At 49.3% G+C, this 288358-nt stretch overlaps 1 protein-coding gene across 3 annotated transcripts; it reads left to right on the forward strand.

Moving 5' to 3' along the window:
• Positions 1-39779: 39779 nt before the first annotated feature.
• On the forward strand, positions 39780-186098 carry LOC146822436 (uncharacterized). Of its 3 annotated transcripts, XM_085613541.1 has the most exons (4): positions 39780-40431; positions 79631-79742; positions 101140-102800; positions 185468-186098. In XM_085613541.1, exons 3-4 carry the CDS (start codon positions 101418-101420, stop codon positions 185507-185509), a joined length of 1425 nt encoding a protein of 474 aa, XP_085469667.1. In that variant the 5' UTR covers positions 39780-40431; positions 79631-79742; positions 101140-101417; the 3' UTR covers positions 185510-186098. The 3 variants fall into 3 exon arrangements, with proteins under 3 accessions (XP_085469667.1, XP_085469666.1, XP_085469665.1); XM_085613540.1 differs by lacking the exon at positions 79631-79742; XM_085613539.1 differs by lacking the exon at positions 79631-79742 and having other exon boundaries at positions 39780-40343.
• The last annotated feature ends 102260 nt before the right edge of the window (positions 186099-288358 follow it).

Here is a 288358-nt window from a genome sequence, read left to right on the forward strand (position 1 = left end):
ATCTTCTGACATATGGGGCCAGTGAAAGTGAGGGACAAGCCTGTCCCAAGTCTTGTTCTGGCCTAAGTGTCCTGCAAGGGGAATATCATGGGCCAAGGTAAGAAGGAAGCCTCTGAACTTCAGTGGTATGACCAACCTCCTGGATGCACCAGGCTTGGGGTCTCTAGCCTCTGAATACAGTAGCCCTTCATCCCAATACACTCTATGGGTACCTTGAGCATTCCCTGCAGCCTCAGCAGCAGCCTGCTGTCTGAGGGGTTCAAGAGAGGGGCAGTCTAATTGAGCCTGCCTCAGATCTGCCCTTGATGGTCCCCCTGTCCCAAGAAACTCAACCTGATCAGGTTCAAGTTCTTCTAGGACAGTTCCTTCAGGGCTCTCAGAATCATCCTCCTGGGAGGGCTGATCCACCACCTGAGGCAGGGGGGAAGGCACAGCCTTAACCCTACTGCTCTTTCTCTTGGGTTGTGACTGGTCCATAGTTTCAGGATCCAGCACTTGTTCAGTGGTGCACTTTTTGGCCTGTGACCTGGTCACAGCAAGGACATGTGCATCTATCCCCAGCATTTCTGCATGGGTCCTATACTCCACTTCAGACCAAACTGAAGTTTCAAGATCATTGCCCAGTAAACACTCTACAGGAAGGTCTGAACTAACAACAACTTTCTAGAGGCCAGTTACCCCTCCCCAGGAGAAGTTAACAATAGCCACACTATGGGAGGTAGTGGCATTGCTAGCGTTGGTCACTAGGTAATTCTCACCTAGTATGATCTGTCCAGGGTCCACAAAGGCAGGTGTCACCATTGTGACACTAGCCCCAGTGTCCCTGTAGGCCTGAGCCATTCTTTGGTTGATAAAAGGAGTCTGTCTGTACTTGCCCAGGTTACTGGGGCCTACAGTAGAGGACAAAGCTAAGTCCCCATCACAGATCAGAACAGCCTGAGTAGGTATCCTGACTAGGCCAGAATCCTCCTCAGTTCCCAGGGTTAACCCTACTACACCCTTTTGCTGGGAACCACCACTTACAGCTGGACTAGGGGGTACAGTTGCCTTAGGGGCAATGGTGGCTGGGGGCTTATCCTTTTTGGTGCACTCACTAAACCAATGTGAGTTGGACTTACAATAGTTTCACCATGGTTTCTTTTGGCCATCTTTCTTTTTATCCTTTTTGGGACCACCCTCCCCCTGAGCCTTTTGGGGGCCTGGTGAAGACTTCTGGTCTTTTTGTTTCTGATCATTACCCTTCTGGTCTGCCTTTTTCTGATCACCGCCCTGGTTCTGGTTTTTCTGCTTAACTCTAGTCCTGACCCATCTATCTGCCTTCTTTCCCAATTCTTGGGGAGAAGTCAGATCAGAATCAATCAGGTTTTGATGCAGTAGCTGGTTTTGACAGTTGTTAAGGATTTGTTCTCTCATGATCAAATTATACAATCCTGTATAGTCCTTAACCTTACTTCCCACTAGCCAGCCTTCCAAAGCCTTAGTGGCACAATCTACAAAGTCAGTCCAGTCCTGAGTCTGTGTCTTCTGGGTATCCCTGAACAACAACCTGTATTGTTCAGTGGTTAGGCCAAACCCATCAATTAGAGCACTCTTCAGGACAGTGTAATTGTCTGCATCCTCATCACTAACTGTGAGGAGCTTGTCTCTACCTTTCTCAGAGAAGGAGGGCCACAGGATAGCTGCCCACTGACTTTGGGGTACCTGCTGTACTTTGCAAGCTCTCTCCAAAGCAGTTATCCATTTGTGGATGTCATCCCCACACTTGTAGGGAGGGACAATCTTGCTCAGGTTTCTATTATCATAGTGCCTGTCTCTATCCTTAGGGATATTGCTGCCACCAGTGGGTTCTGACCCACTTAACTTTTGCTCTCTAGCCAGAGCAAGCTTCTCCTTGGCAAGGGCAAGTTCTTCCCTCTGAATCCTCAGATTAGCTTCCCTCATTCTGGCTTCATGCTCCTTTCTCTCAGGGGAAGTCATTCCCCTGTGAGAGGAAGCATTAGAGATGCTAGAGACATGGGAGTGGATGGATTCCCTTGAAGGGGATCTGTCTCTCCTGCTTCTCTGGTTAAGCCCACTTGGGGGTCTGTATGGGGGGACCCCATGCAAACTCCCATGTAAGCTTAGGTTAGCCTGGCTAAGTCTTCCTACTTGGCCCTGGCTGTCTACCTCTTCATCTGAAGTCCCTTCTGACTCATCTGTGGTGGGTAGACCCTCCTTTGTACCTAGGGTACTGGCCTGTGAGGCACTAAAAGTATCATACTCCTCTAGGAGTTGTACTAGCTGAAGGAGGGTAGGGTTTGCACCCTGTTTTAACTTCCTGGAGGTACACAATTGTCTCATCTCCTGGAAAGTTAGGGTATCATATCTAGAGGGGGTCTTCTTCAGACCTGCCCCTCCTGGGAGAGCATCTACTTGATCTCCTCCCAGAGACATGATCTAGTGAGGGTGTGGTGTGTGCACCTACCTACACTAGTTGTTTCTACTAAACCTCTCTGGTAGTTGTAGTCAGGGTGTGTTACTCCCTTCAACCTACAACCACTAAGTCCAGTAGGACTTAAGTATTATAATCTATGTTATATGTACCTAACAATATCTGTGTGATCTTTCAATTTAGTATCTCAAGATTACACTGGTATTACAACAGCAAGCTCAGATCCCACCGCTGCTCACCAATGTGAGAAGTTGGCCTGATGTATGATTTCACTAGTTCTAGTGTACACCTTATATCAGTCCAAACAACCCTTATGGTGATTGGTTGTAAAGACAACCTTATAGACCAGCTATCCTAGTGGTAGCATGGACAAGAGCAGTCTTAGGCTAAACTCTGAATGGCATGTGAAGCCAGCTGTGATACCATATATAATCCCTTGAATACCAAATGAAAGGACACCACAACAGACATATATATAAAATAAAGGGTATTTATTCTAGTCAAACCCTCAGCACTCTTTATGAGATTAGAGGTAAGTACAACACAGTCTTATTTAAGCATACATTAAGTCACACAGGTAAGTAATACAGTTAGGCCCTAGGGGCCACGCAAACCATATACTAAAGAAGTGGTATAAGGACCACTGTCACGGAAATAGGATAGGCCTAGGCCTAGGTAATCGCTGGGGCTACACTACACTAGCAACAGTTAGGAAGTGGGAGGCCCACGGGATTCAGGTGCAGAGTGGAAACACTCACGCGTAATGCGTAAAAGTCGATAGAATTACTAGCAGTTAGAAATTAACAGTTTAAGGACACTTCTGAAGCAGCTAGAGAGTCGAGACTCGGAAACTAGACCCTAGGATAGTCACTACCCTTGTGAGCACCGAAGTACCCAAGTTACCTAGCCCACGGGCTGCGGGTGCATAGGTGTGAACTTGCGTCGGGTTTCGTCGTGGACTTCTATGGATGCCTGAAGGAAAGTTGCTGACAGGCAGTCAGTGAAGAGTGTCCGGTGGATCCCAAGGCTGGGATCAAGAGAGGATACCTGCAAGCAGAAGGGACAGAGTCAAGGTCACTAGCCAGTGACCACGTGGAACCAGGAAGGAACCAGGCGATGTCGTGAAGATTGCAGGGGAAAGGTGAAGCTTGTCGCTGCAGCCATGGGTACCAGGAGACGTCGAGGACGACCAGGACCAGGGGGCGAGCTGTCCCACGAAGGCTCTTGCTGTCGGCGGCGTCGAAGTCGAACTAGGACTCACCAAGCCTTGGCAAGCGGAACCCACGAAGAACGGAGGACTTGCTTCTGGTGCAGACCAGGAAGGTCTGGGGTGCTTCTCTTTGGCAAGGAAGCGGGAGCCAGTCTGGAGGAGCCAAACCAGCGATGAAGATTTCAAGGTGTGTCGTCACAAAGGCCGCTAGCCAACGGGCAAGCAACCGGACAGACGCGGCAAGCAGGAAAATGCAGAAGGGCCCCACGCAGGACTCGTGGAGTGTGGGGGGCTGATCTTCGGTGTAGATGGTGCTTGGGGTTGGGGCTTCTCAATCCCCGGTGCACAACTTCGAGGGTGCCTCAGAAGCTGCGCTGAACGATACTCACCACTTTTCCCAGGTAGCCGGTCCCACGTCTCTCGTCGCCTCCACGGATCTCAGCTCGGCTGTGGATGTGGATCAGGGTCGGAGAAGTCTGGAATTCAAGGCTCTGGTCGGGCTCTGCAGTCGGTCCCTTGTAGAACTTCAGCAAAGCAAAGGGTAGTCTCTTGATGGTGCCTGTTTGCACAGGGTAGCCACTCCTTGGCCACAAGGGAGATTCGTCAGTCTTCTTCTTTTGTCGAATGTCCAGAGTTTCTGTTCAAGTTGCAGGTTCAGGATAATCTAATCTCCTGGGGCCCAGCTACCACTCTTATACTAATCTGGGGGGCTGGGTTGCCTGCTAGGTCACGCCTTATGGGTGGGAACTGGGAGGGTGGTGGTTACACCCCCTTCCCTTTGTCCAGTTTCGCGCCAGGACTGGGGCTGGAGTGCCCCAGCACCGGTTTGAACTGGACTATGCACGGGACACCTTGTGTGCCCCAGGCATGTCTCATTCTTTTCATCCCTACCTGCCCCAATACACTAAGGCCTGTCTGGGGTGGTGCTCGCACCTCCCGAGGCAGGAAACCTATTGTCCAAGCCTCCCTTGCCGGGATCACTCCCAGCAGCAGGAGGCCAGACTCGTGTCTGTGGCAGCAGCATTCATTTAGTGATGCTGGGGCTCTGGTTAACTTTAACCGGGTAAGTAGGTTACAACATGTCTTCTCCCTCTAGAAGGGAGGGATAATATCCTCATCCCCAGAAATGGGATGGGGGTATTATTCCAAAGTGTTAGACACCTTACACAACATGTTTTGATAAAGCCAAACCATAGTTACCATAAACGTTTAAGATTATAAGGCACTTTAAGAGTATATGGTAGGCTATATCATAGAACAGCTATAAGGACATGGTTCCGAATGCTGCAGACAGGCTCAGCTCATGCTAGAGCACCATCTCACATGTTACCAAGCACTCTGCCTCCAGGATTGTTAAGGCCTGCCATAGGAGTGGCTGATAAGTACACATGTGTCTATATATGAGGTAGGTATAGGAAAACTACACCTAAGCAAGGAGTGATTACACGACCTTGCCCCAGCTGAGTGATCAGCCAGTTGTGTCATAATGGAAGGCCAGGCCAGGGGTGGCATAATACATGCTGCAGCCCCTGGTAGGCCTAGGGTACACCTATGCCCTGGGTACCTAAGGTACACTGTACAGGGGCCAATAAGGTGATCCTATCCAAATGGGTTATGCACCTAAAGTACATAGTATCAATTTAGAGAGAGAACAGCAGGGCTGTGGGTCTGATTAGCAGGCCCACAGCCACATCTAAGTCGAAAACCAGTAAAGCAAAAGCAAAAAGTGGGGGTGAACATAGAAAGCAGACCCTACTCTCCTACAGTGTGCATAACCCACAAAGCTCTCTACACCGAAAACCCAATCTACCTCACACACAAATTAACAAAAGCGTTCCAAAAGAGACCCCTCCAAAGCTCCAACAGTCTACTCCTGATTTAAGAGCGAAATCTTGCACAAGTTTTTTCTCCGGAAACGCCCCAGGAATTTGGAACTCACATCTCAAGATTTACAGGACAATCAGTCATTCCCTCACTTCTAAAAAAACTGAAGCTGCTACTCTTGGACAAATACCTAACTCCCCTCTTAAACTGTCAGTCCAAACCATTTGACTCCATCCCTAACCCCTCTAAACAAATCTGAGCATTACCACCTTCGAGTTGGACAAAGCCCCATGCTCCCCACCTTCACTACACCATACCTTACTTACCTCCGAACTTACATTGGTCATCTACACTACTGTTCGTCGTCTACAAGGAAGATTACATTCCTCTATTTATTGCTATGTACTCTCATCTACTCCTCATGTAACCTTTGTTTTCGCTGCTTGTCTAATTCTGTCTAGCGACTTACATATATATACACACACATTACTTATCTCCAAGGAGTGTCATCAACATACCCTCATGTCTTTTGTACACACCGTTTACATATTGTCACTATGTGTCTTTATCTACACCTAATACTGCGCACGTCATGGAGTCTATACCATTTCTGTGAAGCGCTCCGATGCCTTCGGCTCAAGTTGGCGCTATACAAACCCACCCTCCGGCCGCCAACACTCTGCGGAACCAAGGCGCCAACACATCTGTTGGATCGTGGGCCCTAGGCCCACATGCAGTAAAAATGACGGACACCAACCAGTGATTATTGTTACTAACAACGGCCACGAGCACGTGCACTCGGGCTCCTTTATTGGCCGGGTCACCTAACTGGTGACACCTGTGTTGGATGGGTGTGGGGTGGGTGTATGAGCAAGCCCTCGAGGGAGTGGCTGGTAAATCACTAAACTGTGTCCAGCAGGACACAACATTCCTCCTAAATCTTATCAAAAACAACAAACAAGAGTCCAACCTGTGGGAAGGAATGAGAAAACAACTAAAATAACTGAAGTCTCACAGATGCAGTTCGTAGGACAGCAGTGGACAGGTGCAGCTGGGTGCATCCGGGCAGCTTGGCATGTGCCCATTCTTTAACCAGGTACATCTGGACACAAACACAAAGCTGATGAAGTCCGGTCCTTTCAGCTTTGCGTCAATTGAGTGACAGTCCACCTAAATGAGGTTGGTCCGTCCAGCGTGCTCTTACTGTGAGGCAATTGTTGCTGTTTCGTTCAAACATAGGTGCATCAGTAGCATAGGTGAAGCCCATTGTAAACACCTGACAATGATGCTTAATCCCTTGACGACAGCCTTGGCATTCTGCGACCTGTTTAAGTCCCTGTTGCATAACCTGGCTACTTCCTGAAATCCATCGGTGGGGCCAAGTAAAGTCCATCTCTCATGCTCGGGTGAGGCCCCTTGAATGAGTTGCCATGGGACTGCCTATGGGCTGCACTGGGTCTGCACATGTCTGCATCTAGACAGCCGCAAGCTTACCTCTGATCCACCGCCTAGTCACTCGTGCAACCTCCGGGGTAGATGGGCCCTGGTCAGAACATGCTCTCACTACCGGGATCAGGATGCACACCAGCTAGACAAATGGTTACGAGTTCTTCGGATCGTCACATTGTATGGTTATGGTGCAGGACTCCAGTCATGTTATTTAATGCTCCAGGGATGGTGGATGATGCACATGGCAAATTATGGAACGGCTGGCATGAGACGACTTGTAAAAGTGGCGACAGGCTACGCAATGCATGTCCTTTCTACACATGCTCTAAAAATGTGGCGACCAGCCACGCATTCTCACTGGGACCTCCTGCTCACTCCGTCGTGTCATTTGGACTACGCATCTTCTCCCGTCACAGACAACTCACCGGTCTGGTCCTGTCAATAGGATTGGGCATCTTCCAGGTCCATCAGCCATTTCAGGGACGGCAGTGGAGGTAGGTGTACGTTGATGTATCCAGTCTGTAGTGCCTACCATACCCATCTCCCCCTTGATAAAGTATGCAGGCGGCAACTCTGGAGCGCTGTGGGAGGTACCAGGGCTCCCCTCTCTTTTTGCAGTTGTGGCAAAGTGCCAGTAGGAGTGTGAGAATCTCCTTGGTGCTTCACAGATGGCGGGTAATCCCTGTTCCACCTACTCTTCGCTCTCGCACCTTGAGGACCTGCACACATGACGTTTAATCCTTGCTTGTCATTTCAGACATTTTCTGTGAAACACGCTGTTACTACTTCATTGTGCTGGCTATGGCAGCATGGGTGCGAAACACACGATCTCTTCAATGGCACCGGGCAGCGATGGTATACAGTTGGCTCGGTACCGCCTCTCAGCTCTTTGTGTGGCTCACCATGCAGTGGTCTCGGTGCTCGTTGACAGTCACAGTCTTCGCAAATGATTGGGACACAGGTAGCTGATCATGCAGGTACTTGAGAGGACAGGAGGAGACATACTGGCTCTCAGTGTAATACCTTCCTGGCCCCCTGTGGGGCTCGAGGTGACAGAGTTGTGGTACTCAGCTCCAGTGTCCCATTAGCAGGTCTTTTCCTTCTTGTGTGTACCATGGGCTGCTACAGTGGTAGGTGCAGTCTTTTACTGAGTCTGTCTTTTCCTTCTTGTGTGTACCGTGGGCTGCTACAGGGGTAGGCGCAGTCTTTTACTGAGTCTGTCTTTTCCTTCTTGCGTGTACCGTGGGCTGCTACAGGGGTAGGTGCAGTCTTTTTCTGAGTCTGTCTTTTCCTTCTTGTGTGTACCGTGGTCTGCTACAGGGGTGGGTGCAGTCTTTTTCTGAGTCTGTCTTTTCCTTCTTGTGTGTACCGTGGTCTGCTACAGGGGTGGGTGCAGTCTTTTACTGAGTCTGTCTTTTCCTTCTTATGTGTACCGTGGGCTGCTACAGGGGTGGGTGCAGTCTTTTACTGAGTCTGTCTTTTCCTTCTTATGTGTACCGTGGGCTGCTACAGGGGTAGGCGCAGTCTTTTACTGAGTCTGTCTTTTCCTTCTTGCGTGTACCGTGGGCTGCTACAGGGGTAGGTGCAGTCTCTTACTGAGTCTGTCTCACTAGCTGTACTCGTCTCTCTCTTTCAGTGGTGGCCTCGTGCCACCAGAGGTGCGTGTCCTCTTGATACATTTTGAAGTATTGGTTAAGGCGAACTATTATATACCGAAGGAAGTCAAAATCAATGGTGGAATACTTTGCTTGAATCCCATGCCCACATGCCAAGGCCTGATTGACTTGCACATAGAGTACTTCAACGCCTTGATCGGTGACTTCTGTAACAAACCCTTTGCACTCCTTAAATGCCTCTAGAGAAGAGCGTGGCCACTGTTTCTGCAGTTCTTCATCTGGGTAGAGAGCATAGTTAACTTCATTTACACCTGTAAATTCCTTGAAATGATTGGCAACATCATACGCTTGGTAATTGTACCCAGAGTATCCATAATCAATGAACTGAACGTCACCTTGTCCTTCATTATATATTATATGTTTACACAAAGACTATTGGAAATCCCATCTGTGAAGAGGTGTGTGGTGAGCTCCTCTGGCTTCCAATGTGGCCTCAGCTCCTTAAGCAGCCGCATCGGAGCTCACCTACAGCCATGTTGATCATGGACACGTCGGGGGAGCCGGGAGGGACATGAACGTAATGGGACACGGTGGGTCTCAAGAAGCAAAACAGGGTGGCGTGGGCGAGGCGGTACATTTTGAGGTATTACTGGTTTGAGGGGGTAGAGAAAAGTCCGCCTGCAGTACTGTCCTTGCACGGCCAGCTTCTCTGTTCTCCCGCGGCAACTTTGAAAAAGATGTATAAAAGCGTAGTCCCATCGGCCTGCTCCATTTAGCCGGCACTGACAGGTGCAGTTCAAAGGGAAACCAACAGGCAGTGCTGCAGCCACCTCCAGTCAGACCGCAACAGAATCGCACGTCGCTGCCTCCACTTTGACTATGGGCCCCAGTCCTACCACCCCGGTGTTAGAATTGGGGATCTCTGGTTGGCACAGGTAGGTACTTGTGACAAGCAGGGACCCTGTCCTCTAGTTAGGGTAAGGGGGTACACTCCTAAAATAACCCCTGCTCACCCTCTAGGTAGCTTGGCGCGAGCAGACAAGACTTATCTCAGAGCGTTATAGGTTAAGCATTTGTGACCACATACAGTAACTCAGTGACAACACCACAAATGGACACCACACTAGATTTATATAAAAAATAGTGATCTTTTATATAAAGGCTTAGCACAAGACCAAATAATGACAAAAATGACATACACAGTTCAAGAATATGATTTCAGAAAGAGTTCTTAGGTTAGCGACAAAATCATTCACCTTAGCGTCAGTTTTAACCCACAGTACCTGGTGATGCGATAAAAGTTCTTAGCAGCGCTTCAGTGTTGAAAATCAAGGTGTAACTTATCCGGTAGAAATTTACTCGCCAAGGCAAAATGCGACAAAATTTGGCCCGCTAACAAGCGGGGCGACAATTTCACCAGCGGTTATCTTCGTTGGGTCTGCGACGATTTTCGCAGCGATAAAATTACTCACGCTAACGAGCGGTGCGATGATCTTGGCTTGGTCTGCGACGATTTCACACAGCAGCGGCAGGCTCTGCGACGAAGTTGGCAGCGATAGAATTCTTCCCGCTAACCGGCAGAGCGGGGATCTTGGCTGGATGTGCGGCGATGTCCGCGGCAATCAAATTCGGCCCGCTACCGAGCGGGGCGATGATTTTTCCAGCGCTGATCTGGCTCAGCGGCAGCAGGCTCTGCGACGATGTTCGCAGCGATCGAATTCTGCCCGCTAACAGGCGGAGCAGGGATCTGAGCTGATAGCGACCAAATTCGGCCCGCTAACGAGCAGGGCGACGATTTTCCCAGCGCTGATCGGGCTCAGCGGCAGCAGGCTCTGTGACGATTTCCTCAGCGATAAAATTCTGCACGCTAACGAGCGGTGCGACTAAAATGTTATCGCTAAGCCGGCTGTGCCTGAAAAAGTGTAGATCTTTGAGTTCTTTCTTCTTAGCCAGCTTCCCAACAGGAGGCACAGCTCCCAGAGGCCCCCAAAACTGGTTCCAGCACTCTAGGAGGGGCAGAACTCACACATTAGAGTTCAGGGGGAAGCTGGGGGTGAAGTCCTTTTGTTCCTGGGACTTCTTAACAGGAGGCCAGCTCTACTCAGGCCCTTGGAGATCTTTTTAAGCACAAGTTGAAATAAAGTCTTTTGTAGTCTTTCTCCTCTCCTTCAGCAGAGGCAACTACTGCAGGCCAATCCCCCTGGTCAGGGACAGTACTCCTCCTTACAGCTTTCCCAGTTCCTTCCCCTCAGGCAGAGGTTCTTCTTGTCAAGCAGGATCTAATTTTTTGGAAGCAGGGTCCCAATACTTATACCCCTAATTCCTTTGTTCCTCTGGGGTAGAGGGGCCTTTGCCCAGCCAGAACCAATTCCTGAGCACTTTGTTGACAGGACTCTGACTTTCTATTCAGGGTGCAGGGTAGAGTCATCAGCCACGCCACAGGAGGTGGAGCCAGCATGGTGGTGGCAGAGCACAGCCCTATTCAGAGTCCAGGTGCACTCCTCCCACCCATCTGGATGTCAATCTCTCTATTCACCACCAGGCTACCTAGCCCTGCCCCTCTGGAATTCCCCAGTCCTGTCACTCACAGAAGCCAGACAGCAGATACACATCATAGCAGAGGCGGGCTGAAATGGTTAGGCAAGCAAATACCAGCTTTCTAAAAGTGGTATTTGCAAACACAGAATAATAAAATAAACCTTACTAAAAGATGTATTGTATTATTCTGAGTTCAGGCATACTAAACTCGAATTTCTACCATGTTCCATGGGTCTGTTAGGATCATAGAATGTAACAATTCCGACAGCCCATTCTGGCCTATGAGAACAGGTAGCCTTGCAATAGTGACAAACGAAAAGGGCTGTAATTCACTATTAGGACATGCCACACACATCAGGGCTTGTCCTACCTTATGCTTACAATGCACCCTGCCCTTGGGCCTACCATAGGGGTGACTCACTTGAAGTAAAGGGAAGGTTTAGGGACTGGCAAGTGGGTGCACTTGCCCAGTCAGCAGGACAGTACCAGACTGCACGCAGGTTCTGCAATGGCAGACCTTAGACACATTTTACAAGGCTGCTTCTGTGGGTGGCACAACCAGTGCTGCAAGCCCACTAGCAGCATTTGGATTTACAAGCCCTGGGCACTCCTGGTGCACTTTACTGGGGTCTGACAGTAAACCAAATAAGCCAATCATGGAATCCAACCAACATATACATTTTATACAGGGAGCGCTTGCAATCCGGTTTTCGCAGCAACCACAGCACCGAGACCGCCCTCATCGCCACCACTGACGACATCCGGACCCTGATGGACAAACGAGAAACAGCCGTCCTCATCCTCCTGGACCTATCAGCAGCCTTTGACACGGTCTGCCACCGCACCCTATCAGCACGCCTCCATGACGCCGGTATCCAAGAGAAGGCCCTGGCCTGGACCACATCCTTCCTCTCCGGCAGCACCCAGAGCGTCCGCCTCCCACCCTTCCGCTCCAAAACCACCGAGATCATCTGCGGCGTCCCTCAGGGATCCTCCCTCAGCCCGACGCTGTTCAATATCTACATGGCCCCCCTCACCCACATCGCACGACAACACAACCTCAACATCATCTCCTACGCTGACTACACACAGCTGATCATATCCCTCACCGAAGATCCCCACACCGCCAAAGCTAACCTCCACAGAGGAATGAAGGCCGTAGCCGAATGGATGAAGGACAGCAGACAGAATCCGAACTCAGACAAGACGGAGGTCCTCATTCTCAGACCCACCCCATCAGCCTGGGACGAGTCTTGGTGGCCCACATCACTTGGCACAGCCCCGGAACCCACGGACCACGCACGAAACCTGGGGGTCATCCTCGACTCCACTCTCTCCATGACCAGGCAAGTCAACGCCGTCTCGGCGTCCTGTTTCAACATCCTCTGTATGCTCCGCAGGATCTTCAAATGGATCCCCCTCGACACGAGAAAAACCGTTACCCAGGCCATCATCACCAACAGACTCGACTAAGGGAACGCCCTCTACTCAGGAACTACAAACAAGCTCCTGAGATGACTCCAACGCATCCAGAACGCCTCAGCCCGACTCATCCTTGATGTCCCCCGCCGCAGCCACATCACACTCCACCTGAGAGACCTGCACTGGCTCCCCGTCAACAAAAGGATCACCTTCAAGCTCCTGATCCACGCACACAAAGCACTGCACAACACTGGACCCACCTACCTCAACAACCGACTCAGCTTCCACACCCCCACCCGAAGCCTCCGCCCAGCCAACCTCGCCACAGGCCCCCCCATCCGAAAAACCACCGCCGGCGGCAGATCCTTCTCCTACCTCGCCGCCAAGACCTGGAACACTCTCCCCACCATCCTACGACAGACCCAGGACCTGCTGGCCTTCAGAAGACTCCTCAAGACCTGGCTCTTCGACCAGTAGCACCCCCCCCCCCTCCAGCGCCTTGAGACCCTCTCGGGTATGTAGCGCGCTTTACAAATGCAGTGATTGATTGATTGATTGATTGACTGTGGCACTGGTTGGCAGTGGCACAGTGCTCTGAGCAGCTAACACCAGCAAAACACATGAGGAACAGCAACAAAAAAGTGGAAGGGAGACTCACGCCAAGGTGCCAGGTCTAACACCCGGCACCGCCTACCAGACAGAAATTAAGGCAGGAGTGGGGTTTCATTGACAGAGTGCGACATGAACAATCTCCGCTGCCAGCGAAGCTTTAGAGGTGCCTCTTGTAATATCAGAAGGCAATGTGTTTGTTGAACATGTCCCAGAAAGCAGGAACTGCAAAAATTGAAATTTTGGACGGGGCTTTCGAAGTGGTAGAATCAGAGTTAAATGAAAAACGTCTGAGTTCCTCAGCAGTTTATGCAACACCAGGCAAGGACATATCTGCGGGATAAGTATATTCAGTATCCATCAGTAGATCACCATCCGGTACGTCCAACACAGGACTAGCAACAGTACACATCTCAAGAGCAAGATCTTGGTTGTTCACACGTTCCAGGGTCAACACAGGGTTCCGCAGCATAGCTGGACAAGACACCGCTGGAGTCATAGTACGTGCTGTCTGAATACAATGTGCAGACTAAGGCCGCTGTGTAAGGGAACAACAGACCGTTCTCATGTAAGCAAAGCAAGCAAGTTCACTTTACAATAACAGCTACTGTAGTGTCGTGCGCAAAAGCAGCCAAGAGGCAAAATGGAGTCTAACGTCTAAACGACTTATGCATGCGTGAAAGCAAAGCTCCGCCCACATGACACCGGCACTTCCATTTTCAATGTAATAGGTCTCTCGTAAATGCGAGTCCTATTGCATTGCAAATGCTTGTTATTTCACTCAGCTCTATTGCTGCTGCGGCCGCTTTCATATCTAGCTTCAGTGCTGCGCGCGCCCTTGCCCTTTCTCCCACCGCTCGTGAATGAAGCTTTCTTTCTCTCACCGGGACAACGAAGTCCCCTTTCAGCAGACACAGCTCTATTCTCGCGCAATAACTACACTCCACGCTGTTACTTGAAGCGTAAAAGGCCATTTTATTAGGACACGGTTGCAATCATTTAGACTTTATTACCAGTACAATAATGCAAGAAATATACTTTTCCCATCCCAATCCCACACATTCTCCATTCAGCCTTCTCAAAACCATCTCACCTGTTTCACTCTTCCCCATTCACTCGGTGACCTCCTTCCTTTCCCCATTCTCACCTTCACTTGCCCTCCAAGCATCCTCTGTTGACTTTCCTTCATTGCTTATTGCCTCCCGCGCCCCGCTATCAGTCACCTGTGTACCTTTCTCCCCCGCGAGGGGTGGATCCACCTGTATGTGACTCGCCACCCCTCCAAAGTACCGTAACGTCTCTGCTCCGCAACCTGCCCTAAACTGGCACTAGCAGACCCAAAAACCACCCGAAGCCCTTTGCTCAAGACCTGTAGGGTGAGTGGGCGGACAAACTTTTCTACTCCTCCCCCCCGTGGTGCTCAGGTGTCAGGAAGAGGCCGGATCATCCTCTCCTGACACCTTATATGCCCTCCCAACTCCCGCCCCCTCCTTTAACCACTCTAATCCCACCCTCCACCTTGTCCTTCCGGCCATTGCCCGAATACCGGGGGGAAGGAAGGCTGGTCTGCGACCTTCACTTCCCCCGGGGACGCATTGTGGACATCAAGCTCACATCAGAGGTCCCTGCCGGCCGCGCCATGCCACGCCGTGGCCTCCTGTCCGGGGCCAGCTGCGTGTGTCCGCCCAGCAGTGCTTCTCAGGGTCTCACCGATGCGCTCAATGCGTCCAGGGCCAGCCGCCGTTCTGCTCTCGTGTGTACACTGCTGAGAAAATAGCCGCTTATCAAAGGTGTGCAAGTGTACGAAATGCACCAAAACCGCAAACAAATTCGATATAACTCGTCACAACCACCCCCCTCGTGTCTCCATTTTTTCCATCTTTTGTCTAATATTTGTGCTACGAAATTCCCGCCACGTGAGGCAGACGTAAAATGTGCTCGTGTCACTGAAGTACATCAGTAGCCAACGTAATTCGATAAGAAATGCAGCTCGATAAAATGCAAACCTTCAGTCGGGCTATATTTCCATCTGAACGGTCAAATCAAGCATGGTTTTGGGGCAAACTACCAGTGAAGGGAAGCAGAACATAAAGCCGGCCACTGGCAGCTATTGGCGCAGGTACTCATTTAAATGTGGTGAGTGGGCGGGGCTTAGGGGAAGACATGCTTCTTGACTCATATACTACTTGCAGCACACATGAGGAATGCCTTTCAATAAATAAAGAAGATATGTTTACTCATTACGCAACGAAAGACAAACGTGGTGATATTTAAACATTTCCTTGTTTTGTAATATTTGCAACATCACTCCTGTTAATTGCTGTGGCTTAGCACAATACCACATATTTTCGAGTGACACAGAAAGAAACAAGCAGACGTGCATACACAAGCATCCCACACATTTCCTTTAATATACCTTCCAAGTGCCTCTCCATTCTCTCCCCCTTTCTCTTGTATTTCGCTAGGGTGACCAGACGTCCCCGTTTTCCCAGGACGGTCCCCGTTTTTGGAGAAGTGTCCTCGTGTCCCGACACTTTTCTCCAAGTGACTCAAATGTCCCTGTTTTCAAACAGTGTCCCAGTTAAACCCAGAAATGTCCCTGTTTTTCATTGTTCTGGTTGAGCATGCACGCGCATGCTCTCTTTGCACTGTTTACAGTATGTGTCATCACTGAGGTGAGAGCTGTAGCAAGAAGGGAAATCCTTTGAAGAGAGACATTTTACACGCAGCTCCACCTACGTCATCGTGCCAGCCAAAGTTTCTACTTTGGATAAAACAATATTTCTTCGTCCTGTAGCTTGTATTCATAGCCATACAAACTTTTCAGTAGCCCTCATGCATACCGTGCAAGGATGAATGCATTGCTCATTGCATGTTTTATTCATAACCAATTGATGCATGCTCTGTGTTCTCCATATCAAAGCTATGACTTAACCTGTTGACTGACCTTTCAGATCATGGCAAACTGTTTAGCTGGAAAGGACTTAAAGGAGCAGGGTTAACGCCTGTGGAAGAGGCGAGTAGCACTGCTCGAGCTTTTTGCTCAGGTCTTCACACTATTGCACTATGAGATGATACCAATGGCTAGAGTGCACTATACATACCCCAGTAAGGTAACATGACATCCCAGCAGTGACAACGCAAATGTGGGAGGACTGTGTGGTTGGCCAGCCTTTGCGACCCTTAAGACCCTAAGGCAGTAATACCTGGAGAGAAGTGGTTTTTTTTACATTGGTCCATGGCTGCCATTTGGCAATTTAGCATTCTGCAGTTTACCTCCCATGCTTTTCTGTCATGAGCAACTAAGCAACATTGGTGAGTTGTACTTTACGTGGTGCTGACGCGCAGCTATAGAAATGAGCATTGATAAAGCTAGTAAATCTGGCATTTTCTAGCCTGTGATGCTTTATTGGTTTTTGGCAAATATATGCTATAGTCCTTAAAAGTGTAAATGTAATAAAAAGTACTAATGCTGCTGTGTAAAGGAGATGGCTGCCAATAAAAGACCGCGGATTTGTTGTCTGTAATGCTTCATCTCGGTCTGTGGAGGGAGCTGTCATTGTAGTCCTTTTTCTATGTCTATGACAGCTGTCAAATAGTCCTACTTTTATGTTGATGGTTACTGCAAACTGTAGTCCTACTTCTATGTCTATGACCTGTCCCCGTTTTTTGTTTTGAGAATCTGGTCACCCTATATTTCGTTCACACAAAAACAATCACTGGCAAGCAGACAAACAATAGCAGACAAAAGAATCAGGTGGGATTAAAGCCATTTGAACCTGGTTACCTCCCACGGCTTTCAGGAATAGCGTTGTCACCGGGCTGCCTTGTGTTTGCAACACAGCATGACGATGAACACCCCGACGGTATGCAAATGAGCCCAAGCTGAACAGCTCAGCAGGGGCTGGCTCAGGCCTACAAAAGTGCCTTGGCTGTCAGAGACAGGCCGCCAGCTCCAGCGCTTCATAAGTACCGGTACTCTCCTCGGCGGTAGAGAAGTGCTGGTGATAAAACTAAGAAGTGCCGGTGAGTACCGGCCCATTTAAAGCACTGGATTGGCTGGAATAACGCCCGGGTAAGGCGGCTGGCAGTGACGCGGAGTGCCCCCTTGGAGGCCTGAGATGGCGGAACTCACTCTTTTACTCCCCAACATTCCCGACCCCGCGAACAATTTCGCTTCATTTTATCATTTCACATGTGTCAGGAGCATAGGTTTGTTAGGCTGACTAGTCCCATTTTGGGATTCCCTCTTCTGTTTTGAACCTTCAGAGTTCATGGGTATAACTTGCACAGCTGTCCCCGATCAGGCGTATTGGCCTCCTGTCTCAGGGGAGGCGGGCACACCTGGAGAGTGGGGGCTAATGTCCCTTACTCGATGTCAGCAACTCATAAAGAGTCCGTTCAGCGAGAGACTTCACAACACATCTCAAAACTCCAACCGACATCCTCAAAGCAACATTCTGCACTGATGTTATCGACCTCAGATAGATGAAAGGCTAAGACGACCCATCGGGATTTGAAACTGTGACCATGAGGTCGAACACAGGCCCCTACAGTGGGCGCGATTGGTCCACTGAGCACCATAACCTTTCTAGGAAGTTATACATTCTCCATCTGTAGCACCCTGTTGTAAGGTGGAACCAGTGGCAATTGTATGCATACAGTGGTCGCTCGCTTAGCTGTTTGGAACGCAGCAAACACATTTTGATTCAAAGAATACATTTGTACTACGATCGCTGTCCTGTCATCGAAGGAAGTGTACAACGCCCCTTTGTGCATCATGGTGTAAAAGAGGTGTAAACGCATCAGTAACCCCCCCTTTGCATTGCGCGCCCAGGCCTGCGCCTCTATCGAACTGCCTCGCCAGGATGACACCCCAAGGCCAATGGCTCATTGATCATTGATTGCTGGTGAAACACTATCCTAGCAATCAGTGACCAATGTGCCAGGAAACGTGTGCGGCGCCAGGTCTATCATTCGGCAAGAAGTGCTGAACATTGCAGGCGTTTGACCGCAGGGGACAGGCCTGTGTGCTCCTGTCATTGTTTTTACTTTCTCCCTTTCCATTCCTCATCTGCCTCGAGCATCTTTGGTGAATAAATATGACCCAGCATCGCTGTAAAGATAGTGGGGAGCTCAGAGGGAAGCTTCCCGCCTTCCCAGGGGGGCTCCGCGCACAATGCTCCGTGGTCCTCAGTGGAGGGGGGCACTGCTGAGAAACCTGTTGAATGGTTTATTAAGTTCGGTTGAGACCCGCGGATTCTGCATGGAACAGGCTTCAGTCTCAGGAAGGCCGACCTGGCCTTCTATTTATGTTTAGGGTGACCAACCGTCCGTAAATTTCACGGACAGTCCGTAATTTCGGCCATCTGTCCATTGTCCATGAAGGATTCTTTAACGGACGCCATTTGTCCGTAATTTTAACCGGGCACCGGTCGCACCACCCTAAAGCCGGCACAGCTTCCACCCACCTCCCTGCTTGACTCCGAGGCTGTTGAGGTCCAGTGTAACAGACTCCGATGCTGCTGAGGTCCGGTGTAACAGACTCCGATGCTGCTGAGGTCCGGTGTAACAGACTCCGATGGTGCTGAGGTCGGGTGTAACAGACTCCGATACTGCTGAGGTCCGGTGTAACAGACTCCGATGCTGTTGAGGTCCGGTGTAACAGACTCCGAGGCTGCTGAGGTCCGGTGTAACAGACTCCGAGGCTGCTGAGGTCGGGTGTAACAGACTCCGATGCAGCACCAAAGCTCAGATCCCCAGCAGCATTAGAGAGGCACAGCGGGATGGCAACCCTCACACCTTCAGCCCTTGATGAGCTGCTAAGAGGTGCTTGAAGGTGACTGAGAGGGAGGGGCTGCAGCTTCAGGAGCAGGGGCATCTATTCAGATGCAAACAGCCCTGAATGCGTCATGTCTCTGCAATTTAGAGGGGCCTCACACATTCCCTTCCTGCCCAGGGCCGCAAACATCCTAGAACCAGCCCTGATTACACCGAGGCAGCACGTGGTTCTCTTCACAGACCTTAATTACTGTCACTAAATTGTAAGCAAACCTCGGTTCTGCAAACATGCCGTCCATATTGTAATAAAATAAAGAAATGGCACAAACACCCACACTGATTAACAAAGTATGGAGGACAATCAGTTAAATTAGTTCTCTTGGAGTATCTCCTTTAAGTACTGTACAGCACAGTGGGGGATGGCAAAACTAACATTTTGGAAAGAGAGCCTGTGTTCTCGTTGTCTTGCCCAGGAGGGGGTGAGGAGCCCTTCCCCACCCTGGAAGAGACCAAGATGAAACTAGAATACTGCATGCCCACCCCAGTGCCCACCCTGGTGGATCCTGTTCCCCCTCCTGTGATGGCTCCTGCCTCCGCCCCCCCCCCGTGATGGCTCCTGCCCCCCCATGTGGTGGCTCCTGTCCCCCCGCCTGTGATGGCTCCTGCCCCCCCACCCCCTGCTCCCCCGTGATGGCTTCAGACCCCCCACCCCTGTGGTGGATCCTGTCCCAGTCCTGGAATGGCTCCTGCAGCGACAATGAAGTTCTTGATGGGCCTCTTCTCAAAAAGGCTCAGCTCAAAATTATTATGAAAAGGTGGGCGAGTGAGTAAGTGAAGGGATGGGTGGATGGATGGATGAATTAGTGAAAGGGTGAAAAGATGAATGAGAGATTAAATAGATGGATAATGAGAGAGGATGGATGGATTGATGAGTGAGTGGAAGGATGGATGAGAGAAAAGGTAAATAGCTGGATGTATGAGTGGAAGGGTAGCTGGATGGGTAAAAGGGGGGATGAATGAGTGAAAGGATGGAAGAGTGGAAAGGTTGATGAGTGAGTGGGTTGATGGATGAGTGAAATGATGGATGGATTGATGAATTCATAAGTGCAAGGGTGAATGGATGGACGGATGAGTGAAAGGGTGGATGTAAGGATGGATGAGTGAGTGAAAGGGAGGGTAGATGGACAAAAGGATGAATAGATGAGTGAAGGAGTGAAAGGATAAATGATGAGTGAAAGGATGGATGAGTGATAGGGTCAATGGATGGATTCATGAGTAGATGAGTGGATGGATGGGTGGGTGGGTGGATGGAAGGAAGGATGGCTAAGAGAAAGGGTCGATGGAGAAAGGGAGGATGGATGGATGACTGAAAGGGTGGATGGGTGGAAGGATGAGTGACTGGGTGGATGGATGGATGAGTAAGTGAAAGGCTGGCTGGATGGGTGAAAGGGTAAATAGCTGGATGGATCAGTGAATGGATGGGTAGAAGAGTGGATGGATGAGTGTACAGATGGATAGGGTGAAAGGGTGGATGGATGGATAATGGATAGATGAGTGAAAGGATGGATGAAGGGATGGATGAGTGAAATGATAGATGGAAGGATACATTACGGATAGGTTTGCAAAGGGTTGATTATGTTTGGATACGGCTGGGCTTACTTATATACTATTGCGTGACCTCCTCTGATGTGTCTGTAAAACTTACCTATTGTCCTGAAGTTTTGTCCTGAATTTTGACCTCCTATCCTGAATTTGTGTCCTGAATTTTGACCCTTGGTCCTGAATTTTTACACTCACCATCCTGAATTTGCACCAATGCCAGTTGGTCACCCTATTTATGTTATGTTAAAATTGGCTTATTTATTATGTGCAGCAGGCCTGCTGCATGACATCACAGGGCCCTACAAGCAGTGGTGGCTCTCTGCTAAGGCGGAGGAGCTTTGCCCCACTGCTCTCTGGGAGCAGTGGAAAGGAAAACTAAAATATTAATAACCAGTGGTATTTTGATTTAAGTTTTCCATTTCCTGGTGCAGCGGGGCGGGGCTGGACTGCCAGAGCAGGGGCCAGGAGGAGGAGTAGTTGCTCCACTCTAAGGTGCACATACCTGCTTGGCCGGCCATCTCTGGCCGACCGTAACAGTCATGCGCACATTGCATGTTCTACACCCAGGCTGCATTATAGCCTGGGTGCAGAACATGCCAAGGCTCCCATTCCGACCAATCACAACACTGCACTGCAGCACTGCGATTGGCTAGGGGAGTCAGGAGTCTGGGTGTTTCCCGGTTCCTGCTTCCGAGGTGGCAGCGAGTGCACTGAGGGGCGGCAGCTGGCCTGAAGGTGTTATGTTTTTATATTTTTATTTACAACCCTCCCCGCCTCTGCCCGCCCCGCCACCCCCGGTAAATAGCGGCCGTCACTGAATTCGGGCAAGTCAGCTAGGCCAATAGTCCCTTGAAAAGGACAGTTTACAGTAATCTCCTGAACCAGTAATGATATTTTATACACTGCCGTTTTTTGAGCATTGCCTTCCAGAGCGCACTGCCTGTAAAGTTCTGCTAGTGGAGTATTTGAGGAGATGTTACCTTTCCAAATGCATATTTAAATGATGTAAGTAATCCAGGCAGTGACAGAGAGCAACATCGGTTTCCATCGAAAGGCAAAGTAACATGATGAAAGCTTTGAATGTAGGTGAATGTGACGCGTGCCGTACCCATATTCCTTCTCTGCCACTTACAATGCAAGATAATACTTGATATCAGTCTGTACCGACTTCATCATTTGATTATTTTCTCTTCACCTGCTCTCCCACTCAGTACTATCTATCACATCTTCCGTCTTCTCAACCAGTTCCCCCCTTTTGTACCATTATTCCCAATGTTGCCTCTCTGGCATCTCTCCTTCTTTGTCTTTTACTGGTCTCTTATCTCACTCGCCTTAACTTAATTTACATCACTGACTTATACATTAAAAACAGAGCTTTGGACTGTACCTTTTCCACTGAAAGGCAATATTTCGCTCCATGTGTTCCCATACATGGTGTGCCACGCAGTTTGGTGCTTACTTTCCCTCCATGTTAAAGAACAGCAGATCTTCCAGCACCCACGCTAATGTGCTGCATAGCTAAAAACATACAAGGTCCCAAAGGCGAGACCGATTGCATTGCAAATGCTTGTTTTTAATACCATGAATCCTACCTAAAGTAAGTGTTGCTTGCTCAACAATCGGCATAGCTTCTGACCCTCGCTCTGTGCGAGGGTCAGGCAGTCATAGTACAGACAGGCTCAAGCACTCACTGTGCATGAGCATGTCGCAGGATTTTCAGTGCTTGTCTGATTTCAGTCCTCGATTCTATGGCAGGACCGGAAGCTCAGATTATGCTTTCTCAATTTCTTTACTACTCAACAGCAGCCAAGGAGACTAAAGTGAACATTACACTAAACTACATTTCCCATGAGGCTTTGAACCTTACCTCCTTCAATAACCAATAACAGCAGAGGTTAGCATACAAAATAACGAGGCACCATCTTGACTACCTCTTTCTTTGCTGCTCCGCAGTCAAGATAAGTGCCTCATTATTTTGTTCATGCCTTGTCTGTTGTATTGAGAATGACGATGTTTTTCAATGAATGTTGTGATTTATATGCCTTTATATAGTTCAGGTTATCGATCTTTCTGTAGCGCTCTTGCGTCGTGCTGCGTTCGGATCGCGATATCTGCGGTTTCTTTCATCAGCGCGTGTTGCGCTGTTTCCTACATGCCATTTTATTTCTAAATTGGTGATTATTCAGGCTTATTGCAGCGCTACTCGCGACGCGAGTATTGTGCCCGTATTGCGCCCTCGCGCACTGTTTGGGGATTTGCCCCCCTCAAAGAGCGAGACGCACACCGGAGCCCGGCTGGGAACCCTGCGGGCGTCTCGGGAGCCTGAATGCGTCTGTGCACGCATGAAGCTCCCTCACACACGCTGGATAGACGCTTACCCCAGGCTGGCTTTGGGGAACACGCAGCTGGCAGTCGCGGAGCCGGTACCGGGCCATTTCACTTCTGGCATCTCCTTCTTTTCACCATTTGGGAGAATATTAACCCCTGAGTGACCAGTTATACTGGGAATTAATTTTTGGAGACCCTTTGTCTGAACAGGCAGGTAGGGTTTACACACCCTCCGTTAGTCCTATTTGCCAGGGCTCTTTTTGGTACCTGTTTGGCCCCCACTGCCCCAGCTTTTGCTTCCGACCGACGCCCGATCTCTTCTGAGAGCTTGGGTTTTAATATTGAGCTTCTCCCTGGGGACTTTTGACTGCATATTATATAGGTTTATATATATTTCCAGAATGTCGGACTGCGAAGTCTATGAGGAGGAGGTGGCTGCGTACGGTCCTCCAGAGGACGAAGAATATTATTAAGATGACTCCACGGAGGCTCTCATTGACAAGAAACTAGATTCTAAATTGGATAAGGTCTTTTCCTCCACCTTACTGCCTAGTTCCCAAAGCCTGGATCAACTTGTTGGTAGCAATCCTGCCCCTTCTTGTACTTCGACCCCTCTCCCCTTCCCGAGCCAACTGGGCTCCTCTGGCCACGCGTTGAAGTTTACTCCAAACTGTGCATCTCTAAGGAGCATGAGTACGGGGACAAGCCTGCCCCTTCCTCCCCTACTACACACTAGAAGGGACAAATTGATAACCAACGAAAATAAAGTTTTAACAATATGACCTCGATAGAACGAGATGCCATCAAAAGTATTGATGGAATGAATGACAATATAATAAAACCAGCAGACAAGGGGGGGCGCTACAGTGGTCATGCAGTGGAGATGTATCACAAGTAATGTAGAAAACTACTAGATGACCCACGCAACTAAAAGCGTCTGCAGAGACCCAACAGAAATGTTGAAAAAAGACAGTGAATTTGGTAAATGTAGCTGCTTAAGAGGGATGGATTACGACAACAGAAGCAGTCTTTTTGGTAGAAATAAATCCAAAAGATCCCTACTTCTACATTTTACCCAAAGTGCATAAAAACATTAATCCACCTCCTGGAAGACCAATCGTATCCGGGATCGGATCGATTTTGGAACCATTGTCCAAATTTACAGACCATTTTCTAAGACCTATGGTCCAAAGAATGCCATCATACCTGAAAGATACCAGAGATATCTTAATCAAACTCCAAACATTACCATTCAACGAATCCACTGATCTCCTCATTACTCTAGACGTGGAGGCGCTGTATACCTGCATTCCCCAAGAAGCCTCTTTAGAAGTAATTGAAACATTGTTGAAGAAGGAACAATGGACATCCATTACTCCTATAAAGGTAATCATTGAATGTGCAAGACTAGCATTAACAAAAAACTATTTCGAGTATGAAGGAGAATACTTTTTACAGACCCATGGCACTTCTATGGGCATGACCTGTGCGCCCAGCATAGCCTGCCTTTATGTCCATGATTTTGAAACCAAGTTTATCTACACCAACAACCCTTATTACCACAAAATGTTGGTTTGGAAGCGATTTATAGACGACATCTTCCTCATATGGAAAGGGAATGAATCAGAAGCAAAGGATATTCTAAATTGGCTAAACTCGAGAGACCAATATCTTAAATTCACAATGACCAAAAAAAAAGACTGGATCACCTTCTTGGACCTGAAAATCTGGCATGATAAAGGAAAATTAAAAACTGAAGTCTTTTACAAGCCCACAGACGTGAACAATTTATTGAGATATGACAGTTTTCATCCTAAACCTTGAAAGACACTTTACCAGTAGGACAATTTCTAAGACTTTGTAGAAATTGCACAGAAAAAGAAACCTACCTGGTCCATGCTAAGAAGCTGTCAAGAAAGTTATATTCAAAATCTTTTCCACAAAGATTGGTAAAACAAGCATACAAAAGGGCAATCAACAATCCAAGAGAAGCACTATTGGAGGCACATCAAAAACCAGAAACTAAGAGAATGGTATGTGTAACCACATATGGTACAGAATCCAACAAAATGAAGGGGATCATACTAAGACATTGGAAGACTCTAAACTCAGGAACCCTTAAAATGGAAAAACCTTTCTTTGCTTTCAAACGTGGTAAATCCCTACGTGACTCAATAGTACATACCCGTCCAAAGAAAAAAACAGGAACTAGAGACAACACCAATACGCTCTGGAATTTACCCATGGTGGTGGGACACTTCCCATGTGGGAGTTGCAATGTATGTTGCCTAACGAAAGCAAGTAAAAACATTGACCTGGGTCTGAAAACACCATGGGAACAAAGGACATTCTCTAATTGCAACAGCCAAAACATGGTATACATCATGACCTGTAAATGTCAACAGGTGTACATTGGTATGACCACACGAAAAGTCAAGACGCGAATAAACGAACACCGGAGCACCTTTCGGTGCGGGAAAACAGTCACCAAGATGATGCGTCATTTTCAAACGACAGGACACAATGAAAAAGACTTCACATGGTCAATTATTGAGAAACTACCAAGCAATTGTAATGAAAAGCAACTCTTGAAATTTATCGTACCTTGAGTGTCACACAGGGGTTAAACGAAGAAATTCCATGGCCAATGTTAACATGAGTTGGCCCCCAGAAAATGATGGAACAAATAAGGTTTAAACATATGTGAGTTTATAGATATATCTTGCACAACAAATAGAACGATGAGCATTGTTACGCGCACAAACTTAGTAATTAACATCGTAATTCTGGTGTGCAAAAACTAAAAATAGTCCTCTAATAATACAGTTTCATGGTGGGTTAAACAATCGTTGAAACCCATGGATCTAAAGGGGTTTTATATGACTTGACAGTTTAAACCACTGCAGTAACATCAATAAGTGTAAACTTTTTAATATGGGGCTTGATTCATGAATTAGGCATTAAAACACAAAGTGCTGATCCTAGCGATGGGGACATGAACCCCCGAACAATGGGTTGGGGCCGATAGTAACATATATACACATAGCATCAGTGTATTCACTTTGCACAAACAAGAACGTTATCCCCACGTATAGCGTATTTGATTTATACTAACCATATAAGATAAAGCTGAGTACAAACATGTTCTGAACATAATGGTAGAAACGGGGAACATCCTTTTTAAAAATTGACTTTCGTTGTAATACACTACAACTCCCAAAAAACCTGTAGGACGTCGTCTACGGTGATGGCTGAACAGGACGTCACACTCTCGCCTCCTATCAGAGGGCGCATTAGATACAGAGCTTAGCGTAACGCCGCAGAAGAAATTATTCATTTAAACCACTGCCCGACCACCGGATCAGTACGGCGGCAGGCAGTGAATAACCTAGGTGGAGATACGGTGACCGATCTTTGATGAAGTAAGCCGGTGGGGGCATTTTGTGTGGCCTAGAAAAAGAGAGAAGGGGTGTCATTAATATGTATGTTGAGATAAAAGGACGTAGTATGAGTGGTACAGAGCAACACGCGCAAACGTCTGAAAGCTCTTCAACGCATGACACAGTCTGATTCATAAGAAACAGAGTTTAACCGTCTGTTTTATTCTGATGAATATGGATGTATAGAACAGTGGGGAGATTCTTAAGAACTGCCATATAGAACTGAGAGAGCGCAGTAGAATGAAACAAGACCCATTGTCGGGACTAGTATAAGAACTGAGATGTACCCGATATGGTGTGCAGTGGGCGTAGGAACACAGTGATGTGACCTTTCTTTTAAAAAACTAGAGGGTGCTGCAAGAATTAAGTAGGCACCGGAGGCCAAAAAGAGAAATAAATAAGTACGATGAGTAGAGTGTCCATTTATCTTGAGTTTCGTACAATCCAAATATTTATCCACAACAAATGCTGATCCTGGGCACCAGATACAAGGGAAATGTATGAATCATTGCAAAAGAAAAATGGAACACATAGCGCATAATTCATGTGACTCTTCTACTACACCATACAAAAATATGAACTAAGCTTTGAATCCAAAACAAGATCGGTTGGTAAAGACAAGAGGGTAGCTTAGGGTTTTTATGTTTTTTATTTTTCTTCATATGCATTTTCTTTCTCCAGTGACTACAAGACGGCACCATAAGTCACGAGAGCCGCATGGTGCAATATAGCACTAACCAGTAGGTGAGGCGAGTGTACCTAAGGATCCCCCACTTAACATCTTGAATAACATCAAAAAAGGAGCATATAGATGAAAGGGATGTGACATTTAACATCACTGAGCATGCCTCCCTAAAAACACTACACGGAACCCCTTATCCAATAGTTGATAGTTGGGTGTCCACAGAAATTAATCACGTTGACAAAAAAATGGATGCAAGGAATTATTACAGAGATTAGATAAGACTGTTTGGAAGCAGCAATTAGAAATTGAGTTATATTATAGCAACACGGGTGTAATAAGACACAGATATACCATGTAGGGGTTGACACTATCACGCTTATCCCTTGGTAGATTGAAATAGATCTTAGTAATCTAAATATTCATAGATGCCACTAATGGTGGAGTTCAACACAGAATATTAATATGTGTATACATTTGTCTTTTTTTCCAGAAAATCTACTGGAATTCAAAAGAATAGGCCAGTGCAATAGGCCTCATTTTAGTCATTGTTTATATGTAGTACAGTATTAAACAATAGTCAGGGAAACCAGAGAGTAGATAGTAAAGCCCTGAAGAAGGCCCCAGACCCGATAGGGCTCACGGTGTGGGCCGAAACATGTTGGCATTCGAAAGTGGGTACATTTTAAACAAATAGTTCAAAATAACCCCATTAAAACACACGTTTTTTTATCTGATACCCCAGGTACCCCACGAATAAAGCAAAGCATTGTGGTATACCTGAAGGTATTTTTAAATCTATTACCAAACTGGTTCCCTGCATAACCAGAAAAAAATGTATATAAGAACTCCCATAACATCTCTTGGTTGAGTCCGCCCAGGTAGTACCATCTTACCTGGGTGTGGAAAGATGCCTATGATGAAGCATGTCACTATTAGTGAGTGAGGCGTCTTCTCCAATATCTGTGAATATCCTAACATCTAGAATGGTTATGTCTAAGGATAACATCAGTTACATAGGACTAATCGGGACTAATTCAAAAATTGATTCCAGGAAGCTATTGAACAATCTTTGGAAATAGATATCAGCAGTTGCTCTTTGTGAAAATATATGCACAGAGGAGCCTACTGCTCCCCAAGTGCAGGACTTCAAAGCACTCCAGGAGTGCACCCACCCATCCCCAATATACTAAATCCTGTCTGGGAGGTGATTACACCTCCCTGTGACAGGATGCCTATTGTTGGGCCTCCTCCACTGCGAGTTTATGTCAGCAGGAGGAGGGCAGCCCAGTGTCTTTGCTGGTGGCATCCATTTTGTGATGCCAGGGCTCTTCAGGATTCTACTGTGTGTCCACAGTAGGTACAGGTCTATCCCTCTAGAAGGGTGGGATCATACTCCCACACCAGTTACAGGTGTGGGGGTACTGGTGTGGGGGTATGATTCCAAAGCGTTTGACACCAAACACGACATGTTTTGATGCAGCCATCCCAAAGTTAGCATTTACCGCGAGGTTATAATGCACTTAAGAGTATATTGTTTAACCGCATCCACAAACAGCTACAGAGAATAGACTCAGACAGGCAGAGGCACCCCCTCACATGGAAACCAAGCACCCTGCCCTCAGGATTGATAGGGCCTGCCTTAGGGGTGACTGATGGTTTATATGTGTGTGCAAGGTGAGATATAGGGAACCTTTATCTCAGTGAGGAGTGCTAACACTACCCCACCCAGGCTGCAGTAGCAGGCCTGTGGTGTCAGATTTAGTCTGCTTCCCAGGGGGTGGCATAATACATGCTTCAATCCCTGGTAGGCCTGTGAAATACCTATGCCCTTGGTACCTAAGGTACCATATACTAGGGGCTCATAAGATACCACAGTATCCAATCACTAGTGCATCTAATATGCACTACAAGTTGTTTAGAGAGAACAGAGAGGCTGGGGCCCTGATTAGCAGGATCCCAGCCAGACTATAGCCAGAAATCAGTGTTAACATCAGAAAAAAAGTGGGGGCAACATAAGTGTAGAGCCTAGTCTCCTACATTCCCCGTCCTGATTTATCTAACAAAGTGGCCCTCACACCAGATATTGATTCCTCCATGACCACTTTTTTGAAGAAGTATAAGAAAGACCCCAAAAAGGGCATAGATCGTACCCTCAGGGCGTGCCAAGATAAGTTGCTAGACATTTCAGGGCCTCTGGCTAAGATTCTAGAATTGGCCCTTCAGGCACAGGAGACTGGGGCACCTATGCACCCGGAGGTCCTGGCTGGGTGGACCTAGAGGGCGAGTTGCCTCCTTGGCAACCCCAATTGCGCTGTCTCGTCCGAAAGGCGCAAATCAGTCCTTTTGTGCATCAATCCGCAGCTGGTTGAGTTGGCTGCAGCCGAACCAGGCCCTCTGGCTGAGGGTCAGCTGTTTGGGGAACGTTATGTCAAGGACATAGCGAAATGTTTTAATACCTTTGCATCTTTAGACAAATCGCAATCCTCACTCAAGAGGGTCTTCCACCCAGACTCTAGCAGGGCCGGTCGTGGCAGGGGACGCTCGGCCGGCCGCTACGACAATCCAAGTTCCCAGTGAGGCTTCGCTCCACGATGTAGAGGGTATACCCAGGAACTGGAACAACCTGGCTTCTACCCCTCCAGATCCCGTGGCCAGTTTAACAGGAGCATCAATAGGGGTTACAAAAACTTAGATACCCAGTCATCAGGTATGTCTGCCACTCTTTCCGATGATCCCCCTCGGGGGCAGATTGTTACATTTTGTTATGAATTGGACACAGTTAACCACAGATGTGTGGATTCTCCACATGGTTCAGGGTTATCAGATAGAATTAACAGACTCCCCTTGTCAGGTGGCTCCTCCTTTTCCTCTCCTTTTTTCCCTACAAGACCAAGCTTTTATCGATTCAGAGCTTCAAGAACTTTTGGCCAAGCAGGCTATTGCCGTAGGACCCTTCATTCCCGGTGGGTTTTGCAGCAACGTTTTCTTGGTGCAAAAGAAGGGAGGAGGCCAGAAATTAGTTTTAAATCTCAAGGAGTTCAATCCCTTTGTGGTGTACAGACATTTCAAGATGGACGGTATCCATCTGTTGAGAGATCTTCTTTTAGAGAAAGACTGGATGGCTCGTTTGGACCCAAAGGACGCTTATCTCACGGTTCCCATTTGCCCCTCCCATCAGAAATGTCTCCAATTCTCTTGGAAAGGGCAATGGTACCGGTATCTTTCCCTTCCTTTCGGCCTGTCCTCAGCCCCTTGAGTGTTTACCAAACAACTAAAGCCGGTGGTCACTCGTCTGCGGGAGATGGGAGTTCGCATGATCGTGTATCTCGACATGTTACTTCTGGCGCAGGACCGGAACCTTCTGCTCACACGTTTAGGGTGGACAACCTCCCCGTTGCAAGAGTTAGGGTTTGTAATATACCTCAAAGCATCAGAGTTGCTCGTCCGCCTCGTCCCAGATACACAATGTTATGGGATGTTTCTAAGGTTTTGTCTTTATTAGAATCTTGGCTAGATAAAGATTTATCGTTAAAACAATTATCGGCTAACCTTACTATGTTATTGTGTTTAATCTCCTGTAAGAAAGTTTCTGATGTGCATGCTTTAGGTTTGCCAGGAAGGATGTTCTCTCCACAGGGTGTGTCTTTCATCATCTCCAGGAGGACTAAGACCAGGTCACGTTCGGTTGAGAATCCTGCTTTTCCTCACAATGACGAATTTTGTGTTTTAAAATGTTTGAAAGTATGTGAGGAACGCACATCAGTTCATAGAGCACATCCCTTGGGTCAATTGTTGTTGGCAATCCAAAAGCCTTTCCGTCCAGTTTCAGCAGCCACCTTCGCGCATTGGGTCAGATGTCTGAAGCAGGGATTGACATTTCTGTTTATGGTGCGCATTCCGCCAGAGGCACTATGGCCTCTAAGGCATACATTTTGGGGTCTCGTTTAGAAGACATTTTGAAAGCTGCAGATTGGTCTTCGGACTCAATGTTTAAAGTGTTTTACTGTAAACCTATTACGCACGTTTCTTCTGTTGTTGGTCAGCTTTGAACCAGCATAATCTGAGCCTCTGGTCCTGTCATGGAAGACAGCATTTTCCAGCTATCGCGATAAGGATTTTAGATTCTATTAAGGACACGGAGGCGAGGATTATCCCACCCGTTGGGACAGGTTAGATGTCAACTGTCATATTTTGAAAGGAATTACTATGCTATGTTTTTTTCCCACCCTGAGATGTCAAACCTTTATGGGTTCCCTATTTTCAAAAACTTGTTTCTGTTTCAGGAACGGACTCCAAACAGAAATAATTCTACAATGATCCATGGTATGGATCTCCTCGTCGTTGGAGGATGGCTGTCGCCTCAAGGAATGTTGGGAATTGCTCTTTGCTGAGAGTTGGATCTGCTGTTGTTGCTCTCCGTTGAGAGTCGGGACTATTGTTTGTTTTCGGACACTTATAAGAGTGTTTTGCAAAGAAAGGTAGTCAAGATGGTGCCTCATTTTGTGTGCTAACCTCCGCTGTTATTGGTTATTGAAGGAGGCGTGGTTCAAAGCCTCATGGGAAACGTAGTTTATTGTAATGTTTACTTGTTTCTCATTGGCTGCTGTTGAGTAGTAAAGAAATTGAGAAAGCATAATCCTCGCCTCGGTGTCCTTAATAGAATCTAATATTTTTGTTGCGATAGCTGGAAAATGTTGTATTCTGCGGCCTGCCAGAGCCTAAGGCCACTCCTCTCCTTTGATGAACCCCACCCTCTGCGGCTAATTGCACTTGGGCGATTCAGGGTGCAAATGAGAGTGTCAATCAGGGACGGTTCGGATTGGAAGCAGTGCACGTGGTCTCATGCTGCAAACAGATACAGTGGCATGTTTCCATTTTATAGAAACATGCATGCTGTAGATTTTGTAAAGTACTGCCTGTGAGATTCCCCCATTAAGGTCAGCATAGACTAATCACTCCGAAGCGGTGGAGCGTGCCTCTCTAACAAGTTATTGTAACTACAAAGAGGTGCGCGACACCCATTGGGCTTAAAGGGCTTCAGTGTGTCGTGTGTGTCACCCCGGGCAGAGGCAGCTTCCCTGGAGCGCACACAGCCGCACGGGCACACACACACAGCCGCACGGACACACACACACAGCCGCACGGACACACACACACAGCCGCACGGACACACACACACAGCCGCACGGACACACACACACAGCCGCACGGGCACACACACACACAGCCGCACGGGCGCACACACACACAGCCGCACGGGCGCACACACACACACAGCCGCACGGGCGCACACACACACACAGCCGCACGGGCACACACACACAGCCGCACGGGCACACACACACAGCCACATGGGCACACACACACAGCCACACGGGCACACACACACAGCCACACGGGGGCACACACACACAGCCACACGGGGGCACACACACACAGCCACACGGGGGCACACACACACAGCCACACGGGAGCACACACACACAGCCACACGGGGGCACACACACACAGCCACACGGGGGCACACACACAGCCACACGGGGGCACACACACACAGCCACACGGGGGCACACACACAGCCACACGGGGGCACCGGCACACACACACACACAGCCGCACCGGCACACACACACACAGCCGCACCGGCACACACACACAGCCGCACCCGAGCACTTCACAGGTCTTTAAAAGACCATTTGCATGTTAATGAGGCTTTGTTGTTTTTTCACCCCTGCATCTCCACTCTGCATATTGCTGGAAGATTCAGGCCCCGCCCCCAAATTTTTAGTAGCCCCCCCTTCCGAAATTGGGCTCTAATTGCCCCTCTGACTACAAATGAAAGCTGCTCGAAAATTGAGTCCGCTGGCAGACACTGCCCAACACTTCCCTTTCTCCTTCTTCCTATGTTCAGCAGCTGGGATCTTTATTTCATAAAACCCGGAACAACAATTGAATCCAGAACAACTTTTGAATGATCGCAGCATCGGCCGAACAAACCTTCGAAGGGTTGATTGCAACGGGGAGGCTGGCCAGGGGGGTTTGAAAGGGTCCTTACTAGCCTCCCGGGTCCCTAGTTTAAAGTGCCACCGATGCAAAATCAGCTCCATCAGTGTTAGTGAGCACAATACCAGCATGAATTACTGAGACCAACAAGAGGCCGGATGGACGAGTGTGCAGCAGGCGGCAATGCTGATGGCGACCGGCATCCAAGAGTGTGCAGCAGGCGGCAATGCTGATGGCGACCGGCATCCAAGAGTGTGCAGCAGGCGGCAATGCTGATGGCGACCGGCATCGGCAATGCTGATAGCGACCGGCATCGAAGAGTGTGCAGCAGGCGGCAATGCTGATGGCGACCGGCATCGAAAGGTGTGTGCAGCAGGCAGCAATGCTGATGGGGACCAGCATCGAAGAGTGTGCAGCAGGCGGCAATGCTGATGGCGACCAGTTACGAAGAGTGTGCAGCAGGCGGCAATGCTGATGGCGACCAGCATCGAAGAGTGTGCAGCAGGCGGCAATGCTGATGGCGACCGGCATCGAAGAGTGTGCGGCAGACGCCAATGCTGATGGGGACCAGCATCGAAGAGTGTGCGGCAGACGCCAATGCTGATGGCGACCGATGTCCAAGAGTGTGCAGCAGGCGGTAATGCTGATGGCGACCGACGTCCAAGAGTGTGCAGCAGGCGGCAAGGCTGATGGCGACCGGCATCGGCGATGCTGATGGCGACTGGCAATGCTGATGGCGACCGGCAATGCTGATGGCGACAGGCATCGGCAATGCTGATGGCGACCGGCATCGAAGAGTGTGCAGCAGGCGGCAATGCTGATGGCGACCGGCATCGAAGTGTGTGCAGCAGGCGGCAATGCTGATGGGGACCAGCATCGAAGAGTGTGCGGCAGGCGGCAATGCTGATGGCGACCGGTATCCAAGAGTGTGCAGCAGGCGGTAATGCTGATGGCGACCGACGTCCAAGAGTGTGCAGCAGGCAGCAATGCTGATGGTGACCGGTATCGGCGATGCTGATGGCGAACGGCAATGCTGATGGCGACCGGCATTGGCAATGCTGATGGCGACCGGCATCGAAGAGTGTGCAGCAGGCGGCAATGCTGATGGCGACCGGCATTGAAGTGTGTGCAGCAGGCGGCAATGCTGATGGGGACCAGCATCGGAGAGTGTGCAGCAGGCGGCAATGCTGTTGGCGACCAGCTACGAAGAGTGTGCAGCAGGCGGCAATGCTGATGGCGACCAGCATCGAAGAGTGTGCAGCAGGCGGCAATGCTGATGGCGACCAGCATCGAAGAGTGTGCAGCAGGCGGCAATGCTGATGGCGACCAGCATCGAAGAGTGTGCGGCAGACGGCAATGATGATGGCGACCGGTATCGAAGAGTGTGCGGCAGGCGGCAATGCTGATGGGGACCGGCATCGAAGAGTGTGCGGCAGGCGGCAATGCTGATGGGGACCGGCATCGAAGAGTGTGCAGCAGGCGGCAATGCTGATGGGGACCGGCATCGAAGAGTGTGCGGCAGGCGGCAATGCTGATGGCGACCGGCATCGAAGAGTGTGCGGCAGGCGGCAATGCTGATGGCGACCAGCATCGAAGAGTGTGCAGCAGGCGGCAATGCTGATGGGGACCGGCATCGAAGAGTGTGCAGCAGGCGGCAATGCTGATGGGGACCAGCATCGAAGTGTGCGGCAGGCGGCAATGCTGATGGGGGCCGGCATCGAAGAGTGTGCGGCAGGCGGCAATGCTGATGGGGGCCGGCATCGAAGAGTAGGCGGCAATGCTGATGGGGACCGGCATCGAAGAGTAGGCGGCAATGCTGATGGGGACCGGCATCGAAGTGTGCGGCAGGCGGCAATGCTGATGGGGGCCGGCATCGAAGAGTGTGCGGCAGGCGGCAATGCTGATGGGGGCCGGCATCGAAGAGTGTGCGGCAGGCGGCAATGCTGATGGGGGCCGGCATCGAAGAGTGTGCGGCAGGCGGCAATGCTGATGGGGACCGGCATCGAAGAGTGTGCGGCAGGCGGCAATGCTGATGGGGACCGGCATCGAAGAGTGTGCGGCAGGCGGCAATGCTGATGGGGACCGGCATCGAAGAGTGTGCAGCAGGCGGCAATGCTGATGGCGACCGGCATCGAAGAGTGTGCAGCAGGCGGCAATGCTGATGAGGACCAGCATCGAAGAGTGTGCGGCAGGCGGCAATGCTAATGGGGACCAGCATCGAAGAATGTGCGGCAGGCGGCAATGCTGATGGGGACCGGCATCCAAGAGTGTGCGGCAGGCGGCAATGCTGATGGGGACCAGCATCGAAGAGTGTGCGGCAGGCGGCAATGCTGATGGGGACCAGCATCTCTTGTTGGCTTCCTCTGCACCTATGGATTCAGAAAGCAACATTTGTCAGCGCCGACATCTACGGAAGCCCAGCTGGAGGGACCGTGACCTCTTCTTCACTTCATAGCCATGCATCGGATGTGAGAAGGGTGGGATACATGAACGTGTCTGCCATCAGAGGGTTGAAGTGTTGGAGCTGTGCATCTGAGAGTCAAAAGGCTGCGTGTAAAGACTCAGGGGCGGTGTGTGGCTTAATCTTGTATGTTTGTCAGAGGGCTGTGGTGTGCTTGCTATGACAAGACAGGGATGTCTGTGATAGTGCTGGCTTTAGTGAGTGTGGACACCTCCCCCATAGTGTGATTGTGAAGGACAGCATGTCCCTGTGCTGGTTTTCCTTGTGTAGCTGTTTTGAGGCCTGGCTTTGTTTAATATGTGCAGAGGAGGTTTTGTGTTTAACCGATCTATGGCTAGTGTGCTTTTGTGAGCAGTGCAGTGCAGTGCTCTCTCCAGATGCAGCTGCTGCTTGGGGGGGCCTTTGGGGTGCAGTTTGATGATGGCACCATGGATCAGTGAGTGGCGCGCTCAGTACGAGGCGAAGCCGGCATGAGCTGGTTCCCCCTCTCAGCGCAAGGTGTGCACATCACACAAGGCTTGTAGTTTGCAGTCGCCCATCGCCTATACTTACGGTGCCAGGCTGTTCAGACTGACTATGTAGATTTCTGATACTCTGCTCCATCTGGGCTACGTAAGTCTCATACCAGACCACGCACTTTGACTCCCAAAGTATCGTATATATGCAACTGTCTCACACATGCACACTCCAAGCTCGGGAATATCTCACAAAAGCAGCCTTAAACTTTGTTCTCAGAGTTTTAAATGTCACTCTTAGTGCACTGAATTATGGTAATGTCACACTTAGCAGTTGAAACCTAGGCAGCCATGGGTGAGGGCGGCTAGATCTCGGTTAGCTATGCAAAAAAGCTATAATTGTGGCTTATTTATCTTATGCAACTAAGAAGCATTGACTAAGCCAACAGATGGGCTGGTGGTAGGTGTAGTGCTCCTTTTGTAGTAAATCTAGGGAGGCAATGACATAGCGGTTAAGTACCAGGCAATATGCAGCACATTGCCTTAGCAAGCTGGGTAGCCTTGCAGATTAGTTGGGCCTGCACAAGCCACACATATACCTCCTACATTCTGGTCCACACACCTATCACAAACTGAGGGAAGGCAACCATTCCTTTAGAATCCCTTGCTTAATTTGTACTCTGTCAAAATAGTGGGCAAAGTTCACCCGAGATGCCAGGCAATAATGCTATATGGGGGCCTTCGTGGTCTTAGGCAAGTAACCAGAGGCACCGAAGCCAGTAGTACTAGCTTACAGGTTTATGTATTTGGTGGATACATCTGGACAATGGCCACCAGCTCATCTGTGCATCATCTCCCTCAAGAGAGCAGGCATTATTTGAAGCCCCCATCCATCAAAGGCATACATTTAATTCTATGACACTTCTTGATCTGATAAAGTAGCACGGATAGGGAGCAGAGTAGTCGGACAGCGTTTGTGGCTTGACACACAAATCATGGCAGGGCACACATGGGGGGATACACAATAGACATACAGGCACACAAACCAGAGGCACACCTTGCAGTTGTTCCACACAATTCAGCAACAGAATTTCCTGCGCAAATGTCTGATCGATGCAGTAGAGTAGGTGCACTCTGTATACAAGGGCATGCTACCAGTTGCTCATGCGAGACAAAACACCCGCCCTATAGCCGGGGAGCCAGGCAATTGCAGAAGTTGCCATTTAACTAGTGGGTTGCGGTGCACAAAGCTGGGGGGAACATGGGGTCATAGCATAATTTGGTACAATGATTGAGGAATGTTTGTTTTGGCATTCCCACTGCTCGGGAAAGGGCAGGTATTCGTACATGTTGTTCCCCCCTCCTAAACGTCAGGTACACGAGGACACCAGTGCTTAATGTCGCCTATTCCTTGGCAGGATAGTCACCAAGGGGCGGACAGGCCATTGGCATGCCTTGCCAGGACAGGGATAGCCACTCACACTATCTGGAGCCTCTAGGGAGGATTTATGTTGGAAACACAGACTGGGGTGCGCTGGGCCCATAACCCCTCACCAAAGTTGCGGGGGGCATCATGCTGTCAGGTGTCTGTGAGGGATGGGCAAGGGCATTGAAGGGCATTAGCCCGTGACTAGGCATTTGCAGGGATGCAGAAGGGTCCCAGCGGATACACCAAAGGGACTGCAGCGAAGCACGTGACACAGAACCTGGTAGTCTGACACCACTACTGGTGTAAGTATTAAGGGTCACAGGTGGATAGCAGGGACTGGGCATCTGTGACCGGTTGAAGGTTCAGCAGGCAGGGTGGGCTGAGTAAGTTGTCAGTCCACGAAAGGGTGCAGTGTCTAATAACGGGCACCATTCACATATTCCCTCAAACCTGTTTTGACACCATTACTATGTTCGCCAGGGAGCAATCCAAAAGAACTGTCAAATTGTCTGGTCAGTGGGGCGAAGTAATGCACCCTAGAAGGAGACCACAATGTGCAAATTAACAACCAGTTGGGGACAGGTGAACTTTTGTGGTCTGGAATCACCCCCAGCTCCCAAGGCATGGAGCTCGGTGGGGGAGGCGATGGAGCCTGCGAGCAGAGGGGATTTGGCTTCCTTAAACATGGGTAGATACACGCCAAATTCACAGGGTGGTTTGAGGACATTGGGGAACATCTGTTCAGTTAAGCATTACCTATTCTTGCTGGATAGGGGGAGAGGCACCATAAATCGCTAAAGATAAGGCCGCTACTTTGGGCAAAAGGACATTGCTTCAAAACATTAAGGCCACAGTTTGCAATTAAGCAACCAGTTAGGGACATGTGAACTGTGGTGGTCCGAGATCCCTTCCCGGATCCTGTGGCAGGGAACCCTATCTGGGGAGGCAATGGAGGCTGCGCGCAGGAGAGTCACGCGATGCGTAAATTCACCGAACAAATGAGGTTTGGATTCATAAGACATGGTTTGCTTCATGCTAAATCCATGGTGTTTTGAGGACGATGGGGTACATCTCTCCAGAATAGGCATGGACTTGTTCCTCCTGGACCTAGGGGAGGCCCTGGAAATGGCGGGATGCAAGTAGGAGCGCCGGCCTTGGTGGGAGGCCCTGGCTGCGACGGTCGGCACACCCAGGGCTGTGGCGGAGTTACATGGCGATCCAGAGGCGGAAAGGTACTCAGGGGTACCCTCTTCAGGAGCACAAAGGGTGCTGAGGCCGAATATCCCCAGGAAGTCTGTGCAGTGGACCCTGGGGTGCGATGGCGCCCCATCTGTCCTACGGGCGGTTGGAAACCTGTACAACCGGGGGTCGCTTGAACGCTCTGCCCCTCGTGGGGGGGGCGTGAGTTATATGGTGGACCAATGTTTCACCGAAAGTGGGAGGGGCTATCCCCTCACCACAACCGCTAAGCACCGATTGGCTAAGACCACGATGCAAGTTGGCCCATCAGGTGGTAGGCCGCGAGGGGCAGTTTGCCTTTGGATCGCCTGTAAGATAACCCACCATGTTGGCATATTTGGTATGCTAATAAACCTGCAGCAATTTTCTCCACCAAAAAGTTGTCTTGTCTGCTTATTTATGCTACCTGTATGTTGCTGCGGGAGGGCTGGTGAGTGTGGCCGATATTGGCACTATAGTTGTTGTAGATCTCGGGGCTCATAAGTGTCGCCAGCCTTACTTACCCTTCTGTTGGCGCTTTGGTGATAAAGTGTCCCGGCCCCCATCGCGCCTCCACCCGTCATTCATTCACTGCCACACATTGCAATCAGTGCCCCTCTCGAGGGTCCCTTCCAAACCAAGACACTCCGTCACATTTACAAGCTCGTGACTGCAAAGACGGCTCCCCCATCCTTCCGACCCCAGGGGGCTGCACAGGCTTCAGTCTCGTGCCGCTCTCAAGCCTTGCGCGCGCATCGAGGCCCCCATGATGGACCCCGGCCAGTGAGTCTCTGACTAACCCCGGCCACTCATTGGCAGGGTCACCTGACCGGTGACCCCTGTGTTGGAGGGTGTGGGTAGGAGCCAGAGGCGCAACTAGAGCCACATTTCGGGGAGGGGGGGCTAAGAAAAAATGTCAGGGGGGCTGAATCTTTAAGCAATAGGCAGAGTGGAGCTGAGTTCGGGGTTGGGGGGGGGGGGCTGAATCTTTAAGCAATAGGCAGAGTGGAGCTGCAGGAGCTCTTAGAAGGGGTGAAACAACAGCGAGGCCTCATTAACATGCAAATGGTCTTTTAAAGACCTGTGAAGTGCTCGGGTGAGACTGAGTGTGTGCTCGGGAAGCTGTCTCATCCTGGGCTGACACACACGACGGGGGGGGGGGGGGGGGGGGCTGAAGCCCTGTGAGTCCAATGGGTGTTGCGCGCCTGGTAGAAGCTGCCCTCGAGGGACTCTCTAAACTGTTTCCAGAGTCCCACCCACCCCCGGGGAAGTCAGAGTCCGCCATGAGCCGTGCATCCCACCAAGCGCCCAGCGCTGCAGCCTCTGGGCGCTACAAAACCCCACCTTCTAGCGCTGCATGGAGCCTGTGCGTGTCCGGTCCTCCATCCCTAGCTCTCCAACTCCCCCCTCTGTAGAAGAATGGGTCCCTCGCGTCTCGTGTCTGTGGTTACATTACCCCCCTCCCCTTGTTGTTCTTAACTTGATGACTGGGCTGAACCCAGTGTCCTGCTGCCCGTTCCTTCCCCGCCTTCACTCTCCTTACCCCCTTCTAGTCCAGGCCGGTTCTGCTGGGGGGGGGGGGTGTAAAGGGAAGGGGTATAGCAGGTAAAGCCCCCTGGTCCAGTCACATTCCCCCGTCGAACCAGGGGGGCTTAACAGACGGTCAACTAGCCTTTGGAACGGGGTGACTGGAGGGTGTTCTGGGACTGCCCCCGCCTGGCCACCCCCCCCTGGATGATGTACATCTGACGTCACTGGTAATGGCGGGTGCGGATGACAGACACTCGAATTCTTTTCACCGAGGAGTGCTGTGAACTGAGCGCGCCGTTTGATCTGCTGCAGGTGAGTGGTGGGTGGCAGACACAGACACAAGCATTATTTTCACCCGGAAGTGCTGTGTGAGGGGAGCACGCCTTGCGATCTGCTGCAGGTGAGTTGTGGCAGACACAGACACTCAAATTCTTTTCATGCCTAAGTGCTGCGTGAAGTCAGCGCGCCGTGTGATCTGTTGCAGGCAAGTTGTGGGGTGGCAGACACTTGAATTATTTTTACCCGGAAGTGCTGTGCGAGGTGAGCGCGCCGTGTGACCTGCCTCAGGAGTTGTGGGGTGGCAGACATAGACTCTCGAATTATAATTTTTAAGTACTATGTGAACTGAGCGCGCCGTGTGATCTGTTGCAGGTGAGTTGTGGGGTGGCAGACACACACTCGAATTACTTTCACCCGGAGGTGCTGTGGTCATGCAGTTTGCAGCCGCGTGTTCCAAGCCGAAGTGTTTTAAGTAATAGACGTGGGCACTGGGGGCATAAAGACTGGTATAATTGTAGTTAAAGAGACAGTCTGTACTAAAGCAAAACTTACTTTGTTTTTAACCCTCCTATCCAGGGCCTTGTCTCTGATCCGGTGCTAGTAGCGCCTAGACATATGAGTTCAGTCCAAGTGTGTTATTAAACAGTAACATTCCCAATCTCCCTCGGATGTCTGTAAACAATTTAATAAAACAATATCACAGACTGTCACTCCTGTTGGGTACTCGGGCTGAAATGGAAAAGTGGCCCCCGGAGCCCCCAAAAATGGTGGCCCCTGGTATACCACGTGATGAAGTTAGGGGCAGTGTCCCTGGGTTATAACACATTGGTGTGTTTACATAGACCGTAGCTTAGAAATGCACAGCACCTATAGAAATACAGTGCAGTGAAAGTACAGTAAAAATAAAGAGCAAGGTACATTGGATTGTTTGATGTTAATCGTAAATGAAATGTTGAACAACATGGCTGTAATGTTGGGGTTGGTTCATTAAGCATCAGAGCAGCGTTTATTTGATAATCAAGCAACTCACGTGACTGTCAGTGCTTAACGCGGTAGGCTGTGTGAGGCATGAGGGTGATGGGCGACCCTACTCCCGGTCAGCGTACCTTACTCCCACTCGGAGCACATATTGGATGTACCCTACTCCCACTCGGAGCACATATTGGGTGTACCCTACTCCCACTCGGAGCACATATTGGGTGTACCCTACTCCTGCTCGGAGCACATATTGGATGTACCCTACTCCCACTCAGAGCACATATTGGGTGCACCCTGCTCCCACTCGGAGCACATATTGGGTGCACCCTGCTCCCACTCGGAGCACATATTGGGTGCACCCTGCTCCCACTCGGAGCACATATTGGGTGCACCCTGCTCCCACTCGGAGCACATATTGGGTGCACCCTGCTCCCCTTCGGAGCACATATTTTGATGTCAGACTTTTTAAATGGAGTTCCTTCCACCCAAGCTATTTATTACCTGACTAGTGTACAGTGATGTTGGCTGTGAGGACCAGGGGTGTGTTCTTGTCGGGGCTTGCATGCATTCTCTGCTGTTTGTGTCGTTGGACGGTTGTCCGTCACCTGGCTGGTTGTGTACACACTCCATTGTCCACCACCTGTCCCTATGCTTAGGTGTGAGATGGTCTGATTGCCATGTTCTATCAACTGTCCATGGCATGGTGATGAGGCCCCTGTTTTAATATTGGAGGCATCACTTTGTGACCTTTTGAGTTTGTTTGTTTTAAGTAAGCCCCCCCCCCCTCCCCACCGAAAACCTGTTTATTGAAAATTGTAAGTGAAATCATAGACTGTCCTGTTTATCTATAATGAAGAATAAATACTAAATGTTGTTGCTTGAACGAAAAATTTAGACCAAGTTTCCTTTGTTAAATACCCACCCCTTACTTGGGGAGAAATTCTTCAATCTGTTTCCCGCAAGTGGTGCGGATTGAGACTAGAGTTTTAAGGTTTTGATTAACGGAATGTTGATTAAACTGGAAATCCCACCAGAATTATGCGGAACGGTCATGGCGATGAAAGGACCACGAGTCCCAGTGAAATGTTCATTTTTATTTTTAAATACCACTGTGTTGTGCAATAAAAGCATCCAAGCTCGAAGTATGTATGTGAACATGTACTCTATATTTTCTATAGCAGGGATCATGGGTGTCTCAATAACGGTATTTAGAGCCGCTGCGCTCATTGATGTAGTCGCACATTACAGGAGTACAGAGGGCACATCCCATAATACCACAGTACCGGAGCCAGTTTACTTCCCCCAAGGGCAGCAGCCAGTGCTTACTGGTTCAAACTGCACCTTCCCATGCCCTAACACCCCCTCCCCCCTAGCCCAGGGCACCTTCATCGTGCCTGCGTTTTACCTCTTGAATCCTGGTTTAACTGATTTTAAATCGGATGGACATGGAGTGTCCTGTGCTGTTACCATTGTTGAGAGATGAGCGGCATCCCTGCGCCCTTTGACCCTTTCCCTCATAAATTATGCCCCCCCCCCCATCAGTGGCTGCAAATAACATATTCCACTCTGTGCATACAGGAAACACGTTCACAAAACACGTGTTAGCCTGGCCTGCCTTGTGTAGCGTGCCCATGTTACTGGCGCATGTGTAGTGTGCCCATGTCATGTTACTGGTGCTAGAGTGGCGTGCCCATGTTATGTTACTATCTAAGGAAAAAGTGGTAAGGAGGAAAAAATAGAACAATGTTTTTTGATCAAGGACACCTTTAATTATCCTTTCATATGTGTATATATTCACAATTCCTTTTCATCGTTTTATCGCTGAGCATATATAAAAAAAACATGTATTTACAAAACGACACCTCTGAAATTATAACAAAACTAAGCTACTGTCCAACAGAAATAATTTCCAATCGTGGAACCACCTTTCACTATCGGAGCAGGAGAGGAAGCACCGACATGCGGAACAGTTTTCGAAGAGAAGGGGTAGACATAAGCGCGCAAACCACGGCGGAAGTATGTTCTTTAATGAGAACACGAGTAAGGGGCCAAGTGAAAATTCTATAAACATGATTTAGGGGTGGAACCTCCAACGCCCCACTCCTTACGAGCGCGGTGCCCTCACGCTGAATACGCCAAGCGGAGAGATCTATTGAACATCGCTGCTGTTTTTCTTGTCCTGAAGAGGCCAAAAGAAATTGATCGGCTGAAACGCGACCGCGTCGACAGTTATGTTGTACAGAGGGACCATAAAATAACTGATTCGTGTGGATTTAACAGTTTCGCATTGCTTTTGAACTAGTGGAGATATATATTCCCGTATGCAATGTATATGCCCTCTGGGTAGTCCACACTATTGAAAGGTGGTTCCAAGATTGGAAATTATTTCTGTTGGACAGTAGCTTAGTTTTGTTATAATTTCAGAGGTGTTGTTTTGTAAATACATGTTTTTTTTATATATGCTCAGCGATAAAACGATGAAAAGGAATTGTGAATATATACACATATGAAAGGATAATTAAAGGTGTCCTTGATCAAAAAACATTGTTCTATTTTTTCCTCCTTACCACTTTTTCCTTAGATTGTGTTTTCCTTACCCAGGTAATGGGAGGGTAATTGATGGGTATACCCCTAGCTAACAGAATCATTTTATGTTACTGGCGCTTGTGCAGCGTGCCCATGTCATGTTACTGGCGCTAGAGTGGCGTGCCCATGTTATGTTACTGGCGCATGTGTAGTGTGCCCATGTCATGTTACTGGTGCTAGAGTGGCGTGCCCATGTTATGTTACTGGCGCTTGTGCAGCGTGCCCATGTTATGTTACTGGCGCATGTGTAGTGTGCCCATGTCATGTTCCTGGTGCTAGAGTGGCGTGCCCATGTCATTCAACTCTTATGGTAGATAGGTTTAAGACAACCTTTTAAAGAAAGCTATCCTAGTGGTAGCTGTGAAGAGCAGCCTTCAGGCTAAGTCTTTAGAGGAATGTAAGCGTTACAACAAACAAATGATGGACGGAATGCTGACAATGCAGACATTCTCCCCCAGTCAAGAGATCTGGGTTAAATCCATCGTTCTTTTGCCCACTACGCCACCCCAGTTTAGACATGGCCATATGCAAATCAGTCTTGACCCTGTGCCTCATGGCAACAGTCCAGCCCGAACTGCCAAGCCACGTCTTCCCTGGACCGGAATCAAGCATCCTAGGACCGGTCTCCGGCTTTCAGCCGTCATCAGCCAGGATAGCCTGACTCCAGTGGCGCAGTGAGCACGGGTCCCACGTCTGGGAATACCCATCCCACTTAGGGCGAAAAGCGTTACAACAAACAAATGATGGACGGAATGCTGACATGCAGACATTCTCCCCCAGTCAAGAGATCTGGGTTAAATCCATCGTTCTTTTGCCCACTACGCCACCCCAGTTTAGACATGGCCATATGCAAATCAGTCTTGACCCTGTGCCTCATGGCAACAGTCCAGCCCGAACTGCCAAGCCACGTCTTCCCTGGACCGGAATCAAGCATCCTAGGACCGGTCTCCGGCTTTCAGCCGTCATCAGCCAGGATAGCCTGACTCCAGTGGCGCAGTGAGCACGGGTCCCACGTCTGGGAATACCCATCCCACTTAGGGCGAAAAGCGTTACAACAAACAAATGATGGACGGAATGCTGACAATGCAGACATTCTCCCCCAGTCAAGAGATCTGGGTTAAATCCATCGTTCTTTTGCCCACTACGCCACCCCAGTTTAGACATGGCCATATGCAAATCAGTCTTGACCCTGTGCCTCATGGCAACAGTCCAGCCCGAACTGCCAAGCCACGTCTTCCCTGGACCGGAATCAAGCATCCTAGGACCGGTCTCCGGCTTTCAGCCGTCATCAGCCAGGATAGCCTGACTCCAGTGGCGCAGTGAGCACGGGTCCCACGTCTGGGAATACCCATCCCACTTAGGGCGAAAAGCGTTACAACAAACAAATGATGGACGGAATGCTGACATGCTCCCCCAGTCAAGAGATCTGGGTTAAATCCATCGTTCTTTTGCCCACTACGCCACCCCAGTTTAGACATGGCCATATGCAAATCAGTCTTGACCCTGTGCCTCATGGGTATGCTCAGACGTGAGTCCCTTGCTCTCCATGCCACTGGAATCAAGCTATCCTGGCTGACGAGGGCTGAAAGCCCGAAACCGGTCCTAGGATGCTTGTTTCCAGTCCAGGGAGGACCTGGCTTGGCAGTTCGGGCTGGACTGTTCTCATGGGGCACAGGGTCAAGACTGATTTGCATATGGCTGGGTTCAAACTGGAATGGCATGGCGAGCAAAAAAACGATGGATTTAGGCCCAGATCTCTGTACTGGGGTGAATGTATGACATTGTTCTGCATTCTGTCCATCAATTGTTGTTTTTGCATTTGTCACCCCGAGTGGGAAGGGTATGCTCAGACGTGAGTCCCTTGCTCTCCATGCCACTGGAATCAAGCTATCCTGGCTGACGAGGGCTGAAAGCCCGAAACCGGTCCTAGGATGCTTGTTTCCAGTCCAGGGAGGACCTGGCTTGGCAGTTCGGGCTGGACTGTTCTCATGGGGCACAGGGTCAAGACTGATTTGCATATGGCTGGGTTCAAACTGGAATGGCATGGCGAGCAAAAAAACGATGGATTTAGGCCCAGATCTCTGTACTGGGGTGAATGTATGACATTGTTCTGCATTCTGTCCATCAATTGTTGTTTTTGCATTTGTCACCCCGAGTGGGAAGGGTATGCTCAGACGTGAGTCCCTTGCTCTCCATGCCACTGGAATCAAGCTATCCTGGCTGACGAGGGCTGAAAGCCCGAAACCGGTCCTAGGATGCTTGTTTCCAGTCCAGGGAGGACCTGGCTTGGCAGTTCGGGCTGGACTGTTCTCATGGGGCACAGGGTCAAGACTGATTTGCATATGGCTGGGTTCAAACTGGAATGGCATGGCGAGCAAAAAAACGATGGATTTAGGCCCAGATCTCTGTACTGGGGTGAATGTATGACATTGTTCTGCATTCTGTCCATCAATTGTTGTTTTTGCATTAGAGGAATGTAAAGCAGCTTGTTTTACCTTATAATCTCTTGAATTACCAAATGAAATGTGTATATATATGTATTTATTACTAACAACTCTCTGCTAATCTCTTTATGAGATTATAAGTCAGGAACATATGCACAAATCAACATTTCACAACAAGTTAAGCACAAATATGGCTGGGGCCCTAGCGGCGTACTAGACCATATACTAAAAATGAGACTTAAGAATAACGACTTGCACAGGGACAAGGCCTAGGGCCTTCAGAAGTGCTGGGGCCTCACTAATCCACCCAAGGCAGGTAAGTAAAGAACCCACGGGGGGACGCATGCAGTGTGTTAACACAGCCGCGGATCCCAATTGACGTCAATGGAGCAAGTCGCGATTGGAAATTTAGAGTTTTAGGATACTTCGGGAGAGTCTACAAGCAAGTCACTTACAGGGTAAGTAGTTCTAGATCCAACACCCACAGGAGCACCGTAGTGCTGGAGTTACCTCACCCAGGGAAGCTGGGTGCATAGGTGTCTTTTGGTGTCGGGTCGCGGCGTCGTTTTCAATGGGAGCCAAAGAAGACTTGCTGTTTGTGAAGACAGGAGAAATGTCCGGTGGAATCCAAGGCTGGATTCAGAAGAAGGAAGACCTGAAAGCAGAGGGGACAGTGTTCAAACTCACTTGACAATGACCCGGGGCAAGGAAGATGGATGCCCACAGTCGTCGGGTGATTTCAGCCACGAGGTCCAGTAGGCATCGACGACAACCAGGAGCTGGATTCAGCATGTCCCATGAAGTCTGCAGCTTACTGCGGTGTCGGTGACCAGATTGGAGCCAACAAGCCTTGGTACACGTCTGCCCATGCCTGCACGATTGGCTGGTAAAGGCAAATGATTGGCTGGTAAATGAAACGATAATGCCATCAAGACATGTAGACAGTCATCACCGCGCTTCAACGGCTCTGGTTCACCACCACCAAGGGCAGCACTGACACCATTATGGAACCTAAACACAGCGCTCTCACAACTGAAGACAGAACCATTTGAGGCAATGCAGGAAGAAGGGTGCAACCCTGGAGTTTATAGCAGATGTGCCTATTGGTGACATCTGCATTACCACGACTTGATCATCCATACACACCTTCACGAAACACTACTGTGTGGACATCCATCTAAATGGGGAAGCACAGGTGGGCCAGGCTGCTACAATACCCGTTGGCCAACTCGTCCACATTTCAACCCATCCTCCCCAAGGAGCCAAACATTGCTACATATGCAAATGCACAGCATATGAACCCAGAAAAGGATTCTAAAATAATGTAGTCCATTAGCCGAGGTGTAAGTTCTATTAGACGATTTATTGATCTTAGTTGCAGGTATGTATATTTATATGTTCTTAGCCTAGATCTTAGGCTAGCCCCACCAGGAGCCGCCTCCTTGCTGCTCAGCCCATACTCCAACTGGCACTCTCCACCTCACAGACACCCTCGCATCCAATCGCATCACCATACACTCCAACATCCCACACAGCACTTTCATACTGGCTGAGCAGCAAGTACCAGAGCACCAGGGAAGACGCGTAGTACAATAACGATACATGGAACAGGACCGCTCTTCATCAGGAATGAAATCACCAAATCTATTCAACAAAGGAACCTCCTCTCCAGACTGGAACCTCACCCCAAAACCCCACCATACAAGAGAAAAAACTATAGGTGGCACATTCTCTGTTCAAGCAGCCAACCCATGGAACTCTTTCACCCCAAACATAACATTTACGAATAACCACCTTATCCTCGGAAGACTACTCAAGGATCGGCTCTTCCGCACATAACCACCACACGCAAACAGAAATATACAGCATATCCTTCTGTATATAAGCATTTATTTGGACTATAGATTTGTACCTACCTTTATGTATTGCTTTGTATAAACATGTATAATAATAGTTTAAAAAAAAAATCGATATTTATTAGTTCTGCTTAACAAATGTACATATTACTGAGTTACATTATCCTATGTTTTTAACAAGTTTACAAGTGACTGCCGAAATAAGTAAATCTTTTATCATAACTAAAATTTAAGGTACAACAACACCTGAAAGTCTGAGTTTATTAAATGCAACTTTAATCTACATATATTACCTTCCTTAAACAAATATACCTTCCATGTACTTGTGTATCCTTCTATTTATTACTTTGCTTGTAATTCAGCATATCCAAATCACTGCCCTATTTTCTCACCCTATAACACTCTCAGGATAGCCTCTACTTCAACTCTCTGACTCATCTCAAAACTCTTTCTACTACTCTTTCCAATGCACTACCCTATACCCCTATCAACATATCGAGTATATCCTCCCCATACCACTACTATGATCCCCCAAATAACCCTTTCTAGAGTCTTCCCTCCTCTACCCCTCCTTGCATCATCTCAAACCTCTTTTACTGCTCAGATCGCCAAACAAGCCTTTATAAACCCTTCCTTCTGACTTTCCCCCCTCACCTCCTATTGCTAAGAACTCTAAAAAAAAAGAAATAATCCCTCCACTATTCCTTTTACAATCCAAATAACAGACTAACATGTCCACTGCTCAAATTAATTTCATATTTCACTACACTAATTCACCACTAATCCTTTTCTGGTTCCAGAGTAGCATGCTACTCTCCAAAAAGTGCTTCAACACCTCATCAGGGGTAGCAAACACTATATAAATGCAAACCTTTTACTCTTCTATCCCTCCACTACCCTTCTCAATCCAAATAACAGACTAACATAGCCACCACTCAAATTAATTTCGTATTCACTATATATAATCCATTTTGGGTTCCGAAGTAGCGTGCTACTCGCCGAAAAAGCAATTTGACGCCTCGTCACGGGTAGGAAGCGCTATATAAATGCAATTGCAATCCAATTCATACATTTCGGTCTCTGATTTTATCTGGTGAAATAACTAATGCACCTAAAAGGGGCCATTTGTGATCAGGCCCTCAGCCTTCAAACCCAGCAGGTCTTTCTAAGCCTCTCATCCTTGTGGAATAAATATTAGTAGCTGTCATGGTGTGTTATTGGGTGTGATGTCATCTTATTGTGGATTTGATGTTATGATGTGATGTTTGTGTAACACAGTTTTAACAATTCTGCGTATCTTCTTGCTCTGGTACTTGCTTGCCTTCGGTTGTGGGTTTGCCCACATGACAGGTACTTGCTTGCCTTCGGTTGTGGGTTTGCCCACATGACAGGAGTTTTACCAATCAATCAGGGGTTCATAGAGCACGGCGAATCCCCCATAAGGGTTTCTATGCGCTGGAGTAGCCAGCTAGTTTATGGTGATTGTTTGTTTATTCGAAGAGCCAGGTCATGAGTCCTTTCCTGAATTCCTGGAGCGATGGGGTGGTCCATAGATGTATGGGAAGGTCATACCAAGCTGCCGCCAAATGTGAAAAGGAGCAATCTGTGCTGTTGCTTCGACGATTCCGGAGGATGTCTGTGAGGAAGGCGAAGGTATATCATAGGTGTCTGGTCAGTTGGTGGAAGGTCATGCATTTGTTGATGTATGCTGGTTCTTTGTTGTGCAGGGCTTTCTGTGCGTCAGCTTTTATATAAGATGGATGGGGATTGAGGCAGAATAGACTGCACCTCTCTATATGTTGGGTAATTTATATTTGAAATACATAAGGTGCTAGGGACCGAAGACTCAAACCCCTAAGTCTCAAAGATAAATAATCTCTTGATTCTCAACAAAATACAATGGTCCAGCACACTGATCAAGGCGTAGAGATCAGTTAATATTTTTACAAAATACATTCAATACAATCAAATTCTATGACCAGTCAGCAGATTCTTTCTTTAAATTCTTTATTGGAGACTTCTTTGTTTCTTTTCAAACAGGGATAGAATTGTAGCCGACGCGTTTTGTCCTTGCGTACTTCTTCAGGGCTACAAACAACATACATATATACAAAATTACTAAACATGAATTACTACATCTACTGTACAAAATCTTATAAAAACTGACCTGTCTGAAATTTTTTTTTTAAGGCAGCGCCCCATATGGGCAAATTTTGTATTATAATAGTGAAAAATACTAGTATATAAACAATGAAACATCATATGAAACACCGAATCAATGCCAAATATAGTTGGAATATTCTTGCTGACTTAGCCACATTTCAAATTATCAAAACTTTTATACATAGTAATATTTTGGTAACATTAGTATATTCACATTACATATTGACAGTCTCCAGTGTCCCTGATGGGAAGGCGCACTGGCTTCATTGTTCTAAAAACTAATTAATTCCCTAACTTGAAAGAATGTCAGTTCTTACCAAACAGAATGAACTGATCCCATTCACTGTTGTATTCTAGCGTAGAGTGATGATTTGGAGAGAGAACCTAATTAGACTATATACATACGCTGTTGATTTTCAGTAATACTCAAAGCATGATGGTGTTCATACCATAGTTATTTAGCTTGTCATATCAAAAGTTAGGACAATTTGTTCATCATCAGTTCATAGGTCATTTATGTGAGTGGCTCATGGATCCAATGGTCAGAGTATCATCCGTTTCATATCGTTAAGGCACACTACAAATGGACTCAAATACATCCAGTTGAGGAGAAAAAGATGATACTGCGGGAAAAACGAATGGATTGCCAGTGAGTACCTAAAGGACCTGTATTTACCACCATCCTTTGTAGTGTACCTTAACGATATGAAGCGGATGATTTTCTGACCATGTTGTTCCCAAAGATGAGGACTTCTGTCTTGCCCATGTTGAGCTTGAGACAGTTGTCCTTCATCGAGTCAGCGACGTTCATCATACATCTGTGGAAGCTGGCTCTGGTGGTGGAGAGGTCTTCTGACAGCGAGAGGATGAGCTGGGCGTTATCGGCTGTGAAATCTGTCAATGGTGGCCAGAGGGGTCATGTACGTATTGAAGACGGTGGGGCTGAGGAACGATCAATGGGGGATGCTGCAGATTATCTTCTTGGGTTCTGAGGCGAACATTGCGAGATGGATTCTCTGGGTTCTTCCGGTGAGGTATGTCGCCATCCATTGGAGGGCGTCTCTCTGGATTCCGATGAGTTGGAGTCTGTTGATCAAGATGTGACAGGAGATGGAGTCTTTGAGGGCTGCCATTGTGCTCCGGTCTAGGAGGGCTCTGATGTCATCGGTGGCTGCAATCAGGGCTGTCTCGGTGCTGTTGTTGGCTTGGAATCTGGATTGAGAAGGGTCCAGGAGGTTGCTGTGTTCCAGGTGTTGTGTGAGTTGCTGGTTGATTGCCTTCTCAAGAACCTACGCTGGGAAGGTTAGTAGGGAGATGGGCCAGTAGTCCTTCGGTTCTGCTGGGTCCACAGAAAGTTTCTTTAGGAGGGGCCTCACTTCAGCATGTTTCCAGTCCCCTGCAGAAGGTAATGGACGTGTTTAGAACTTTCTTGAGCTTGTCGCCAATTGTGTTGCTTCAGAAGTTGAAGATGTGGTGGGGACAAGGGTCCGTGGGTTATCCTGAGTGCATGGATTTCATGATGGAAATTGTGGCATGAGTTGTGAAAGGGACCCACTGTGTCAGCAGGTGTTCGGGGTTTGTGTCGTATGTGTGTGAGCAAGCTGATGCTGTTGGTGGCAGGGAGTGGGAGTCTGACATTTTCGTAGATGTCTGAGTAGTTGGTGGGGGCCCATGCATGTGCTCTCGTCCACTGAGCAAATGTATTGTAATTGCATTTATATAGCGCTTACTACCCCTGACGAGGCATCAAAGCGCTTTTTTGGCGAGTAGCGCGCGACACCGGAACCAATAAAGGATTAGTGTTGAATTCGTATAGTGAAATATGAAAAGTAATTTGAGTGGTGGGTAGATTAGTCAGTCATTTAGATTCAAAAGGATAGCAGGGGATAGAAGAGGGAAAAAGTTTGCGTTTATATAGCGCTTGTTACCCCATATGGGGTGTTTAAGCACTTTTTTGGCGAGTAGCACGTTACTCCGGAACCCATAAAGGATTAGTGGTGAATTCTTATAGTGAAATTTGAAAGTTTTTTGAGTGGTGGATATTAGTCAGTTAATTGGATTGAGAAGGGTAGGGGAGGGATAGAAGAGGGAAAAAAGGTTTGCATTTATATAGTGCTTGCTACCCCTGATGAGGTGTTGAAGTTATTTTTCGGCAAGTAGCACACTACTCTGGAACCCATAAAGGATTAGTGGTGAATTAGTATAGTGAAATTTGAGAAGTGGACATGGTAGTCTGTTATTTTGATTGAAAAGGATAGTGGAGGGATAGAAGAGTGGTGTGCGTCTTTTGTTTCCCTTTGGATGGGACCCAGGAATTGAGGTGGAAGGTATAGGGGTCCATTTGTCTGTGTTTATTTATTGCTTGATGGCTTTGATGTATTTCTGCTGCTTTCATAACTCTTTAAAATCACTTTTTCTCATTGTTTAAATAACTGTCTGCATCAAGATGCACAGTACTTTATTTCAGTGTTTACCTTGCAAGTTTTATTGCACGTGCAGCATCAAACACACAAGAAGAGTAGAAACAAAAGATGGAGGTGAGGTTGACTTGGGGGGGGGGGGGGGAATCGCACAAGTGTCAGGGTGGACTATAGAGGAAAAGGTGAAATGATTCTTGAAACCCTTCAAACCTCCCCCAGTATTGAAGTCTGTGAGTTGTGCAAAAAGAGATTGAAAAGCTGTCAATAAAGGGGATTAGTTGAGCACTTGCCATAAACTATCACCTGCAGGTTACACAGTCCAGTCGCACTGAGAGAGGTCAGGAAGTCCAGTGCCTGCTGGGGTGGTCTGCAGATAACATGCTGGTCACTTGTTCTAATGCCAGTAAGATAGCTTGGTTGATATGCAGCTGCTGAACACGTGTATGAGGAAGTCTGGTTGAAATCACATTACTAAAATTGCTTTACCTTACAAAAATTCACAATATAGGTATAGGAAATGCAACAACGCAGCCACATGATAACGTGAGGCTACCTCCACTATTTTCAGCACAGGGAGTGCCAGAAGCAAACCTTTAAAATTTGACAGGTTCTGAGCATCAGCGGATTACACAACCATCAGGTCCCAATCACTGCTGGGGCATCGGTTCTTACAACGGGAGAGGTGCAAATGCACTGCACAACTAGGTGTTCTGAACGACCCCTGAATCACTGCAACAGAGCCGCTGTAGTGAACTAGCCAGCATTCACATCCTATTCTATTTCATTATTCAAAACATTAGGGTGCAGTGAAGCACTTTAAAAAACGAACTTTTAGGTCGCAGCTTACCAGACAGCATAGCTGTCTGGTTTGCCAAAGACATCTTGGGGACTTTCAGAAAGTTTGCCTTAGGAATGCATTCCACTCGTTGATTACCATTGGCTTTGTGGTTTGCAACTCGCATTTTCTGCCTTTCTATTTTCTGGGTTTATTTGCTTTAGGCTCTCCAGGTTCAGTTCATCCCTCCTGTTGCCTAAACCTTGTTTACTGTATTCTTCCACAAACTTGCTTTCTGTAAACAGGCCCTTAAATCTTGTTAGCTTGTAACAATTGTGCATTCAAAGACCGAGGTCAAGTGTCAAGCTGTGTCTTCCGAGGGAGCTTGGTGTTTTCTTTGCTTTAGACTAACTTGAAAGCGTTTATAGGAAAGAGGAATGCGGATCACTCTCCCCTTGAAGCCAACTCCAGCCTCTCCTGGAGGTGTTCAGGACTTTCTTGTGCTTGTCGCCAATTGCGTGCTTCAGAAGTTGAAGATGTGGTGGGGACAGGGGTCCATGGGTGCTCCTGAGTACACAGATTTCATGATGGAGATTGTGGTGTTAAACAAGAAAAATATTGTACCACGTTAAGTTAGCCAGTGCTGTCGTCCATTTTGAAGACTGTCCTCTAGTCTGTCAGTTTTTGTGATACTTTGCAACCACCCACGTAGACGGGTGCTTTCCAGTACATCCTGTGCCTCTCGGCAGCGTAGGAAAGCAGAAGGGCTTCAGAGTACAAATAAAGGCTTCGTTCTGCCTGTATAATGTCCCAAGCACGCAGGTCTATGCCTGTCCTTTCGTTTGCATTGCGTTATTTGCATTACGTGGGTGAGAGCTTCTCAAATTTACGGGTGTTTGCATATGAGCTTATGACGCTGTACTTTGTACCTTTTGCTTTTGCATATGGGCCGGGAGGGGAAATTCCAGCAATTGAAATGTTTTGACTTAAGGTTTGGATTGATGTATAAAAGCTGTACTATGATCTATGTTTGGCAGTTCCCTCTCAGACACTTACCATGTCTGTATGACGGAGCCCACTCTTGAGTGTAATACATTTGCTTTGATTTCACTCCAGTGTCATTTGTGAACCCGTAGACGAGGGGTGACCTTGCACCAATGAGATAAGAGAAAAATCTAATTTCTGCTGTGGCTTGATTTGTGAAAGGTACCCATGTGTCCCTAATTGTTCGGGGCTTGTGTCTTGTGTGTGTGTGAGCACATCCTCTTTTTACATGGTTGTAAAATAACCCTTAAATAGCACATCATGTAACATGCGGATTACAAATTTGTATTGTAGCTAGATGGATGAGTGTGTTACTGCTTTAAACACAGAGAGCCTTATTTTAGAATGAAAGCAGACAAAGTGCAGGTGCTGCTAAATGTGTCCCGGTGTCTGAAAATTACACCTGTGCAAGTTAAGCATTGACACAAAGGCAAAGTTGTTCTTCACAAACAACACCCTAACACTGCTCCTCTAAGCACCTCAAACAGCCTCTCCCTTCTCTATCCTTTGAACACGCACTTCAGAAGCGTCCTTTAGCAGTGACACCAGGAGAGTAAAAACTCATGGAAACATTAAACCTATGCTAATGCTACAGATTACATTTTAACAGACAAAAGGAACACAATGTCTTTACTTGCACTAGAAGGTACCACATACTGCCTTCACCAGATTATACACTTTGGGGTTAGCGCCATGTTAAAATATAAAGTATGTTTGTTTGCTAACACCGCAACTTATCATCCTGGTTCGGGGCACACACACCAACAACACGCCTCTTTCTATTGGTTATTCTGAACTACACTTACCAGACTGGACATTACATTTGTGCAGCAGGTACATTGCCACCATGCTCAACACAAACACAATGAACATAAACCACAACGTCATGTCCCTAGATTCATCTAACCCCTCCCCACTCGCCCATCCTTTTACAAAGTCCTAACTTTAAAGCTTGTCCTATGCACACGCTGGTGTTCTCAACAATGTTGCACAGTTGTATAGCTTCAAGACACAGAACACGTTTCCATAGTATGCAACATACAGTAAAATCAATTTTAGGATGTGTTCTTCAATAATGAGTCCTTCGGTGTTCTTCTGTTCCTTTATTACATACGACTTGCCCAGCCAACACGTGTTTTGTCGTGGGTATATGACCCAAACGATTTCTTCAGGGCTACAAAAAAGAAAATAGTACATAGGATCAGCCGATCCCCCTACTATTCTAAAACGGACTCACAATAAACACCCAGTGACTGTTTAGGGTGAAACACATTAAGTACACTGTGAATCATCCATCCAATTATATATGTGAGTGTTGGACTTGGCCCTTCTGGCAGGTTCACCCTTGAACTTTTTTGCTTTTTACTGGTGACTTGGGGCCTCATGTAGGTAGCATACCAGTTACCACTTCTAAAATACCGAACGTTACCGAATCGGTATTTTAGAAGTGGTAACTCGTATGTAGGTAATGAGTCGGTAATTTTTACCGATTCGTTACAATTCGGTAATTACCGAATCGGTATTTACCTATTCGGTAATGAGGCATACCTTCCCATTGAGGGGAAGGTATGCCTCATTACCGAATCGGTAAATACCGATTCGGTAATGGTGGAGAACATGCAAGGGTGGCAGGGTGTCACATTGACACCCTGTTGCACCCCTGATTCGGCCATGTGTGCACATGTGGCACACATACATGCCCTAAGGGCATGTATGTCTGCCACATTGCACACTGCTAAGCGATGAAAAATGCCTATACACATCCATTAATTATTTACCACCAACTATTAGTTGGTGGTAAATACCGACTCTTAAACACACACACACACACTCCCCCTACATCTCATTTTTGGATTCGGAATTTACCGAATCGGTAAAATTACCGAATCGGAAAAGTTACCGATTCGGTAACATTACCGATTCGGTATTATTACCGATTCGGTAATTTTACCGATTCAGTAAATTCCGAATCCAAAAATTGTCCCCCTACATACCAATAGCCAAAATACCGGTCGGTAACGGTATAATTACCGAAAATCGGCCGTTACCGACCGGTATTTGGCTACCTACATGAGGCCCTTGGTGTGGTAATTTTTTGGTTTCTACGCACTTTCCCTGTGTCCCAGGGTAAAGTGCGTGCGTGCTCGGAGTGCATGTGGTGAGATAGGCCTGCCCTCCCATAGGAATGCATGGGGAGTGTATGTGTCCCTAGTAGTTCCTGATGCGTGGGGTGTGCAGGCCCGAGTTTGGTATGTGCGGACTCGTGGGAGTGAATGCTGCGCGATGATGTGTGCGGCGTGCATGTACCTAGTGTGGAAGTGCCACTTCTAGAGGTGGGCACTTCTGTGTGCAGTGTGTCTGTCGCGTGATTGGCTGGTCATGTCATGTGACGGGCTAGGGATTCCCCAGAGTCAGGATGAGTCACCCAGTGGTGAATGGGGAGATCAGCAGCTAGATGGGTGGGAGGAGTACACCTGGGTCCTGAATAGGACAGGGTTTTCCACACACAATGCTGGCTCCACCCCCTGCAGTGCGACTGACGACCCTAGCCCTGCCAATGAATAGAGTGAGGGGCTGAGCACATCAAGGGTGCTCCCCAACCAGCTGCGACTGATTTTCCCCCTCACCCTGAACCCAGAACAAAGGGGTTTGCTGTATAAAAATGGGGCTGTGTCCCCACAGAAACTGTTCTCTGCCAGGATCCTACCTGAGGGGGGCTGCGGCTGCTGCTGGACCAGAGGACCGCCACTTGGACTACCTCCCTGCCTGGAGGCCCAGTGAGCTGGCTCTGGGTCCAGCCTTGCCCCCCACCCCTGCCCTGCTGCATGCAGGGGAGAACTTTACTGGACTTTGTGCTACTGGCACCCTTAACGCGCTGGGAGCGCTTTATTTGGATCTCTAAGCGCCAGGAAGCGCTGAACTGGCCGTGAGCGCTGGGAGCGCTCTCCCTTGTTTTCCTTAGCGCTTGGAGCGCGCTATTTCGAAAAGCCGGTGCCCACCCGGCATTGTGGTGCGTTGGCGGGTGCCCACCCCGCTTATTTGATAATTTACGTTGCGGGTGCCCACCCCGTTTATTTCCCTTACGTCGCGGGTGCCCACCCCGCGACGTGAAACTATTGCCGAAATCACCGCTGCAGCCCGGTTCGTACCGGAAGTCAGGCAGCACTGACTGGGACAACCGGAAGTAGAAGGGCGGGAGCCTACCCCGCCTTCGCCGGTGTCGGAGAGTGAGGGAGGCCGCGGTACTGAAGGAAGGAGCTGACGGGAGCCTACCCCGCGCTCCAGTGCCAAGGCAGAAGCTTGAGGAGCGTTGCTGGTCCAAGCGGGGCTCCCCGGTGACGGTGGGAGCCCCGCGTACGCCACGGAAGAAGAGAGCCTCCCGCCGCGACCCGAAGACCGGCGCCTCCTTCCCGGTAAGTGGGGCTCTGGCCGGGAGGGTGTGCAAGGCAGCCTAGGCGGCTGCTGAGCGCGTGGGCGCTCCAACGAGGCACTCCCGGTTTGAAGAGAGCCCACGAGGCTCCCACCTGGACGGAGCAGTTCTTTTGGTGCTCAGAGCGCTCCAACTTGGGCACAGATGTTCTCGAGTGCGAGTAGCACTCCAACGAACGGGGGCATTTTGCATGAAAGCCAGTGAGGCTCCCACGTCCTCTGGGGGCATTATTCTTCCGTGTGCTTGAGCCCCTGAGTGGCTCCAACGTCCAGGGGCATTTCTGTGGTGTGGTGAGCCCACGAGGCTCCCACGCAGCGCAAACTATTTGTTTAACGAGCCTAGAGGGCTCCCACGTCCCCGCGTTGGTTGTTTTACAGAGCTTGCACGCTCCAACGTCAAGGGGGCATTTCTGTTGTGACTGAGTGGCCCCAGATGGCAGCGGGCCACTGCCACCTTGCCCCGCAGTGATGTTCAGAGCCACGAAGGTTCTAGGGGGCATTTGGTGCATTCGGAGTCCAGGAGAGGTTCCAACCTCTGCCATATTTGTTTAGGAAGGCCCAGTGGGGCCCCAGCATCTCTCCAGTTGCCCAGCACTTAGTGGGCAACTGCTACGTGTAGGTTGTGCTGTGGGCGCCTTGGTTTGCGCAGCCTGCGCCGGCGCGCCCTGACTTTCTGGACACAGGGCGTCCTTGCCCTTCAAGGCCAGTTGGCCTAGGGACTGCCACAGGTGGTGGCTTTATGTGAGTTTTTGCGCAGTTGTTCCTACCTGCACCTCTGAATGTGTTTTTATGCGTCATGTGCCCTGTTCTTACACCGCTGAATGTATTTTAGGCATCATGTGTTTTCCTTCCCTACACCTCTGAATGTGATGCATCATGTGTAATGTGCGTTTACCCCTACAGGTATTGTGATACTTAGGTGGTTGTTTTCTCCCTAGTACAGGTGGTGCTAGTGAGGTCCTGATTCCCTGCGCAACATTGTCCTAAGGTGGTTAGGGTTGCGTAGGTGGTGCTTACCTGACACCAGTAGTTACTGGTTGTGTGCTACATTTGCTATTTTGTACTACAGTATTATTCCTATGTTCTAAAAAGTGCTAATTCCTGACAGTGGTCCATGTGGCCCTGTCCCCTGTACATATAATCCCTTGTAAATTCTGCCCGTGCCTGTTGGCACATTGTAGAGTGTGTGTTTTTATCTGATGTGTTGTGTATAATACAAAGGCTATTTTTATAGAATACCTTGTGTGGAGTTTCCTTTGTGGTGGGCCTTGGGTGTTGTTGCTGGGTGCGCGCGCAAACGCTTTACACATCGCCTCAGAGATAAGCCTGACTGCTCGTGCCAAGCTACCAAGGGGGTGAGCAGGGGTTATCTTTGGCGTGTAACTTCCTTGCCCTGACTAGAGTGGTGGTTTCTGCCTGACTTTGGCGCAAGCCTTAGCCAACCAGAAATCGCCATTTCTAACATTGGTGATCAGCGGTGGGATTTGGACTTGCGTTTGCGCTGTACCGCAGCGGCAACTGGCCGCACTACAAAACTCTGCATTTAGATAAATCACATGGTATAGGGATTATTGTTTTAAGTTTGTTTTTAATTGTAATTTCTTTGGAAATGTGTTTTTGTGCACTGTGAGTTAGGTGTCCCTAGCTCAGGAGGGTAGATCATCCCCCCCCCAAGTGCATTGTGTTTCCGGATTCACCAGAGGGTGGGATCCAGTGGTGGCAGCGTAATAGTGTCCAGTACATTTGTCCCCCGCCCTGCGCCCAGAGTTGGTACCTGTGTCACGTGGTGGTCAGGTTGAGGAATCAGGGGTGGTAGAAACTGCCTTACCAGTCCGAGGGGAGGGTTGTGTGTGGATGAGTGGTGTGTGGCACTAGGCAAGTGAGTGTGAGTTCTCTGGGATAGAGAGCTTGCTGAATCCTTTGTGAATTGTGTACTCCTGTGTTAAACGCAGACCCCTAGGTTCCCTGTGTGATCTTTTCTCTAGAACGTCTGCCAGAATGGAGCCTGCTTTTGTTCTCAGTGATCTAATTTATTACAGTATGCAGGAGTTGAAAAGGTTCTGTAGAGAGAGAGGCATAGGGGTGAGAGAGTCAGACACTATGTGTGAACTTAGGGGCCACATGATCCAGTGGGTTAAGAGGCAAAGGGATCTTGAGCGCAGTACGGAAGGGGCCCAGGCCTCACACCTGGAGGGTGGTGGGTCTGTGGGGAGCCCTGAAGATTCCGAAGAGGAGGTAGAGGATGACAATACCTGGACGCCAGTAGAGAGTGAGGACCCCATAGGTAGGGATTCCCTTGCTGGGTCCAGCGTAGGAGGCAGCGCCTCATCCCTTCCCCTGTCCCCAGAGGAGTGGGAAGATAGGAGGAAAGAAAGGGAGCACCAGCTGGCGTTAGAGAAGCTCAGGTTAGAGCATGCTCAGGCTATGGCGCAGCTGGAGGCCAGGAAGCAACAGCGAGAGACTGAGTGGGTCTTGGCGCGGGAGAGGGTAGAGGAGGCTGAGAGGGCCTCCACCAGAGGCAAAGTAGCTCTGGAGGATAGACTATCCCCTGCGCGCAGTTTTAGTTTTCTGGACTCTCCAGGGAGGGTTGAGTCCAGTGGTAGCAGCCAGATAGATCCCAGTGTAGGAAATCCCAGTCCCAGTTCCCCCAGTCTGGTACCTGTTCCCCAGGAGGAGGAGTTAAGGTTGAAGTTCAGGGGCAGTAGGAAACTGTCTCACCAGTCTTGGGAGGAGTTTGTGGATGAATGTGAGGATGCACTGTTTGATTGGATAAGAGTTTCCGCAGAATCTGATTATGATAAACTGTGTGATCTGATTCTCAGAGAACACCTGCTCAGTTGTTGTGTGCCGGGGTTGCGCCAACACCTGTTGGGGTGTGGATTGTCTGAGCCATTTGAGCTTGGAAATGAAGCAGAGCGCTGGGAAAGTGCTAGAGGTCCTGGTCCTCTAGTGTCATTAGTGAGTGATTCCAACAATAGTGGGTCAGAGATCCTCCAGCCCAGCGTGGTGGAGGAGGCTCAGTGTAGCCCAGCTAGGTCCCAGGATAGCGAGGAGGGTGTAGGGGCTCACTGCCTGGCTCAGTGGAGCAGGAGTGAGGGGGTGACCGAGGGTCCCCAGACGCCCGAAACCCTGCCTCAGGACTTGGATGGTTTCATGAGGGAACACCAAGTTGGGGACCTAGGCTGTCCTGTTAGTCCACTTGAGGAAGATCTCTTAGTGAGTGGAGGACCTGGAGCGCCTGTAAACAGGGCTCCTGTGGTTCTAGTGTCTGGCAGTACCGCTCCGGTAGGGAGGGTACAGGAGTCCAGCGTGAGTGATTGGGGGATGAGTTCCCCAGTGGAAGAGCCGGTGGGTCAGGGACTTCCCAGTTGGGCTAGGTTCCCGTGTAGTGACCAGGGTGACACCACTTCTGTTCTGGGGGATCTCCGCACACTGTCAGGTGGACAGGGGACGGGAGATCAGCGCCAGACAGACAGTCGCTCGACATATGTGTCATTTGATAGCCTCAGGGGGATGGAGTGGACATCCCCAGAAGTCCTGGAGTGCCAGGCAATTATTCCACCAAAGGTTCTAGGCCGGAGGTTGGAAGGCCAGGTTCGGGATCAGCCTGACCTGAAGGGTGGGACGTCTGTAATCAGCGTCCCGACCAGTTCTTCTTCCAGAGGTACCGCCCCAGTTGGTAGGGAGCAGGGCTCTGGAAGGGGGTGCAGAGGGTGGGAGAGCCCACCTCTGCCCCCGGTACAACCTGAGGGGTTAAACCCTGGGTTGGAATGGCGTTCTAGGTGTACCCCTCGCCAGAGGAGGAGGAACCCTAGGAGAAGAGGTAGGGGGAGGAGAGCCTTCCCTGAGACTCCTGGTCCGCCTGAGGGTGTAGACCCTAGGCTGGAGAACCAGTGGCAGTCTAGTCCTGTCTTGCAGAGAGGAAGAGTGGAGAATGGCCGCTATGTGCCAGGGGTTACTACCCCCCACTCTGTGATTAGGCAAAGACCGGTGGCACCTGGGTGGCCTAGGGCCTGGTCTTGGCCGCGGACAGCTTGGGAGTACCAGTGGGGTAGCCCAGTTGGTCCAGACAGTGGTGTTAGAAACGCCCCATAAAATACACACCCCAGTGGTGGGAAAAATATAAGTATAAAGAGTGCTCCAAAGTTCATAGCGTGTGACACAAATACGTGACTCCCAAAACGTATAATTTTTCAACGGACGCAATCTGCTCTCCAAGATCTCTCAGTGCATGCGGGAGAACCGACAAATCAGTTGGTTATCAAGGTGAACAGGGAGAAAGAAGGATAGAATCAAAAGTGAAATATCCAATTTTAGTGCGAGCCCGGTGTGCTATTCATGGTTATGACGGTATGGTATTACTATGGTGGAATATCCTCATAAACCCTAATAAGCCTGTCCTACCTTGCAAAGGAACTGTAACTGTTCTGAAAGAAGCACAAATACAAGGAATGCCTTGGTGAGTACGTATATCTTTCATGTTCCACTTGTAGAAGATACAACCTGTAGAAGCCTGTGAGAGGTCGCTCACCTCCCTGCCGGTTCTACTTCCGTCCCGGCTGTGCGTGTGTCTTCGGATCAAAATCTAATCTTCACCCGCTGTGATAAAGTCTAGATATAAATTAAAACCCCTGTGTCATGAATTGTCAATAGATATAGCAGTGAGTGGAAACTCCGAGTATGGGCCCCACTGCGTGTACATGACGTGTTGTCCTTACCTATCTTAAAGGTGCTTAAAACAAACGGGTAATCCAATCTGTGGTGTCTTTGATACTACATCTGTATCCTAACAATGACCATAGGTAGGTTTCTGAAAGACAAAGAAAATCCATATCAGCTTCTACTCTAAAGTGTCATAGGGAACCCCCTTCCTCCTATGCTAAAATCTCCCCGGAGGTTTCATTCTTACCTAAGCGAGTACCCTGTTGAAACTTGAAGCCGCTCAGTTCGTGTGTTTGGTGACCCGGAAGTGTAGTGCTCACACTTCCCAGTCTATTTGTGCGATCACGTTACATAATGGGCAGAAAACACTAGAGCGCTAACTGAAATTCTGATGTCGGATCCGCTCATCCCTTAGCAAGTCTTTATTCTCCATAACGTCTATTACTTTGATCCAAGATAGATTTGTTGTCTCAATGAAATATACTCTCCAGTGTTAAAAAATTTCTTAAGAACTATCGCACATAGGCAATACTTTCCTCAGGCCTTCCTTATAGCACTATACAGTGCTATCTCTGTTCATATTCTAATGTGGTGACATATGATTTCCCTAGATACTACGCTAGTGTAATCATGAGGATCACCTAGCCGCGTGAGTGTGTATAAAGCACTTCTGGAAAAAACGATGGCAGGTAACATGACAACAATGCGAGCCAGCGTAACCCAATATTGCCTTATTGCATGCCTATCCATGGCTACAGACAGTAAATGTTTACATCATTCCTTGTTAACGGATTGCATTGTAAGGGTAGAAAACATGGCCAGAAAGTTTCGCAGGGCAGACCTGTATACATTTTATAATTCGCGAGTTCCTGCTCACACATCATGGAACCATGTGACACCGAAATACAACGATAGGTCAAATGAGACCTTTCACATGTCTCCATTTCTCCACATACTTTTTCTCTAACCGTGGTTCATATTATTACTCAATCATTTACTCTCCTGGCGGCTATTATTGCACACTGTTTCATTAATTTGTCAAGGACCCAGAATGCATGGGCCAATACATAATTGAAGGGGTAAGCAGCGCAAACATTCATATAGTCTATCAACGCGAGTGGCTATACAAATAAAAGGGTGACAATAGTATATAGTGATAGGTGCTGTCAAATCTCCTATAAACCTATGATTATGCATGAAATACAAACACACAATTTTGTAGGGCATCGCCAATAGCATGTTCATGTTAAGTGTCCCATAAATTAAATGTAGGTGACGCCTCTTTAAGTCCCTAGTGATCTTCTCAGTGCATGCTCCTACCTCGGAGGCTTAAGCCAAAAGTACTAAACTCTTGTTCCATATTTGTTATCCTGTTTCATGCTTCTAGGTAATGTGTATCCCTGTAGTAAACTAGTCCCCCAGGAACAACTGCGTCCGAGTTTAATCCCTTCTCCACCGTTTTGAGGCGCATGATCCAAGTTGCCTCACTTCTGCCCAGTCTAAGCTCTCTGTAGCCCCCCTCCCCCGGTTCTGTTGAGTTTGATTAATCTCAAAGAAAGAGAATTGTTAGTAGGGAGCCTGAGAGTCGCAGGTACTCGCATGTGCGGCCGTTGGTTATCTCTCGTCCCCTTGTTTCAAGGCCCTGATATGTTCACTGATCATTTCCTTAAGTGTCTTTATCGTACTCCCAACGTACATCCTGCTGCATCTGCACACAATTACATATACCACAAATTTGGACATACAGTTAAGGTTGTGGTGGATTGTGTATATCTGGCCATCTACTCCCATGAAGCTCTTTTTATTGTCCTCAGCCCACCTGCAAACCCCACATGCCCCGCACTTGTAGGAACCTATAGTTTGACTAGTCTGCCAATTGGTGCTCTTCCTGTCCTGGGGAATGCTGGGGCTGAGAATGGTTCTCAACGTCCCGTTCCTCCTGTAGCTAATAAGGGGTCGTTTGGTCGTGAATTCATGTAATGTCTTGTCTGTCATTAGGATGCCCCAATGTCTATTCATGCTCTTCACCATAGCTTTGGTTAAGGTGTTGAAATTGGTTATTAGTCTGACAGGTTGTTTCTTGTCTGTGTCTCTGTGTTTGTCTTTCAATGTGTCAATCCCGTTTGTTGTCAAGATCCTGCGTTCTGCCCTTTTGAGTGTCTGTTGGTTGTAACCTCTCTTGACAAATCTGTTCTTCATATCTCCTAGGCATGCGATGAACTCATGTTCCTCGCTGCAGTTTCTTCTTGCGCTTGTAAATTCCCCGAAGGGTATGGCTTGTTTCTGATGTGGAGGGTGAGCGCTGCTCGCGTGTAATAGTGGGTGGCAAGCAGTAGGCTTGCAGTACAACCTACAGTGTAGTGTATGGTCATTGACATACTGCTCTTCGTCTAAAAAACTCAATGCACGCTCTGCTGTGTTTAAAGGTGAATTTAATCCCCATCTTATTGGAATTCAGATGATGACCGAAGCCCTTCAGTCCCTGTTCTGAACCTGACCATAGCAAGAGGCAGTCGACTATGTACCTTCCCCAGTACACTGTGTTCACTCCACTGACTGCCTTCACTACCCCCAATCCAGATGTCTTCCAAGTGTCCCATGAACAAGTTGGCAAACGACGGTGAAAAGTTTTCTCCCATCGCTACCCCCTGTCTCTGCCTGTACCACACATTGTTGAATAGCAAAACATTGTTGTGAAGGACAAGATTCATCATTGTCAATAGCATTTCTGTGTGTTTCGCGTCATAACTTCATCCAAGCGGCAAGTCTACTGGCTCTAGGACGGTAATTTCACTCCTTCGTGCTTTTATGCACAAATGCGGTAGTTGTAACTCTATGCCATTGCACTCTCTTCCACCCACCCACCCACAGGTCCAAGCACCCCCAATCCCCTCTCCCTTTCCAACTCTACAAGACTGCGCTCTCTGCCACTGAACTCTACGCTACACTGCACTCTCTGCCATTGCACTCTCCTCCACCCACCCACCCACAGGTCCAAGCACCCCCAATCCCTTCTCCAACTCTACAAGACTGCGCTCTCTGCCTCTGAACTCTATGATACACTGCACTCTCTGCCATTGCACTCTCCTCCACCCACCCACAGCTCCAAGCACCCCCAATCCCTTCTCCAACTCTACAAGACTGCGCTCTCCGCCACTGAACTCTATGATACACTGCACTCTACGCCATTGCACTCTCCTCCACCCACCCACAGCTCCAAGCACCCCCAATCCCCACTCCCTCTGCCGTTCCAACCTCAAAGCATCACAATGGGCCTCTGGGTTCTTTTAACACTTTGCCCATCACTGTGTCTACTTGCAGCTCACCACACGCTCTAACAATTACACTGCATCGTTCATGCCCTTCCACCACGGATAACAATGAAAAATATCTGCTCTTTCAGGCCCGTACTTCACTTACTACATCACATAAGCAACACAAACAGGCCTCTCGCTTTTTATTACGTTTCCAGCCCTACCCTATACAACATTAGTTAGTATGCCTTAATTATAATATATGTACTACGTGCAGTAACCTCTTATGGCAAAAAATATTAATATACAATAATAATTTGTTGTTCCACAATAGAATGCAGCTGCATATTTAATTAATGCCACTACAACTCAGGGCACACTACCTCTGCCACGGAGCACTTTTTAAATTAAAATAGATTTGACCTACTTGAGTGATCACCTCTAACATCATAACACTTTAGCAAGTGTCGCTTTCTCCCGGCGAGTGATCACCTCTAACATCATAACACTTTAGCAAGTGTCGCTTTCTCCCGGCCCTACCTTTTGCACTCACACTTATGTATTTCTTTCTATTTGGGCAACAGTGCAGTCGCACAAGGACAATCTGACATCAAGGACATTTATTGGAAAAAATTACTGCTTCACTTTAATATATATATATTTTTTACAGGGCTCAAGGATATAAGTTCCTCTATCTCTATGCCACTGTACTTCATGCCACTGCTCACTGTGTTATTTTACTCTACGCCACTCCAATCTACAACCCTCTGCTCTGCGCCACTAAACCCCACTCCACTGGACCACTCTATTCAATGCCACTGTATGCCACTACACTTTATGCCACTTTACTCTACACGCTGTGCTCTACTCTACTCTGCACCACAGTACTCGAAGCCAATGCACTGTACTCTACGCCACTACACTCTACGCCACTACACTCTACGCCAGTGCACTCTACGCCAGTGCACTCTACGCCACTACCCTATGCCACTGCACTCTTTCTTGCACAACTCCACTCTACTCCACTTCACTCTAATCTGAAACAATCTGCTCTCTAACCACTGCACTCTGCCACTATATGCTGCGCCACTCAACACCACTCTACTCCACTGTGCTCTTCGCCATTCTACTCTAAACCACTGCCCTCTTCCCAATGTACTCTACAACAATTTACACAAATCCGGTGCACTTTACATCACTGCACTTTTTGCCAGCTACCCTGCATCATAGCACTCTACGCCACTATACTCTGTCAGTGCACTCTACGCCACTCTACACCATTGCACTCTACATCCCTGCACTCCACACCACTCTATTCTACTCTGCACCACTGTACAGTATGCCACTGCTCTCGATATCAACCCTACTCTGCAACACTCGAACACTGCAGCCTATGCCACTGCACTCTAAGACACTCTGCTCGGCAAGACTGCACTCTCCTCCACTGAACTGTATGCTACTCTTCACCACTGCACTCTATGCCATTGCAGTCTACTATGCACCACTGATCTTTACGTCAATGCACTCAATGCCACTACACTCTATGCCACTGTAATCTACTCTGCACTACTGCTCTCTACGCCACTGCACTCTACACGACTCTACGCTACACCTCTGCACTCTATTCTTCGCCACTCCATTTTACCCTGCACAGCTTCACTCTACTCTGAAATAATCTACTCTACGCCACTGCACTCTATGCCGCTCTATTCCAACCTTCACCACTCCAATCTACGCCACTGCACTCTGCCACTCCACTCTACACCACTAGTTTACACCACTTTACTTACTCTGCACCAATGCACTTTACTCAGAACCAATGCACTCTAAGCCCCACTGCACTCTATGCCTATCTACTCTGCACCACTGTATTTTATGCCACTTTACTTTGTCACTAGAGTAAAGTGGTAAGAGATGAGGACACGATAGAGGTGTGGGTGCAAGAGAGGAGGCCATGAGAGGTGTGGGTGGAAGAGTTTGGGCCATGAGATAGGTGCTAGACAGAAGTCATGGGCACCTCCCAGGGTCCCTTGCACTCTGCTGTGACTCCCCACTAAAAGACCTGGGGTCACTCCGCCTTCAAAAGCATATAAGACACACGTTATATATGGCACCTAAGAAAAAGCTCTCAGTTGTGAATCCACAGCTATAAAGAGTCCATTTCTCACACTTAATTGTGTCAAATTCTCAGTAGAAAAATACCACAATGGGTGGCATGGCAAATATTGCATGGCACCTCACTCCTACTTTCATTAAATAAAAGCACAACACTTGAATCTGGTATAATCCCTGAAATGCCAAAAGAAGGCCTGTAATTTGCAGCTAGAGCGGGTAATTTTACTTGGTGGCTCAGAAGTTTGGATATGTCGCTCCTCCGCATAAGGCCAATCAATTTATTGATCAGGCCCACTTAACTCCTCCATTACTGATGATGCTGAGATTACTGTGTTCTTGATAATCAATGTCTTGATTAATCTCCTTCCTGATGACATTTAAAGTCACTCAGTTCATGAGAACACCCAGTCGATATATTATTGATAGCGCCTAGACACCGCCACAGCTCTTCTTCTAATCACAACCACCGTATTACAGCTGTACAGTCCACACACTGCCTCATTTATATCATTGGCACTCTCTCTGTTCTGAGTTCTTCTCAGACTAACTCTGCTGTAGGTAGCGCCTAGAACCACATTGCTCTTCATAGCCCCTGCACTGTCTCTGAGTAGCGTCTAGACCTGATGCTCTAGATAGCATCTACACCTGCTCTGTTCAGGGTCATACCTTATTGTGCCCTTAATACTCTTATAGCCGCTCTGCAATAGATAGTGCCTAGACCCAATATGCTGTACATAGTGCCTACACTTGCTGTGCAATGGATTAGCGCCTAGACCCGCTGCTCTGGATAGCATCTACCTTTGCTCTGGGTCCTACCTTATTGTTCCCTTAATATTTCTGTTCTTTCGCTGCTATAGATAGCGCCTAGATCCACTTTGCTCTTCATAGGACGCTCGCCCCCTTTGCTCCAGGTCATATTAGCACTGGATATTCTTGTTGTCGCTCTGTGAGAGAGATCGCCGAGACCCACTGTGTTCTTCACAGCTCCTGCACTAGCTCTGCTATGGGTAGCGCCTAGACCTACGGCTCTAGATGGCATCTACATCTGTTCTGGTCAGGGTCATACCTTATTGTGCCCTTAATATTCCTATATCCGCTCTGCAATGGATAGTGCCTAGACCCACTGTGCTGTGCATTTCACCTACACTTGCTGTGCTATAGATTACTGCCTAGACCCGCTGCTCTGGATAGCATCTACACCCGCACTGCTTCCTACCTTATAGTTCCCTTAACGTTCCTATTCTCTCTCTGTTATAGATGGCGCCTAGATGTACTTTACTCTGCACAGGACCCTCGCCCACTCTGCTCCGGTCAGATTTGCTGTGCTCTGGATATTCCCTTTGTCACTCTGAGAGAGATAGCGCCCAGACCCATTGTGATTAAGATAGATCCTATACTCGCCCTGTGCAGGTTATCCCTATTGTCGCGCTGCTCTCCATAGAGCCCAGACCCACTGTGATTAAGATAGATCCTACACCAGCCCTGCTCAGATTATCTCTGGCGTCGCTCTGCTCTCCATAGCACCGAGACCCACTATAATTAAGAGAGCACCTACACCAGCCCTGCTCAGGTTATCTCTGGTGTCGCTCTGCTTTCCATAGCGCCCAGACCCACTGTGCTTAAGATAGCACCTACACCAGCCCTTCGAGCCACTTCCCCAGGCTTTTTATAACAACCATAGGTATCGGAGGGGAACCAAGAGCAGTGGGCCAAACTGGGCCTTGTTGGACAGAGGAATTATACTCTAGTCATAAATTCTATTTTTGCACCATTGAGCTTCAGGCATGACTTGTTCATCTAACTGGCTACTTGCTCCGGGCAGAGCTGTAAAATAGATCCTGAAGGGTCTGAGTCTGGGGCAAGAGACAACACAAGCTAGGTGTCTTCTGCATAAGAGACTATTGAGATCCCAACGGGAGCTTCGATGTCTGCCAAAAGTTGAAGATGTGTATTAAACAGCGTGGGGCTGTCATGTAGTTCCTATAGTACCTTTACAGGACCTGCGCTTTTGGATAACATACACTGTAGGATTGGTGGCAGACTAACTCTGAGCACCCCCACCGAGTATGTTAGCCTGTTTGCTTTAGCTAGCTCGCGGTGCCACTAGTATCTCCTCTTATCGTGGACAGAATAGTGTCTTGCAACCTCAGAACATGACAACCTTGATTTTCCCCCCCCCCCCCAGGATCGTGGAAACAATATACTACTTTTCTCTCAGTCACTCGTGCTCACTTATTCTGTCGGGGAGAGTTGCACAGAAGAAACAGTCGGGCGTGTTTACAATAACTATTTATTGCACAGTTGTTCTTCTAGTGTAAAGTAGATGTGCTGCGACAACCGTTAGACAGTAGCAGAGATATATGATCAGCAGAGAGAGAGAATAGAGAGAGTGTGGGACCCCGTCCTGTTCTCGAGTGAGACACCCCACAAGGGATGTTTAGACCACTGTCAGCTGGAGCGTCTGCATGCAGGAGCCTCGGCGTCTCTGGTCAGTGTGTCAGTCTGGAAGTCTCGGTTCCCTCTAATACTAGTGAGAGGAGCTGTATTTATACAGAAAAGTATATAGGATGCCTTTGTCCCTTGTTTCTTGTAATGGCCATTGTTGAGAATGAGCATTATGTTTGGGATGAACCTCATGCGTAGATATTCTGCAGGTGGAAGTAGCCCCTGCCTGGTTTCCAAGAACCCTCGTCCATATTTATTCATACTGTGTCAGTCTAAAGATGAAGTCCTAGAACACTATTGTTCAGCGAAACCCTCCTTCTGCGCCCAGGCCTAGAACTAGGTAAAGGTTCATACCTAAAACGGCTCGTTACTGTGTAGTGTAGGGGAGGTGATGTAGGTGAAAGGGTACGATGTTACCCGGGCCTATATTAGGGTGCCTATATGAAACCGAACGGGGCTAAGGGAGGACCCTTGCGGGACCCTGCAAGCCACAGGCAGGATCTCAGAGGAGCAGTCCCTGTCAAAGACCAGGAATGTTTGTCCCTTTAAAAAGGAACTCACCCACTACAGGGCTTTCCTTGCAACTCCGGACCTGCCATCTCTATCCAAGAATGTAGAGTGGTTGGCAGTGTCGAAGGCTGTGCTGAGATCTAGGTGCACAAGAGTCACTCTAGCCCCCTGATAGTCTCCTTTTTGCCTTATCTACAATCGACAGTAACTGTGCTTATGCAGAAAGCCAGTTTATGGAGGATGCAGGATTGAGTTGGATTCCAAGAAATCTGATAGATATCTATTCATATACTTTCCTGCCACCTTACTTGGAAGCAGGGAAATTAGGCGAAAGTTATCTAGCCAGGAAGGATCGAGGCTAGGCTTTTTTTAAGTCTCCTCTAATCATCGCATGCTTCCATGGAGAAGGCAACATGCCCGTTTCTAAGGACAAACTGGCCAGTTCTAATGAAGGGGGAAAATAATTTCCCATGAGGCCAGCTGTGTGGTGTGATGCTGCTGGAAACTACAAGGACATTGACATACCCGGCAGGGACTCACAAACCCCACTATTAACCACATGATGATGTTATTAGGGTCCAGGCCACCCCATACATCTCTAATGGAGATGTACCCCTAAGAGAGACTTGTGGTTTCTTTCCAAGTCTTGATTGCTTTTCTGAAATCTAGATCCGTATTGATGGTCCGTATTCTCTTTGGAAGTTTGCTGTAAGGGTTGTGTCTGTACAGAGAACGACATCCCACCAATACAAAGTTCGTACCAGGAGAAGAGCCATTCTTGAAATGAGGGTCCTCCTTTGAGTGCACATGTTGAGTTAAGATAGTGAGAAGGTTGGTCCATCCCACGGAAGGCTCAGTTTGAAATGCTCTGAATCACAAAATCTTTCTACTGGATGCCAGAGTTGAGCCCCAAGTGCAGGTGTAAGTTCTTCAACGAAGCTGCACAAAACGTTCCTATAAAAAGTTCATCCAGTTTGGGTTCTGCATTGCAAGTATTGTACAGACCCTCCAAGTGGGGGACACAAGTGGTCTTTGCCATTTTAATTCCCACAGGAACATTTGCTCTCTATATAGACCCAAACCTCTGGAGGATTTACATAACACGCAGCATGAAGGTAGGACTTTACTCGAGGACCAGTCTTTTCTTGGATTGGTTTAAATCAATTCAGTAGCTTTCGAGAGATTTTTTTTTATTTTTAAAAACAGTTGTTGGGTTTGAAAGGGTTACATTGAATTATTAAACTTTGAATACACCAAGATTTGCAAATCTGTGTTAGTGGACTTCCTTGGATTTGCAGTTTAAAAGAATAACTCAATCATATTGGATGAGGGAGCTATTTTTCGTGCCGTCCATATCTGGTTTTGGCAATCGTCTGTGAAGCTGATTGACTGGCTGCAACAGGATAACATTTTTGCGGCTGTCATTATAGAAATCAGTCTAGTGCTTAATTTGTGCCAGTGGTTTTCGGTGCTCAGAACCAGCACTTATTTTACAGTGCCGGTACTATAGCTTTCTTTTATGAGGGCAGCGGCAGGGCAGACAGGTTTTCAAAGATCAGTGCTGCACCTGTGGTATGCAAAGGTGACTACGATTGTGTGCATCTCGCTGCCAGGGACAGCCTTTTAGGCACTCTGTTGCTGAGTGCTGAGCTGGACTGGACAGGACACTGGGATGTGAATCTTTCAGTGAATGCAGTGGTGGCTGGTAGGGAACAGTGGTTAGGGAGCGGGGGTAGAAAATAAGAAAATAATCGGGAAAAAAAAATATATATATATTTCTTTTTTTTAATTTGTTTTATTGTTTTCATTGTAAACAAAACAGCAAGACACTTGATTAGGCAGGTTACCCATAACATTTGACAGGATAGCACCCCAATCTACAACCCTGTAATTAGAACCATCTCTACACAGTGTTACGTAGTTGACATCAGCACTCCACACTCCCGCCCCAAGACCCACTCCATCAGTCTGAATCAGAGGTGTCATCTTCCGGCACTGGTGGCGGGTCACATATTCCTCCCCTGAATTTGTTCCATGCCCCCCTACCTTGTCCCATTTACGGGGGCAGCCCCTCCTGATAAATGCCGATCGCTCCGCCAGCATGGCTGCGTCCATATCCCTTCCCCATGCGGAGAGTGAAGGCACCCCCACCGCCCCCCATTTTTGGGCTATATTTCTCTTAGCTGTCATCATCCCCAACGTGGCCCAGCTCTGAGCCTGGCGGCTGAGATTATTAGCTTCCCACACATTTAACAAACAGCGCCTGGGCTCTGGCACCAACGACACCCCAAACGCCTGCGACATTGTCCTCATCACCCGTCTCCAGAAGTCTTGAATTACGGGGCAATCCCAAATGGTGTGGAAAAAAGTTCCCTCCTCCCCACAACCCCGCAGGCAGAAGGGGTGCAGCGCTCTGCCCATTTTGTGTAACGAGTGTCTAGTGTAGTATGAGCGATGCAGAATTCGGAGCTGCACCAGTCGTAGCCTCGAGGGTGTGCCCACCTTGCGTGACGAGGCCAACACCTCACGCCATTTCGGCACATCAAACTCACCGACCTCAGCGGCCCATTTTTCCCGCACGGGCCCCATTGGGTCCGGCAGGTTGTTGATAAGCTTGCGGTATGTGAAGGACGTAGCCTTCTTAGGCATGTATTCCGTCAATAATCTGTCCTCCAGCGGAGATGCCTCCGGAACTTCCTCGCCGGGAGCCAGCCTCGCGACCAGGGCATGCTTAATCTGTATGTACTGGAACCATTCCGAGGGGGCCAGTTCATATTGTTGCAAGCGTGAGAACGGGACCACCGCCCCCTTCTGCCACATATCGCCTATCACCGAAATCCCGATGCTGTCCCAATCATCGAAGCCCCTGCTATTCCTCAGCTGCCCCAACCGCTTTGCATCCCAAAGAGGCATGAGCTGGGTCAAGACCCCTCGCCACCCCAGTTTAGCCTGAGCCGCGTGCCAGATGGTCACAGTCTGTCTCAAAGAACCGATCAACGACGGGGCCAGTCTACCATCGTATAAAGGCGACAGCATACCCCTCACGCCCAGTATGTCTCTGTCTGCCTTGAATGCTGGGTCAGACTGTGGCGCATGGAGCCATTGATTAATTACCTTCAGCTGTGCCGCCCAGTAGTAGAGTTGGATATGGGGGAGCGCAATTCCCCCGTCACACCACCCGCGGATTAATTTAGACTGTGCAATTCGTGCTGGCCCGTTGCCCCATAAGAGGCTAGAGACCTGCGCTGCTATCGCGCGGAAGTAGGCCGGCGGTACCGGATACGGCATGTTCTCCAGCACGTATAGGAACCTTGGCAAAGCCATCATTTTGAAGAGCGCCGCTCTCCCCAACAGGGTCAGCGGCAGCGCTCCCCAGTGACGCACATCTTGCTTGAGGCGGTCCATTGGGGGCCGCAGATTTCGCCAGAAAAATTCCGCCTGATCTGTCGTGATATATATATCTAGATATTTGAACGAACCTTCTACCATTCGGAGCGGACAGTCCGCCGGTAGCCGTGGTGGAGGGCCATGCAGTATGAACAGGACCGACTTGGCCCAGTTGATCGTGTAGCCGGACGCTCTGCCAAAGACCTCACAGATGTTAAGTAGAGCTAATATAGAACGTCTAGGGGAGGACAGATACAGCAACACGTCATCCGCGTAAAGGAAGACGCGGTCCTCCCAGCCGTCAGATCACATGAGGCCCCGTATCATGGGCTCCCAGCGTATCCAAGCCGCGAGCGGCTCGAACGCCAGGGCAAAGAGCAGTGGAGATAAGGGACAGCCCTGTCTCGTGCCACGCGTCAAGGGGAAGTCCCCCGACATATGTCCATTGGCCGTGACATGGGCCATTGGATTGGTGTATAGGAGCCGGACCCAGGCACAGAATTTGGGCCCAAAGCCCAGGTGTAACAACACCGCAAAGAGAAAGGGCCATTCAACCATATCGAACGCCATTCGCGCATCCAGAGAGAGAAGCGCTGCCGGCTCCCGCAAGCGGTCCGTCCGGGCCAACACCCCGTGTAGGCGCCTCAAGTTATGGGATGTGCTTCTGCCGGGCAAAAAGCCAGACTGATCTGGATGCACTATTTCGGACAGGTGCGGTGTCAGCCTGGTTGCCAGCAGTTTTGCAAGGATTTTGGCCTCTGCATTAAGCAGCGATATGGGACGATAGGAGGTACATAGATCGGCTGGCTTACCCAATTTCGGAATCGCCACTATGGTGGCCGTGCGTTGATCCAGCGGGAGTTCGCCCCTCTGCAAACTGTGAGTAAACATATTTAGTAAATGTGGGGCAAGCGTCCCGGACATCCTCTTATAGAGCTCAAACGGTATGCCGTTGGGCCACGAAGCCTTACCGAATTGCAGCACGCCGATTGCCGCCTGTATCTCCTCCACCGTGGGCTCGGCATCCAGGAGGTCCTGAGCCTCAGGGGAGAGTTTGGGCATGTCGAGGTCTCTGATGTATGTCAGCGCCTCCTCCACTGTCATGGAGGAAGCGGAAGAGTAGACCTCCCGAAAGTGCCCTGCCAGGGCACGCACTATTGCGCGTGGGTACGGTCGTCCTCTGTCCCTCATCGGTGCTAAGTTGCGCAATCCACCTAGCGCCACTGTCTCGCCTATCAAGCCACGCTAACAACTTTCCAGTTTTATCACCTACATCATAAATTTTGTGCTTCGTGGCTTCCAAGCGTTGTCTGGTGTGCTCCGCCAGGTGCTCCCTGTACCTTGCCTGTGCCAGTCGCAGGTTGTGGGAGGCTGTAGGAGATGGATCTTGGGCCTGATGAACCTCCGCCTCGGCTGCAGCTCTGAGTGTTTTTCGCGCTTATACGCTGCACTGGAGGTCATACCCTGCCCCCTAACGACCGTTTTGTATGCCTCCCAAAGAATAGTCGGGGAGTCAACAGAGGCAGCATTTTCTTGAAAGTAGAGGCTCGTTGCCTTCGCTATTGATTTATGGATATCAGGGAGCGCCCCTCCTAATCGTCCAGCTTTGTCGCCATGCGCTTGTTCTCCGCCTCCACCTGCGACACTTTTTGTAGGAGATAGCTAGAGTCTTTCGTTAAGGTAGCTGTCACTTGCTCCACATCTGTGACCCTGGCTGACATTTTCTGAAAATCCGCTCTGAGGATGGACACGTCCGAGGAAATCAACCCTTACGGTAGATTGTATTTGAGTTAGGGCGGCCATAATGTCCTCCAGCGTCGCCTTAGGTGTCCCAGCTGCTGCCGCTACCCCCTCGACGCGCCCTCCGCGGTCCGGCAATGAGGAAGGATCTTTATTGTATGCAAACTTGTCCAACTTAATTTGCTGGCTCGCCCGGGCCCCTTTCCCACTCATGGTCCCGTCAGGAGGTGCAGCCAAAGGTTCCCCACATCCAGCGCCAGCTAGTCAGCGGAGGAAGCCCCGTTCGGGCGCAGTTATTCCCAGGCCAGCACAGGAGTTGTCCACCGTGACCACCCACAGCTGTGGGCTACACTCTCGGAGGCAGCACGGAGAGTCAGGCACAAATCCCAAAGTCACACATGGCCCCAGCACCACGCCCGAGGCCCGCAATGCACCCCACTGGCATCATCAGGGGGAGGCAGCGCGGGGGGTCCCCAGCACCGGCGGCACCACCAGCCGCTCCACCTCCGCCTCCTTTTGCGTCAGTAGCAGCGCCGGCGATTGGATCTCCCCCGAAGCGCGCCTCAGTCGTCACCTGCCGCTCGTACCATCCGGCGGGGGAGGGCCGCGGCCACCGGGCCCTTCTATGAATCCTCCATGGGGCCGTCTCCCCCAGCATCACCAAGGCCTCACGTCTCCGCAGTCCCGCCGATGCAGGGCTCGCACAGGGACGACCAGAGCAGGGCACGTCCAACACGCGCCGCCAGCCGGCCCGCAGTGAGCCGCAAGCTCCTCCGGAGCGCCCCGCGATCGAGCCCGGACCTTCCTCGCGGCACCCGGGACACTCCACACAAATCGAGGCCCCGGTCTAGATCGCCGATGTAGGCCGCGACTCTCAAGGCGGCGCCAATTCCGTTCCGGGCCACGGAGAGACCCGAAAATGGGATCAGGCGGGGCACAGAATTAACCACGGATTAGCGGGCGGATGTACGGGGAGTCGGCCTCACCCTCGGAGCTCCTTCAAACTGTGGCCATCTTGCTTGGCAGCTAGCCACGCCCCTCCATCAAAAATATTTTTAAGTACTTACCTGGAGCTCGTGGCTCCAGCTGCCGCCTCTTTGCCGCCACTCCTCGTTGCAGCGGAAGCACCCGGGCTCCCAGGCTCCCCAAGCCAATGACAATGCTGCAATGCAGTGTTGTAATTGGTTCCCCTAAGCCACTCACAACACTGCATTGCAGTGTTATGATTAGTATGAGCGCCGTAGTTCGCGCTCAGACTGGGACAGGGAGCCTGTGCATGTTCCCCACAAGGCTGTGTAATGCAGACGGGTGTGACACATGCAAAGTGCTCATGAATGTTTGACCGGCCCAAGACGGCAGGTCAGACATTCATGCACACTTTGAGTGGGCAAACCACTCCTCCCCTGGCCCCTGCTCTGGCCAGCCCCACTCCTCCCCGCACCTAGCAACGGAAAAAGAAAATGATAACGTTTTGTTAGTATCATTTTTGTACCCTTTGTACTGCCATAAATTAGTGGGGCAACGCTCCTTCTCCTTAACGGAGGAGCCGCCTGAGTGAGTGACACCTCTCTCTGCCTCCGCCAGTACCGGGCATCATTGAACATGCTCTGCTTTCAGTGTGAAGTCGGGGTGCTGCTTTTAAGTTGAGAAAGGGACAGGATATAATATAGCTGCGTGTGTCTTGAGCTACAAAATGTCTTTGTTTTTGCTTTTAAAGGACGACCATATTACATAAAAATATAGCCCCCTTCCCACCCCTCCAAACCCCCACCATCCCCACAAACACAATGAGAGACAGGCGCGCGCACACCGCACACAGACACAGACACAAACATAAAAACATAAGTACATGCGCACACTCACCTTTTCATTTCATATCCCAGTTTAATATAGCTGTTAAGTGGCCATCCATTCAACCACATAATACATCTGAAACCCTTAGCTGACGTCCTCAAAACAAGGCATTTTTTTCAATTGTTGTTGACCATTAGAGTTGCGGACTTTTAAATATTCTATTTTTTAAAGCGGTGCTGATCGGTATGCTTCTATTCACTCGCAAAGTTGTTTTGGTAAACGCATTAGAGCGAAAACAAAAAACTGTTTGTTTTTTTCCTGAGACTTTTTGTACTTTGGAAATGACATTGCATCAGAGATTATTCATGTAACAGAAAATCTGTAAAACGGAATTAACTTCTCTATGCCAGGGAGTGTTTGGGGGTAGATGACTCAAATGTCAGTTCCACGTTCAGCAGCGCTGGTAACGAGATTCTGAGATAAAACTTTGAGTTCCGGCACGTATCTTTTTTTTTTGTTTTTTTACTAATTAAGTACTGGATCTGTCACTCACTCCCCATGTCCTGAAAAAACAAGCATTTGCAATGCAATTGGTCTCGAATTTGTGAATGCTAGAGCTCTTGGTGTTGAAAATGACAATGTTTTTTTACTTTAGTTTTTTTGTGTGCGGTGGAGTGATATTTGCATAGTGCTATTGCCCTTCGTATGACCTCGCTGTGCTGGAGAACCAGAAAATGGGGAAAAGGTTGTGAGGGAGGGGAGACTAGTAATATGCTGGTTGGAAAAAAAGTAACAACATCCTGGAAAGAGCAAACACTCATAGGGAATGCAAGATTAAGTAAAGCATGTGAAATGTAAGCAGGAACAACATAGTTACACTAACACTTTTACACTCACTATTCAGAAATCAGTGAGTGCTTTTGCCTGAAAAGTTAAGGACATGACTTCAGGGCTGGATGGAATATGTTTCAATGTCCATTGTTTATATCCTTACAAAACGTAAGCAGTATGGTTTAAAAATACCACATCCCTGAACACAGAGCTGCGGTACACATTTTATAAACTAAAATAAGGAAAATCACTGATAAGGATCACATTAAACGTTTTCCACTTTATGCATCAACCCGGTATTTCAGTACCTCCAGGAATGGTGCACTTTCCCACCCAGGGAAAACAAGTTATTTAAAGAAAAAGGAGAAAACAAAAGTAGCGCGTGTCTGGAAAACTCTGTAAAGCGGCTCTATTGTGTGTGGTTGGAATAAAACCAATCCGGTCATTGTGACTACCCCGTCTTGCTTTATTTAGTATTTATTTATTTTTAACCTTTTTTTCCCTCTGCCTGAGGCAGCACTTACGAATAGAAAAATGTCTGAAAAAGACATTTGCAGCCAAAAGTTTTTTTGTTCTTTGGATCCATTTCACAGAGGAACAGATGAAAGAAAACAGAGGGTAAGAGCCATTTGTTGAAGTAATGGTTTTCAGCAAGTGAGTAAGAGCGAGACAGAGATGGAAGGAGGGCATAAGAGGAAGGAAGAGAGGGGGAGGGGCAGTGGCAAAAAAGGAGAAGTGAACACTGTTGTTCAAAGAAAGAAGAGAAAACTAAAGTAGTGCTTCACTGGCAAACTTTGTAAAATGGCACTAATGTGTTTTGGTTGTAAATAAAACCAATCTGGACACTTTATGTATTTTGAACCTTTTTTCTTTCTCTCTGTTCCAAGGCGACACTTTGAATAGAAAAACGTCAGAAAAAGATGACATTTGCAACCAAAGTGTTTCTTTCTTTCGTTGATCCATTTCACAGGGGAGCAAATCAAGGAGAGGAAAGAGAGGGTAAGAGCCGTTTGTTGCACCCATGGTTTTCAGCAAGTTAGCCCAGGAGCAAACCTAATACCATCAAATGTCCTTGTTGGGAAATGTTAGCGCAGTGAGCTGCTACTACTTAGGAACTGGAGGACTGCTGCTTATGTAAAGCTCTTCAGTACCTTCCGCTCAGGTTCACGCTACAACTGCAAAGCAGGCGGTTGTGGGGGAGCGTGTTCTGCCTGCAGCAGCAGGTAGCAAAAAGTCATTTAAGAAAATAGTGCTCACAGACTATAGATAGTACATACCAAGTAACAACACATGTATCAGGGGCAGTCCTCATGGGAGGTTACAACAGGAGAAAAGGAGGTATTAACGAGGGACTATTAAGCCTGTTCACAAATCAAAAGCCACCATTTACAAAGGACCATAACAGGAGCCAATTGACAGGATGGGCAGAAAATGGGCGGAGCTTAAAGTCCATACCTGAATACAGCAGGTCTCAAAACGACAGCACAAATGCTGCCTAGCCGAGACCTAACAAAAATGGCATACTAACGGAGGGTACGTAAATGCTGCCCCCAGGCCATGGTGGGAGCCCACAGGGTTCCCTTTCAAAAAACAAACATTTTAAAAGGTATATTTCGTTTGGCAATTTGCAGACCCCACTGCAGGAATAGCACGCTTCAGCATGACTCCTGGGGTATGCAAATGTGCAGCTAGACCTCCTGCAGTTTTGCAAACCCCATAGAATGTTGCACAAAGTACCAGGACCCTGCAAGAGTTTGGAAATACTTGACTAGGGTCCACAAACTTCAGCAAACTTTTTTAAGAACCCCAGAAAGTCACTGAAAAAAAAAAAGCTTATAGTGAAGTTATGATTTGCAATTCCTATAAGACCCCGGAGGAAGAGCTACCTTGCATCACGGTGGTGGAGGACTTGACACCGCCACCCTGACAGTCCTCTATAGAGATGACAGCTGACCAGTGGTCAGCTCTGTAGGTTGAAAAGAACCACCATTACAGGGATTCCTTTCGCTATGCAAAAAGTTTCATAGCCAGCTGTCGTTGGTATTGATGTCCATCCACCAAACATATCATATTGTTTGATTTTCAAAAACAAACTCCAGATGTTTTTTATTAAACAAACGAATGAACCCCTCCTTCCCACCCCAAACACCCTTGAATTCTGTCCTAGGGTATGGGGTTTCATTAGGAGGTTTTAATTTTCCCCATTGTCCTTCCCAACCAGGCTACTCGGACTGGATTGAAGCCACATTTCATTCTCACTGTAGTGGATGGCACTATAAATGCTGCAGTCCAGGCCTGAAGCCATGCTTCATTGTCACTCTAGTGGATGGCTCTATAAATGCAGAGGTCCAAGCCAACCGATCTGGCGTTGTACGCCAGCTTTTTCACTTTGGCAATTCTTGATTTGTTCTGTCACGAATTTTGCAAAACCTTGTTTGGGAAGCTGCTCGTCAATCTAAAAAACATTTAGTAAAGGAAAAAAATACTAAAATGTGAATGACGCAATACACTTACAGATGAAGTCTGACAGAAAGCCATATAAGTACCTATGTTTTACACCTAAATTTGGTAAAATCAAAAGGTCAAAGTTACACACAACCTAAAAAAGACAATTGATCTGGTTTTGCCTGCCAGCCTCTTGCTTATGCTTTTTTGTATTGAACTAAAGCAATAGCGTTCGTGACCGATTATAAACTGCATGAGTCAGGCGCCTGCGTTGGAAGATGCTGTTGCTGGGGGTTGGATCTTTGGGAAACGTGGACCAGCTTATGGGCGAGTTGAAGTAGTTGTTAAGCAGTAAAGATTTGAAGTCCTGTTTAAATCATGAAAAGGAGAGGTTGCAGCGGAGATCCTTAGGGAGCGAGTTCCACATCCTAGGAGCATTTCCTGGGAGAGCACACACCTGGGATGATTTATTCTTCAGATTTGGACGTATGAGAATAAGTGAGTTGGAGCTTTTCAGTGCCCGACCTCTTCCTGCTCTCGATAGTTTGGTTTCTCTGTATTTTTTTTTTTAAGGGCTTTGTGGGTGATACAGGCTGTCTTGAAGATTCATCTTCCTTCGATGGAAGCCAATTGAGACTCTTGAGTGCAGGTGAGATGTGGTGGAACCGTTTAATACCTGCAATGAGCCTGGCAGCCGCAATGAGAATTCTTCTTAGGGGCGCAAGGTGGCTTTGCAGTGTTCTGTGATGATGGCGTTGCCACAGTCAAGTTTCGAAAGGACTAGATCGAGATTGCACTACAGTCTTACTATTGTCAGGGGGAATAAATGTTTTGATTTTCCTGAGATGTTTTAGTGTTCATTGACTGACTCCGAAAGTGAGAGAGCACAGTTTAGTGCATTCAAACTCTTGAGCTGTTCGTGGATTGGTAAAGGTTTATTTTTAGGGGAGAGGAGTAGTAGCTCCTTCTTCTTAGGGTTCAGCTTTAGGTAACTGGTGTTTAACCAGGTTTGTATGTTATTTAGTGTGGCATTCAAATGCCTGATGTCTCTGGGTTATGTTATTTTGATATTGAGTTGTGTGTTGTTTGCATATAGATGATATTTGACTCCAGCTAGGTTAGAATAACTGTGTGGGATTCCGTGAAGAGATTAAATGAGGCGGGAGAGAGGATTGAACCTTGAGGTACTCCTTGTGGTACTGGTGCAGGCTTCGAGATACCTCAGTGGATTTTTATTTGTACAGAACGATGTTGCAGATAGGATGTGAACTATCTCGGGACAGTGCCTTTGATACCAGTGTGGTTCGCTGGAGGGTTTACTGTATCGAATGCCGTCAACAAGTTGAGTAGTAGGAGGCAGGAACTCCTAGAATGTGTCCTGTGCTGTGAAGAACTGGTAGAAAGCGTCCTGCTATAACATGAGGCTCTAAACATACAGGTAACGCTAAAGTAATTGCTAAGCAGCACTGGGAGTCCCTTCTCTAGGAAGCCATGCACTTTATATGTTTATTCATTGTAATAATTATTATTAGTAATAAACAAAAATACTGGAACAGAAGGGAACTACCTCCTTGCTAAAAGGGTAAAATGCAGTCACTCAAAGGGAAGTTAGTCAGTGACTGAAGTAGGCAGACCCGCTGCCCTATGCTGTATACTGTAGTGGGCGGAAGCAAAATGTGAATGGCACAACAACAGACCAGTAGAAGGAGAACTGAAAACCCCTTTAGGTTAGTGTATTCTACATGCATTTTTGAAGACCAGACCAAAAATGGAAAATGGTGCATGTCATTTTGTAGTGTGCACATTTGTGGACAAGAATTCCCATTCCTTCAGAATGAGGCAACAGTGGCCGCATTATTCCACCTTTTTGTTTTTCTTTCTTGATGTGCAACATTGGGAAGTCCTATACGTTTAAAAGGTGGGACTTCTTGACTTTCCCAATGTGTGTTTAATATGGTTGTAAACCTCCTGTTCCTTGTGTAGATATGGTCAGAGCCTCTGATCTCTGGAGTTACACTGTGTAGAAGATGGGCAGAATACCTGTCCGGGTCCTATCCCAGGCTATCTGATAGTATAAAGGACTCCCTTGTAGCAACTGCTTAAATTTCCCACCATTATTGTGATGCTCTGTGTTGCGTGGTCCATTCACTGGAACAGGCTCTGTTAGACCTGACTCAGTTGGCATATTTAATTTGCTTATAAGTCCCTAGTATTGTGCACTACATGGGCCTGCAAATTAATTGCTACTAGTGGGCTCAGCACTGATTGTGCCACCCACATATGTCACCTGTAAACATGTCTCAGGCCTGCCACTGCAGTGCCTGTGTGTGTGCAGTTTACTGCCACATCGACTTGGCATTTAAAACTACTTTTCAAGCTTTAAACTCCCCTTTTATTACATCTACATCACCCCTAAGGAAGGCCCTTGGTAACCCAAAGGGCAGGGCACTATGCAAGTAAAAGGCAGAACATTTACTTATATGTTTTACATGTCCTAGTAGTGACATACAGCTAAATTCCTTTTTCACTGCTGTAAGGCCTACTCCTCTTATTGGCTAGAGTTGAGAATTCCTTAGAATACCTTTAAGCTGTAATTCCTGATTGGAAAGGAGTAGCCTTTTCATATTTCATATCTTTGGAATGGCAATGATAAATCCTCTTTACTGGTAAAGTCATATTTAACGTTACTATTTTAGAAATGCCAGTTTTAGAAAGTGAACTTTTCTCTGCTTGTACTTCTCTTTCTGCCTGACAGCCTGTCTCTAATACACGTCTAGGCTAGGTGACCGAACCCTTTGTGCGTTTCTTTTAGACAGCCATAGACACTGCATGGATTGGGTGTGATTTAGCACCCATCTGCATCCTGATGGATCTTCCTGAGCAGATGGGAGGATGAGGCTCACTCTTACACTTCAAAGGGTAGTGGACTGACCAAGGAGTGATACCCCCCTCCTGCCCCATCCCCCCCCCCCCCCGGTAGTCTGGAGTGAGTGGTGGGATTAAAAGAGCTACTGATGCACTTCAAAACCACTCTTTGAAGTTACTTTCACATCAAAGGCACATTTTAACATAAGTGCAGAGTCTCTGGCCCTGTCAAATCGGACACTTCTGAATCTACACAGAACCACTGTCAAAGAACGGCGGTGTTAAACAAAAAGGACACAACTGGTATGCTTTTCTGAAAGGACTGCTTTTCTGCGTGTTGCCCTGCAGACTGTAAGTAGAGCTGGACTCTACCTTCACTCCAAGTGTGCTCTAAGGGCTTGTTAGCTTACCTCCTGTTTCAGAAGTCTCAGGGACGCAAAAGACTTCCTGCAATTCTCCTGGTGTTACTGGACTCTACCTTCTGTGAGTCCTACCCTTGTCCAAGGTGCCCCTTACAAGTTCTGGGCCTCTGAAGTGGGTTCTGCAGCAGAGTCTCTGCCAAATCCGATATGATGCAGCGCGAGGCCCTGCAAAGCTCTGCTGCCGGACGACGCAAAGCCTCACCGCGCAGACTGCGCCACAAGGTCCAAGGTACTGTGTTCAGCGGACCCAAATAGGTCCCTGTAGTCTTTCCGCGCTCCATCGCAGTCAGCCTGAACTTTGAATTTACACCGGTCCCTCATGAACTGAAGTAACCTTTTTAGCGCTACCTGCTTCTAAGCACTTTATTTGCATTTATTTCTTCAACATTCAATATCTTCTCCTTGATGGATTTTGATTGTTTTGGACTTGTTTTACTCAGATAAATATTTTCTATTTTTCTAAACAGTTGAGTATTTTTTAGGGGTGGTGGGAATTTGAGTAATCGCGTTACACAAATCTTCATGAAAACGTCAAAAATCTCCGCAAACACGCAGAAATATCACGAAGACGCGGAAGTGCTTGTCCCGCCTGTTCGTGATGTTTTTTGCGTGATCGATATGGAAATGCGTCGCTAACTTGCCCATGCGGTCACTAATGGGCACGGCCAGCTTGTTTTCACTTGTCCCACCCGCTTGCGATGCTTATTTCCTGTTCCGGGTCGCGCAATGCATGCTCGCACCCGTTTGCAATAAGTATTTCCTGTTCGGGAACGCTAATACGTGTTCGCGATGCTTTCTGCATGCTCGGGGGGGGGGGGGGTGAAATATTGTGTGACCTTGCCCATGCGGCCGCAATTTGCGCTGCCATCTTGTTTTTCACTCTATTGCTGTGGTTCTGGGGCCTGCTTTTCAATCCTCCCTCTCTTTTCAATCCTTTGTTTCTGGAAACTTTTTTTGATCTTTTTTTTTTTTATTATCTCTCATACTATTTTCCTGATTCTATATTTTTTGTTTTTTCTACTTTTTGTGTGTTTTTTTAACTACTTTTTCACTCTTTTTCTATTACCTGCGTTTTTCATTTCTTTTACTTACTTTTTTAATTTTTACCTTTTTTTGTCTGCCCCCTGCCTACCCCAGAACCATGGCAAAGGGCCACAGGGCTCGGGGAGGTGGAGTTGCCCGCACTGGTTTTTTTTTGTGCAGCGCCACCTCCCCTTAACCCTGGCCGCAGGCGGCAGGCCTGGGTCCGGGTACGGGCTCCGGGAGTGTTGGCAGCGGTGGGGTGAGGTGCGCCGGGCAGTGTTTCGCTGCTCTGGTGTCCGGCGCACACAGAACCAGTTGACAGGGAGCAGGACCTGCTTGGAGTAGAGGTTCTGGGTCTTGGTGAGTAGCTATTTAATTATTACTACTTTGTGTCTGTTCTTCTGCTCTGTGTTAGATATTGCGGATATAATATTTTTCCGACCAGCTAGAATGCTGCTGCTTACATTACAGGTAAATTACGTTTGAAAGTCTTCTGTGATTGTTATGACACAGGTGCTCCGCGCTACTAATCTCACTTGTTTGCAACTTTGTGTTTGCGCTCGCTTAGCGTGATTATGTAAGAGTTTATTTTAGAGAACTTAAATTAGGTAATGCTAGAGTGACTCCAGTCCTTCCTTTGTCCTGTCACTAAGAGATAGGGGTGGATTGATACTTCGGTTTAGGTACTTATTAGTATGAGTTTGTAATTTTTTAGTGGTCTGCGTGACGCCCCCTCTGTTACATCACGTGCTGCTGAGTGCTGCTAGTGCTTACCCCAGTCCTTAGTAGAACCTTTTGTAGTTTGTTCAGTGAGTGGTAATAGGCTTAGCACTAGCCGAACATCAGCATCAACCAACCAACAATTTGGTGTATGCAAAAATGTAGGCATGTGTCCTCCATTTATGCATTTTTGAGGACTAAAAGAAGTGGAAATGCTTACTTAATGTACAATTGGCACACCTGGAATAGATGGGCTAGGTCAGGTGGTACGTACTACTTAGGCTTAGTTAGTATACTGGAATCAGAATGGAACACTGGATTAGTGTTGATAAATAATAACTAGTCTGTCCGCGAATCCCCCGATACTACTTGTCGACCAGATGAGATAGGTCAATTTTATTGCAATTGTTGTTTACATAAATGTTTTTTTGACCGTCATTTAAAAATATTTTATTTGTTTCACACCAATCATCAATGTTTGTCTCTTTCTTTCTTATATCTTTCATGATCAGCATACAGGAGCAAGAAGACAGGGTCAAAGTTGGCGGGAGCAGTTGATGAACACCTGGGACAGGAGGACCAGGACGAGGGCTCTTCTGCTGGCCCCAGTAAGTCTTCCTGTTTTTAATATTAATAATTCTTATTCCTTAACTTTTACTGCACCGTATTTTTTCCGAACTATTGTTTCCGTTTCCTAATGCTATTTTTTTACCAACAATTATCCTTCGATCTAGACTATCTATTTCTAAATTATTGTTATCCCTGCCTCTAACTGCCTCTGCTATGACTCTCTGTACTACTACTATTAGTCTGTCTGTAGCTAAGCTTGCCCAGTTGGCCACTCTTTATTTTAAAGGAAACTCCGATTCACCAGTAGCTCTAGCCATTGAGTCCAGTCCTTTGGGTTGTCCTCTTGTACTACTTCTAGTCTTCTTAATCTTGAGGCTTTATTAATCTTGAGGCTTTTCGACAATTCCCACCAACAAAATGCCCAACCAGATTTTACTATTTTGATAGGATAGGACATACTACTACTGTTGTAGGGATTTTGCACATACAGAACTTTGCACAAGAAAATAGGATGTTGGTAATGGGAGGTTGGACCTTCCTCACACCTCAATCTGAACCCACCACAATCCCCTGCCCGACTAGTTATAGTAGTGTCTCATAACTATTAGTTCTCCGAACCCCCCCCCCCACCCCCCCAAGATACCCAATGAGTAGACAACCCAGAACATAATACTCCAGATCTCTCAGTCTAGTCGTGGAAGCAATTCACACCCTTCCTTTCGCTCGCTCACTCATGTAAGTCCACACCAACGACCACAGAGTCTATAAGTTCAAAAGTTTTATTTTCAATTGACAAGCTGTGTACGTTGTTCTATAATACAGCACCAACAGCAAAATGCATAAGATTAAAACAATAAACATTGTTACACTTAGTTACACTTACAACAGCTACAAGTCCATAGAACGAAGAAAAAAAATGTGAAATCATAATTGAACAGTGGTGGAAGCACCACCATCCCCTTGGTAGGATTATAGTTTATATAAAATTCTAAAAAGATCTCTGAGCGAATTCTGGGGACCTCTCACCTAAGAAGAACCTAGTACTGGTTACATCATAAGCTCTGCAAAGCTCTGGTTCGTAGAATGGAATCTTCCGTCTGTATGAGAAAAATGGTGCGCGTTAGTATATTGCAAGCATTTCTCAGTCGTGCCAAAAAGTGTAGCATTTTTATGGATAAGCAATATGGACTAACACCAGAACTCCATAACAAAGTGGCTTGTTTTGTTTGACCTTGTACACAGCGCTCAGACAGTAGCAGTATGAGCTCATGTGAGCTCAAAAGCTTCTTACACAACAAGCTGCAAGGTAATGTGCGCAAAAATAAAAGACTCAAAGGTAAAAGGTTACATGGCTCTGGCGAACTAAGCAAAGACTAGAATGACCCTAGGGACCATGATATAAGTACTAGTGTCTACTCTACTACCTGATTTGTACTAGTGATGTATGTTTTATATGTATGTATTAACTCTTTTTTTCAATCTTGCTAGTGAAAAATAGGGTGAGGTGTATATGACATCTTAAAAAATGTGTAATGTTTTTTCTAGGCGTACTATTGACCACCAGTGCCGGGGCCAGCGGCGAAGGGGATGCAGCTGCTGAGGGAGAAGATGCGGCAGTTGTAGGAGGAACTGCAGGGGGTGAGCCAGCAGCAGTAGCGGGCGGTGGTAAGTTATATTCCTAATCCTTACTTATTGACATTACACTCACTGCAAGGGTGTACTGTATACTGTACTGTTGAGACTTCCTAAGTAAGAAGTTGTTGTGAACGGTTGAAGACACCCTTTACTTAGCATTAGTAAAAGCATTAGCGGCGGGAGTGTTGAGTAACCAATGGCCTCTTCTATCTGATTTCAACTCAGCTGTGAACGTATTATGGAGAAGACTAAAAGTCAGATCAGATGACCTTGATGGATGGGTTGAACGAAGAGTGAAAGAAGGGTAGAAGGAAGGACGGTCGAGTTTTAATATTTATGACTGGCAGAGAAGGATACGTGGGATGCATGCATGCATAGGTGGCTGATAGGAATCAGATGCATGGTTGGTTGAATGCCTGAAACTCCCAAAAATGTTAATGGCCAAGGAAGTGGGATGATAGATACATACCACAAATGTTATGTACTGTGCTTGCTAGTGCTACCGTGCCACTATGTGTAGAATTAATTTGTCTTACTGCTTTGCTAAGAGTATATTTTACAATAGTCTTGTTTTTTCTTCTTGATATATAGCTACTCCTTCGAAGGGGAAACCTGACAGGAAGGAGTTGGAAGCCAAGGCCCGGTGCCGGAAGCTGGAGGCCATACAGTGGGAATACCGTTGGCTGATGGTTCTGGAAGAGGAGGAGGAGGCAGCAGCTGCAACCTCCTCCAATGCACCGGGCCCCAGCCACCGCCCTCGAGTGTTACGGCGCCACCGTCTGGCAGCCGCCCACCGCCGCCCCATCAACATCACTGCTGCCCCCCCTGTGGATCCAAATGTCGTGCATTGAAGCGCCGTGTTGCCTGCCTAGAGGAGCAAGTACGTGTTCTCCAGAGTCGAGCCCGCCCAGCATAAGACCCTGTTCATTGCCCCTTTTTTATTTATTCTTTTGTTGGGTGGGAATCTGGCGTTGGGGTTTCTTTGGACAATTGATTAGGTTGGACTTTTTCTTTACGGACATTGGTTGGGGTTAGGGAGAGTGGTGGGTCTGGTGGTGTGGGATATTTTTTTACATAGTTTATTTTTGTTAGGGGTTTAAATTGTATATTTCTACTTTACATACAATGTTGTTAATGTTTTGTGGGTGGGATTACTGTTTTACATCACTCTGTTTCCTTGCTGGTGCAGGGCCGCCCACAGTCAGTTTTTGATTTATAAAAATTGGCTGACTTTGTAAGACACAAACAGATAGATGTGGCACCCCTCACTGAGTGACTTATCCTACTAGTACTGTCAGTCTCTTCTAGTCTATGCATTCTGCAACTGGACTCAAAGGGGTGTGTGAAATTGAATTATTGAAAACCTTTCCATTATTAATTTTGCCTCCCCCAAATTTCTCTTACCTTTGCTTGATGTTTAACTTAAGCACAGCGATGGCTGCATGGTGATGATGGTTTTCTTTCCTAACATGACATGGTTGTGGTGGTAGTAGTAGTAGTAGTAGTAGTAGTAGACACTGGCAGCAGCATTTGCAAATAAAGAAAAGGAGACAATCCGTCACCTGTGAGAGACTCTTTGAGGAGTAGTAGAATGAAGTACAGAACTTACTGCCAAACAATAATATGCAAAATTACAACAAAACATAATGGTGGTGGGGATAGCCTAGTATACAGAGGTACAAACTCTAGTTGTGTCGAGTTACTTGACTAGGCCTACAGTACACTGGACACAAGCGTAACCGTTAGTGCTGTGTAGGAGGATGACAACAAATCCAATCGATGCTGGCAATTAATGCTGATGTATTAGGTTCCTTTGGTAAAAAAATTACCTCACAAATATACTGCTCATGGGTGGGCAAGCAGAAGAAGAGCCTCACCCTGCCTTGAAATTGAAGTACTGTTGCTTTTGCCACATCCGCCCAAGCAAGTGTGTGATAAATTATTGGTGTACATTGAATGTAGTCGCACCTCAATAAGTCACACAGCCTGGGGGAAGAGGGTTAGGGTTTGTTGAATGGTTGGGAAGGGGGGTTTGGGGAAAGGTACGCTTGGACAAGTAACAAATGACAGAATCTTTGTTGACTACCATATCCATATGTTGAGGGAGAAAAACGAAATGCATGCATGATGACGATAAGGAGACCCGGATTACATACAGTTTGTATTCAGTTGTACCGGGCTTACTTTTATAGATGGCAAAGAAAATTTTAAAATATCTGTAGGGATGAATTATAAACAGAGAGCAAACCTAGTGATAATGATAATAATAACAACAAGAACACACTGTTGTAATGATTGTAGAAAAAAAAATGAATCGTATTATTCAAAAGATGATGAAAGTTGATACTGTTACTGTGTTATCCTGGTCAAAATGGGGAGTTGCATCTCGGCATTCCTCTTGGTCCTCCCTTCCATGGATGCTCCGTCCATCAATCATGGGTGACGCCACTGCCTGCCTGGCAGATGTAGATTCATTGGTGAGGTAAGTGTGCATTGTTTTCCCAAGTATAGCACAGGGTAAGGTCCGGCCTGTAATTGTAGATGGAAACACAAAAGGGATACTGAGAAACCAAGTCGAAAAAATGCACAAGTTATGGTGTAGTGCAACAAGAACACTTTCCGAGGCGTCATGGATGCATCATCTCTACTCTAGTCTGTTTCCAGCATTAACCTACAACAACAACAGGACCGAGCAGGCCCACAGTGACAGCACCATTTGCACATCTTCCATTTAGCGTACATTTTTTGAAAGAGTTGGACAAAGCACACATCCAGCAACATCGCATTGTACAATTTAAGTGACTAAATCAGTGAACCGCAGTCATACCACCGCTACACTCGACTCCACCGCTACACAGACATTTAGGTCTGCTGTGGTTGTTGTTGACTTGTTTACCTTCTATGCCACTCATGAAACGCCCTGACTTATTCCATCAATCATCTCCGATCCTTGTACTGAGTGACTGCTAAGATACTATGTCACTGTGGTCATTATGATGGTGGTGTTCAACTCAGTCTGCAGTGTACGGAGTGAGTCCAGATCCCGTATTAAAAAATGCAATGGATCGGTCTGCAGTAGAAGTACAATTTTGTTATTAAACAACAAGAGTGGAAATATTGTCTTGAGTCACTGTTAGTGTGTAGAGTAAATACTAGTACACTTTGACTTCACTTCATGCACAACAAACAACAAAAACACAAACACCAATCACTCACAGTCGGTGTCCAATGCATGTCATTCATTACCTGTTCCTTCTCATCTTAAGTGAAGGGGCTTTCGCTCTCGCCATCATCATCATCATCATGGTGTTGTCCTACTCGGTGTGCAGTGTACAAATTGAGTACCCTTCCTATATTCAAAATGCAATGTATCGGCTTGCAGTTGAAGTATAAATTTGTTATTAAAAATATAAGGAGGGAAAAATAGCCTTGAGTTACTTTTAGTGTGTAGATTACATATAGTACACAGTGAATTAACTTCATGCACAACAAACTACAACAAAATCACTCCGTCAGCGTCCAATTCATGGCATCATTCATTACCGGTTTCTTCTCATCTTCCTCAGTTAATGGGCAGTCTCGCTCAGATCAGAAAGGAGGATACTAGGATAGCTATAGTAGTCCTCATCATGTTCCACATGTTTTGGAGGGACTAGGAAAGAGTTTCTTTTTTCTTCTATTTTGCATCATCCAATCACCATCTGTCTTGAGGGCAATGGATTTAGGGAGATTCAGGAGGGTGGAGGATCAGGATTCGGAGGAGTGTATTGTGAAATGCAGACCGCTGAAACTCTTATATGGCAATAAAAAGAGTAGAAGACGGTGGTGATGGATTTGTTGTGATTCGAAGTTTCTAACCAGAAAGACAGACACACAAATAAAAGAAAACAAGGGAGGAAGACAGTAAGAAGTGCAAGCCTAATTGTCAGGGAAGTATAGCTCGTCCTCAAACTCTGGGGGTTCAACCAGAAGTAGGTAATCATCATCTAACATGCTACTTCCGTCACCTGAGCCACTGTCCTCATCTTCCTCCCTTGATTCGTGTATTTTTGTAATTCGGTGGTATAAAGTGCTGATTCATTTTGATCATGGTTAACCTCTCCACATTTTTGGGTGAGAGACTGGTCCTTCTCACTGTTACAATGGAACCAGCAGCACAGAAAACACGTTCAGAAGAGACACTTGCGAAAGGGCAAGCCAGATAGTTTATCGCCAGCCTGCTGAGCAGTGGCCATTAGCCCCTTTTCCCATACCAATACCGCAATTGGTTTTGATCAATGTACACCTCTGTTGGGTCGTCCAGATAGGCCTGGACCATCCGCTCAATGTTCAGGGGTGCTAAACTTTTTTTCGGGCTCTTTTCTCTTTGCATCAGCAGTGGCACTGGACTTACCAATGCCTTGCTGTAAATACCAATCGTGTAACGATTTTACTGGGCCTAATGATCCAGTTCTTGCTGTTGTCGATCGTGTTGGTGAGTGTTCTGAGCCAAACGCACTGCCCTCCGGCTCCGAAGTTGAACTTTACGCCAGATGCCCTGCTGTAGTACTTGTTGTGCCTTTATCTAGCGGGCTTTTAATTAGCAGCCGTTCATTTTCCAACTTACCCGCTGATTCAGCTATCCAAGTTTTGTACCGGGCAACATCCATTTCTGAAAAAGGAATTAATGTCTTCAGTGCCCATTTTGTCAGTGGATCCAGAATTGTGGCACAAATGTAATGTTCTTGTGACAAAATCTTATTTTGCACCCTTGTATTGTCAGCTAAGCGACGGGCTAAGCTCTCCACCAACTCGTATGCTTCTTTTTTTTCCTCTACACCTTTGTATGCTTCAGACACCTCCTTCAGCTGATGCTCTAGCATTTGCAACAATGGGATAGCTTGGCCCATAGTACAGTCCTCCTTGCTGACTTCACGTGTGAAGACCTCGAAACGAAGAAGCATCTCAGTCAGCCATTGGTCCATCTGAAGGGTCATGCCTTTCACAGTAGCATCACCCTCTTCACATGACATATTCATTGATTGGCCTGTACTGCTCAAACAGACGGTCAAGCATGTAATAAGTTAAGTTCCAACGTCTTGCCTCCTCCTGGATGAGTGCTTTGACTGGCATTCTATAGTAGGCCTGGACGTACATTTTGTTCCGCTTGCGGAATTTGCGATATTTTGACATTTTCTCGTTCCGCGGAGAGCGCAAAAATGTCAAAACTTTCGCAATCTGCCGCGAAATGGAAGTATTTTTCTTGTTCGCGCTTTAAAAATGTGTTCTCGCGGGCGCGACTTATCGGGTCCCTGCATTCGCCAACAAGTTTTCCTAACCGTTCGCGTGCGCCACGAGATGTTGGATTGTTGGTAGCCTGTCGCGCTATCCCGCGAGAGTTTGCGATCACGAACACGTCATTCGACCCGCAACAGGGAATAAGCATCGCGAGCAAGATGGCCGTGCCCATTAGCGACTGCATGGGCAAGTTGAAGATATATTTCACCGTGAGCACGTAAAAACACATCGCGAACGGGCGGGAAAAGCATTCTACGCATCTTTGCGAAAGTTTTGCGCGCTCGCGGGGATTTTGAGCAATTTCGCGATAATTTGCGGAAGTCAATTTCGTAATTTCCGCTCACCCCTATTCTATAGTTGCGTTGAATGATCCTTAGCTGCTTCCGAGCTTTAAAAGAATGGCTGAAATGAGTGCATATTCTTCAGCAGGTGGTCAGTAAGTTGCTGATTATGGCTTCTTTTTTCAGAAAGTCTTGAACTATAATGTTAATGCAGTGCACCAAACACGGAACCCTGAAATAGGAACCAAGCTCCATGGCCTTAAGTACATTACTGTCATTATCTGTGGAAATAAAACCAATCTTAAGCCCTCTTGGGTGCAGCCATTCAAAAACCTTGCTGTGAAACTCTTCCAATGTGTTTACAGCAGAATGAGATTTCTCCATGGCGAACATGGCTACAGTTGCATGTTTCCGAGTAGCTTTAAAAATCTCAGCTGTGTCAACAGCACCTACTTCAGATAGCTTATCTCTAACCCCCACAAAAGAGACCCAGTGTGCAGTGATGCACATGTAATCAGTGGCTTGGCAACTGGTCCACATGTCTGTTGTCAGGTGGATATTGTGAACAGCACTCTGCTGCAAAGCTTGTCCAACCAATTCCAGCACATCGTGATGTAGTGCTGGAACAGCAACTCTGGCGAAATAGGACCGGCTGGGAACCTTCCATTTAGGGCAGATGGCTGACACAAATTCAAGGAAACCCACCCCTTCCACAAATGAAAAAGGGAGACGGTCCAGCGCTAACATTTTAGCCAGCTTCGCATTGTACAACTGTGCCGTTGGGTGGTTGCGTTGGTACTGACCCCCCCAACCTAAGCATGCTCTCAATGGTAGGCTGGATTATTTTCCTTTGTGGTGCAGGAGTTTTCTTTAACCCAGATAGGCTCAAAAACGCACTTTGTTTGATTGCAGTTCTCGGTCGCCTTGGTGTCTCAGCCTGACTCGGAGTATGGATCTTACTGCGGTGCCACTGAGATGTTGCTGAGGATGTGGGCGGTACAACTTCACTACTGGGGACAGGGCTAGAAATGTTCTAAGCGAAGTAGGTGAGCCTCCCACACGATAGTGTGGTGTATTTTGAGATGACTTGTTTGGCCTCCGGTACCATAGTTTGTACCAAGCTTACCCCGCCTAACAGCATGTCGACAAATTGAGCATATAGCAATGTTCTCCTCCTTACTGCTAACCAAAAAGAAGTCCCAAACTGGGGAGGAGAACTTTCTGGTGCTGCTGGATGTGCCACTTTCAATACCAGATTAACTGGAGGGTGTGCTTGGAATGTGACTCTGTGCAGCTACACTGTGACTTCTACCACTACCTACTGAGGTGGTGGTTGAGCTGGATGTAGGTCCCTGCCGGGCCTTTACAAATGCAAATATGGAAGCTGCAGGTCGTGGCGGTGTTACCTGTGTTGGTGGTATCCGTGCTACATCCCTCGCAGCCATTTTGGCTAGGGTAATCATGTTGGTCGCCATCTCCTTTGTGCCGGGAGTGATGTTCGTGATGACTGGCTCGTCATCATCACCATCATCCCCCTCTTGTACATCTACCTCCATAACTCTAAGGCTTTCTGGACCCTTCCTTTTCAGTAGCCTCGTCTTGTGGCGTGCATCACTCTTAAGCTGAGCTGGTGACTTCCAAGTGGCATTTCGATCATCAGAAGCAGGGCTTGAAGAAAAAGATGGACTAACCCTCCTTTTCCTTGCTGGGGGTCTGGAAGACCATGGATCTTCTGAAACAGTGGCTTGCTCATCTTTGTCTGCAGGAAGCTCCATTTCCTGAAATGCCCCTACTTCAGGAGGAACAACTACTATTGTGGGCTGTTGTTGTGGCTGTTCTTGCGCCTGCTGCTGTTCTTGCGCCTGCTGCTGTTCTTGCGCCTGCTGCTGTTCTTGCGGCTGCTGCTGTTCTTGCGGCTGCGCCTGCTGCTGCACACTTATCTGCTGAGTTTCCACCTGCATTGATTGTGTACTTCTTTGCGATAATGACATTTCAACATCGCTGCTCGTTAGTAGACTGGCTACCTCTGTGACACGCTTGGGCCTAGGTTGGTGTGGTTGGCACACTGGTGTGGAGGTGCTGCTCCCAGCTTGGTCCCCGGATAACCCTGCTGCAGGCGTAATGTTTTTGGTACCAAAAAACACATTGGCCGGCACACCAATCGTGGTTAGTGCCACTTCCTTTTTCTGTTCCTCCTTCTTCTCACCTGCAACTTTCTTGGTACTGGAGGACCTGGTACCTTTCTTTGGGGCCATCTTTTTCAGATGTCAGGCAGGACGCAGGGGCACAAGTTGCAGAGATGTCTGTGGTCACACGTGGACGTGATGTGGTGCGCAGCAGGACTTCTGTCTGGCAGTACAACGGGTGATGATACCTCCTCCTCTGAGTTTTTGTGCGCCTAAAAGTAAATAAGCCAGGAGAAGAACATCAGTGAAATGTTGCATTTGTTGTTGTTCAATTACTACTAGTACAAACAAACAAATAAAAGATATAATGCAGCCATTTGTGAGACTTTGTCAACAAGGGCTAGGGTATACTACTGTGTACACAGTCACTACACTCTCAGGAAGGATAGGAAAGAATAAGAACAACCAAAATACAAATGTAATGGAAGTGGACCCTGTTTGGCATTAAAGTATTTGACCATTATATCATTCAGGGAGCTGCTGCTGGCAAAGGGGATGGATGGAAGCAGTAAGCCAATAGGAAAACCATGCAGGCCTATATGGCAAAAGCAGCACACTAATCACTCCCACCAGAAAAGGCCACCAGCCACATGGAGACACACAAATCACAAGCAACAAGCACACCCCAAAACAGAAATAGCTCCCAAAAAACACATTTTGCAACTCAATCCAATGCCATCCATGCCCTAAATGATGTTTAATTTAAACAGAAGACACAAACACTTGTTTAATGCACCTGTGTCTACCTGCTCTGAGGCTGAGCCTACTGGATGAAAGCAGGCCTGTTGGCAGAAAAGGCCACACAAGCTTGCAGGCCTATGTGGCAAAAGCACAGTACTGGGCTTCAAAATGGCCACCAGCCACATGGCCAGGCCCACACAACTACAAAAAACAGAAGACAGACAATGAATGCAGGCCTATTGCAAAAAAGCACACTGCCTGCCTTCAAAATGGCCGCCAGCCTCATGGCCAGCCCCACAACAAGAAGCCTGGGGCACAAAGGAATACCATGCAGGCCTATATGTCAAAAGCAGCACACTAATAACGCCCACCAGAAAAGGCCACCAGCCACATGGACACTCACAAATCACAAGCAACAAGCAGGAGGCCTGGGAAACAATGAACTGACTAAAGGCCTATAAAAGCCAGGCAAAGGATGTATGCTAAACCACACTGCTTTGCCTTTTTAATGCAATAAAATGCAAAAACGAAAATTCACAGGGCAAAACAAGGTCTGCAGGGTGCACACCAACATACCAGACATACACAACAAAGGCATTTCTTTAACACACACCCAAAATCAGAAATAGCCACCCAAAAAACACATTTTGCAACTCAATCCAATGCCCTCCATGCCCTAAATGATGTTTGAAATACATTAAACAGACACCAAAGGAACAGTTGCTTCATCATGCACCCACCCATGACTAGCTCTGGGCCTACTGGCTACCCACAACAATTTTAAAAAACAAGAATGAAAAGTACAAAAATTGTAGTTGCAGCAACTGCAATGCCCCCAATCAACCAGACACAACACCAACTTACTTGTAAAACATCAAATTCAAAAGTCCTCAAGTCCAATGATAATGAATGATGCAGCAGACACAAAGAATGATCCTTCCAGCTCAAAATCTAAAGGCAGAATGAACAGGAGATGAACGAAGCACTGGGAGGAGCCTGCTGGACAGGAACAGGAAGTTGGAGACTCTGTGGCACTTCCTCCTTTTCCCACCAAAAAAAGGACTCCTTGCACAAACAAGCATTTACAATGCAATGGTCTCGGCATTGTCAAAGTTAGCGCTATTGGTATTGCTCATGACATTGGCGTACTGCTCTCTCCTCTAAAATGTCAGTGCTTGGAGATATGTTCCCAAAGTGGCATCTCCCTGTGCATCACTTCCCTCATTTATCATAATTGTGAGCATGTACAAAGCACTACGTCAGTGACTGGTTTAAATGTTATAACTAGAAGAACTTTACCAGGTCTGGTCATAGTCAACATATTTTGGGTCCGATTCTCAGAGCTATAATAGTTGTATGCTTGGCATATATACGCAACAGTTGTTTAAAGTACTTACGCACATTAAGAGAAATTGTATTTGAAGCTGTTCCTAAAAATTGTCAAATAGTTTAGCAACACTGCCCGTATAATTCGTCTGTTTTCTTTTTCAAATTGGAAATATTTGGGTACATTTATTTTTAAAATGATCACCGATCTTGCTTCTCTTCCTCTGCCTGTTTTTGCATGTTATCAAGTAGTCCTAGGTGAATTATAAACAGACACTAATTATTAAAATTTGCAAACGTACATGTTTTCATACTGGGACCCCTGTCAGTAATATTAATGGACTATATATGGAATTTTGATCATCTTATTACATGTGGTTACATGCCTTGCCTTAGTAACCAACAGTCCTCTTTCCCACAACCATGCACCCTGCACATCGGCTGCCAAAGTGTTTATTGTGCAGGAGCTGGGATCTGCCTGTCTGGCGGCCAAAATGAACATGAAAACGTGTCATCCTTGACCCCAAACAGTGTCTTGGGCCGGGAATTCCCCAACCGCAGGCAACAATCCATTATTTCTGCAGGCAGGGATGAGGGTCTCACCGGAAGCATCCGCCCTTCCGCAGGCTGATTGACTAGTGACTACAACCACCAGCATTGCTGGTCATTATCCCTATTTGTACTCACCCCTCCCTACCCCGAAGTGCTGAGAGGCTAATGCAAGGTGTCATATAGCGCTTTACACACGCCCGAGTGACATAGATATGAAAGAACATCTGGGCTAAATAAAAGCCACTTCAGAAGAAACCAACTTTTTAAAATGTATTTTAAATATTGTAGCCTGTTTTCCGGGACCTCTCACGATCTAGATCCACCCGTCCGTTGCAAGCTCGGTGTGTGTGCGTGTGTGCTCTTGGGCAGTGCTGAACGATAAACTAAACATGATCTGTGAGCCTCGGAATGACAGAAAGCAGAGCTCTTTCCAGTCTTGAAGCGGTTACACACATTACGTTCTGTGGTGCTTTGGACGTTACTCAGCTGTTTGCGTGAACTTTGCCCCTCCATGATGACTGAGCTCCGATTGCAAAGCCTGCCGACCTCGTGCCAGGCTGGGGGCCGGTCCCATGATTAGGAAGACTGTTAATCATTGTGCAGATTAGGAGAGCGCCTGCCCGCGGCGGCTAAGAGAGCATCTGACAGGAATACACTCTTTACCTATTAATTGCGTTCATTCCACAACACCTCTTACGCAGCCTGCTTAGGACTCCTCTGTCGCTTCGGGCTGCAGGGGGGCTACAAAACAGTGCCGTGCAATAAGGAATCAGGCTCGTGTTTCACGCACCAATGTTTTTCAGTTTTTTTGTCATTTTTTTCAAATAATGGAACATCGTGTGCAGGCACTCAGGCCCATTAGAGCCGCGCTCTTGGGCTGTAATCCTTTGCAGCGGGATGTGTCAGAGCAGAGAGACAGGCATCGCTTTGAAGGAGCAATGGCGGGGAGGAAAGGGAGATAGTGAAGTCTTTCTCCGAGGTCAAGCAGAAATGCCTCGGAGAAACGCAGCGTCCTGTTCGGATTAGGGGGCGTGTTTTTCTTTCTTTCCTCTTCCCATTGGCTGGAATGTTTACATTCCAGAGGAGAGAAAGAAAGTAAAAACACGCCCCTGAATCCGAAAAAGATGGGGCTTAAATGGACAGACGCCCCTCTCCTCCAATGGCTGGCTTCCGTATAGGAAGCCAGCCAATGGAGAAGAGGGGCGGGTTCAAGCCCCGTACTAGAAAACATTAAATCTCGCGAGCGAGACTGCGCAAGTGCAGCCTTCGCTAGCGCAGCCTTCGCTAGCCGAGACCTAAAAAAGGACAACCAAATGTCAACCTGAGGAGTTTTTTTAATCCAAATCATCATTTACAGAAGATTTTATGCTGCTAGAGATGTGGGTGTTCGAGATCGCGAGCTTCATCACACTTCCGCAAGATGTCGATGGCGCATCCAAAATGACGTGTTCGCGAACACATGTTTTCTGTCGCGGTGGAGATTGACCTGTTCGCGACTGCACGCTCTCTCTCGCAGTGGCGAATGACGTGTTCGCGATCTCAGACTCTTGCGGTGTCTGATGGCCAGGCGTATGACGCGATCGCAAACTCTCACGGGATAGCGCCACTGGCTACCAACATCTCGTGGAGCACGCGAACGGATCAGAAAAGTCGTTGGCGAATGTGGGGATCCCGGTAAGGCGATCGCGTGCGCGAGAACGCATTTTCAAAGCACAAACATGGAAAAAAATCTCTGCTATGCTGCGAATCGTGGAAATTTTGGCATTTTCGCGCGCTCCGCGGATCGCAAAAATGTCAAAATATCGCAAACTGGAACGGAATTTGATGCCCACCCCTAGAGTTTTTTTGGGGGTATTTACTGTGTTGTATGAGTTATTGCACAAACACTTTACACATTACCTTCTAAGTTCAGCCTTGCTGCTCTGTGCCCAGCTAAGAGGGGTTGAACACAGGATAATTTAGGATTGTGTTGTGACTTGCCCTGACTAGGATTGTGGGCCCTACTTGGACAGGGTGCATACCTCTGCCAACTAGAGACCCGGTTTTTAACAGGCTCCATCTTGTATTATTTGTTAGGTCGTGTGATAATAATCATTTACTGGATAAGAAGGGAGGCATCTTGTTGCTATGAATTTAGCATTGTAGTGTGTCATGGGAAGAGGGTCTCACTCACTGAAGAAGAAACCTTCTCTGGTGTCTTGATTACTCCTTGAGTCCATATTACTTGATACATCAAAGAAGGATTGTATGCCTTTACTCTGCCTACTGCATCTTTACATTGAAAGTGCAATCTAGAATTTTTTCAGCTCACTTATGTATATTAACAATTAAATGTATCATTAAATGCCAATAGATTTTTGTGATGGACTGTGCATTTAAGCTTATCCAGTGTTTCTTTTTCTTAATCTAACAGGTGAAATAAATGCAGTAATAAACGAAAAAGGTAAAGCCATTAAACATCACTGGTGTAGGCAGTGATGTAAAAACAGTATGCCTCAAGATCACTTCCTATGAAGGCTAATGCCTTGCTAAAGTCTTTTTCTACAGCAGAAAACCCAAACGGCCCAATGAGGTCTGTACTTGTCCCTTAGGGATCAGCTGATATACATAGAAGACATAACGCTCTGACATACTAACGAAGCAAGTCTGATGAGGTGCTCATTATGAAGGAAGAGCTAACCTGGTACCGGAATGACACAAAGGAGAGAAACCGTATCACTATCTAGAATGTGGCACAACATTTATAAGGGGGAGAAAAAGCAAGTGCGACGTCAGAAACTTCATACTAGAGAGAAACCATATTTATTGGCTGACTGTGGAAAAGTTTTCTATGCAATGAAAGACCTAATGCAGCATCAAAATGTCCACGTGGAGGAGAAACCATATAAATGTACAGAATGTAATAAAGTGTTCCATTGGAAGAAGAATCTAAAGCTGCATCAAAAGATCCACACTGGGGAGAAACTGTATGACTGTACAGAGTGCGGCAAGGCATTTATTACAAATGGACAGCTAAAGCAACATCAGAAAGTCCACAATTGGGAGAAACCGTATGAATGCACTGAATGTGACAAAGCATTTATAACAAATGGACAGCTAAAACAGCATCAGAAAATCCACACAGGGGAGAAACCATATCAATGTACAGAATGTGACAAAGCATTTATGACAATTGGACAGTTAACACAACATCAGAAAGTCCACACTGGGGAGAAACCGTATGAATGCACTGAATGTGACAAAGCATTTATAACAAATGGAAAGCTAAAACAGCATCAGAAAATCCACACAGGGGAGAAACCACATCAATGTACAGAGTGTGACAAGGCATTTACTACAAACTCACATCTAATGAAACATCAGAAAGTTCACACTGGGGAGAAACCATATCAATGTACAGAATGTGACAAGGCATTTATAACAAATGGAGGGCTGAAGCAACATCAAAATATTCACACTGGGGAGAGACCATATCAATGTACAGAATGTGACAAAGCATTTATAACAATTGGAGGGCTGAAGCGGCATCAAAAAGTCCACACTGGAGAGAGACCATATCAATGTACAGAATGTGAAAAAGCATTTATAACAAATGGAGAGCTAAGGCAACATCAGAAAATCCACACTGGGGAGAAACCATATAAATGTACAGAATGTGAGAAAGCATTTATAACAAATGGAGAGCTAAAGCAACATCAGAAAATCCACACCGGGTTAAAACCATATAAATGTACAGAATGTGACAAAGCATTTATAACAAATGGAGCGCTAAAACAACATCAGAAAATCCACACTGGGGAGAAACAATATAAATGTACAGAATGTGACAAAGCATTTATAACAAATAGAGAGCTAACACGACATCAGAAAATCCACACTGGGGAGAAACCATATCAATGTACAGAGTGTGACAAATCATTTATAACAAATGGAGAGCTAATGCAACATCAGAATGTCCACACTGGGTGGGGAAACCGTATGAATGCACTCAATTTGACAAAACATAATAAATTGGGAGCTGAAGCCACATTAGAAAATCCACAACGGAGAGAGACAATTCAACTGCCACTGAAGGTGAGAAGGCATTTATTAGAAAAATCTCATCTTGTGTAACATCAGAAAATCCACACTGGAGAGAAACTCCATGAATGTACTGAATGTGACAAGACATGTATTGCTAGGCAAAGATTCATACTACATCAGAAATTCCACACTGGTGAGAAACGATATGGCTGTACTGAATGTGACTAAGCAGTTAATACAAAGCAAAGTTTAAAAACGCATCAGAATGTCCAAACTGGGGAAAGACCATATGTATTGCAAAAATACATCAGAAAGTTTACACATGAAAGAAACTATATCAGTGTGCAAAATGTGACAAAGCATTTATACCAAATGGAGAGAGACCATTCAACTGCACTGCATGTGACAAGGTATTTATTATAAAGTGAGAGTTAAAACAATATCAGCGTCCACACTGGGGAGAAACCACATGAATTTACAGAATGTGACATGGGATTTATTACAAAGCAACATTTAATACAAGATCAGGAAGTTCACACAGAAGAGAAAACATATCTATGTATTGAATACCACAAAGCATTCATAATAAATAGAAAAATCTACATGGCAAGAAATCCTATGACTGTATAGAGTGTAATAAAGTCTTCAACAGGAAGAATAAGCTAATGCTGCATCTACAAATACACACTAGGGAGGAACCCTATTAATGAATAGATTGTGTCAAGGGATCGATTACAAAACAAAATGTAATATAGCAGAATGTTCACACAGGAGAGAAACTAAATAAATGTATTGAATGTGACAATTCCTTCATAAGAAATGGAGGGCTAAAGCAACTTCAAAAGTCCACCCTGAACGCTGCACTGAATGTAGCTCAGCATTTATTAGCAATGGAGAGTTAAAACAACATCAGAAAGTCCCCATTAGGATACATCTATATGAATGTACTGACTCAATCAGTGGGTATTTATAAAGCGCTGCAAATCACCCATGAGGGTCTCAAGGTGCTGAGGGAGGAGTTGGTGTCCGTAGGGGGTGATCAGTTGAACAGCCAGGTCTTGAGTCCTTTCCTGAACAGATTCAGTGATGAGGCAGATCTCGGGTGCTGGGGAAGTTCATTCCAGGTCTTTGCCTCCATGTGGGAGAAAGAGCAGCCTCCGTGCCAGGTGCGTCAGACTCTGGGAGTGTGAGCGAGGAAGAGGGAGGCGGAATGCAGGTGTCTGGTGGGCTGGTGAAAGAATAAGCATTGGCTGATGTCGGCAGAGCCTTCCTTGTGGAGTGCCTATAAGCGTGGGTCAGTACCTTGAACTTGCATCTTTTCTGGACTGGGAGCCAATGGAGTTTTCTGAGGTAGGGCGTGATGTGGGTCTGCTGTGGGAGGTTGAGGATTAGCCTTGCTGCTGAGTTCTGTATTGTCTGCAGTCATCTCTGGAGGTTAGCCTTGATTTCTACATACAGTGTGTTCAGGTAGTCAAGCCATCTGGTCATGATGGCTTGGGTGATCATTGTCTGGTGCTGGCAGGAAGCCAGCTGAAGATCTTGCGGCACATGCGCACTGTCGGGAAGCAGATGGAGATCATGTTGATTTGCTTCTTCATGGAGAGCTTGTTGTCCAGGACGATGCTAAGATCACGGGCATGGTCGGTAGGAGAAGGGGAAGAAGCCAGGTTTTATTGACCACCATGCGTCGCTCCACGGAGATGCATGGTTACTGAAGATGAGGACTTCCGTCTTCAGTTTGAGGCAGTTGTGCTACATCCAGCCAGTGACGTTGGTCATGCACCTGTGTAATTTGCCTCTGGTGGAGGTGAAGGGGGTGTTGTCGGTGTTGGAGATGACTTTCAGTCCATGTGAACTGACTATGTTGGCAGGGGGGATCATGTAAGTGTTAAAGAGTGTGGGCTGATGGAAGATCCTTGTGGAGCATCGCAGATTATGTCCTTCGGCTGAGGAGTTAGGCGGGAGTCTGATTTTCTGACTTTTTCCAGGGCGGTAGGAGGCGATCCATTTGAAGGCATTTCCTTGGATTCCGATGTAATGGAGCTGGTTGATCAGGATCTGGTGGGAGACCATGTCGAAGGCAGCCAAGAGGTCGAGGAAGATGTGGGCTGTAGTCTCACCGAGGTAGAGGAGGGCTCTGATGTCATCAGTGGTTGCTATCAGGGTGGTCTCGGTGCTGTGATTAGCTTGGAAGCCAGACTGGGAGGAGTCAAGGAGGTAATTGTGCTCCAGGTGTCTGGTCAGATGACTGTTGATCATCCTCTCGAGGACTTTGTCCAGGAACAAGAACAGGGATATCGGTCAGGAGTTCTTCAGCTGCTCTAGGTTTGCTGAAGGAGTTTCCGTAGGTGTTTCACTTCTGCGTGTTTCCACTATTCCGATAAGGAGGTCATGGCAATGGATTTATTCAAGAGGTTTGTGAGCTCGAAGCAGATCGCCTTGTTCCTGAGGTTAAAAATGTGGTGGGGGCATTGATCAGTGGGTACCCCTGAGCGATGGAGTTCTTTATGGAGGTGGTGTCTTGTGTGGTGAGGAGGCCCCAGGAAGAGGGTGGGAGGGCAGAGTTGGTGTCAGTGGGTGTAAGAAGGTAGCATCTGTCACTGGTGGAGAGCTGAGGTTCGAAGTCCCTGTAGATGATGGTGATCCTCTCATGGAAGTAGTCAGTGAGCGTGATTCACAGATCCTGGGAGGGAGTGATGATATTCTCTGTGGCCGCTGGGTTGCTGAATTCCCTAACGATGGTGAAGAGCTCCTTGCTGTGGTTGGAGCTGATCTCTATGCAGCTTGTGAGGGCACTCTTCTTCGCTTCTTTAAGGGAGAGGTGGTAGTGGATGATCGATGCCCTGAAGGTGGTGTAGTGCACTGGATCCTTACTGGTATGCCATCTTTTTTCTAGTCAACAACAGTCTCATTTAGTGGTCTGAAGTTCTGGGGTAAACCAGTTGATCCTCTTTGCGGATTCTCTGATCTTGGTCAACATTGAGACATTGTATCAATTTTATCAACTCTGGGACCGCATACTTGGATTGAGATGGTCTATGATGTCACTGCTGGTTGTGGTGACAGAATAATACATCCAGTTATGTGTCCTGTTTACAAAGCCGACTCATGGTCACTAAGCAGCTTGACCAAGCCCTTTTCCTGTTCCAGAGCCTACTGTAATAAAGTGTCATGACAAACGCAACAGCGCTGTTCCACACTCCTGTCCGACATGGTTTCTGACTGGGCTCCCACCAAGTAACAATTATAGAAAACATAATACTACTTAACTGTTGGTGACTGGAGAGCCACCGTGGGAAGAATACGAAGATAAATCCTCAGTCCTTGAATGGACAGATGGGGCAATTGATAGGTCAGTGTTTCACCATCCTGAAGACATCGATACTTGGATAGAGGCTATAAAAAAACTGGTCGCTTCTCTTTTCTTGTTTATGAAAGGTTAACTGTGAATTCCACGGTGATCAAGGCTTCAATAGAGCAGGATTTATAAAGCATGGCTAATCACCCGGTACGGTATCCAGGCGCTTGCAGGGCCCGTAGGCTTATTTGAACACCCAGGTCTTGAGGGCCATTCGGAATTCCAGAAGTGAAGTGACGGTCTGGAGGAGTGTGGGGAGGCTGTTCCAGGTTTTAGCTGTGATGTGGGAGAAGGAGCGTTCACCACTTCTGCTTTGGTAGATGCAGAGAGTATGAGTAAGTGAAAGGGAGGCGGAGTGTAGTCTTCTCGATGGTTGGTGGAAGTTCAGGCTGTAGGTAATGTATTTGGGTCCTTGGTTGTGTAGAGCCTCGTGTGCGTGGGTGAACAGCTTGAATTGTCATCTCTTCTGTACATGGAGCCTGTGGAATTGCCTGAGATGGGGTGAGATGTGGGTTTGTCGGGTAAATCGGAGTATGAGTCTGGCTGTGGCGTTCGGTATGGTTGGAAGTCTCTGTAGGATGTGTGCGGCAATTCCTACGTAGAGGGTGTTGCCATAGTCCAGGCAGCTGGTGATGAGGGCCTGTGTCATGGTGCGTCTCATGTGTAGGGGTACCCACTTGAAGATCTTATGTACATGCGCAGAGTTAGGAAGCAGGCAGAGGAGAAGGCGTTGATCTGTGATTTCATGGTGAGCTTGTTGTCAATGTAGATTCCGAGGTTTCTGGCGTGCTCGGAGCGAGTGGGTGCGTGTCCTAGGTCTGATGGCCACCAGGAGTCATTTCATTGGTTGCTGCTGTTGCCAAAGATCAGTACTTCCTTCTTGTCTGTGTTCAGCTGCAAGCAATTGTTCTTCATCCAGTTGGCGATGTTTGTCATGCGTCTGTGGAAGTTGGTTCTGGTGGTGGTGGAGTCATCGGTGAGTGAGAGGATGAGTTGAGTGTCGTCTGCGTAGGACATTATGTGCAGACCGTAGGATTTGACGATGTTTGCAAGCGGGCTGCTATATGCGTTGATGGGTGTGGGGCTGAAGGATGAGCCCTGGAGGTACACTGCATTTGATCTCCTTGGGTTCAGAGGTGAAAGGCGGCAGATGGATGCTTTGGGTTCTTCCGCTGAGAAAGGAGGTGATTTATCTGTGTGTCTCCTTGGATGCCGATGTGGTGGAATCTTTCGATCAGTGTGTGGTGGAATATGGTGTCAAAGGCTGCTGAGCTGTCGAAGAGGATCAAAGCTGCTGTTTCTTCTTAATCGAGGAGGGTTCAGATGTTGTCAATGGCTGCGATCAGGGCAGTTTCGTAGCTGTGATTGCTGCAGAAGCCGGATTGGGAGGAGTCAAGTAGCTGGTTCTTCTACGGGTGAGTCATGAGTTGATTGTTGATGATATTTTCCAGTACCTTCACTGGGAATGGGAGCAGGGGGATTGGTCAGTAGTTTTTGAGTTTGCTGGGGTCGTCAGGGTTTTGTTTTTTTTAGACTTGCTCTCATGCTTTAAACAATTGTAATAGACGGAGGCACTCAAACAGTGTGAGAGCTAGAAAAGGTTTCCCCATCCATAATCACCAGCTACTAATCCTCGAGTAACCACCCACAGTGTCAAGACAAGTCATCTCTCGTCGATATGCAAGAAGGGCAGTATTCTAATACTGCTGTTATACCAAACACTACGGAACATCACTTAAGTCTGGGCATCAATGTGATTGATGCCTGTTTAGCTACCCTGCGGCTATACTGCAAAGCTCTGCTAAGGTTACTCATTCAATGTGCGTAGGGGTTTGTTGGGAGGGCTGTTTGGGCGACTATTACTAGAATACAGGTGGCACAGGGTTTCGGTGGTAGAAATATTTCTGATCTGACAGAAAAGCTTGGCAGAAAGAGGGAGGTCGAAACTGCAGCCACAACACACATGACTGGGGCAAACTCTGGATGTCAGCCTAGGCTACTCGCTCATAATGTGAGAGGGTGAATGACCACCACAAGGCCTGACTGGTGACTGCATACCTTAATAGGCCTAATGTGGAGGTTGCATTAGTTCCGGAGACGTATGCTGCTTCTGTGGGGTTTAATAATTTTCCAAAATCTGGAGCTCGTACCTCTAGTTCTTTTCCTCCATCGTTAGGGAAGTGGCTATATTGGTTAAACAAGGTTTACGGTTCAGGCCTCTGAACACGTTCTGTGATGGAGAGGGCCGGTGTGTGGTTGTATAGGGGTCGTTGGGTTCGGTACACATTACATTAATCAATACATATGGGCCGAAGTTCAACGATCCTGCTTTGTTTGTTGTTTTTTTTTCACTAAAGTTAGAAACAGGCTTGTGACCTCTTCCCTTCGCTTTGTAATATGTGGAGAAAACTTAAATGCTGCAACCTGATTTGGATAGCACCGGCAGCAGGGCCAGCCGACACACTGAAGTGAGGGAAGATCTATGGGATATTATACACCAGTGCAAACTGCTAAACTTGTACTGTGTTGAATGCTGTAATTCCAGAGTATACACATTCCATGCCGTAGTACATGGAACATCTTGCGGGATCGATTAGTGGTTAGAATCTAGAGCTGGGCTGGGTTGAAACTATAACACATTTAGCTATGACTGTCTGATCATTCTCTGGATCTGATGGCTTTGACCATCACCAGCTATCAGGGGATACATAGAATGTAGCAGCTGCGACCATCTGAGCTGTCAGACTCAGTCTTTAAACAGAAACCCACCAAGTGATTTTATCCTACTACATGTTAAATCAGGGCTCTGTGGCTACGCGGTGGGAAGCGTTTAAAGAGAGATTAGGGGTAAATATACCTATGTAAAAGTCACATGATATTAAAATTGCTGAGAGATACAACGTCGCACCCAGAGCAAGTGATATCATTGCTAGAATGAGAAAATGTGTTGCTTTTAATCCCTTGTGCCCTTAACACTGGCACATGAAGTCTTGTCATTGAGTCACCTGTCTGCTTTCTTGGTGACCCGAGTTAACGACTTCCAGGAAAGGATACAATAGGGGTGTTCTCCCTCCTGTAGGAATTCGCACTGGTGTTGGCCCAAAAGGCGAGCTTCAAAGCAGAAACCATATTTGAAGGGAAAATGGTAACCACTTGGGGGAGGAGCTGTTCTATTGTCTGGGTAGACAGGCTGGCAATAGGGACAGGAAAGGGGAAACCAGTTGCCAAACCACCTCTGAGTTGCGCTAAGGATTTGTGGATGTCAATAGAGGGGTTCTGCCTTATTGGGAGTGAATAGAAAGATGCACCCTAAGGTAGCCAGATGCCACACATCCCATAAAGTAGTCATCAGGTGGGAGGGAACCTGGTAGTCTATTGGCTACCAATATCATACCCTGCGGGCATTTTCTAAAGATTAAATAGGCCACCCCTGGCACACTGCACTCAGATCATGACTGGACTGGAAGAAGGAGTGCCCTGCTACACCAAGTTTCTGGGGAAAACAGGCTGCACCGATGCGAACTATACCTGCTGTACTTGGTGGCTATCAAAGGAGAAGGAACTATACCCTGCTAGTGGAGAAGTTGATTTACTGGCCCAGCCGACACAAGAGACTCCAAGGGGCACCTTGCTGACCTCTTTTTCGCAGCATAGTCACACAACAGTTGAAGAAGTCTGCTAAGGGCGAGTGATAGCCCAGATCCCCGGAGAGCTGCTCCGCATTGCTGTGCAAGGACCAGGACCTGTCTGTCAGAAGTTGCACCGGAGCCTACTTAACCCGGGAAGGTTGCCGGTGCGCAGCTTGGTCACCCAGTAGACAAGGTACAGCCCAGAGAAGGATTTGGCTGTGACAGTGGACAGCTGGCAATTCAGTGGCAACTGGACTTCTGCCAGACCCGTGAAGACCTAGAGGGACATCGACCCCTGTAGCCAGGATCACCTCACCAAACCTGTGGACCGAGGAACAGCTGCAGGAAGACCTCCTTCGACCACATCGTATCCACACCACCCTTGAGCATTTTCAGCATGCTGTATCCTTAGCATCAGAACCACTGCCTTAGGAATTCATTGCAACGAGGAAAAAGTGCCTGGAAGTGTCGGAATGAAGCTTCTTCTGTTGAGGTAACTGTTTCTGAGGGCCTTGCTGGTCCCCCTGACCTGGCTCCCTGCTGGAGTTGGTCACCCAAAGTAACTCTAACTGACTGCATTTCAACTAGTCTAACTTTTGGGTGAAAATAATTCTAAGTGCCAAATTTGGTAAATTTGCCATTGCTTATTTGTAGTTAAGTGAAATGTTCTGATTTACTATACCATGTAAATTCCAGATTTGCGGAACCCCCCAGTGGATCTTTTTCATTGTTGATTCTAGACTTCTATAAAATCTGCTTTATTTTTATAAATTGGTATCCGATTTCTTGTGTCTGTTATTTCTTCCTCAATTGTTTTGGTGGTTTCTTAAATGCTTCACACTTTTCCCTTTGTGTAAGCCTTGCTGTTAAAAGTCACAGCCAACCAGGGTTGAGCTAACGTTTAACATACTGATCCTAAAAGGGTCGGTAAGTTTATAACATGGTGAGGTCACAGTCACACACCCATACCATGTAATATACCCCATTTCCTCACAACCACACACCAACATTCTTTTACATCCATCACTCACAGCATTCCAGACACCAGTTCAGACATAGAGAGACTGGACACATGGAATATGACACAGATTCTAGACACTGATTCAGACATACAGGGAATACGAACACAGGATACGTCACACATTCTATATACTGGCGGAGACATACAGGGAGTGTGTGTTTTGTAAACAGTGGTTCAGTCGGGCCAGTGATCACGTATAAGCTCCTTTAAAAAAAAAAAAGGAAAAGTAATAGAAAATAGGTTCCGTGCATTTTTAATCCGGACTCTGTAATATTCAATGTGAGAAAATTGGAATTAGTTTAGTGTATAATGCGATTCATTTATTCATTGCAGTATATCAGGAGATTTTTCAATATAATCTTTTTGGGTTTGTAAATATCATCCAGTGCTCACAGTTAAGTAAAAAAAGATGCTCTATTGGGTGACAGAATAGTACAAACGGGCAACTCTAAAAAAAAAAACATAACATTGCACCCCTATCAATGAATTTACAGAATAAAACTAGGAGTTTAATATAGTTATGCGGTCAATGGCCTTTCGATATCAAACATTTGAGATCATCTTCAGGACAGGTGTGTGAGCACTTAATATCACTGGAAAACAAAGGAAATGAGGTTGTCAGGCCAGAGCAATTAATGACCTAATGCAGTTAGACAACATAATTAAAAAGGTGAATGATATTTAAAATGGGTAGGGCAGATTGGAGTTTGGTCATCACAGTGGTGATAAACCAACAAAAGTAAACCAAACTGAGTTGGCCCCACTTAATAATGAACTGATGGCAGTAAGGCATGAGTAGTGGTGCATACATCTAAATTCATTACTAATATAAGAGACAAAATAGTAGTTTGCCCGATAGTTAATTAGAAAGCCCCTCATGGAAATGGTTAATGCAAGGGAACTTACTGGTGCAACCAAGCTGAGTGTGCACCTATGCACTGTAGTAACTGGAGCTGAGTTAATTATAAGCCCCAATCTTGGGGGTCGTTAATGCAAGGGAACTTACTGGTGCAAACATGCAGAGTATGAGCCTACGCACTGTAGTGGCTCATGCCAAGTTTGATCTTGATGTCCCTGAAACATGTTAGGAAGGGGTGTCAATAATAGTCAAATTAGTATTGAGGCGTTCTCCATGACTAAAACAGAGATAGCAGACTTACTAGTTAGGGATCACTAGCTGATGTGGTCCGGGCATCAATGGAGGGAAATTCACATTTAAGGAGCATTTAGGTGAAGACCGTGGAACCGATCGTCGGGGAAAATTTTGAGGAACTGTTTAGCGGAAGAGGATTCAAGGGTGAGCCTCCCATAATGAAGCTATAGCAACGGGGAGAAAATCAGTATGGATAAGGACACTTGCAATTAATTACAAAGAGAGGGGGGAAGGAGGGGTTTAGGGGTGGAAGGGAGTTGGGCCTGAGTGCCCACCGGTTTGCGTATCTTTGAAGATGAGACTAACAGATCAGCTATCCAGATGGAGTATATGGGTCTTCCGGAAGTGAATTAAATTTGTGCAGGCAAGGCTGAGGACTGGAATGATACTTGCTTTTCCAAACAGCGCATGTGTGGGAATAGCGTGCGGTTAATGGGACAACAGGCAAGGAATTGAGAATTTGCCGTTTTTAGGTCGAGCCTAGAGCCATCGCTCATGCGCTGCTCCGTGAGGCATTTAGTAATTCCTCTGTGCAATGAAACACGCCTACTGCTTTTTGTTTGGTTGCTTGGCATGTCGTTATAAATCCCATTGTTTTAGTTGGTGCACAGGGTACATTTGTCCCGCCTTGTGGGCGTTTTGTCTAAGCCCAGGCGATTGCCCCTGCTACATGGATCCGTTCAGTGTTGATCATGTATTGGGCTTCGCTGCACTACTTTTTGTTTATTTTATGGTGTTTCGTGGGCCAACACAGCCTCACACATACCTTGCACTTCATCTTTAACAATGCTTGTATACGAGCACGTCACCCGTTTAATGACCATTGTTAAAGATGAAGTGTGGTGTATGTGTGAAGCTGCCTCTGCCATGTACAGCCGCTGTGCGAATGTACAACATTAAGAAACATTTAACATGAAGCGCCATGACCGGCCTTGAAGCTGCATTTTCCAACTTATAGCCTGCACTGTGCCCCCTTCACGGCCGGGCGCAGCGCTTCATGTTAATTTTTTTTTTATGTTGTACATTCGCACAGCGGCTGTACGTAGCAGAGGCAGCTTCACACATACACCACACTTTATCTATAACAGCTGGAGACTCGTCTGGTGCTGACGTCATCCGGCCGTGTTAGTGGAGCAAGAGGGAGGCCGCTGTCGGTGCAGAGGAGAGTAAGACCAGCACATGGGCGGGTGAGGAACGAGAGTGTGCTTGGGCCATGGTTTTTCAGAGACTGCTCACAGGACCACTTGCCTGGGTGGTAAGGGGTTATTACCAGAGTTCCTGCCCCCCTTTACAACGCTAACGCTAGCTCATACTCCACTGTAAAAGCCCCCTGTGAATCTGGATCGCCCACATGCAGAGTTGACCTGCCTGAATTCCCTACTCGGCAGTGACAACTGCTCTTGGTGCATTCCCTTGTTTACCCCCTGCAGCTGCCAACCTACTTACTGTACGCCCCAGCCTCAAATTTTATACAGACCAGCACAGCACTGGCACACATCAAACCAGCACTGTCACCTTCCTCAGATTTGTAGTTAGGAGGGGGACACACTGTCCCACACGATCTGCAGACAAATGGGGCGGGCGGAAAGACAGACGCCATCTGCAAAATGTATTATGCCCCTTGCAAGACAATCTACCCTCTGCGAGGGGGGTCTCCCGACGCAGGCCCTATGCCCGAGGAATCCCGGGGTGTTCTGGAGTGGAAAGGGGGGTTTGTGGAAACTTTTCTGTGAGGTTCTCCATTCAATGGATTGTACAACATCCTGCCCTGGCGCCCCCAGCAAATAACACGGGTCTCGGGGGTTATAAGGTTATGTTAGAGACATGCCAGTTGCATTCCACAAATTACACGCTATACTCCTAGTTTTTGCTCAGTGCCGAGTAGCTAGGTACTGGGGTAGGAGGGAAGCTCCTGCCATGAAAGAGTGGATCCAGGATTTCACTTTCTAGGAGCTGATGCCAATGGCGTCCAGGCCTAGGGACATCTGGGGGCCATTCTTGGAGTGGGAGCGCACTCGGCAGAGTGAGGGGGAGGGATCTGAACGGGCTCCTGGAGGCTCGTAGGTGAGTGCTTGACGGCCCCGGAGATGTTGGAGCATTGTAGTGGGAGGTGGTCCATACACTACGTATGCTTTCATATACGTAGGATTAGTGGGTCCTGCCTTGCCTGTTTTTCTTGGGCTCAATGGAACCTATTTTGTAACCTTTATGACCTCTGCTGTATAGTGTTTTATTGTATATCATAAGCATTTTCTACAACATACAGGTGAAACTAAGCATTTGATTTGTCATATGTGTTTCATAATAGTATGCAAATGGATGGCCAATGATAGACTGCAAGCAACTGGTGTTTTTCTGTTCTTTTTTGGGGGGTTTTTGTTCGTAATGTTTGTTACTTTATTACAAATGCCAATAGAGAAAATACAAAAAAAATAACACAGGTCTAGGGTTTTTTAACATGCTTCAAAGGACTTCATTCAACATGGGTGAAGCTCGGTAGCTGGAGGGCGCAATGGGGGGGGGGGGCTACCAGGGCACAAGTCCTATAAAAAGAAGTGGGGGGGGCTGACCAAGTAAGACAATATGCAAATGACCTCATGACGTCACAACATAGCGCTATAAAAGAAATAAAGTAGTGCTATTTAAATTATTTGTGTCAATACTGGGACAGACTAACCAATCTGACAGTCTTACAGCGTCTGCATTTATATACAGGGACAGAACAAAGGAAAAAGCTGCCTCTCGTACCTGTGAAGAGAAGGCAAGTTGGGTGCCTTTGTTTTCCTCTGTGGCATTTACATTTAAATGTAAGGTTCCAGGCAGCCCCCAGTCAGCATATACAAATGAAAGGAGGCTGGATGGCCCCATAAGTTCGACCCAGCTGGTGGTGAAGAAAGGCTCACTGGCTGCCTGCACATTGCTGCTGGGAATGGAAAGCATACAACGTATAGGCGCTGCTGAACGTGTCCCGGTGTCTGAAAATTACACTGGGACAAGTTCAGCATATTTCTGTGGGGCCCAACTTCTTGGCAGGGGGGACAGCGTCCACCCTGTGAAAAGAGTGGGGGGAGGCCGTGTACCCCCAATTCGAGCCCTGGGGGCTACCATTGTGTAGCTACATAAAAGTGAGTTCTATTCAATTAGTTTGGTTATTTTGCTAACAGCATATTGCTTGCGTAGGCTTGTAACTGAGAATGTAAAACTGCGAGGACCAAAATGCAAAGAGTACAGTCTCATCTTTGAGTTTCTTTAGGTAATTGAGCTTTCGGTCTAATGTTTTCCAGTTCGGGGACTATGGTGGTATCTTTATTATGTGGCCTTAATCTCCCATTACCTATTTAGAACAAAAAGATTACGTCCCTGTAGAGAGCCATCCGGGCTCTCCACTACAATGTTGCCAGTTGCACACACCGCATGCACACCTCGGGGCAGGCTCGAACCGTGCGGATAAATGAACGGCGCGAGACCGCTCGTGGTCTTCCCGCCTTAGTGCAGCTAACGAGTGTGGAGTGTTTTATTTACTGCGCTGCTAAGGCCCTCATATCCCCGGGCCTCGCCGCGCTACATTGGCAACGAGGCTGGTCATACCCCGTTGCACCGACTCTGCCCGTCATCCCAGAAACTAAGGATCACCCCGCGCCCACGTGTGCTGCTATCCGCGACCTTGGCTGTCATTCCAGTGCCTCTGTGGTGCATCTCACCTCACCCCAGCACCGTGACTCCAGCCAATTTCACGCCCTGCCTCTGACACGTCCAGCAGCCGCCGGCACGCTTCCCTGGACCAACTAGAGTGTGCTCAAGTTGGCGGTGTGCACTGGAAACAGACGCCAACACACCAGCGAGTCCTGTGGCCCAGGGTGGGACTCCCGTAGTGGCGCGCAGCAGTACTGCAGGCCTTAAGTGGCTGAAAGGAGCGGAGGAAACCCCCACGTGGCCCGTGCCTTCCCCTCTGCAGCACAGGGAGCCAGCCAACCCAGCAGGCCTCAAGTGGCCACAGAGGCCCATCACATCAGCTGCCCACATCTGAGGGCTCACTTTGCCACTGGATTCAAGATAGCCTGGCTGATGAGGGTTATGAACCCGAAACTGGTCCCAGGATGCTTGTTTCCGGTCCAGGGAAGACATGGCTTGGAAGTTCGGGCTGGAATGTTCCCATGAGGCACAGGGTCAGACTGATTTGCATATGGCCATGTCTGAACTGGGGTGGTGGAGTGTTCTAAAGAATGATAATGGATTGAAACCCAGATCAGTTGACTGGGGGTGAGTGTTTGATTTGCTCTAACACTCCGTCTATCATCCCCTTTGGTATTGCTTTGCTCGCCCTAAGTTGGCAGGGTATGCCCGACGTGGGTCCCTTGCTCACTTTTGCCACTGGATTCAAGATAGCCTGGCTGATGAGGGTTATGAACCCAAAACTGGTCCCAGGATGCTTGTTGCCGGTCCAGGGAAGTCCTTGCTTGGCAGTTTGGGCTGGACTTTTCCCATAAGGCACAGGGTCAGACTGATTTGCATATGGCCATGTCTGAACTGGGGTGGTGGAGTGAGCTAAAGAATGATGATGGATTGAAACCCAGATCAGTTGACTGGGGGTGAGTGTTTGATTTGCTCTAACGCTCCGTCCATCATCCCCTTTGGTATCGCCTCACATCAGAGGGAGGCCCAGCAGGCCCTGCACAAACCGCAAGGGCTGAGTGCCACCACGACTCAGTGCCACACCATACGGGGAGCATGCCATTGGCCACACAGCCCACAGACAAAGAGCAACCTCACCTAGGGGAGCAGGCCTAGCGCATCGCACCTCCCCAGGACCGACACACACTTGGCCACATGCCAGCCCACGCCCTACATCAAGGACCCCTAGCGCAGACGCTCCGTCACCGCAACCGTGCCCAAGCGTGCCCACGCCATGAGCACGCCGGCCACAGCAGGCGCAGCTGGCCAGCAGGCAGAAGTGGGCAATCCACACAGGGGTGCCAATGCACCACCCCCGGACACAGTCACACGGTTGTCTCCCCTCTGTTGCCCTTCAGCGAAACCGCTGACCCTGACACGGTGGCCCCATGATGGAAAGTGTGGATTGGACGCTTGAACCACTACTTCAAGGGTACCAGAGAGACAGACAGTACCATAAAAAGGTTGCTGCTCATATACTACAGTGGCGCGGAGATCTACGATCTATTTGAAACGCTGCCCAAAACAGGAAACAATGCCGATTATGAGGTGGCGGTCACCGTGCTCAACAGGCACTTCGATCCTCAACCAAACCCTAATTTTGAGCCTTTCAAGTTCAGACAGGCGTCGCAGTCGGACACAGAGTCCGGGGACATGTTATACATGCAGCTGCCAAAGAAGAAATACGCAGCCAAGTCATCCAGGGGTGCCGCTCCGCACTGTTACGGAAACTGATCCTTCGACACCCAGGGATCTCTCGAGGAGGAGGAGGAGGAGACTTCTGCAGTTTGGCTCGCGAGTGGAGTGGACCTGCAGCCGTAACTGAGCCGGAGCAGAGTTTTGAGCGGACCAAGCTAGCAGGGAGGGAAGGCTCCCCCGCTCCTCTACAGCAGGAGATTGTTACCCGTGTTACAGGTGTTACCAGTTACCGGCGTGAGCGGGAGATTGTTACCGGTGAGTCGGCGGGCACACCTGCGAGAGGAGGAGGAGACTGCTGCAGGTTTCGAGTGGAGCTGGGTTGAGCCGGGTTGAGCAGGATCGACTAGTGGAGCGGAGTGAAGGCTATCTACCTACACTCCCGCACTTCTGCTTCCCCTGTGCCTCTTTGCCCCCTTCTCCACAACAGCTTAATAGCATCCCTAAGCAGTACGGGCAGGCGGGCAGGCAAGACGGGTAGAGTATTTTCGGTGCCACCCATTATCCTGCACCACTGTGGGGTGGAGCGGAGGGCAAACAGCGTTAAAACAGCATCAGTGCCTGTGAGAAGACCAGACTGCAGGAGATGGTTCATTGCACATCAAAGAGTGGAAAATAAACGAAAACTGAGCAGCAATGAGCACCAGCTCCTTGCACGTGTTATCTACCTCTGAATTCAAGCGGCACCGAGTAAGGGCTGTTCTGTGCACTGTGTTTTGTGTAGCACCTGCCTAGTGTGACTTGGCGCAGTCGGCCGCGCTGGTGCTGAGCCAGGGTGGGAGCAGCGTGGTACCGGGACAGTGCTTGGCTGGGTCTGGTTGCGCCTGCAATTGGGGTAATTTGAGGGAACCAGAGGAAACTTGAAAAGTAGCCTGAGGCATCATCCTAGGGCTGCCCTGGAAATACCAACGGGTGTTGTGTTGGGAGCATCATAAAACTTTTTTTTTTTTTTAAACCTACAATACTTGTAATTCTTCAAAGGACCCTCCTAAAGACTCTTCAAGGTTTTACTTACAAAATAAAAATATAAACAGGCACAGCAAAGTATACCATGAGATCTGGTCGTGTACGAGAAGGCCCGACGCCCAAAGGAAATACAAATAAGCGTAAGCGGATTGCTAAGACGTTAGAGGGCTCCAGGGAAGAACCGGCAACTAAAACCAGGCCAGCTGTACAGCGTGCCTGCTCCTTAATTGAAATAATTACAGATATAAATCTCTCAAGCGAGCTAGCATTTATCTATACCAGAAAAAATCAAATCTCCAAAAATCTGCCAATCCCTTTTCCAACAAAAGATTTATACGAAATTTAGCTTTGTAAAAAATGCTGGTGACACTCTCCTTTCAAGCGCCAGAGAATTGCCAGGCCTTCAGTCACCTCTTCAGCCGCTACCATTCACTGGCTCGCAGAGAAGTGCTAACAAAAAAGGAAAGTTCAAGCACGTTAGTCGGCAACCCCAGGCCTTCGTATGTAACATCAACCCCATAATGCCAAAAGATACTGGAGGCTCAGGGCACCAAGTCCCCAGTCAAGAAAGCTGTGGTCGATACAGAGCTAATTCAAATACATGGGACCAACGAATCATATGAAATCTCTGTAGATGGACCAGCGGAAGGACAAACAGATACACACGAATTGCCAAAGGCCAGACGGACACTCTACAGCAAAAATGTAATAGGCAACTGCGCTACGACTGACGTACTAACGATCTGTGAACGGGGAAGCCTGGAGGAAATTGCGCAGGCAAGGAACACAAAGTACAAATACATGAAGGAAAGGAAGGAGTGGAATGAAGCAGAACTTTCCTTGGCACTTCCGGTGTCAACAACGAATGACCTAGCGATAGATTATAAAATGCTATTATCACCGGCATCAAAACAAGCAGAATATGATAGGCCAGCAAACCACTCCTGGGAAGACCCAGAAGCCTCTTCATATTTGGGGAAGGAAGAGTGGGAGGACCTACTGGCCGCCTACTCCAAGGACAAGTGTAGGAGCGGGCCTCCCGCAAATACTTCCAACACGACAATCGAGGTGAATCAAGAACACCAGGCTGCCAGGGAGACTAACGGGGATCAAAATGTTACAACAAATTTAGGAGGCCAATTGGGAGCTTCAAAACAAACAGATCACGGAAGTACCTGGCCAAGTGTGTTAAAAGCAGTGCAACTCCTGGTAGACGCTCTCCAATATCAATCTAATAAAATGGATGCACAACTAATGCTACTAAAAACTCTGGCTGTCGTTGTGGTGGCTATCGATGGAAAGTTAGGCACATTAAATATGTTTTTACAAAACCTGCACGGTCAATCGCAAGGTATCAATCAAAATTGTGGATGCGGCCCGATTATTGACAAATTAGCCTCCCTCCCATTAATGCTGAGTGACTTATGTACACAAATAAAAAGTGCTCCTCAATGTTCTAACAGCTGGCCTTCAGACGGGAAAGCCGGAAAAGAAAATCCATGAACCCATAGAAACACACTTAGCTAAAAACTCCAACGAAGGGAATTCTACGACTAAGATAAACCCAAAACAGAGGGTAGCAAAATTAAAACAATAGTAGGCCAAATGTACGATCCTCTATCGGGAGTCACTTTAGATAACAAAATGAACGCAAGGCAAAGACGTGCAAAAAGACAGAAAGGCCAAAATCAAAAAACAATCAAGACGGATTCATGCACCTTTTTGGGTTATCATCAGCACAAACTGAATATACGCATGAAAATGATGTCAATTTAGTAGGGATTCTTAAGCAGAACATGGAAGCTGCAAAAGGAACAAATCAAATTTCCTTTAGCTGGGAGAAAGAAATCGATAAAATGCAAGCATTTGGGAAAGCTGAGAATGAAGAACTAAAAGTCCTGCACCCAAAAGGAAATAGCATTAACCCTCTAATGAATACAGAGGAAAATGGATCTCTTGAACCTAACCAGACCTTGCCTCAAAATAGCAATTCCTCAACATCACTCATCGAGCAGCCAATGGTGAAAAGACTTTTGAGACAAGCCTAAAGAAATGTAGCGACCAATGCTCACAGAATAAGAAGTCAGGTGAAATAAAGAGAAGCGTGAATAAAGACACAAATGACATCCGAGCAGCCTTCAATATTCAAGCAACCCCTATTACACACACAGGGGCCCAATTGAGACAGGGAATCCAGGCACCTGCAGAACAATCGGGAATAACGTTAGATCCCCCCTGGCAGGGAATTGGAGGCCAACCGCTTGGACCAAGACAACAATTAATGCCTCAAAGTGCGGAAGAAAAAGTGGAATCCTCCAAACACCAGCCATTATCAGAAGCTCGAAGATACGAGCCCCCACCCCAATCCCCAGACAACCAAGGGACCATCAACTCAGAGAAATCAAGGAAGGAAACAAGTGCTATATGGTTTAGACCATACTATATCTCTAAAGGCAGACACGACATCCTGAATTAAGGTAATATTCTATAGTGTTATCTCGTATTCCCTCTCTGACTTGGACTTGGTTTCAATTGAATTCATCAAATATAAGGATGTTCTGGAAGGTGAAAAAACAAAAACAATGTGGACAACGTCATCAATTGTACAAAAAATACTACTAGAGGCCCACACATTTAAAAACTGGGGGATAACAATCACTCCTTGCATAAACCCAGGATACCCTGATTTGCTAAATCGGGAGAAAATGGGGGGGCTCAGGCCGCTTTGAAAAGATCTGGAATATCGGTGCTGAGAGGAGCAGTGGGGCACTGTAGAAGGAGCAATGAGCGATCTCCTTGTAACATCAGAAGGGACCAGGACTCTACAATATCACCAAGCTGGCAAACTGATCTAAGATGGATCGTAAGAACAATAAATAACCAAACAAAATGACAATACACCAGTTCACAACGAAGTGCCAGCAATTATGGACATTTATGAATATGTTCATGGAATGTAAACGGTCTAGCTAACAACATGATTGATCTAGATTTTGTTACCTACATAAGGTCATTTGACATTGTAGTATTACAGGAAATATGGCAAACAGACCCTCCGCACCTTCAGGGATTTTTGCTCTTTTTTTTACTAGTGAGATTAGGAGGGCGAAATATGGGCACCTCCAAGGTGGCCTAGTAACCTATGTTTCAGTCGTAAGTTGGACAAACGTCTTCAGTATCAATGGCAGTAAACCTTCTCACTTCGTCCTCAACATCAGATAAAGGGGGCATTGATCTTACTATGATCAATGCTTACGTCCATCCAAAACGGAAAACAAAGGCAGCAAAGGAACTATGCTATTTTCTGGAAGTGTGTATAGGGAAACGACTAACTACAGATCTTATGCTTACCGGGGACTTTAACCTCAATCTAATGGGTACTTCATCAGATGAAGTTCTTTTGCAAAATTCAATCTGGAACATCCCATAACAAGGGAAATCGAACAATTATACAACCAAAACTGGGAAGCAGATACTGGAGGAATTCAAACATTTAAACCTCAAGAGCACTAAATGGAACATCTGCTGGAGATAACCCCCCAGCAGCAACACATTGTTCAACAAAAGTTAATACAATACTAGATTATACCATCATCTCCCTACCTCTATTTCAACATATGATTTCATTTCAGATGGGCGATAAAGCTGACAGTGATCATCGTCCCCAAGAAATTGTGCTTAAAATAAGCAAGCCCAAATTTGAGTGATCTTTGGCTCCTCAAGAATCACTTTTTACCATCAATTTTAAAAGAATTAAGTTTGCAGCAGCCGCCGACGTTATCATGCTGGAAAACGCAAAACAACACTTTAGGTCAAGGGTCGGTTCAAGCGAAGTCGAGAAATGGGAGCACTTTACAGCAATCATGGCAGCATATGCTACCAGAACTAAACTACAGGTACAACCGAGTCACAGTAGTATGAAGTGTGCCTCACAAGATTATAAAAAGATCAAGCTCACCAAAAAATCAATTTACCATACATTGAGACATCTTCGGCTTAATCCAGCAGATAAAGTGAAACTTGAATTACTACGGAAGCAAAAGGCAATGTTAAAAAAAAAAAAAAAAATGGGAAGCTAACAGATCTGTGGAGGACAATCTCTGGGCAAAACTACATGCTGACACTAAACAGAGTAATAGTGCAATATTCTGGAACACTATAAACCAATTTATATGACCTTCGCATGATGGAGTTTCTTCTAATTTACAGAAGAAGTATGGGCAAGTAACTTTAAGAATCACTTTAATCAAGATACAGAACCTACGAGTCTGGAGCTAAAAACTGAAAATGCTTCAAAAAGCGTTATTACTAATAAAGCATTGACCGTGAGAGTTCATACAACCTCTGGCAAACCGAAGGTCAATTATTATTAATAGATGACGGTTTGATGAGCATAACCAACACCATTTAGCGAAAAATTGGAAAAGGAAGGAGAGAGGGGGCGCCCGGTCCGGCTGGAATTCCGCCTATCCTTTATAAACAAGATACGAACGAGTGGGCAGCAGCATTGGAACCACTGTTTATGGAAATAAGGTTCTTTAACAGACTGCCTGGCTCCTGGAAAGGATCAATTATTTCTCCAATTTTTAAGTCAGGGGGTAAGTCACTCTCACATAACTATCGATTAGTGGCCCTTATGGATAATGAGGCAAAGTATTTTGCAGGAACACTCTTGGAGGAGCTGCAGGCCTGGGCCAAAGAGAATTCTTTAATTCCAGCTAGTCAGACTGGCTTCGCCAAAACGACTGGAACAACCACAAATATTCTAACCATGGGAATGCTAATAGACAAGGCTGAATCAACGAAAATGCCCATTCATCTCTGCTTCATAGATTACAAGGCTGTCTTTGACCACATAAATCGTAACATCTTATGGTCCAAATTGAGCAGCTGGGGGATCCCAAAGTCTCTGTTAGACTTGTTGATCAGCCTTTGCATGGACACATGGGTTCAGATAAAGTTGGGCGATGGGTCACTTCTGTCAAGACGCATATTAACTAATAAAGGGCTCAAACAGGGATCCGTCTTAGCCCCCACACTGTTCAACTTATTTTTAGCAGATCTCGTCCCGATATTAAACAGCTGTAACTCTCACGCTCCCAGGTTAGGTGAGTTATCACTACCGTGTCTCCTCTATGCGGATGATAAAGTCCTGATCAGCCATACACAAGTAGGCTTGCAACATCTTGTGAACGCTACGCAGGACTGTTCTAAAGTAAATGAGCTGACTATAAATCTTGAGAAAACAAGGACAATGACGGTTAGCAAAAACAGAGGAAAAAACAGCTACCTGGTTTTGGGGCCGAACCCATATTGAGGATGTAGTTAGCATATAAAGATCTAGGAGTGAAGATTGACAAAGGCGGCCACTTCACTGCACAGAAAGCCAGTATTAGAGGCAAAGGCCTTGCTTTAGCAATCTTTTTAAAAACATTAAATAGTAAATTAACTGGTAGTGGCAGTGGTGAGGGTTTGATTATATTTGAGGAAGCTTGGCGCTCAAGCGTGTGCGAATTCGTGTCACAAAGATCAAGAATGTCCGGTGCTACCAGGTCAGGGGGGACAAACCCAAGGAAATTACCCCTGCAAATGAGTAGGTCATGGCCCACATCAACAAAATGAAAATGAAGTCCTGTGCACACGTAAGAATGATTAATAGTTTCTGGGTGTGTCCATCACACTCAAGAGAGTGTCTGAGGTTTCTTGTTATGAAAACACATAGGTCGACATCAGGCGTATTGTGAGCAAAATTTCTTTATAATAGTGAGTTCAGACCAATACAACAAGAAAATAATCAGCCGACACGTGTTTTGTCACAACGTGTAGCTATTGTGACTCATCAGGGCTAAGAAGGACAAAGGAACAAAAGAAGAAATATAAGAAAATGCAAAATAAAAAATAATATAAACTGGAACACATTTGGCCACTGTCTTAACGTTGTGAGAGACATAAGCTGTGGAGAATTAAGTGACCTGGAAAGATTGAACATGAACTGGCAGACTATAAAGACGGTGCTTAAAGAGGGTGTCTAAGCGATATTGTCGGGAAAACTATTCCTCGTGAAGAGAGCAGAAAAGACACCACAAGGGAGACTTGTGGGTGTGAAAGGACAGAGGAGTGACACGGTTCTACAATAATAAGTGATGATCGTAGATGTTGTACCGTGAAGTGTACGGCATGTGAAGCAAGGAGTCCTATGTATTGATAATAACAGAAAAATAGACATAAATCCGGCAGAAAAAAAGCACATGTGGCTACTCATGGGAAGAAGGGTGAAGGGTAAAATTATATATCCTGACATGGGAATGAGAGTGAAGTACCGCGTGACGTGCAAAAGAATGCTGGGTAATTAGAAGTGAACATGGAACACATACACGAACGAGCAATAAACAATCTAAGAAACATTTCTATGTGCCAAAATAGTGAAGGAAAAGTTGTTTCCGCATCAAATCGTCATGCACGTAGCATTGGTGGTCAGAAGCTATAGCAGAGTGACTGTAGTAACAAGACGGTTGTGAGTAAGTACGGATTACGGAAACCATTCTAGCAGAATATTTTAAAAGGCACAAGATGTGATTGAAAGGGCAGAATAAGTCTCTATATGCCCCCAACGTGACATCAACAGTATTAGATCAGATGAAATATTGAGCTAAGTTGAAAAAGTGTGTGACAACACAAAATATGGTTCAAAAAGTGGAATAACTTGAATCATGGCATAACACGTACACAGGCACACCTGAATAAGGGGTGCTCTAAAGTCACTTTAAAACCACAAACGTCGATGTTGAATGAGGAGCATCAACGCTAAACATTATCAAAGGTGAGAACACAGTAAGAATCAAAAGTAAAAAAGAGAGAAAGGTAGAAGAAATGAGGGCTACCTGCTATGGAGACGTGAATATGTCAAAAGGCAAAACGTGGCCGGAACCCCGGCGTGAGGAGTAGAGTATCTCCCCTCGGGAGAGTAAACGGTGGGGAGCTCAAACCGGACGGGTACGTACGGTGAGTAACTGAGTCTGTAACACAAACGGGGAAAGCGGTGTGTGAGTGAATTTAAACAAAAGGGGCGCAATAACAAAGAAAGCCACAGGGCGGGAAGCGCGGAACCTTACCAGTGCTGGAGCGATCTCGGATACGGGATCTGCATCTATTCCAAGGTGCGGAATACTGTGTCTAGGAAAGACCGGAAGTTAAGTAAACTTTCCAGGCAGAGTAAAGACTAGAGGGAGTAACGGTGGTTCCAGTATATAAACCGGAAGTGAGGATACCGGAGAGTTGGCTCATGCGAGGCTGTGCGTGCACTGAAATAAGGCAATAAGCCAGCGTGAGGAACGCTAGAATGAGTTGAAATCATGGAATAGGCTGGTGCACTGTAGTGGAAGATCGGGTGTGGTGATATTCGGTATTGCGAATGGGAAGTGTGAAAAGGTAGCCAAGTGGAAATGAAGGTTGACGATAGTTAAAATTGTAACAAGGGTGTTACAATGGAAACGGGAGAGACATAATAACACTTTTATAGAGGTTAATGGAAAATCATTCAGAAAATGACAGTAAGAAAGGGATCCTTAAGAAGAGCATATCTAGGAGGTACAGGTGTAAATTCTCAACATTGATAATACACAAAAGTACAGGAACAAGCCAAATGCAGTGTCGGTGAGACTATAAGTAGGTACTGTATGATGCCAGGTGAATCACAACAATGCGTGGACAACCATATTCAACATAATTTGACGATAGAGAGCTGGCAAACCTGGAAGGGCAAAAAGAGAATAGAACATAGATAATAAACAATAGTACAGGATCAAGCCATATGCAGTATCGGTGAGACTATGAGTAGGTACTGTCTGATGCCAGGTGAATCACAACATTGCGTGGGCAACCATATTCAACATAATTGGATGATAGAGAGCTTGTAAACCTGGAAGGGCAAAGAGAGAATAAAACATATGTATGTTTAAGGAATACATTTAGGTGGAGGAATCATGACCCCAAAAAGTACTGTAGTTCCTGGTCAATGTTGAGACCATGTTTGACCGATAGTAGACGCATGATCCATGACACTTCTTGTCTTCTCAGTCTTAATTCGCGATTGCCGCCTCTTACACTGTTCTTGGCGATGTCTATTCCAAAGAAGGATAAGCTCTTGCTTGGTCCTTGTGTTTTGCATGTGGCTATGTGCGAAGCCATAGGGTACTTGGCATCCTCATTGTGCATAGCCCTGACATGTTCACTGATACGTTCCTTCAAAGATCTGATCGTTCTTCCCACATATTGCAATTTGCAAGTGCACTGTAGGATGTAGATGACAAAATTGGAGTTACAGTTGATGTTACAGGTAATGATGTATTTTTTGCCATTCCAACCACTGAATTCTTTGGTGCCATTCATGGCCCATTTGCAGACTCCACAGCTTCCACATTTGAAAAAACCAACCGTGTGGTTAGTTAGCCAAGACGAAGTTGTTGCAGAGCGTGGTGTAGTAGGGCATAGTCTATTCCCAAGAGTTCTTCCTCTTCTGAAGGTGATTTGTGGTCGAGCTGTTATGTTATCCTTTAGTGATTTGACGGTCAGTAGAGTACTCCAGTGTTTATTGAAACTTTTACGCATGGTGGTGCTGATGGCATTGTACTCCGTAATTAGTCTCACAGTTTGTCTGTCCGTTTCTTTAGAGGTTTTCGGTTGCAGAGTCATTGCTCTTCGGATGTTGTTGACTCTGTTGGTTGCTTTCTTGATGATCATGGGTTTATAGCCACGCTGAGAGAGTCTGTGTTGCATATCGTTTATGCAATCTTTGAATTCAGTATCCTCACTGCAGTTTCTCCTTGCCCTTGAGAATTCTCCGTAGGGAATTCTTTGTATTTGGTGTAGAGGATGTGCGCTGCTCGCGTGTAGGATCGCATTACAAGAGGTTTCTTTGCGATAGAGCTTGCTGTGTAAGATGTCATTTTTGACGTACAGTTCGATGTCAAGGAAAGAGACACAATTGGTACTGGCTTGGCATGTGAATTTCATATTCATATTGTTGGAATTGAGATAAGCGCAGAAGGAGTCAAGTTCATCTTGTGAGCCTGACCAAAGTAGCAAGCAGTCATCAATATACCGTCCCCAATAAACGATATAATCTGTCCATTGGGCTGCTTTTTTGCCCCATAACCATTCTGTTTCAAGGGCACCCATATACAGATTGGCAAAGGATGGGGAGAATCTCGAACCCATAGCTACTCCCTTTGTCTGTTTGTACCATTGGTTGTCGTACAGAAAATATTTGTTATTAAGTATGATCTCCATCATACTCTAAATCATATTCGTGTGTTCCCATAACGATGCTGATCGGTGCTGAAGAGATTTGGTCACTACCTCTAATCCTAGGTCCGGTTTGATGGATGTGTAGAGAGAAACTACATCCAGAGTAGCCATGATCATATTGCCATTGTATGTCTGTAAGGATGCTAAGTATGTGTTTCGTATCCTGTATGTAGGATGGCAAATTCTTGACAATGAGGTTGAGAAAGAGGTCAACATACTGTGAAAGCCTTTCTGTGGGACTGCCTATACCTGAGATTATTGGTCGTCCTGGGGGAAAAGGTGCTTGTTTGTGGATCTTGGGTAGAGTGTATAGTACAGGAAAGGTGGGCGTGGCTACTTTCAGGTATTGGGCCTCATCTTCATCAATGATACCAAGGGTTTGCCAGGTTTGTATTCTTTTGTTGATGAGATTACTCAAGGAGCCAATGGGATTATGGTTGAGATGTTCATAGCAGGTCTTATCTTGCAGTTGACTCATTATCTCATTGTGGTAGTCCACACGGTTCATAATGATCACATTACCGCCTTTGTCTGCTTCTCTTATGATGATATTAGGGTCAGCACTGAGCATTTTGAGAGCCGATCTCTCTCCTCTGGTCAGGTTGTCTTTAGTTCGATGTGTTTTACTCATGAATCTCTTTTCATATTTGTCAAGATCCTCCAGTACAAGGTTGTGAAAAACATCAATGGCATTACCACCAGGGAGGGTGGGTGTCCATTTGGACTTGGTTTTCAAACCACTGGGTATAGTGCCATATGGATCGATGTCTAGGTCTTGTAGAAGTGATTCTAAACTGCGTGGTGGGTCGTCAGTTTCAGTGATGGATAGAAGTAGATGTGTGTCATTGACATCTTTGATGGTATGAGAATCCATGTGACAGATGTTAATCCTCCCTGTTCTGTTGGTAGGCGGGGGCATGAGTTCAAAATGTTTTTTGAGTTTCAGATTCCTGATGAATTTGAAAAGATCTATCTTGGATCTACACAGATCACCTGTTTCGTATGGATTGAAATTTAGGCCTTTGTTCAGAAGAGAGATCATGTTGGTGTTGAGTGGTGTGGAGGAGAGATTGACTACTTGAATATTGGTATTGTCTATTGCTGTTTCTTTCCGTCCCCAGATCTCAGTTTCTTTTTGTACTGTTCGTTCTCCAGATCTTTTCCCTCTACGGGTTTTTTAATTAACTGGCCCGTCGCTCCTGCCTTTGGCACAAGGGATACGAGCCAAACGTTTGCCAACAATTGCTTATGGAAGTGAAGCGCAGAGAAAAAGAGATGCAAAAACTCTTGATAACACAATCCTAGCTGCATACAGGATTATTCTTGGTCTGCCCAAACATACTTCACCAGCGCAAATCAGGCTAGAGTTTGGTGTTCAGAAACAGTCTTTGGCAAGACAGCGGGCGTACATAATTTCCTGGGACAAAGTAAGGAAATCCAACCAAGGTACTCTAAATGAATATCTATGGAAGGAGTTACAGCAACAATCAGACTCACCAGCTGCCAAATACCTCCAAAGCTGTCCGGCGAATACCGGCCTAAACCAACTCTGGGATACTCCTACAAACCAATCAACACTTAACATATTGGTCAAGACGACCGTTAAATACCTCTCGTGGGTCGAAGATTAGGCATCCCTCTCGAAAAGGTCACATGGCTGGATGACCCTGAACACGTACTCCACACCACAGAATTATCTTGACTTTGGCCACGCCAAAACTACTTAAATTAAGTTTCTGAAGTACAGACTGGGCTTGCTACCCTGTATTCAGTATTTTCCGCATTGGCTAAAGGAAAAGGTGGGCTCCTCCTGCGTCTATGCGGTTCAGCGCCAGAAGATCTGCTGCATCTGTTATGTACTTATGAAGAACTCTTGGAAGAACGAAAGCTACTGCTAAGATGCCATTTCAATCAACGTGGGGTACGCTCAAGAAGACAAGCAGGTCTTGGCTGTTTTGCGCCTAATGACCCACAGCTGAACTGCAGCCTGGTGGGAAAGAAAAGGCCGAAACCAGATTTATAATCTATTACAAGATAGCTAAACCACTTTGCCAGGGTGTGTCGAAGCAGCTGGTCCCGACACGCCCCTCTAAGGCCACGAGGAACGTCACAACGCCTACGCCAGGTGTCGCTCGAAGGCCCACAGTTGCAAGAAGATGACCCACCACGGGGTGCTGCCTCGCCCTCGAGGACGATGATGACGATGTGTTTGTCGTGTCCTTTGTCTGCAGGTCAGACAAACACCCGGAGACCGCCACTGATGTGTTGTGTCCTAGTGGAAGGGTCTGCTGTCCGGGCGCTCATCGACACGGGCGCATCGGTTAACGTCATGGATTCGCAGCAGTATGACCGTTTGTCGCCACAGATGGCCCCCACTTGCACCCACCAAGGCCTGAATCCACACCTACGGGGGGACAGACCCACTCCCCCTTTGAGGAGTCATTGAGGCGGAAATAGCCAGCGGAAAACATGTCACGACGGCTCGATTCCACAACACAGAAGAGAGGAAAGGCACTCTTCTCAGCTGCCACACGGCAGAAGACCTAGGCCTGGTCTTCTTTGCTCACCAGATCCATGACTCACACGCCGAAACTATCTTAAGAGAGTTCCCAAGACTCGGCAAGCTGAAGGGAAAACGGTTCAAGCTCCACATAGACACCGTAGTGAGGCCTACCACCCTGAGGCACCAGAGAGTGCCGTTCAAACTCCGCCCGCAGGTGGAAGAGGAGCTGAAGAAACTTGATGACCTCAATGTCATTGAGAAGGTGTCAGGCCCAACTCCGTGGGTGTCCCCGCTGGTTGTGGCCCCCAAGCCAAAGCAGCCCAGAGCCATTTGGCTTTGCATGGACATGAGGTTTCCGAACCTGGCAGTCAAGAGGGAACGCCATCTCACCCCCACCATGGAAAACATTGTGGCGGACCTGAACAGAGCAAATGGTTCTCCAAGTTGGACTTAAACAAGGGGGACCTCCAGCTGGAGCTCGAGAGCAGGTACATCACCATGTTCTCAACCCACATTGGCCTCAGGAGGTACAAGAGACTGAGCTTTGGTGTGTCATCGGCAGCTGAAGTCTTCCAGAGCGTCATCAGGGACGCACTGTCGGGTCTGCATGGTGTCATCAACCTAAGAGATGACATCCTGGTGTTCTCGAACACCCTGGAAGAACACCACACTCCCACCAGCAACTTGAACACTGTGGACTGACCCTTCATAAAGCAAAGTGTTCATTCTACCAGGAGTCGGTCGACTTCATTGGGTACATCTTCACCAGAGAAGGACTACAGGTGGACCCCAAGAAGGCCGTGGTCATACAAGCAGCAAGTACTCTGAAGACTCCCACAGAGGTTCGCAGCTTTTTCGGCATGGCCACCTACTGTGGCAGGTTCATTTCGAACTTGGCCTCCTTGTTGGAACCACTCTGCACTCTCACCTGCAGTGACCACAAGTGGGAAAGGACCGTGGCTGCCAACAAAACATTCAACAACATCAAGGCAGCGCTCATGGATAAGACGGTGATGGCTTACTTTCACCCGGGGCAGGGCACCGAGCTGGTCGTCGACGCTAGCCCAGTAGGCCTCCGCGCAGTCCTCCTGCAGGAGCATGATCAGGAGGCCTGGAGGCAAGTGGCGTACGCCAGTAGGGCACTGTCGGACACTGAGACAAGATACGCCCAAATCGAGAGGGAAGCGTTGGCAATAAAATGGGCCTGCCAACATCTCCACCTTTACTTGTACGGCGAGGAGTTCCACATAGTGACCGACCACAAGCCGCTGCTCCCACTCTTCGCAGGGTCATCGAGACTGGCGCCCCCAGAATAGAAAGATGGGCCGTACGGCTACAGGCGTACAACTTCAAAGTTGTATTCCGCCCCAGAGCACACAACCCAGCACACTATCTCTGGAGACACCCCGAGTCCCTGGTCACTCGAAGTCCACCCCCGGATGCAGCCTACTCAGAGGCGTCCGTGAAGATGGTCTCGTACGAAGCATGCCCCACAGCCATGACACTAGAGGAGGTTGGCCAAGCGACGGACGCCGACAAAACACTGACCAGAGTGAAATCCACCCTGCTGAGCAACGGATGGGCACACTTCCTGGATGGGGCTCAGTTGCTCCAAGCCGAAGCCAGCCACACTCTGCAACAGATCTGGCAGGTCCAACTTGAGCTGAGGGAAGGAGAGCAGGGAGTCGTTCTGAGGCGGCATGTCATCGTAACCTTAAAGGCACTGCAACACCGAATCTGTCACGGCTCCCCGAGTCTCCTTCAGGATCTGGGCGATGCTTAAAGGGGTCCCCCTCCAGACATCCCCACACTCTGATTGAATAAGGCTACAGAGTGTTGAGGCGATCAGGTGAGGGAAAGGAAAGGGTAGGATCTGCGTGGGAAGGGACACCTGCAAAACAAAGAACATGTGATTACTATCTTCTCTCACAGTTCCCTACTCTCATAAGGTCTCACTAGTGAATTCTCATACCTGCCACTGTGTCTCCCTGAACTCCAGTCTTCTCTCAGAAATGGCAGGGTACTATATATACTGCAAAACAAAAAGGCAAACACTGTAACACAGGAATCCCTGACAATTCATTCCTCTACCCCTTCCACACTCCTTCGCCCTCATACGTACCAAACAACTCCTCCCCACACGCCTGGTACTTATGAACCGAAGAAATAATAACAGAACAGTGTCTTGAAGAACCCTTTTAGTCAGGGCTTCTCTCTCCCACCAATAGGTCTCGAATACATCAATATCGAACCCAGCTCCCACTCCGTGGTTTTACTGCAGGCTCCGGATATTTATCAAACAAAAAGAAAGCACTGGGCCGGCTCCACCCACATGGCTGCCCGATGGCCCCTAACAAAGAACACAGCTATAACAAAGAACTCCTTACACCACAGTCGTCTTGACTCCAGCAACGGTTTAGTTCCCGTGCGCTAGTCCCCGGTTTACCTGACACGGTGTGCGGGTTTCCTGGCGTGCTGCTCCGGAGAAGCGGAGAGAGAGGGAGGAACTCCCCGTCAGTTGAGCCTCAACGGCGCCTTGCCGCGAACCACGCCGTTATCCGGAATTGCTCCGTTGAAGAGTCCTGGGAACCTCGGCCGATAACCCACGGCGGTTCCTAAACGGTTTTCACGAAAGTCTCCTCCTGGCAGTGGAGGCTTGAAATAGTTGAGCCGCAGCAGCTCACAACTCCGCTGCTGCCTCCTGGTTCCAGAATCACGAACAACGCGTCCGGGCGTTGTTCGTGTCTATAAAGTCATTAGCCCCTCCCCTCCTCTGGGGTTGCTGGGACTTGTATTTCCGTCAGAAAGATACTCGAAACAATGTAGGCGCCCTGGCTCTCAAACCCTGACAGTACGCCCCCCTCCCCAGCGCCTCCTTGACCCTGGTTTCTCCGGATTGCGGGCATGAAACCTACGGACCGCCTGAGGGGCATGCACGTTTGCACTCGGTTCCCATGAATCATCCTCGGACGGGTACCCCTTCCAGGAGACCAGGTACCACAAACGACCGTGCCTGAATTTCGAGTCCAGAATGCGGTGTACTTCATACTCCAGCTGGCCGTCCCGTACCATCGGCGGCGGCGTTCGGCTCCTGACATTCCTCGCTGGTTTCAGAAGGCCACAGTGAAACACCGGATGTATTCGTAAGGAGGCAGGCAGTTTCAACTGATACGCCACAGGGTTAATTTTTCGTACCACCGTATACGGGCCAATGTACCGGGGATGAAAGACACTGCGCCACCGAAAGCGGATGTTCTTCGTGGAGAGCCACACTCGGTCCCCCACCCGGTAAACCGGCCCCTCTTGTCTGTGACGATCGGCCCATTTCTTGTACTGTTGTTTGGCTCGTCTCAGGGTGGTCTGGAGTTTTTTATGGAGCAGGAGGAGTCTGTCCACTTGTTCCTTTACCGCGGGCTGATTTCGTACGTCGCGAGGGATCACCACCGGCAGCGTTGAGGCATGAAAACCATGATTAGCTCGGAAAGGCGTTTCTTGAATAGAGCTGTGCCAGGTGTTGTTGTACGACAGCTCAGCCAACCACAACAATGAAACCCACGAGTCTGTCGCTTCTTCTGAAAAACAGCGCAAGTATTTCTTGAGAGTTTGATTGAGGCGCTCGGTCTGCCCATCAGTTTGCGGGTGAAAACTGGTGGACAGAGCGGCCTCCACTTGAAGTGCTTTGCACCACATGCGCCAGAATCTTGCCACAAACTGGGGGCCCCTGTCGGAAATGATCACACGCGGTAGGCCATGCAAACGCACCACCTGTGCCAAGAGCATCTGTGCTGTTTGCCCTGCCGTGGGAAGGTTCTTGCAAGGAATAAAATGTCCCATCTTAGTTAGGCTATCTATCACCACCAAGATGGCGGTAAATCCTTGATCCTGGGGCAGGCCTAGAACAAAATCCATACTGATTGTGTGCCATGGTTGGGGCGGTGTCGGCAACGGCAACAGTTTCCCTCTAGCCTTGCTGTGTTCTCCTTTAGCCCGGGCACAGGTCTCACAGTGAGACACCCAGCGCTTGACATCTGCTACCATACTCTCCCACCAAAAATGTCTTCGTACCAGGTGCAGCGTTTTCTGGTTCCCAGGGTGTCCGGCCAGCACCGTATTATGACACCAATTGAACGCCTGTATCCGTAGCTCTTGTGTGGGCAGAAACAGCCTGTCCTTGTGGAGAGGAATGCCGTGTTTCAGGACCCGACAGGGGTCTTGTTCCACCCAACGCTGCCACCTCGTCGGGGATCTACTGGCTTTGACTTGATCCACGAACTTCTCTGCTGTGACCACACACACGACCTTCTCCGGAGGAACAATGGCTTCCAAGGGTTGTTGAGGCACTGCCTCGCTTTCTCCGATCCTCGACAGGGTGTCTGCTTTTCGGTTATCCGAGCCGGGACGAAAAGTCACCACAAACTCGTATTCAGCAAAAAACAACATCCAGCGGAGCTGTCTCTGCGATAGAAGCCTTGCCGTTTTCATATATTGCAGGTTCTTGTGATCTGTATATACGGTGACAGGATGAAGAGCCCCCCATAAGTAGTGTCTCCACTCCTGGAAGGCCCTCTTGATTGCCAACAGTTCTTTTTCGGCGACTGAGTAATTGATTTCCGCAGGACCTAGCTTTTTTGACAAGAACGCCACCGGATGTAACTGTCCTGTCTCCTTGTCTCGTTGAGACAACACTGCCCCCACAGCAATATTGGAGGCGTCCGCCTCTACAATGAATGGAACGTCGATTTGGGGGTGTCGCAAAATGGGGGCTGTACAGAAGGCTTCTTTCAGTTGACTAAAGGCTTCCATGGCTTCGGGTGTCCAAATGAAGACGGCCCCCTTTCTCAACAACCTTGTGATGGGAGAAGCTAGTTGAGAGAAATGGGAGATGAACCTCCGATAATAATTGGAGAACCCAAGGAAGCATTGTACTTCTCTCACACAGCTAGGCACAGGCCACTCCTGAACCGCTTTCACCTTCCTCTCAGCCATCCTAAACCCCCACAGACTCAGAATCACTCCCAGGAACTCCACTTCCTTAACTCCAAACTCGCACTTGCTAATTTTGCAATAGAGCCGCTGTTCTTGTAAGCGTTGGAGAACTAGTAGAACATGACTCACGTGTTGTGCAGGTGACACTGAGAAGACCAGAATGTCATCGATATAAACGATGACAAATCTGTCTATGTACTCCTTCAAGACATCATTCACGAAATATTGAAATGCCGCCGGGGCATTACACAGCCCGAACGGCATCACAAGATATTCGAAAAGACCGAACCTGGTCTTGAACGCTGTTTTCCACTCATCCCCCTGGCGGACTCGGACCAAATGATAGGCCCCTCGGAGATCGAGCCGGGTGTAAATGGTGGCCTCTTTCACCTGGTCCAGCAACACGGGGATGAGTGGCAACGGGTACCGATTCCTGATGGTGTTTTTATTCAACATGCGATAATCTATGCACGTTCGAAGATCGCCGTTCGCCTTCGATATAAAGAAAAGGGGGGGTGCGGCGGGCGAGCGGGAAGGGCGAATGAACCCCAGGGCACAGAATTTGTCTAAATATTCCCGCAGGTGTTTGGTCTCGGGCTCCGATAAGGCATACACCCTACAAGAGGGCATTGCCGCCCCATCCACCAGGTCTATCCTGCAATCGTACTCGCGATGAGGCGGCAGGCTCTCCGCTTCCTTTTCGCTAAATACACTCCGATATCTGGCGTATTCCGGCGGTAACTCGGTCTCTTTTTCAACTGCCGTGGCCACCTGCCAAATCGGGGCCAGGGCAAGCGTATGGGAGACAGACCCCCTATCCCTCATACACTACTCTAGGCACTCTGTTGAGTTGAAGCAAATGGTTTTGTTGCTCCAATCCATGGTCGGATTATGTCGCCATAACCACGGCATTCCCAAAATTATTTCGTATTGAGGGGCCTCAATGATGTTCAACCGGATATCTTCCACGTGATCTTGTATCTCACCGTGGAGAACCAGTTCTATCTCCTCCGTCTGTTCGGTGATGGGACCGGAGGTCAGAGGAGTCCCATCCACTGCTAACACCTTCTCAGGCTTGAGAACTGGAACCCTACCCAAACTCAACTTGCGTACCATCCCTTCATCCATAAAGTTGCCCGTGGCTCCTGAATCAATCATAGCAAGAACTGGATGTGAGGTTGATCCGTTCTTCAGGAGCATGGGCAACACGATATGGGTTTCTGTCGTCTTGTTCTCACCCCCCGCTAGCGAAGGCAATCTCCACTCTGTCGCTCCGGCTTCGCTTTCGGCTTTTTCTGACGGAGCGACTTCTCCCCTGGCAGTGACGGCCACCCTTTTTCCCATGAAACCGGTAGGTCTTTTCTTGGGCTTATGGGGACACTCCCTTACATAGTGGCCCTTCTTCCCACAGTACATGCAGAGTCCCAGGACTCTGCGGCTTTCTCTCTCGGTTTTTGACAACGGAGGCCGAAGTGCTCCCACTTCCATAGGTTCAGGTACGGTCTCCCGAACTGCCTGCGGGGCACGCCTGTCGGGCTCCCATCCTCCTGAGACCCTCTCACCTTTTCTCCTATCTCCCCCTCTCTCTGTGAGCCTATGATCGAGACGTAGCGTTAGGTTAATTAAATCCGTACAGGTCCTGGGTTGGGGATCTATCTGCGCCAGTACGTCTTTAAGGTCATCCGTCAACCCTTGATAGTACAAGGCCATTCTTTTTTCCTCGGGCCATGCTGTCTCCCCCACTAGTCTGTTGAACATCGTCATATACGTTACCAAGTCTTTCTTGCCCTGGCGCAATTCCAACAGCTCTCTGTCTGCACTAAGAGTGGTAGCCCTTCGGTCGAACACCCGTTCGAACTCCGTACGGAAGGCGTTCCAGTCGGTCAGTAATGGATCATCGTTCCTAACCAAAGGAACCGCCCAATTGGCGGCGTCCCCCGTCAGGTACGATACCGCAAACGCCACCCTTGAATGATTCGTTGGGAACGACGAAGGACGACACGAGAAGTGAAGCGTGATTTGTGTGAGAAAGGCCTGTATTTTTAAAGGATCTCCCGCATACCTCTCGGGACTAGCCAAAGGAATGGGCGGGGGTACTGTGACCTGAATTGGGAGCTGACCAGCCCCCACATCAAAAGGGTTCCTAGCCTGTCTATCCCCCCTGTCTCGTAAGGCTGCCGTCTCTGCTCGGGACGCTACCAACTCTTGTTGCATGGCCGCTAAGGCTTGCATCACAGTTTCTAATGTGGCCATCTACGCTATGAGCCCAGACCGGGAGGAGAAACTATCTTGGGTTCGTGATTCTGTCACGGCTCCCCGAGTCTCCTTCAGGATCTGGGCGATGCTTAAAGGGGTCCCCCTCCAGACATCCCCACACTCTGATTGAATAAGGCTACAGAGTGTTGAGGCGATCAGGTGAGGGAAAGGAAAGGGTAGGATCTGCGTGGGAAGGGACACCTGCAAAACAAAGAACATGTGATTACTATCTTCTCTCACAGTTCCCTACTCTCATAAGGTCTCACTAGTGAATTCCCATTGCTGCCACTGTGTCTCCCTGAACTCCAGTCTTCTCTCAGAAATGGCAGGGTACTATATATACTGCAAAACAAAAAGGCAAACACTGTAACACAGGAATCCCTGACAATTCATTCCTCTACCCCTTACACACTCCTTCGTCCTCATACGTACCAAACAACTCCTCCCCACACGCCTGGTACTTATGAACCGAAGAAATAATAACAGAACAGTGTCTTGAAGAACCCTTTTAGTCAGGGCTTCTCTCTCCCACCAATAGGTCTCGAATACATCAATATCGAACCCAGCTCCCACTCCGTGGTTTTACTGCAGGCTCCGGATATTTATCAAACAAAAAGAAAGCACTGGGCCGGCTCCACCCACATGGCTGACCGATGGCCCCTAACAAAGAACACAGCTATAACAAAGAACTCCTTACACCACAGTCGTCTTGACTCCAGCAACGGTTTAGTTCGCCGTGCGCTAGTCCCCGGTTTACCTGACACGGTGTGCGGGTTTCCTGGCGTGCTGCTCCAGAGAAGCGGAGAGAGAGGGAGGAACTCCCCGTCAGTTGAGCCTCAACGGCGCCTTGCCGCGAACCACGCCGTTATCCGGAATTGCTCCGTTGAAGAGTCCTGGGAACCTCGGCCGATAACCCACGGCGGTTCCTAAACAGTTTTCACGAAAGTCTCCTCCTGGCAGTGGAGGCTTGAAATAGTTGAGCCGCAGCAGCTCACAACTCCGCTGCTGCCTCCTGGTTCCAGAATCACGAACAACGCGTCCGGGCGTTGTTCGTGTCTATAAAGTCATTAGCCCCTCCCCTCCTCTGGGGTTGCTGGGACTTGTAGTTCCGTCAGAAAGATACTCGAAACAATGTAGGCGCCCTGGCTCTCAAACCCTTACAGAATCATCCAGCTGGTGCATGTCGGGCACCAAGGGATGGCGAAGACCAAGGTCCGACCATGGATGCCATGGTGGAAGACATGGTGAGGCAATGTCACGCATGCACCATCACCGGCGGAGACCCGGCACCAGCACTGGTCATCACTTAAGAGCCAAGCCAGCTCCCTTGGTCCAAGGTGAGTCTTGATTTTGAGCGCTTCCCGGATGGTCGCACCATGTTGGTGCTCGTCGACTCTTTCTCAAAGTTCCCAGTCGTGGAGGTGGTGGCGTCAACGGTGTTCGTGCATGTCCGGAAAGTCCTTAACAAGACATTTGCACTCATGGGCCTGCTGGATGAAATTTGTTCAGATAACGGACCTCGGTTCCAAGGCCGTGAGTTCCAAGAGTACCTGGAGGGAAAAGCGATTCACCACAGGAAGATCACCCCTCTGTGCCTCAAGCCAGTGGAGAGGTGAAACGTCTCATGCGAACCCTCAACCGGTCCCTGCGCATTGCTGTGGATCAAGGGGAAGAAGCCGAGTCAGCACTCAACCAGTTTCTTGATGCCTACATGCAGACGCCACACAGCACGACTAGGTGTGCTCTGTCTCATCTATCGCTTTTGTACAATTTGGGGCGGCCCTATACAAGTATGTCACACGGCTCATTCCTTCACATATAAAATTAAATTGCGCATACACTTATTTTCCCCTTCCTCTGTTTTGAAGTTCAAATTAAATTCTGAACAGGAACATAAAAGTATGTTTAGCAGACTGCTGTAGTTTTACAGATAATCTTGTGTGTCCCAAATTGTTTGTTGAAACATTACAGGGCATGCTAAAGGAAAGGGCGTCACTCGCTGTTATTCTTGTACTTTGTGTACTCTGTTTCATTCTTTCCTTCTCCCTCCCCCCAGCTCATCTGCTGCCCTCTTCTTCCCCATCACACTTTCCTGGTTCTTTCTTTTCCATCTCTCTCTCTCTCTCTCTCTCTCTGTCTCTCTCTCTATGTCTCTCATGTATCTTTTCCCGTTCTATTTTTATGTTTCCGTTTCTCTTTCCTTTCCCTTTCTGTCACCCCTTCTCTTGTATCCCCTAGTAACTTGTTCCAATCTTCCCCTACTTGATAGAACGGATGGTAGGCAGCTGTCCCCTACTAGCACCACTCTGCCACCCCCGGAACCATTCTCTACATCTCCCTCTCTTCGTTATTACTTTCTTTTCTTCCCCTTCTCCTCGCCTTTGTCTGAGTCTCTCCCCTCCACTTACCGGCATAAGGGACAGCTGGCTCGGCACCTGCCTTCCTCCTGTCAGGAGAGTAGGATCTGCTTCACAAGGGTACCCCCACTTTTTGCTGGTCTTTCACTGTTTTTGGACTTTAGTCTGGCTGTGGCCCTGCTAATCAGGACCACAGCCTAGCTGCTTCCTCTCTAAAATGGTTTCCATGTACATTAGGTACATATCTAATTGGATTCTGGAGTGCCTTATAAGCCCCTAGTATATGGTATACTATGTACCTAGGGCATAGGTACCTCCGAGGCCTACCAGGGGCTGCAGCATGTATTATGCCACCCCTGGGAAGCACTCCAAAATGACACCACAGGTCTGCTACTGCAACCTGGGTAAGGGTGTGCTTGCACCCCTTACTGTGGTATAGGCTACCTATATCACTACCTTATACAGACACATATAAACCTATAAGACACTCCTATGGCAGGCCTTCACAATCCTGAAGGCAGAGTGCTTGGTTTTATGTGAAAGGGTGCCCAAGCATGAGCTGAGCCCCTCTGCAGCATTCGGAAATACTTCCTTATGGCTGTTCTGTGATACAGCCATACCATATACTCTTAAGTGCATTATAACCTTGCGGTAAATGCTAACTTTGGGATGGCTGCATCAAAACATGTCGTGTTTGGTGTCAAACACTTTGGAATACTACCCCCCACCCCCGCCAGTTCTGGCGGGAGGGTAGCATTCCTCCCTTCTAGAGGGAGAGACATGTTCACACTGGCATAACCCGGTTAAATCCTTTCAAAGCCCTGGCATCACAAAATGGATGCCACTGCCACAGACACGGGTCTGGCCTCCTGCTGCTGACCGAAACTCCAGCAGGGGAGGCCCGGACAATAGCTTTCCTGTCAACAGGGAGGTGTAACCACCTCCCCAGACAGGCAGATGTGTATTGGGGCAGGGTGGGTGCATTCAGAGAATGCTTTTGAGACACTGCCTGGGGCCCACAAGGTGTCCCCATGCCTAGCCCAGTTCAAACCGGTTGCAGGGGCACTCTGCCCCTGCTCTGGCGTGAAACTGGACAAAGGGGAAGGGGTGTAACCACCCCCACCCCAAGCCCACCCATAGGTGGGGTCTTAGAGTTAGTCCATCCCCTAAACTTAGTAGAAGTATTGGAATCCAGTCCCTAGGACTTTAGATTACCCTGGACGAACCTCTGAAACGTATATCCTGGACCTTCAACTTTCTATCACGACTAGAAGACGGAAGAAATCTCCCTTGGGGTCAAGGAGTGACTCCCCTGCTTGGCAGGCACCAAAGAAGCAACTGACCGGTCTGCATTGCTGAAGCTCCCGCCGGATGCCAAAGTCTCTGCATCACCAGTGATAGATTTCCAGACTTCCTGAGGCTACCCTGAGTCCACCGCAAAGCTGAGGCCCGTGGCTATCGTGGGTAACGTGGAACCGTGACCCATGGACACCGTGAACTTTTGCAGCAACAACACCTGGTCATCCTCGAAGTTGTGCTTTGGGCTCCGAGTAGCCCCAGGCTTGAGCACCTCCTGCACTGAAGATTGTTGGCCTCCCCTCCAGGAGTGACCTGTGGGCCGGCTCCACGTGCGACCGCTCTAGGCTCCTTCACGATCACTAGCCCATTGGCTAGCAGGTCTCCACGAAGGCAACTCCACCTTTACTTGTGCTTTTCTGGTTGCTCCAGACTTGCTCTTACTTACCCTTGCTGGGTGAGTCCATTAGACCTTGCTGGTCTGCACCACAGTCCTTTCTCTGATTTCCTGAGACTTGCCGTTGCCAAGGCTTGTTGGGTCCTTCCTGGTCGCCGACACCGCAGCACTCGACAGACTTAGTGGGACAGCTGGAATCCAGCTCGTGGAGTTCGTCGACGCCTCCTGGACCTTGTAACTGGAGAGTCAAGACACTCGACAAACTCACCTGAAGCACCCGACATCTGTGGGCATTGGTCCATCCTGCCCTAGATCACTGGCCAGTGACCCAGACTTTGTCCCCTCTGCTTTCAGGTTCCTTACATCCTAGATCCAGGCTTGGATCTCTCCAGACACTTCTCCTCTTCTCGGCAGCAGCAGTTCTTTGCAGGCTTCCATTGGAATCGACGACATGACCCAACACCAAAAGACACCTATGCACCCGGCTTCCCTGGGTGAGGTAACTCAAGTACTCCAGTACTCTCGAGGGTGCTATCCCTAGAACTGTCTAAGTCCAAAAGGGTTTGGTCCTAGTTCGATTTGAAGTGTCCCTAATCTTTAAAATTCCAACCGCGACATTCCCCATAGAAAGTAATAGGAACCCGCGGTTGTGTTTCCACACTGCATACGGCTCCCGTGGGTCCCGGAAGTCTCTACCTTGGGTGGTTCCTTGGGGTCCCAGCGATTCTAGAGGTAATAGGCACCTTGCCTATTTCAGTCGTGGTTCTTATACCACTATTTTTAGTATATGGTTTGGTACGCCCTAGGGCCAAAACGTGTATTTGTGCTTTTACTGATGCTTAAACCCTTGTAACTTAAGTACTTCAGCTCCAGTCTCATAAAGAGACTAGAGGGGTGTGATTTATCTTAAATACATATATTTTGAATATATACCTGGTGTGGTTGTCTTTTCCTTTGATCATTCAGGAGATTTATAGACTGGTAAAACAAGCTGCTTTACATTTCTTCAAGACTTAGCCTGAAGGCTGCTCTCCATAGCTACCACTAGGATAGCTTTCACATAAGGTTGTCTTTAAGCTATCACCATAAGGGGTTGTTTGAACTGATCTAGGTGCCCACTAGAACTAGTGGACAGCATATATCAGGCCACCTTTCTCACATTATCACCCCCCCCCCCCCCCAACGCAAGGACATTAAACTAACCTTGACCAGTTGAGTCTTCATGTTCTAAGTGGAAATACCTAGAGTCCATCTGCATTGGCATGGTTACTCCCAGGTCTATGTTCCCCTGTAAAGTCCATCCCCTGTAGGAAAATGAACCACCTAAGCAGTTTGGGATTTTCACCCTTCATCTGTTTTAGCCATAAGAGGTGCTTATGGTCTGTCTGAACAAGGAAGTGAGTACCAAACAAGTATGGCCTCAACTTCTTCAGAGCCCAAACCACAGCAAAGGCCTCCCTCTCAATGGCTGACCAACGTTTCTCTCTAGGGGTCAGCCTTCTGCTTATGAAAGCTACAGGCTGATCTTGACCTTCTTCATTCAATTGTGACAGTACAGCCTCAACCCCCAATTCAGATGCATAAGTTTGAACAATGAACTTTTTGGAGTAGGCAGGTCTCTGTTGAATGGGAGCAGTACACATGGCCTGCTTCAGGTCATCAAATGCCATCAAATGCCTTTTGAGAGCTGGCTGTCCACTGAACCTTTTTGGGCATTTTCTTGGAAGTTAAGTCATTCAAGGGTGTCACTATTGATCCATACCTTTTGACAAATCTCCTATAGTACCCAGTCAGGCCCAAGAAGGCTCTCACCTGAGTCTGGGTAGTGGGAGCAGTCCATTCCATTATGGTCTGGATCTTGCTCTGCAATGGTTGAACCTGGCCTCCACCTACAAGGTGGCCCAGGTACACAACCTGACTCTGCTCTATCTGGCACTTAGTAGTCTTGATAGTTAGGCCTGCTTTTTGCAGGGCCTCCAAAACATTCCTTAGGTGGACCAGGTGATCCTCCCAGGTAGAGCTAAAGACAGCAATATCATCTAGATATGCTGCACTAAAGCCTTCCAGGCCTGTGAGAACCGTATTCACCAACCTTTGGAAAGTGGCAGGTGCATTCTTCAAACCAAAGGGCATTACCACAAATTGATAGTGCCCACTAGGGGTAGAAAATGCTGTTTTTGGCTTTGCATCATCAGCTAGTCTGATCTGCCAGTAGCCAGTTGTCAAGTCAAATGTGCTAAGGTACTTGGCTGATGCCAAAGTATCTATAAGCTCATCTGCCCTTGGTATTGGATGGGCATCAGTCCTGGTGACTGCATTGAGGACTCTGTAGTTCACATAAAACCGCATCTCTCTTTTTCCACCACTGGTGTGAGGTTTTGGCACAAGGACCACTGGACTAGGCCAAGGGCTATCTGAGGGCTCAATCATACCCAGATCCAACATTTTCTGGACTTCTGCCCTGATACAGTCCCTGACATGGTCAGGTTGCCTATAAATCTTATTTTTAATAGGCAGACTGTCCCCAGTGTCCACGTCATGAGTGCACCAGGTAGTCTGACTTGGAGTCAGTGAAAACATATGTCTGTACTGATTGAGAACCTGTCTGCAATCAGTTTGCTGCAGGGCAGTGAGGCTGCCTGCCAAGGCTACACCATCTACTGACCCATCCTCAGGGTTCTGTGAGAGGAGGTCAGGGAGTGGGTCACTCTCACCCTCCTATCCCTCATCAGTTGCCATGAGCAAGCCCATGTCAGCCCTGTCCACATTTGGCTTCAGCCTGTTGACATGGAGAACCCTATGGGGACACTGTAACGCCCTGAACGTCTCAGGATCGTTTAACAGACACGACAATGAGGACGCAACCACTTGTGAAGGGTTAGTTATTTTAATGAAGGCAAATATAATACAAGGAATAAACAAAAGTTATAGTCACTGGAATCCTCCAGGCTAAGTACGTTACCAGCCCACAGCACGGATGGTCCTAACCGTCCTCTGCATATACGCCGATCCCGGCGTATGCCAACAGAGGGCAGAAATGAAATGGCCGACAATGCCAATCGGTAGGCTGTGAGGGGCACGAAGAGTGTTGGGGAGAATCGAGGAGTCAGGGAAACACCCAGCCGGGGTCTCTACCTGAAGGGAGCAGCCGCTCAACCTCTTCCTCCGACTGCACCGGGACGCGGAGTCACCTCCTGGTGATGCGTCACCGATACCCCGATCAAAAGCAAGAAGACTGAACCGAGAGCAGCCGCTCAATCGATCCTGTGGACTTCCGAGTCTGTAACGCGGCAAACACCTCCTGGTGTGCGTTACAGCTGGCAGTCCCTGTGTCTCTGGTCGGGCTGGGAGTTACGACTCCAACCAGCAAAAGCGCCACTGCGCTTGGACTCAGCCGAGTCAAAAAGCGAAGCTCAATGGTTGACCGGTAGAGCTTCCGGGTCCTTCACAGGTGACGATGGGGCAAGACACGGCCCAGGGAGTAACGACTCGACCTACCTCCGTTCTTGCCTTACTGGAGCACCACTCCGGAACACTGCTCTTCACGAAGCAGGTACGTCGGTGTAAACACAATATCCGACAGCGTTGTACCTCCCGGTTCCTCCCTTTATAGGGCGTGTTTTCCTTGAGTTATGTAACAGCTCTCCTGTTTACATAAGGGCGTGTTTTCCTTAAGTTATGTAACAGCTCTCCTGTTTACATAAGGGCGTGTTTCCCTTGAGTTATGTAACAGCTCTCCTGTTTACATAACCTCTCAACCGCTAAGCATCCTGGGAGATGTAGTCCGTTTTCGCTGGTTACCGTTTTCCTCCCCTCGCATGACAGGAATTCTTGACAGACACCTAGGGGTTCCTAGGTCTACCAAGTAGGTAACCTCCCCTTTCTGTTCAACAATAGTGTGGGGTCCACTCCACTTGTCCTGAAGAGCTGCTGGGGCCACAGGCTCCAACACCCACACTTTCTGTCCTGGCTGATAAACAGTCAGTACAGCCTTTTGGTCATGCCAGGCTTTGTGCAGTTCCTGGCTAGCCTCAAGGTTTTTGTTTGCCTTTTTCATATACTCAGCGATCCAGGAGCGGAGACCAAGTACATAGTCCACTATGTCTTGCTTTGGGGGCTTGAGACTTCACTCCCATCCTTCCTTCACCAAACACAATGGACCCCTGACAGGATGACCAAACGGAAGTTTAAAAGGGCTGTAGCCAACCCCCTTCTGTGGCACCTCCCTGTATGCAAATAAAAGGCAGGGCAAGAGAAGGTCCCATTTTCACCTAAGCTTCTCTGGGAGTCCTTTAATCATGCCCTTTAAGGTTTTGTTGAATCTTCCAACTAAATCATTGCATTGTGGGTGATAGGGTGTGGTGAATTTGTAATTCACTCCACACTCCTTCCACATAGCAGTTAAGTAACTTGACATAAAGTTTGCACCTCTGTCAGATACAACCTCCTTTGGAAAACCTACTCTTGAGAACACACTCAAAAGGGCTCTTGCCACTACAGGTGCTGTAGTGGTCCTTAGGGGTATAGCTTCTGGATACCTGGTGGCATGATCCACTACCACCAGTATAAACCTGTGCCCAGATGCTGTTTGAGGATCCATGGGACCAACAATGTCAATCCCAACCCTCTCAAAGGGAACCCCCACTACAGGTAGTGGTATCAGGGGGGCCTTTGTAGTGCCACCTGCTTTGCCACTGGCTTGGCAGGTTACACAGGAGCGACAAAACTCCTTTGTCTCTTCAGACATGTGTGGCCAGTGAAAGTGAGGAACAATTCTGTCCCAAGTCTTGTACTGGCCTAGGTGTCCTGCTAGGGGAATATCATGGGCTAGTGTCAATAGGAAACCCCTAAACTTCAGAGGTATAACCAACCTTCTGGATGCACCAGGCTTGGGGTCTCTACTCTCTGAGTAAAGGAGTCCATCATCCTAATAAACGTTATGGGTGCCTCTAGCCTTCCCAGCAGCCTCATCAGCAGCTTGCTGTCTGAGGGTTTCAAGAGAGGGGCAGGTTTTCTGCTCCTGGCTCAGGTCAGACCTGGAAGGGCCCCCTGTCCCTAAGAACTGAACCTGATCAGGTTCAAGCTCCTCTGGGACAGTTCCTTCTGCAGGCTCAAGATCATCTCCCTTAGGGGACTGATAAGTTTCCTGAGACAGGTGGGAAGGCTGTGCCTGAACCCTACTGCTCCTCCTCTTGTGAGGCACCTGGTCCATTATTCCAGAATCTAGGGCCTGTCCAGTTTTTGAGATTGTAGCCTGTGACCTAGTCACAGCAAAGACATGTGCAGGGATCACTAACATTTCTGCATGAGTCCTGAGTTCCACTTCAGCCCAAGCTGAAGTTTCCAGATCATTGCCAAGCAAGCATTGTACTGGAAGGGCCGCACTTACCACAACCTTCTTAAGGCCAGTTACCCCTCCCCAGGAGAAGATAACAACTGCCAGAGAATAGTCTGTTCTCACGTTGCTAGCATTGGTCACTTGGTACATTTCACCGAGTATAATCTGCCCAGGATCCACAAGATCTTTTGTCACCAATGTGACACTTGCTCCTGTGTCCCTGAATGCCCAAGCTTCTACTCCATTAATTAAAGGCTTGTTAGACGGACCGGGAGGGTCGGCCGAGGACAAGGGGAGAGGTCACCGGGGAGAGCCGTCTCCAGCGATCGTACAGACGAGTAACTTCCCCCCCACAGATGTACACCACACAAAGATAAGGTTTAGCGTTCTTTATAAGCAATCTTTTAGGTACGATAGAATGGTACAAGGAGGTCAGGACTCAGGAGTCCCCTCGATTCTAGTCTCTTGGTTGGGAAAGGGGGTAGCGGGACAGTCTTGTTACCAATCTGGTAGATGCGATGATATGATGGATAGCTCACAATCCTCGAGCTTGGTGTTCTAGCTGGACGGGCCGCGGCAGCGCCAGCAGGTCCCGGTGAAGGTGGTCGTTACACGGTCCGCGGCAGCGCCAGCAGGTCCCGATGAAGGTGGTGGTTACAACGGTCCGCGACAGCGCCAGCAGGTCCCAATGAAGGTGGTAGTTACAACGGTCCGTGGCAGCGCCAGCAGGTCCCGACGAGGATGGAGGATGCAGAAGGCCGCGGCAGCGCCAGCAGGCAGGATGATAGTTCACAAGGCAGGGCTACGGCAGCGCCGGTAGTCCGTCAAGGATGAGTTCTTCTCGGTGTCTCTCGACTCCAGGATACAACTGCCTTCCTGCTCTGGAGCTGCCCCAGTTATAGGTCTGGTGCCCTTTGATGTCCGGACCCTCGCACTTGGAGGTCGGGAGGTCCGGGATGAGGGAGTCCAGACACCCAGCAGGGGGGTGGAGCCAGCGCCCGGGGGAGCTGGGGGGCGATCGGCACCTGGCGGGGGAGAGCCATCGACACTTCTTTCTCCCATCGACCTGCCAAGTGGTCCGCTCACCTCCTGGGTGGATGGTGGTGCCCGGATGTCGGGGCCTGGCCAGGCCTAGGGTTAAGGTCGAGCTGAGGCCACGCGGCCTCGTGGTGCAGTGTCCAAGATGGCGGCCGGGCCGGGCGAGGGAGCCGGTAGTGGTTCGGCCCCATGGTACAGAGATGTCCGGGGGCAGGAGTCCCGTCTGGAGACGGGGTGCGGGTTGTTTCTGTGGGTAGCACCTGGAGGGCCGAGGCTCGGGCCCTGTCATGCGGGGAGGGAGCAAGCCCGTTATGTGGCCTGTCCAACATGCGTCCCCCCCAGCTGAAGGCGGGGAGAGTCACCCATCCTCTTGGGGACTCTCCTCGTCGAGGCGGAAAAAGCGTGACAGGCCATCTGCGTTGGCGTGGTCTTGGCCCGGTCGATGTTCCACAGTGAAGTCCATTCCCTGCAGGGAGATGGACCAACGCAATAGTTTGGGGTTTTCCCCCCGCATCTGCATTAGCCACTGCAGAGGTCGATGATCTGTTTGCACCCGGAAGTGGGTACCGAAGAGATAGGGCCGGAGCTTTTTGAGGGCCCACACCACTGCGAAGGCCTCCCTCTCGATGGTGCTCCAGCGCTGTTCTCGGGCCAGGAGGCGTCTGCTGATGAAGGCCACCGGTTGGTCAAGTCCCTCGGAGTTCAGCTGGGAGAGGACCGCCCCGATGCCATGGTCGGAGGCATCTGTTTGTACGATGAATTCCCGACTGTAGTCGGGGGCCTGGAGCACAGGGGCAGTGCACATGGCGGCTTTCAGCTTCTCGAAGGCCGCTTGACAGTCTGGGGTCCAGTTGACCTTCTTTGGGTGGTTTTTGGATGTGAGTCCCGTGAGGGGCCCCACAATGCTGCCATAGTCCCTCACGAACCGCCGGTAGTAGCCGGTGAGCCCCAAGAAGGCTCGGACCTCGGTCTGCGTGACTGGAGGCTGCCAGGACTGGATGGCAGCGATTTTGAGTTGCAGAGGGGCCACCAGACCACTTCCCACCTGGTGTCCGAGATAGGTCACGGACCCCTGACCAATTTGGCACTTGCTGGCCTTGATTGTGAGGCCGGCCCGTTGGAGGGCCTGCAGGACCTCTCGGAGGTGGTGGAGGTGGTCGGACCAGTGGCGGCTGTACACAGCGATATCGTCCAGGTAGGCGGCGCTGAACTCCTCGAGCCCCGCCAAGACCTGGTTCACCAGTCGCTGAAAGGTAGCTGGGGCATTCTTCATGCCGAAGGGCATGACTTTGAAGTGGTAGTGGCCATCGGGGGTAGAAAAGGCGGATCGTTCTTGGGCCCGGGGTGTGAGACCGATCTGCCAGTAGCCCGCTGTCAGGTCGAAGATGCTGAGGTAGCGGGCAGCCCCCATGCGGTCGATCAGTTCATCCGCTCGGGGGATGGGATGAGCGTCGGTTCTGGTGACAGCATTCAAGCCCCGATAGTCAACGCAGAATCGGAGCTCAGGAGTGGTGCCGGGGGCAGCAGCCTTGGGGACCAGCACGACCGGGCTGGCCCAGGGGCTGTCCGAGGGCTCGATGACCCCGAGCGTGAGCATCTTTGATACCTCCTCTTGGATGCAGGCCCGCACCCGATCTGGTACGCGGTACGCCCGGTGTCTGATAGGGGGACTGTCCCCAGTGTCCACGTCGTGCAAGCACCAGGGGGTGACACCTGGGGTGAGGGAAAACAAGGTAGCAAACTGCAGCAGGAGGTCCCGGCAGCCTTGGCGCTGTTCCGGGGTGAGGGCCTCGGAGAGCCGGACCCCGTCCACGGAACCATCTTTCTCACGAGTCTTCAGGAGATCGGGGAGGGGCTCGGAGTCTTCTTCCGCTCCACTGTCTGTAGCCATCAGGAGGCTGAGCTCCGAGCGCACAAAGTGGGGTTTGAGTCTGTTGGTGTGGAGGACCCGGAGGGGGTTCCGTGGAGATTCCATATCGATGAGATAGGTGACGGGGCTCTTGCGTTCGACCACTTTGAAGGGCCCCGTCCACTTGTTCTGCAAGGCACATGGTTCGGTGGGGGACATCACCCACACTTGCTGGCCAGGTTCGAATTCGATGGAGGAGGCATTTTGATCGTACCATTTTTTCATGTCCTCCTGACTGGCCTCAAGGTTCGCTTTCGCCATTTCTCTGAATCGCCTGGTCTGATTGCGTAGGGTCAGGAGGTACTTGAAGACGTCTGGAGGGGTCTTTAGGGGGGCCATCTCCCAACCTTCTTTGACTAGGCTGAGGGGTCCTCGCACAGGGTGCCCGTACAAGAGCTCGAAAGGGCTAAAGCCGAGGGACTTCTGGGGAACTTCTCGATAGGCGAAGAGGAGGCACGGAAGTAGTACATCCCACTGGCGACGGAGGGGCTCTTCCAATCCCCCAATCATTCCCTTGAGCGTGCGGTTGAACCGCTCGACTAGTCCGTTTCCTTGAGGGTGATAGGGGGTCGTGAACCGGTAGGTGACCCCGCACTGTTGCCAGAGGGACTCCATATACTTCGAAATAAAGTTTGTGCCTCTGTCGCTGACGACTTCTCGGGGGAAGCCCACCCGGGAGAAGATCCCCATTAAGGCCCGGCCGACCACCGGGGCTGTTACAGTTCGCAGGGGCACAGCCTCGGGGTAGCGGGTGGCGTGGTCCACCAGTACCAGGATGAACCGATGTCCTTGTGCTGTACGGGGGTCCAGGGGCCCCACAAGGTCTATTCCCACCCTCTCGAACGGGGTGGTGACAACTGGGAAGGGTTGCAGAGGTGCTTTAAGTTTGCGGCCGCTCTTCCCGCTGGCCTGGCACGTGGGGCAGGACCGGCAGTGGTTGAGGACGTCGTTTCTCATCTTTGGCCAGAAAAAGTGGGTCACCAGGCGACTGTAGGTTTTGTCCTGGCCCAGGTGTCCAGCCAGAGGGACATCGTGGGCCAAATTTAACAGGAAGTCTCTAAAACGGAGGGGCACCACCAGCACTCGACTGGCCCCTAACTCCGCGATTCTCTGTTCACTGTACAACAGGTCGTTGTCCCAATAGATCCAATGTGCTCCGGTGGTGTCCCCTGCGCTCTGGGCGAGGGCTTGCTGGCGGAGTCCCTCGAGGGAGGGACAGGTCTTCTGCTCTTGACGGAACTGTTCCTGGGTGGGCCCCCCTTCTTGACGCCACTGAGCCAGGTCGGGAAGGTCCTGGGGCTGAGCGAGCCCTTCGGGGGTTTGCTCTGGGGGGTCGGTATGGTCGGTGTCCTCTACTGGAGCGATCGGGGGAGGAGGTGCTGGCCATTCTGGTTCTTCTGGTCGGGGGATGGCACGGGCGGCCATGGACCGGGTGGTTACGCACGCCCAGTCCGGGAGGCCCAACATCCCCAGGTGCTCTCTTCTTTCTACGGCGGCCCACGGGGAACTCTCAAGATCATTCCCCAGGAGACAGTCCACGGGGGCATCATCTCGGACCGTCACCTTCAACATGCCGGAGACTCCTCCCCATTTGAAGGGGACGCAGGCCATCCGACATAGACTCTCCGAATTGTCGGCTGAACGGACGGGGCAGAGAATGTTCGGCAGGATCTGCTCTGGTTTTACCAGGTGACAGCGGACGGCCGTCACACTGGCCCCCGTGTCACGTAGTGCTTCGGCCCGGCGTCCATTAATGTTCACCCACTGACTATATTTTCTGGTGTTGGCGGGTAGGGGAGCCCGCGGGACCATGTCTCTTCCCCCTAGGCACGCTAGAACCATGGCGGCCGGTTCCCACTCTTGTTGTTCCTGCTCGTATTCTTCCTGTTCTTCGGAGATTTGTTCTCCCCCCAGGGCGGCGGCAGCTACCTGGCGGGGTCTCGGAGTTTGGTTCTGGGGACATTTCAGATCATTGGCGTAGTGGCCGACTCGCTGGCATCGGTGACACGTGACATTGGCTCGGAACCCCGGGCGCATCGGGGGGTTGCCCCGGCTGGCCGGGGGCGGGGTGCTGGCAGCGGGAGCGGCCGGGACGGTGTCTCTTCCTCGTCCCTGGCCTCCTCCTCCTCCTCGGGGACGGTGCTGACCTTGGTTGTTCCTGTTCTGTTCGTGCGGCCCTCTCCGGCCCACTCGGGTGCTTTCCCACCGGTCAGCTTCGGCGGCGAGTTGCCGTGGGTCAGTTAATTTACTGTCGAGGAGGTGCTGCCTGAGCTCGACGAAGCAGTTGTTAGAGAGGTGCTCCCACACCATGAGATTAAAAAGTTGCTCGTAGGTCGTTACGTGGCTTCCCTTGATCCAACCCTCGAAGGCTCGGCTGAAATAGTTGACATATTCCACCCAAGTTGTACCCGGGATCCGGGTGCAGTCTCGGAACCTCTGGCGGTACATTTCGGGTGTGAGCCCATATCGGGTGAGGAGGGCAGCCTTCATGTGATCATAGGATGACATCAGATGGTCTGGGAGCTGTAACAGGGCATCGCGGCCTTCATTGACGAACCTCCCCCATAGACCGGCTCCCCAGTCACTTTGATCGATCCGGTGGGAGGTCATGGCGATCTCGTAGGCCTTGAACCACTGTTGTATGTCGTCCTCTCGGACATACTCTCGAACGACATCCTTGGGGATGTGGACTTTCTTTTCTGTCGCTCCCGGGGTGCGCGGTCGCTCGGGCACCTCCAGTTCTTTGTTCTGCTTCCGTAGGTCTATTTCTGCCAGTTTGCGCTCGTGTTCGTACGCTAATCTCTTTTCTTCGAGCTCTCTCTGCCTCTGTTTTTCTTCCCGTTCTTCTCGGAGCCGCAGATACTCTAGGTTCAGCTTTTGTTCGGCTAATTTTAGTTCACCGTCCATTTTGAGCCGTGCCATTTCTAGCTCATGTAGTCTGCTTTTTTCTCTCTCTTGGATCTCTTCCTGCGAGAGACCCGTTCTTCGCTCCTCGGGAGCCGTGGTGTTCCTCTCTGATGCTGCAATGTTTTGGTCCGGGGCTCTCGCGGCCCCGGTTTCTGCCCACGACTCAATGGCGTGCTTGAAACCGTCTTTGGTACTCAGGCCGGTGGTAGCAATGCCTAGTTCAATGCAGAATTGTTTCAATTCACGATGGCTGTACTCTTCCAATTTCTCCATCTGGAATTTCTCGGTGGATCCGCTCTCTTTGGTTGACATTGTGGTTTCGTCGTGGGGTGAGCTACTCTCTGTACGATTACGCGTTGATTCGGATCGCGCCGCTGGCCACCAATGTTAGACGGACCGGGAGGGTCGGCCGAGGACAAGGAGAGAGGTCTCCGGGGAGAGCCGTCTCCAGCGATCGTACAGACGAGTAACTTCCCCCCCACAGATGTACACCACACAAAGATAAGGTTTAGCGTTCTTTATAAGCAATCTTTTAGGTACGATAGAATGGTACAAGGAGGTCAGGACTCAGGGGTCCCCTCGATTCTAGTCTTTTGGTTGGGAAAGGGGGTAGCGGGACAGTCTTGTTACCAATCTGGTAGATGCGATGATATGATGGATAGCTCACAATCCTCGAGCTTGGTGTTCTAGCTGGACGGGCCGCGGCAGCGCCAGCAGGTCCCGGTGAAGGTGGTCGTTACACGGTCCGCGGCAGCGCCAGCAGGTCCCGATGAAGGTGGTGGTTACAACGGTCCGCGACAGCGCCAGCAGGTCCCAATGAAGGTGGTAGTTACAACGGTCCGTGGCAGCGCCAGCAGGTCCCGACGAGGATGGAGGATGCAGAAGGCCGCGGCAGCGCCAGCAGGCAGGATGATAGTTCACAAGGCAGGGCTACGGCAGCGCCGGTAGTCCGTCAAGGATGAGTTCTTCTCGGTGTCTCTCGACTCCAGGATACAACTGCCTTCCTGCTCTGGAGCTGCCCCAGTTATAGGTCTGGTGCCCTTTGATGTCCGGACCCTCGCACTTGGAGGTCGGGAGGTCCGGGATGAGGGAGTCCAGACACCCAGCAGGGGGGTGGAGCCAGCGCCCGGGGGAGCTGGGGGGCGATCGGCACCTGGCGGGGGAGAGCCATCGACACTTCTTTCTCCCATCGACCTGCCAAGTGGTCCGCTCACCTCCTGGGTGGATGGTGGTGCCCGGATGTCGGGGCCTGGCCAGGCCTAGGGTTAAGGTCGAGCTGAGGCCACGCGGCCTCGTGGTGCAGTGTCCAAGATGGCGGCCGGGCCGGGCGAGGGAGCCGGTAGTGGTTCGGCCCCATGGTACAGAGATGTCCGGGGGCAGGAGTCCCGTCTGGAGACGGGGTGCGGGTTGTTTCTGTGGGTAGCACCTGGAGGGCCGAGGCTCGGGCCCTGTCATGCGGGGAGGGAGCAAGCCCGTTATGTGGCCTGTCCAACATGCGTCCCCCCCAGCTGAAGGCGGGGAGAGTCACCCATCCTCTTGGGGACTCTCCTCGTCGAGGCGGAAAAAGCGTGACAGGCCATCTGCGTTGGCGTGGTCTTGGCCCGGTCGATGTTCCACAGTGAAGTCCATTCCCTGCAGGGAGATGGACCAACGCAATAGTTTGGGGTTTTCCCCCCGCATCTGCATTAGCCACTGCAGAGGTCGATGATCTGTTTGCACCCGGAAGTGGGTACCGAAGAGATAGGGCCGGAGCTTTTTGAGGGCCCACACCACTGCGAAGGCCTCCCTCTCGATGGTGCTCCAGCGCTGTTCTCGGGCCAGGAGGCGTCTGCTGATGAAGGCCACCGGTTGGTCAAGTCCCTCGGAGTTCAGCTGGGAGAGGACCGCCCCGATGCCATGGTCGGAGGCATCTGTTTGTACGATGAATTCCCGACTGTAGTCGGGGGCCTGGAGCACAGGGGCAGTGCACATGGCGGCTTTCAGCTTCTCGAAGGCCGCTTGACAGTCTGGGGTCCAGTTGACCTTCTTTGGGTGGTTTTTGGATGTGAGTCCCGTGAGGGGCCCCACAATGCTGCCATAGTCCCTCACGAACCGCCGGTAGTAGCCGGTGAGCCCCAAGAAGGCTCGGACCTCGGTCTGCGTGACTGGAGGCTGCCAGGACTGGATGGCAGCGATTTTGAGTTGCAGAGGGGCCACCAGACCACTTCCCACCTGGTGTCCGAGATAGGTCACGGACCCCTGACCAATTTGGCACTTGCTGGCCTTGATTGTGAGGCCGGCCCGTTGGAGGGCCTGCAGGACCTCTCGGAGGTGGTGGAGGTGGTCGGACCAGTGGCGGCTGTACACAGCGATATCGTCCAGGTAGGCGGCGCTGAACTCCTCGAGCCCCGCCAAGACCTGGTTCACCAGTCGCTGAAAGGTAGCTGGGGCATTCTTCATGCCGAAGGGCATGACTTTGAAGTGGTAGTGGCCATCGGGGGTAGAAAAGGCGGATCGTTCTTGGGCCCGGGGTGTGAGACCGATCTGCCAGTAGCCCGCTGTCAGGTCGAAGATGCTGAGGTAGCGGGCAGCCCCCATGCGGTCGATCAGTTCATCCGCTCGGGGGATGGGATGAGCGTCGGTTCTGGTGACAGCATTCAAGCCCCGATAGTCAACGCAGAATCGGAGCTCAGGAGTGGTGCCGGGGGCAGCAGCCTTGGGGACCAGCACGACCGGGCTGGCCCAGGGGCTGTCCGAGGGCTCGATGACCCCGAGCGTGAGCATCTTTGATACCTCCTCTTGGATGCAGGCCCGCACCCGATCTGGTACGCGGTACGCCCGGTGTCTGATAGGGGGACTGTCCCCAGTGTCCACGTCGTGCAAGCACCAGGGGGTGACACCTGGGGTGAGGGAAAACAAGGTAGCAAACTGCAGCAGGAGGTCCCGGCAGCCTTGGCGCTGTTCCGGGGTGAGGGCCTCGGAGAGCCGGACCCCGTCCACGGAACCATCTTTCTCACGAGTCTTCAGGAGATCGGGGAGGGGCTCGGAGTCTTCTTCCGCTCCACTGTCTGTAGCCATCAGGAGGCTGAGCTCCGAGCGCACAAAGTGGGGTTTGAGTCTGTTGGTGTGGAGGACCCGGAGGGGGTTCCGTGGAGATTCCATATCGATGAGATAGGTGACGGGGCTCTTGCGTTCGACCACTTTGAAGGGCCCCGTCCACTTGTTCTGCAAGGCACATGGTTCGGTGGGGGACATCACCCACACTTGCTGGCCAGGTTCGAATTCGATGGAGGAGGCATTTTGATCGTACCATTTTTTCATGTCCTCCTGACTGGCCTCAAGGTTCGCTTTCGCCATTTCTCTGAATCGCCTGGTCTGATTGCGTAGGGTCAGGAGGTACTTGAAGACGTCTGGAGGGGTCTTTAGGGGGGCCATCTCCCAACCTTCTTTGACTAGGCTGAGGGGTCCTCGCACAGGGTGCCCGTACAAGAGCTCGAAAGGGCTAAAGCCGAGGGACTTCTGGGGAACTTCTCGATAGGCGAAGAGGAGGCACGGAAGTAGTACATCCCACTGGCGACGGAGGGGCTCTTCCAATCCCCCAATCATTCCCTTGAGCGTGCGGTTGAACCGCTCGACTAGTCCGTTTCCTTGAGGGTGATAGGGGGTCGTGAACCGGTAGGTGACCCCGCACTGTTGCCAGAGGGACTCCATATACTTCGAAATAAAGTTTGTGCCTCTGTCGCTGACGACTTCTCGGGGGAAGCCCACCCGGGAGAAGATCCCCATTAAGGCCCGGCCGACCACCGGGGCTGTTACAGTTCGCAGGGGCACAGCCTCGGGGTAGCGGGTGGCGTGGTCCACCAGTACCAGGATGAACCGATGTCCTTGTGCTGTACGGGGGTCCAGGGGCCCCACAAGGTCTATTCCCACCCTCTCAAACTGGGTGGTGACAACTGGGAAGGGTTGCAGAGGTGCTTTAAGTTTGCGGCCGCTCTTCCCGCTGGCCTGGCACGTGGGGCAGGACCGGCAGTGGTTGAGGACGTCGTTTCTCATCTTTGGCCAGAAAAAGTGGGTCACCAGGCGACTGTAGGTTTTGTCCTGGCCCAGGTGTCCAGCCAGAGGGACATCGTGGGCCAAATTTAACAGGAAGTCTCTAAAACGGAGGGGCACCACCAGCACTCGACTGGCCCCTAACTCCGCGATTCTCTGTTCACTGTACAACAGGTCGTTGTCCCAATAGATCCAATGTGCTCCGGTGGTGTCCCCTGCGCTCTGGGCGAGGGCTTGCTGGCGGAGTCCCTCGAGGGAGGGACAGGTCTTCTGCTCTTGACGGAACTGTTCCTGGGTGGGCCCCCCTTCTTGACGCCACTGAGCCAGGTCGGGAAGGTCCTGGGGCTGAGCGAGCCCTTCGGGGGTTTGCTCTGGGGGGTCGGTATGGTCGGTGTCCTCTACTGGAGCGATCGGGGGAGGAGGTGCTGGCCATTCTGGTTCTTCTGGTCGGGGGATGGCACGGGCGGCCATGGACCGGGTGGTTACGCACGCCCAGTCCGGGAGGCCCAACATCCCCAGGTGCTCTCTTCTTTCTACGGCGGCCCACGGGGAACTCTCAAGATCATTCCCCAGGAGACAGTCCACGGGGGCATCATCTCGGACCGTCACCTTCAACATGCCGGAGACTCCTCCCCATTTGAAGGGGACGCAGGCCATCCGACATAGACTCTCCGAATTGTCGGCTGAACGGACGGGGCAGAGAATGTTCGGCAGGATCTGCTCTGGTTTTACCAGGTGACAGCGGACGGCCGTCACACTGGCCCCCGTGTCACGTAGTGCTTCGGCCCGGCGTCCATTAATGTTCACCCACTGACTATATTTTCTGGTGTTGGCGGGTAGGGGAGCCCGCGGGACCATGTCTCTTCCCCCTAGGCACGCTAGAACCATGGCGGCCGGTTCCCACTCTTGTTGTTCCTGCTCGTATTCTTCCTGTTCTTCGGAGATTTGTTCTCCCCCCAGGGCGGCGGCAGCTACCTGGCGGGGTCTCGGAGTTTGGTTCTGGGGACATTTCAGATCATTGGCGTAGTGGCCGACTCGCTGGCATCGGTGACACGTGACATTGGCTCGGAACCCCGGGCGCATCGGGGGGTTGCCCCGGCTGGCCGGGGGCGGGGTGCTGGCAGCGGGAGCGGCCGGGACGGTGTCTCTTCCTCGTCCCTGGCCTCCTCCTCCTCCTCGGGGACGGTGCTGACCTTGGTTGTTCCTGTTCTGTTCGTGCGGCCCTCTCCGGCCCACTCGGGTGCTTTCCCACCGGTCAGCTTCGGCGGCGAGTTGCCGTGGGTCAGTTAATTTACTGTCGAGGAGGTGCTGCCTGAGCTCGACGAAGCAGTTGTTAGAGAGGTGCTCCCACACCATGAGATTAAAAAGTTGCTCGTAGGTCGTTACGTGGCTTCCCTTGATCCAACCCTCGAAGGCTCGGCTGAAATAGTTGACATATTCCACCCAAGTTGTACCCGGGATCCGGGTGCAGTCTCGGAACCTCTGGCGGTACATTTCGGGTGTGAGCCCATATCGGGTGAGGAGGGCAGCCTTCATGTGATCATAGGATGACATCAGATGGTCTGGGAGCTGTAACAGGGCATCGCGGCCTTCATTGACGAACCTCCCCCATAGACCGGCTCCCCAGTCACTTTGATCGATCCGGTGGGAGGTCATGGCGATCTCGTAGGCCTTGAACCACTGTTGTATGTCGTCCTCTCGGACATACTCTCGAACGACATCCTTGGGGATGTGGACTTTCTTTTCTGTCGCTCCCGGGGTGCGCGGTCGCTCGGGCACCTCCAGTTCTTTGTTCTGCTTCCGTAGGTCTATTTCTGCCAGTTTGCGCTCGTGTTCGTACGCTAATCTCTTTTCTTCGAGCTCTCTCTGCCTCTGTTTTTCTTCCCGTTCTTCTCGGAGCCGCAGATACTCTAGGTTCAGCTTTTGTTCGGCTAATTTTAGTTCACCGTCCATTTTGAGCCGTGCCATTTCTAGCTCATGTAGTCTGCTTTTTTCTCTCTCTTGGATCTCTTCCTGCGAGAGACCCGTTCTTCGCTCCTCGGGAGCCGTGGTGTTCCTCTCTGATGCTGCAATGTTTTGGTCCGGGGCTCTCGCGGCCCCGGTTTCTGCCCACGACTCAATGGCGTGCTTGAAACCGTCTTTGGTACTCAGGCCGGTGGTAGCAATGCCTAGTTCAATGCAGAATTGTTTCAATTCACGATGGCTGTACTCTTCCAATTTCTCCATCTGGAATTTCTCGGTGGATCCGCTCTCTTTGGTTGACATTGTGGTTTCGTCGTGGGGTGAGCTACTCTCTGTACGATTACGCGTTGATTCGGATCGCGCCGCTGGCCACCAATGTTAGACGGACCGGGAGGGTCGGCCGAGGACAAGGAGAGAGGTCTCCGGGGAGAGCCGTCTCCAGCGATCGTACAGACGAGTAACTTCCCCCCCACAGATGTACACCACACAAAGATAAGGTTTAGCGTTCTTTATAAGCAATCTTTTAGGTACGATAGAATGGTACAAGGAGGTCAGGACTCAGGGGTCCCCTCGATTCTAGTCTTTTGGTTGGGAAAGGGGGTAGCGGGACAGTCTTGTTACCAATCTGGTAGATGCGATGATATGATGGATAGCTCACAATCCTCGAGCTTGGTGTTCTAGCTGGACGGGCCGCGGCAGCGCCAGCAGGTCCCGGTGAAGGTGGTCGTTACACGGTCCGCGGCAGCGCCAGCAGGTCCCGATGAAGGTGGTGGTTACAACGGTCCGCGACAGCGCCAGCAGGTCCCAATGAAGGTGGTAGTTACAACGGTCCGTGGCAGCGCCAGCAGGTCCCGACGAGGATGGAGGATGCAGAAGGCCGCGGCAGCGCCAGCAGGCAGGATGATAGTTCACAAGGCAGGGCTACGGCAGCGCCGGTAGTCCGTCAAGGATGAGTTCTTCTCGGTGTCTCTCGACTCCAGGATACAACTGCCTTCCTGCTCTGGAGCTGCCCCAGTTATAGGTCTGGTGCCCTTTGATGTCCGGACCCTCGCACTTGGAGGTCGGGAGGTCCGGGATGAGGGAGTCCAGACACCCAGCAGGGGGGTGGAGCCAGCGCCCGGGGGAGCTGGGGGGCGATCGGCACCTGGCGGGGGAGAGCCATCGACACTTCTTTCTCCCATCGACCTGCCAAGTGGTCCGCTCACCTCCTGGGTGGATGGTGGTGCCCGGATGTCGGGGCCTGGCCAGGCCTAGGGTTAAGGTCGAGCTGAGGCCACGCGGCCTCGTGGTGCAGTGTCCAAGATGGCGGCCGGGCCGGGCGAGGGAGCCGGTAGTGGTTCGGCCCCATGGTACAGAGATGTCCGGGGGCAGGAGTCCCGTCTGGAGACGGGGTGCGGGTTGTTTCTGTGGGTAGCACCTGGAGGGCCGGGGCTCGGGCCCTGTCATGCGGGGAGGGAGCAAGCCCGTTATGTGGCCTGTCCAACAAGGCTGCTGTCTGTATTTGTCCAGGTTACTGGGGCTCACAAAGGGGGACATATCCATGCCCCCATCCCTGGCAAGCACAGCCTGAGTTGGTACTCTGACTAGGCCAGCGTCCATCTCAGAAACCAGGGTCAACCCTACTACACCCTTATTCTGTGTATTTCCACCACCAATTGTAACTGTACTAGGGGGAGCAGATCCCTGAGGGGCATTGGTGGTGGTTGGAGTATTTTCTTTAGCCTTGGTGCAGTCACTAGTCCAGTGAGTTTTCTGCTTACAGATTTTGCACCAGGGTTTCTTTTGGCCTTTTCCCTTTCCTGACTGGGAATCACCCCCTGAAGAAGATTTTTGGGGCCCTTGTGAAGACTTCTGGTCTTTATTCAATAGAAGGGGGGTCCCTAGAGGCAAGATGGGGAGATAGGGAACAACAAAAGTCAAGGAAGAGAAACAGAACCCACTGTCTACACTAAACTGATATCACTAAGCCCAATACATGGGTCAGGTTTATAGAAAAAAGCCAAGGGCCAGAACAGACTCGGATAAGTAAAGATGACAAAGAGGATATAACCAAACACAATTTATTTCAGTGACAATAATCAAAATGGTAATCTTTGCATAAAGGATAAGCAATATAACATACATTCAATCTTACACAATAACGGAAGTCCCACACATAGAACAAACATACAGACGCTCATTCATTCAGACATCGTACTCATGTATAGGACAAAACAGACAAAAATACAAACATAGTACATATTAATGTCAAATACAGTTTAAAAATAACATCAACACTAGATGAGTTTATCAAAATAACAATTCAAACAGGCTCATGCGCTCCCATTTCATAAGGGCAGATGGAGTCTTCTGATGGGCACGAGAAGACAAAAGCCAACGCACGTTTCGGTGTTTGCCCATACAAGGCTACACCTTCATCAGGGCAAAGATGATGGAAGGCGTGTGGGACAACACAAGAGAGACCTATTGTAGAATCATAAGAGAAGGAAACCAAATCAACGAATCAAAATTTTATGGAAAAACATTCTATTCAAAATAATTTCTCTTAAAGGTATCTCCTTCAGCACTCCCTAGGGTACAAAGAGGAGCTAGAATCAAAGAAGGGGCTAAAGGATAAGATTCTACGGTACGAGTCAGGGAGGCCCAGGTTCAATGGTAGAAGATAAATAAATAGCAAGAAACCAAACTGGAGGGTTGTTTATAGATGTATCAGACCGAGGTGCACCCAGAGAAATAGATAGAGTAGTAGCAATCAAAGTGTCAACGAAAAAACAGAGGAACACCAGTGATACAAGAAGAATGATAAAAAAAGGGGTAGATATAGCCAGCCGATCACCAGGAAATAATGAAAGATAGAAATGCTAGGGGAATTCTATGGAACGAAAAATCTAGACCAAGTTAGATAAATACAAAGAGGACAATACCTTTCGATCAAGTGTGCTGAATGCAAATCTTCTCTTCAAGGTAGTGTAGGGAGAGCAATAAATAGGCATCAAGTGGAAAAGCACATCAGTTCTATAGAAAAAAGCAAATAGGGGGGTGATATAACCAGGAAAGCGATAAAAACAGTCCAAAGGGGAAATGGGTACAGATGAAAAAGAAAGCTACGGTTAACATGTAGAAAAAAATAATAGGAACGGCTTACCCAGGACTAGGTCCGATAGATTGTGGTTTAAGGAGACGGCCAGTAGGAGACTGCTGGTCATGGATTTAAAACATCAGGGGTCATTCACCCTGACAAAAAGGATATGTGTTTCGAGGAGGGCCAGGACCACACAAAGGATTGTTCCTGTAGGGAAATTAGCAATAATAAAGAATAAGCTAACAACGAGGACAAGCGCTGCTGAACGTCAGGCTGGCTACCGTGGGCAGAGTGCTTACCAGACAGAAAGAGCCGCCGTCAGGCGGGGCGGTAAGCTTATGCACTCCGCAAACTGGTCATCGCATTAGCGGCTAAACAGATGAAAATGAATAGGGTCTCAAATCCGGCCATAGGATGCACGGTCTAAAGGAGGAGGAAAGAAGAATCAATTTCAAATGATATACAGGGCTGTCAAGAGGGAGGCCAATACAGTGAAATCAGAAGTTGGGACAAAGAAGCTGTTCCTAATTAAAGGAAAACGCTCAGAGGCTTAAGGGCAAGGTCCATACATTAATGCATCGCTCAAACGAAAACAGCGAAAACAGAGACTCGGAAGCGCGCTAGTCAGGCTGAAGGATTTTAAGCACCCAGACACGGCGTACACTAACAGAAAGACAATTAAACAAATAGACTGAAGCAAGGTGTGTCTTACCTTAAATAGGCGCGATACTCGGACGGAAATGTGGCAGCAATAATGAGCCTGGGTACCACAAGGGATCTGAGCTTAATAATCCGGAGTTTTAAATATAGTGGAACCAATTCCAGGTCCGAGAGTATAAGTCTCGCGAGAATACGCAAGGTTAGGAAACAGAAAAAGGGCTCAGAATACAGAAGCAGTTAGACTCAACAACATAGGCGGCCATATTGGAACAGAGCGAAACCGAGGCACAGTCCTCACCATTGTCATGGGCTCGTAAAGTTCAACGTCTCCGAAGAAACAAAAGAGCAAATAAAGATAAATAGAGTAACAAACAAGAGAGTTCAATGTAGCTAACTATGTCTGCCCGGTCAAACCCTTCAAACGGAGAATTAATAAAGTTAGTAGAAGGAATCTCCAGGTGGGAGTACATCATTACCAAGTGACAGATGCTGGGGGAAAGTTATCAAGAGAGTCAATATCAGTAGAGTAAGCAAAAACAGATTTTTCCTAGATAAGACGCTGGAGACAACAGAATACATAAAATAAGATGAACAATCAACAATAAAAAGATTTTTTTATTTATTTATATATAATAATGAAAAATAAATGAATAATAAACAATGATAAACGAATCCCAAGAGTAAGGGGAATGCGCAACCGAGAGGAAAAGGGCCTATCAGAAGACTGAAGAGAGCAATAGGGCAGATTGAGGGAATACTAAAAAAATCATCACAAAGGGACTGCTCATGTTATTGCATTTTCCCAAGGGCAGACCTCATTGAGACCCTGGGCAACGGAGTTCAGATAATATATCCAGAAGACTTCCCTCTTTTTTCTGAGGGTCATGGGGTCTTTGCCCGCAGGAGTGTGTATTTTTTCCAAAATGATCCATTTGAGATCTTGTTCTGAGTGGGCAAGTTCAGTCCAATGGGTGACCAGGGGGGCCCCTGATTTTTTTAGGCGAATGTTGGATTTATGTTCACCCATCCTGAGGCGACATTCCTTACCCGTCTCACCGATATAGGTCAAGTCGCATGGGCAGAGAATCGCATAAACGACATTTGAAGTTCGACAATTAGTCATTTCCATCAACTTGATGGTTCTTTTGATATTTTGTCTGACCAGAGCGTTGGGACAAGCTTGACAAGACCCGCAGCGATGGTTACCTGTGATAGGGGGTAGGCCAGTGATGGACAATTGGCGGAGGGAATGAGAAGGTTCTGGTACTTTACCGTGAACAAGATGGTTCCTAAGGTTTTTGTTCCTTCTAAATGCAAAGAGAGGTTTGGACAGTCGATCATTGTCACCCATGTTTAGGAGATACCAGAGAGAATTAATAACCTGACGAATGTTATGGTTAATGTTCGAGTGTCGGGTAACACACACCAAACGATCAGTGACTTTTTCTTGCTTTTGTTGGAACATCGAGTCACGGTTATAATACCTGGCTCTTTTGAGAGAGTTCTTCACCAATTTGGGGGGATAGTCCCTGTTCAGAAGTTTAGTTTTCAAGATGTCGGCCTGTTAGAGGAAGTCCTTCGTCTCAGTACAATTTCTCTGAAGACGAAGAAATTGACTGAAGGGAATGCCCTCCCTTTGGCAGCGGGGGTGGTAGCTGTCAAATTGGAGCAACGTATTCCTAGCTGTGGGCTTGATGTATAGGGAGACAAATAGGTGGTTGTCTTTGTGCTCAACCCACACATCAAGGAATTCTATCCTGTTGTTGCTGGAATGAACAGTGAATTTCAGATTTTCATCAGCAAGGTTGATCCATCGAACAAAGCCGTCCAGGGAGGCCTGGTCACCCTTCCAGATGAAAAAAATGTCATCTATGAAACGAGACTAGGCAAAGACATTCTCGAAAAAGGGAGCAATCTCATTGTAGATGTTAATTCTTTCAAACATCCCCATATAAAGACATGCCACACTGGGGGCACAGGCAGCCCCCATACTGACTCCCTGGGTTTGTTGGTAATATTCGTTGTTGAATTCGAAATAATTTTCACCCAGTATGGTTTTCAGACATTGAAGTATAAAGGGGGCATTGGTGATGTCAGGTTCCGAACTTAAGATATCTTGAATAGCTGATAGAGCTCCTTCTTGGGGGATGTTGGTGTATAGAGACTCGACATCCATCGTGACAAGGAATTCCCTGTCACTATGGTAGTCTAAGTTCTCGATCTTGGCGATGAAATGGCCTGTGTCCTTAACATAGGATTCGAGGTTAGCAACCAGCGGTTTTAAAAAATGGTCGACATACTTGGAGAGGGGCTCCGTAGCCGCCCCGATAGTGGAAACGATGGGTCTCAGGGGGGGGGTCAGACACGTTTTTGTGGGTCTTGGGCACCCCGTAAATGATCGGCAGTCGGGTATGGAGAGGGGTAAGGAACTCAGCTTCCTTGGTACACAGGTATCCTTCATCCACAGCATTATGTACCATAGTCAAAATACGGTGTTTCAGTGCTGGTTCAGGATTAATTGTGATACGCTTGTAGTGTTTGACTACCGATAAGAGGTTGTTAATTTTGTCAATGTATGTGGGGGTGTCAAAAATAACAATCCCATCACCCTTGTCACACGGTTTAATAGTGAGTTGTTCATTATCTCTGAGGGTGAGAAGAGCATCATTCTCTTCTTTGAGGAGGTTGGGTGCCGGTTTAGGGACATATTTCAAAGTTTGTTCGATTCTAGTCAGAACTGCCTTCTCAAAGATAAGGACTTCAGGTCCCAGGGAGTCCAGAGATGCAGTGAATTCAGAGGGAGGTCTGAGTCCGAATCGGTTGTCATGATTGTCAGCAAGGGGTTTGATCTGAAAGAATTTTTTTAATCTTATTTTTCGGAAGAAGGAATGGAGGTCCTTAATGAGTTCAAATTTATTAAAATTAGCAGATGGAACAAAGGACAATCCTCTAGATAACAGTTTGGACGTCTCATGGTTTATAGCCTTTAGTGACAGATTGAAGACAGGGATGTTCTTTATGTTTTCCAATATTGTTGTTGCCTTGTTTGTATGTACATCTGAGGTTGTATTGGATCCTGACGGAAACCCCTCTGTCTGGGGTTCCGGTTCCTGGGGCGAAAGTTGCCTCTGCGATTCCCTACAAAACGATTCGACGGAGTGGTTCTGTCGAAATTCTCTTGTCTGGATTGGTACGCCGGGTTGTAGTTGGAATTATAGTTGGTGGGTTCCTCGCTATCTGAGTCCGTAGTATCCGAGGACGTGACAATCCGTCTGTTGTTCCATCTGGTACTACTAGAGTTGTTGGGATAGCTTGAGTAAGCTTCTTCTGTGTTGGTATAGAAGTTAGGGGTCAAGTATGGATACGCTCGCTCTTGGGAGAAAACCCTGATGTCTTTTTTGAATTTGTCAGTCTTTCTCTTAAGTAGATATTCAGAGAAAGAATCAAGTTCAAGTGAGATTTCTTCAAGTTTACTTTTTCCTGTCTCAACAGCATTCTCTCGTTTGAGTTTTTCTTCCATTTCTTCAATTTCTTTATTGAGAATGGATAGGACCTCTCTAGCGGTTTTAACTATCAGCATCATCCAATCTCTGGAACATCTATTAGAAATTAAGGCCCACTTTTCCAAGAATAGTCTCAGTTCGACAAATAGACCCGGGATGCTACGAACACGTAGGCCTATGGGGATAGTACCCGCCTTCAAATATTCCAGCATAAAGTTGGCATGTGCCTCCGTGCATTTGGATTTCTTTTTAAGGTTCAAAAGTTTGGTCCATTCTTCTTCGAGACCCCTGGATAGCATGAATTGTTTGTTGCTATCAGTAGTGATCCCGATCATGCGGGCAAAGTCTTCATCTGAGAAGCCGAAGGTTTTAATGCTTTCCATGGTATTTCTGAGGTAAGGTAAGAGAAGGGAAGGGAGAAAACTGGATTAGTCCAAAAGGGATCAAAGAGCGAAACTAATAGGAAGGTATAAGAGATACCTAGAACAATAAAGGAGAAAGAGCAGTTGGGGTGCACGACGTCAAAAGATACACCTAACACAAACCAACAGATATGAACGCAGAAAACCCCCCACAGCTCAAGGCTGTGAAGAAACTATTCAATAGAAGGGGGGTCCCTAGAGGCAAGATGGGTAGACAGGGGAGATAGGGAACAACAAAAGTCAAGGAAGAGAAACAGAACCCACTGTCTACACTAAACTGATATCACTAAGCCCAATACATGGGTCAGGTTTATAGAATTGTTTGAATTGTTATTATTGTTATTTTGATAAACTCATCTAGTGTTGATGTTATTTTTAAACTGTATTTGAAATTAATATGTACTATGTTTGTATTTTTGTCTGTTTTGTCCTATACATGAGTACGATGTCTGAATGAATGAGCGTCTGTATGTTTGTTCTATGTGTGGGACTTCCGTTATTGTGTAAAATTGAATGTATGTTATATTGCTTATCCTTTATGCAAAGATTACCATTTTGATTATTGTCACTGAAATAAATTGTGTTTTGTTATATCCTCTTTGTCATCTTTACTTATCCGAGTCTGTTCTGGCCTTTGGCTTTTTTCTATAAACCTGACCCATGTATTGTGCTTAGTGATATTAGTTTAGTATAGACAGTGGGTTCTGTTTCTCTTCCTTGACTTCTGGTCTTTACCCTTGTCCCCACCCTTATCAGAGTTTTTAGAATCTTGCTTCTTAGGGTCACCACCTTGGTTCTGTGCTTTCTGCCTCACCCTGGTTCTGACCCATTTATCTGCCTTCTTTCCCAATTCTTGGGGAGAGGTCAGTTCAGAGTCTACCAGGTACTGGTGCAACAGCTGATTTTGACAGTTATTAAGAATCTGCTCCCTCATTATCAGATTGTACAATCCTTTGAAGTCACACACTTTACTGCCCAATAACCAACCTTCCAGAGCCTCAGCAGCACAGTCAACAAATTCAACCCAGTCCTGATTCTGTGCCTTTTGGGTATCTCTGAACTTTAACCTGTATTGGTCAGTGGTTAGGCCAAACTCAGCTATCAGAACACTTTTCAAGACTTTGTAATCATCAGCATCCTCTTCTCTTACAGTGAGGAGCTTGTCTCTACCTTTATCTGCAAAGGAGAGCCATATGATTGCTGCCCACTGACCTTGAGGGACCTTCTGTACTTTACAGGCCCTCTCCAAGGCAGTTCTCCATTTGTGGATGTCATCCCCACTCTGGTAGGGAGGGACAATCTTACTTAGGTTTCTATGGTCATAAGGCCTCTCCCTATCTCTAGGGAAATTGCTGCCACCAAGGGACTCTAGTCCCTCATTTTTACTAGCTCTGCAGAGCTCCAGGGCTTCCCTATCTAAGGCCATCTGCTGCTTTCTGAGGTTGAACTTGTCTTGCTCATACTTCAGCAGTCTCTCTCTCCTCTCCTGGGAGGTTTCCCTCCCTCTATGAGAAGAAATAGAGGTTCCAATAGAGGAGTTAGACTGGAGAGATCCCCTTGACAGAGATCTATTACTTCTAGCTCTGTGTTCAGGCCTCCCAGGAGGAATGAAGGAAGGAGCAGTATTGTCCTCATCCTCTTCCTCATCCTGATGGTCTGTGGTCACCAGAGTCTGGTCTTTTACACCAGTTTGGTCAGCATCAGAGTTAGGGTCAGGGGAGTTTCCACCCCTAGACCCAGTCTCAAGTGCTGCCCCACCCACACTGTCTCCATCTACACGCCCACTAGGACTTGTGATGTCATCCAGTTTCAGTATCTCTATAAGATGCTGGGTGGATGGACTTTTGCCTGTCTTCAGCTTCCTAATGGTGCATAAGGTCCTAAGTGTTGCAAAAGAGAGATCCTCATACTTCTAGGGAAGGAGCTCACTGATTCCTGGTAGAGAATCGGAGGTTCCTGGCTGGTTAGGTATTACTAATGTGGTGTGGTGTATTGCACTACCTACACTAGTGTGGCCTACTAAACTCTCTTGAGTTGTAGAAAGGGTGTGCTATCCCTTAACACACAACTCTAAGTTCAGCAGAACTTACTTTAGCTAAACTTGATATTATATGTACCTCAGGTACCTTTAGTGGTTTTCAGTTGATCAATTCAAATGAGATTATCTGGTAAAACAATAGCAAGCTGGAATCCCACCGCTGCCACCAATGTGAGAAGGTGGCCTGATATATGCTGTCCACTAGTTCTAGTGGGCACCTTGTATCGGTCCAAACAACCCCTTATGGTGAATGGTTAAAGACAACCTTATGTGAAAGCTATCCTAGTGGTAGCTATGGAGAGCAGCCTTCAGGCTAAGTCTTGAAGGAATGTAAAGAAGCTTGTTTTACCAGTCTATAATCTCCTGAATGATCAAAGGTAAAGATAACCACACCAGTTATATATTCAAAATATATGTATTTAAGATAAATCACACCCCTCTAGTCTCTTTATGAGACTGGAGTTCGAAGTACTTTAGTTACAAGGGTTTAAGCATCAGTAAAAGCACAAATACACGTTTTGGCCCTAGGGGCGTACCAAACCATATACTAAAATAGTGGTATAAGAACCACGACTGAAATAGGCAAGGTGCCTATTACCTCTAGAATCGCTGGGACCCCAAGGAACCACCCAAGGTAGAGACGTCGGGGACCCACAGGAGCCGTATGCAGTGTGGAAACACAACCGCGGGTTCCTATTACTTTCTATGGGGAATGTCGCGGTTGGAATTTTAAAGATTAAGGAAACTTCAAATAGAACTAGGACCAAACCCTTTTGGTCTTAAACAGTTCTAGTACAGGCACCCTCGAGAGTACCGGAGTACTTGAGTTACCTCACCCTGGGAAGCCGGGTGCATAGGTGTCTTTTGGTGTCGGGTCGCGTCGTCGATTCCAATGGAAGCCTGCAAAGAACTGGTGCTGCCGAGAAGAGGAGAAGTGTCCGGAGAGATCCATGCCTGGATCTAGGATGTAAGGAACCTGAAAGCAGAGGGGACAGAGTCTGGGATACTGGCCAGTGACCTAGGGCATGATGGACCAATGCCCACAGATGTCGGGTGCTTCAGGTGAGTTTGTCAAGTGTCTTGACTCTTCAGTCTTCAGCCACGAGGTCCAGGAGGTGTCAACGAAGTCCACGAGCTGGATTCGAGCTGTACCACAAAGTCTGTTGAGTGCTGCGGTGTCGGCGACCAGGAAGGGCCCAACAAGCCTTGGCAACGGCAAGTCTCAGGAAATCAGAGAAAGGACTGCGGTGTAGACCAGCCAGGTCTGATGGACTCACCCAGCAAGGGTAAGTAAGAGCAAGTCTGGAGCAACCAGAAAAGCACAAGTAGAAGTGGAGTTGCCTTCGTGGAGACCTGCTAGCCAACAGGCTAGTGATCGCGAAGGAGCATCGAGTGGTCGCACTTGGAGCCGGCCCACGGGTCACTCGTGGAGTGGAGGCCACCCATCTTCGTGCAGGAGGTGCTCAAGGCTGGGGCTACTCAGAGCCCAAAGCACAACTTCGAGGATGACCAGGAAGGTGTTGTTGCTGCAAAAGTTCACGGTGTCCAGGGGTCACGGTTCCACGTTACCCACGATAGCCACGGGCCTCAGCTTTGCTGTGGACTCAGGGTAGCCTCAGGAAGTCTGGAAATCTACCACTGGTGATGTAGAGACTTTGGCATCCGGCGGGAGCTTCAGCAATGCAGACCGGTCAGTTGCTTCTTTGGTGCCTGCCAAACAGGGGAGTCACTCCTTGACCCCAAGGGAGATTTCTTCCCTCTTCTAGTCATGATAGAAAGTCGAAGGTCCAGGATATATGTTTCAGAGGTTCGTCCAGGGTAATCTAAAGTCCTAGGGACTGGATTCCTATACTTATACTAAGTTTAGGGGGATGGACTAACTCTAAGGCCCCACCTATGGGTGGGCCTGGGGTGGGGGTGGTTACACCCCTTACCCTTTGTCCAGTTTCACGCCAGAGCAGGGGCTGAGTGCCCCTGCAACTAGTTTGAACTGTGCTATGCACGGGGACACCTTGTGGGCCCCAGGCAGTGTCTCAAAAGCATTCTCTGAATGCACCCACCCTGCCCCAATACACATCTGCCTGTCTGGGGAGGTGGTTACACCTCCCTGTTGACAGGAAACCTATTGTCCAGGCCTCCCCTGCCGGAGTTTCGGCAGCAGCAGGAGGCCAGACCCGTGTCTGTGGCAGTGGCATCCATTTTGTAATGCCAGGGCTTTGAAAGGATTTCACCGGGTTAAGCCAGTGTGAACATGTCTCTCCCTCTAGAAGGGTGGAATGCTTCCCCCGCCGCCAGAGTTAGCATTTACCGCGAGGTTATAATGCACTTAACAGTATATGGTATGGCTGTATCCCAGAACAGACAAAAGGAAGTATTTCCGAGTGTCTGCAGAGGGGCTCAGCTCATGCTTGGGCACCCTCTCACATAAAACCAAGCACTCTGCCTTCAGGATTGTCAAGGCCTGCCATAGGAGTGGCTTATAGGTTTATATGTGTCTGTATAAGGTAGTGATAGGTAGCCTATACCACAGTAAGGGGTGCAAGCACACCCTTACCCAGGTTGCAGTAGCAGACCTGTGGTGTCATTTTGGAGTGCTTCCCAGGGGTGGCACAATACATGCTGAAGCCCCTGGTACAGGTACCTATGCCCTAGGTACATAGTATACCATATACTAGGGGCTTATAAGGCACTCCAGAATCCAATTAGATATGTACCTAATGTACATGGAAACCATTGTAGAGAGGAAGCAGCTAAGCTGTGGTCCTGATTAGCAGGGCCACAGACAGACTAAAGTCGAAAAACAGTGAAACACCAGCAAAAAGTGGGGGTACCCATGTGAAGCAGATCCTACTCTCCTACAACCTCCCTCTCCACCACAATAGTGACATTATCGGCAACTTCCCCCCCTGTAGGAAGGTGGAATCTGACTGCATGGTTGCCCCCACTTTTTTCCTGGTGTTTGAATGGTTTTTGACTAGTCTGGCTGGGATCCTGCTATCCAGGACCCCAGCCTATCTGCTTACATGACATGGTGTGCATACTAGATGCACTAGTGATTGGATACTGTGGTACCTTATGAGCCCCTAGTATATTGTACCTTAGGTACCTAGGGCACAGGTACTTCACAGGCCTACCTGGGGCTGAAGCATGTATTATGCTACCCCTGGGAAGCAGACTAAATCTGACACCACAGGCCTGCTACTGCAGCATGAGTGAGGTCGTGTTAGCACTCCTCACTGAGGCATAGGTTCCCTATATCTCACCATACACACACATATAAACCTATCAGTCGCCCCTAAGGGAGGCCCTATCAATCCTGAGGGCAGGGTGCTTGGTTTACAATGTAAGGGGGTGCCTCTGCATGAGCAGAGCCCCTCTGCAGCTGGCAGAGTCTATTCTCTATGGCTATTTGTGGATGCGGTTAAACCATATACTCTTAAGTGCATTATAACCTACCGGTGAAGAACCGGGCTTTTAAAGCCCAGCGGCGCAGGGTATGCCTGAAATCTTCTGAGTTCGCCTTCCAAGTTACAGAGACACAGAACACTCTGTTAGCATAGGAACTTCAATTTATTTAGCTGCAGCTAGGTACAGTTGTCCCAGAAGTACATCGTAAGTAGGTTCTTAGGAGACTGCCACTTCCATCTGTGGCTCACAATCTTTTGTAGCGCTGGAAGCCCCTAAAGCAACAACCCCCCTGCATGTGCAATAAAAATACAAATCATCCACAAGGACACATTCTTCGTACAAGATGCTGGATAATGGGCAATACACATTCTTTCCCTAAGGTCGTGTTCTCTACCCGACCCGACAGGTCAGGTGGCTTAGCCATTCCTTAGTTAAATTACTTTACGACAGGGCGCGTGTGCATGCTGGAGATGGTGATGTGTAAAACACCTGTAGGGGCCGGAGAACGGTCACCAAGGGTCAATAGATGCTTATCTCGAGAATTGGTTGTTTCGAACGGGGGTTCACGAGGTTCAGGATAGGTTTAGCTCGAGGAAGAGGAGAGGTCGTGTAATGTACAACAGCATAAAATACGAAAGAAACACCATAGAGGTTTAAGGTGCCTGAGTGAGGGCAACAGCGCAACGATGTTACAAAAACGGGATGGGGTTGAATTTGAATTTCCTCACTGGTAAATGCTAACTTTTGAATGACTGCATCAAAACATGTCGTGTTTGGTGTCAAAGAACTTGGAATCATACCCCCACAGCAGTAACTTGTGTTTTAGTATGATCTCACCCTTCTAGAGGGGACGACATGTACCCACTGTGGAAACACGGTAGAAAACTGAAAGAGCCTTGGCATCACAAAATGGATGCCACCAGCACAGACACTGGGCTGCCCTCCTGCTGCTGACTGAAACTCGCAGTGGAGGAGGCCCAACAATAGGCATCATGTCACAGGGAGGTGTCACCACCTTCCAGACAGGATTTTGTGTATTGGGGCTGGGTGGGTGCACAACTAGAGTGCTTTGAAGTCCTGCGCTGGGGGGCAGTACTCTCCTCTGTGCATATGCCAGCTCAAACCGGTTCAGGGGCTACCTGTCCCTGCTCTGGCGCGAACCTGGACAAAGGGAAGTGGGTGTAACCACCCCCTACCCTGACCCTCCCAGAGGAGTGGTCATAGAGCTAGTCCCTTCCCTACCTTTAGTATAAGATAGGGAAACCTTGCCATTGCAAAGCAGATATCCCTGGATGATGCTCTACAAGAAGAATCTTGGCCCTTCGACATTCCACTACCTTTGGAAGACAGAAGAATCTCCCTTGGAGTCAAGGAGTGACTCCCCTGCTTGGCAGGCACCAAAAACTTTAATCAACAGTCGCAAACTTTCCCGCTCCTGCTGGAGTCCGAAGTCCCTGCAGCCCCAGAAGTAGATTTCCTGACTTCTCAACGGCCATTGTGAGTCCCCAGCAGAGCTGAGGCGAGCGGACCCCACGAGTGACGAGGAACAGCAATACCCGGGTACCGTGCATTATTTTCGAGTGCAATCCCTTCTCGACATTCTATGAACCTGTGCATTGGACCATGTGTGGCCCTAGCCTCCAGCAGGATTTCCACCGAAGATCAGAGGCCTACCTTGTCCCGGCTGACCGTGGGCTCCTGTTAAGTGAATTCTCACGAGGCGTCTTTGCGATCCCTTGCCCATTGGCTTGTGGGTCCCCTGAAGACTTTCTCATCAAACCAAAGGGCTCCCCTGATTGCTCCAGGCCTGCCTTCACTTATCCTCGCTGGGTGAGTCCCTCAGACCTTGCTGTTCTGCACCGCTGACTTTCTTCTTTTTCCACAAGATTTGCTGTTGCCAAGGCTTGTTGGCTCCAATCTGGTTGCCGACACCTCAGTAAGCTGCAGACGTCGTGGCACACTCCGAATCCAGCAGCTGGTTATCATCAATGCCTCCTGAACCTCGTGGCTGAAGAGTCAAAAACACCCTTGATCACCTGAAATCATCCGACTTCCGTGGGCATCCATCTTCCTGGCCCCGGGTCACTGGCAAGTGACTGTGAACACTGTCCCTTCTGCTTTCAGGTCATCTTCATCTTGAATCCAGCCTTGGATTCCACCGGACACTTCTCCAGTCTTCGCAAGCAGCAAATCTTCTGTGGCTCCCATAGGAAACGACGACGCGACCCGACACCAAAAGACACCTATGCACCCGACTTCCCTGGGTGAGGTAACTCATGCACTCCGGTGCCCTAGTGTGTGTTGGCCCACGAAGTATGTACCTTGTAAGTGGCTTACTTGTAGACTTCCCCGAAGTGCCCTAGAACTTTAAAAATCCTACCGCGACTTGCTCCATTGTAATCAATAGAGAACCCGTGGCTGTGTTCACACACTGCATGCGTCTCCCGTGGGTCGTTTACTTACCTGCTTTTACTGCATTAGTGAAATCCCAGCGATTCCCCAGGCCCTAGGCCTTGTCCCCTTGCAAGTCGACTTTCCTAAACCTCTTTTTTAGTATATGGTCTGGTACGCCCCTAGGGCCCCAGCCATATTTGTGCTTAACTTATTGTGAAACGTTGATATTTGAATGTGTTCCTGACTTCTAATCTCATAAAGAGATTAGTAGAGTGTGTCTAGAAATAAATACATATATATTTGATATATATACCTGTGTGGTGTCCTTTCATTTGGTAATTCAAGAGATTATAAGGTAAAACAAGCTGCTTTACATTCCTCAGAGACTTAGCCTGAAGGCTGCTCTCCACAGCTACCACTAGGATAACTTTCTTTAAAAGGCTGTCTTAAACCTATCTACCATAAGAGTCGAATTGGACTGGTGCAAGGTGGCCACTATAACTAGTGACCAGCATATGCCAGGCCAACTTCTCACACCCACCCACAGTCTGAGCATGCATGAATAAATAAAGACACAAGACAACTTTTGTTATGGGAAAATATTGCTGAAGGTTTATTCCATACAAAAGTATGCAATATGGTGGGTTATCTTACGGGCGATCCAAGGGCAGGCAGCTGTACCAACATATACTGCCCAGCCCGCCTGATGAGCCAGCACTGTGGGGAACCTAATCAGTGCTACACCTTTGGGTGATCCTCCTCCGGATCACGTGACACGTTGGCCCCTTATTACTCACGCCCTTTTCAGGGCGGAGCGTAGCAGGGCAAAGCCCCGGTTGGTCAGTCCCCCAACCGCCCGAAGGACTAACGGGGCGCCGTCACGGTTTTCCAGGAACCTGCCCTGAGGCTCCTGGTCTTTGGCTCTGCGCCGCGCAGAGGTACCTTTACTGTACCTGTCTGATGCAGAGGTACCCTTACTGTACCCGTCTGCTTCCAGATCGCCCTGTAACTCCGCAACAGCTCTGGAGGCGGCCTCCGTCACGGCTAGAGCCCCCCACCAAACAGCTCATTTGTCACCTGCAACCTGCTTTCTAAGGCCTCCTGCATGCCCAGTGGAACGTGTCCATGCCCGCCTGTGACACATGCACCCCATGTTTGTCAACTTAACCTTAAGTGTTTGCCTGGATGGCCCGTGCCACCAAGACAGCTGTCTACTCACTTGCCACCTCTCATTTCCAGGGCCCCCTGCAAGGCCAAGGGAACAAATCAATTCCCAATGGTGACCATGAACCCCATCTTTATCAAAGAAGTCTTTAACATTAGCCTGAATCAGCTTGTGTCTGATGTAACCCAGACCTCTCTGTTCTGCGAACTTACGTCATGAACTGTTCACTCTTTCAGGGATGTTCAACGGCCTCCTCTGACTTAGCCCCATGCCACACTCTGGGGGAATAATCTCCGACCACCAGGGCTCACATTGACCCCTGTATTTGCTGATCTCCCCAAAGTCAGCTTTCATGGCTTGTAAAAGTGACCTCCTCCCGATGGCAATGAGGTTGTTGCCCTCTAAGTGTATCACTAAGAAATTGTAGGGGGGGGCCTTTGGGCCAGTCCCTGAGCAAGGGTGTCCCACTGCACTTGCCATGCATCCCTTATTCCTTATGGGAATTTCGCCTGCTCAGCTCCCTCTGTGGAGAAAACCCCTAGGCATACCAGCTAGTTAACCTGTCTGCTTTAATACAGTGCGCACTGTCTGCAATATGGTGCCTAAATTTCAGGATTGACTAAGTCCTACCTTCCCCCCATTATTCCCCAATAGGAGGGGAGGGGGTTCGCACTGCCCACCCTGTGCAGCCCAAGCAGTGGAAAAATGTCCTGCCCTGTTAAATTTAAATTTTTGCTGAATCCTGGACATGCCAAATGTTCTTTTTTCCTAGTAGCCTTTTGTGCTTGACACCCTGTTATCCCATTTATTGCGACAGCAGCACACTATGTTGGCTGACAGCGTCCCTACCCAGCGTGGCTCATATAGCTAACCGGGCGGGGCATTTGAGCTTAACTGCAGCAACATGTCACCTACCCTTGGTACGGGGGTGCACTTACTTCACCCTGTTGACCAGACAATTGCACAGACCCCTATGATTGCTAAACCCTGGAGAACACCTTATTGGTGTCAAATCTGGTTTGAAACAATATATGTATTGTGCCCACTGTTGGCGACACCTCACCCTTAGTGACAACTGTTATGTTATGTTATGTTAAGTTGATTTATTATGCGCACTGCTGCTCCAGCCAAGGAGCGTCCCGGCGCAGAGACAAAGAGGAACACAACATAACAAACAATGCCACCCAAAATAAACAGCTAAAACAAAAAGGTCTTTATCGCTCTACGGAAGGAAAGCAGATCGTCTAACTGTCGGATTTCAACTGGGAGGGTGTTCCAAGTTAGTGCAGCTTTCACGCTGAAGGAACGACCCCCCATCCGACAGAGTCGGAATCTAGGGACCACAGCAAGGGCCTGGCCCTGAGAACGGAGGCTGCGAGTGGGGACATAAAAGGAAAGGAGATTGGACAAAATTTCAGGGCCGATACCTCTAAGTATCTTAAAAGCCAAGCAGAGGACCTTGAAAAGAATACGCTTCCTTACAGGGAGCCAATGCAAGGATCGAAGGACATTTGCCACCGGGCAAAATCTGGGCAGGCCAACAATGGCTCTTGCCGCAGCATTTTGAACCCGCTGAAGGCGGGTTAGCTCAGCCTGATTCGCTCCAACCAGAAGAGAGCTAGCGTAGTCCAGGCGAGAGATGATAGTAGCCTGGACTACAAGCTGTCTGGTAGGGGCATCAAAGTATTTGAGGACTGGTCTGAGACCTCTTAATAGGCCGAAACAACAAGCTGCTGTTTTTTTAGTATGTCCTGCGAAAGAAAGGCCGGCGTCCAACCAGACCCCCAGATTTTTTACCTCCGACACAGGGGTCGGAGAGGGGCCTAGCTCAGAAGGCCACCACTGATCACCCCAAAGCTCTACTCCCTTCCCAACAACCATCACCTCTGTTTTTGTGGCATTAAGCTGGAGACAGTTTTCTGTCAACCAGCGAGCCACCGCCTTCAGTCCGGACTGAAACCTAGGGGCGTCCAAATGGACATCTCCGCTAAGAGTAACCGCCAGCTGAGTGTCATCGGCATATGACACCAAAGTAAGGCCCCACTGCCTCGCGACATCAGCCAGCGGTCTCACGTAAAGATTGAACAACGTGGGACTTAGCGAAGACCCTTGCGGAACCCCCATGGCCAGAGGCTGAGAACTGGATGAGAAGGGAGGAATGGCCACACAGAAGGAACGATTGTCCAGGAAGGAGCGGAACCACTGCAACGCCAGACCCCGAACACCAATCTCCTCTAGCCGATGCAGGAGGATGCCATGGGATACAGTGTCGAAGGCGGCGCTGAGATCTAATAATATCAGCGCCGCCGTCTGACCCGCATCCAACCTAGCCCGCAGATATTCCACCATTGCGAGGAGAGCGGTCTCCGTGCTGTGCCCAGCACGAAAACCGTTCTGTGTGGGATCAAGGGCATTGGTCCGGACTAGATGTTCCGACAGGGCCAGATTGACATGGGCCTCTGTCAACTTTGCCGGCCACGGTAGCAGCGAGATGGGGCGGAAGCTTTCAGGCTTAGACGGGTCCAAGGAGGTTTTTTTAATAATTGGAGACACTACCGCCTGCTTCCATTTAGTTGGAACTACCCCCGACTCCAATGAGAGGTTGACAAGGGTGCGCACCGTGGCGCGCCCCAAAAAAGTCTGGTCTCGAAAGAGAGCAGGCTTAACCGGATCAGATGGAGACCCTGATTTAACTTGCAAAGCAAGTTTGTCAAACCCGTCAGAGGTGAGGGGGGGAAATGAAAGCAGGGTGAGCTGACATGATGTCTTGATGGAACTTTCCAGCGGAGCCCCAATACTAGGGAAGGCCCGATAGATGGCTTGGACCTTTCCCAGGAAATAGGAGGCTAGGGCTTCACAATGGGAGACCGAGCTCTCAGCTAAAGGAATAGTCCGTTTGGCCAAAAGATCTTTAACTGCCTTGAAGATAGCCTTCGACGGGTTGGTGCTGTTCCGAAATTCTTCGGCATAGAAGGCCGCTCGTGCCCGACATATGGCCCGGTGATAAAGCTTAACCGAAGCAGCATATGCGTCTTTCAAGTCGGCCCCGTAGGTCTTCCGCCATGCCCTCTCCGCCCGTCTACAGGCTCCCTTCAAGGCGCGTAAGGCCCCACCATACCAGGGACTGGACTCACGAGGGTTGATCTTAGTTGATACAATAGGTATCAAAGCGTCCAGTGCCCTAGTAAGCCAAGAGCAATAGAGATCGTATCCTTCCTCCACATTGTCCAAAGTACCTAAGGGTTCCACCAGCAAAAGATGGTGAAAGTCTTCCAGCCGGAGTTTGTTCCAAGGTCGCCTAAGCACCCGTCTGGCTGACGAAATGGGAAAAGTAACTGATACAGGGCACTGAATAGACACCAGGAAATGGTCAGACCATTCTACCGGTGTAACTGCATTGACTTTGGCCTCAATCAAGTTGGTAAAGAAAGGATCCAAAGTATGTCCCCCGATATGCGTAGGCAATGAGACCAACTGGACTAATTGAAAAGCCTCTAAATCCAAAGAGATGGCACGAGCTGTCAAACTGGCCAGTGTGTCGAAATGCAAATTTAGATCGCCCAGTATGGAAAAATTGGCGCAGTCAGAGGCCAGAATGCCGACAGTATCCACAAAAGCACTTCTAAACGACACGTCACTGCCAGGCGGACGATATACCACCATACCAGACAGAGTAAACTCAGAATTGACAGAAACTTTGAAAGAGGCACTTTCACAGCCAGCGATCTTAATGCTATTCCACACACAGGGAAAACAGGACCTAACTATCAGCGCTATTCCCCCACCTCTAGAGGCTCTATTCAAGGTGTATATCGAATAGCCAGAGGGGCATGCCAGATTGAGAATGGCAGTATCAGCTTCCTGAAGCCATGTTTCTGTTATAGCCATAATGTCCGGATCTTCATCCTCGATGAGATCAAACAAGTGTTGCTGGTGTTTCAGAATCGACCTCACGTTCAAATTCAAAATCCGCACAGCGGGGGAAGAGACCCTACTATGTTGGAAAGCCGAAGAAGATTCCAGGGGGAGGGGCTTTGGGGAGTCAAGTATCAGGCCATTGCATGGACAACAGTACGGACCACAGAGAGGATGGATAGGCGGGCGCGCACAACAGCGACTCACCTGGTTGATTAACACCAAACTCTCTCTGGAATATGTCAACATGATGACGGATACCTAGGTAATCTCCCACGAACCCGAGCCAGAGCCCGCCACGTCCCGCACGGCCTTAGCGCGGACGGGCGCAGACGGGCAGGACTCTGGCACGACTCCGGCCACGCCCGCTGCGCGATCCCGCTGCGCTAGGGGAGGAGCGTTAAATGCCCGTTCCCCTCTGGCGCATGCGCAGTAAGCGCTGTGAGCCTGATCCTCGCCCCCAACCCAAGATGTCTGCCACCCCGGAACCCGGAACCAGCCCACCAAACGGCGCACCCCGCTTTCTTAACTGCTGTGGGTTCACAGATGCCAGTACCTGCTAACCATCTCTGCCCCTGGATGCTACACCCGCAAAAGTGTCGGAATCCCAGATTCCAAGTTTCATGTTGGCTGCAGTACACCTTCAGTGGACCCGCTGAGAGATACCACAAACCGCATTGGTCATGAGAACCTCAAGAAACACCCAATTTTCACCTGGGCGTACCTCTAAATGAGACTGGCTCCACACAGCTGTAAGGCCAGAGACACTGTTCCCAGTTTCAAGTATTGCCGCAGCCCCCTTTTGTGGGTCTGCTGAGATCACACACCCTCACAGTACGTTACCTTGCTACCTCATGCAGCTCACTTAATGCCCTACTGTGTCCCTGTAAAACATTTGACAAGATGAACTATCTGATGAACCAGGAATAAGTGATAATAGCAAGTGTGCCCTCATGTACTTGCCATGAATCCCTCCTGTCTTACTGAAATTACACCTGTTCAGCTCCTTCTGAGGGGACTTCCCATTTGCTTAACTGCTAGCACTGTGTGCAGTTGGACATTAATGGGTAACATCCCGGTTTGCGCCCACCTTAATGTGCCATGCTGAAAGCAACTAGGTACCCCACACCCCGTTTCTCTATGAAGAGATAAAGCAGCCGGCAGAATACACAAGGCACAGGAAGTGTGACCAATGAGAAACCCCCAGTTCTGCAAGTTTGTGCCTATCCTTTCGGGGGTGACTAAGCCCTAGTTTTTTCCTTACTTGGATGACCCCCTGTACCAGGGTGCAGGCTGATGAGTGGAAGAGTTTTCAATACTGCCGGGCAGGAGTACCGAACCTTTGCACAGGCAACTCATGACAAGGTGTGCCATTGCAGGCAGAAGTAAAGAGATCTCCAAACCCACCTTACCAATACTCTTACAGCTTTCTGTGTATTGCACTTATTGGAGCATAACATAATTGACTATTTGTAAATATTGCGTGCTCCAGTAGCAGGAATTGCACTGAATACCGATCTATGTTACCCCACTCGCTTATAATTATGTACCCACAACTGCCCTTTCTTGATGGAATGCTGATTGCTTCTAAGAACTGTTGCCTGGGGGCATTAATTGGGTCATAGCACACAATTTGACAGGCAACCCCACCGGAGTGTGTAGTAAAGATGGCCCTGTCGCCTTTGGCGGGGGACTTGAACCCTCCCTTCGAGAGGCCCAGGACGCCAAAGCTGAAGCCCGGCCTTTGGGCTTAAGTTCCCACTCCAGCAAGGACTGCCCACACTTGCAACGCTCAATCCGACCCAGATCCTACTAGTTTGCACAGTCCTGGTTCGCCTAGATGAATGTTCCCTCTAAGCCCTGCCTGGGGCCTATTTCACACTTAAAGAAATGCCTATCTCCTGACTTTAGAGTGATGCAAGATTGAACTGGCAGCTACCTTTCTTGCTCACGTCTGCATTTACTAGGCTCAGAACACGGAACCCTTGCTCTATAATCTCTTGGATTCTAGCCTGGCATTCCTATGTCCCGCTATACCAATCGATAATGGCTCTACTTGATCATAATGAGATGAAAGACACATCAACCCAGTGGAGACAAGGTGGGGATGCTAACCTGCCCCAAACTCTGCGGAAACAACAGCATGTGCAAGCTTCCGACAAACATCTGAAAAGCTGCCAACCAACAAACCATCCCCAGCACCCTGGGGGCATGCCACCATTCCTTGGTCTGTACACTGACCGAGTTTAAGGTTAATAATGGCATTAGAACTGTCGATGATAGGCATTTTTTCTCCTTTATCATAATTAAGAGGACCTCAATATAAATGACCTTGTACACAACCTGTTCCTGTGTTTAATTTAATAAACTATAATGTTGTTCATTTATAATAGGAACCCAGGTCACCCAAAGAGTGCACATATCAACTGATTTACCTCTTGCTCACCATTTATCTTATTGTCAGGGAGGAGGGAAGAATTAATGTTTGTAAATGAACATTGAAACCCTCACTTTAAATAATACTTGTCAATGCACTGGTACACTAAGGTGAAAAAGCTCTGCAAGTTAATTACCTACTTTATGAATTTTGAAGAGACTATCATATTTTACACATTGCTGCATGATGTCTTTAAAATTAAAGATGCTCTTAAAGTTGAGCAGAGCAGTAAACAACAGCAAGAGCTTTTCAACGGACATAGTTGGGCTTTGACAGAGGAACACAAGGGAAGCTTTGGTGTCCTACTGATACTGCAATAGTCAACACCACCCCTTGACCACCTAACACACCTGCATTGAACTACACACATCCTTCCCTATTTGTCCCACACCCACTGACCCTAACACATCTCCATGCTCCCAGCACGAATAGTGTTTGGAACTAAACTGCTCAGCGACGCAACTGCTGCTGAGTAATCAGTCTGCTATAATTGAAAATAGAGGGTGTCCATCTATGGTTGCCGAACATCTTTGAATGAAAGTTGTAAGAATGGTTTGTTTCTGAACGCGTCGTACCTTTTGTGGGCATCTCTGGTGTCAGCAACGTGGAGATTGTTGCAAGATTACCTCGGAGTTCTGTCGTTGCCCTGCTTCGGTCAATAAAGCGGAAACGTGTGGTTTTCACGGACAATGCCTATTATTGGGGGATGTCTGTGCCCTTGAAATGCTGCCGCATTCCTCTTTGGACTGAAAGCCTGCACAGGGCGAACCTGTGACTATGGCCGCACTGACAATAGCCCAATATCGCGATTGATGGCCCGGCCAAAAAATTGGCAGTAATTGTCACTGTCAAGCAAGGCTATGCAGACACCCTGCGACGCCTGTTTCCTGATTCATCAATTCAAAGGCTAGCACATGCAAATGCCATTCTTCCACCCCAGATGTGCCATGCTTTCCTAAACCCTAGCCACAGGAGGCCAGCGTCTTACCCATTAGGCCTCTGCGATCACATATAAAACTCCTCTAAAATTTGCATACAATTGGCGCGGAGAATTCTCGCTAACCCATGCAATGACATTTATAATCCCCTTTCCAACAAGGAAACTAATCAAGGGACATCCCTTCACAAACCAAGTCAGGTAGTCTGTCGTGTTTTGACACTGCGGCACAGTTTGCAAGCAGGCCGCTAAACATACAACGCCACTGCTGCTGTAAACCTAAGCAGTGTAACTGACGCCCCTCACAAATGCACCTAACACCGGTCTGTGGCCATCTCAGTTTTTAGCCCTGTGTGGGCTCAGATTTTACCACACGCTTTGAGGCCTGCATGGCTCAATCTCACAACCGTATCGATACCAGCTTTATACGTAACAAAACTGTGGGGGTAGGGGCCCCTTTATGAAGAAGAGGCTGTAGACAATCAAGCAGCGCAAGGTCCTTGCACTGGTGTGGCACCACACTCATTTAAACTGTTGAGCAATGAAGCTACGCAAAGGTATAGAATCGCGATCCATGAGCACCAGTTACATTACATATTCAGCACAACTATCCTCATGCTCACAGCAAATAAAAAGCATGGCCTTCATTGGAAACGTGCTACGCTCACCGATCCAGGTGTGTCCCTCCAAAACGCAATGTTTTGCAGCATGTACAGAATCATGGGCTGAGTGGTCACAGCACCCTATCTGGCTCATGGCTTAATAATCACCAGACCTCCCTCCGTGTCTGGTTGCTGCCACACAGTTCTTACCCCAGACCACCGCCAGGTAATTATCAGGAAGGGCAACCCCTAGGGGCATTGTGGTTTCCCACTATCTTGATGGAACGGGAGGAAAAGAAAACAGGGCTCCGTCCCTACCCCAGCCACATTCACCAAACTGAATTCAGCCTACACATTCTTTACCGAATCACAACTGTAACCTTGTGTCTGGCATTCCTTTCTAGCACGGCGAAGCCAGCGAGGACAATCTGCCACGCCCAATGCCGCAACACAACCTGTGCTGCAACGAACCAATGCATGCATCAACCGGGCTCAAGGCCAGACTGACCTTGGGCGAAAGGAACCTGCAGTTGTGTGCCCTAAAAGTGGCTAACCTGCGTCGAGACTCGAACATGGTCCCCACCCATCATGACAGCTCGAACCGCGGGCTACTTACACACCTTCTGAGAGGTCCCATTCTTGACGATGGCTCACCATCAACCTCTACGGAGCAGCCAGCTTGACGGACTGTACTTTAAATCAAACCCTTGTCAGTCTAGTATAAGTGTTCCTCCCCATGAATGCACCACTTTCAAAATACACACACGCCATATCACCTAAAGGCTCCTAGAATGGAAAGTGGGACAACCGGGGGAATGGTTCTGAACCACGAATGAAAACCTGCATCCGTAATGCACCGCTGAAAACGAGCCTCACAGAGAGCGCTCCTCTCCTAAGTGTGCCTAGGGCCCCGACGGCGATGCCGGCCTAAGTCCGCATGCGTGACGGCGACCAGGGCACCACCATGCCCCACCAGCTCAGAATGCACCCTAGGCGCCAGGGCCCCTACCACTCAGATCCAACTCTGCTCTACTGCTTCAAATACCCAAAACGAGAAGCCCGTCTCCGGTAGAAAACAAGAAAGGCACTTGAAGACCTGCACTGGTGTGCCAGCTCACTGGCGCTGCTGTTGTGATGCCCGATCCATGCATGGTGCACTAGCCATGCCATGGCCGGTCATTCAGGAGTCGACGATGAGAGTAGTTCCGCCCGCTCCCGATCGCCGCCTGGCCCAAATGCCTAGGCCACATCCTCTCCCCAAAATACTAGTTGGTGCCTGGGCCCCCGACCGAGCTGCAAAGCCACCCAACCAGCGCACGCTGTCTCCACCAGCTCCCAGATGTCCGTGCAAGCTGCAATGTACCCTCTGGCCCTGGTGTCTGCCCCCACACGAGGGAAACGTGCAGATCAACCAAAGGCACGAAGGGCATGAGCAATCAGGCCACCAGGGCACCGCCCGGGGCAAAACACGTGCCCCCTAGGGTCCAGAGTCCGCGCCATTCACCCCGCAACTGGACATCCCTCAACCAAAACAAACCGAGATCGGCATCCTGGTCACCTCACCCGGGCACTCCCAATCAGGTTTCCCATTCCCGTCGTAGCGATAGAAGTTTCAATCACGAAAGAGCTCTTGAAGCTATTCACGGAAATACCTCCGCTGAAATGCACTCCGTGAAACTCAATGTCCCTTCATGCCACAAGGAGGCCCCCGGGGGAAGTAAGACCAGCGGTCTAGTCTTCCCCCGGGGAGTTCGCGCAAGGGAAGGACAGGGGAGGAAGGGGTGGGATAAGGGGTGGGGTCGCAGGGAGGGATTAAAAGGGGGAGGAAGAGGAAGTCCTTCCTCTTCCTTTCCCCAGCGCCTCAGGGAGGGATAGTTAGTGGATCGTTGAAGGGGGGGATGGGGATGAGGTTCGAGGATGTACGTTTGGATGGGGGGCGCCTGGGGATATGGTTGGGGCGTTCCAAGACGGATCAGGTTGGCAGAGGCACGTGGGTGTGGCTGTGTGAGTCTGGGGAGTTGGCAGTGTGCCCGGTGCGGGAGTGGAGCAGTTTTTGCGGGCAGTGCGGCCGTCTGGTGGGGGAGATTTTCTGTCATGCTTCTGGGAAAAGGGTCACGGCTTACCAACTATTGGCGGTGATGCGCATGGCGTTGCGGCGCTTAGGTAGGGACCCGGCGGGGTATGGGACTCATTCCTTTCGGATCGGCGCGGCGGCGGCACGGCTGGGTTGGTCCTGGGATAAGATCAGGAAGATTGGTAGATGGCGTTCGCGCTGCTGCGAGCGGTACGTTAGGAAGTAGGGCGGAGGGGTGCGCGGCGGCTGTGTGAGCATTTTGCGCGACCTTTCTCGTTTCTAATGCTCCTTTTTTCTTCGTAGGTTGTGTTGGGGGTCCTGGAGCCAAGACGGTTACCTGGATAGTGGGACATTCATTTGTGCATTGGGCTGCCAAGTTTTCTGACAGGCAGGTGTACGGGCGTAGCCTGGGCCTGAGAAGCTGCAGTCATGAGGTGTTCTGGTGGGGTAGGAGTGGAATGCGCTGGGGGGAACTTTTGCCTTGGCTCACGAAGAAGGTCTCGCAGCAAGGATGTCCGGATCTGCTTGTCATTCACCTGGGAGAGAACGATCTGGTGCGGCAATCAGCGGTGTCATTGATTTATTTGATGCAGCGGGACTTGGCAGCGATCAAACGCAATCTGGCTGGCGCTTGTATTGTGTGGACAGAGTTCATTCCCAGAAGGGTTTGGAGGGGGCGTTGAAGCCCGCTGCGGTGGAGCGCGCTCGCAGAAAATTAAATAGGGCGATGAGAGTTTTTTGTGAGGACTGTGGGATCAAGGTGCTGGCGCATCCTGGTCTGCGGCTCGAAGAGCCTTTGCTTTTTAGGGCCGATGGCGTGCACCTTTCGCACATGGGAAACGCTTACTATATGATGGAGATGAGGGATTTTATCAGTGGGCTGTGGAATGAGTCGATCTGGTGTATGAGGAGGTGAGGGCGAAAGGTGCACTTGTGTGGGGTGGGGCAGGTAACCGCCCTCCGGGGGTTCCCTGGTTGGCGGATTGGGGAGGGGGGAGGAGTCCATGACGGGCATACTCACCCTTCCGGGGAGGGGGATACTGGGGAAACGTGGGGGTGCGTCAGAGCAGTGGACGACGAATGGAGATGATGGTGGAGTTTTGGAAGAGAAGGGAGGAAGCGAATGGAAGTGAGAAGGTTGCGGTGTGAAGTGGGGATGGAGTAGTTGGAGTCTTGGAGAGTATGGGTAGTGAGGAATGTTGTTGTTGGGGATTGTTGGGTATTTGTGTTATGTTTCTGGTTATGGTTGTCCAACCCTGTCCTAATAAAATGGCCTTTTACGCTAAAGTACCTTGCGTGGACTGATTATTGCGCGAATCAATCTCACTTTACAATTCACTGCCGTGTCCAGCGGTCCTATGGCAGAGCAAAGGAAGCACCTGGAAATGTGTACAACAAAGAGCAAAAGAACATCGGCCCACAAGACACTGGAAAACCACACCTTCCCATTAAGTAGGTTTTACCTTTGACAGCTCTGTGCTGAGTTCAACAGGCTCCAGATTTCCGGCAGAAAGTCCCATTGTACGTCTCTCTCAAAACGTTTAGGGAGCGACTATTTGACAGTGTATGTGAACCCATACTGTGCAAGACGGCTGTAGGGACCGCTGCCATGCAGACCGGCATGTTGGTCCACAGCCCTAGCTTTTGAGACCTACAACAGCTCTTGGCGATCCCTACGTCAAACAACACAATTCATCTCTAGCACTTGCCTGTCACATGCTGGGCACCCAAACCAATTCCCTCGAGTTACCATGAACATGCAGACACAATGGTATGGTACTATAACTGGCCCACAGCACGTGCGCCCGGGCCCTTTTATTGTCAGGGTCACCTGACTGGTGACGCCTGTGGTGGGTGGGTGTTCACTGTATGTTACAACAGGCTGAAACACTAGAATGCTGATCGGACGATCACTACACATTACAATGTCTTTTATCTATGTTTTGGTTTTTAAAAGAAATAAAAGGCATTGTCATTTGCAATGCTAGTAGCTTAAAGTCTCGCAAATGCGAGACCTATTGCATTGCAAATGCTTGTTCCTTCTGATGGTGCTCAAGGGAAGAAGTGAGCACCTCCGCAATAAAGAGCCGAGCCGAGCCAGCCGATGTGGGTTATGGCCCGAGCTGCCGACTTTGGAACTGGGGGGGCCAGCATGTTCCAGTCCCAGCGTCAGCTGAACATCCTGTGATCCTGCTCACATCACTTCATCTATCCGTGACCGAAAACGGATGTATTTTGTGTAATGTCACGAGTGCTCATGTAAAGTGCTCCGAATTGAAACATTCCACAAGCTTTGGGCTTCTACGACCGCTGCGACCCGGGCGCGGAGCTGCCGAGAAGTTAGGAATGCACTCTGCAACAGGTGGTGGCGAGCCCGTCCCAGCTGCTTGTGCCCCCCCCCCCACACAAACACGGCTCTGACAGGCCCTGGGCAAGCCACGCCCCCCACCAGGCTTCACCATCCAAGGCCCCCTCGGATGAAGCTATAAACAAACCCCCACACATGTGTTGTTCCTGCGGCCTCTTTGGAGTTAATCGAGGTGTGAAGAGCCGCGGATCCGAAGCCGGGTCTGAGCTGCACTTGTGAAGCTCGTGACAGCTGCGGCCTGGACCCCCCCACACCCCCTCACCCCACTGCTCACTCGAGGGGGGAGGAGCCCCCGCCTCGCCCTCTAAGGAAGGGGGGTGCCCCCTATCAGTCAGAGAGTGAGTGCACTGCTCGCGTCTCTCCTTCGGATGTGCAGGGCTCCGCCCAAGGACTGCCCAGGAGCAGAAGGTGTGTCATGCTGGCCCCGGGCTCATGGTGAGGGACTGGTAGAGGCTCGTGTGGGACAGAGCCAGTGACAGCCGAGGCCCCCGACCGACCTCCATACTCAGACTGCCGCGATTCCCGCAAGTTTCACTCTCTGATTTAAAGGACACTACAGTGTCTGTGTTCCTAGGGTCGGTCCCGCATTTTTTGCAGTTTTAGCGCTAACTCGACCCGTAGGGATTGGAGCGCTGTACATGAGCATCAGTTGCATTCATTTTTGGTAGGCGCAGGGAGGTTAAGTGATTTGCCCAGAATCACATGATGTTGAGCCGGCGCCGCGACTCGAACCTGGTTCTCCAGTTCCAAGGTGGCAGACCTGGTCCTTATGCCTCCTCTCTCTTTAAAATACACGTATTACACCCTTGAAATAGGCCAGAAATCTACCTAGTACTGCTCACTGGGAACCACTGCCAGACATTCGTTTTAGAGTCCATAATCCATGGCACCTGATGCCGCTTTGACATTAACTCTGGATTCCTCCGATTCAGGATTGCACCTGGCAGAGAGCTGCAGAATATGTGCACACATAGGTGTCAAATGAACACCCCTCCCCACGTCACTTGAAACTAGTCCCTGCTTTTGCCCATCACAACTATGCATTCTGGGACTTTTAGTTTTGTCTTTATTTACTAAGCGTGGGAATGTGATATTATTAATCATTGTTTTCACAGAGCATTTGAATAGATTGTGGGCTGCACAAATGGAAAATAATGTTATTTTGCAAACCATGTTTGTACCCAACTATACGCAACTCAGTCTTGACCCTGCTCCAGTAGGAAGAGTCCAGCCCCAATTGCCGGGCCAGGTCTCCCCTGAGCAGAACAAAAGCAAACTAAGACCGGGTCCACCCTCCAAATAGACTCATCAGCCGGGTACAGTTTGGTTCCAGTGACCCAGTGTGCACGGGTCCCATGTCTGGGGATACTCGTCCTGCTTAGGGCGGCACAATGAGAATACAAAACAGTGATGGATGGAATGCTTGAATTCATTCCAGCCACTGGGAATCACCCGGGCTACATCCCAATCCATCGTTATTCTGCACCCAATGCCACCTCAGCTTGGACCCAGCTATATGCAAATCAGTCTTGACCCTGCCCCAATAGAAACAATCCCGCCCAAACTGCCCTTACTGTTGCTGATGTCAAACTCTACTTGTTTCGTGAGAAAGGCTTGCAGAGCCACAAGTGGCTCAGGTGACTCAACAACCCTTGCATGCTCTGCACTGACTGCCCCTTCAGCAGCTCTACACACCGTGAACCAGAGGTGTGCCCAGCTGCTGTGTTATGTGAGTGCTCGCACTGATGCTTGCTTTCCGTGCTACATCTGATTTTCTGAGTCAGTCTTGTGCAGCTCTTGCTTATGCTATCAGTGTTTTGTGAGGGAGGTTAGCACTGCTCCTGCCACGCTTGCATCGTCTCCTTTGTGATGGGTGGTTCCCCTGCTCATGTGTCCCGTGCTGCGTCTCCTTTGTGATTGGCGGTTCCCCTGCTCCTGTGTCCCGTGCTGCATCTCCTTTGTGATGGGCGGTTCCCCTGCTCCAGTGTCCCGTGCTGCGTCTCCTTTGTGATGGGCGGTTCCCCTGCTCCTCTGCCCCGTGCTGCATCTCCTTTGTGATGGGCGGTTCCCCTGCTCCTGCGTTGCATGCTGCGCCTCCTTTGTGATGGGCGGTTCCCCTTCTCCTGCGTCCAGTGCTGTGTCTCCTTTGTGGTGGACGGTTCCCCTGCTCCTGTGTCGTGTGCTGCGTCTCCTTTGTGATGAGCAGTCCCACTGCTCCTGCGTCGCTTGCTGCATCTCCTTGGTGATGGGTGATTCCCCTGCTCCTGCGTCCCGTGCTGCGTCTCCTTTGTGATGGGCAGTTCCCATGCTCCTGTGTTTCGTGCTGTGTCTCCTTTGTGATGGGTGATTCCCCTGCTCCTGCATCCGGTACTGCATCTCCTTTGTGATGGGCGGTTCCCCTGCTCTGGCGTCACACGCTGTGTGTCCTTTGTGATGGGTGATTCCCCTGCTCAGGTGTCCCATGCTCCAGCTCCTTTGTGTTGGGCGGTTCCCCAGCTCCTGCGTCCCGTGCTGCGTCTCCTTTGTGTTGGGCGGTTCCCCAGCTCCTGCGTCCCGTGCTGCATCTCCTTTGTGATGGGCGGTTCCCCTGCTCCTGCGTTGCATGCTGCGCCTCCTTTGTGATGGGCGGTTCCCCTTCTCCTGCGTCCAGTGCTGTGTCTCCTTTGTGATGGGTGGTTCCCTGCTCCTGCGTCTCGTGCTGCGTCTCCTTTGTGATGTACGGTTCCCCTGCTCCTGTGACCTGTGCTGTGTCTCCTTTGTGATGGGTGATTCCCCTGCTCGTGTGACCTGTGCTGTGTTTCCTTTTTGATGGGCAGTTCCCCTGCTCCTGCGTCACGTGTGGCGTCTCCTTTGTGGTAGGCAGTTCCCCGCTCCTGAGACCCATGCTGCATCTCCTTTGTGATGGGCGGTTCCCATGCTCCTTTGTCCCGTGCTGTGTCTCCTGTGTGATGGCCGTTTCTCCTGCTCCTGTGACCTGTGCTGTCACCTTTTTGATGGGCGGTTCCCTTGCTCATGCATCCCGTGCTGTGTGTCCTTTGTGATGGGTGATTCCCCTGCTCCTGTGATTTGTGTTACGTCTCCTTGGTGATGGGCGATCCCATTGCTCCTGCGTTGCTTGCTGTATCTCCTTTTTGATGGGCGGTTCCCGTGCTCCTGTGTCCCGTGCTGTGTCTCCTTTGTGATGGGCGGTTCCCCTGCTCCTGTGTCCCGTGCTGTGTCTCCTTAGTAATGGGCGGTTCCTCTGCTCCTGTGTCCCGTGCTGCGTCTACTTTGTGGTAGGCGGTTCCCCAGCTCATGTGTCCCGTGCTGCATCTCCTTTGTGATGGGCGGTTCCCCTGCTCAGGTGTCCCGTGCTGCATCTCCTTCGTGATGGGTGATTCTCCTGCTCCTGTGTCCCATACTGTGTCTCCTTCGTGATGGGTGATTCCACTGCTCCTGCGTCCCGTGCTGCATCTCCTTTGTGATGGGCGGTCGCACTGCTCCTGTGCGCGTGCTATGTCTCCTTTGTGATGGGCGGTTCCCCTGCTCCTCTGCCCCGTGCTGCTTCTCCTTTGGGATGGGTGGTTCCCCTGCTCCTGTGTCATGTGCTGCATCTCCTCTGTGATAGGCGGTCCCACTGCTCCTGCGTCGCGTGCTGCATCTCCTTTCTGATGAGTGGTTCCCATGCTCGTGTGTCCCTTGTTGTGTCTCTTTCGTGATGGGTGATTCCCCTAGCTCCTGCATCGTGTGCTGCGTCTCCTTTGTGATGGGCAGTCCCACTGCTCCTGCGTTGCTTGCTGCATCTCCTTGGTGATGGGTGATTCCCCTGCTCCTGCGTCCCGTGCTGCGTCTCCTTTGTGATGGGCAGTTCCCATGCTCCTGTGTTTCGTGCTGTGTCTCCTTTGTGATGGGTGATTCCCCTGCTCCTGCATCCGGTGCTGCATCTCCTTTGTGATGGGCAGTTCCCCTGCTCTGGCGTCACACGCTGTGTGTCCTTTGTGATGGGTGATTCCCCTGCTCAGGTGTACCATGCCCCAGCTCCTTTGTGTTGGGCGGTTCCCCAGCTCCTGCGTCTCGTGCTGCGCCTCCTTTGTGATGGGCGGTCCCATTGCTCCTGCGTCGTGTGCTCCATCTCCTTTGTGATTGGCGGTTCCCCTGCTCCTGCGTCCCGGGCTGCGTCTCTTTTGTGATGGGCGATTCTCCTGCTCCTGTGTCCCATGCTGTGTCTCCTTTGTGATGGGCGGTTCCCCTGCTCCTGCGTCCCGTGCTGTGTCTCCTTTGTGATGGGCGGTTCCCCTGCTCCTGCGTCCCGTGCTGCGTCTCCTTTGTGATGGGCAGTTCCCCTGCTCCTTGCTTCCCATAGTGCATCTATTTTCTGGCAGAGGCTTGCACTGCTCCTTCTGTCCCTTGCTGTATTTTTCTTCTTTTTGTGGGTGAGGCTTACAACTCTGCTGCTTCCTGTCTGTTTAGTGATGGAGGCTTGTATCGAGCAATTATGAATTATGATCTTTTACAAAGAGGCAGCCTTCTAGTTTTCTTTCTTGCATTTCTCAGTTTTCAGCCTCTTGATGTCCTGGCCTCTCCCGTGGTGCTGTGGAATATAGCTCATTACAACACAATGCATTACATCACGTGCTTTTACAATGCGGTCGTTACAATGACCGCGTTGATAGTACGCGATGCATATACATTTCAAGTCATTACAACGACTTGCAGTAGGGGGCACGCTGGACGTAGCTCCAGTTTGCACAACAGTAGAGAAGGTGTTTGAATTAATTTGCAATACCTGAGCGCCACCTACAGCAAGTCGTTGTAATGACTTGCGATGTAAATGCATCGCGTACTAACAATGCGGTCGTTGAAACAACCACGTTGTAATGGTACTGCAATGTAATGACAGCATTGTAACTGCTGTGTTCTGGTGCTGTGCGTTGGAGATGGTTCTTGAAGATGACGTGGGCTTGGAAAGGGGTATAACAATTGGTGATCTTTGAAAATGGTGGACTGTAATTCATGCCGTTGAATTCCAGCAAGCGAGTGAAGTGAGCAGGCACAACTTCTTCTAGAGGGCTCAAAGCGGAGGGGTTGTCTCCTCGAGAAACGTTTGGAAAAAGTGTGGTCAAATAGTGTATTTTAAAGCACCCTCATCAATGTCCTGTAAAACCATGGGCTTTGAAAGTTTCAAACACAACAATTGATGGACAGAATGCAGAACAATGTCATACATTCACCCCAGTACAGAGATCTGGGCCTAAATCCATCGTTTTTTTGCTCACCATGCCATTCCAGTTTGAACCCAGCCATATGCAAATCAGTCTTGACCCTGTGCCTCATGGGAACAGTCCAGCCCGAACTGCCAGGTCAGGTCCTCCCTGGACTGGAAACAAGCATCCTAGGACCGGTTTCGGGGTTTCACCCCTCAACAGCCAGGATAGCTTGACTCCAGTGGCATGGAGAGCACGGGACTCACGTCTGAGCATACCCGTCCCACTCGGGGTGACAAATGCAAAAACAACAATTGATGGACAGATTGCAGAACAATGTCATACATTCACCCCAGTACAGAGATCTGGGCCTAAATCCATCGTTGTTTTGCTCACCATGCCATTCCAGTTTGAACCCAGCCATATGCAAATCAGTCTTGACCCTGTGATCAATGGGAACACAAACTCCTTGTGTTTACTTTGTTCGCCCTAAGTTGGCAGGGTTTGCCCAGATGTGGGTCCCTTGCTCACTTTGCCACTGGATTCAAGATAGCCTGGCTGAAAAAGGGTGACATACCCTGAAACCGGTCCCAGGATGCTTGTTTCTGGTCCAGGGAAGACATGGCTTGGCAGTTCGGGATGAACTGTTCCCATGAGGCACAGGGTCAGACTGATTTGCATATAGCTGGGTCTGAACTGAGGTGGCGAAGTGAGCTAAAAACGATGATGGATTCAACCCAGATCTGTGACTGGGGGTGAGTGTCTGAAAAGTTTCAGTGCTCAGTCCATCATCTTCTTGTGTTTGCTATGGGCTTTGAAAGGGCACTCATTAAAATTTGAAGTATTTCATGGCGTGCTAAAACAATGAAGCCCAAAGCTCCAAAGGAGTTGACCCAATTTCTTTCAAAACGTGTATTGGATGCCCCTGGATGTCAATAATTATCCTCATTACACCAGGACCAGCACTTTCTCATGAATGCCCCACATATGTTAACATATTGTTTCTCTCATTTCAAGAATTACCTCTGGTCCGCTAACACCAGCATTTTCCAACGGGTGTCTCATATGCCAAGATTTACCTCTGGTTTGCCAGCTCCTACATTCTCCAACAGGTGTATCATATTTCAAGAATGACCTCTGATCTGCCCTCTCCAGCATTCCCCAACTGGTGTCTCTTATTTCAAGAATTATCTCTGGTGTGCCAGCTACAGCATTCACCAACAGGTGTCTCTTATTTCAAGAATTACCTCTGATTTGCCCTCTCCAGCATTCGCCAACGGGTGTCTCTTATTTCAAGAATTACTTCTGGTCTGCTAGCACCAGCATTTTTGTGCGGGAGTCTCTTGTTTCAAGAAATACCTCTGGTGTGCCAGAACCATCATTCTCCAACAGGTGTCTCTTATTTCAAGAATGACCTCTAGTCTGCCAGCACCAGCATTTTCCAATGGGTGTCTCTTATGCCAAGAATTACCTCTGGTGTGCCAGCTCCTACATTCTCCAACAGCTGTATCATATTTCAAGAATTACCTCTGTTCTGCTGGCATCAGCATTTTTCAACGGGTGTCTCTCATTTCAAGAATTACTTCTGGTGTGCCCTCTTCAGCATTCTCCAACCGATGTCTCTTATTTCAAGAACTACCTCTGGTCTGCTAGCACCATCATTTCCCAACGGGTGTCTCTTATTTCAAGAATTACCTTTGGTGTGCCAGCTCCAGGATTTTCCAACGGGTGTCTCTTATTTCAAGAATTACTTCTAGTCTTCTAGCACTAGCATTTTCCAACGGGTGTCTCTTATTTCAAGAATTATATCTGGTCTACCAGCATTCTCCAACGGGTGTCTCTCATTTTAAGAATTACCTCTGGTGTGCCAACTCCAGCACTTTCCAAAACGTTTCTCTTAGTTCAAGAATTACCTCTGGTCCGCTAGCACCAGCATTTTCCAACGGGTGTCTCATATGCCAAGATTTACCTCTGGTTTGCCAGCTCCTACATTCTCCAACAGGTGTATCATATTTCAAGAATTACCTCTGATCTGCCCTCTCCAGCATTCTCCAACTGGTGTTTCTTATTTCAAGAATTCTCTCAGGTGTGCCAGCTCCAGCATTCTCCAACAGGTGTCTCTTATTTCAAGAATTACCTCTGATCTGCCCTCTCCAGCATTCGCCAACGGGTGTCTCTTATTTCAAGAATTACCTCTGATCTGCTCTCTCCAGCATTCGCCAACAGGTGTCTCTTATTTCAAGAATTACCTCTGATCTGCCAGCTCCAGCATTCGCCAACGGGTGTCTCTTATTTCAAGAATTACCTCTGATCTGCTCTCTCCAGCATTCGCCAACGGGTGTCTCTTATTTCAAGAATTACCTCTGATCTGCTCTCTCCAGCATTCGCCAACGGGTGTCTCTTATTTCAAGAATTACCTCTGATCTGCTCTCTCCAGCATTCGCCAACGGGTGTCTCTTATTTCAAGAATTACCTCTGATCTGCTCTCTCCAGCATTCGCCAACAGGTGTCTCTTATTTCAAGAATTACCTCTGGTCTGCCAGCTCCAGCATTCTCCAACGGGTGCCTCTTATTTTTTGTTTCAAATTTTTTTATTTGGTTTTTACTTTTCCACACATTGAGTATATCAACAACAGAGATTATCTCATTTTGGGATTACATTGATCTTTGTCTATTAGGTGTCAGGAAATCACATTAAAAAAAATCACTTGTACATGTTTTAACATTGTGGACACAGTATAATAGTCGTCTTGAGGGCTATCACATGACCGACCTCTGATGAGGTGAAAGGACGGGTATGAGCCCTCGGTTGTGCACGTCAGTTTTTGAGTCGGAAATCATCGTGTGTCCCTCCTGTGTTCCCTTATGGTGCGTTCTCGCTGGGTGTTGGATTTGCATGTTTCCATTGAGATTTCATCGGATTCTGGATCTTCGTGTGGGGAGAAAACCATGGGGGTAAACGTGGGGGGTCTGGTGCGGAGTTACTGGTGGAAGGTGATTGGTTGTGGTTACTGTCCATGGTACTATGTCAGCCTCCTGGGGGGGACTGTGCAGAGCATGTTGTATGTGTTCTATGGGGGTCTGTGACCATCACACTGTGTTGCCCATCGTATGTGTCGATGTCTGGTCATGTATTGTCACCTCCCTGCCTCTGGGGGGATACTTGTGGGGACTGCAAAGGGGATGGTGTCGATGAGGATGGTTACGTTATTTCATGAGTAAATCGGTGCATCAGTTGCGCCCATTCTAGGGAAATGGGGTGTTTCCGTATTCCCCTCACTTCCTCCTCCCGTAGCACCTCCTCCTCCGCCGCGCCCCATATCTTCATGATCCAGGCAGCCTCGGGGGAGCCCTTCCGGGGCACGCCATTTTGCTAGGAGAAGGGCTAAGGAGGCGAAGCGGTATTGCACCTTCTCGGTTTTTCGCCTGTGGAACATGCCGAGGGCACTGGCTTGCCATGAGGAGAGAGTCAGATTGTTTGTTGTGTCCCGAAGTGTGTGGTGTACTCGGTCCCAGTAGTGGTGAATAATTGGGCAATCCCAGAACATATGTTTAAAGTCTGCTTCGGGAAACTGGCATCGAGTGCAGGCAAAGTGTGTGTCAGGGTAGAAGCGCTGAAGACGCTTCGGGGTAAGGAATGCCCTATGAAGTATATTGAATTGGATGTTCCTGAAGCGTGCGTTTCTGGAGACTTTCTTGGGGTATTCAAGGGCTTTTCCCCATTCTATATCATGAAATACTCTCCCTATTTCATCCTCCCATGTATGTTGTAATGTGTCCAGTGGGCGGAGGGTCAGTTCTCAAACAGCTTTGTATAGCGAGGTCACTAAGTGTCTGCCCCTCCCCATATGAAGTATGGCATGTATTACTGGGTGCGTAGGGGGTTCTCCCACGTGTGGATCCCAAAATGGGCGGCTATTGTCTATTATCTGCCGATGCTGAAGGAACTGCCCTGGGGGAAGGTCATATAGTTCTGTCAAGCGTGCGTATGTCATTAGCTGTCCGTCTTCAAACAGGGATTCCATTTCTGTGATAGAGGAATTGGTACATGCTTGTAGGGCACGAGTAGTATAATATTTGTCAGTACGGGGGAAACCTACCAGCGGGAGTAAAGGCAAGTATGGGCGTTTCCCACTGGACATGCGATGTAGTTTCAGCATACAGGAGCGTGCTATTGTCACCTGTAAGGGGTAAGTACGGAGGGGCTTGGTGCCCGGGAGAAGCAGTCTCCGTATGGCTGGGAGGGGCATCCTTCCCTGCTCTGTGATTGTCTCTCCAGTGTATCGTTCTGCTGTCCAGTATGACAACCATTGAAGCTGCGCCGCCAGGAAGTATGCTTCAAATAATGGGGCACCCAGCCCTCCTTGGGTTGTGGGTAGTTAAAGTGTGGTTAAGGCCACCCTATGTCCTCCCCCTCCCCAAATCAGAGTGGTCAGGAGCATGTCTAGCCCTCTGAAGAAAGAGCGTGGCGGTATCACTGGAAGGTTGGTGAAGTTATAAAGGAGCCTCGGGACCATTATCATCTTTGCAAGGGCCACTCGACCGATGGGGGCGAGAGGTAGCGTCTTCCAGAAGTTTACTGATGTGCGTAGCCCGGCTACTACCTTACGGTGATTCCCATCGTACAGGTGTGTAGGAGAGTGAAACAGTTGTACTCCTAGGTATCTAGGTGCTACAGTGCTCCAGGTGAGGGTGTGGGCTCCTATAGATATGTCACGTGGGGCCAAATCCGGACTCAGTGGGTATATCGTGGACTTGGCCCAATTAACCTTGAGGCCTGATGCTATTGCAAAGTAACTCAGGGCCGACCAAATGGGGGTAAGGTTGCTATTAATATCTCTGACATAAATCAGAAGATCATCGGCATATAGTGACACACAATGCATTGTGTCCGCTATTGGCATGCCCCATGCCTCGCCTTCTTGTCGCAACCTTATTGCCAGGGGTTCTACTGCTATGGCGAAGAGGAGGGGGGATAAGGGGCATCCTTGCCTGGTTCCTCTTTCTACTGGGAGGGGAGCAGAGATGTGTTTACCTATCTTCACTCGGGTTGTTAGGCCCTTGTAGAGAAGTTTCGTGTATGCTATCAGTATGGGGCCCACCCTAATCCTACGAAGAACGGCAAATAGATACGGCCATAGAAGGCTTTTTCGAGGTCTAAAATCAGGCATGCTGCGTTTGGGAAATGCACCTTCGCCCTGTCTTGGACGTGGAATAGTCTACGTATGTTTAGCGAGGTGTTACGCCTTGGTATGAAGCCATTTTGGTCAGGGTGAACCAGTGGCGCTAGGATCTGGGTGTATCGGTCCACCAGAAGTTTCCCTAATATTTTACAGTCTGCGTTCAGCAGCGTTATTGGTCTGTATGAGGCTGGGAGGGTGGGGTCCCTATGGGGTTTGAAGAATGTCACTAGGATGGATTCTCGGAGTGAACCTGGGAGCTCATTTCTACTTAGTGTGTCTTCATACATGGCGACTGCCCTGGGGACAAGGTGAGCGGAGAATGTGCTGTAATATTCAAGTGGGAAGCCGTCCATTCCTGGGGCTTTGTTGCTTGCTAGCTCTCTGATGGCGTGAGTGATCTCTGGGGCTTTAATCTTGGTCTCCAACTCTTTTCTGTCGGCTCGTGATATGCGTGGAATTTGCATTGGTCTAAGAAATTGAGTGATTGCCCGGTGATTTGTTTGTGTTGGGGCCCAATAAATACCGGAGTAGTACTCTTAGATGTGTAGGATCTCTATTTGTGAATGTCTGGGGGTCCCTGTATTGTCTAGAAGCTCCGTGACTGGTTTAGTAGCCACGTCCTGTTTGGCCAGCCATGCTAACAGTGTGCCCGCTCTGTTACCCTCATTGTGCACTCTGGGAAATTGTATTTGAGCAGGTCTTTCAGGGCTTCCGCATTGGAGGTTTTGGCGGCTGCTACCTGGGCGGGGGGCTACGGCAGCATCACTTTGTATTGTTAGTGCTGATCGCGTCTCCTCCAAATCTTTCAGTGCTCTTATGCACTACGACTATGTGTTGTATGCAGTGTCCCCTAGCCGCGACTTTAAATGCGTCCCATTCTATTAGTCTAAATTCTGCTGTGCCAGAGTTGAGGGCAAAGTGGTCCTGAATATAATCTCCATGCTCCTGCCGAAACACCTGATCTGTGAGACAGTCACGTGGAAGTCTCCAGGTGGGTACGGGGGGGCGGGGGCCTCCACCTGAGGGTCAGCATGTGAGCGTCATGGTCTGAGAGTACTCTACCCAGGAAATTGGACTGTTGCACTCCTGGGAGTATGGGTGCGGAGCAGAGGATAATGTCCAGGCGTACATGTAAGTTGTGTTGGGCAGAATGGAAGGAGTACAGTCTAATGCCTGGATGTCTTTCTCGCCACGGGTCTACTAGTTGCCAGTGTTTCACCCAGTTATGATATTGGGCTGTCTATTTGTTTGCCGGGGAGTGCGGTGGTGGGGGATGGGACTGATCGAGGTGAATATCCAGAACGCAATTATAGTCACCCCCTAGCAGCCAAGGGACTGAGGTGTGTTGAGTGAGCACTCCCGTAAGGCGCTTCCAGTATTGCTCTTGGTCTACATTGGAAGCATATATGCTGCCCAATAGAATGGACTGGCCCTCTAGTAGTCCCTCCATTAGGGTGTATCGACCGTCTTTAGCTATGACTTGTGTCTGTTCCTTAAAGGGGAACCCGGGCCAAATCCATATAAATGTACCCCTGGCGAAAAGTGAGTATGAGGTGGCACAGACAATACCCCGCCACTTTCTGTGTAAGCGGCCCACTTCGATTGCTGATAAATGTGTCTCCTGTAGGAGCGCTATCTGCGCTTGTTGCTGTTTTATATAGGCATAGACGGCATAGCGCTTGTTGGCAGTATGCATGCCTCTGACGTTTAATTCGATAATTTTTATATCCGTGCCGGGAACTTTATTGGCCATTGCACTCATTGAGCATGGACAATCCGTGTTTGTGTGTTAGCCCGCCATCTCTTTCCGAGACCCTCCCCCACGATCTGACATGTGTCCACTTGTGAAGTGTAACCTCACCAGTTTGCTCAGTGGAGGTTATTGGGTGAACCTGAAACAAGGGATAGGGAAACTCGGATAACTGGGGGATTTCCCAACTGAGGGGACATATCGCCGGGGACGGTACATCTAAACTGTACTTCATATACTGTCTTCAAATCATTCTTTGCGGGGTGTGGTGGCTGAGAGGTGCCTGTCTTTGGTGTCCCGACTGCCCGCTGGATGATGCTGAGTCTATAATGCCGAGAGTGCCTCCTGTATCGACGATTGCGTGTCGTGGCCTAGTCCAGCTTCTACTGGTGTGTCACTTCTTGGATACGGACTTATCGTCCCAAGCTCTCATGATCTCGTTTTTTTCCTTTTGGTGGGTGCAGGGGCTAAGGTCGAATTGTGCAGCACGTTGGTGTGGTGGCTCCGCCGTCAACTCTGGGCTTATATCAGCATATCTGCCGTTTGTGGAGTGACAATGGAGGGTGTGACAGAGCCATCCCGGGAAGAGCGTGCGTCACCTATTTCTTCTTTGGAGGTGAACAGGTGGGGGGCTTTTTCCGCGTCTGAGTTGTCTTCTTTCGGTCTCCCCGCTGCTGCCGCTTGCAGTGCTCTCCTACGTTCCGCTATTATTTGTTCCAGGTCAGGGGAGCGCTGGGTGAGGGAGTCCGTGCGTGAGCTCAGCTGTGACTTCTGTGGTTGTTCACGGGTCTGTGACTTATTGTGTTGCTACGAGCGTCGGGTCCTGAGATACATTGTTCCACCCAGTCCCAGACTTCCGCTGGGTCAGTGAAAAAATGAGCAGCTGCATCATGCAGGATTTTCAAGAGGGCCGGGAAGAGGAGAGCGTATTGTACGTTTCTTTGTCGAAGAGTATGCTTGACTGCCAAGAAGGTGGCTCTTTGCTGTTGAACAGCGCAAGAGTAGTGTGGGAATAGCATTACGTGTTTATCCTCCACTTGAAGTGGTCCCTTTTGTCTGGCCGCTCTGAGGATAGTGTCTCTGTCTTGATAGTGGAGCAATTTCAAGAGGTAGGGCCGGGGTGGCGAGCCTGGTGGTGGTTTACGGGCCGATACACGATGTGCCCTTTCTATGGAAAAATATGAAGTTAGGTCCGCGTCCGGGTGAATGTCTTGATCCACGTTTCGATGTGACTAACAGGGTTGGACCCTTCTGCTCCCTCTGGCAGGTTTAAGATGCGGATGTTGCTCCTCCGAGAGCGGCCTTCCAAATTGTCCGTTTTGCTTTCTAGGGACCGCACCTTTAGTTGCAGTACTTGAATAGCGACTTGATGAGTCTGTATTTTTGGCTCTAAGGCTTGGATCGTCTTCTCGCCCTGCTTGACTTTGTCCGTTAGTTTCCGGTGGTCATCCCGAAGGAGATTGAGATCTGTGGCCAGTTCGCCGAATTTGTTTTCCATGGTAACCCTGGAATGTTCAATTGCTGCGAGAACTTTGTCCAGTTTATTGGACATGGACTCTGCGTGGGAGGGATCCCCTTCAGAGTGGGCGCACAAGGGCTCTGGGGAGTTCTGCCTTCGATTCGATGTTTGTGATGTGCCTGTAACGCGTTGACATCCCATCCTGCCTTCGGTTGTGCTATGTAGTCGCCTGGGCCCTGTGGCTCGCACCTCGAGTCTTGGCGACGAGAGCCAGAGGGGGTCAGGGGCCATTCTTTGCTTACCAGGTGTTCCGGCCACACTGTGTTGTGGATTGTGGCTGGGCTGTGACTGTTGTGTTTCGGGGCCCCACTTCAGCTCCGTCCACCCCGGTTGCAGCACCTGGGCTCCGCCGTAGGGCTCTCACTCGCGGGTTACAAGCAGCGGCGCCGGCTGCCCCTGGGCTTAAACGCGCAGCACATCTGTGGTCACCCTGCCTCTCTGGGGCCCTCCGATGTGCGCCTTGAGACCCGGCGCCGGACTGGAGGAGGGGGTCGAGGACTGCGGTGGGTAGTAATATAGCCACTGCTAATAGCCAGTGGGTCGGTGGCTGATTTAGGCGGCAGGTTTGTGGCTCGCTCGATGGGCGGTCGCAAGCGCTGGGTGATGAAACTGTGCCGCTAACAAACGCCCTCTTGCGGGCACTCGGCTCTGATGATAATGGCCACCCTCTCAGCCGATCACCCCAGCCCTAGAGGGATCAGTGAGACGGGGCATCAGCGCAGAGGGGATGCAGATCGGTGCAGCAAGGGGCACCAGGTCCAGACAGCCGAATGCAGTTCCCTCCAGATGACGCGGGTCGTCTCCCTGCTAATACCTCCACGCCTAGGCCTCTCCCCCCGCGCTACAATTCCCGGCACTGAATGGGGGGACCACAGCTCCGGGACAGATGACAAGCAGGGCGATCCATGGCATGAGGCCGTGTCGATGTAGCGGCTGACGTGTGGAGCCCTATTGTCGATGCTCGTCCCTCAAGTACAGTGAACGTTGAAGTGCCTCCTGTCGCACACTGTGAGCCCCAGCGCCAAGTGGGAAGGGCGATCGCTGTTGTGCAGAGCTGGTCGCAGGCAATTTGGACGCGTTACTGTTGGAGGCCGATGGCCGCCGCCGACCGGGTCTCAGGCATGGGGCCATCTCTTACTGTGGGGTCATTCAAGGCCGCTCGGGACCGGCATTGCGCTCTCACCTCTGGGTCCCAGTTAGGGTTACAGTGTCCCAGTGTATCTGCCTTCACTGGACGGGACCACAGTGGGCGGCCCCCCAGGCTGCCGCGGGGGGCCGCCGGTGCCCTGACACCACCACTTCAGGCGTTTGGCACTCGGCGGGGGCCGCCATCTTGACTCCACTGCTGGATCGTTAGGGCGGCCAGTTACACGGTGTGGGATGCTGCTCTGCCTCTCATTTCAGGGTCAGGAGAGGGGCTGAGAGGTGTTGTCTAGGTGGGCATCTGGGCTGGTGAGTTTGGGGAGGATTTCGGCATCGATGGGCACAGATAGCGTGGGCAGGCGGACAGAGCTCTAAAGAGGCACGTACGCCATCTTAGCGTGCCAGGCCATGCCCCCCCCCCCCCAACGGGTGCCTCTTATTTCAAGAATTACCTCTGGTATGCCAACTCCAGCATTCTCCAATGGGTGTCTCTTATTTCAAGAACTACCTCTGGTCTGCCACCTCCAGCATTTTCCATAAGGGGGCCTCTTATTTCAAGAATTACCTCTGGTCTGGCCACTCCAGCCTTCTCCGAGTGTGTCATTTCAAGAATCAACCCTTGTCTGCTAGCACCAGCATTCTCCAACGGGTGTCACTTATTTCAAGCATTCTCCAACGAGTGTGTCATTTCAACAATTAACCCTTGCGGGGGCGTGGTCACGGCGCCGACAAAGACGGTCCTGATTTCATCTGCATGCCGAGCACACTTGAGGATGGATTCCGCTTGCGGAAGGCAGCGCGCTTCTGGTGAGTGCTATTTTTTTCGTTTTTAGGGCCAGGATGACCCTATTTTGGCTGCGCTCGCTCTCCCCTCAGAGCGGCCGCCATTTTGTCTAGCGCGCGTTGCTCGCGCTTCCTACTGGCTTACACCACTTATTTCCTTCCTCCTCAAACTGGCCTTTTTTTGATGCCTTTTTTTTACCTGGAAACTGAGTTTTCAATCTTTTTTGATGCTGACACACCTCTATGGTTAACGTGTCGTTTATATTCCTCCACACTACAGGAATGAGGTAATTTTCACCTTGTGGCTTTCATAATATGACTCTATGGCTTTCCTCCAGCTACATTCAACCATACCTTGGCTTGGACATTCCTTAAGATGTTGGCACCAATTTTTGCGGACTTCCTTTTAGTATAGACCTACACTTGTTTGCCCTCCTGTGGTTCTTTAATTTTATTTAAGTTTTTGGCCATTTTTCCTCATCAATCTTCTTCACAATAGACGTCGCCATTTCTTTTCCTAGTGTGCATGGGCTGCCATGTCTATTCTTGAGTTGTCTTTCTAGCCACTCTCCCTGCTCTCCTATGGACATTGCTACTGCGTTGCATGTGAGTGGGCTCCTTCATATCCTGGACTTCCTCGCTCTACAGTCTCCTTACCTACTCCATGGTTGCAAGCATCTAGTTTTCTATGGGCAAATTGCGCAATCCAAAATTCGTCTTTATTCCTTCGGGGAGCACTCCGGTGACAACAGCTTCACTTCCTTCAACAGCGGACTCTCCTCCCAAGGCAGCCCTAATGGCGGGAGTGTCTCTCCCTCGCACCTCCTCGGCACAGCCGCTTTCCAATAAATCCTCACCTCCATCAACTTCTCCTAAGCGTCTGAAACACGACTCCTCCTCACCAGACAAATCACCATCCCCAATTTCCATGGAGATGCTTTTAGAGGAAATTTGTGCTCTTCGCCCGTTTGTAGAGGAAACATACAATAAAATGCAGTTTCTTGAAGAGAAATGGTCCTCCATGGATAATAGAGTGACATCTGTGGAGCGACAGATTTCGGATCTTCAGTCTACATCTCAACGGGTTTCCTCTTTGGAAAAGTCTGTTTTGGTGCTCCAGCAACATACTGAGGAATTGGAAAACAGAAATAGGAGGAATAACCTACGTATTTATGGTTTGCCGGAATCTTTGGAAGGGGATGATCCTGTGGTAAATATTCTTTTTACCGAAACTGAATTTCATACGGAATCCTTAAAATAAAGTAAAATAGCTCAGAATAACAAGAGGCAGAATCCGTGGTATAAGAGGTTTTCTAAATGGGCTTTATTCCATTCAAAATGGCCGACTCGAGTCGCGGCCTTCAGGTTCCGTCACCACGAGGGTTCAGGAAGTGAAGTACAATACTTTATTGACAAGAAGTAACTTTTATAGGTCATACATTTACAATGAAACAAGTGCAGAAAGGCGTAACAATTGATAAGATAAATTAACATAGTGATACGTAATTGAAACTAGGCGTAATAAGGAGCAAAAAGAAACATGATTGGCTCTCATTATCTTACATAGGTGGATCTATACGATAATACTTAACATGGATGCGTGCGCAGCAGCATGACGTGTGATTGACGTGCAACTAGGGGGTGAAGGGGACTTGACATTTAGCTCTACATGTGGAGACGAGAAGTCTAGGGGGTCATGTCAACCTAATCCCAAATCATATCTAACATCCTATGTTTAGAGAACTATGTTATCCACAAGGAAGGACTCTCGGACAGAATCTATTCTATACTAACTGTATGTGCGTGTACAAGCGTCTAAGTGTCTATATGAGAAGCGAGGGGCAGAAAACTTTCCATGGCAACAGGGCTATGAATCACTTGCAGGAGGACGGAAAGGCTGAGTCCTTTGCCTGTGAGCTAAAGGAAATGTTTACCTAAATCACTAGACAGGAATGCATCGGCTGAAGAGCAAACTAGATAATTCGAAGGTGAAATACAGCTTCTTGGCAGGCAGGCGAAAACTGGCCGAGGCAGGCACCGTTAGCTGCACAGGGAGTAGGACAAAGTTCATGGATACAGATGCGAGCTCAAGCTGAAACTGTCAGAGACAGAGAGCAGGGAAAGGCTTTGAGGAAAGAATCGGGCCTACTTGCCTGAACTGTAAAAATGGAGTACCTTAGCCATATAAAGTCGGTGGCTTTTCATACTTAGGAATTGAATATCCAGCCCATTGATGGCGGATCTGACAGAGAACATGTCGACGGTAGACACACATATGTTTGCGTCTTGGAAACTGGAACTGGAGGGAACACACATGTACTTGTGACATGCACATAGAATCGTTGGGGTCCAAGATAGGGGACATAACTGATCAGGAAAATCCACATTTCCACATTCCCTCCTTGTCCCCTACTTGCCCTTCAAGAGATATCAATCTTCATTATTCCATCGATTTGCTCATGGAGCATCATTTCTTCTTCCTTCTTTTTCCGGCATTTAGAACGAGAACTTTGATATGGAATGCATGATGTGGCACACAGACCACAAATCGCTGGTCCACATTGTAGGCATAAACAACAACTGAAGAGCATAAGAAGGCCAATACCTAGGAAGGATAGAACTCTCCATCCCCAGGCTGATATCACACTCCAAAACCACCCGGACCACGTCCAAGTGCCTGGATTCTCGTGTATCTGGCTTACAATCTTATGAAGGTGTGTTATAGCTTTATATACAGATGGCGAATTTTCTGGTATGAATACGCAGCAGCTGGATCCGATGACCCTGCAAGCTCCGCCCCTATCGGCCAGGATGACGTCAAGGACAAGACGATTCTGGAGAACAACAATTCTCATCACTGATTGTTCCTCTGTCAGATTGCCTAGGGCGGCTATAGTCTCGTTTACTACAGCTTCAAGAGTCTTGGTGAGTCTGCGTATCAGCTTACTATTTGATATTGTACCTATATAAGGAAAGATACCTTTATTGAAATCTACATACTTGTCCCATGCCGTTTCAGTATAATCGACAACTGGGAGATCTCTACGCTCTCTTTTGTGTACTAAATGAACATTTCGATAATAATCAGGGGGAGCTAGGAAAACAGGTGGCAAAAGGAATGCTATGTAACAGGTACCATCCCAATCTAGAGGCAGACGCATATATGCCGTCTGACCACATATAAAGTAAGAATGGCGAGAAGCTCTAAATGAAGATTTCCCTTGATCACTATAGTCTACTGTAGTAACGCATTTGCTATGGCCCATGTGTATGGAACCAACTTTTCTCACACATAATTCACCCTTAACTGGAAATACTGACATAGTGGGCAGAATTAATTCAACTTCGGATTTGACGTTCAAAATCATGAGGTTAGGCGTAAAATTACCTAATTTATACACTTCATTTTCTAAATCAGTTCCTGTTCTACTGGGGTGACCCTCCTTATTAGGGTGACAGACTTTGAATAAAACTAGATTCAGATTTCCCCATATCCAATGTTGTTGATAAACTGCTGTGTCTGGGTCTATGGAATTTAGTAAACTAAACCATGCTCCACAGGAGCCATTGTGTGTGAACGGATGTGGAAAGAAAGGCAGAACTCCTTTGTTATTCTGATAGGGAGGGAGTCGGCCACACACCCAACAATTGGTGGCATTACTAGTCTGATGGGAATGATGTAACATACTAATGAAGGTGTTATTGCGCAGCGCAAGTCTATAAGATAATTCATGTGGCGGTAGGTCACTAAAAGAATGTTCAGCAGTAATATTATAAACATGTCTAGAAATAGGATGATATATGTGCAAAATCACACTCGTAATGATTATTAAAACACTCAATAAAAACAGAATTAATAACGTCCTCACACAGTAGCTACGCAGTGATTTACAATACGCCTGTCGTTTCAACATTTCTCTGGTATTTTCTCTACTCAGGTCCAAGGGATACATGTCAGAGACAATTCAACCGCTTCACCTTGGAGAGGACTTAAACAATCAAATTGCTCGACTGTTTGGGCCTAAGTTTTAATTTATAGTTCTGAGAGTCATTCCTTTCAACAAAGGGAAGTTTTGAATCAGTCTGTGAGGGAGTGCAGGGCACAGTGTCTATATCCGAGGATAGTCCATGAAATTTCTTAACGTGACTGGAATGTATCCATCCTTTGCGGCCCTCCACTTTCACGGCTGTTCTTGTGGTCAGCAGGACTAGCTTCGGTGTTTTCCACCTGGGCTCCAATTGGGTTTTCCGATCGAAATTCCTCACAAACACCAGATCCCCCGGAGCAACGTCATGGGGTTTCACCTCAGTGTTGTCAGGAAAAGCTGCAGCTACCTGTGAACGACAAGATTGTAGTGCAGACATCAAGGAAGCCAGGTAATCTGTCAGCATATTACAATTAACATCAGTTATTTTACGTGGTACAGGCGTCCCCCACATATTTGGTGGCCTTCCGAAGATCACCTCATACGGGGATAGCCCTGTTCGAGAGTGTGCTACCATTCTTATGTAAAATAGTGCAACTGGTAAGGCTACTATCCAGTCAACACCTTTTTCCTTACATATTTTAGACAATCTGATTTTCAAAATTTGATTATGTCGTTCCACGAGACCTGCTGCCTCGGGGTGTCGGACACAGTGGAACTTCCACTGATATCCCAACAAAAGTGAGACATGTTTCATTAATTCGGATGAGAAAGGCTGGCCGTTATCTGAATATACAACACGTGGTAGCCCGTACCGTGGGAAGAATTCTCGAACTAACTGTTTGGCAGTAGTCGGGGCCGTGTAATCTGATACTGGGTACGCCTCAGTCCATCGGGAGAGAGCGCAGACAACTACAAGAACATATTTGAATCCTCGACATCGTTCCATCTGGATATAATCCATTTGGAGCACTTCAAAAGGATGATCAGGAGTCTGGAATCCACCCTGTTCTACGGGAACACTTTTTCCCGGGTTGAACTGACAACATATCATACAGGTACGGACCTTTTGTTTAGCTGCTGCTCGTAAATGTTTATTGAACCAAATGTGTTGAATGCTATCTAGCATAGCTTTTTCTCCTAAATGCGCCGGGCTGTGAATTGTAGCTATAATGGCTTGGACCATAGAGTCAGGAAGAAACCATACAGATTTCTCCTTCGTCATCCATCCCTGATCTGTCTGGATCCCTCCTAGTTCAGTCCATTTCTTTAATTCTTCTGCAGTAGCATGTGTCTGTATGTCAATTACGTCAAGTGCGGGATCCTTAATTGTCATACACTGTGTTGGTGTCTGAACTATTGGCTTTGTCATGTCTAATGTGCGATTCTGAGCAGTCTGTTTAGCTGTTCTGTCAGCTAAATCATTGCCTTGAGAAATGATATCAGTAACCTTCGTGTGTGCTTTACATTTCATAATCGATATAGCAGTGGGTAGATGTATTGCGTCTAACAAGGCATGAATGAGGGGTCCGTGCTGAATGTGGGCACCATGGGAGGTTAAATAACCTCTCTCTCGCCACAGTACGCCGAAGTCGTGTACAACTCCGAATGCATAACGTGAGTCAGTGTATACATTAACTTTCTTATTTGTGGCTTGAATACAGGCTTGTGTTAGAGCAATAAGTTCTGCTGCTTGGGCTGACAAAGTATCTATACAATTTGTCTCAATAACTTCAGTGTCTGTTGTGACTGCATACGCGGCCACTAAATCTCCTGTACTTGTTCTCATGCACGATCCGTCTACATACAACGTCAGGTCTGGATCTAACAATGGAACGTCTGTCAAGTCTTGTCTAGGTTTCGTCTTTATTTCAATGATTTCAACACAATCATGAGCTAGTGGGTCTGTTCCAATTACAGGTAATAGTGTAGCAGGATTCAATGTATTACACCGTCGGATCTCTATGTGTGGTTGAAACAATGTCAGTTCATAACCGGTAAGTCTTGCTATGGTCAAGTGTTGTGTTTGTGTTCGGTTCACAAGAACCTCTACTGCATGTGGTACTTGTACTGTCAATGGATGTCCTAATACTATGGCATCGCTTTGTCTGATTGCTAAAGCTGTCGCCGCCACTGATTTCAGGCATGCAGGCAAAGCCTGAGCTACGGGATCTAATGTACTGGAAAAATAAGCACATGGCTTGCGTGATCCTGCTTGATCCTGAGTGAGTACTGACAAGGCAGTACCTTCACGCTCTGTAACAAAGAGTGTAAAATGTTTGCTATAACATGGTGTTGCTAAAACAGGTGCTTGACATAAAGCTTCCTTTAGGCTTTCAAAAGCTTGTGTATGTTCCTGAGTCCAAGGGAGAACAGTCGATGTGGCTGCCTCCTGTGTGGTTAACTGAATGAGTGGTTTTGCTAGAAATGCGTACTGAGGGATCCACTGCCTACAATATGAAGTGAGGCCTATAAAAGCCCGCACTTCCTTTTGGGTCTGGGGTATTGACATGTTAGCAATTAACTGAATGCGGTCGGGTGTAAGCTGCCTTCCCTCCTTGGACAGCGAGTGACCAAGATAAATAACTCGCTGGACACAGAATTGCAGCTTAGAAGGAGACACCTTGTGCCCCTTGTCGGCTAGAAAATGTAAAACTGTCAGAGAAGCCTTTTCACATTCAGGTTCGCTTCTCGCGGTGATCAGCAGATCATCGACATATTGAAGCAGTGCAGTATTGACTGGCATGTGGATACTGTCAAGTTCTCGTTTCAGTGCTTGGCTGTAGATGCTGGGGCTTTCTGTGAATCCTTGGGGAGCGCGTGAGAATTTAAAGCTGCGCCCATTTAAACTGAATCCGAACAAATATTGGCTTTCCGGATCTATTGGGACGCTGAAAAAGGCATTCTTGAGATCAATTACAGTAAAGAATGTTGCTTCGGAATCAATTGCTGTCAATAATGATGATATATCAGGGACCACAGGAAATTGTGGTACAATGCACTTGTTTAGTTCACGCAAATCAATAACCAATCGGTATACTGGTGGGGCAGTAGGATCAGTTCGTTTAAGAATCGGAATTATCGGTGAATTACATACATTGGAGTCTGTTTCTACAACTACTCCCTGGGCAATTAGCTCATCAATGATTTTCAGCAAAGCCACTACAGCATCATGTGGTAACTTGTATTGTCGCATTCGTGGTAGTACCACTCCTGCTTTCAATGTGACTCGGTATGGTGTAATGTTCATGCAGCCAACATCCGTAGGGCCTTGTGCCCATAGATGTACTGGTAAAGTCTGTAGTCGGGGATCCATGTCCCTAGACACATAGTGACCTTTAAAATCACGTAGAAACAACCTTACTCCTTCCGGAGAACAACATATTATGGCTCCTAGTGCTTTCAGAGTTTTAATTCCTAACAGATTTTCTGGGCATGATTTAGTAAGCAATAAATCTGTAGTTTGTGTCAAAGGTCCTATCGTAAGTGGGAGAGGCTGTGATACTTCATTAACAATAGGTTTTCCTGAAAAACCAAGGGAAACATTTTGAGAGCCTGAGAGGGGTGCCCCTGGAACTTCACTACGTTTTATAGTTGTTCGACTTGCCCCTGTATCGAGTAAGAATTTTCTATCTTGACCTAACAATTCACTATGTACATACGGTCCTTCTTGATCTACAGGAATCTCGATGAGCGGTAAGTCAACTTCCCTCTCTAGGCTTGTTCATGCGTAACGCTGATACTCAGGATATTCATATTGTGCAGTCTGATACATTTGTCGTGTTGTGGTTTGTGTGGCAGTAGCAGGCAACGGTGGTGCAGCTGGCACAAACTGTATGGGCTGCTGTGAGGCTGGCATGGACTGTTGCTGAACTGGCATGGACTGTTGCTGAACTGGCATGGACTGTCCATGCTGCATAGCTCCTTGTTCATTCTGATCTTGTCTAACTAATCGTGGTCTCTCTTTTGCAATACCTGTAGCTATATTACGTTTCAGGACTGGACAATCGTGTACATAATGGCCTAGTTGCTTACAGTAATTGCAGGTTCCTTTTACAGGAGCTGCAGAATCACCAGAATGTGTCACACCCTTTTTGTGACCCTCTGCTGGTACTGTCTGAGAAACTAGCATTTTCATTTTTGTATCCTTCATGCGTCTATGCTCGTGTTCTTGTTCATCCCTAATTCTATTGTGATGATACTGTAACATTTGTAGCATTTGTGACGGAGTGTTACTTTGCCAGGTACTCTCGAATTTCAATATTCTATTCTTCACTGGAGGCAATGCATTTTCCTCTAATTTTGTCACAAATAAATGTGGATATGAGTCACTACTTGCTTTTATACCACTGTTTATACCAAAACATTTTTCAAATCGAGCATAATAATCGCTTGTGTCTTCATCTTGCTTTTGTTTGCAGGCTGTGATTGCACCCCAATCTTCCTTTTTTGTAGTTAATAGACGTGGCAGTACCTGTACTAGTAAACCTGGTAACAGTTTAACTTTATCCCCGAGCCCTGAACCTGCAGTTCGGGCCCTTTCTTCCTCTGCTAATGCTGTCCAGTCTATCTTTTGGTCTCCCACTTCCCACTCTTTTTCTTTCAGTTTTTCATAGATGCCAGCAGGCAAAAGCACCTTTAATATCGTCATAATATCAGGAAAGGTGTACTCTCCCATTAGTAACATGTCTTTAATTTCTCGGTGGAAACCCGCTGGGTCTTTGTCATGACTAGGTACTACTTTCTTCATTTCTAATAATTCCATTTTTGATATGGGTGTGTAAACAAATACACGGTGAAACTCATTGTCTTCGCCTTTTATTGGGTGCACTTCTCGTAAAGGATTTTGTCTATCCATATAGTACGGCGTTCTTTCTCTGTGGGGCAGCGAGAGAGAATCCGGATTTACAAAAAGGACATACTGTTTACGTGACACTAATATCTCTTTAATTAGCTTGTTACTAGAACCTCTCCATCTGTTCGTGAGTAGTTCCGTTAATATATCAGGTAAAGGACCAGGGTCAGCATGTTGGCTCTTATATAATATAAGGAGTTGCTGAATCATATAGATTCCAGCTAAACGTTGTTCATCTGCACTGAGATTAAAAAACGTGTGTGCTACGGTCTCATCACCGTATTTTTCAGGACTGTCAATCCAGTGAACAGCTGATCTGGCTAATTCTTGCTCATCCATGGAATCGAGGAGGTGGTAACCCCTTCGTTCTCGTAGTATTTTATCTGCGGCTTGAAACAAATGTTCAGGAGACTTCAGATTTATTACAGGCGTCGGATACGTTCTGCTATTATTTGGGCATACAGAGTGTATGGGATCAGAAAAACATCTAGCATTATCACAGGATCTTCCTCTGCCTACATAGGCTATGGTCTCTGACTGTCTTGCGGAATTCCCTGATTCGGACACTTCATCTTGCTCGAACTCGTCTGTTCCCAATCTTTCTTCATGAATACTCTCTATTTCTCTACGGATTTTTCGGCACATGGCTATTATACAATTTTGCTTATCGTGTCTCCCTTCTGATATATTCTGGCTCCATCTTGTAAGAATAAGCATTGCATTCGGGTCTACCCCCGGACGGTCTTGATTTCTGATCACACAGTTTATGAGGAAACGTAACAGTTCCCCCTGTATCTCTACTTTCTGGAATTCCATAGCTCTGTTAATACATCCTGGATCTCGTCCTGTTTGAACAAAATGGTATATGTTATCTAGATGCGTAGTCATTCCTGGTAACCTTGCTAAATACTCTGCGGCTCGCCTGATGCGTAATGATGCCAGGACCATTTCGTCCTCTTTACCAACCACCGGGTCATATCTACAATTTACAAGGAGTTCCTTAAGCGTACGTTCACTTACGAATTTAGGTGTACGTGAATGCGCTGATTCTTGAAAGACAAGTTTATTTATTCTGGGTGGTGTAAAGGTATTGCTAGCACCTCCCGTGGCCCCATCTGGGGCATCGGGTGTGAATGGGTTCGTTGAACGTGACACAGCAACTATGGGTGTCGATACCACTGTAGAATCGACTGCGGGGACAGATGTGCTTGCCGAAGCTTGTATCGGGACTTGCTGTTGCACGGGGTCGGATACCTGATCCTGACGTTGAACCCCTCCGCCAGACGGTCTATGTAGTGTGGCGTTAGTATACTCGGGAGCTGTGTCGTCTAGATATGAGGAAAGAAAAACATCTTCTGCGGTTCTGGGATGCCCTTTTTGATGTACCTTAATTGGAATAAACGGGGGTGGCAAGTCTTTTGGCATCCCTGGAACAGCTTTTGGTAGTCCTTCGGCTAGAAGGGGATACATACCATTCATAAGAGCATTTCTTTGTCTATTTACTTGTTCTGACTTCACTCGGATACCTTCCTCAATTAATAGATTTTCTTGAACTTTATTTGAACTTTCTTTACTCCTCTCTTCTTGTCTACGTGCTTTTTCTGTACGTCTATGAGATTCTTTACGCCATAACTCAACAGCGTCTTTCTGTGACTGTCTGACCTTTCTTTTCCATAACTCTTCCTCCACTTTCATGATGCACTCTGCATCCCAGGTTCCCGCTGCGGGCCACCTTTGACTTTCCGGCAATCCCTTGGTATAATCTACCCATAGATCAAGAAACAATATGGCATCTAAGCCATGCTTGTGGTACATAAAATGCCCTGGAGTGTCCCTAGGAGGAATAGGAACTGCTTCTTCAAGCACCCCTTTTCTGGTAGTAATCTGTCTTAACTTCGAGAAGAGCGGCATATTGACAACTGATCTGATACTTACTCTTGAATTCACTTAATACGAAAAACACAATAATGAACAGTGAACAAAGAACAATCTTTCATACCACAATATGCAAGACATTTGAACACTTTAAACATTGAACATTAATCATTTTAACAATAACCGACAATGATGACAGTCTGCCTAACTAATCACCACGCTGAATTCTTGACAATAACTGAATACTTCGGAATACTTGATATACTGCTAAACAGTACATATACACTGCTAAACAGTGCAGACCGGATTTGTGTACCCAAATCCGTCTTGACCGGCACAACCTATGTGCGCGTCAACACGCCTCCTCGGCGATGGTACTCACCGAGTAGCTCCTTGAAACGGAAGGCCTCCGAGAATGGACAGGACTCGATGACTGCGGATAGCGGACCCTCTGGACATCGGGATTTCGAAAAAACCTGGTGGGCTTCTGTATACCTCGGATCTTGCTCTCTCAGCTAGGCTCTGGTCGGGATACTTCGCACTTCTCACCGCCTCGTCTGGGTTGATCGCAGCCTCAGTCGCCCCCGCTTGACCGGAGGGAGCTTACAGGAAATCCTGCTGGTACGCGTTTATGGTCCGTCCAGCTGTGGCAGGAGACCGGGCCTGCAACGCACCGCCGGCGCGTGAGATGAGAAAGTGTCCCTATTCGGGCGCCATTATGTGGTAAATATTCTTTTTACCGAAACTGAATTTCATACGGAATCCTTAAAATAAAGTAAAATAGCTCAGAATAACAAGAGGCAGAATCCGTGGTATAAGAGGTTTTCTAAATGGGCTTTATTCCATTCAAAATGGCCGACTCGAGTCGCGGCCTTCAGGTTCCGTCACCACGAGGGTTCAGGAAGTGAAGTACAATACTTTATTGACAAGAAGTAACTTTTATAGGTCATACATTTACAATGAAACAAGTGCAGAAAGGCGTAACAATTGATAAGATAAATTAACATAGTGATACGTAATTGAAACTAGGCGTAATAAGGAGCAAAAAGAAACATGATTGGCTCTCATTATCTTACATAGGTGGATCTATACGATAATACTTAACATGGATGCGTGCGCAGCAGCATGACGTGTGATTGACGTGCAACTAGGGGGTGAAGGGGACTTGACATTTAGCTCTACATGTGGAGACGAGAAGTCTAGGGGGTCATGTCAACCTAATCCCAAATCATATCTAACATCCTATGTTTAGAGAACTATGTTATCCACAAGGAAGGACTCTCGGACAGAATCTATTCTATACTAACTGTATGTGCGTGTACAAGCGTCTAAGTGTCTATATGAGAAGCGAGGGGCAGAAAACTTTCCATGGCAACAGGGCTATGAATCACTTGCAGGAGGACGGAAAGGCTGAGTCCTTTGCCTGTGAGCTAAAGGAAATGTTTACCTAAATCACTAGACAGGAATGCATCGGCTGAAGAGCAAACTAGATAATTCGAAGGTGAAATACAGCTTCTTGGCAGGCAGGCGAAAACTGGCCGAGGCAGGCACCGTTAGCTGCACAGGGAGTAGGACAAAGTTCATGGATACAGATGCGAGCTCAAGCTGAAACTGTCAGAGACAGAGAGCAGGGAAAGGCTTTGAGGAAAGAATCGGGCCTACTTGCCTGAACTGTAAAAATGGAGTACCTTAGCCATATAAAGTCGGTGGCTTTTCATACTTAGGAATTGAATATCCAGCCCATTGATGGCGGATCTGACAGAGAACATGTCGACGGTAGACACACATATGTTTGCGTCTTGGAAACTGGAACTGGAGGGAACACACATGTACTTGTGACATGCACATAGAATCGTTGGGGTCCAAGATAGGGGACATAACTGATCAGGAAAATCCACATTTCCACAATCCTGTGCTCTTTTTCTCCTCCTTTCTTTTGGATATGCCGACCACCACCTCTCTTAATATTCAGAGAGCTCATCGACTCGGCGCTCGTTCATCCACATCAACCAAGCCAAGGGGAGTCATTATTCTTTTTTTGGAATTCACGGATCTTCTTTCCGTTCTTTCAGCGGCTAGATCCAAACGTCAAGTCTCCTGGTTGGGGCAGAGAGTGTTTCTTTCTCAGGATGTTTCGAATGCTACTGCCTCTCGACGGAAGGAATTTTTGTCTCTGTGAGCCCCTCTAAGATCTCTTGGTGCTAGATATGGTTTGTTTCATCCATGTACTTTCAAGGTCACTCACCAAAATCAGACATGGACTTTTCAAGACCCTGCTGAACTCAAAAACTTCATTCATATTCGTTCTAATCCTGCTATGGAGACCTCCTCCTCTTCTTGTGGCTGATTGTTTGACTTTTTCTTCCTTGCAGGTTTCCTGATTATGTCTAACCTTTTCTTCCCCTACAGGTTATCTGTTTATGTTTCTATTGTTGTTTCAACATGTTAGTCTTCTAATATCAGATTGTAAAGTCACACATTTCCCTATTTCTCGTCTCCCTATAATTTACTTCATTCCCTTGTTTAATAATAGTTTATGCTTTTTGTTCTTCATTGACCCTTTTTGACCTCTTTGTTCTCAACTTCCTCATTTCTTTGCATTGTGTGTCGTACTTGAAGTCTCATCCTTTGCTCCTCTTTGTATGTTTCTTTGATCTCAAATGTTACTTATTTATTTATCTAGATGGCTGGATGTCCTCTCCATTTGGTTTTTCGGACATGTCCTTTGTCCGGGTGCGGTCCGGTCTGGTCTCCCTTTTTTCCTGTTTCCTTTTTCTTTTTCTTTCCCTTTTACTTGTTGATCAAGTCCGGTTTTTCCTCATTTCCCTTTGTCATCGATTTCTCTACTCCAACCTATTTTCTCGATATTTTTCCTATCTTTCTCGGCTTTTTTGCACATGCATCTTTTTTACTTTTTCTGTCCTATTTGATTCTATGTTCTTTGTAAATTCAAAGTTGTTACCTGGAATGTAAAAGGTTTTATTAATCCTATTAAGCTGCAGAGAGTTCTTTCCCATTTAGCGTCTTATAACCCAGATATTGTTCTTTTGCAAGAAACCCACCTTAATGATGTTGAGTCTCTTAAGTTAAAAAGGAGTTGGGTGGGTACAACAATAAAAAGAATGGAGTTGCTATCCTTTGTCACAAAAGGCTTAAGTGTACGGTTCTGTCTCAGGAGACGGACACTGATGGACGATGGATATTAGCCAAATTATTACTTAACTCTATTCCTTTAACTGTCTTCAATGTTTATGGTCCTGTGCAACCGGATTGTTCTTTTTGGCCTCTAATTACAAAGAAATGTATCCAATATAAGGATGATTCATTTATTTTAGGTGGGGATTGTAACCAAATTGTTGACCCATTCCTTGACCGTAAATCCACAGTTCGTTTCACATCACACAAATCTCACAAACAATTTCTCAACACCATTTCGCAATCACATATTATTGATTCTTGGCGTCTTGCACACCCTGACACGCTGGACTATTCTTTCTTCTCTCCTCCCCACTCATCTTTTTCTCGCCTTGACTATATCTTTCTTTCTAAACCTCTATCTCAGAATGTATTGTCTTCTGTTGAACCTATTGTCATTTCTGACCATGCTCCCATTGTAACAGATCTTGATATGCTCCCACAACGTCCCAAGCCCTCCCGTTGGCGCTTTAATAGCGCACTTCTCACCGACCCCAATTTCTCCTCCTATTTTCGTTCTTTTGTTGAGGAATTCTTTCTCTTTAACTGTGACCCTAGTATTTCTCCTCATACTCTTTGGGACTCCTTTAAAGCCACTGCGAGGGGATTCATTATTGACTTTGTCTCTCTGAAAAAACAACTATATCTTCAAAAGCGGAAAACCTCTCTGGCACATATTAAATTTTTGGAACATCAGTTTTACACCTCCTCAGACAAATTTATGTCACCGGATCTCTTGCGAGCAAAGCTGGACTTCAATAAATTAACTACAGATAATGCCTCTTCGATTCTTCTTCGTAGTAGTGCCCGGTATTATGGGGTCGCAATAAGTCAGGTAAACTCTTAGCTAATTATCTTAAATCCCGTAAAGAACGCACTCTTATTGACTCTATCTACTCTTCTGACGGTGCTCTTCTTCATAAAGATAAAGAAATACTTGATCGATTTCAATTATTTTATCAGCAGCTCTACACCCCAGAAAGTCCTCCCACTCCTTCTCTTATTCAGAAGTATTTTGAGAAACTTCCTAAACTGTCTAACTCTCATCTTAACTTTCCGGATCTTGAACTTGACCTTTCACTGCATGAGCTTTCTATAGCTTTGACCTCTCTTACTAAAGGTAAGACCCCTGGCCCTGATGGCTTTCTTGTGGAATTTTATTTGCACTTCTCAGACATTTTACTGCCTAAACTTTTAACCCTTTTTCAGTCATTTTATTCATCTGGCAAAGTACAAGGTACTTTTCAGGATGCTACCATTTGTCTGATCCCCAAAGAAGGTCGCGACCATCAGCTATGTAAAAATTACCGCCCGATCTCTTTAGTTAATGTGGACTATAACATTTTTGCAAAATTACTTGCGATGCGCTTAGATCCCCTTATGCCTCATCTCATTGGCAAAGAACAATGTGGCTTCGTTAAAGGTAGACTTACATCGGACAATTCTTGCCTTTTTCTTAATGTTCTAAATAAAGCTTCCTCACTTTCAACCCCTCTTGCTGCTATTTCTGTTGATGCGGAAAAGGGCTTTGACAGGGTTGATTGGTCTTTTTTGTTTGCTTCATTACATTGGCATGGCTTTGGCCCCAAATTTATATCCCTGATCTCTCTGTTATACTCTGCTCCCAAGGCCTCGGTGCTTGTGAATGGACAACTTTCTTCACCTTTTACTCTTCGGAGAGGTGTCCGCCAAGGTTGTCCTCTCTCCCCACTCCTTTTTGTCTTGACTCTTGAACCCTTTTTATCTTCCATTCGCAATAACACTTCTATTTCTGGTTTCCCATACGGTAATAATCAATTGAAGCTTTCTGCCTATGCAGATGATATCTTATTGTTTATTTCTGATCCAGAATCATCTATACTCCCCTTATTATCCGAATTTAACTCCTTTTCTTTGGTATCAGGCTATAAGATTAACTCAGATAAGACTGAAATTCTCCCTCTCACCTCGTCCTGTCTCCCTCATTTTTTTTCCTCTACCGGTTTTGCTTGGAATAGTTCAAAGATTAAATATCTTGGTATTTGGTTTTCCAACTCTATTTCATCCTCAGTTAAATTCAATATGTCTGCAGTTGTTTCTAGGATTGATCAATTGTTTTCAACTTGGAATCCTCTTTTTCTCTCCTGGTGGGGTCGACTGGATTCAATTAAAATGATGATAGCTCCTATTCTAATTTATACCTTCTCCATGTTACCAGTTCATATTCCGGCATTTTACTTTAAGCGAATTGATTCTCTCCTTTCGCGATTTCTCTGGAAGAATAAGAAACCCAGAATTTCTCTTGCAACTCTTCGTAAACCCAAATCTAATGGTGGAGTTAACTTTCCGGATTTCCGTCTTTATCATAGGTCCTTTTCTTTACGACAAGCTTCGAGATGGATCTCATCAACTTTTTCCCCTTTCACTCCTCTTTGGCTCCTCATTGAGCACTCATTAATATTACCTTTCTCCTTCGCCGAAGTGGTACGTTTTTCTGCCAGAAATCCCTACTCCCTGTTTCCCTTATTCAAACACACTTTTTCTCTTTTAAATTCTTTGGTTCTTCCTTCTGTTATTACACGTACATCTTTTTTTAAATACCCCTATTTGGTATAATTCACTTATCCTTTTAAAGAATAGACCCATTTTTTGGAAATCTTGGAGTGTGAGGGGCGTAATGTGGGTCAACCAACTCTTTGATGGTACTTCACCTTGTTCCTTTCCCCAATTTCAACTTTTATTTCATTGCCCTCGGTCCTTTTTGCAGAAATTTACAACCCTCATGGCAATTATCGTTAACCGCTTCTATTCTCTCCCTTCTTCGTCCTCATTAATACCTCCCTCTCCTCTTCTTACTATTCTTGCTACACTCCCTAAAGCATCTCTCATCTATAAATTTTTCGTATCTCCTAATCCAAACCGTGTCAAAACTAAAGTGGAGCTTTCTTGGGAAGCAGATTTTTGTTGTACTTGGTCTGTTCCTCTTTGGGATAAGCTTTGGTCCAGATCTTTAAAAAGTTCCCGTTCTTCTTCTCTTACTCAATCCTTATTTTATCTGTATCATAGACTCTATCTCTCTCCTCTTTCTTTGTCTCATTTTTCACCCTCTTCTGATTCTAAATGCTGGACTTGTGGTGCTCCTAATGCTGATCTTTTTCATCTGCTCTTTCCGTGCCCTGTCGTTTCTACCTTTTGGGGGAAAGTTTGGTCATGCCTTTCTCGCATCTTCCCTCTTCCTGCTTCTTTCTCAAATTCTTTTCTCTTCTTGGGTAGTCTTTCTGAATCTCTAAACTTATCCGTACACCTACACGGTCTCTTTGACCTGACGCTTGCTCTTGCTTTCCATCACATATCTTCCAACTGGAAATCTTTAACAAACATTTCCTTACAAAGCTGGTGGAACTCTTTATGTCATTTTCATAGACTGGATGTTTCCTTTGCCTCCGCTTGCAAACCTGTTTGTAATGTTGATCTTTTTTGGTTACCCCTCACCACGTATCTTGATCGTCTGGCCTTGAAGAAGCCTATACCTCTCAATGCAGAACATTTTAAACCCCCTTGAATGACTTGAACTCTCTCCTTCTTGTTATCTCTTCTAGGTTTATCTAAATTTTATTGTTTGTTTATGCTGGTTATTTTGTATTGCTGACTTATATACCTCGATTGTATGCCGTAATTATCTGATAGTTTATGGTCTGTATTATTATCTTTATCCCTCCCCCCTTCTTTCCCTTCCTATCTCTTTCCTTCTCTTCTTTCCTTTAGCTTTAAAATCCTCTTAAAATGCTTTTTGGTTTTCTTGCATTGATGTTAGCAGTATTAAGATTTCTTATTGGATTTATGTATGGTTTCTGTGTATGCTAATATCTCCAATTGTTATCAAATTCTTCAATAAAGCTTTCAAACATGAAAAAGAATTAACCCGTGTCTGCTAGCACCAGCATTCTCCAACGGGTGTCACTTATTTCAAGAATTACCTCTGGTCTGCCAGCTACAGAATTCTCCAACGGGTGTCTCTTATTTAAAAAATTTCCTTTGGTCTGCCCGCGACAGCATTCTCCAACAGGTGTCTCTTATTTCAAGAAATAACTATGGGCTGCCAGCTCCAGCATTTTCCAACAGGTGTCTCTTATTTCAAGAATTACCTATGGTGGGGCATGGTCAGCAGCATGGCGGACTAGACATGTCCGATTGGTGCTCCGATGGCCCAATAATAATCCTGATAACATCCTTCCTTTCATGAGTAATTTAATCACCAGCCATAAGTGCCAGGGACCCGGACACTGAAGCGGTGCAGAAACATCAGTTTTAAAAAAAAAAATTGCAGAACTAAAGTAAGGTCGCCGGAAAGTGAAGGAGAAGAATGCTGGGATGCAACATGGAGGAGGCTCGCAGATCCTTGAATCCGCGTTGAGCCCGAGGGACCCCCAGAGGGCCAGACTCACCAGCGAAACACTGCATATCAAGTGGGGGAACTCTAGGATAACCCCCCCCCCCCCTCTCCCAAGTGATGTGCACCCTGAAATACGCTGAGATATCACCGGGAAACAACGCTGGCAGAGGGCCCGCGCGAACCCGGGAGAGGAATTGAGGAGAGGCCAGGCTCGAGACGGAGCTGCGACGGGCCTTGGCTGGCAGCTTCAACCCACCTCCGCGAGACATGGCTGGCTGGACGCCACTCAAGGGGGAGAGATGAGAAAGGAGGGGGAAGTCGAACAGCAAAAGAATCGTCCCGGTGGGTCGACCTGGGCCTCCCTTCCCTTCGCCCTGCAGCTCGATATTGGAGGGAGAAAGGGCACCCGGCCAGGCAGGATTCCCGATCCATGAGACTCTGAGCAGGCCCGGGAGACCGGCGAGCCTAAAAAGAGGATTCTTCCTGCGGCCTGATGTGAAGGGGGCCCGTGGCCACTCTCGGAGCCAGACCGCCTGTGGGGCCCTCCCTGGGGACCGGCACCAATAGATCTCACCCACAATTAAGAACAATAACAAGGGCTGGATACAACGGATCCCGCTTGTTACAAAGAACCCACACAGGGCCGGTCACATTAAGGGTGGAGTCCAGAAATCGGAACACTGATCTTACTTCCCCCGGAAGAGGGGATACAACTATGACAAGAAGATCTTGTATCCAGGAGGCACATGGCAGGCCCGGTGAGCCTTAAGGGTCGTGTAACATATCCTCTGGTGGAGCAATGGACCCGCAACTGGCAAGACCGAGTGGCAGAGGGAGCCTGAGAAGACCACAGGGAGGTGAGCGGTGACAAAACCCCCTCTCTGGTCCCGTAGAGGTGGGTTGGAGGAACTGGTATATGAGCTGGGTAGGGGCCCAGGGTGCGCAATCGTACCTCACTGAAACGGACGTTGGGCTTCCCCACCTCCCCCGCCCCCCCCCCCCCCATTAGAAACCGGGCTGACTTCCACTCGGGCACCCCGGACACTCAGAACCACGGGAGGACCTGGGAGGTCACGGAAATCGGGAGGAGGGGCCGCCCAGCAGCCAGCGAGACAGTGCCTCCCAGCAGTGCTCAACACAGTACCTCAAGCATACTAAAGAGTAGCAACCCACGGTAGCCCCGGCTCACTGACCTGTGGCGAAACAAAGACCCTGGGGTGCCAACAGACAGATATCAGGATTAACATAACAAACCTCCGAAGGGGTGGTGTGGAATTGTCACACTCGACTTGGAGAAAAAGACCCCAGAGCGAGCAAAGAGCGGGACATGGCCAGAACCCTGGAGATTACCAACGAGACTTGAGGCAGCTGTAGGGCCCCTGAATGAGTGCCCGCCCGGGAACCAGCTAGCGGGAAAAACACCGAGCTGAGTTGCAAAAGAGGAGGGAACCAGAGAGCAGCAGCTCAAACAAAGAACGTAAGGCCCCCCCGTTTGGGACCGAAGGTAGTTTTCACCCCTCGGGGTCACACAAATAGCTGCAGCCATCCAAAGCACTGTGAGTGCCGAGCCCAATGGCAAAAGATAAAGAACCAAAACCACAGGGAAGGCAGGGTAAAATGGACAGATACACGTAGGTAATGGGCGCCCACCCGGAACTCGTAGGTGCGACGGCGGAGGTACCCGACAATACAATACTACTACAAGCAATTCAGGCTTCTAGTGAGGCACTAGAGGGCAAGATCGAAGAACTCTGTATTGATGTCAACCTTTTGAGGCAAGACTTCCGCAATATTTCCAAAAAGGTCACGCTAGCAGAGCAACAAATATTGAAGGTAGAAGATACCTCACAAAAACTTGTGAAAAGAGGTCACATCCTTAACGACCGCCATGAAGGAAGTTGCTTGGAAGGTCAACGATGCAGAAGATCGATCACACAGAAATAACCTGCAATTCATAGGCTTTCTGGAAGTTATTGAAGGACCAGACGAGGGTGCCTTTCTGCATCAATGGCTCACAGACTCCCTCCCGAACGTGCAGTTTTCCTCTTGCTTCGTGATTGAAAGAGCCCACAGGATGCCGGGTCTGAAACCCCCAACAGGAGCACCACCCAGACCCTTAATTGCACATTTTTTTTAATTACCAAGACCAGGACCTAATACTCTAGGTGATGAGACAGATTGGAGAGATCCGAATCGCCAACACAAAAATAATGGTGTTCCCGTACTACTCGAGAGAGGTGCAAAAACAACAGAAAACATTCGACTTGGTAAAAAAAAACCGATGGAGTCTCCAGATACAGTAAATGCTGCTCTTCCCAGCCAAGATACAGGTAATATTCCAAGCCAAAACGTTCTTCTTCCAAACACCAGAGGAAGCATGGAATTAGATAGAAGAACGCCCACTCAGACGACCACCAAGAGATCAGATGGCTCCCTCAAAGGGGGGCCCCACTCTGGACAGTAGGCCCAGGTCGTAAAGAATTGAAACGCAGCTCGGGACGTTCAGGCCAGTTAACTAGAGCAACCCCATTCAGGAAAAGAAGAACCACAGAAACCGCACTCCAGGCCTCGGACTTTGACGAAACCCAACCACAAAATAGAGCAGGGGACAAGACTCCTAAGACTAGGTCAAGAAGACAACCCACTCCAGATCATACAGAACGGAAACTTTCTACGGACTCTGACAGCAATCACCCATTACTGCAAAACATCACCCATCTGGAGGAACCAGATCCAGGCACAACGGCACGTGAATCCCTGCCACAGACACAACAGAGTGGAAGCGAGGAAGGGTGAATCACTCTGGGCCAATCGAGGGCCTCAGGGACAGTAAGCCGGCATCGTACGCCTCTCCCCCTGTGTGTGTTTTCTCTTTCTGTTAAAACTCTTGTTTTTAGGTCTCGCCTGACCCAGCGCATGCGCTGGTCTGGCGAGACTTATTGAGAGGGCTCCAAAAAGTGCTACCAGGCCAGCCTAGAGCTACAGTGCATGTGCGCGGGCGTGCGCGCCGCGCTTGACCTCGATTACTTTTAATTTCACGGCCACACAGCCGCTTTGATATTTGATCGCGATCACTTTCACTTTCGGGGCCACTTGACATAGCCAATAGGTCTCGCTTTTGGGACCTTATAAGTGTTTAGTTATGCAACTGTTGCATGGCTAAGCACTTATAAGGTCCCAAAGGTGAGACCTATTGGCTATGCCAATGCTTGTTTTCTTTGCTTCCCTCTTCCTATCCCTCTTTTCCTATAGAGACTCTCCTGATACAGCAGAAGGGGCTCAAAGCAGACTTAAGAGTTATTCCTCAGTCTAAGTTAACATGCACTGCTAAACTGTAGGGATAGGAGGATAGGAATATACTGAAGTTTAAGGGAGGGTACACAAGGCAGTTGGTCATGTTGACCCATGGGGGAAGGTACGTGGGCGGAGGGGGACCATGGGAGGGAGGGTAGGGTGGAGGTTTGAGGAATTGGGAAACAGACAGTTAGGTTAAAGTTGAAATCAGGCAGCATCTACCAACAAAAACGCAACAGAAAAATAAGGCACATAGCAAACACAACAATAAATGCTGTTCGATGTCCAAGCAAGCAATCAAGTGATACACAATCACGGTAGTTACTCTGTCATATCCTGGAACGCGAACAGTCTGGGAAACAAAGTGAAGAGAGGCCGCGTAGCAGCGTACATTAAAAGACTGACGCCTATTCCTCACTTGAAGGGAACGCAATGTAGATTCCTAGGTAGCGGGGCATATAAAACTTTGGCGCGTGCAGGTTTCTCCACAGTTGCTAGGGGAGTCGCAATCCTAATCAGGAAGTCTCCACCATTTAGAGAAGAACGCACATGGATAGACCCCAATGGGACGTACGTTGCTGTAAAGGGGATCTGGGATAGGAAAGATATCATGTTGATTAGTGTCTACGCAGCCCCACTCCTACAGGCAAACACTCTAGAAAAACTCACAGACATTCTCCTGCAGGCAGGCTCAATTATTCACTTAATAGGGGAAGACTTCAATGATGTTATGGATCCCCAGATGGATCGCACCACGCCGATTACCGGCACGCGCAAAGACACAGCTTAGACGATTCACCGACACAAAGGGGTTAATGGATCTCTGGCGAAGGCATAACCCCCAACCCAGGGCGTATTGATACTACTCAAGGGCACATACAGTCTTCTCCAGAACAGACTGTATCTTAGATTCGGCCGGGGAAGTTACAGAAATCAAGAAAGCAGAATACATGGCCAGAGGCCTCTCAGACTACTTGCCCCTGTGGCTCACAGTGGGTAAGAGATGGCACTCAGCCACACAGGGTTGGAAACTCAATGTATGGGAGCTCAAAGACACCAAGGTCTCCCAAGAAATCAGAATAGGTACAGAATTGTACTTTAAGGAAAATGTAGGATCCGTAACATCTGCAATTACACTTTGGGAGGCGTATAAAACAATCCTACATGATAGGGCTCAGAACATAATAGCACACAAAAAGAGAAGAGCAAGAGATGAGATGGAGGGAATTGAATCACAGCTCCTCCAAACTGAAACCCAAACTGCAGCAAGTGAAGATACCTCACTACTGCGGAAGATGCAAGTCCTCCACAAGGAATATCAAGCTCTAGCTCAACGGGAGATGCAAGCAGCAATCCAGAGCACGTACTGGCGCCTCTTCGACGCCGGAAATAAAGCAGGCAGACTGCTGGCATGGCTGAGCAAAAATGAAGCAGAACCATGATGGGTAACCCAGAAAGCCTCAGAAGACGGCCAACTGTATAGCACTCCCACCGATATATCAAATAAATTTGCCCGATATTACGAGGCCTTGTACGTGGAGCGCTCTTTGGCAAAGGCTCCACAAATTGAAAGATACCTCTCCGAAATTAATATCACTACCTTAGATAAAGCAGACACCCAAACACAAGAACAGGAAATAACACTTGCGGAAATAAGAGAAGCGATAGGCTCTCTGAAACCAGGGAAAGCCTCTGGCCCCAATGGAATACCGTCGGAACTGTACAAACTTAATGTGAATCTGCTGAACCCCCACTTGTTCGGTTTGCTTCAGGAATCCCAAAAAGCGTGCACTCTCCCACAAGATCTCCGAAGTGACACATTAGTAGTATTCCAATATAATGGGGTATATCACTTCCGGACATTAGGGCGTATTACGGGGGGGGCACATTTAATAGTCATTAATGAGTGGAAACATATGCAAGGAGTTCACCCCACATACACACTAGAACGTAAACAATTTGAGACACACCCACTACATATATGGAGGCAACAGAGACACCTTTGGAGCATGGCGTCAGGGTGCCTGTGCGGGGAGGAGGGGAAGAGCATCGTATCTCACTATCTTCATCTCACCCAAGGCAGGGATCACTAGCAACGGGCCTCTGAGTCCACATGGGGGACAGGAATGATAGGCAACAGAGACACCTTTGGAGCATGGCGTCAGGGTGCCTGTGCGGGGAGGAGCGGAAGAGCGTCATATCTCACTATCTTCATCTCACTCAAGGCAGGGATCACTAGCAGTGGGCCTCTGAGTCCACATGGGGGACAGGAATGATAGGCAACAGAGACACCTTTGGAGCATGGCGTCAGGGTGCCTGTGCGGGGAGGAGCGGAAGAGCGTCATATCTCACTATCTTCATCTCACTCAAGGCAGGGATCACTAGCAGCGGGCCTCTGAGTCCACATGGGGGACAGGAATGATAGGCAACAGAGACACCTTTGGAGCATGGTGTCAGTGTGCCTGTGCGGGGAGGAGCGGAAGAGCGTCATATCTCACTATCTTCATCTCACTCAAGGCAGGGATCACTAGCAGCGGGCCTCTGAGTCCACATGGGGGAAAGGAATGATAGATAACAGAGACACCTTTGGAGCATGGCGTCAGGGTGCCTGTGCGGGGAGGAGCGGAAGAGCGTCATATCTCACTATCTTCATCTCACTAAAGGCAGGGATCACTAGCAGCGGGCCTTTGAGTCCACATGGGGGACAGGAATGATAGATAACAGAGACACCTTTGGAGGATGGCGTCAGGGTGCCTGTGCGGGGAGGAGCGGAAGAGCATCATATCTCACTATCTTCATCTCACCCAAGGCAGGGATCACTAGCAGCGGGCCTCTGAGTCCACATGGGGGACAGGAATGATAGGCAACAGAGACACCTTTGGAGCATGGCGTCAGGGTGCCTGTGCTGGGAGGAGCCGAAGAGCGTCATATCTCACTATCTTCATCTCACCCAAGGCAGGGATCACTAGCAGCGGGCCTCTGAGTCCACATGGGGGACAGGAATGATAGGCAACAGAGACACCTTTGGAGCATGGCGTCAGTGTGCCTGTGCGGGGAGGAGCGGAAGAGCGTCATATCTCACTAGCTTCAACCCACCCAAGGCAGGGATCACTAGCAGTGGGCCTCTGAGTCCTCATGGGGGACAGGAATGATAGATAACAGAGACACCTTTGGAGCATGGCGTCAGGGTGCCTGTGCGGGGAGGAGCGGAACAGCGTCATATCTCACTATCTTCATTTCACTCAAGGCAGGGATCACTACTAGCGGGCCTCTGAGTCCACATGGGGGACAGGAATGATAGATAACAGAGACACCTTTGGAGCATGGCGTCAGGGTGCCTGTGCTGGGAGGAGCGGAAGAGCATCATATCTCACTATCTTCATCTCACTCAAGGCAGGGATCACTAGCAGCGGGCCTCTGAGTCCACATGGGGGACAGGAATGATAGGTAACAGAGACACCTTTGGAGCATGGCGTCAGGGTGCCTGTGCTGGGAGGAGCCGAAGAGCGTCATATCTCACTATCTTCATCTCACCCAAGGCAGGGATCACTAGCAGCGGGCCTCTGAGTCCACATGGGGGACCGGAATGATAGATAACAGAGACACCTTTGGAGGATGGCGTCAGGGTGCCTGTGCTGGGAGGAGCGGAAGAGCATCATATCTCACTATCTTCATCTCACTCAAGGCAGGGATCACTAGCAGCGGGCCTCTGAGTCCACATGGGGGACAGGAATGATAGGTAACAGAGACACCTTTGGAGCATGGCGTCAGGGTGCCTGTGCTGGGAGGAGCGGAAGAGCGTCATATCTCACTATCTTCATCTCACCCAAGGCAGGGATCACTAGCAGCAGGCCTCTGAGTCCACATGGGGGACAGGAATGATAGGCAACAGAGACACCTTTGGAGCATGGCGTCAGTGTGCCTGTGCGGGGAGGAGCGGAAGAGCGTCATATCTCACTATCTTCAACCCACTCAAGGCAGGGATCACTAGCAGTGGGCCTCTGAGTCCTCATGGGGGACAGGAATGATAGATAACAGAGACACCTTTGGGAGCATGGCGTCAGGGTGCCTGTGCGGGGAGGAGCGGAACAGCGTCATATCTCACTATCTTCATTTCACTCAAGGCAGGGATCACTACTAGCGGGCCTCTGAGTCCACATGGGGGACAGGAACGATAGGCTACAGAGACACCTTTGGAGCATGGCGTCAGGGTGCCTGTGCGGGGAGGAGCGGAAGAGCGTCATATCTCACTATCTTCATCTCACTCAAGGCAGGGATCACTAGCAGCGGGCCTCTGAGTCCACATGGGGGACAGGAATGATAGGCAACAGAGACACCTTTAGAGCATGGCGTCAGGGTGCCTGTGCTGGGAGGAGCGGAAGAGCGTCATATCTCACTATCTTCATCTCACCCAAGGCAGGGATCACTAGCAGCGGGCCTCTGAGTCCACATGGGGGACCGGAATGATAGATAACAGAGATATCTTTGGAGCATGGCGTCAGGGTGCCTGTGCTGGGAGGAGCGGAAGAGCCTCGTATCTCACTATCTTCATCTCACCCAAGGCAGGGATCACTAGCAGCGGGCCCCTGACTGCACATGGGGGACAGGAATGATAGACAAGAGAGACACCTTTGGAGCATGGCGTTAGGGTGCCTGTGCGGGGAGGAGCAGAAGAGCGTCATATCTCACTATCTTCATCTCACTCAAGGCAGGGATCACTAGCAGCGGGCCTCTGAGTCCACATGGGGGAAAGGAATGATAGGCAACAGAGACACCTTTGGAGCATGGCGTCAGGGTGCCTGTGCGGGGAGGAGCGGAAGAGCGTCATATCTCACTATCTTCATCTCACCCAAGGCAGGGATCACTAGCAGCGGGACTCTGAGTCCACATGTGGGACAGGAATGATAGATAACAGAGACACCTTTGGAGCATGGCGTCAGGGTGCCTGTGCTGGGAGGAGCCGAAGAGCGTCATATCTCACTATCTTCATCTCACTAAAGGCAGGGATCACTAGCAGCAGGCCTTTGAGTCCACATGGGGGACAGGAATGATAGATAACAGAGACACCTTTGGAGCATGGCGTCAGGGTGCCTGTGCGGGGAGGAGCGGAAGAGCGTCATATCTCACTATCTTCATCTCACCCAAGGCAGGGATCACTAGCAGCGGGCCTCTGAGTCCACATGAGGGACAGGAATGATAGGCAACAGAGACACCTTTGGAGCATGGCGTCAGGGTGCCTGTGCGGGGAGGAGTGGAAGAGCGTCATATCTCACTATCTTCATCTCACTCAAGGCAGGGATCACTAGCAATAGGCCTCTGAGTCCACATGGGGGACAGGAATGATAGGCAACAGAGACACCTTTGGAGCATGGCGTCAGGGTGCCTGTGCTGGGAGGAGCGGAAGAGCGTTATATCTCACTATCTTCATCTCACCCAAGGCAGGGATCACTAGAAGCAGGCCTCTGAGTCCACATGGGGGACAGGAATGATAGATAACAGAGACACCTTTGGAGCATGGCTTCACGGTGCCTGTGCGGGGAGGAGCGGAAGAGCGTCATATCTCACTATCTTCATCCCACCCAAGGCAGGGATCACTAGCAGCGGGCCTCTGAGTCCACATGGGGGACAGGAATGATAGATAACAGAGACACCTTTGGAGCATGGCGTCAGGGTGCCTGTGCGGGGAGGAGCAGAGGAGCGTCATATCTCACTATATTCATCTCACCCAAGGCAGGGATCACTAGCAGCGGGCCTCTGAGTCCACATGGGGGACAGGAATGATAGATAACAGAGACACCTTTGGAGCATGGCGTCAGGGTGCCTGTGCTGGGAGGAGCAGAAGGGCGTCATATCTCACTATCTTCATCTCACCCAAGGCAGGGATCACTAGCAGCGGGCCTCTGAGTCCACATGGGGGACAGGAAGGATAGATAACAGAGACACCTTTGGAGCATGGCGTCAGGGTGCCTGTGCTGGGAGGAGCAGAAGAGCGTCATATCTCACTATCTTCATCTCACCCAAGGCAGGGATCACTAGCAGCGGGCCTCTGAGTCCACATGGGGTACAGGAATGATAGACAAGAGACACCCCTTTGGAGCATGGCGTTAGGGTGCCTGTGCGGGGAGGAGCAGAAGAGCGTCATATCTCACTATCTTCATCTCACTCAAGGCAGGGATCACTAGCAGCGGGCCTCTGAGTCCACATGGGGGAAAGGAATGATAGGCAACAGAGACACCTTTGGAGCATGGCGTCAGGGTGCCTGTGCGGGGAGGAGCGGAAGAGCGTCGTATCTCACTATCTTCATCTCACTCAAGGCAGGGATCACTAGCAGCGGGCCTCTGAGTCCACATGTGGGACAGGAATGATAGATAACAGAGACACCTTTGGAGCATGGCGTCATGGTGCCTGTGCTGGGAGTAGCCGAAGAGCGTCATATCTCACTATCTTCATCTCACTAAAGGCAGGGATCACTAGCAGCGGGCCTTTGAGTCCACATGGGGGACAGGAATGATAGATAACAGAGACACCTTTGGAGCATGGTGTCAGGGTGCCTGTGCTGGGAGGAGCGGAAGAGCGTCATATCTCACTATCTTCATCTCACCCAAGGCAGGGATCACTAGCAGCGGGCCTCTGAGTCCACATGGGGGACAGGAATGTTAGATAACAGAGACACCTTTGGAGCATGGCGTCAGTGTGCCTGTGCTGGGAGGAGCGGAAGAGCGTCATATCTCACTATCTTCATCTCACCCAAGGCAGGGATCACTAGCAGCAGGCCTCTGAGTCCACATGGGGGACCGGAATGATAGATAACAGAGACACCATTGGAGCATGGCGTCAGGGTGCCTGTGCGGGGAGGAGCGGAAGAGCGTCATATCTCACTATCTTCATCTCACCCAAGGCAGGGATCACTAGCAGCGGGCCTCTGAGTCCACATGGGGGACAGGAATGATAGGCAACAGAGACACCTTTGGCGCATGGCGTCACGGTGCCTGTGCGGGGAGGAGCGGAAGAGCCTCATATCTCACTATCTACATCTCACCCAAGGCAGGGATCACTACTAGCGGGCCTCTGAGTCCACCTGGGGGACAGGAATGATAGATAACAGAGACACCTTTGGAGCATGGCGTCAGGGTGCCTGTGCGGGGTGGAGCGGAAGAGCGTTATATCTCACTATCTTCATCTCACCCAAGGCAGGGATCACTAGCAGCGGGCCTCTGAGTCCACATGGGGGACAGGAATGATAGATAACAGAGACACCTTTGGAGCATGGCGTCGGGGTGCCTGTGCGGGGAGGAGCGGAAGAGCGTCATATCTCACTATCTTCATCTCACCCAAGGCAGGGATCACTAGCAGCGGGCCTCTGAGTCCACATGGGGGACAGGAATGATAGATAACAGAAACACCTTTGGAGCATGGCGTCAGGGTGCCTGTCCTGGGAGGAGCGGAAGAGCGTCATATCTCACTATCTTCATCTCACTCAAGGCAGGGATCACAAGCAGCGGGCCTCTGAGTCCACATGTGGGACAGGAATGATAGATAACAGAGACACCTTTGGAGCATGGCGTCAGGGTGCCTGTGCGGGGAGGAGCGGAAGAGCGTCATATCTCACTATCTTCATCTCACCCAAGGTACGGATCACTACTAGCGGGCCTCTGAGTCCACATGGGGGACAGGAATGATAGATAACAGAGACACCTTTGGAGCATGTCGTCAGGGTGCCTGTGCGGGGAGGAGCGGAAGAGCGTCATATCTCACTATCTTCATCTCACTCAAGGCAGGGATCACTAGCAGCGGGCCTTGAAGTCCACATGGGGGACAGGAATAATAGATAACAGAGACACCTTTGGAGCATGGCGTCAGGGTGCCTGTGCGGGGAGGAGCGGAAGAGCGTCATATCTCATTATCTTCATCTCACCCAAGGCAGGGATCACAAGCAGCGGGCCTCTGAGTCCACATGGGGGAAAGGAATGATAGGCAACAGAGACACCTTTGGAGCATGGCGTCAGGGTGCCTGTGCGGGGAGGAGCGGAAGAGCGTCATATCTCACTATCTTCATCTCACCCAAGGCAGGGATCACTAGCAGCGGGCCTCTGAGTCCACATGCGGGACAGGAATGATAGATAACAGAGACACCTTTGGAGCATTGCGTCAGGGTGCCCCCCATAGAGCAGTATTTCTTTGCTAGGGCACACAGGGCACATCGCAGCATGTGGACCCTTGTAAGGTTCGGTGAAAAAGTATAATGCAGAAATGCAACTAAGACATAAGGAAATATGATTTTTTAATTCTGGCTTGATGTTAGTGAGGGTAACACTTTAGTATTCATTTCTTATTGAATGGATTTTACTTGTATCTGCACATTCCATGCAAAACAATTTTTCTTAAGGGCTGCATTGATTTATACTTTTGTGAGGCCCGGGACACATAGAAGTAACCCGCCACCCATTTTGTGTAAATTACATTTTAGCATCCCTACTGCCACCATGGGCTTGTGCACTAATTGTCTTTGTGAGAGGGAGGGTCGAAAGGAAAAACGAGGAGACCGAATTCGAGGATCAATTGTGTTGGAGTTTTATTTTTGTTTACTGAAATAGGAGTTCCAAAACAGGTTTAGGATGAATTGCTGGCCTTCTCTATTCGTGAGTCGTCCTCACGGTCTTCCAGCGGGTGATAGGTCCCTGACGTGGTCGGGTGTTTTCCCCAGGTTTCCTCGGAAAGGAAGAAGGAGAGAAGGCGGTAAGAATCTTGTTCAGGCTTTCCTTTATGAACCCTTCACCAATGACCAATTACACTAAGAAACACCCGTTGTGACGAATGACAAAAAATAAGACAGGGGCGATTTCGTGAAAAATGAGGAACAGGGATATGGGAATTAGGTACAACTGCTCAGTCCCAGACGGAGTAGCGAAGGGGACCGTCCGTCCACAAGAATCCCTGGTTAAGGATACCACTCATAAAGCTAGAAGGGCTGTCGGTACGTATCCTCTCTCGAAGAGACAGGGATTGGTTTACAGAACAGTTGAACGTAGCACCGTGGGTAGAATATCGGGCTGTGAAGGGACACCAGAGGGTAGGGCAACCACTTCAACCTACGGAAACTTTGCAACCATAATACCCGATAGTCCACTAGCTGGACCCCACTTATCCCTCCCCCCTTCCCGTGTCACGTACCGCGTCGGCCGCAACTCTCCGGAGCTGCGGCGGCTCATCAGCGTCCACCTGGGGCGTCCACCACTCTTCGGACCAGGTCTCGGCTTCTTCGGGTGAGTCCTCCGGGTCGACGGCTGGCCTCGGTTCCTCTTCTCCCGACTCGATGGTCGAGGGTTCCTCTCCGCTCCTCTCTTCCTCTCGGCGTGGCTGTTCTTGGCGTGTTCTCGTGGCTCCTCCGATTCCACACCCCCTCGCTGGTCTTCCGGGCTCCTTTCGTACTCGTCAGTTCCCGACTCTCGTGGACGCCATTGGTTCCCATATGGTCTGGGCGGGGCTCCTCCCTGTACACAAGAGGTAGGGGAAAGGTTTAACACATTCCCTTCCAGCCTTTGCGTCTCGTTGTATTTCTGTTTACGGGATGACGGGAAGGGTATCCCGGTTATGGAGGCCGCCTCCTCACAGTCTTGATGATATCTTTGGTATGGGTTGCAGGTATTAAGGTATTTGAACATGATTGGTGGAAGGATGATTATATGACAAGGCCCCCTCACTGTAACTTGCACGGGGGTCCCTCAAGATGTTTCTACACCACTGATACAGAGGAGAACTTACAGACGCTCCGGCCTCCTGTGCCCTTCTCTCCAGATCCCTCTCTGCTGTTCTCTGCCTCCTCTGCCCTCCTCCCTGCCCTCCCCCTGTACTCTCCTCGCCTGCCTTCTCTGTTCCTGACTCCAGAGGTCTGGCCCTGTACCCTGACTCTTGTATCCCTTCTCGTGAGAGCTGCCTCCTATGCCCTCCTCTCCTGTGGCCCTCCCTGCTGTGCCCTGACTCCTGTGCACTGCTCCTGTGCCTTCTTCTGTATCCGGTGTCCTGCCCTCTCAGTGTTTCTCCCTGAGCCCTTGTCTCGTGTTCCCCTTCTAATGTGCTCTTCCCTGCTGTGCCAGCTTCTCCTGCCCCCTTCCTTCTGTCCTTGTGTACAGCACATAGTACAGCAGCACATGTGGTTCAGTGCTGCACACTCATATTACAGCGTCTTACTGCACGTCAGACTCCTGTGTCCTGTACCCTATCTCCTGTGCTCTCTTCTCCTGCGTCCCATCTCCAGTGCCCCACCCCTGTCTGCTTGCCTCTTTTATCCCTTCCTCTGTTCCCTTCTCTCCTGCCCCTGTGCCCTCCTGTGCTGCCTCCTGTATCCTTGTCTCTTTTATCCCTTCCGCTGTGCTCTCCTCTCCTGCCCCTGTGCCCTCCTGTGCAGCCTCCTGTATCCCTGTCTCCTGTGCTCTCCTCCTGTGTCCTTGCCTCTTTTATCCCTTCTTCTGTGCCCTCCTCTCCTGCCCCTGTGACCTCCTCTGCTGCCTCCTGTATCCCTGTCTCCTGTGCTCTCCTCCTGTATCCCTGTCTCCTGTGCTCTCCTCCTGTGTCCTTGCCTCTTTTATCCCTTCCTCTGTGTCCTCCTCTCCTGCCCCTGTGCCCTCCTTTGCTGCCTCCTGTTTCCCTGTCTCCTGTGCTCTCCTCCTGTATCCCTGTCTCCTGTGCTGTCCTCCTGTATCCATGTCTCCTGTGCTCTCCTCCTGTGTCCTTGCCTCTTTTATCCCTTCCTCTGTGCCCTCCTCTCCTGCCCCTGTCCCCTCCACTGCTGCCTCCTGTATCCCTGTCTCCTGTGCTCTCCTCCTGGGTCCTTGCCTCTTTTATCCCTTCCTCTGTGCCCTCCTCTCCTGCCCCTGTGCCCTCCTTTCCTGCCTCCTGTATCTCTGTCTCCTGTGCTCTCCTCCTGTATCCCTGTCTCCTGTGCTCTTCTCCTGTGTCCTTGCCTCTTGTATCCCTTCCTCAGTGCCCTCCTCTCCTGCCTCTGTGCCCTCCTCTGCTGCCTCCTGTATCCCTGTCTCCTGTGCTCTCCTCCTGTATCCCTGTCTCCTGTGCTCTCCTCCTGTGTCCTTGCCTCTTTTATCCCTTCCTCTGTGCCCTCCTCTCCTGCCCCTGTGCCCTCCTTTGCTGCCTCCTGTATCCCCGTCTCCTGTGCTCTCCTCCTGTATCCCTGTCTCCTGTGCTACCTCCTGTATCCCTTTATCCTGTGCTCTCCTCCTGTGTCCTTGCCTCTTTTATCCCTTCCTCTGTGTCCTCCTCTCCTTCCCCTGTGCCCTCCTTTGCTGCCTCCTGTATCCCTTTATCCTGTGCTCTCCTCCTGTGTCCTTGCCTCTTTTATCCCTTCCTCTGTGTCCTCCTCTCCTTCCTCTGTGCCCTCCACTGCTGCCTCCTGTGTCCCTGTCTCCTGTGCTCTCCTCCTGTATCCCTGTCTCCTGTGCTCTCCTCCTGTGTCCTTGCCTCTTTTACCCCTTCCTCTGTGCCCTCCTCTCTTGCCCCTGTGCCCTCCTCTGCAGTCTCCTGTATCCCTGTCTCCTGTGCTCTCCTCCTATGTCCTTGCCTCTTTTATCCCTTCCTCTGTGCCCTCCTCTCCTGCCCCTGTGCCCTCCTCTGCTGCCTCCTGTATCCCTGTCTCCTGTGCTCTCCTCCTATGTCCTTGCCTCTTTTATCGCTTCCTCTGTGAACCTCTTCTACTGCCCCTGTGCCCTCCTCTGCTGCCTCCTGTATCCCTGTCTCCTGTGCTCTCCTCCTGTGCCCTTGCCTCTTTTATCCCTTCCTCTGTGCTCTCCTCTCTTGCCCCTGTGCCCTCCTCTGCTGCCTCCTGTATCCCTGTCTCCTGTGCTCTCCTCCTGTATCACTGTCTCTTGTGCTCTCCTCCTGTGTCCTTGCCTCTTTTATCCCTTCCTCTGTGCCCTCCTCTCCTGCCCCTGTGCCCTCCTCTGCTGCCTCCTGTATCCCTGTCTACTGTGCTCTCCTCCTGTGCCCTTGCCTCTTTTATCCCTTCCTCTGTGCCCTTTTCTCTTGCCCCTGTGCCCTCCTTTGCTACCCCCTGTATCCCTGTCTCCTGTGCTCTCCTCCTGTGTCCTTGTCTCTTTTATCCCTTCCTCTGTGCCCTCCTCTCTTGGCCCTGTGCCCTCCTCTGTTGCCTCCTGTATCCGTCTCCTGTGCTCTCCTCCTGTGCCCTTGCCTCTTTTATCCCTTCATCTGTGACTTCCTCTCTTGCCCCTGTGTCCTCCTCTGCTGCCTCCTGTATCCCTGTCTCCTGTGCCCCACCCCTGTGTCCTTGCCTCTTTTATCCCTTCCTCTGTGCCCTTTTCTCTTGCCCCTGTGCCCTCCTTTGCTGCCTCCTGTATCCCTGTATCCTGTGCTCTCCGCCTGTGTCCTTGTCTCTTTTCCCCTTCCTCTGTGCCCTCCTCTCTTGCTCCTGTGCCCTCCTCTGTTGCCTCCCGTATCCCTGTCTCCTGTGCTCTCCTCCTGTGCCCTTGCCTCTTTTATCCCTTCCTCTGTGCCCTCCTCTCTTGCCCCTGTGCCCTCCTCTGTTGTCTCCTGTATCCCCGTCTCCTGTGCTCTCCTCCTGTGTCCTTGCCTTTTTTATCCCTTCCTCTGTGCCCTCCTCTCTTGCCCCTGTGCCCTCCTCTGCTGCCTCCTGTAACCTTGTCTCCTGTGCTCTCCTCCTGTGTCCTTACCTCTTTTATCCCTTCCTCTGTGCCCTCCTCTCCTGCCCCTGTGCCCTCCTCTGCTGCCTCCTGTATCCCTGTCTCCTGTCCTCTCCTCCTGTGTCCTTACCTCTTTTATCCCTTCCTCTGTGCCCTTCTCTCCTGCCCCTTTGCCCTCCTCCGCTGCCTCCTGCATTCCTGTCTCATGTGCCCCCTTCCTGTGTCCTTGCCTCTTTTATCCATTCCTCTGTATCCTCATCTCTTGCCCCTGTGCCCTTCTTTGCTGCCTCCTGTATCCCTGTCTCCTGTGCTCTCCTCCTGTATCCCTGTCTCCTGTGCTCTTCTCCTGTGTCCTTGCCTAAATTATCCCTTCCTCAGTGCCCTCCTCTCCTGCCTCTGTGCCCTCCTCTGCTGCCTCTTGTATTCCTGTCTCCTGTGCTCTCCTCCTGTATCCCTGTCTCCTGTGCTCTCCTCCTGTGTCCTTTCCTCTTGTATCCCTTCCTCTGTGCCCTCCTCTCCTGCCCCTGTGCCCTCCTTTGCTGCCTCCTGTATCCCTGTCTCCTGTACTCTCCTCCTGTATCCCTGTCTCCTGTGCTGCCTCCTGTATCCCTTTATCCTGTGCTCTCCTCCTGTGTCCTTGCCTCTTTTATCCCTTGCTCTGTTTCCTCCTCTCCTGCCTCTGTGCCCTCCTCTGCTGTCTCCTGTATCCCTGTCTCCTGTGCTCTCCTCCTGTATCCCTGTCTCCTGTGCTCTCCTCCTGTGTCCTTGCCTCTTTTATCCCTTCCTCTGTGCCCTCCTCTCTTGCCCCTGTGCCCTCCTCTGCTGCCTCCTGTATCCCTGTCTCCTGTGCTCTTCTCCTATGTCCTTGCCTCTTTTATCCCTTCCTTTGTGCCCTCCTCTCCTGCCCCTGTGCCCACCTCTGCTGCCTCCTGTATCCCTGTCTCCTGTGCTCTCCTCCTGTGTCCTTGCCTCTTTTATCCATTCCTCTGTGTCCTCCTCTCCTGCCCCTGTGCCCTCCTGTGCTGCCTCCTGTATCCCTGTCTCCTGTGCTCTCCTCCTATGTCCTTGCCTCTTTTATCGCTTCCTCTGTGAACCTCCTCTCCTGCCCCTGTGCCCTCCTCTGCTGCCTCTGTGCCCTCCTCTGCTGCCTCCTGTATCCCTGTCTCCTGTGCTCTCCTCCTGTATCACTGTCTCTTGTGCTCTCCTCCTGTGTCCTTGCCTCTTTTATCCCTTCCTCTGTGCCCTCCTCTCCTGCCCCTGTGCCCTCCTCTGCTGCCTCCTGTATCCCTGTCTCCTGTGCTCTCCTCCTGTGTCCTTGCCTCTTTTATCCCTTCCTCTGTGCCCTCCTCTCTTGCCCCTGTGCCCTCCTCTGCTGCCTCCTGTATCCTTGTCTCCTGTGCTATCCTCCTGTGTCCTTGTCTCTTTTATCCCTTCCTCTGTGCCCTCCTCTCTTGCCCCTGTGCCCTCCTCTGCTGCCTCCTGTATCCCTGTCTCATGTGCTCTCCTCCTGTGTCCTTACCTCTTTTATCCCTTCCTCTGTGCCCTCCTCTCTTGCCCCTGTGCCCTCCTCTGCTGCCTCCTGTATCCCTGTCTCATATGCTCTCCTCCTATGTCCTTACCTCTTTTATCCCTTCCTCTGTGCCCTCCTCTGCCGCCTCCTGTATCCCTGTCTCCTGTGCTCTCCTCCTGTGTCCTTACCTCTTTTATCCCTTCCTCTGTGCCCTCCTCTCCTGCCCCTGTGCCCTCCTATGCTGCCTCCTGTATCCCTGTCTCTTGTGTTCTCCTCCTGTGTCCTTGCCTCTTTTATCCCTTCCTCTGTACCCTCCTCTCCTGCCTCTGTGCCCTCCTCTGCTGCCTCCTGTATCCCTGTCTCCTGTGCTCTCCTCCTGTGCCCTTGCCTCTTTTATCCCTTCCTCTGTGCCCTTTTCTCTTGCCCCTGTGCCCTCCTTTGCTACCTCCTGTATCCCTGTCTCCTGTGCTCTCCTCCTGTGTCCTTGTCTCTTGTATCCCTTCCCCTGTGCCCTCCTCTCTTGCCCCTGTGCCCTCCTCTGCTGCCTCCTGTATCCCTGTCTCCTCTGCTCTCCTCCTGTGTCCTTGTCTTTTTTCCCCTTCCTCTGTGCCCTCCTCTCTTGCTCCTGTGCCCTCCTCTGTTGCCTCCTGTATCCCTGTCTCCTGTGCTCTCTTCCTGTGCCCTTGCCTCTTTTATCCCTTCCTCTGTGCCCTCCTCTCTTGCCCCTGTGCCCTCCTCTGTTGTCTCCTGTATCCCTGTCTCCTGTGCTCTCCTCCTGTGTCCTTGCCTCTTTTATCCCTTCCTCTGTGCCCTCCTCTCTTGCCCCTGTGCCCTCCTCTGCTGCCTCCTGTATCCCTGTCTCCTGTGCTCTCCTCCTGTGTCCTTGTCTCTTTTATCCCTTCCTCTGTGCCCTCCTCTCTTGCCCCTGTGCCCTCCTCTGCTGCCTCCTGTAACCTTGTCTCATGTGCTCTCCTCCTGTGTCCTTCCCTCTTTTATCCCTTCCTCTGTGCCCTCCTCTCCTGCCCCTGTGCCCTCCTATGCTGCCTCCTGTATCCCTGTCTCCTGTGCTCTCCTCCTGTGTCCTTGCCTCTTTTATCCCTTCCGCTGTGCCCTCCTCTCCTGCCTCTGTGCTCTCCACTGCTGCCTCCTGTATCCCTGTCTCTTGTGCTCTCCTCCTGTGTCCTTGCCTCTTTTATCCCTTCCTCTGTGCCCTCCTCTCCTGCCCCTGTGCCCTCCTCTGCTGCCTCCTGTATCCCTGTCTCCTGTGCTCTCCTCCTGTATCCCTGTCTCCTGTGCTCTCCTCCTGTGTCCTTGCCTCTTTTATCCCTTCCTCTGTGCCCTTCTCTCCTGCCCCTTTGCCCTCCTCTGCTGCCTCCTGTATCCCTGTCTCATGTGCCCCCTTCCTGTGTCCTTGCCTCTTTTATCCATTCCTCTGTGTCCTCATCTCTTGCCCCTGTGCCCTCCTCTGTTGCCTCCTGTATCCCTGTCTCCTGTGCTCTCCTCCTGTGTCCTTGTCTCTTTTATCCTTTCCTCTGTGCCCTCCTCATCCTGCCCCTGTGCCCTCCTCTGCTGCATCCTGTATCCCTGTCTCCTGTGCTCTCCTCCTGTGTCCTTGCCTCTTTTATCCCTTCCTCAGTGCCCTCCTCTCCTGCTTCTGTGCCCTCCTCTGCTGCCTCCTGTATCCCTGTCTCCTGTGCTCTCCTCCTGTGTCCTTGCATCTTTTATCCCTTCCTCCGTGCCCTCCTCTCCTGCCCCTGTGCCCTCCTCTGCTGCCCCCTGTGCTCTCCTCCTGTATCCCTGTCTCCTGTGCTCTCCTCCTGTGTCCTTGCCTCTTTTATCCCTTCCTCTGTGCCCTCCTCTCCTGCCCCTGTGCCCTCCTTTGCTGCCTCCTGTATCCCGGTCTCCTGTGCTCTGCTCCTGTATCCCTGTCTCCTGAGCTCTCCTCCTGTGTCCTTGCCTCTTTTATCCCTTCCTCAGTGCCCTCCTCTCCTGCTTCTGTGCCCTTCTCTGCTGCCTCCTGTATCCCTGTCTCCTGTGCTCTCCTCCTGTGTCCTTGTCTCTTTTATCCCTTCCTCTGTGCCCTCCTCTCTTGCCCCTGTGCCCTCCTCTGCTGCCTCCTGTAACCTTGTCTCATGTGCTCTCCTCCTGTATCCCGGTCTCCTGTGCTCTCCTCCTGTGTCCTTGCCTCTTTTATCCCTTCCTCTGTGCCCTTCTCTCCTGCCCCTTTGCCCTCCTCTGCTGCCTCCTGTATCCCTGTCTCATGTGCCCCCTTCCTGTGTTCTTGCCTCTTTTATCCATTCCTCTGTGTCCTCATCTCTTGCCCCTGTGCCCTCCTCTGTTGCCTCCTGTATCCCTGTCTCCTGTGCTCTCCTCCTGTGTCCTTGTCTCTTTTATCCTTTCCTCTGTGCCCTCCTCATCCTGCCCCTGTGCCCTCCTCTGCTGCATCCTGTATCCCTGTCTCCTGTGCTCTCCTCCTGTGTCCTTGCCTCTTTTATCCCTTCCTCAGTGCCCTCCTCTCCTGCTTCTGTGCCCTCCTCTGCTGCCTCCTGTATCCCTGTCTCCTGTGCTCTCCTCCTGTGTCCTTGCATCTTTTATCCCTTCCTCTGTGCCCTCCTCATCCTGCCCCTGTGCCCTCCTCTGCTGCATCCTGTATCCCGGTCTCCTGTGCTCTCCTCCTGTGTCCTTGCATCTTTTATCCCTTCCTCCGTGCCCTCCTCTGCTGCCTCCTGTATCCCGGTCTCCTGTGCTCTCCTCCTGTATCCCTGTCTCCTGTGCTCTCCTCCTGTGTCCTTGCCTCTTTTATCCCTTCCTCTGTGCCCTCCTCTCCTGCCCCTGTGCCCTCCTTTACTGCCTCCTGTATCCCTGTCTCCTGTGCTCTCCTCCTGTATCCCTGTCTCCTGTGCTCTCCTCCCGTGTCCTTGCCTCTTTTATCCCTTCCTCTGTGCCCTCCTCTCCTACCCCTGTACCTTCCTTTGCTGCCTCCTGTATCCCTGCCTCCAGTGCTCTCCTCCTGTGTCCTTGCCTCTTTTATCCCTTCCTCTGTGCCCTCCTCTCCTGCCCCTGTGCCCTCCTTTACTGCCTCCTGTATCCCTGTCTCCTGTGCTCTCCTCCTGTATCCCTGTCTCCTGTGCTCTCCTCCCGTGTCCTTGCCTCTTTTATCCCTTCCTCTGTGCCCTCCTCTCCTACCCCTGTACCTTCCTTTGCTGCCTCCTGTATCCCTGCCTCCAGTGCTCTCCTCCTGTGTCCTTGCCTCTTTTATCCCTTCCTCTGTGCCCTCCTCGCCTGCCCCTGTGCCCTCCTCTACTGCCTCCTGTATCCCTGTCTCCTGTGCTCTCCTCCTGTGCCCTTGCCTCTTTTATCCCTTCCTCTGTGCCCTCCTCTCCTGCCCATGTGCCCTCCTCTCCTGCCTCCTTTATCCCTGTCTCCTGTGCTCTCCTCCTGTATCCCTGTCTCATGTGCTCTCCTCCTGTGTCCTTGCCTTTTTTATCCCTTCCTCTGTGCCCTCCTCTCCTGCCCCTGTGCCCTCCTTTGCTACCTCCTGTATCCCTGTCTCCTGTGCTCTCCTCCTGTATCCCTGTCTCCTGTGCTCTCATCCTGTATCCCTGTCTCCTGTCCTCTCCTCCTGTGTCCTTGTCTCTTTTTTCCCTTCCTCTGTGCCCTCCTCTCTTGCCCCTGTGCCCTCCTCTGCTGCCTCCTGTAACCTTGTCTCATGTGCTCTCCTCCTGTGTCCTTACCTCTTTTATCCCTTCCTCTGTGCCCTCCTCTCCTGCCCGTGCCCTCCTATGCTGCCTCCTGTATCCCTGTCTCCTGTGCTCTCCTCCTGTATCCTTGCCTCTTTTATGCCTTCCGCTGTGCCCTCCTCTCCTGCCTCTGTGCTCTCCACTGCTGCCTCCTGTATCCCTGTCTCTTGTGCTCTCCTCCGGTGTCCTTGCCTCTTTTATCCCTTCCTCTGTGCCCTCCTCTCCTGCCCCTGTTCCCTCCTCTGCTGCCTCCTGTATCCCTGTCTCCTGTGCTCTCCTCCTGTATCCCTGTCTCCTGTGCTCTCCTCCTGTGTCCTTGCCTCTTTTATCCCTTCCTCTGTGCCCTTCTCTCCTGCCCCTTTGCCCTCCTCTGCTGCCTCCTGTATGCCTGTCTCATGTGCCCCCTTCCTGTGTCCTTGCCTCCTTTATCCATTCCTCTGTGTCCTCATCTCTTGCCCCTGTGCCCTCCTCTGTTGCCTCCTGTATCCCTGTCTCGTGTGCTCTCCACCTGTGTCCTTGTCTCTTTTATCCTTTCCTCTGTGCCCTCCTCATCCTGCCCCTGTGCCCTCCTCTGCTGCATCCTGTATCCCTGTCTCCTGTGCTCTCCTCTTGTGTCCTTGCCTCTTTTATCCCTTCCTCAGTGCCCTCCTCTCCTGCTTCTGTGCCCTCCTCTGCTGCCTCCTGTATCCCTGTCTCCTGTGCTCTCCTCCTGTGTCCTTGCATCTTTTATCCCTTCCTCCGTGCCCTCCTCTCCTGCCCCTGTGCCCTCCTCTGCTGCCTCCTGTCTCCTGTGCTCTCCTCCTGTATCCCTGTCTCCTGTGCTCTCCTCCTGTGTCCTTGCCTCTTTTATCCCTTCCTCTGTGCCCTCCTCTCCTGCCCCTGTGCCCTCCTTTGCTGCCTCCTGTATCCCTGTCTCCTGTGCTCTCCTCCTGTATCCCTGTCTCCTGTGCTCTCCTCCTGTATCCCTGTCTCCTGTGCTCTCCTCCCATGTCCTTGCCTCTTTTATCCCTTCCTCTGTGCCCTCCTCTTCTACCCCTGTGCCTTCCTTTGCTGCCTTCTGTATCCCTGCCTCCAGTGCTCTCCTCCTGTGTCCTTGCCTCTTTTATCCCTTCCTCTGTGCCCTCCTCTCTTGCCCGTGTGCCCTCCTCTGCTGCCTCCTGTATCCCTGTCTCCTGTACTCTCCTCCTGTGTCCTTGCCTCTTTTATCCCTTCCTCTGTGCCCTCCTCTCCTGCCCCTGTGCCCTCCTCTCCTGCCTCCTGTATCCCTGTCTCCTGTGCTCTCCTCCTGTGCCCTTGCCTCTTTTATCCCTTCCTCTGTGCCCTCCTCTCCTGCCCCTGTGCCCTCCTCTCCGGCCTCCTTTATCCCTGTCTCCTGTGCTCTCCTCCTGTATCCCTGTCTCATGTGCTCTCCTCCTGCATCCTTGCCTCTTTTATCCCTTCCTCTGTGCCCTCCTCTCCTGCCCCTGTGCCCTCCTTTGATGCCTCCTGTATCCCTGTCTCCTGTGCTCTCCTCCTGTATCCCTGTCTCCTGTGCTCTCCTCCTGTATCCCTGTCTCCTCTGCTCTCATCCTGTGTCCTTGCCTCTTTTATCCCTTCCTTTCTGCCCTCCTCTAATGCCCCTGTGCCCTCCTCTGCTACCTCCTGTATTACTGTCTCCTGTGCCCCACCCCTGTGTCCTTGCCTCTTTTATCCCTTCCTCTGTGCCCTCCTCTCCTGCCCCTGTGCCCTCCTCTGCTGCCTCCTGTATCCCTGTCTCCTGCGCTCTCCTCCTGTGTCCTTGTCTCTTTTCCCCTTCCTCTGTGCCCTCCTCTCTTGCTCCTGTGCCCTCCTCTGTTGCCTCCTGTATCCCTGTCTCCTGTGCTCTCTTCCTGTGCCCTTGCCTCTTTTATCCCTTCCTCTGTGCCCTACTCTCTTGCCCCTGTGCCCTCCTCTGTTGTCTTCTGTATCCCTGTCTCCTGTGCTCTCCTCCTGTGTCCTTGCCTCTTTTATCCGTTCCTCTGTGCCCTCCTCTCTTGCCCCTGTGCCCTCCTCTGCTGCCTCCTGTATCCCTGTCTCCTGTGCTCTCCTCCTGTGTCCTTGTCTCTTTTATCCCTTCCTCTGTGCCCTCCTCTCTTTCCCCTGTGCCCTCCTCTGCTGCCTCCTGTAACCTTGTCTCATGTGCTCTCCTCCTGTGTCCTTACCTCTTTTATCCCTTCCTCTGTGCCCTCCTCTCCTGCCCCTGTGCCCTCCTATGCTGCCTCCTGTATCCCTGTCTCCTGTGCTCTCCTCCTGTGTCCTTGCCTTTTTTATCCCTTCCGCTGTGCCCTCCTCTCCTGCCTCTGTGCTCTCCACTGCTGCCTCCTGTATCCCTGTCTCCTGTGCTCTTCTCCTGTGTCCTTGTCTCTTTTATTCCTTCCTCTGTGCCCTCCTCTCCTGCCCCTGTGCCCTCCTCTGCTGCCTCCTGTATCCCTGTCTCCTGTGCTCTCCTCCTGTATCCCTGTCTCCTGTGCTCTCCTCCTGTATCCCTGTCTCCTGTGCTCTCCTCCTGTGTCCTTGCCTCTTTTATCCCTTCCTCTGTGCCCTTCTCTCCTGCCCCTTTGCCCTCCTCTGCTGCCTCCTGTATCCCTGTCTCATGTGCCCCCTTCCTGTGTCCTTGCCTCTTTTATCCATTCCTCTGTGTCCTCATCCCTTGCCCCTGTGCCCTCCTCTGTTGCCTCCTGTATACCTGTCTCCTGTGCTCTCCTCCTGTGTCCTTGTCTCTTTTATCTTTTCCTCTGTGCCCTCCTCATCCTGCCCCTGTGCCCTCCTCTGCTGCATCCTGTATCCCTGTCTCATGTGCTCTCCTCCTGTGTCCTTGCCTCTTTTATCCCTTCCTCAGTGCCCTCCTCTCCTGCTTCTGTGCCCTCCTCTGCTGCCTCCTGTATCCCTGTCTCCTGTGCTCTCCTCCTGTGTCCTTGCATCTTTTATCCCTTCCTCCGTGCCCTCCTCTCCTACCCCTGTGCCCTCCTCTGCTGCCTCCTGTGCGCTCCTCCTGTATCCCTGTCTCCTGTGCTCTCCTCCTGTGTCCTTGCCTCTTTTATCCCTTCCTCTGTGCCCTCCTCTCCTGCCCCTGTGCCCTCCTTTGCTGCCTCCTGTATCCCGGTCTCCTGTGCTCTCCTCCTGTATCCCTGTCTCCTGAGCTCTCCTCCTGTGTCCTTGCCTCTTTTATCCCTTCCTCAGTGCCCTCCTCTCCTGCTTCTGTGCCCTTCTCTGCTGCCTCCTGTATCCCTGTCTCCTGTGCTCTCCTCCTGTGTCCTTGTCTCTTTTATCCCTTCCTCTGTGCCCTCCTCTCGTGCCCCTGTGCCCTCCTCTGCTGCCTCCTGTAACCTTGTCTCATGTGCTCTCCTCCTGTGTCCCTCCCTCTTTTATCCCTTCCTCTGTGCCCTCCTCTCCTGCCCGTGCCCTCCTATGCTGCCTCCTGTATCCCTGTCTCCTGTGCTCTCCTCCTGTGTCCTTGCCTCTTTTATTCCTTCCTCTGTGCCCTCCTCTCCTGCGTCTGTGCTCTCCTCTGCTGCCTCCTGTATCACTGTCTCATGTGCTCTCCTCCTGTATCCCGGTCTCCTGTGCTCTCCTCCTGTGTCCTTGCCTCTTTTATCCCTTCCTCTGTGCCCTTCTCTCCTGCCCCTTTGCCCTCCTCTGCTGCCTCCTGTATCCCTGTCTCATGTGCCCCCTTCCTGTGTTCTTGCCTCTTTTATCCATTCCTCTGTGTCCTCATCTCTTGCCCCTGTGCCCTCCTCTGTTGCCTCCTGTATCCCTGTCTCCTGTGCTCTCCTCCTGTGTCCTTGTCTCTTTTATCCTTTCCTCTGTGCCCTCCTCATCCTGCCCCTGTGCCCTCCTCTGCTGCATCCTGTATCCCTGTCTCCTGTGCTCTCCTCCTGTGTCCTTGCCTCTTTTATCCCTTCCTCAGTGCCCTCCTCTCCTGCTTCTGTGCCCTCCTCTGCTGCCTCCTGTATCCCTGTCTCCTGTGCTCTCCTCCTGTGTCCTTGCATCTTTTATCCCTTCCTCTGTGCCCTCCTCATCCTGCCCCTGTGCCCTCCTCTGCTGCATCCTGTATCCCGGTCTCCTGTGCTCTCCTCCTGTGTCCTTGCATCTTTTATCCCTTCCTCCGTGCCCTCCTCTGCTGCCTCCTGTATCCCGGTCTCCTGTGCTCTCCTCCTGTATCCCTGTCTCCTGTGCTCTCCTCCTGTGTCCTTGCCTCTTTTATCCCTTCCTCTGTGCCCTCCTCTCCTGCCCCTGTGCCCTCCTTTACTGCCTCCTGTATCCCTGTCTCCTGTGCTCTCCTCCTGTATCCCTGTCTCCTGTGCTCTCCTCCCGTGTCCTTGCCTCTTTTATCCCTTCCTCTGTGCCCTCCTCTCCTACCCCTGTACCTTCCTTTGCTGCCTCCTGTATCCCTGCCTCCAGTGCTCTCCTCCTGTGTCCTTGCCTCTTTTATCCCTTCCTCTGTGCCCTCCTCTCTTGCCCGTGTGCCCTCCTCTGCTGCCTCCTGTATCCCTGTCTCCTGTGCTCTCCTCCTGTGTCCTTGCCTCTTTTATCCCTTCCTCTGTGCCCTCCTCGCCTGCCCCTGTGCCCTCCTCTACTGCCTCCTGTATCCCTGTCTCCTGTGCTCTCCTCCTGTGCCCTTGCCTCTTTTATCCCTTCCTCTGTGCCCTCCTCTCCTGCCCATGTGCCCTCCTCTCCTGCCTCCTTTATCCCTGTCTCCTGTGCTCTCCTCCTGTATCCCTGTCTCATGTGCTCTCCTCCTGTGTCCTTGCCTTTTTTATCCCTTCCTCTGTGCCCTCCTCTCCTGCCCCTGTGCCCTCCTTTGCTACCTCCTGTATCCCTGTCTCCTGTGCTCTCCTCCTGTATCCCTGTCTCCTGTGCTCTCATCCTGTATCCCTGTCTCCTGTGCTCTCCTCCTGTGTCCTTGCATCTTTTATCCCTTCCTCTGTGCCCTCCTCTCCTGCCCCTGTGCCCTCCTTTGCTACCTCCTGTATCCCTGTCTCCTGTGCTCTCCTCCTGTATCCCTGTCTCCTGTGCTCTCCTCCTGTATCCCTGTCTCCTGTGCTTTCCTCCTGTGTCCTTGCCTCTTTTATCCCTTCGTCTGTGCCCTCCTCTCCTGCCCCTGTGCCCTCCTTTACTGCCTCCTGTATCCCTGTCTCCTGTGCTCTCCTCCTGTATCCCTGTCTCCTGTGCTCTCCTCCCGTGTCCTTGCCTCTTTTATCCCTTCCTCTGTGCCCTCCTCTCCTACCCCTGTACCTTCCTTTGCTGCCTCCTGTATCCCTGCCTCCAGTGCTCTCCTCCTGTGTCCTTGCCTCTTTTATCCCTTCCTCTGTGCCCTCCTCTCTTGCTCGTGTGCCCTCCTCTGCTGCCTCCTGTATCCCTGTCTCCTGTGCTCTCCTCCTGTGCCCTTGCCTCTTTTATCCCTTCCTCTGTGCTCTCCTCTCTTGCCCCTGTGCGCTCCTCTGCTGCATCCTGTATCCCTGTCTCCTGTGCTCTCCTCCTGTGTCCTTGCATCTTTTATCCCTTCCTCCGTGCCCTCCTCTCCTGCCCCTGTGCCCTCCTCTGCTGCCTCCTGTATCCCTGTCTCCTGTGCTCTCCTCCTGTATCCCTGTCTCCTGTGCTCTCCTCCTGTGTCCTTGCCTCTTTTATCCCTTCCTCTGTGCCCTCCTCTCCTGCCCCTGTGCCCTCCTTTACTGCCTCCTGTATCCCTGTCTCCTGTGCTCTCCTCCTGTGTCCTTGCATCTTTTATCCCTTCCTCCGTGCCCTCCTCTCCTGCCCCTGTGCCCTCCTCTGCTGCCTCCTGTATCCCTGTCTCCTGTGCTCTCCTCCTGTATCCCTGTCTCCTGTGCTCTCCTCCTGTGTCCTTGCCTCTTTTATCCCTTCCTCTGTGCCCTCCTCTCCTGCCCCTGTGCCCTCCTTTACTGCCTCCTGTATCCCTGTCTCCTGTGCTCTCCTCCTGTGTCCTTGCCTTTTTTATCCCTTCCGCTGTGCCCTCCTCTCCTGCCTCTGTGCTCTCCACTGCTGCCTCCTGTATCCCTGTCTCCTGTGCTCTTCTCCTGTGTCCTTGTCTCTTTTATTCCTTCCTCTGTGCCCTCCTCTCCTGCCCCTGTGCCCTCCTCTGCTGCCTCCTGTATCCCTGTCTCCTGTGCTCTCCTCCTGTATCCCTGTCTCCTGTGCTCTCCTCCTGTATCCCTGTCTCCTGTGCTCTCCTCCTGTGTCCTTGCCTCTTTTATCCCTTCCTCTGTGCCCTTCTCTCCTGCCCCTTTGCCCTCCTCTGCTGCCTCCTGTATCCCTGTCTCATGTGCCCCCTTCCTGTGTCCTTGCCTCTTTTATCCATTCCTCTGTGTCCTCATCCCTTGCCCCTGTGCCCTCCTCTGTTGCCTCCTGTATACCTGTCTCCTGTGCTCTCCTCCTGTGTCCTTGTCTCTTTTATCTTTTCCTCTGTGCCCTCCTCATCCTGCCCCTGTGCCCTCCTCTGCTGCATCCTGTATCCCTGTCTCATGTGCTCTCCTCCTGTGTCCTTGCCTCTTTTATCCCTTCCTCAGTGCCCTCCTCTCCTGCTTCTGTGCCCTCCTCTGCTGCCTCCTGTATCCCTGTCTCCTGTGCTCTCCTCCTGTGTCCTTGCATCTTTTATCCCTTCCTCCGTGCCCTCCTCTCCTACCCCTGTGCCCTCCTCTGCTGCCTCCTGTGCGCTCCTCCTGTATCCCTGTCTCCTGTGCTCTCCTCCTGTGTCCTTGCCTCTTTTATCCCTTCCTCTGTGCCCTCCTCTCCTGCCCCTGTGCCCTCCTTTGCTGCCTCCTGTATCCCGGTCTCCTGTGCTCTCCTCCTGTATCCCTGTCTCCTGAGCTCTCCTCCTGTGTCCTTGCCTCTTTTATCCCTTCCTCAGTGCCCTCCTCTCCTGCTTCTGTGCCCTTCTCTGCTGCCTCCTGTATCCCTGTCTCCTGTGCTCTCCTCCTGTGTCCTTGTCTCTTTTATCCCTTCCTCTGTGCCCTCCTCTCGTGCCCCTGTGCCCTCCTCTGCTGCCTCCTGTAACCTTGTCTCATGTGCTCTCCTCCTGTGTCCCTCCCTCTTTTATCCCTTCCTCTGTGCCCTCCTCTCCTGCCCGTGCCCTCCTATGCTGCCTCCTGTATCCCTGTCTCCTGTGCTCTCCTCCTGTGTCCTTGCCTCTTTTATTCCTTCCTCTGTGCCCTCCTCTCCTGCGTCTGTGCTCTCCTCTGCTGCCTCCTGTATCACTGTCTCATGTGCTCTCCTCCTGTATCCCGGTCTCCTGTGCTCTCCTCCTGTGTCCTTGCCTCTTTTATCCCTTCCTCTGTGCCCTTCTCTCCTGCCCCTTTGCCCTCCTCTGCTGCCTCCTGTATCCCTGTCTCATGTGCCCCCTTCCTGTGTTCTTGCCTCTTTTATCCATTCCTCTGTGTCCTCATCTCTTGCCCCTGTGCCCTCCTCTGTTGCCTCCTGTATCCCTGTCTCCTGTGCTCTCCTCCTGTGTCCTTGTCTCTTTTATCCTTTCCTCTGTGCCCTCCTCATCCTGCCCCTGTGCCCTCCTCTGCTGCATCCTGTATCCCTGTCTCCTGTGCTCTCCTCCTGTGTCCTTGCCTCTTTTATCCCTTCCTCAGTGCCCTCCTCTCCTGCTTCTGTGCCCTCCTCTGCTGCCTCCTGTATCCCTGTCTCCTGTGCTCTCCTCCTGTGTCCTTGCATCTTTTATCCCTTCCTCTGTGCCCTCCTCATCCTGCCCCTGTGCCCTCCTCTGCTGCATCCTGTATCCCGGTCTCCTGTGCTCTCCTCCTGTGTCCTTGCATCTTTTATCCCTTCCTCCGTGCCCTCCTCTGCTGCCTCCTGTATCCCGGTCTCCTGTGCTCTCCTCCTGTATCCCTGTCTCCTGTGCTCTCCTCCTGTGTCCTTGCCTCTTTTATCCCTTCCTCTGTGCCCTCCTCTCCTGCCCCTGTGCCCTCCTTTACTGCCTCCTGTATCCCTGTCTCCTGTGCTCTCCTCCTGTATCCCTGTCTCCTGTGCTCTCCTCCCGTGTCCTTGCCTCTTTTATCCCTTCCTCTGTGCCCTCCTCTCCTACCCCTGTACCTTCCTTTGCTGCCTCCTGTATCCCTGCCTCCAGTGCTCTCCTCCTGTGTCCTTGCCTCTTTTATCCCTTCCTCTGTGCCCTCCTCTCTTGCCCGTGTGCCCTCCTCTGCTGCCTCCTGTATCCCTGTCTCCTGTGCTCTCCTCCTGTGTCCTTGCCTCTTTTATCCCTTCCTCTGTGCCCTCCTCGCCTGCCCCTGTGCCCTCCTCTACTGCCTCCTGTATCCCTGTCTCCTGTGCTCTCCTCCTGTGCCCTTGCCTCTTTTATCCCTTCCTCTGTGCCCTCCTCTCCTGCCCATGTGCCCTCCTCTCCTGCCTCCTTTATCCCTGTCTCCTGTGCTCTCCTCCTGTATCCCTGTCTCATGTGCTCTCCTCCTGTGTCCTTGCCTTTTTTATCCCTTCCTCTGTGCCCTCCTCTCCTGCCCCTGTGCCCTCCTTTGCTACCTCCTGTATCCCTGTCTCCTGTGCTCTCCTCCTGTATCCCTGTCTCCTGTGCTCTCATCCTGTATCCCTGTCTCCTGTGCTCTCCTCCTGTGTCCTTGCATCTTTTATCCCTTCCTCTGTGCCCTCCTCTCCTGCCCCTGTGCCCTCCTTTGCTACCTCCTGTATCCCTGTCTCCTGTGCTCTCCTCCTGTATCCCTGTCTCCTGTGCTCTCCTCCTGTATCCCTGTCTCCTGTGCTTTCCTCCTGTGTCCTTGCCTCTTTTATCCCTTCGTCTGTGCCCTCCTCTCCTGCCCCTGTGCCCTCCTTTACTGCCTCCTGTATCCCTGTCTCCTGTGCTCTCCTCCTGTATCCCTGTCTCCTGTGCTCTCCTCCCGTGTCCTTGCCTCTTTTATCCCTTCCTCTGTGCCCTCCTCTCCTACCCCTGTACCTTCCTTTGCTGCCTCCTGTATCCCTGCCTCCAGTGCTCTCCTCCTGTGTCCTTGCCTCTTTTATCCCTTCCTCTGTGCCCTCCTCTCTTGCTCGTGTGCCCTCCTCTGCTGCCTCCTGTATCCCTGTCTCCTGTGCTCTCCTCCTGTGCCCTTGCCTCTTTTATCCCTTCCTCTGTGCTCTCCTCTCTTGCCCCTGTGCGCTCCTCTGCTGCATCCTGTATCCCTGTCTCCTGTGCTCTCCTCCTGTGTCCTTGCATCTTTTATCCCTTCCTCCGTGCCCTCCTCTCCTGCCCCTGTGCCCTCCTCTGCTGCCTCCTGTATCCCTGTCTCCTGTGCTCTCCTCCTGTATCCCTGTCTCCTGTGCTCTCCTCCTGTGTCCTTGCCTCTTTTATCCCTTCCTCTGTGCCCTCCTCTCCTGCCCCTGTGCCCTCCTTTACTGCCTCCTGTATCCCTGTCTCCTGTGCTCTCCTCCTGTATCCCTGTCTCCTGTGCTCTCCTCCCGTGTCCTTGCCTCTTTTATCCCTTACTCTGTGCCCTCCTCTCCTACCCCTGTACCTTCCTTTGCTGCCTCCTGTATCCCTGCCTCCAGTGCTCTCCTCCTGTGTCCTTGCCTCTTTTATCCCTTCCTCTGTGCCCTCCTCTCTTGCCCGTGTGCCCTCCTATGCTGCCTCCTGTATCCCTGTCTCCTGTGCTCTCCTCCTGTGTCCTTGCCTCTTTTATCCCTTCCTCTGTGCCCTCCTCTCCTGCCTCCTGTATCCCTGTCTCCTGTGCTCTCCTCCTGTGCCCTTGCCTCTTTTATCCCTTCCTCTGTGCCCTCCTCTCCTGCCCCTGTGCCCTCCTCTCCTGCCTCCTTTATCCCGGTCTCCTGTGCTCTCCTCCTGTATCCCTGTCTCATGTGCTCTCCTCCTGTATCCTTGCCTTTTTTATCCCTTCCTCTGTGCCCTCCTCTCCTGCCAATGTGCCCTCCTTTGCTACCTCCTGTATCCCTGTCTCCTATGCTCTCCTCCTGTATCCCTGTCTCCTGTGCTCTCCTCCTGTATCCCTGTCTCATGTGCTCTCCTCCTGTGTCCTTGCCTCTTTTATCCCTTCCTCTGTGCTCTCCTCTCTTGCCCCTGTGCCCTCCTCTGCTGCATCCTGTATCCCTGTCTCCTGTGCTCTCCTCCTGTGTCCTTGCATCTTTTATCCCTTCCTCCGTGCCCTCCTCTCCTGCCCCTGTGCCCTCCTCTGCTGTCTCCTGTATCCCTGTCTCCTGTGCTGTCCTCCTGTGTCCTTGTTTGCTGTGCCCTCTCTGCTGTAAAGTGGATATTAGTAGCTGTCATGATGAGGCATTGGGTTTGATGTCATCTTATGGAGGATTTGATGAAAGGTGATGTTTTTTTAACACACTTTTAACAATGTGTTATCTCTGGTGTTAGCTTGCCTGCGTTTTTGTGGGTTTGATCCAGCGCAAGAATGGTACTCAAAGAATGTATACAGATATCCTCCCTGCGTCGCAGTCCCGTTATCACACTAGCTTATTCATACATACATTCATTAGTGGGGCCCATAACACCAACTCTCATACGTCACCATTCACGAGTCTGCACACAGGAGGGATGAATGATTCTAGCCCTGGACATGTGGGGGGTACCATATTACCTATAGGGAGGAAAAGTTATGTTACAAATTATACATTAGCATCTGCCACCTATAGATTCCTAATTCCAAACATCAAGGTTCTCCACCACTTGGCCGACGGACCAATTAGTTGGATTGGTTGATGGTGATTTAGAACCAGCTAAAACACATTTAAGACTCAGAATCCTTTACTCTCTTCATTGAATAACCACAAACTCGTAATTTCTGTTAATCCATTATTTGTTTATCTTAAATTTCATTGCAATTAGTATTAGCATTTATTCATCAAAAGTTTTAGAATTTTCTAGATAAATCAATTCAAATCGCGGGACATTATATTTACCTATTCTGGCTATCTGGATTTTCTTTTGGCACTGCATAATCGAATTAGCCGTTAAATTGTCCAAATAAAGCAGGCCAAAGCTCAAGGTCTGAAAGTTATTTGCTCAGCACGTTACAGTCCCAAAGATCTCCATAGGACCAGAAATCGTGCAAGCGTCTGTCATTGCCTGTGGGGTCAAAGAGGATGTGCAGTCATAGAAACCGTTGAAGACGCCAGCGTAGACAGCATCGACCCATCGGACGAGAACAAACGCCCCTCCCTATTCTACTACTCTTTTTAAAATAAATTTCGGGATAACATGAAACATTTTTAGGCGGAGTAGGTCTGTGATTGGCTGATCAAAAACGTCCGATATTTGTTCATTAGGGTTTCCCATGGATTCTGCTGTTTCACTCCCGGAGATGGCATAGTCCTTATGTTACAATATTTCTTGGTTTACTTTTATGATCCAATTGTTCATTTTAAACCGTTTTTTACTGTCCGGGGTTTTGGCAGTCCACCAAGATCCTATCCTTGACCGGGGACAATGTGGAATAGGTTATGTGGAGGTTCACAGAGCCATCCGAGACTGCGCAGTAGAGATCGCGCTCACGAGACGGTGGCCACTTCTGAACTCCATGTCCGCCGTAATTTTGTGGTAGGCTCAAGTGCTAACTTAAGCAAAACAAACATAACATTGGAATAATTAATTAATACAAAGAAATGTTGATTCTAATGTTATACCCTCACTATTCCCTTTATGTATTAGTATTTCCCTAGCTTAAAGCGACATTTAAAGTGATAATATTTACCTTTTTAGATCCAACGTAGGATGCAAACATCACGTAAGCACCATAAACCATGCGATATCTAATTACCACATATACTACTATTATTATGCGTACGTATTTTAGTTATTTTAGTTATTTTGCCATGCGAATAGCAATTTTCCACGTGTAATTTGTGTATGCAAGGGTTGAGTTATTTTCACACAGCAAACTGTTAGTAAAATTATAATCAGTAGGTTATATAGTTAATATTTACATGCAAATAGAGGAGGTATACAAAATGTTGCTCTACCTGCTTCATCACTACCACTAGGATAGCTTTCAATAAAAGTTGGCTTTAACCTATAACCAATAAGGGGTTGTTTGGACTGATACAGGGTGCACACTGTAACTAGGGGACAGCATATATCAGGCCACCTTCTCACAGTATTCAGTAACATATTGGAAACTGTCTCTCTGTGTTACATGGTTCATCCTACTGGAAGGGGCTGGACTCAAGAGCGAAATATCAGGTAATATCATCTGCATAAGGATTGCCTCTTGTTCCCGCTCTTGAGTGCAGCACACTTCAACATTCCCACTCTTGTGTGCAGCACACTTCACCCCAGCAATCTCCCTTGGCATTGGGAAAGCATCCAATGGATTTGAAACATACGAATGGGAGTGCCTGCTGATCTCAAAAACCCTCGCTGTAACAACAAGTGTCCGAAGTCATGCACAACTCCAAACCCATACTGGCTATCATTGTAAATCATGACTCGTAAGCCTTCCGAGGGACTGAAGGCTCAAGGGAGGGAAATCAACTCAGCCACGTTTGCGGACATTACATGACACAAGTAGGAAGATCATCCTCTGGTATTCGGTCACTGACATCAGTGTGAATCAGCCTGATTAAAGGCTTTGCCACAAAGGAAACGTTTAGAATCCATTCATCAGCAGTAACCAATAATGAACTAAAATCATCCTCACCTCTTTTTGAGTAGTTGAGTACTTAATTTTAAGGACTTTCTCTTTGCTTTCATGGGACACTTGCCTTGCTCCCTTCTCTGTCTGATGTCTCAGATGCATAACTTCTCTCTGACAATATTGTAGTTATTGTTGTGCCCATTCTCAGCCAAATGGTTGACAAAGGTGAAGAAAGCACAGGAGGTCGGGCGCAGGACACAGGTGCATAAGAGGAAGGCTCAGGAGACTGAGGCACAGAGGCTGGAAACAGCAAGGAGGGGATCAGCAAAACTGCAAAGTTGCAAAGTATTTCAGTTTATATATGTGTGACATTTTAATGCTTTCAGTGTACTTATGTCTGACATTCCAAGGCCTGTGTGTTACATTGTGAATGACACGCTAAATACACCAAAATAGTTATGTTTCAGTAACAAGATTTTTTAAAAGTAATCCCTTTTTGTAATGTAAATACCTAGAAACTGCTTTGTAGCTGTGGCTTCTGAAGTGAGTATAGCAGCTGGACACTTAGGGCAGATTTGATTTACATATTTGCGGATTGAGTATTCTCCATTGGCCTGGTGGAAGATTTTACGTCTGCCAGACTATTACTCCACCCACCTAATATGTAAATGATCGCTACAGCCAAGAATTAAATTGGGTCCTGTTGCAGGGATTCTGCTTATGCACAAAACTATGCGCAGGAACCCAGGACCTCAGTGAATTGTGGTGTACCAAAAACTCACCTCAGAACCCAGAACCCTTCTAAAACGAAAGTCGGGGGCCAATCAGCCTCTGCCAACAGAATATCATAAGTAGAGGTCAGATTATCCCAAAAAATCCCTTGAATTGTGCGTTGAATGTCACCTCCAATTAAAAGGACTATGTTTTACAGTCTATCAGGGGGAGCCACTCTAGTGTCCGCAGTTTCCACAGTAACGAACGTGTCAGTTGCTGTCGCCACCAGATATGGACGCAGTGCTCGCCGCACTACTGTAACTTCCGCCGCGCTGTCTAGCAGCGTTAGTGCCCATGTCAGGTTCTGAAGCTGTGTCCGCACTATCTGTGGCATACCTCGCTGTTAGTGCAGCAACTTTCTTCTTCTGAAACGGGGGTCTTTGACGTGCAGACTCGTCCTGCTTGCCTTTACCGTCAGTCTGACGGGGTTGCTCTCGACCTGGGGCACCCCTTCCTTTCCCACGGTCTCCGCCACCGAATTGTGAAGCCGATGTTTCCTGTGAAGAACGAGGAGAGCGTTGTTCAGAAACCTGAAATCTATCAGGTGACTTAATACGAGATCGATCGCGCAGATCATATGTGCGTTCGGTTGACGACTGCACGGGCGAGGCAGGACGCGATCCCTGTTTCTGTTGCTGCTTCCCCTGTTTCTTGCCCGCCAACTTTGTTTAGGAAAGTTCGGGCGTTCGTCTTTTGTCGACGAGCTCACCTTAGTCTGCTGTACTATATCAGGAATTATTACGGCGGGTTTTACACCCAAAGCACTACGGCCCACGGTCCTGTAGGCTTTCGCAATTATTTTAGCGAACTCTTTGGGCTTGTCGAGCTCATCCACCTGGTCCAGCATATTAGCTACCTGGAACTGCATGGCATCGCCTTTGAGGTTGCCCATTACCATGGAACACACCACATCAAAGCTGTCGACAAGCCTCATTCCCAATTCAATGGCAGCCTCCGCACCGTGATTCTCTTGAACATGTTTAATCACGGAGGTTAGCACCGACATAGACGGAGTGCCGTAGCACTTCGAGTAGGTCGCAGCAAAGACCTTTCCCCAGTTAGTGCAATCGGCTATATCTGGGACCAGGTCTTTCGGCAAACTAATGGTGAGTATCCTGTGTTTCTCCACAGGAGAGGTATGCGGAAAAACCGCCTCCAGTTGGTCAAATTTTTCAGCAAGCTAGTAAGGAAACTCATCCTTACTCTGGGGGCGCTTGCCGACTACCGAATTAACCATAACAGGACTAATAACCACCGCGTGGTGGTCCGTTGGTTGTCCCACAACAGCAGGTGCCCCCACCTGCTCATTGCGTGACACATACTGCACTAAAGCCCTATGTACTGTAATAATGGCAGTGTGGAGCACACGCAACTCAGCCACTGCCACCGTGAGATAGCGGGGATGAGGCGTAAATCCGGCTAGCACCGGCCATGTGGCCCCTGCAATAGACAACGGGCCCATTCTTGCCAGTGCAACCGCATGGGGAAGTGCGCCATTAAACCAAATTGTATGCTGCCAAGAAGAGATTGGAATTTCTTGAGTCCTATATGGGGTATAGACCGCAGGAAGCTGTGTGGCAGTATAGGTGTGAAACGTATCATCGTCATCCACCGCTGGAAAAGTCACCCAAGAGTAAAACAACTCATACAGGTAAGCCGCATCAGCGCTCACCACAAAAATAACAGCCATCTCTGTATCCGCGCCCCATACTGCGTCAAATGACGGCGTAGAGGTGCACGGCTATGCGCGGCTTTGTCAACCGCCATTAGGACCCACTATCAACGATATCTACAGTAGCACTAGGGTTCAGAAAAAATAACCTTTTTAATGATCAAGCTTGAAGGAACCTATTAGTCGAAACACAGGTAGGTTAAACCGTCACTCAGGTCAACCTGAAACCAGAGTGAGGGCGTTGTGGACTAATACAAGCACTACTAAGGCGTTTCAAATCAATAGACCAAACGTTAGGTGCGCCATGTTGCAGGGATTCTGCTTATGCACAGAACTATGCGCAGGAACCCAGGACCTCAGTGAATTGTGGTGTACCAAAAACTCACCTCAGAACCCAGAACCCCTTATCCGACCAGCATCAGTGTCCCAATCGTTATCCGAGTTTTATCTCGGCGGTCCCAATGTATAGACAACCCAGAACAAGTGACGTATAATATTCTCAGGAATGGTGGGAATCAGAAATACCTGTTCGTTATTATTCTCATATCAGTCCACAACAGAATAAACAGAGACACGGTAAAGTTTAAAGAGATTATTTTATAAACCTCGTGTCCTAAGATGCAGTACTATGGCTAACATAAGCAGACAAATGGTTAAGATCAAAACCATCAGCATAGTTACAATACTATAGAGAATGAAAGGAGTAATCATAATAAAACGACAGTGGATCTCAACCACCTTCCTTTCGCTAGTAATCTAATATTATTATTATTACTAATAATAGGTCTCTAGGCTTGAATGGGGAACCCCATACCGTAAGGATCAGCTTAGTGGAATCACATCACAGGATCAGCTAGACTCTTCTCCTGAAAAGCTCTTCTTCCGAATGTCTAAAAACATGCAGCGTCTGCAATATTAAAAGCATCCGACTTTCAGGCATCTGCAGCTGCGCGCATGTTATGGCTAAATAGTGGGCCGATCAACCTGAACCCAACAACATGCACCGTCTAGTGACCCAGACTGTTTCTTTACACAGTGTTCTGACCAAGGTCGCTACTCACTGTTTGGGATGTGAACAACAGACAGTTCTGATGTGAAGCAAAGGCGAGCAAGCATTTCTCACTTCATAATATGTGACTACAGTGTCGTGTGCAAAAGCACCAAAAGCGGCAAGATGGCTTTCTAACATCTAACGTGGTTGTGCTAACTTAGCATTGTACGTATATAGATAGTAATCTTCACTACAGTCCTTAGTTTGCTACTGTTAGTGGACAACTGAACACCATCCTATTTCTGCAAGAACTGCTGACACTAGAGGAAAATCAACCACTAGAATTTCCTTCATCGCACTATCCCTATGTTGCAGGAAAGATCACTCAGTGACTTATGCTTCAGATTTAACACGTCTAACATAAATTGGCAAAACAGCACAATATCTTTCGTATAGATTACAGTACAGTTACATGCACAGGGTCTGAGGACTGTCGCAATTTACACTCTGTTGGTATAATTCTTAAATGAAATTTTAAGCAGGATGTACAGTTCTTCAGCAAACTATATATGGTGAGGGTTGTTGGTTGCTGTCTCTGGTGTCTTAAATTAATTGTCTAATGGTAACCACAGGTGGGTCTCCACCTTGCGTGAACACAGTTTGGCCAGTGGTGAAAGTGTCCAGATGCCAGGCGTGCGGAGCACATAATCACTAGATGTACTAGGCCTGGATTGGCTATGTGTTCCTAACTTATGTTAGATGTGACTTTTTGTGGTTTTGGGAACACATGTACACCCTCCAGCCATATGTGCTTGATTGGGGCAATCTCCTTTAGCGCTTTGCAATGTCGCTGCGCCTATCTGTGGGACTGATCAAATGTTCCCTGCCTGTGTGTTGGCCTGCAAGCTACTCACACTCCCATCTGTGACCTATAAATCGACAATCTTGGGCCTTGGTCTGAAGGCTTGTTTAACTACATATTTGCGAGTCAGGGTTGATGTGGAGTTCCCTTCTGGGCAAATCTATTATTAAGGATGTGATTTAAATTTTGTCAACAAATACATCTGATTCCAAATTAACATTCCCCCTTCTAGTTGTTTCCTCAACTACCCTACCTAACACTTGCATTTGGATGGTCACTTTATTTGGGGACTGTTGATCCTTATGCTTTCTCTCAACAATAACTACCATTCTGTATTCTTCCCATTTAGAGGACTTGGTTTTTACAGCAGATGATCCCCAACCGTGTAACCCCACATACCAAGAGGAACACACTGACAATTGGTAACAGTTATTTATTCAAGCCGGATAGCCATTGTGCGAGCCAGGAGAACCAATTAAAAATCGACTCCTGCTCAGAGGCACTTTCTTCTTCTCGCATGTCTCTTTGTAAATTGTGCAATGCTTAGATGGCATGTGTCAATGATCCATTGCCCATGTCTTCCTGGGAGGAATATGCAGCAAGGTGTACCGATCTTGGCACACACCCCTCCCTCTATTACAGTAATTAAGTCCACTACATATCGGTGCTGCATTACCATGAGGCGCAATGCTTGCAGTTCTTCCCTTATGGAATTGAGGCAGAGCTTGGTTCTGTTCATCATTTAAGCATCTCCTACCTGGTTATTTAGAGCCAGTGGGCATTAGATTTTTTCTGCAGGGTAACGAAGGGTAGTATCGACCTTTCTGCCAACACTTATGCATCTGTTAACAGTGTGAATTCTTCTGGAATTTCCTTGTACTGAGCCAAGTGAAAATAGTCCGCAACTCTCTTCTCGTGAGCTTGGCACAGCAAGGTTGTCTTCTTCCGTAACGGATGCTGGTACAAGTCTGATAGTTCTTCTCCAGGAATGACGAGGGTCGGGTGTGTATGGTGAGCAGGGAGCACTGTCCTCTACATCCAGGAGCAATTTGGGTGTAGGCATACTCGCCACATTGCCAGTCGAAATCCATCAGCATCGAGCTGCCCTATTGCATATCTGAGATATGTAAAATCACTCCGTAGTTAGTGTTCGTGCCCATCAGAAGCATTTATTTTCCTCTAAAACATAATTGTTCGTTTTTGTACTTTTAGGGAACAGACGTCTTGGCATCGATGACCTCAGCCTGCATCAGGACAGGTGTAGCAGGACCCCTAGGTGACGCCCATGTCACCTCACCGCCCTAGGTCCCAGTTCCATTATCTGCCAGACTCATGTAGCGCCTAGAAGTGATTCGGTTTGCAGCGTGGGCTATACACGCATATTCTTTCAGTCACCAATACCGCCAGTTGCACTTGCTGAGACAGTTTGAAGCATGTCCCTGTAGTCACAGTGCCCTTTCTTTCTCCCTCGCCGTCCTCTCTCTCTCCCATCTCCTTTTGTGTCTCTCCTTGGGGTGAACTTTGAGACAGGGAGTGGCTGGTGCACTCACCTGCTGTTTGGGGGTGTGGAAGGAGCGACGCAGCAGGCATGTGCCGAAAGTGAAACACAAGAGTAAGTGCATGGACAGGAGAGAGAGGTCGGGAAAAAATGAGAGACCACAGAAAAAGCAGTAGCCCGAGTCAGAATCTAGAGCACAAGACGCCTTCGAAAGGAGGTTGGTAGCGCAAAGTCTAAAGCTTCAATATTAGCAGCAAAAAGTCCCTCAAAGATATTCAAAAATCACAGACATGTCTTGTCCTGTTTGGGGCTTTGCCGGTATCCAATGAGAGCGCCCACTTCTGTTGAGACTCAGACCTCAAGATCTCTGTTATATGGCGGGAATATAAGCTACCACTCTGAAGAGATGTGCAATAACCTCAAAAATGCACTTAAAAACCCTCGCATTCCACGGCTCAACTCTTGCACCTACAAACAACACCAGCTGTAATGTCTCATGCATTAGGACTTCCACTTTTGTGCTATTTATTTTGTGATAATGCCAGCTTCATGCATCCATGTTTATTGTGGGTCCACTTTATCTGTATCCATATGTCTTTTATTTGTTGTGAACATCTGAGGTCGCCACTAGCTCCTCTATTTCCACATTTATTGGACAGACGTACACTCACAGTTGGATGTAATGTCTGGTGCTATATTTATCTTTAAATACGGCAACTATTCTGTCTGAAAACATCAGCGCCTGGGGTGAATGCACTGCGTATCTGCAGCTAATAAGCCTCAGAAATATGTCTTCAACTCCCTCTGTTAATATATCTTTACGTACACACAAACACATATATATGCATATAATAGTAACTCTTCTTTACATTTTTACAAATCAATACAAATTGGGAACATATTGTTTTCTTTCAGTATTTATATGTAAACATTACTGAACATAGAAAATTGGGGACATTAGCTATAAGCCAATCTCCAGTCCTGTTTTTCCACCCAGTGCATTCTGGTACTCGTAGTGCAGCCCTGTGTTTAATAATGGTATAAGCAGGAGAGCAAGTCCTCGAAAGCAGAGTCAAACCCCAGACCAGGTGACCCACTCAAACACGGAACTGAGAGACAAGAGTTCTCCTGGTATACAGCAAAGCGCATTACAAAATAATATGCTCCTGTGCTCTGCCAGATCATAAGAAGCGTTGTTTATAGGGCTTGTCCGGAGGTCTGTAGGGGGGAGAGAGGTGCCGAGTGTCACAAGAAAAGGAGTCCTGACGCGTATCTAGCATAGTTGCCAAGGCTTCAGATTGCTATGTGTGACATTTTCATAATTTCAGTGTAATTATGAGTGACATTTTTACGACTATGAGTGACACTTTTTCACAATAACATCAAGCAATTTAGAGGAGGTAAACATATAAATAATATCAGAAATTACACCCAATTCAGCAAAAAGAAACAAAGAAGTCACTGATCTAAAGCGCGCTAAAAGCAGGCAGCTGAAAACTGGGCAGAGAAGAGTCAGGCTGCATGACTGCACAGTTTTCAGACTCAGTACACTACAGGCAAGGGAGCGCAGGCAGCTCAGAATGATTGAAGCATTCATGTTATTTATTAATAGCAGCCATAGCACGTTAGCTGAACTACTAAAATACGGATGCCATAGCAGCCTTCACCCACGCAGGCCCCTGGACCCTCTAAAACACGGATGCCATAGCAGCCTTCACCCACGCGGGACCCCCTGGATCCTCTAAAACACAGATGCCATAGCAGCCTTCACCCACGCTGGGCCCCCTGGATCCTCTAAAGCACAGATGCCATAGCAGCCTTCACCCACGCAGGCCCCTGGACCCTCTAAAACACGGACGCCATAGCAGCCTTCACCCACGCAGGCCCCTGGATCCTCTAAAACACGGATGCCATAGCAGTCTTCACCCACGCTGGGCCCCCTGGATCCTCTAAAACAGGGATGCCACAGAAGCCTTCACCCAGGCTGGGCCCCCTGGATCCTCTAAAGCACAGATGCCATAGCAGCCTTCACCCACGCAGGCCCCTGGACCCTCTAAAACACGGATGCCATAGCAGCCTTCACCCACGCGGGACCCCCTGGATCCTCTAAAACACAGATGCCATAGCAGCCTTCACCCACGCTGGGCCCCCTGGATCCTCTAAAGCACAGATGCCATAGCAGCCTTCACCCACGCGGGACCCCCTGGATCCTCTAAAACACAGATGCCATAGCAGCCTTCACCCACGCTGGGCCCCCTGGATCCTCTAAAGCACAGATGCCATAGCAGCCTTCACCCACGCTGGGCCCCCTGGACCCTCTAAAACACAGATGCCATAGCAGCCTTCACCCACGCTGGGCCCCCTGGACCCTCTAAAACACAGATGCCATAGCAGCCTTCACCCACGCTGGGCCCCCTGGATCCTCTAAAACACGGATGCCATAGCAGCCTTCACCCACGCTGGGCCCCCTGGATCCTCTAAAACACGGATGCCATAGCAGTCTTCACCCACGCTGGGCCCCCTGGATCCTCTAAAACAGGGATGTCATAGCAGCCTTCACCCACGCTGGGCCCCCTGGATCCTCTAAAACAGGGATGCCATAGCAGCCTTCACCCACGCGGGGCCCCTGGACACACTAAAACACGGACGCCATAGCAGCCTTCACCCACGCGTCGCTGGGCCCCCTCGATCCTCTAAAACACAGATGCCATAGCAGACTTCACCCACTCTGGGCCCCCTGGAGCCTCTAAAACATGGATGCCATAGCAGCCTTCACCCACGCTGGGCCCCCTGGATCCTCTAAAACACAGATGCCATAGCAGACTTCACCCACTCTGGGCCCCCTGGATCCTCTAAAACACAGATGCCATAGCAGACTTCACCCACTCTGGGTCCCCTGGATCCTCTAAGACACGGATGCCATAGCAGCCTTCACCCACGCTGGGCTCCCTGGACCCTCTAAAACACGGATGCCATAGCAGACTTCACCCATTCTGGCCCCCCTGGATCCTCTAAAACACAGATGCCATAGCAGCCTTCACCCACTCTGGGCCCCCTAGATCCTCTAAAACACGGATGCCATAGCAGCCTTCACCCACGCTGGGCCCCCTGGATCCTCTAAAACAGGGATGCCATAGCTGCCTTCACCCAGGCTGGGCCCCCTGGATCCTCTAAAACAGGGGTGCCATAGCAGCCTTCACCCACACTGGGCCCCCTGGATCCTCTAAAACACGGATGCCATAGCAGCCTTCACCCACGCTGGGCCCCCTGGATCCTCTAAAACACGGATGCCATAGCAGCCTTCACTCACGCTGGGCCCCTGGACCCTCTAAAACACGGATGCCATAGCAGTCTTCACCCACGCTGGGCCCCCTGGATCCTCTAAAACAGGGATGCCATAGCAGCCTTCACCCACGCGGGGCCCCTGGATACACTAAAACAGGATGCCATAGCAGCCTTCAGCCACGCTGGGCCCCCTGGATCCTCTAAAACACGGATGCCGTAGCAGCCTTCACCCACGCTGGGCCCCCTGGATCCTCTAAAACACGGATGCCAGAGCAGCCTTCACCCACTCTGGGCCCCCTGGATCCTCTAAAATACGGCTGCCATAGCAGCCTTCACCCACGCTGGGCCCCCTGGACCCTCTAAAACACGGATGCCATAGCAGCCTTCACCCACTCTGGGCCCCCTGGATCCTCTAAAATACGGCTGCCATAGCAGCCTTCACCCACGCTGGGCCCCCTGGACCCTCTAAAACACGGATGCCATAGCAGCCTTCACCCACCCTGGACCCTGGATCCTCTAAAGCACGGATGCCACAGAAGCCTTCACCCAGGCTGGGGCCCCTGGATCCTCTAAATCAGGGATGCCACAGAAGCCTTCACCCAGGCTGGGGCCCCTGGATCCTCTAAAACACGAATGCCATAGCAGCCTTCACCCACACTGGGCCCCCTGGACCCTCCTTTCTGCCGGCAATCAATCAGTCAAGTCAGGCTGCAGAGCTTCAGTGTGTCCTCCAGGCCTCTCTGTCCCACGTGGGACCCGGCCCACAACAGAAGGATGTGAGGCCCCAACATGAACAACACAGACCTCAGCTGTAATGCCTCTAAGCTGCAACAGTAGTAGACTCCTTGTTGTCACGTGCTCGAGCCGTGCTTCATACAGTTTTCAGATGTCTTTTGTAAGGATAGCAGGTTCACCACTCTGACCTAAGCTCTTCAGAGGGGTGGTGCAGGCAGTCGTGCTCCTGCAGCCGTACTGAGTTGAGTCCGGGACTGCAAGCCTCGCCAGCCGGCCTTTGCCTTTTGAGAGAACCGTGGCGCAGTGCTACCGGCGTGGAAGGCAGCAGGTGAGTTGGCACAACTTTACAAAATTGACTCTAACAGCCCTTACACAGAAAAAGGCTCTATGATTTGCATTTTTATTACTAATGCTATTTTATTTTAACGCGCAGCACCAAATTCTCCACCCGGAAGACGGAAACCAGCGTGAAGTATGAGCAGTTGCAGAGTGCAGCAAGTGGGAAACAGGCCGCTGCACATATGGAGCAGCAGACTGACCCCATTCGACAATATAATTTAAACAAATAACAACAGCTCTTTCTCTCAGTGCAAGCAGTTTAAAATGCACTCTGGAAACTACAATAGTTTCTTGCGTCCATAAACTGACAAGATGCAAGAACGTGCAGCGGATGTGCTGTTTAATACACTCCATTTACTCTGGAAGCATTAAAAGACAATTTGACACTCAGCTGTTCTCACACTTACTTGCGAGGAGAGCACGGAATTTCGGTTTATGGGTCGACCGCCCGTCTCCTCCTTTGAGTGCGTCTTCACCTTCTCACTCGACTCCCTTGGCAATGGAAAACGTGCCCCACCCTCCCGACTCACTCGGGCTCAGCAGCAGGCGCAGCTCAGAACGGAGCTACGCAGCGGGCTGCAGCGGCCCCGGCGGTCCGCAGTGGCCGTGGGGGATGGGGTCATCGTTGATTTTAATTTACCGCCACGCAGCGTCGTGCGAGCAGTGCTGTCACGCAACCTAGCCAGGCAGCCTACCAAACTTTTAACTGTGGCTGCAGGAGGAGGATATGACGTCACATCCCGCGGAACTAAAGAAAGTCAGTGTCACTGTGTCGAACCTGAGTCGGCTGCCTGGTGACGTCAGTCAGAACTAAATGCTGTTCCATGACAGGGGGGCCCCTGGACCCACAGCCCCCCCACAGAGAAAGAATCTGTGGCTCTTTGCCCGGAAACAGTAATATCGATACCATATCGAATATGGTGTCTTACGCATGGCCATGTCCGTTGCAGACACTGCATAGCCGCCTCGTGACACAAGCGTTTAACTTTTGCCAAAATTTGCCGCTGCGTTTTGCCAGCTTTCGCTGTTTCCACCAGGCACCACGTGGAGGTAGCAGCAATACCCAGCTTTTTTTTATTTGTTTGTTTTTTATGTTATGTTTTTTAACTTTTTCTTTTACTTTTTTACCTTTTTGTGTTTTACTGTTTGCTATCTCTTCTATATTGTTTCCACTTTTCCAATTCCATTTTCTTTCTTTCGTTATCTTACCACCTGTTTTTTTCATTTCTGCATACATAGTGAGTAGCAACATAGCGAGTCTGATTAAAACCATGGAAAACATCTTGCGTACTTCTTTATGAGAGGAAGTCAACTTTGCGAGCCTTCTGTGCTGCAAATTCCCTGAAAAATTGTCCGTAATCCAGAGATCTATCAATGTTATGTTCAATTGATAACATGGCCAAATGATTCAGTCTCTCTTGAGTCATTGATGTCCTCAAACAATTTTTAATCAATTTCAGTTTTGAAAAAGTTCTTTCCCCTGAAGCCACTGTAACTGGGATTGTCAACGCAATGCGTAAAGCCACTGTAAGATTTGGAACTGCAGTGTTCAGTTTGTTTTCATAAATGAATTGTAATGTTTCCAAAGCTGTTGCATTATTTGGCACCAAGGAGGAGAACATTCGCAGCTCGGTATGTAAATCTCCGGGATCAACATCTGAGTCACTGCAGCCTGGGTAAGGTGGTGCATGCAGAACTATATTATTGTGTATCTTGGACTCTGAGTGTTTAGAAATAAATACATATATTTTATATATACCTGGTGTGGTTGTCCTTTCATTTAGTAATTCAAGAGGTTATAATCTCGTAAACCAAGCTGCTTTACATTCCTTCAAGACTAAGCCTGAAGGCTGCTCCCCACAGCTACCACTAGAATAGCTTTCAATAAAGGTTGTCTTTAACCAATTCATCAATAAGGGTTGTTTGGACTGGTACAAGGTGCCCACTATAACTAGTGGACAGCATATACCAGGCCAACTTCTCACAATCTGCATGGTACATGTTCTTTGCAGCGGGCACATTAACCCTCTGAGCTACCTTTCCATGAATCAAAACTTCCACTAGACAAAATGATCTCTCTCTAGGAAGAACATTAAACACCAGAGTCATCATGACATTTTGATTGTTGCCGAAAATTACTGGAGGCCAGGAAGGAGGCAGCAAGCGCTTTTAAAACCTTAATATACTTGCATACATAATGCCTCCACCCAAAGTCAGCACCCGGAGCAGTCACACTGGTTGCACTGCCCTCGAGCTGGCCCTTCTCAAGTGTCCTGTGACCTCAGTGACAGAGTCACTGTTGCTCTAGGGTGTGCTGCTTCATAGGCCTGTCTGCAAGACTTGAGGTGAACTTCAGTATGGATTGTGGTGGACAAACCTTGAAGGTTAACCCACACTTGCCACTGCTAGGGTCCACCTGCTGGTGCTAAGACACCAGCGCTTCTAAGCTCTTGCGAAGCCTTCTAAGGCCTAGCATGGGAATGTGCTCCCTCATGAGAGTGGTCAGGTGGACTGGTCATTAAGGCTGAACCTGGTTCCCCAGTTCTAAATTAAGCAGCTCTGGTCATAGTGCCACATCCTCTCCCCCAGTGAACACCATACTGCCCCAATGAGAAAAACTCACACTGCCTTCAACTACAACCCAATTGCTGCCAACTATAAACACCTGGATGCGGCTCAATTTAAATGACGCACTGGGCAAGAGCAATATGCGGCCTACAAAAAAAAGTAACAACATCCTGGAAAAAGCAAACCCTCATAGGGAATGCAAAATTTAGCAAACCATGTGAAATGTAAGCAGGAACAACATGGTTACCTTAACGCTTTTACACTCACCATTCAGAAATCAGTGAGTGCTTTTTCCTGAAAAGTTAAGAACATGACTACAGAGCCCTGAATAGACCCATTTCAATGTCCATTGCTTATATCCTTACAAAACATGAGCAGTATGGTAAAAAGACCACATCCCTGGACGCAGAGCCGCAGTACACATTTTGTTTTCCAATCCACACTTTGCAGTCCCTCCAGGATTGGTGCAGTAGTTGCAAGCCCAGGGAAAACAAAGACAAGAAAACAAAAATAGCGCTTCATTGGCAAACTCTGTAAAAGTGGCGCTAATGTGTTTGGGTGTGAATAAAATCAATCTGGTCAGTTTGCTACCATTCTGTCTTACTTTATTTAGTTATTTTTCATATTTTTAACCTTTTATTCCAGATGCTGCACTTTGGAATTAAAATACGACATTTCCAGCAAAAGTGTTTTTCTTTTTTGGATCCATTTCACGGGGAGCAAATAAAAGAAAGGAGAGGAAAGAGAGTGAGAACCCTGTCTTGAAATCTCGGTTTTCAGGAAGAGATGAACTACTAGACAGAAAGAGAGAGAAGAAGGAAAGCGTGGGGGGGGGGGGCAGCTGAAGCGGCAGAGCAGAAGTGGACACTGTCTTTGTCTTCTCTGGGCGAAAAGGAAAAGACAGAGTCCTGTTACTTCTCTGCCGCCTGTCCTCGAAAGTTAGTGGAAGCCGGAGGCCGCCAAATGCCTGCCAGGGGCCGCCATGAATATATATAGTATTGTATCCGATTCCTCGTGGCGGCCCCTGTGGTTTGGCGGCCCTGTGCAGGTGCACAGCTTGCACATGCCTAAGGCCGCCCCTGCTGTGCCAGTCCCTCACGTCGTGTGTCACAATGCCCTCCTCCTCCTAAATGTTATCGTTCTGAGACGAATTCGGAAGGGTAGGAGCAGCCGCAGGTACTGGTCATCTAACGCCTTTTCTGGACGTTTTATTAAACCACCTTCCTGAGCTCCACCCCGCCCGGACCCCTCTTCCAGGGCCCCTACCTACGCTCCCTGCACAGGGCCACCATGAGCCTAGAGCCGCCCCTGGTGCCTACGGTGGCTGGGCTGGACTACTCATGGGCAAAGAGCCGTTGGCGAGCTTACAAGACAGTGTAAATGCTGGGTTTTTTACCTTAAAGATTTCACACCATGCTCCCAGTGAAATCTTCGAACGCCAGTTTTCCAGGTGCTGCGCCTACAGCATGCTGGGATATGGGGGCGGCATATGATGGCGCCCATTTGCTCTGCGATGCTTCCCCGATAGCAGCACGTGATGGATTTTGTTTCCCATGCTTCTGCCCCCACTAGAGCAATACGTTGATTAGCTTTTCGTGAGGGGGGCAAACCTTCCGACAGTAGTAAACCTATGGGCACGCTGGAGAAGGCAAGGGGGCGGTGTGGTATGGCGTCGAGGTGTATTCAATTAACTTTTTAATATAATGCTAAACGCTTAGGCGCGGAAGCGCTGTACCAATGGATATTATTTTACTCAGCTTGGTGCTACACACTTGTCGCCATCGGAGAGATAAAGGTCTACGTTTGCCTCGCCGGTATTTTCGCTGCGCTTAATTTGAGCCGTTGGGAACGGACACCGGCGCTTATGACTGTTGCTACATGGGGACGCTGTTTGCGTAATTTGTGTAATTTAAAGAAGGACACAACAGTTGTTTAATAATAATAATACAGTAATTTATAGAGCGCGAACAGCTACCTCCAAAGAGGTGTCCCGGCGCTATAGCAACTGGTGGCACGTGACAGACATGCAACGACCAATATACATTGAAAACAACTAATTTCTGCTCCAAAGCCGTTCTTAGAGCTGGGGGGCATCGAACAGTCTGAATTGTCGCACTTGTAGGAGGGTCACTGTTAGTTCGCATTACGCCACTGACGCATGCTTTTACAAGTCCAGGGGGGCAGGGCCAGGAAGCTGTTTCAGACGGGTCAGGAAACTCCTCCCACAGCATAGCCTGCAAAGTTCTTTGAACACCTACCCACAGGCTTTGGGGAAGGGCAGTCTTTTGAACCTTCTGTCCCACAGGTTTGGGGGAGGGGCAGTCTTTTGAACCTTCTGTCTCACAGGTTTGGGGAGGGAGGGGCAGTCTTTTGAACCTTCTGCCCCACATGCTTGGGGGAGGGGCAGTCTTTTGAACCTTCTGTCCCACATGCTTGGGGTAGGGGGCAGTCTTTTGAACCTTCTGTGCCACAGGCTTTGGGGAGGGGGCAGTCTTTTTAACCTTCTGTGCCACAGGCTTTGGGGAGGGGCAGTCTTTTGAACCTACTGTCCCACAGGTTTGGGGGAGGGGCAGTCTTTTGAGCCTTCTGTGCCGCAGGTTTGGGGGAGGGGCAGTCTTTTGAACCTTCTGTGCACAGGTTTGGGGAGGGGCAGTCTTTTGAACCTTCTGTCCCACAGGTTTGGGGAAGGGGCAGTCTTTTGAACCTTCTGTCTCACAGGTTTGGGGAGGGAGGGGCAGTCTTTTGAGCCTCCTTTCCCACAGGTTTGGGGGAGGGGGCAGTCTTTTGAACCTTCTGTCCCACAGGCTTTGGGGAGGGGCAGTCTTTGGAACCTTCTGTCTCACAGGCTTGGGGAGGGAGGGGCAGTCTTTTGAACCTTCTGTCCCACAGGTTTGGGGGCGGGGGCAGTCTTTTGAACCCCCTGTCCCACAGGTTTGGGGGAGGGGGCAGTCTTTTGAACCTTCTGTCCCACAGGTTTGGGGAGGAGCAGTCTTTGAACCTTCTGTCCCACAGGTTTGGGGAGGGGCAGTCTTTTGAAGCTTCTGTCCCACAGGTTTGGGGGAAGGGCAGTCTTTTGAAGCTTCTGTCCCACAGGTTTGTGGGAGGGGAAGTCTTTTGAACTTTCTGTCCCACGGGTTTGGGGAGGGGCAGTCTTTTGAACCTCTGTCCCACAGGTTTTGGGAGGGGCAGTCTTTTGAGCCTTCTGTGCCACAGGTTTGGGGAGGGAGGGGCAGTCTTTTGAACCTTCTGTCCCACAGGTTTGGGGGAGGGGCAGTCTTTTGAACTTTCTGTCCCACAGGTTTGGGGGAGGGGCAGTCTTTTGAACCTTCCGTCCCACAGGTTTGGGGGAGGGGCAGTCTTTTGAACCTTCTGACCCACAGGTTTGGGGAGGGGCAGTTTTTTTAACCTTCCATCCCACAGGTTTGGGGGAGGGGCAGTCTTTTGAGCCTTCTGTCACACAGGTCTGGAAGAGGGACAGTCTTTTGAACCTTCTGTCCCACACTTTTGGGGGAGGGGCAGTCTTTTGAACCTTCTGTCCCACAGGTTTGGGGGAGGGGCAGTCTTTTGAACCTTCTGTCCCACAGGTTTGGGGAGGGGCAGTCTTTTGAACCTTCTGTCCCACAGGTTTGGGGAGGGGCAGTCTTTTGAACCTTCTGTCCCACAGGTTTGAGCCTTCTGTCACACAGGTTTGGGGAGGGAGGGGCAGTCTTTTGAACCTTCTGTCCCACAGGTTTGGGGAGGGGGCAGTCTTTTGAAACTTCTGTCCCACAGGTTTGGGGGAGGGGCAATCTTTTGAACCTTCTGTCCCGCAGGTTTGGGGGAGGGGCAGTCTTTTGAACCTTCTGTCCAAATTGTTCTGGTTGTTGCTGTCATCATCTTTCAGCCTCTTCAGAGTGACTGAAGGTGGGGAGGCGTGACAGGGATGCTCCCTGAGTGGTAAAGAGGCAGAGGGCTGATAATGGACACATGGCGGATCGATGGACGACAAGCCAGGTTGGAATTTTTGTTAAATAGATTTCTTCTAATATCTATGGATCGGTCTATGCGTGGAGTACTTGTGCACACCAATGTGCAATGTAAAGCGCCGCTGCCATGGCATCTTTAAGCGTTATTGACTACTGAAAGCTCTTTATTAATTCTGGGGTTCATGATAAGCTAGAGGGCGTGAAATTCCATTATGCCAGCCCGATGCAATTCAATTCAAAGACTTTATTTCGATCTCAGCGGATCATAAAAGTACAACCAAAGGAAATGATGGACGGAGTGTTGAACATTGCAAGCAGTCACCCCCAGTCAACTGATCTGGGTTTAATCCACCACCGTTCTTTAGCCCACTCTGCCACCCCAGTTCAGACATGGCCATATGCAAATCAGTCTGAACCTGTACCTCATGGGAACAGTCGAGCCCGAACTGTCAAGCCATGTCTTCCCTGGACCGGAAACAAGCTTCCTAGGACCGGTTTCTGGCATTTCAGCCGTCTTCAGCCAGGCTTGCTTGAATCCAGTGGCAAAGTGAGCAAGGGACTCCCGTCTGAGCATACCCTGCCAACTTATGGCGAACAAAGCAAAACCAAAGGAAATGATGGACGGAGTGTTGAACATTGCAAGCACTCACCCCCAGTCAACTGATCTGGGTTTAATCCACCACCGTTCTTTAGCCCACTCTGCCACCCCAGTTCAGACATGGCCATATGCAAATCAGTCTGACCCTGTGCCTCATGGGAACAGTCCAGCCCGAACTGTCAAGCCATGTCTTCCCTGGACCGGAAACAAGCTTCCTAGGACCGGTTTCTGGCATTTCAGCCGTCTTCAGCCAGGCTTGCTTGAATCCAGTGGCAAAGTGAGCAAGGGACTCCCGTCTGAGCATACCCTGCCAACTTATGGCGAACAAAGCAAAACCAAAGGAAATGATGGACGGAGTGTTGAACATTGCAAGCACTCACCCCCAGTCAACTGATCTGGGTTTAATCCACCACCGTTCTTTAGCCCACTCTGCCACCCCAGTTCAGACATGGCCATATGCAAATCAGTCTGACCCTGTGCCTCATGGTAACAGTCGAGTCCGAACTGTCAAGCCATGTGTTCCCTGGACCAGAAACAAGCTTCCTAGGGACGGTTTCTGGCATTTCAGCCGTCTTCAGCCAGGCTTGCTTGAATCCAGTGGCAAAGTGAGCAAGGGACTCACGTCTGAGCATACCCTGCCAACTTATGGCGAACAAAGCAAAACCAAAGGAAATGATGGACGGAGTGTTGAACATTGCAAGCATTCACCCCCAGTCAACCTATCTGGGTTTAATCCACCACCGTTCTTTAGCCCACTCTGCCACCCCAGTTCAGACATGGCCATATGCAAATCAGTCTGACCCTGTGCCTCATGGGAACAGTCCAGCCCGAACTGTCAAGCCATGTCTTCCCTGGACCAGAAACAAGCTTCCTAGGACCGGTTTCTGGCATTTCAGCCGTCTTCAGCCAGGCTTGCTTGAATCCAGTGGCAAAGTGAGCAAGGGACTCACGTCTGAGCATACCCTGCCAACTTATGGCGAACAAAGCAAAACTTCCCTTCTCTACTCCAATTTCTTCTAAAGTGATTTAGAGGAAGACAGCCATATCTAAGCTGTAAGTACAGTTTCCTCACTAGAGGGGGCTCAATTTTATCCAATGTGGGCACAAAATGAACAGATTGCTTAAAATTCATAAAATCAATTGAAAGTGACCCCTTACAATTCAATATCAGGTCATTTTCTATAATACCCCAATACATCACTTTAAGGCTGGATTTGTTTATCTGATTTAGGGTTTCTGGTTCCCTCCAATGTACAGCCGACCCCAGTTTACCCAGCAGGTTCTTAACTGTAGACCTCCAGGGGATCTTGTCCACACCAGATACTATCATTAGCTCCCGAAGCCCCACTCTATAAGGGGCAAGTGCTTCAGTAGTCCACAGCTGGTGCCAGAACATAAGTACCCGCAAACCAATTTTATGTGACACCCTCTTCTGACCAAAATCCGAGTAAAGAGGACTCTGTGGAGTAGACACTGGGAGACTCACTAGAGATCTAAAAAACGTATGTTCAGTAATCAAAAGATTATTACAATTTGAACCACCCCAGAGCTCTGCACCATAAAGGGTTGCCCCTAGAGCTTTAGGATTACACATTTCTAATGCTGGCCCCAGCTTTCTGGATATCGCTGTCCCTTGGAGTTTCACAATGCTTGCAGTTTGGCGCATCTGGGTAGTGTGTGCTTTAGCCAATTGTGGGGCCCAATTCATATTCTGGGGGAGTTTGATACCCAGGTAATCAAACTCTTTAACTAATTCTAGTGGTTTGCCATCCACATACAATTGTCTCATGCTTTTAGCCTTCAAGTTGGAAGAAAAGAGCATACATTTTGTTTTGGAGCTGTTAAACTCCAACCCGCGCCTCAGGCAGAATTCCTGAAAGTCATCCAACAGCTGCTGCAGCCCCTGTGGGGTCTTAGATATGAGTAGGGTATCGTCCGCAAATAGGAGGGCTGGGGCCCATTGCCCTCCGATTTTTGGAGCATCGCAGCCATCCCTGCTCAAACATCCAATGACGTCATTAATAAAAAGGGTAAACAGGGTAGGTGCCAATACACACCCCTGCCTAACTCCCCTATCAATATGTCCCGAAGCAGTTCGGAATATTAATTATTGGGTCAATAATGCAGTACGTAACAAGTCTGAATACTGCGGGGGTCATGTGTACAGTTTTAACCCTTTACTCTGGGAAAAGCCCTCCCCCCTCCATTTAATCTCACAGGGGCCCAAGATCAAAGGCCTAGTTCTGGCCACAGGTCTTGTCACATGTATTATTAATTATTGGCAACTCCGGCAAGCCATTCGCAATGCAGGTTCAATATTTTTATCTTTCCTTCTGCATAACGTGGGCACAAATTCGTCCCACGATAGCCTGTCTTTTGTCTGCAAGTCAAGGTTGGGGAATGCGCCATGTTCGTTATATGCAAGTGAATGTTGCGAGGTTTACAGATGCAGCGACCGACGCATGTTCTTGCAAAAGCTCCGAAGTATCACCACTCCTATCTTGTCTGTGTGGTAGACAAGCCATGGGACTTGGGGTTATTATTCTCGGACATGAAAGTTGGGATCCAGTAGTGGGACTATTTCTCCTAGCATGACAGCGTGCACAGGTTTTGCATATGTTGCTTTCAGAAGTTAGTACAAGAAAGTCGCAATTTTCATTAGAGGGCCCCTCTCACACCTGGCATACTGCACAGCCTGGGGGCTGAGACAGGAGAGGGTAGGGAAACTCGGAGTAGAGCACTCCACGGCATACTGAGAGTAGCCTCACAGAGCACAGGGCAACATCATCTGCCAGGCGATACACACCTGTCTCATCTTGCCAGTGCATATTAGTCTCACAGCGGTTGTGTAGCACAAGATGAACGGGTACACGTGAATGTCAGGCCTCGTTGACGCTTGTCTTAGCAGTTCGGATCCCACCACAGAGGGCAAAGACAAGGCCATGGCCCCTAATGGAATATGTTTAATTTCAGTTATGTGGGATCGGGGCTTGCAATCTCATTTTAATTACAGTCAGAAACGGAAATTGTAAAGGAATTTTGTGAATGCTTCGGGCTCACTCAGCAGTGTGGTAAGCCAGAGTTAAGCACAGTTTCCATATGCCTGAAGGGTGGCACAGGCAACAAGTTTAACACAGCCAAAACATATCAAGGCACTCAGTGGCAGATGCACTATGACATACGTTCACAGAAACCAGACACCATTTATTTGTCTGCCGTAGTTTATCAACAAAACTGCCTGCGCAACTGTCTGGTCGATGCAGCTAAGTGTGTGCACTCTGCAAACAAGGGCATGTTACAGGTTGCTTTAGTTAAACTATATTCACCCTTCCTATAGCCGTGGCTGCCAGGCGGGTTGGGAAGTTGTCACCTTACAAGTATGCTGTGGTTCAAAAGTTGGGTAAACACCGGGTTAGAGCAGAAGTGGCTACAACGCATTAAAGAACATTTGGCAGTCCCAGTATTGAAAAAAGGGCCGGTAGCTGTACACATTGTTCCCCTTATGTTCCCACCAACTTGTCTGCTCCCTGGTATACATTAGCAGAAGTTGGGAGTGCAAGACCTCACCTAGGGTGGTGACTGGGCAAAGTTTGAGGGACAAGTCCAAAATGTTTCACATTTACAGAACGTGTGAACTTTTTCAATTTCCTGTGCATAGTTTTACCCAAGACACAGTATCATATTAATTTAAATAATCACTGTATTGACTAGTGCGACCAGAGGACGCTCATGCATCAAGGAATCAGCTGCAGTGAGTGTTGCTATGCTGTAAGGATATAAAAGTTAAATATGACTGCCAGGTCCCGATGGGGTGTCAGCCTATTGGCCTCTTATGGGTTAAAAGGTGAGTTCAAAGGGCACATGAGGGGTCGTGGCAAAGGAAACCTGGGCAGATGTATCTTTTGGGTCTGATGGTGGGTTCGACCTCATTGTCAGAGGATCACACCTCGTTGGGTTCAATCAACCTTTCATCCTTCTGTGGTTGTTTAAATGAATATCTGGGAGCGGGGTAATTTATATTGCTTATTCCGTGGCAGCATGACCACGGGAGCACTTGCACATCACAAATACACAAGCATCATGTTGTTCCAACAAGCGCTATACACAGATCACTGGGTGAGAGGAAAGTAGGGCGGGCTGGATATAACTCCGACTTGTCAAAATTAGGATCAGCGAGTGGGGCATCAAACATCCCTTATTCCGCAGCAACATGCCTAGGGGAGCATGTGCACTTCACAAATGCACAACTAGGTTATCTCCAACAAGCACTGTACACAGATAACTGGAAGAGAGGGAAGTAAGGGGCGCTGGTTGTAACCCTTACTTCCACCTGCATTGGCACATCTTGTAGGAGTGGCTGGGCAAAGGGTATTGCCCACTGCCAGGCAACGTTGACAACTCATCCATACCGAGCAGAGTGTTTAAGTTCATCCAGGGTCGCACATTCACAGCTCTGCAATAGGCCCCTGTGGGTCAGCGCCTTGAATTACCAATATTACAACCGGGGAGGATCAGAGGGTTAGACCTGCTAGCGGAGGTGACACAAGAGGGATTTTGGGGCACATGGGTTTTCCATGCAGCACGGCCCTCGCTGTTCACAACACAAGGTTATTTCACACATATTACCACTGTGGGGGGGGAGTTATTTAGGTACACCCATCAAGCAGATCTAGTCAGGTACACAAGCTGTCGAGGTCAAAGGGGAGTACTTGCCCAGATAACCACTGCTTTAAAATGTCATCTAATTGTAACATTTGACTACAGCTGCTAGCTCCGTTCTTGGTCAGTCGGAGAAGGGAAACAGTGTGTAGATACCGCAAGGTTTATCAGTTATTCTAAGGAAGGGACTTACTTGGTGATGCACAATAGGCAAGTACCCGCTGGTACTGGATTATGACACAACATTGGTCCAATTGGAGGAATAAATAATTCATGTGAGGTGAAAACCTTCTGGACAGATAACGGGAATGTGCTCTCAGAAAAACCTGGGTACAACAGGTCGCTTCAATTAATGTTGGAGATTGCCTGCTTTATGCTGGTCAGCCAGGTGGGTGGAGTGGTTATCCGGTAAAATAAAAAAGGGTCCAGGGTTCTCTAGGGTGTGAGACAGGATAAGAAGCTGAGTACTGTAAAGATGAGTGTGGGTTAGTTGAGCACGAATATTACCTTAACTGCAGACAATGCCATTTCCTAACAGTGGGCTGTCCACCCAATAGGGTGATTCACTCGCTGCTTCCGCCTTGAGTGATCGCTCCCCTCGCTGCTCCTCACAGCGTGGTATCGTATTGCTGCATTGTAACCAAGTTGTGATATCTGCATAGCTCCATTTTTAGTAAGCTTCGTAATTTCATAGCGCTATTATCCCACAGCGCTTACATTGCTTTGATTGCATTGTTGTGTGTGATTTCCCCCGGCGCCCTGCTCTGACCTCCCCTCCATTTTCATCCTGCTGTTGTTGTGTTCCCCTGAGCCCGCCACGCCTCCCAGCTGAGCCGCCCTCCCACAAGCACCCAAAAGCATTCCCCAAACCTCGCAGCGCTGTGATTCACTCGCTGCTTCCGCCTTGAGTGATCGCTCCCCTCGCTGCTCCTCACAGCGTGGTATCGTATTGCTGCATTGTAACCAAGTTGTGATATCTGCATAGCTCCATTTTTAGTAAGCTTCGTAATTTCATAGCGCTATTATCCCACAGCGCTTACATTGCTTTGATTGCATTGTTGTGTGTGATTTCCCCCGGCGCCCTGCTCTGACCTCCCCTCCATTTTGATCCTGCTGTTGTTGTGTTCCCCTGAGCCCGCCACGCCTCCCAGCTGAGCCGCCCTCGCCCCTCCCCCTCCGCTATCCATATATGACAGTAGTTCCCGCGCGCAGCGTCCACGCGCAGCGTCCGCGCCCAACCCGCGCCGAAGGTGCGCCAAAGGTAAGCCCGTCTACGCCCGTCCGCGCCTGGACCGCGCCCAGCGCCAGACCCCCTGCCCCTCGAGCTGCCCAGCCCTCCCGCATTACCTACGATGCCGCCTCCCTCCTAGCCCTCAACCCCGGTCGCGCCCCCAACTGCGTCCATGCCGCTCCTGGACACACCCATGGCCCTTTCTCCTGCTACTCCTGCAAATTCAGCGGCACCGACAACATCTCTGCTACGTCCACACCACAGATTCCCGACCCCAACCACCTACAATGCATCCTTCTCAACACCCGATCGGTCCATAGGCATGCCATTGACCTATGGAATCTACTAGACACCATTTCCCCGGACATCGCCTTCCTTACGGAAACATGGATGAATGCTTCCTCCGCACCAGACATCACCATTGCCATCCCTGAAGACTATAAGATCACCCGCAAAGACCGTACCATCCACACAGGAGGAGGAATCGCCATCGTCCACAAGAAATCTATCCGCATCTCAACCAGCTCTGACGTCAATCTCGCCAACTCCGAACATCTTCACTTCCAGATCCACATCGACCCCAAAACAACACTCAGAGGCACTCTCCTCTACAGACCACCAGGACCCCGCGCAAAATTCAGTGAAGACATCACGGACTTCATCACCCCACACGCGCTCCCCTCCAAAGATTACATCCTTCTGGGAGACCTCAACTTTCACCTTGAAAAGACCAACGACCACAACACCTCCACCCTCGTGGACAACCTCGCCAACCTCGGACTTAAACAACTAGTCACTTCCCCCACCCACATCGCAGGTCACACACTCGACCCCATCTTCACATCCAGCAATCATATCTCCTTCTGCCACACTACGGATCTCCTCTGGACCGACCACAGCTGCGTTCACTTCATCTACAACAAGCCGAAACCCATCATCCACTCCCAACCTACCCTGCAAAGAAACTGGAACAAAATCACCACGGACCAAATCTCCGCATCGCTCCTTCGAAACTCCCCAGCCCTCTCTTCTAACGCCAACGAAGCCGCCGCCAACCTCACCCTATGGTTATCCAACACCGCCGACACCTTAGCTCCACTGAAAAAACGTCAAAGCAAACCTGGCAGCAAGAAAACCTCATGGTTCAACGATGATCTCAAGAAGTCCAAGAAACTCTGCCGCTCCCTTGAAAAGGCCTGGAAAAAAGACCCAACCACCAGCACCAAGGACGCCTTCAAAAGCGCCACCCGCACCCACCACCAACTGATCCGAAAAGCCAAGAAAACAGCTTTCAAGGATCGACTTGACAACAACGCCCACAACAGCAAGGAACTTTTCAACATCGTCAAGGAATTTTCCAATCCCTCGGCCAACTCCAACGACATCACCCCCTCTCAAACCCTCTGCGACTCCCTAGCCTCTTTTTTCCACAACAAGATTGCAGACATCCACAACAGCTTTGACAACCAACCCGGAAACCAACCCACCCTACCATCTGCTGACCACCTTCCCCCCGTGAACACCCTTAACGCTTGGAACCCAATCTCCACTGAGGACCCCATCCGCCTGATGAATTCCATCCACTCAGGATCCCCCACAGACCCATGCCCTCACCACATCTTCAACATAGCAGACTCCGTCATAGCACTGCACCTCCGAGACGTCATCAACTGCTCCTTCAACTCCGCTACCTTCCCAGAAGACTGGAAACACGCCGAACTCACTGCCCTTCTGAAAAAACCAACAGCGGACCCCACCGAACTCAAAAATTACCGCCCCATCTCGCTTCTTCCATTCCCGGCCAAAGTCATCGAGAAAGCCGTCAACAACCAGCTCGCCGCTTTCCTCGAAGCCAACAAATCCCTCGACTCCTCACAGTCCGGCTTCCGAGCCAAACACAGCACTGAGACCGCCCTCATCGCAGCAACAGACGACATTCGAACTCTACTGGACAACGGAGACACAGTCGCCCTCATCCTCCTCGACCTCTCTGCAGCATTCGATACAGTCTGCCACAGCACCCTTCTACAACGCCTCAATAACATCGGAATCCAAGGAAAAGCACTTGAATGGATCACCTCGTTCCTCACCGGAAGAACCCAGAGAGTCCGCCTTCCTCCATTCAAGTCCGAGGCCTCTGAAGTCATCTGCGGCGTCCCTCAAGGATCCTCACTCAGTCCCACCCTCTTCAACGTATACATGAGCCCCCTCGCGGCCATCGCACGCCGACACAACCTCAACATCATCTCCTATGCGGACGACACTCAACTAATCCTTTCTCTCACCAATGACCCTAGCACCGCCAAAACTAACCTACACGAAGGAATGAAAGAAGTTGCCGAATGGATGAAACAAAGCCGTCTGAAACTGAACTCAGACAAAACTGAAGTCCTCATCTTAGGTACATCCCCCTCTGCATGGGACGATTCCTGGTAGCCTGAAGCCCTCGGAAAAGCACCCATCCCGACAGACCACGCACGGAACCTAGGCGTCATCCTGGATTCTTCACTCTCAATGAACAGACAAGTCAGCGCCGTATCCTCTTCCTGCTTCAACATTCTTCGCATGCTCAGAAAAACATTTCGCTGGATCCCCCTCGAAACAAGGAAAACAGTTACCCACGCTCTAGTCACGAGCCGACTGGACTACGGAAACACCCTCTACGCGGGTACTACCGCAAAGCTCCAGAAGAAACTCCAACGAATCCAAAACGCATCAGCCAGGCTCATATTAGACATCCCTCGCAACGAACACATCTCTGATCACCTTAAAGACCTCCACTGGCTACCCGTCAATAAGAGGATCACCTTCCGACTGCTTACCCACGCACACAAATCACTCTACGACATCGGACCAGATTGCCTCAACTCTCGACTGTCCTTCTACACCCCCTCCCGCCAACTACGATCTTCCAGCCAAGCCCTCGCCACTATACCTCGCATCAACAAGACCACCATGGGAGGCAGATCCTTTGCATACCTGGCTGCTAAAACATGGAACTCACTCCCCGCCTACCTTCGCCTCACCCAGAACCACCTAGCGTTCAGAAAGCAGCTTAAAACGTGGATATTTGACAAATAATCCTCCTCCCCTTCCTAAGCGCCTTGAAACCCTCTGGGTACGTAGTGCGCTATACAAATTTTATGACTTGACTTGACTTGACTTGACTTGTAAAATGGGTTTGGAGCACAGATACTGACAAACCACCAGAACCAATCTGTAGGGAACTTTATGGAGGGGCAAGTAAATTGCTCATAGGCGTTTCTCCATGTCCTCAAAGCTTATACCATTGGAAACCTTTTGGACACCCTGGTATACCCTGAGCAGAAGCTTGGGCTGCATCGCTGGGGTGGGGGACACCAGCAGAGTGTCACAGCGTCTGATGATCCCAGCCAGACTGAGGTTTTTTTTGCAGGCAATAAGGACATGAAACAGAGCAGATTTTTAGGAGTACCTTATGGGATCGCAGGCCTCACCGAACCAGAGCCTCTTTTAAAGGGACTAATGATAGAAACATGGAATGGAGGTACATCTGACTCAATAACCATCTTCACCAAGCAGCAGTGCGTCAAGTGTTGCCAGGTGTCTGTCAGTGACAGGCAAGTGCCTTAAGGAAGCTGCATGAGGTAGCAAGGTTACTTGCAGTGGGGCAGTCTGGTCCCAGCGGACTCACAAAATGGGGTTGCGGTGAAACATGAAACTGGGAATCTTGATTCCAACAGTATCATTGTTTAATAATACGTACGACTCCCTGGTTATGCGGGGTATGAATGTTCCAGCCTGAATTACAAGGTGGCTAGAAGGTAAGCTGAATGCAGCTTTGGTTGTGTGGAGGGCAATCATTCCGGGGATAACAAGTGAACAAGGTCTATAGCTGGATTGAGCACCAAGGGTCACAGCTGGTTAGCAGGTTTGTGTGTATTGGTGATCGAGCTTTAGGTAAGGAAGCCTGGTAGGCGGTGTAAGATGTCACTCCAAAAAGGGTGCTGTGACTGCAATAGTGTGTGCAATACAAACATTCCTGTTCGCCATGGTTTAGCAATCAAAAAGGTCTGTGCAAATGTCTGGTCAACTTCAACAAAGCATGTGCACTCTGCTCCGAGGGCAGGTTACGGGTTGCTTCAGTTAAGTATAAAATTCCCCGCCCTGATAGCCATAGTAAATAGGCTGGTTGTGGAAGCGGTCATCTAACAAGTGTACTGCTGTTCCATAAATTGGGGAAACAGGTGTTTAGGCACATAAAGTGCTAGAAGGATAGCAACTACAGGTTGCAGGAGGGTAATATAGCTGTGGTTAAGAGTAGAGCTCCCTCCTGGGAGGCCATCCCATTTCTACAGGTCATGTGAGGCAGTTGAACATTCCAGGAGAAGATTAACAGCGCTGTGTGCAAGTGCACAGACCAAAGGGGCTTTGGCTTCATCAGGCACGGGCTAATCCAGGCGTACACCAAACGTTATTTTGACGAAGATGGGGTGCACTTGTCACAGGTGGACGTGGATCTGTTCCTACTGGAGATTAGCGCGGCCCTGGAAATAGCTGATTGCAGGTGAGAAACTTGGCAATCTTGGTGGGGGGCTCTGTAGGCGACGGGGGCCACCTCCAGACCTTTGGCAGAGTTACAGGGCGATCCAGAGGCAGAAGGGTACCTCTTCAGGAGCACAATTGGGGTGCCAGTGCCAAATCCCAGGAGTCCTCATGGCAGGTCCCTGGAAGAAAATCGTTGGCGCCCCCCTAGTCCGTAGGGCGGTTGTAAGCCTGAACAACCGGGGGATGGCCTTGCAACACTTTGCCTGGAAAGGGGCGTGAGTAAGATGGTGGTCCAGTGGTCCACGTGATCCTAGGGAGGGGTATCACACCATAATTGGTAGCACTGATTGGGTTGGCCACAGTGCAGTTTGGCTCATCAGGCGGGCAGGGCAGCGTAGGTTAGTCGCACGCTGCCTGCCCTTGAGATAACCCACCGAAAGATAACCCACCATATTGCATACTTGTTTATGGAATAAACCTGCAGCAATATTTTCCCAACCAAAAAATTGTGTTGTATATTTATTTATTCCATCACGCATGCTATTTGGCATTGGGCGGGGAGTGTTGCCTATATAGGCACTATTAATCTTCCTTGTAGACAACAAACAGTACTGTAGATAACTAATGTGAGGTCTGAGGTAACTAAGGTATGGTGTAGTGAAGGTGGGGAGAGCAGGGCTTTGTCCTACTCAAAGGTGGTGATGGTCAGATTTGTTTAGACGGTGGGGGATGGAGGCAAACAGTTTGGACTGACTGTTTAAGGGGGGGAGTTTAGGTATGTGTAGACAAGTAGCAGTTTCAGTTTCAGGGAATGATTGATTGTTCCGTAAATCTTGAAGTTGTGAGTTCCAAATTCTGGGGGCATTTACGGAAAAAGAATGTGTGCAAGATTTCTCACTCTTAAATTTTGGTGGAATCAGGAGTAGATGGTTAGAGCTTTGGAAGTGTCTCATTTGGACAGCTTTTGTTAATTCATGTGTGAGGTAGATTGGGTTTTCAGTGTAGAGCGCTTTCTGGGTTATGTACACAGTTTTGATTATAGCTCGTGCCTTAGTTTGTAGCCAGTTACGATTCTTGAGAGTGGAAGTGATGTGGTCGAAGCGACTCTCCCCAGACAGAAGTCTAGACGCTGCATGGAGTGTGGCTTTCAGGGGCGCTAGGTCTGTTTTTGGGGTGCCCATGATAGTTGCGCTGCCGTAGTCTAACTTGGGGAGGACAAGGATTGGACCACAGTCTTTAGGTTTTCTGAGGGAATGAAGAGTTTGACTTTTTATAGGTATTTTAGCATCCAAGAGGTACCTTTTGGCTGAGGCGTTTATATGCTCCTTCATGCTCAGATGACGGTCAAGTGTCATCCCCAGGGATTTCACAGAATTGGAGGTTGATAGTTTGCAGTTAAATGCAGTAAAATTGTCGGGCCAGAGATCAACGGGAAAGGAGTTTTCTTTGGGTTGGATGGAAAGGAGTTCAGTTTTGTTGTGGTTGAGTTTAAGATGGTTGGTTGTCAGCTAGGAAAGAACTGTGGAACGGGTGCTATTTACGTGCTGGATGTCTTTAATTGCTGAGATTTTTAGGTAGAGTTGGGTGTCGTCTGCATAGAGATGATAACAATTTTGGCTTGTTTCAGAATCATTGTAAGGGGTTCTGTATAGAGGCTGCATAGGGCTGTATTGAGACCCTTGGGGGACTCCTTGTGGTGTTGTAAATTAAAGCAGAATGTGATTAAGCATTTACTGAAAACATTAATACTTCCCCTGTTATCGTGTTTTCTTCGGTTATGTTGACTGAAGTCCGGACTCCATTTTGTATTGACATACTGCCACGTGTTCGTCACGAGGAGAGTCCGACCTCTGTGTTAGTTGCTCCTGTAATCTGCCTAGTAACAGTTTATAAATAGATCTCTTGTCCATCTGGCGCATGCCCAGACTTGACCACATCTGTTATAATTAGCTTTGCTTGACCATGTGTTTTCATGGGCCCAAAGAGTATGTTAGCTCCGCCCATGTATTGATTCAGTATCGAGAATGACCATAAACGGTAATGTTCTTCGACCTCATGTTGTATCCACCCACTATGAGCCCCTCTGTTGTGTATAAAAGGGGACTGTGTACGCAAGTTCGGTGTGCTACTCCTTACAATACTGAAGAGTGTTGTGTGGATTGTAGGGCCACCCTTAAGGGTTAATAAACGTTGTTTTTGTACTTTGCAGTTTCCGTGCCAACTTCCTTATAGATTCCGTTACAGGAGAGCGAACCCTTGTGCTTTTGCGGGCCTAGCTGGGGCCTGTATTCATCAATTGGCGCCCGTCACGTGGGGCTCATCGGCGACTCGGATGCTCGAAGGACTGGTCGCGACGAAGGTGAGGAGTTTGGCCGGGGACGTGATCACTGCCAGCGGCGTCTTAGCCCTGGCATCCCGAGGTTTTTCTTCCTTCCCTTCCGAGCTGACCGTCTGGGTGGCGCCGGTCATCGACTGAGACCTCTTCTGTCGGTCCTGCCGTGAGAGCCGTTTGGGCGATTGTGGAGCTTGGCAGTTGGAACCTGGACTCTTGATTGGTAAGAACCGTTGTACGGTACTTGCTCCGAGTTTTGAAGCCTGGTCTGGCTATTTGAGTTTGATTGATGGTGACTAGTCATATTTTGAATTTGTCTTTGTGGAAATATATGCGTTGCAACACATATAGGCAGGTAATGTGGAGAAATTTCTCCAGGAGCTGTGTAAACTTTGAACGGCGCAACGATTAAGTGCCATTTTCTTTATAATATTGCATATTTTGCACTATTCCTAGCATGCCTGCTTTTAGCGCACTCCGTAAGTGGTGCTGCTGTTTTGGAAACCGGTTGAACCTCGAGGAATCTGCTCCAGCTCCCCCAGAGGGGACTCCTAATAGGGATATGTACGTGAAGCATGGTCTTTCTTCCATAATGTACAGCAGGTTATGGAGGAAATACACGAAGAAGGATCCTGAGTTGCGATGGCCTTTGTATGGATCGTTTGATATACGTAAGATTGAGTATGTGGAACAGTGTATGTGTAAGCGACGTGCTCGTCAGGATATGTTTGAGTGTGTGCGATTATGGGTGAAGGAAGTGCGTGAGCGAGAGAAACGTGAGAAAGCGCTGTTTGATAAGGAGCAACGAAAGAATGATCATGTACGAGCGCAGGAAGCGAAGCGTCGGGAGGACAAAGAGCAAACGGACAGACAAGAGAAAGAGCGTAGGCTACAAGTTTCGGGTCAATATGTTGTCCGTCAGCCGCTTTATCCTGTCCTTAATAATTCTGATGATGATTTTTATTTGCTAGATCGCTCTCCGCCCCCTTATGTTGGCGCATCTGCTCCACGGCCGCAAGATTCTGACCCGGTTTCGGGTAAGGTAGACACACGGTCCATGCTGTCGGCCGAGCAAATGGCTGAGCTTCGGACACTTTCCTTCCGTGCGCTTAAAGGCAAGGTATCCATGGAGGACTTATTTCAGACTTGGGGGCAGTGGCAGGAGAGAGATAAAGTGTATTTTCTGGGTCATTTCGCGGAGGAAGTGATTACTGCTTTCCGAAAATATTCTCATGTTCTTGAGCCTGACGAAGTGTCTTCGGACGCTAGAGCAATACGTAACGGTGCTTTTTCTCCCTCTAAGGCTCCTGAGGCGGCTCGGCGGCTGTTCGCCTTGCGGGACGAGGTGCTGGCCCTTCGAGAGAAAACACGCCAACAAACGGAGGCGGAGAAGCAGTCGGATTCGGTTGCGGCAGGGGGCTACCCATCTACCTCCCAGTCAGATAAGGATGATGTAGTGCATGCTAAACCAATGCGAGAGGCGGCGCCTTTGTATGTTCCTCCTAAAGGAGCGGGGACTAGCCCGGACATTAATTCTGTCGATGCTAGGGGATATTTTGTGTATAATTGGGTTTATACTCCATGGCATAGAGCCGATGTTATGGCATTGAAGAATGCATTGCCTGACCCCCGTAAGAATCCAGCGGCCTTCTATGAAGAAGTCGAGGGGGCCTTGAATTCTTGCGTTATGACTTTAGCAGATATAGACCTGTTCTTTGGCCTCATTTTACCACCGGATATGTGGCGATCAGTACGAAAGGTAGATGATATAGTTGCCTTTAAGGCCCGGTGGTCTGAGCTTGAGGACGAAGACAGGGAGAGGAAGCCCGCGCAGAAACCGCCGCAGAGTATTTTAGATCTCCCCGCTGCTATTGTGACTAAGTTAAAGACGATTATCCCCCCTAAAAAGATTGACTGGAATATGTTAGCAGCATGTAAACAGAAAGTTGACGAGTCAGTTGCAGATTTCTTCACGCGCTTTGAAGAAACATTTCATGACTTTAGTGGCCAGTCGCTCACTGACGACACAGGCCGCCATCTTTTCGCGGACAAATATGTGGCTAATCTGCTACCGGCAGTTGCGGCCCGGTTAAAAGCGAGTGAGAGTTCCTGGTCCTCCGCGACACCGACGGCCCTTCTGACTATCGCTCAGTATTATGAGCGTCAGGAGCACGAGGCGAAGGGCCAGGAGGAGAAGAAATCGAAAGATCTCAAAACCAAGGTGATGTTAGCACAAGTATATGGCCCGCCCCGACGGGGTAATAATAATAGAGGAAGGGGCGGATCTTATGGTCCCCCTTCGGGCCGATCTGATTTGAATAGGAACCAGTGCGCGTATTGCAAGCAGTTGGGCCATTGGGCCAGGGATTGCCCAGCGTTGCGTGCTTCGCGTCAGGGGCACACTCCGGGTGGCCCGAGGGGTAGAGGGGGCTTCTCGAACTTTAGAGGGAATTCTAGCGATAATGTCCGTTTCGATACTGCTGGACAGCACCGAGATAGCTCAAATGTTTTTGATCGCCAGCACCAGTATCATGTATCGGACATCGATCAATCGGGATATCATGATTCTCAGCATGCATAGGAATGCGTAGGATGGGGGTACGAATCAGTTGAGGTGCCGGTCGATCAGACGGGTCCTTATGTATCGGCTGAGGTTTTAGGTTCTACTGATCAGTTCCTGGTGGATACAGGAGCGACACGTAGTGCATTGTCTAGGTACTTGGTTCCGGGGGCTCCCCCATCCGGCTCAATAGTTACATCGGTAGGGTTTGACGGTACACTCTCCCGAAGCCCTCTTTCACAGCCCCTTGCATTTAAAGTTGATTGTTTTTCTGCGCCCTGTCCGTTTCTGCTTGCTCCGTATACACCGGATAACATTATGGGCCTTGATATGTTAAAGTACTTTAGGGCTACAATCCGCTGTTCCCCTGAGGGTGTGAGGGTGATCTTAAATGACAACTATCCCAGGTCTGGGCGGATGTGTACGATATCAGAGGATGCATTGTTGGCTACCCTCCCCCGAGCTTTATGGGCGACTTTGGACACAGATGTGGGACAAATGGTGATTCCTCCGGTCCACATTAGTGTCCAGGAGGGGGCGGTGCTACCACGCCTCCCGCAGTATCGTATTTCCCAGGAGGGCGAGGAAGCTCTCATACAGATTGTGCAAGATTTGATCGCAGTAGGAGTAGTGGAAGAAGTTCCCTATAATATCTGTAACAG

Source organism: Triturus cristatus, chromosome 6, assembly GCF_964204655.1.
Source record: "Triturus cristatus chromosome 6, aTriCri1.1, whole genome shotgun sequence".
Lineage (NCBI taxonomy): Eukaryota > Metazoa > Chordata > Amphibia > Caudata > Salamandridae > Triturus > Triturus cristatus.

What these genes read in the sequence shown, in the direction of transcription:
- LOC146822436 (XM_085613541.1), top strand. Translation starts at nt 101,418, where the DNA reads ATGACACAAAGGAGAGAAACCGTATCACTATCTAGAATGTGGCACAAC. An exon ending in CAATTCAACTGCCACTGAAG is followed by an intron (nt 102,801 to 185,467) that starts GTGAGAAGGCAT and finishes TTTTCTTCGTAG; the next exon opens with GTTGTGTTGGGGGTCCTGGA.